The sequence below is a fragment of the Colletotrichum karsti genome (genome assembly GCF_011947395.1).
Source record: "Colletotrichum karsti strain CkLH20 chromosome Unknown Scaffold33, whole genome shotgun sequence".
NCBI classification, from domain to species: Eukaryota; Fungi; Ascomycota; class Sordariomycetes; order Glomerellales; family Glomerellaceae; genus Colletotrichum; species Colletotrichum karsti.
Window position 1 is genome coordinate 419,460 of NW_024065933.1, and position 215,077 is coordinate 634,536.

Below are 215,077 nucleotides of genomic sequence, written 5' to 3' on the forward strand. Positions count from 1 at the left end.
TGGGGGAGCGTCTCAGCTCCAGCCCTGAAATCCGTTTGGGAGGGAGCTGACTTTGGCCGTGCTGATTACTATGCGAATGTTCACAATATCATCCGGTCTAGCCACTGCTGACCTTTCGGCGAGTCGCGATGGGTTGCTCCGCTTCTGCAAAGGACATTGGACAAGCCTAGAGACTTTGTGGTTAGAGACGGGAACTCCAGTCGACTCCATCATCTGGATTTGAGGGAAACTCATCAGTCGAGGAACAATTGCGATGCGCAGGAGTCGCAGCGGGATCGCCGCTTGTTTCTGGCCACCTCCAAGTTTCTTCGACGCCTCCGAGGCATTGTCAGGGAAACCAATTATTGGCTCTCGTTCTGGGACATTGTGCAGATTTTGCAGATTTTCAAATTCCAGCCTTCTCCCGCATCAGTCCATGCAGTAATTAGCTGCCTTGATGTCTTGCCTGCGCGCCACGGTTTGTGCTGTTGACTGGAATGATGCCCCTCGATATGAACCAGGAAAAAAAAAGTCAGCCATTGAGGGGCTTGCTCTTCCCCGACAAGCGTCCGCGTGGCATGGCAGGCGATAGCTCCCGCCCCAGGGAGCCAAGAAAGAGCAAAAAGGGCGGTGGCGGTACCGGTACCTGTACCTGTACCTGGGCATGCCGGGCGGTGTCTCCCTTCCATCCTTCCACGTCCTCAGGGTCCCGCGCATTTCTCGTGCTCCCCAGCTGCCCAGCATCAGCCCCAGGCGTGGGGTGAAAGCGGTGGGGATGGAAAGCCGGCAGAAAATCCGTTACAACGCTGTTCGACATTGACCGCCTGCCAACAGCCAGGGAGTTGCGGGAACGAAACGGGGGGCCATGAGGTATCGGGAACTTTTGGTTGGTCGGATTCTGCTCATCAGCATCTGGACCTGGCCCCTCCAAATCCAGAAGTACCAATCGAGGGTCCAGCTCGGCAAGGCAGAGATGGAGCAGGTAGGAAAAGGACAGAACACCAACATGTTGATGATGCTGAGAGGCAGCCCGCGAATCCATCCGAGAGTGAAAGAACAGCAGACGGCGTGTAGACCCGAAATAGACCGGCGATGTTCGGGTCGAGTGTTGTCATCGTCAGTTTCCTGCATCCGGGGTAGCATCTCGGCATCTTATCGGCCGGGACATCGAGATGAGGCAAGATGGTTCGAAACGGTCTGGTTTTGAAGAGCCGAAAGATGCTGCCGTTTGGCCGAGTATTGGTGCGTCCCGAGTCCTGGCGGCAAACGGCAAAGCGTGAGGCGTGAAGGGTGAAGCGTTCGGCCAGGCGCGGCGGGCTGAAGGGTTGAGAATCCGGGAAAGATGCGGAAAACTGATTGGTTTCGCTGAAAAGTGTCGATGTCCCCAAAAAGACCCAAAATAGGGAGGATTCAGGAAAAGCTGCCAGCGTTCCCGGCCCCATCCAGCCAAGTCGACGTCGCTGCGTTCCCGCCAACAAAAGGTATCGGTACATTGCCGCCCGTTCTCCAACGCGGCACCCTTGCGGATCACTCGGGCTGCATGAAGTCAATGGTGGAGCTCGAGGGGTGGGTGTGGTGTGCGACCATCCCCAACAGAACTAAAAAAATTTGGCGAGACATTGAGATTTGAGACTTGGAGATGCTGGTAGGCAGGAACCACCACCACGACGCAGCACTTTTGCGATCCGCCAGATGAGAGGAAAGAGCACGTCTTGTAACAGAAGTGGCTGCTCTTGCTGTGTTGGAGACACCAAGTCGCGGGAGGAAGGTACATCCTCTGCCCGCCTCGTCAAGTCACTCCTTCCCTGTAGATGGCGGGGTGAGGGACAAGCAACACCATCGGCCAACGGTAACAACAGAAACGTTCCGTCAGCCCGGGCCAACTGGATTCATTCCAGCACCTTACTCCAAGGAAAAAAAAAAGTGCAGAGACGGGACGGAGAGTGTGCGAAAAGGCCCGGCCTAAATTTTTTATTTTTATTTTTTTATCGTTGAGTTCACGACGAACCTCCCACTTGTACCTTCTCCAAAACTGGAACCCGAAACCTCCAATTACGTTGGCCGTATTGACCTCACCTACCTTGCCTCACAGCAAGTGAGGACCCATCAAACACATCCACACCCACGCCGCCCTCCTCAAAGTGCTGGTACCTCTGCTTTCCTGGGATGCATGTATCTCAATCCCACTGTCCCCAATCATCCCAGTCCCCATTGAGAGAGGGCGAGAGAGAGTGAGAGTGAGTGACCCGGGCAGCTTGTCCCAAGACCCAATATCCAGGACCCAGACCACACGCAAAACGAAAGGGATGCCGTTCAACTGCCTCGCCTGCCCATCATAACCACCGCTGCACACCCTCCCAACCTTCCCTTGATCTCCAAGCTCTCTCTTCTTTAACCTGCCATCTGCCACTCCCTCTCTCTTCCTCTCCCACAAACTTCACGTCAAGGACTCTTCGGCCAGGGCAGTCTTCTCGTTTTCTCTTTCTTTTTTCTTGTCCTTCATAGACTCTCTATTGCTCTCGGAGAATCGGAGAGACAGCTCTAGACGACCCGTCCTTATTAGACGTAACGTACCGCTACTACTATTACAACCCCACGACCACTCCTGCGTCGCCGCCCACCTTCCCACACCGCCGCCCCGGAGCACTTTGCATTCACTGCCTCCTGCTCTTCGCTGAGTACACGGAGTCAGACACAGGTAAGCCGCCGCCGTTTTTACCCAATTCGCAGCCATTGAAGACTCTGCTTCGACAGAGAGGCCAGAACAAGACCGAAAAACGAACATATCTCGGCTAACACGTGGCGGACACAGCTCCATTCGTTACCCACGAAAAAACTTCTACCTCTTGATACCCCCCAAAACCGCCATCACGATGTACGGCACCGGCACCGGCCCGCAGACGGGCGTCTCTACCCCCCGATCCAATGCTTCTCTCCGCCCTCTCACCCTCCGCCACGGCTCCCTCGAGACCTCTTTCCTCGTGCCAACGGCTCTGCACTTCCACGCCCAGCAGTTGAAGGACCGCTTCAATGCCACCCTCCCCACCGCCACAGATGAGCTTGCTCAGGACGACGAGCCTTCGTCCGTCGCCGAGCTTGTTGCGAGATACATGGGCTTCGTCGCCGACGAGGTCGAGAAGGGTGAGGACGACGAGTCGGGTTCTTACGAGGAGGTCCTCAAGCTCGTCCTTAACGAGTTCGAGCGAGGCTTCCTCCAGGGCAACGAGGTCCACGCCCTCGTCGCTACCCTCCCCGGCATTGACGCCAAGAAGTTGGTTGTCATTCGCAGCTACTACCAGGCCAGACAAACCACTGGCCGTTCGATCAAGGCCTACGGCTCAGCGCTTTTCCGCGCCGCTGATGACGGTTCTGCCGACATCTACACCATTTTCGGTGGCCAGGGCAACATCGAGGAGTACTTCGACGAGCTGAGAGAGATCTACAAGACATACCAGCCCTTCGTCGGCGAGCTCATTCACAATGCCGCAGAGCTCCTCCAGAACCTGTCCAAGGACCCCAAGGCTGAAAAGCTGTACCCCAAGGGCTTGGATATTCTGAGGTGGCTCGAGGATGAGGACGCTACTCCCGATATCGACTACCTCATCTCCGCCCCTGTCAGCTTCCCCTTGATCGGTCTCGTTCAGCTCGCACACTACGAGGTTACCTGCAAGGTCCTCGGCGTTCACCCCGGTTTGTTGCGCGAGCAGATCAGCGGTACCACCGGTCACTCCCAAGGTATCGTGCTCGCTGCTGCCACTGCTGCTGCCGAGTCATGGGATTCGTGGAAGGAGATCGCGCCCTCTGCCCTCACCATCCTCTTCTGGATCGGTGCTCGCAGCCAACAGGTGTTCCCTCGCACTTCTCTGACCCCTACCATGATCAGAGAGTCCGTTGAGAACGGCGAGGGTACTCCCACGCCCATGCTCAGCATCAGAGACCTGTCCCAGGCCCAGGTCCAGAAGCACATCGATGCGACCAACCAGTACCTCCCCGCAGACCGCCACATCTCCATCTCTCTCATCAACAGCCCTCGCAACGTGGTGGTCACCGGTCCTCCCATGTCTCTGTACGGTCTCAACGCCCAGCTGCGCAAGGTGAAGGCACCTGTCGGTCTCGACCAGAACCGCATCCCCCACACCGACCGCAAGCTCCGCTTCGTCCACCGCTTCCTCCCCATCACTGCTCCTTTCCACAGCAAGTACCTCGCTGAGGCTACGGAGCTCATTGACGAGGACCTGAAGAACATCAAGATTGACGCCAAGTCTCTCGGCACCGCCGTCTTCGACACCAACACCGGCAAGGACCTGCGCGAAGAGGTTCAGGGCAACATCATCCCTACCCTCATTCGTCTCATCACCAGAGACCCCGTCAACTGGGAGAAGGCTACCGTCTTCCCTCAGGCGACTCACGTTCTTGACTTCGGTCCCGGTGGTATCTCCGGTCTCGGCGTCTTGACCAGCCGCAACAAGGAGGGCACTGGTGTCCACGTCATTCTTGCTGGTACTGTCGATGGCAGCATCACCGAGGTTGGCTACAAGCCTGAGCTCTTCGACCGCGATGAGGAGCACGCCGTTAAGTACGCCGTCGACTGGGTCAAGGAGTTCGGCCCTCGCCTGGTTACCAACTCCAACGGTGACACGTACGTTGACACCAAGATGTCCCGTCTTCTGGGTCTCCCTCCCATCGTCGTTGCAGGCATGACTCCCTGCACGGTCCCTTGGGACTTCGTGGCCGCCACCATGAACGCTGGATACCACATTGAGTTGGCTGGAGGTGGTTACTTCGACCCCGGTATGATGACCGCCGCTCTTCGAAAGATTGAGGGTGCCATCCCTGCCGGCCGTGGAATCGGTGTCAACTTGATCTACGTCAACCCCCGTGCCATGCAGTGGCAGATCCCCATGCTCGGCAAGCTCCGTGCTGAGGGTGTCCCCATTGAGGGTCTCACCATCGGTGCCGGTGTTCCTTCCGTCGAGGTTGCCCAGGAGTACATTGACACCCTTGGTCTGAAGCACATCAGCTTTAAGCCTGGTTCCGTCGATGCTATCCAGTCCGTCATCAACATCGCCAAGGCCAACCCCACCTTCCCCGTCCTTCTGCAGTGGACTGGTGGTCGCGGCGGTGGTCACCACTCTTACGAGGATTTCCACCAGCCCATCTTGACCATGTACAGCCGCATCCGTCGCCAGGAGAACCTCATCCTCGTTGCCGGCAGTGGTTTTGGTGGTGCCGAGGACACCTACCCTTACCTTACTGGTGAGTGGTCCAAGAACTACGGCTACCCTCCCATGCCCTTCGACGGTACTCTGTTCGGTTCCCGCATGATGGTTGCCAAGGAGGCCAAGACCAGCCCTGCTGCCAAGCAGGCCATCATTGACGCCCCTGGTGTCGAGGACAGTGAGTGGGAGAAGTCCTACAAGGGCCCTACCGGTGGTGTCATCACCGTTCTCTCCGAGATGGGTGAGCCCATTCACAAGCTCGCCACCCGTGGTGTTCTGTTCTGGGCCGAGATGGACCGCAAGATCTTCTCTCTGCCCAAGGAGAAGCGTGTCCCAGAGTTGAAGAAGAACCGCGACTACATCATCAAGAAGCTCAACGATGACTTCCAGAAGCCGTGGTTCGGCCGCAACCGTGCCGGCCAGGCTGTCGACCTGGAGGACATGACTTACGGTGAGGTTGTTCGCCGCATGGTCGACCTTCTCTACGTCCGCCACCAGTCGCGCTGGATCGACCCCACGCTCCGTTCCTTCATCGGCAAGTTCATCAGCCGTGTCGAGGAGCGCTTCACCTCCACTCCCGGCCAGGCTGCTCAGCTCCAGGACTTCAAGGACCTTGACACTCCCTACGAGACTGTCGAGAGGATTCTGTCTCACTACCCTGAGGCCGAGACTCAGCTCATCAACGCCCAGGATGTCCAGCACTTCTTGATGCTCTGCATGTTCCCCTTCCAGAAGCCTGTTCCCTTCATCCCCTGCTTCGACGAGAACTTCGACTTCTACTTCAAGAAGGACTCCCTCTGGCAGTCTGAGGACCTCGACGCCGTTCCCGGCCAGGATGTTGGACGTGTCTGTATTCTTCAGGGTCCCACCGCCGTCAAGTACTCCAAGGTCATTGACGAGCCTATCAAGGACATTTTGGACGGCATCCACAAGACTCACGTCCAGTACTTGACCCGCGATCTCTACAAGGGAGACGCCAAGTCCATCCCTACCATCGAGTACTTCGGTGGCAAGTTGATCGAGACCGACGTCCCTGTTGAGGACGTCGAGGGCCTTACTGTCTCCTACGATGATGCGCACAAGAACACCTACCGCCTGTCCACTGCGCCCAACGCCACCCTGCCCAGTCTCGATGCCTGGCTGTCTCTCCTTGCCGGTCCTGACCGCAGCTGGCGCCATGCTCTCCTCACCTCTGAGGTTGTTGTGCAGGGTCAGAAGTTCCAGACCAACCCCATCAAGCGCATCTTCGCCCCTGCCCGTGGCCTCTTCGTTGAGATCCACTACCCCAAGGACCCGAAGAAGACCAAGATCGTCGTCAAGGAGCAGCCTCGCCACAACCACTACGTTGAGGTCATCGAAGTCAAGCTCGAGGGCACCAACGAGGTTGTCGTCAACATGATCAAGGACACCACCGCGCTCGGCAAGCCCGTTGCCCTGCCTCTCAAGTTCACCTACCACCCTGAGGCTGGCTACGCCCCTCTTCACGAGGTGATGGAGGGCCGCAACGACCGCATCAAGGAGTTCTACTGGCGTGCGTGGTTCGGCGACGAGACTCTTGACCTCGATGCCGATGTCGCCAGCAAGTTTGACGGTGGCAAGGCTACCATCACCGGTGAGGACATCAACGACTTCGTTCACGCCGTTGGCAACACTGGCGAGGCTTTCGTCGAGCGCCCTGGCAAGACCGTCTACGCCCCCATGGACTTTGCCATCGTTGTTGGCTGGAAGGCTATTACCAAGCCCATCTTCCCCCGCACCATCGATGGTGATCTGCTGAAGCTTGTTCACCTGTCCAACGAGTTCCGCATGAAGCCCGGTGCCCAGCCTCTCCAGAAGGGCGACGAGGTCTCCACCACCGCCCAGATCAACGCCGTCATCAACCAGGAGTCTGGTAAGATGGTTGAGGTTTGCGGTACCATCTACCGCGATGGCGAGGCCGTCATGGACGTCACCTCCCAGTTCCTGTACCGCGGCGCCTACACCGACTACGAGAACACCTTCCAGCGCAAGATCGAGACGCCCATCCAGCTTCACCTCGCCACCAGCAAGGATGTCGCCGTCCTCAAGTCCAAGCAGTGGTTCAACACTGACGACATGCCCCGCGACCTCGACCTGCTCGGCCAGACCCTCACTTTCCGCCTGCAGAGCTTCCTCCGCTACAAGACTAAGAACGTCTTCAGCAGTGTCGCCACCCAGGGCCAGGTCCTCTTGGAGCTGCCTACCAAGGAGGTCATCCAGATCGCCAGCGTCGACTACGAGGCCGGCCAGTCTAACGGCAACCCCGTCGTTGATTACCTTGAGCGCAACGGTACTCCTCTGGACCAGCCCCTCCACTTCGAGAACCCCATTCCTCTCAGCGGCCGCACTCCCCTGCAGCTCCGTGCCCCTGCCACCAACGAGAACTACGCTCGTGTCTCTGGTGACTTTAACCCCATCCACGTCTCTCGCGTCTTCGCCAACTACGCCAACCTGCCCGGGACCATCACCCACGGCATGTACTCCAGTGCCGCCGTGCGCAGCTTGGTCGAGACCTGGGCTGCCGAGAACAACATCGGTCGCGTCCGCAGCTTCCACGCTTCTCTTGTTGGCATGGTTCTGCCTAACGATGACCTTGATGTCAAGCTTCAGCACGTTGGTATGGTTGGTGGTCGCAAGATCATCAAGGTCGAGGCCAGCAACAAGGAGACCGAAGAGAAGGTCCTTCTCGGTGAGGCCGAGGTCGAGCAGCCCGTCACTGCCTACGTCTTCACTGGTCAAGGTTCTCAGGAGCAGGGCATGGGTATGGAACTTTATGCCAGCAGCCCCGTCGCCAAGGAGGTCTGGGACCGTGCCGACAAGTACCTGTTGGACAACTACGGTAGGTTATTCTTGACGCTACGATCTACTGTTGAACATACACTAACACGTTGCAGGCTTCTCAATCACCAACATTGTCAAGAACAACCCCAAGGAGCTCACCGTCCACTTCGGTGGACCTCGTGGCAAGGCCATCCGCCAGAACTACATGGCCATGACCTTCGAGACCGTTGCTGCCGATGGATCCATCAAGTCGGAGCGTATCTTCAAGGAGATTGACGAGAAGACCACCTCGTACACCTACCGGTCCCCTACCGGTCTGCTGTCGGCCACTCAGTTCACCCAGCCTGCCCTTACCCTCATGGAGAAGGCCAGCTTCGAGGACATGCGCTCTCGCGGACTTGTTCCCCGGGACTGCACCTTCGCCGGTCACTCCCTGGGTGAATACTCTGCCCTCGCTGCCTTGGCCGAGGTCATGCCCATTGAGAGCTTGGTGTCGGTCGTGTTCTACCGTGGCTTGACCATGCAGGTTGCTGTTGAGCGTGACGCCGCCGGCCGTTCCAACTACTCCATGTGCGCCATCAACCCCAGCAGAATCTCCAAGACGTTCAACGAGGAGGCTCTCCAGTTCATCGTCAACAGCATTGCCGAGGAGACTGGCTGGCTCCTGGAGATTGTCAACTACAACATCGCCAACATGCAGTACGTCGCTGCTGGTGACCTGCGTGCTCTCGACACCCTCACCGGCGTCACCAACTTCCTCAAGCAGCAGAAGATCGACATTGAGGAGATGCGGGCCAACCTCGAGGAGGCCAAGGGCGCCCTGAAGGACATCATCAAGGGCTGCGCGGAGGCTACCCTCAAGAAGCCTACGCCCCTTGAGCTCCAGCGTGGCTTCGCCACCATTCCTCTCCGCGGAATCGACGTGCCCTTCCACTCGACTTTCCTGCGGTCCGGTGTCAAGCCTTTCAGATCGTTCCTTCTCAAGAAGATCAACAAGACGACGATCGACCCTGCCAAGCTCGTTGGCAAGTACATCCCCAACGTGACTGCGAAGCCCTTCGCGATCACCAAGGAGTACTTTGAGGACGTGTACAAGCTCACCAACTCGCCCAAGATCGCATCAATCTTGCAGAACTGGGAGCAGTACTCGCAGGATCTCCCCGTGTCCAACGGCGTCACGGGCGACCACGAGGGACCCGGTGCTGCTGCGTAAGGTGTGGATGATTTGAACTTACGCGATGATGATCAAAAGGCGGGGATACCAGATGATGAATGTCGGGTATTGATGACTCTAGACGGCGTAATTGTTGTACAAACTACGGATCTTGTTTTTATGATTGTTTTATCACGCTGCGTTAGAAAGTTTAGTGTTTTTTGGGAGGGCGTCAATTGTTAATGGTAGTACAAGGACAAGAATAGAGAGAGCAATTACTTCAGTCTTTGTTATGACTCGGTGTGAAAGAAGGTGGTTAGAAGCATTATGACATGTGTCCAACAAGAGTCACAAAATATCCGATCGGGTTGGTTTGTCCGACATGCAAACCGGATTCTCGTGACACGTAGTCGACTGGACTGAAGCAGACCAGGCACAGCAGCTCTGACAGCGGGGGATCGACGAAAAGGGAATGCAAGGACCCGGCATCACAGATGGTTCTTCCGAAGGGTGGCGCGTCCGAGGTGCGTCGCAGCGGACGGAGATCGACGGATTCAGCCGCGTCGGTGTGGTGCGGCCTAGACCGGACCAAGCCTGGTAATCCGACCTGCCTATCAGGGGAACTAGCTCTTATCGACTATCGATTGTGATGATCATGTGGCATCTTTGCGGTCATGGCGTCGTTCGTGTTGTGTTACGCCTGCGTGGTGGACAAGGGAATAGGGCTTATTGGATCGTGGCTTGGGGAGATTGAGTAAGGTAGTTGATGAGACAGTCATGGGGGATATTGAGGTTGTACAGACGTCAGGTAGGGAGAAGGGTTCGAGCTTGAGGAGGGTTCACTTGGAGCTTGGGGAACCCCCGAGCGGGGAGGACCTGAGGGGAGGGGCTGCGTTCGGCTTGCGGCGAGCGCCGTGCGACGTTTTACGGGGAGGTGCGGCCTTCCATTTGCGGGTGGGGGGAGAGGGTGTCGCTTCCGGGGCTCCGATTGCCTGGAACGCGCGCTCCAGAACGTGGTGTTGTTGTTTTTTTAAGGTGAGCTATTGTTATCTTTTCTTGCGCTATGATGTTTCCAGGACCCAATGACTGATGAATTGAAATTCTGTATTACACATATTGCTAATCAGAAATCCTGCTGTTTACACGTGTTGTTAGTTCAAGTGATGAAGGACCGCACGCCGGGAATTCGTTAGTAAAAGAGGCTTGAATCACAAGTAAACCCCACCTTCCCAAAGTCCAAAGTCCCGTTCTAGGTAGTGTCCCCCCCTGTTCGCACGCCCGCAGCGCAGGTCCTCCATTTTCGTCTTATCTTTCCGACGTCGCCGCCGGGTCTGGGATTCCTTCTGAATGCGCGTCATCTGTTGCACCGCATATATCTACCGTCTTCGTTGCTTCCTTTTTCTTCGTGCTCTTCCGTCTTCTGCTTTTGACTTTGGAGGTTTTTCTGCTGCTGTCGGACTCGAAGACCGCGTGACGTTCTTTTTTCTTCCAGAACAGAGCACAAGGATTACTACGTCCACCTCTTGTGAGAGTCATTCTCCGACGTCAGCTGGGGTAAACAAGAGGACACACGACCGGGACTTGCGTTTTGGGGGTGGACCGGTTTCCGAGGTGCCGACGACAACCGAGCAAGACGTTTAACGTCAGGATCGCGCATACCAAGCACCGGCGAGCGATTGTTTCTTTTCCTTTTCCACAACCGTGGCCTGGATCGACGACGACGAGATGGGCGATATGATTAGGGATCCGTCCCCCGCATCGGCCCCGCGCCAAGAGAAGGACCGCCGCGGCAACCAGTTGTTCCTCGGGACTTTCGTGCACTCCAAATCGCGGGAGGAACTAGAGTACCTCCACGACACGGCCGTCTGCGTAGATACCGATGGAACCATTGTCGCGGTCGAGAGGTGCGCGGGGTTAGAGGAGGCTCAGGCCGTGCTGTTTCCCAGACTTGGCTGGACGAGGGGGGATGTGAAAGTGAGAATTGGCGGGGAGGGAGAGTTCTACTTTCCTGGATTCATCGGTATGTCATTTTACCTCCATCCTAGTCTTGTTCAGCGGGCGGGAACGGGTATTCGAGACACAATGTCTCGGCCTCCCATGATATCCCACCCCGCATTGGAGCCGGCACTAACCAGACCCGCAGATACCCACGTCCACGCATCACAATACCCCAACGTAGGCATCTTTGGAAAGTCGACGCTACTGGATTGGCTGAACACGTACACGTTCCCCCTCGAGTCCAGCCTCAAGGACTTGGACAAGGCCAAGAGGGTGTACACGGCCTGCGTGAAGAGGACGCTCGCACACGGGACGACCACGTCCGCGTACTACGCCACCATCGACGTCGCGGCCACGAACCTCCTGGCGGATATCTGCTTGAGGCTGGGACAGAGAGCGTTCGTGGGCAGGGTGTGTATGGACCGGCCCGGGCTATGTCCCGAGTACTACAAGGACGAGGACGCGGAGGATTCGCTGCGCAGGACGCGGGAGACGATCGAGCACATCCGGTCCATCGACCCGGGATTCGACCTCGTCGCGCCGGTCCTGACGCCCAGGTTCGCGCCGTCGTGCTCGGCGGACGCGATGAAGGGGCTCAGCGCGATGCAGAAGGAGCTGGACGTGCTGGTGCAGACGCATATCTCCGAGAACCAGGGCGAGATCGAGCTGGTCAAGGAGCTGTTCCCCGAGAGCGAGAGCTACACGGCGGTGTACGACGACGTCGGGCTTCTGGGGGAGAAGACGGTGCTGGCGCACGCGATCCATCTCTCGGACGAGGAGGCGAGCACGATCGCGGAGCGCGGGGCCAAGATCTCGCACTGCCCGTGCAGCAACTCGTCCATCACCAGCGGCGCGGCCCGCGTGCGGTGGTTGTGGGACAAGGGCATCGAGGTCGGGCTCGGGACGGACATGAGCGGCGGGTACAGCCCGAGCATACTGGAGGCGGCGCGGCAGGCGGCGCTGGTCTCGAGGCACGTCGCGATGGGGATGGAGGGCGAGGAGAAGGAGAGGGCCAAGCTGACCGTGGAGGAGGTGCTGTTCCTCGGCACCAGGGGCGGCGCGCGGGTCGTCGGGCTCGGGGACAGGATCGGGGGGTTCGAGGTGGGCATGCAGTGGGATGCGCAGCTGGTGGGGTTGCCGGTTGTGGACGGCGAGGGGGAGGCCGGGTGGGATTCGAATGTTGATGTTTTTGGGTGGGAGGACTGGGAGGAGAGGATTGCCAAATGGGTTTTCAACGGCGATGATCGGAATACCAGGGGCGTTTGGGTTAAGGGGCGGTTGGTGCATGAGAGGAGGTAGACGTCGGGGTGAGGGCGCGCGCAGATAGAGTGGTGTATGATTTAGCGTGTTGATAATACCGTCTTCTAGACCAAATGGCAGCTCAGAGCCTTTGAACGATCTCATGAAGGTAGAGTCTCGGGAATGGGTGCAATCTTGGACAATCATTCCAAACATGGTGAGCCCCTCCGCCACACCGCAATCAACAGAGAATGTCCGATTTTTGGGCATTGTTATGGAGCTCTCGTACCAGACCGTCTATTTTCTAGACCGTCTATTTTCTCGCGATATCTTAAGGGCCATAGCCGCCGCCGAGTTGCACGGCCGCAACTAGTAAAGTCGCAATTGACTAGTAATCTTTGAGAATTCAAGTACAGTTTCCAGGCATTGAATGACGTCCGCGACTTTGCTCAGTTAATATCAGCTTTAGAACCAACCACCTCTAAAGCCCTGAGAAAACAGACGTGGTCTGAATGGTACGAGGACGAAGGTCCTGTGGGGCAGTTGTTTTTTCCGTCATTGGAAGCGCTTCGGCATGGAAGCTGTCAAGCGCAATCGATATGTCTGGTGAAAAGGCGCCTTGTCGTTGGTGTATGCAGGTGCCAGTTGGAGGTGGTGTGACTGCCTCAATAGCCCGCAAATCCGGCCGCGTCTCACCTAAGGTATTTCGTGCTGGCAGCCTGACCAAGGTCTTCTCCCCCGCTCTGCCTGATGTTCTCACTCTCTTCCTAACACTCGACACAGAACAGTGCCGTCACGCCGTACTGCGCCATGTCCGGTCTCGAGGGCATCGCAGGCCTGAGCCTCGCCTGCAATGTCATGCAACTCATCGATTCCGGTCGCGATACAGTCTCCTTGTGTTGCAGAATCTACCATAGCGGCGAAGTAGAGCCCGATCTGAAGCTCAAGGCGCAGGCTCTTCAAGAAACCTCCGCTGAAGTAACGAACTTGCTGACGAGCAAGGGAACCCCGACACCCCAGACTACCGGCGCAGAGAAACGTCTGCTGGTCATTTCTCGCAGTTGCATTCAGCACGCAAAAGACCTCGATGATGAGATCACATATCTTACGCCCAGCTCGAACAGTAAGCTGTCTGCATTGGTTACCACGTCGAGAGCTGTTTGGCGAAAGCGGCGGCTGGATCGCCTCAAGACGAGTCTCGAGAATGCACAGAACACGATGGAAACCCTGGTGTTAGTGAGGCTCTTCGCCAAAGCAGAGGCGTTCTTCGGCAAAAGTAGGGATTCCTTCGAACGCGTGGATGATACGCTGAAGAACTTCATCGCCACGCATTCCCGCGACTCAAACGTCTTGCGGAAGATTATCCGAGACGAGTCCCAAGTCGTCCGCGACCAAGTCACGACCCAGTCATCCAAATCCCAGGATGCTATTACAGCGCTCGGGAGGGAATTTTCGACCGAGCTCAGAGTTCACGAAACCCGTTTTGCCAACGTTGTTTCGTCCTCGAGCATCGAAATACAAGACGCCTTGTCTCGGAAGATCTCGTCAGTCGACGAGGCAACGGCTGCTGACCACGCCTATCAACGTCTGCTTCACAGTCTGAAGTACGAAGGCATGAATGAGCGGAAGAACAGCTTAAAACCCTCTCACCCAGAAACACTCCGGTGGATTTTCAACGACAATCTACGGGATTACAATGCGGTTTATAAGGAACCACCAGAGGACACTCCAGACCCGGACATCGTGGAGGATAATCCGAGGGATGACAGTGCGGTTTACAAGAAACCACCAGGGAACAATCCATATCTGGACATTGTGGAGGAGCTATCTACTGATGACGAATTCGACGACGATACCGACGATGACGCGTTCATAGAGGAGTATGGCACAATCGACCTCGCCCGCCGTAGCGGCTCTCCTGGAGCTCAGACTTCGTCGGAAGATTTGGGCTCGTCCACAGGATTTGAAGTTGAGACAGACGGAAGTCCGTTGGGAAATCAAGGCACAAGCCCAGATCAGTACAACTATGAGAAAGATGGTGATGGAGATAAGGATGCCAAGAACAGTGTTGACAGCGATCCCGGACGTGGACATGAGCTTGCCTTTCCACTTTGGGATAGCTTCGTTCAATGGCTCCTAGATCATGAGGGAAAACCATACTGGATCAGTGGAAAGCCCGGCTCAGGGAAAAGCACCCTGATGAAATTCATCGAATCAAGTGAGGAGACCACTGAGATCCTGGGAATGTGGCACCCAAATTCAAAGGTCATCTCCCATTTCATCTGGAAACCTGGAATGCGAATGCAAAAAAGTTACAAAGGGATACTTTGCTCTTTACTTCATCAGGCGATGCTGGTGTCTGAACAATACGGCCAGCGCTTAGCGTCAGTTATGGACATCAACAATAAGACCAGTGACACCGATTGGACCATTGGAGATTTGGAAGTAACCTTGTTGGATCTCTTGCGACACTCGGATTGCTCATTTCTTTTCTTGATCGATGGCCTAGACGAAATATCTGACGTGGATGGTGATGAGCAATACCAGTTCATCATTTTCTTGGCCAGACTCGTCCAGAAAGACAAAGTCAAGGTTTGCGTCTCAAGTCGCCCGGAGCCAATCTTCAAACAGCACCTGGAAACACACCCGATGCTCTTGATGCAAGATCTCACTGAGAGAGATATTGAAAAGTACTCGAGCGACATGTTGAAAGAATTTGACATCAAATCAAGAGACGGGCGGGCTAGCGTCACAGCATTGATTCTTCTCAGGGCGGAAGGCGTCTTTCTGTGGGTGGTTCTTGTTTTACAAAGCTTGAGGCGAGGACTGCGCAACGACGATGATTGGAACATGATTCATTCCCGCATAAGCTCTCTTCCAAAGGACATCAGCGATTTGTATCGGGACATGTGGATGAGGTCAAACGGAGACAGCACATTCTACCAAACAGAAGCCGCGCTGTACTTTCAACTCGTGCTGGAGAGACTCGAGGAAGACTACAAAAACTGGTCTCAAGTTAATGAGTGCAGCGTGCTTCAACTCGCAACAGCGTCGTGGGTTGCGCCCCTCCAGTCTTTCACGCAGTCCGGAGCCCTTCCATCTAGACGTGGTCTTCTAGATAGATGCGCCTACACTGTTCGGACGCTGCCCACAAGGTGTATGGGGCTGCTTGAGGTAGCTGAACCCACTGCTTCACAATCTGCGTTTGTATCAGATGACGAGGACAACTTGGGCGTTTGGGCGAACGCCACTGTTCGTTTCATTCACAGGACTGTTGTGGACTTTCTTCTCGATGATGATTTCGGCAGGAAGGTTCTTGGTATAGATCCGTTGAGAATGGATGAGCGATCATTCATGAGGAAGGCCACAGCTAGCCTCATGCTGGTTTGCATACTGGCGCCCAGCGACGATCATCCACGGCACTATCGCTGGTCCGGGATGGATGCACGCCATTCTGTTTTCACGGAAATGTTTCTGAGAATACATGAGTCTAAAGAACCGCGGGTTTCCATGGAGAGTTCGCATCACTTTCTGTCTTTGTGTTTGAGACAGGCAGAAGGCATTTTCCCCAATCCTCCCAAGGGATTGACGAGCAATCAGCAGCTTCTTGCGGTTGCTGCCGTGTTGGGCCAACCGGATTGGGTCGCAGAAAATTTGGGACGGATGAAGAAGACCAGAGAAGTCATGTCGACTGGTCTTCTTGTTTTGGAAGCAATTTGTCCCAACCCAATCATAGAACACCTGATTGGCGCGACCTTTCCTGCCACAACGATTAATGCTCCTCGCCTCGACGTTATTCCAAGAATATTGGAAATGTTTGTCTCGTCTGAACGGAACGATTCGAAGAGAAACTTGGAAACAACAAGCTGGCCGCTGAAGCTTCCCAGTATGCGTCACTCATGGCGTGGATTCTTGCTGTATGTTTTGAACAAGTTCAACTGCGGCCCATCCGAAGAAACAATCAAAAGATTCGATGTCCTGAGCATCATCAAAGCTTTCGTCGCCACTGGGATCCTAGCCGACCTCGAATCCAAAGTTTGCATTCTTCGCGTCGACTGTCACTCCGACTGGGTTCCATACGAGTTCACGCTTCTGACAAGATCGCAAGAGGAGCCCGAGCTTGGACAGGCGATTTACTTGCAAATCAACGACGATCTGCTACTGGATGCTGTTCTGAACCTGGTCCAAATACGCTCAGAATTTGATTCGACCATGGAACTCGGTATTTCCCCGCTTGCTTCCACGCTCATGCTTCGGAGTGTCGAACTCCCCGCCGGAGATGTGAACAGATGGGTCTTGCCGTACTTCATGGTCGACGGAACCGTCGATACCGAATATGATGCTTACTTCATCCAAAAGCTCCTGAACTCCAGGAGGGAGAGTATGTTGGTATATGTCAAGAGGTTGCGCTGGAGCTTCAACGTGACGATTGACAGATATCCAGAAGAGTTTGTGGACGAGGTTGCTATCCTGAGAAACTTTGGCTACGACCTGCGTGAGATAGACTTTTCTTATGAAGATTTGGCGGCTCAGATAAACTACGGATTTGTTTGAAATGGGGGTCAGGTACAGAAATCGAGAAACAACAACAATTCTTTAGAAAACAAGAAAGAGTAAAGGAAGCCGTAAAGGAACATCCACAGATCAGTTCTTTGACAACTCGCCAAGGACCCTTGAAGGGCGTTGGTTACTTTACAGTCTTACACGCATGTGCGGCGTTACATCGTCGGTACGTACGAGGTTTTCTCGCCAATCACGACTCTCCTCCTCTTCCCACAGCCACCCAACGAATCTCACCTTCCCGCCTCGGATAATGCACACAGCGTCAGCCTGAGTGAGCCCTGCTGGGCGATTACCGGCGGCTCGACGCAGATCTCTGCGGCCCGCTGGGGGCTGATGATGCGAGCTGCGGGACAAACCAGGGCAGACGATGTCGGACGCAGCCTTGGCTGGACCGATGAACCTATCACCGCCCCCAAATGTCTTGTTTCGCGTGTTTGCACGGGTGGCTTAGCTGTGGGGTCTGAAGTGCTACCAAACTGCAGGTCTATTATTGGGAACTGTGATGTTGGACGGGTTGTGTTTGTGGCATCATCTTGCGATAAAGAATGCTGGCGTTATTTGTAGGAGGAGGTGGCCCTCTCCGAGTCCACGTTGTTTCTCGTGCGGTCCCGATGAGCACCGAGAGCTTTTCTCAACATGGCCCATTGGCAAGCAGCACCCCGTACAATATCGCCAATGACAACTTCCCAGGGACATCGGCAGGAAACAAGGCCGAGTTCAGATGATGACTGCGTGTCTCCGGCCTCTCCGTTGACCTTGGACCTCTCTAGTCTTGGACGCGAGGGGCCAGGATGGCCTCACTCCCAGAACTCGCCTTTTCCAAATTTTCAACCATCATTTGGCCCTCCCCGTGAGACAACCCGAGACAAACATGAGGCACTCTCACCGCAGTCCTGGAAGAGCAGCCCACAAAGCTTCAAGCCCGTAAAGACGTTCTCGATTCCGAGGAAGCCCGTGGCGACGTACAGCAGCATCCAAGAGTGCCCGGGCGACCAGAGCGACGGCGCATCGCAGCCGCCGAGTTACATCTCCGAGACGTCTGCCGAGAAGACGAGGACCACAACTCGCGGCAGGTCACTCTGGAGGATTTGGGCGCTCGAGCTAATCTGCATCGCTCTCAGTATTATCCTCTTCATCGGTGCGTCTCTGCTGTGTTGTGCTTTCGATGTGAAGCGTATGTGCGAAATGCTCATGGTCCTCGTCTGTAGTCATCGTCGTCGTCCTCTCCAAATTCGACCAGCAAAGCCTACCGAACTGGCCCTGGGGAATCACTCTCAACTCCTTCGTGGCCTTCTTCACCACTCTGACAAAAGCCGCCTTCATCGTGCCGGTCTCCGTCGCCATCAGCCAGACGCAATGGACGTGGTTCAACCAGGAAAAACCACAGTCACTGTACGACTTTCACGTCATTGACCAGGCAAGCAGAGGGGCCTGGGGTTCGTTGGTTCTGATATGGCGGTTTCGCTTCCGTCACGTTGTTGCTCTCGGTGCGCTCCTGATCATCATTAGCACCGTGACGGCACCGGTTACACAGCTCAGCATTGACTACCCTATCCGCGATACGTTAGTCGCGGGAGAAGAGGCCGTGACGAAGGCCGTTTTGGATATAAGAGCACCGAGGGATGAGCTGTACAGAGCGACGCAACAAGCGATTTACATGGGCTCCTTACTCGACTTCACAGGGTTCCTAAAGCCACTCTCGTTCGCCGACATCACCACCGGCAGAGCGACGTGTTCAACCGGTAACTGCACCTTTAACCAATACCAATCCCTCGGCGTCTGCGTGAAAATGGCCAACATATCATCTCACCTCACCGTCGAAGAGTTCGCGAACTCCAGCATGCTGGAGACGCCCGTCATGGGGGAGTCCATCCGGGCCGTACCCGACTTGAAGGTCTACCGCGCCTCTCTCGGCGGAGGCCTCGACATGGCGCACTACAACAACCTGGCCGTCTACGCCGAGATGCTGAACGGGAACCTGACGTTCGCCTTCGGCGACGACCCCGCCCTCCAGCGGACGAGGATCGCATCCTTTGCCGTGATGTACACCACGCCGACGGTCTACAACGACACGTGGTGGGGATCGAAGAAGAACGACGCCCCGTCCGTCAAGGAGTTGGTAAACAACATTGGCGAGTTCCGGCACGACGCCACCGAGGTGCTCTTCCACCTCTGCGCCCAGACGTACGAGACGGAGGTGCGCACGGGCGTGGAGGCCACCCGCGTGGTCGAGTCGTTCACCGACATGGAGCTGATCGAGCCGGTCGGCGGCTCGTTCCTCGACATGAACTGCAGTTCTTTCCTGTACGAGCAGTCGAGTATCTGCCAGACTCGCCAGGACAGGTGGGACGAGGTGCTCGAGCTCAAGGTGGCGAGCAACGCATCTTCCGCCCCTGATGGGCCGTCCTCGGGCAGCACGCAGAGCTTCACCGCCAATTACCTCGGTCTGGAGGACATGGCCGGGACGATGAAGAGTTATTTGGTCGGGTACGCGAGCGTGAGCCCCGATACCGAGATAGACGAGGACACGCCGATCATTTATGCCGGCGGTGAGTTCGTGAGGAGGCTTCATCAGTCTGTCCTCTTCGCCCTGCACGACAGTCTTGAAAACCGCCAGGCAGCTCTGAGCAACATCTACACGAACATTGCGACTAGTCTCTCAGCTTTGTAAGTCCCCGCCGCCTTTCTTCACACGGATGGGTCCTCTTCCGTGCCAAAACGATGGCTTGTGACGGATTTGAAGACATCTAAAGACCTTAGCTGACCTATCGCCCACAGAATCCGAGTCGGCCAACCAACAACCTTCGCCCACGCAGCGTTCAACGTCACCGGCGAGGCCTGGAAAGAGGCCTCGTACGTCAGGATAACATGGGGCTGGATCTCGCTGCTCGCGACCGAGATCGCCATCGCCATCGTGTTTCTGGCCCTGACGATCGCCAATCAGGTCAGGAGGGGGGAGCTGAACGACGACGAGCCGGGTCCGGTGCGCGATCTGAAAGACTCGTCCCTGGGTCCCATGGTGGCCCTCAGCAGGGACTGCCACTCCGCAGCGGGCGGCGGTCTTCGGCCCATAGGGGAGCTGAAGCAGGCTGCGAAGGAAGTCAAAGTGAGACTGGAGGGGAGGCAGATTGTGCTCGCGGATGAGCCTGTTGACGGACGGCGAGAGGTGAGAGAGGGTCCGTGATGGGAGGGCATCGTGGTGAATGCGAACAAGCTGAGCATTTTGGAGCATGAAGATTTGGAAACAGGGTTTCCATTACCTGTGCCTGCGTGAAGATTCCGCGAGAGCTATACTATATGATTGCCACTAAAAGGCACGCACCGATTGACCACGCTCCACCACGTTGATCGCTTCAAACCCACCTAACCTAACGACGGTCTCGGTTTTCGCGCTGCTGGCGCTCCCGCTCTTGCCTTGCCAACTCATTTGCCCTGTTGAGACTATCTCTTATTCTCTATCAAAATGAGTTTTGGTTAGTAGATATGAAAAGGCTTTGCGAAATGTGACAATGGAGTGTCATTCAAAATGCGGGTTTGTGATGCTTACTCCTGCTAAGTTCGCTCTCGCAGTCCTCTCCTGTTCCCGTCTCTGCTGCTCCTTTCGTCTCTGACTCTCTCGGTCTTCGTCCTGCTTCATTGCAGACATCCTGAATACTGGTGAAGGGAGCGGCCTGCTTGGTAGATTGTTTGTGGTGGGCGGTAGGTGTGTTTGGCTGAGTGGTGTCCTTCTGGGTTTGATACCTTGAGATTCTGCTTGAGTTCTCGTCAGTCTCTCGGGGCACATTAGTAGGTTCTTAAATAGGTCAGCACATAATCGCAATGACACTTCCACGAGAAAGGCATTCTTGGTGAACGGCAGCATATATCTGATATTTTACACTCGGTCGGAATGGTATCATATACTTCACTGGAGATTGATACCAAGCTTGAGATCATCCAGTGAATGTACTCAGAGACGCAGTTGGATGCTTTGATGGAATTCATCAGCAGTTCAAGCATTTATAATAAGGTGATCTACGTCAATCTTCAACGGCATTCAGCACCAAATTAAGCTAAATAGGGGCCTAACACCTCTCTTGTATAGAAATATTACTGATCGCGAGCTTATAAAGCATTACTAACACGGTGAAAGGCGATTGAAACCGTGAGCACAAGTATATTCTGTCCGAATTCCCAGCTGTGGAAAGAAAATCTCAAAGAATACTCGCAGATCAAATACGCGGTTCGCGTCGTGGTAGCTGAGATACAATGTTGCGCATCGCTGGGAAGCATTTAATTCTCACTTTTGACAACAGATAGTAAGCTTCGCACTTCTGAAATCCAAAGATGCTTATGATACCCCAAGCAGTCACGTTGCACGAGATCAACATGAGAACACATGATCTATATGTATAACCATTGGAACGACAAAGAGAGTCTACTTACTAAATTAAACAATCAGGATGCGGAATTTTACACTAAATTCAACGCACTCGAATATCCTTCAAGCCTTGCCACCGTTGAACTAAAATCCAGCGCAATTTGGTACTCACCAAAATTCCACTTCTTTCAAGGATCAAAAGGACCAGCGGCAGCCAGGTATCACTTGACAAGACTTTGATCAAAAGGTAATGATTTTACTAGCTATGGCTCTTGGTCGAACTTCTATAGTAACTAGAAAGACGTCCTTGCTCTCATGTCCAGGTCCTCAGCGGCGATTCTGCTGCTGCTGCTGGCGCTGCTGTTCTTGGGCACGACGCTGTTCCCGAATGACGGTTGCGGCATTGGCGATGTTCTACGCCCAGTTGAAGACCTGTTAGGAAATTTGCTGTGCATGCTTGTGCGCGGAAAGAGAACTTACTTGCGCCGCCTGCTCCATTCTATGGTTCGCGGCCTCTTGTCTTGCCTTCTCTGCCCGCTTTTTGAGCTCACGATCTTGGTCTTGCTTACTGAGCATCTTGGAGACAGTTGCAGTTTAGCCTAAAACGAAATCGCTTATTTGCTGAGACCTTCGTAGATGTCGTGAAGTACTTGGAGGGCAATCGCTGGGTGATATATGTAAGACTGTTAGTCTGTAGCCAATGATGCTTTTGTATCGGTGTATTGCTTGATTGACACTGCATTCGTTCTGGGTCTTCACACGGGACACATATATAAAAGAAATCCAGCTACAGTCACTGCATCGTCATTGCGGCTTCCGACCCCATGGTGAATTTTGGTACGGTGAGTGATTTCACGGATTGAGAACACCTTCGGTACCCTCAACAGTGAATGGCAGTATAAATCCTCTTGTCAAATCAACCGTTGTAGTCACTATGGCGGGCTTGAGAAAATTAGAGCCGATTCTTGTTCATCTTTGGAAGAAAGCCATGATGTGAGGAGGGATGTGGCAACACAACTAAAACCATTATCAGAGTGATGGCATCTGGCTTAGTGAAGCGGTGGTTATTACAATTATATATGCTTTTAAGGAACCATGAAATGCGCACTTCTACACTCAATTGAACACGTTCTGCTGCATATAAGCAATCTCCGCCTTCCGGTAGTCATCCTTTGCGACGTAGCCCAGTCTAGTGTAGTTGGCGTCAAAAACCAGGTTCAGCGGCCGATTCGGGGTGTACTGGGGCCATGAGAGGCCCTTCGCCCACGGACGAGTGCACTGATTCGGATCGGTGCCGTGAATGAAAGCCACCCACATCTTGCTCATCAGATCCGCCAGCTGGACGTATGACTCAGGCTTGCCCTCGAAAGGGTTGGTGGCATAGCCCAAGCCCTTGACGTTGTTGAACACAAAAGCGACCTCTTGGAAATGGGTCGCGCCGTAAATGGGAGCGAGGCCGTTGACGTAGACGTTCCACATGTAAGAATAGACCGGCAGTCCCGCGCCAGCATAGGAGCTGGCAAGAAGTCGTCGACCGCTGTGCTGCTGGTAGTCGCCCGCAACGGCGGCGACGCGCTTCCACTGGGATCCGAACGCAGTCCCGGTGGGTCGATCGGGATACGACGCGGGGATGCCGACGGCGGGGTCGTCGGGGTACAGCTTCTTGATCGCCTCGATCTGGGTGGAGTCGGCCAGCAGACTACTCGCGAGCCACGCCTCGAAATCTTCGGTGGTGTTGATGCCCTGCTTTGCGTATCCCGTACCCTCATCGAAGTTGTTGCCGAGCAACAGCGGGACGTGTGCGAACTTTCCCGCTGAAAGAAGAGTCGTCGCCTTCCCCGTGATGAAGTCGCCGTCGATGACAGCGCTGATGGTAGGCGGCGTAACACCCAGTGGGTTCGTGCCGTTGAAAATGGCGTTGAGAGTCTGCCAGGGAAGTGCTCGCAGACAACCCAATCGATCGCTTGCGTCGGCGCATGCTGTCTTTTGCAGGAGAGCTTCAAAGTATGGCTGCCAGGCATCAGCACCAACGAACTTGGCAACCGAGCTGCCGCTCTCTAGAATTGCGCTGCGGAAGAGGTTGTCGTGCTTTCCATCATAAGCGATGAGTTGCATTCCAAGAGAGCGAGCACCGGCGGACTCTCCCCAAATGGTGACCTTGTCAGGGCTGCCGCCGAAGGGGGCGATGTTCTCCTGGAGCCATTGAAGCGCCAGGCGTTGATCTCTGAAGCCGATGTTGCCCGCGTGGTCGTCTTGGAGCTCCTTGCTGAAGAGGAAACCCCAGTAAGAGAGGCGGTAGTTGATAGAGGCCGCGATGATTGGCTTGTTCTCCTTGACGGATTGCTCGACAATGTAGCTCAGGTTGTACCTCGGGTCGCGTGAGCCGCCGTTGACGTAACTCTGTCCCGGTCAAAGTCAGTGAAGGTGTCCGTCTCATCTTGGGAAAACCTTTACTTACACCTCCGTGAACCCAAATGCCAACGGGGAGGTTGTCTCCTGGCTTCGTGCCGGCCGGACGAACAACGTTGATTGTCAAGCAATCCTCCGAGACCGGGCTGCCCAGGTTGGCCGTGTCTGAGCCGTACCCGATGCACATCCAGCCATACTCGGCGGCAGACCTGGTCCCTTCGAACGAAGAGTTCAAAGGCTGAGGTGCTGCATACCGAAGAGAGCCAATGGGAGGTTGCGCATACGGGATGCCCAGGAAGAAGTCCTGCGCGTACTGCTCGTTCCACACACCGACGTAGGTTCCGTTGGAGAGGCGCACGGAAGGAGGCGAAACGTCATGGTGGCCTGGCAAGCCCTCGGACAGGTCCAAGCCCGACAGGAACACCAGAAGAAGGTTAACTGCGTTTGGACGCATTCTGGGCAGGTTTCAACGGCGTGGTGACTCGAAGGAATGCTTCTAGAAGTCCAAAGGGTCGTTGATATGGTGGCTGAAAACGGCGTGTCTCATGTCAATCGCAAGAAATTGAATTTGAACCTGCACGCTGCAGAGCTAGCTGGGAGTCAGGAGCTGGCAGCTAGTCGTGACATTATGTCAAGGCCAAGTAGTTGCCTCATTGCCGTTGAAGAATCCTTCCCGGTAGCGCCTAGAAACTACGGCTTGGACGGCGTCGAAACTAGAAGCAAATTGGGATAGTAATCACCGACGATTCATCACACTATCGATCGACCCTGGATCCAACAGAATCCCCATGACCCATCTTGTCTATGCTGGCCTTTCGGGTCCGGGGACGATCAAGGGTTCTGCAGCAAAGTTGCATGATGCTTGCATGTCCTGGAACGGGATTCGCGTGGCTCCCATGAGATTCTTCACCCTGTAGTAAGGGTCGCCGTCGTCGTGGCCCTTGATTTCATCTCGTAATCATATCCCGTAGATGTCTAGCGTTTCTTCCAACTTCTTGCGCGGCATCGGACAAGCGTTTCTAAATCCGGCTTAGCAGTGCAAAATGGTGAGACCACGCTACTGCTCAGCCAAGTTCGCGTTGGTGGACGGTTAATGACTTCCAAGTTGCTGGCCTCGGCTAACCGAGTCTAGAAGCCCAGGTTCATGTATAACCGGGGTAAATCTCACAGTCGCACGAATGGGATCCTACCCCGTTTAATCCACATCATTTTGAGTTCGGTACTAGAGGGTCTACCCCAGCTAGCAAGTAAGGCTGGGATCTCTTGGCCTGGCGTGATCAAAAGGATCTTTGGGAGGAGACAACGCGGAGTTGCAAGCCAGGTTACGTTGGGAATGGAAATTGTCGCCCGGTACCCGATACCCGATGTAAGCGAAGATCAGATGTTGGTGAAGAGAAGAGAAGAATTGTTGGTCTCCTCCTCGTTGAAAACCGTTGGTTAATAACTGCACTCAGGACAAAAACCAACAATCTCCGGCCGAACATGATGTGTATCAATAGCCGATGGCTCTGCCGAACTTCCCTCTCCGTACTTCCCGGTTCCTGCAACGCCACCGGTCCCTAATATGATGTACCGCGGTACTGCATCGGGGCAATTCAACATGCCGGAGGTGGTGTGAAAGATACGAGATCAAAGGATTCTAATGCCGGGGTTTCGTCCATGTGCGATTGCCCAATCCTCCAGTTGACCCCTTACCATCGGAATCCCCCAATAAGGAAAACCCAATCCAATCCGCCGGCCGACCGGCCGACTTAATCAAGGCAGGAAAGCGGGAGACTGAACGTCCATCCGAACTCGGCATCTATCTCTTACTGTAACTGGGACGAGTCGGCACGCCCTAGCGCACACATGCAGTGATTGGAAGTTTGTAACTTTCGCCCTGGTTTCGAGATGGGGCACATAGCGCGAAAGATTTCGGGGAGGTCTTCCCAGGACCACCAAACTAACGGTTGTGTTCGGGGAGGGAACCTTTGTTGGATCTGGGATACCCCCTTGCAAGGTGCGCTGATCATGTAAACCATCGATACCATGGTGTCCATATTATGAGAATGAGGTGCTCCTCTTCTTTTGGGGGCTGGTCGTCGAACTCTTGCTGGACCTTTGCCAACCGCTTCAAGCATTTGTCCACCAAACACCCGGCGATTGGGCTTATGCCGCGACGTCGACAATGGCCGACGATAGAGGCGGCCGGTTGCTGGCCTCAACGTGGTCATTAGTAGGCGCGAGCGCTATCCTACTGTTCCTCCGCATATACTGCAAAATATGGCGTGGTAGGGGTTTGTGGTGGGACGACCATTTACTGATCGGGTCCTGGGTATGTCGGCCATGCTTCGTTCGCATCACATCTCACGAAAGCTCAATCTAACTGTGTCATGCGCAAAGGGATCCTTGGCGATTTCCGTCTCCATCAACACCTACATTGTGTCTCTGGGTTTCGGTCGTCACCTTTGGACCATCAGCGATGAGAACAAGAAGGAAATTAACCTCTTCACGATTCTCGTCGCAACATTCGGCATCATCGCGACGACGACGAGCAAGACGTCATTCGCCCTCACGTTGTACCGGATCGTAACCAACACATGGACGAAATACTTTCTCATATTTGTGATCGTGTCGATCAACATCTCGATGAACCTGGTATGGATGTTTGGGTTCGCCAAGTGCACCCCGTTGGCAAGGGTTTGGGATAGCACCGTACCGGGGACGTGTTGGGACAAGACGCAACTTGTGCGATATCAACTCTTCGCTGCTTGTAAGTCTGCAACTTCTTATCATCGATGTGTTTGAGGCTGACATCCATCTCGCAGATTACTCCGCCATCTTGGACTTCGTGTTGGCCTTTATGCCCTGGCCGATCCTCATGGGAGCAACCATGCGGCGACGCGAGAGATTTGGAGTTGCGGTGGCTATGAGTTTAGGAGCCATGTCAGTTTACTCGTTCGGCATCTGCATTTCTTGATACTGACCTCTTGTAGTGCCGGAGCCTGCGGGATCGTCAAAGCTGTGCTGGTCGTTTCTATGACCAGCACAGATATCACGTACGACCGCGTGGACCTGACCATCTGGACGCTGACGGAACCCGCCGCATCCATCATGGCCGTGTCGATTCCAGTTTTGTGAGTAATACATGTTCAACTGGCATGGCAAACACTAACGTGTGAGTTCCTAGGAGAATGTTGTATCGCGAACTGAAATCAGCCTCGCGGAGCTACGGGCGAAGCAGAACACAAACGAACCCTCTCGAGACGGCGAAGACCAGAACTAAGCGATACGGCCAGAACACGCATTACGGAAGAAACTCTGTTGTTGTCATGTCGAATGCCAGATGGCAAGAGTCGCAAGAGGCTTTGCAAGATGCGGAGAGTGGCCAGACCACGCCGCGTGGCATTATGAAAACAGAGGAAGTCAGGATACGGCACGAGAGTATGCCTCCATCTGGTGACAGTAAGAACTCGATAGAGCTTGATTCATTTAAGTAGATGGATATCGGGAGTCATGGGGCGTGGGAGGGCATTGATACCAGATACCAGAGGGTGATACCGGATTTCAGTTGCAGACTTTTAATAATGAGATGACGAACACCATAATCATGTCATAACTTGGTGCGATACTCAAAGAAAATGGCTTACTAGTGAGAAAGCCAGGAGCCTATCTATGATATCTGTTGATTTCATATGCTTTCAACTGATACTACTTAGAAGCTGTGTTTCCAGGAACTCGATTGCTAAGCAAATCCTCGAATTGTGGCTGCGCAAACAAAGCATCTCTTAGCGTCTCTGCAATGAATTAACATGATTTTTTAACTTGCTACTGGCACGGCTTCGAAGTGATTGAGACTCACCCCTGAAGAGTACTCTCCACGCCAGCTCTGGATTATCAATCCAATAAGGTTTCAGGTGCGCGAATGAGAGACGGGAAGCACGGTGACATTCGTTCTCGTGAATATGTCATGACGACCCTGTGAACTATGAACGATGACGAAACGCATATGGTACTGACTCGGAGAAGTGGGAGCCGGCGCTTCGGCGCGAGGTGGGGACACGGCCTGACCCGAGCGGTGCGAGCTTCCGGAAAGCCGGCGCCAGGGCAGGGGGCCGACAAACTGGCAAGAACAGCTGCAATAGAAGTGCTGGACATAATTCATTCCGCAGCCGCAGACTGACTTATTGTGTTTTTCAACCAGGTGTGACCTTAAAGCCGGTAAGAAAATCAGTATCATCGCAAGTCTGAAGACATCCTGTAGCTAAGTCTATGCTATTATCGTATCATATCGCATCATGAATGTCCGAATCAGCAGTAAGCTTATCCCAATACCCGAAAGCATAACCTGTAACTTTTGATACCCATACGTCATCCCTTCTACTTCGTTCGAATCATTAACTTAATGCGCCATAACTGGACCGTTGACAACCTTGCCAACGTTCTTAACCCCAAAGATGCTTGCCACCACACCAACACCCGCCAAACCGACGCAGCACCAGAGTCCCATGACATACTGCTGGAGAAGACCGTGTCCCTTCTTCGTTTCCACGGCCTGGACAACAGCGCTTGCGATAGCGAGGCCGAAGCCACTGCCAATCTGGAACGCCGTGTTCACCATCCCGCCGCAGAGGCTCTTGACGTTGACGGGAACCGAGGCCAGAAGGACGACGGTGATGGTGCAGTACACGATGGTGGTGCCAGCTACACCGATGACGGTTGTGGGGAAGACGTGCTTCCAGAAGTTGAGGTCGTCGTCTTTCATGAGCGCGGCGGGCACTGGCGCGATCGCGCAGGTTGCCATGCCCACTGCAAGAAGCCACTTGGGGTTGAAAATCTCCAGCATGCGGGACATGGAGAGGCTGAAGATGAAGCCGGTGGCTCCCATGGGAAGGAATCGGATCGCGGTTTCGCCGGCGCTGAGCTTGTTGACCTCTTGTGCGATGAGCGTGGTGTAGTAGATTGTCGTCTGGTATCCGCCGTACATGACTACCAAGGGTTAGCGTTAATTTGACTTGAGGACCGCCGGCTGAAGAAGATGTTGACTTACCGAAACCACCGATCCAAAGAGCGGCGAAGTTCTCAAGCTTCCAGAGAGACAGCGGCATGATGGGGTTGGCGACCTTCTTCTCGACCCATGTGAAAGCGACGATTAAGGCGATGCTAACAATGAGCAGAGCGATGATGAACGCTTTGCCCCAGCCGTACTCGCCGCCGCTTGACAGAACGAAGCTGAGCAGAATAAGTCCAGCTGTCGATAGACCAGCGCCAGCGAAATCCAGCTTGGGGCGGGAAGTGCCCTCGATACGGTCCTTGGGAAGGAAGAACCACCCAAGAACGCCAAGAACACCAGTGACAGCGACCGGGATGTAGAAGATGTATCTCCATCCCAAGGACGAAGTCAAGAACCCTCCAAAGATCAAGCCAAGACAGAAACCAACAGCCCCGGCGGCTCCGAAGATTGTCAGAGCCAAGGTTCTGTCCTTCGCGATGAAGTAGTTGCTGATGATACCCACCGCTGAAGGCACGGTCATGGCCGCTCCAATTCCTTGCAGGGCCCGGAAGATGGAGATTTGGATGAAGGAGGTGGCGAAACCGTTGGCAATGGTCCAGATGCTGAGGGTCGCCATGCCGGAGCAAAAGATCAGTTTCCTGCCAAAACGGTCGGCAAGGACGCCTGAGAGTAGCAGGAACCCGCCGAAGGTAAGCGTGTAGGCGGAAATCAGCCACTGGAGTTCACCACTCTTCACATTGAACTCCTTCTGAATCGCGGGGAGCGCGATATTCACGCCAGCTGTTGACCATCAGCATACTAATTCTAACATGCGATGCGAAGAAAGGATACATACTCATGAACACGTTGTCCATCAACTGGGCACCGCATGTGCAGAGAAGCAGGATCGCTCCTCGAAAAGAGGCGATGGTGCCGACATCTGGATAGGCTTGACCGGTGCCGATCTCAAACTCAGCCGGCGTCTGTGTACCGGAGGTTTCTCCCGGAGACGGAGGCCCAGAAGCGAAACCAGATACGGGAGAGGGAGGTCTTGTCGATTGCGGTGTGGTAAACTCTGAGGGAACTTCTCGAATGGTGCTTACGGGGCCTGGCTTGGCCGCACGAGGGAACGCAGGTAGTTCGAAGACGTTGTCCTGGGATTCGCGCCTGTCCCGCGATCGGTGTCTGCTCAAAGCTGAGGCGCTGTGGACGAGCTCCTCCATGTCCTCGGGACGCTCATTCTCAAAGGTGACCCGGGAGGTCTGGGATACGGTGCTCCTCCGCCGTGTGACTGGAAGTCCTGGGAAGCCGGGAGGGGGAACGAAGGTAGGAACTTCTTCGAGTGCTGAAGTCCTGCGACCGAGAGGCTCTCCATCCGCGTCCACCGAAAGGCGGCGGGTGTCGAGGGAGTGCTTGTTGTGCGTCATCTTCTGTGGTTGTCTCAAAATTGGAGACCAAGTCAGGATGAACGTCAACGGTAGAAGCTGACGGTGCTCTGAAAACCCATGAGTTCAGTAAGTTCTAATACTCAATACTCAAAACTCAAAACGCGGTGAAAGAAACACAGTTGCGGACATCTTCCGGACCTCCATCACGAAGGTTGCAGTGATGCCAAATAAATTCTTATCAGTTGGGCATTGTTCGCCACATGGCAGACTTTGATTTTCCGACCTCAGGCGATTCACATGTCGTGACGGTCCACAGAGTTTCCACAGCTTTTTTTCGCGCGCCAATCCTACGCAATGGTTCCCTGTCGTGGAGTGGTGGGAGACCGAAGATTATCTCACATCGCAAATGATTCTAGACATCATTGTGGCCAATGATTTGCTTCAGTTGTCCTGATAAAAACTGAGACTTGCCTGCCCGGATATTGTTTTTCTCAGGCGAATTCCAGAAACATCGTGAGATTTTTCATAGGGCTGAATGAGCGTTGGAAAATATTGATGCTCGACTCCGTGAAATAAATGAAAATTCGGTAAAGATCCCGCTTCCAAGGCCGTCATCGGGGTCCACTGGCAAGACTTTCACAAGGATTCGGCCTCCGACGCCACATCCCGGAGGCGCTCAATGTTTCCTTTCCTGCTCAGACAGGCAATTTTTCGGCGCAAACCCCCGGAGCCCCCGGTTGATATCTCAACCGGATCCTACCTTGCCTTGCCTGGAGCTGCCCGATGCCCTGTTTTTAGGACATCTTACCCCTCTGGTTCCTTGTCGATCATAGGACCCTTCACTGTACTTCACTGTACACGCCACGTTCTGGTGGCTGTGACACTGCGATGCGCCGGCAAACTGCATCTCATCACCGCGTCTTGCAAAGCCACCGTCATTTCTGAAGCTAGGATCTCATGCATTGATAAGATACTGCAGATTTCTTTTGCCCAAACATTTCGCGATATCCTTGCCACGTGGATGTTCTAGGAGTTTAGTTCGTTATCGCATGTTTGGACGTGGGTTCGGGTGCAGGTTTGACGAGCCAACAGCGACTGTCTATCGGAATTATGCTCCGAGAGCTGCAAAATATTCTCCCAATCGCCTGATTCCACCCCACCGTCTCTTTTTCTTAAATGGCACGCCGTACAGAAAGGACCTTGCAATCGCAATCTGCTTTTTCAGAGAGTTTTTGCCGTAAGGGAGTTGGGTTGATCCTTTGCATGTTTCTTTCGCAGGGCACTCAAAAGTCCACAACAGCCTTGCTCCTCGCCTACCCTGTCATGAGTGTCATGAGGCGATAAGAGCTGATCATACCTGTTGCTGAGATTCGATCTGTATTCATATTTCATTCCCAATTCTCCATTTTTCAGACTTCGGGATTTAGCTTACACTCGCGTTCCCCCGCCCGTCTTCCCCCAGTTCATGTCATCGTGGGCCTGCCCAAACTCCATGAATCCATCATTTACTCCACCAGAGCCCAGATTTCTTACAGCTTCGACAGCCTTCACCAGTGACGTGAAGTGCGGGTCAACGACCACGGAGTCATAGCTGCTGAATATGAAATATTGTCAAATGACACGGATTGTTGTCTTAAATCGATGTTGCCGTTATGTTCAACACAAGTGATCCGGCTAGAATTTTCATGCTCACTACTCGGGATGATTCGGTTGGCCAATTCGAGCTGGTTCGAGCAGCCTGCCTACCAGAAGTGAAGATGGTACTTGACATCACGAAGCAGATGATTCCGGTCTCGGTTATGGACTTGACATTTTGAACATTTGATCTGGAAGACAAGCTCTACAGACTTCCCCATTCTCCTTTGTCGGATTTGACTCCGCAAAACCTCCTTATCGAAGTGATGTAGCGGCTGTGATGAAAAGCAGCGTGCAAAATTGTCTGGAATTTCATGTCAGTTCCAGAATCTCTATAGCCAGCTGAGCTTGCGCAACCAGAACACATACTCGGCGCCACCTCAGGCCACACAGCACCAGCTGTTATCGCCGTTGAGGATCTCTTGGCATTCACCTCTGTTGTTGCATGCGTTGGCGCAAGTGAATCTTCCAGAGTAGCAGCCGAGAATGTTGTCGGCTGCTGCAGTGGCACCGAGAAGACTAACAGCGAGAATGATGGCTTTAAGATGCATGTTGAAGGAGGAAACCGAGAGACGGGTGGTCGGCTGAGTGTGTACTGATAACAAGTGAGTTGTATGAGGTCCAAGGTCTTGGAGGGCTTGGAGTCTGGTGAAGTGAACTAAATATATAAAAAGCCAGCAACTTTTCTCGAATGTCAGAGAAAATGCCAACCTCTGTGTCGCCATACCAACTAGAAGATTTGGAACAAATTAATCTATTTCAATTCGACAGGCTGCTAAATCTGAATAACTCTAGCGCAACTTGCCTAGTTGTGAGAAAAGAGGCAACTCCAGCAGCAAATTCCATGCGTGTGGAAAGTTTGAGACTGTTAACTGATATCCTATTAATCTATTTAACTCAAAAAAACTATTGTTAATTTCTAAGTCTTCCTTGTTACTACGTTTCGTTCAGCTGTTCACGCCAGCTCAGACCAACCCGGCCTGCTCAGTTTGAATTATAGTTGCTAAGTCATGACCAATCTTCGCCGAGTTTCCTCTTGCTTCATTATTCAAATTTGAGACAAAACTTCCATAGAAACATGGATAGACCCGCCCAGTTTCCTTAAGTGTGCATCTACTTCGGCGCCTTATCCCCGAGGGTCTCCAACGACCGCAGCAAGCCTGACCGCTGCCACTTCTCCTATGGAATAGACGCTGTCCGCACTCCGCAATTCCACCACAGTAATCGAAACTCCCATCTTTTGTCGTATCCAATTTCGAAGCTCTACCGTAACAAGCGAATCTGTTTGCAACGGAAGCGAGAGGTCCACCTCATCGTCATGCCGCATCGAGAAATTTCGCAGAGCGCCGCCAATCTCTCTGGCGAGAAAGGCCTTCGCTTCCGAGGACGTGAGCTTCTCCGGATTTGACCTGCAAGCTTGGAGAAAGTCTTTCAGCGTCTCATCTGTTTTCCGATCATCGCTGGCTCGCTCAGAGGACATCTCAAGCTTTGCCATGAACCCCGATCGCGGATCGCGCTGCCACCCCGATTTCCTCCCGCCGGTGGCTGCTGATCTCATGCCGATAGCAACTTGGCTAGCATTTGTGTAACCTTTGGAAAGGCTCGATGCGGGGAGGTCGAAGTCTTGCTTTGACTTTGGGTGAGAACGCATGATCATCAGCTCCAAGGAGTCCAGTAGGTCTTGCTCGTGCAAGCAGTGCTGAGACGTGGCGCGAAGAGCGTCGAGACGTTCCGTTTCTCTCGCAAGAACACCAATATCTTCCATGATGCCAATGTCTAGAACCGAGCAAGCCAGTCCAAGGGAGTGACGATATTGAACGAAAGCATCAAGAAATGCATTGGCTGCGGCGTAATTCGCTTGACCAATTTGGCCTCCAAGTCCCGAGAGCGAACTGAAAAGAAAGAAGAAATCGAGTGGTTCGCTCTGGGAGAGAATGGCTTCGTGGAGGTTCCAAGTGCCTTGGACCTTGGGTCTCACGGTTGTTTGCCACTGGTCGAAGGTCATGTCGGTGATGTTGATGTCCTGATACATCAACTGTCAGCGTTCTCATTTTTTTGGTCTTTGAAGCTTTGGAACCTTACCTGAAGAACCATCGCTGCTTGCATCACACCTGCAATTGGTGTCCTTGCTGAGCTGAGCATACCCACAACATCGCTCATCTCGTCGACGCTGCCGGATATCGCCTGGACTGTACACCCCAAAGCCTGCAGCTCTTCAAAATACTCGGGATAGTTCTTGGCTGACTCTTCAGCAGATCTCGAAAAGAAAATTAGATCTCGAGCTCCTCTTTCTGCGAGAAACCTGGCTGTGGCTTGACCCAAGCCTCCTAAACCGCCGACAAACACGTATGTTTTGTCAGGGCGAAACCTCAGATTCGACACTTGCGGAGTCACCGAGACATTGTCATCTTGCTGAATCGACTCTCTGTCTATCGAACTACGCGGGGTCAACTAATTCTGCTGTTAGCCAACTCTGCTTTCGTACAATGTTAATGAGGCCGCTTACCTCAAAGTCAAAGCCGACGGCATCGATTTCGGACCTGATCAAGACCTCGTCTATGGAACGTCGTTTCATCTGCTCCAATCTGGCGTTTCCGGTGGTCTCCGACTTTACTTTTTCCAGCTCTTCTTCAGCACTCTTAGTTTGCCGTTGCATTTGCTCCAAGACTCTGATGGGATGAAATCGGCAGATCTGGAGTGACCCTTGAGCGAAGACATATTCCGACTCAAGCTCAACCTCACCGCCAGTGAAGCGCTCGCCAAAAGTGTCCAGTATTCTTCTAGTAGCGCTCCATGAATTCGCATCAAACCGATCCAACTCGAGAGTTACCAAATCCATCGACAGCTCTCTGCGAAGACTCCGCGTGAAGCCCAACGTCAGAGAGTATCTTGGATCTTTGCAGGCCAACTGCGATGCGGCAGTCAACCACAGGACTTTCTCGTCCTGGACTGAGAAAAGGGTCTTCTTGAGATCTTGCCATTGATGCGGTGTCATGTCATGGAAGAAGGGACCTTCGAGATCCAGGAGACACAAGACAGGCTGACCCCAGGGAAGCTCTTGGCCGGGAGTGAAGAACTCCAGTTCCAATCCCTGCGCTTCAAGGTACTTGGCTGCCTGATCCACGACGACACTTTTGAGGTCTTGACAGACGACACTTGCACTGGAAAGTTCCAACCGATCGATGAAAGGCGCTGTGATGATAAGGCTGGAATGATCCCCGGAAAATGTCGTGCATGCAGATCCGTCAAAGCCGGCAAGATCTAGGTGACTCTGTAAGACGGTGACTGGTGTTGAGTGACTTAGAGTTGACTCATTTTCGGGGGATAGGCCGAGTATGTACTGAAGATACTTCGATTTCTGACTTGTGTATTGCAACACCAAGCAACCTGTAGATTTCAGGAGCTTGCGCATGTTCCTGAGTGCCGTTTGTGAAGGACCGGTTGTACCAAAGTCTAGAATGAGATCGAAGGACTCGTTCTTGAGACCGTGTGATGTAAGTTCAATGTCGATGCTCAGCTGAGCGTATGTGGTTGCCGGAGAGCTCCTGAGGCGTTCCTGAATTCGGCTGGAAGGCTCCGAGGAACTGCCAGCATAAACATAGCCTCCATAAATACGAGCACCGAATTCGGTTGAAGAGAGCGAACTCAAAACCTTGTGTACAGGAATGTCGCTTTGAGATGCGCCTCCGATGTGCAAGACTTTCATGTCCGGCTTCTTGTGCCCCAGAAGCTGAAGGAAGTCTGTAAGATCCAGGTCGTTGAGGTAATCCTGCGCCTGCTCTATAATCTTTGAGTGGGAAATCAGGCTATATGCATCAATCCTTCCAGAAAAGCAGTCTGCAGCATCCTCACATACACGGTAAATTGCCAGTGCAAGCGGTTCTGTCACTGTTCCCTTGCAAGCTTGAATCATGTTGGCGATAAACTCCTGTCGAACATCGGAGCTCATAGTTGCGATGTCGAAAGCATTGATAACGTTTGGGTAGTTGCCGGCAATAGCCTCTCGGTATGATTCATCCAACCAGCTCTTGAATTTGACCAAATGCTGCTGTGTCGCTGATAGAAATTGGAGCTGAGTCCTTGACTCCACGATGCAGGCAAGGACCAACCTGTCTAGATTGCCGGCACAAATTCCGAAATCTTGTTGACTGAGGACTTGCAAAGGATCTAGGAACCCCAGGTCGGGCTTCCAGCTGAGCATTGCTCCAGCATGGGGATCTTCGTCCTGGGAAGAAGGGTCGTTGCCGATGGCCTGCACGTGGAGTCCCTGAACATTGATGACAACCCGTCCGCCTGATGTGGCGACAATCTGACTGGTAGAGCTTGCGAGGTTACCGTCGGTGGCGACCGCTTCGATCATCATGGGGTTACTGGCCTTGCCCACGTATAATTCGTCAATATGGGTAGGGATTGATATCTGCTTGAAGTTCTTGATGAGACCCTGACATGATGCAATCATGGCAAAATGCAGGCTTGAATCCAGGATTGTTGGGTGGATGGAGTACGACGTCTTTTCGTGATCAGACAACAAAGATTCCAGAGTCGCATTGGCTCTTGCCTCTCTCACATGAGAACTGACATTGGTGATATTGCGGAACCGAGAACCGTAATTTAGGCCAAACCTCTTCCAGGTACTGTAGAAGGACTCCGCGGAAACCTTTCGAGGAAGACGAGTAATTTCGGGAACTCGGTGATCATGCGCCGGACCGGCTCTGCACTGGCCTGTAATATGTCTGACCCAGGTTTCACTGCCTTCGCTCAGTGAAGAGATCGTAAACTCATACCAGTCTCCCTCTACCGAACTGATGGCTTGCGTGGGAATGAGATTGGTGACGAGCTCCACCTGGCGATCATTGAGAATTAGAGCCGAGTTGATGTGAACCTGTTTGACTGTGTAGTCGGATGTCTCTTTAAGTTGTTTCAATGCTTCTCCAATCATGGAGATAAATCCTGAAGCAGGGAAAATGGTTTCTCCTCGAACGATATGATCCTGGAGCCAAGCAACATCTTCGACTCGAAGATTGCACCGCCAGGATGGACAAGCGTCAGAGACTTCGTGAACTCTAGACCCCAACAGCTCGTGATGATCAAATTTTCGCAGTCGCCAGCTTCGGGAAAGCCTGGACTCAATCCAGTACTCTCTATCGTAGTGCCAAGTGTATTTCGGAAGGTCCGTAAGAAACTTTCCTGATGGAGATATTGCGTTGAGGTTGACTTTGACTCCGGCCGTCCATAGCTCGCCTACCGAGTTCAACACAGAGAATACCGCGTCTTGATTGCGTACGAGTGTAGGAACATAGCTGGCGGTCCGGCCCATCGTGTGAAGGATCTGCCGTATTGGACCGGCGAGTGCTGAATGAGGGCCAATCTCCACAAACGTCGGCGATGAAATGTCTTTCAAGACTGACTGGACCGCCGTGTTGAACAGAACAGGCGAAACAACATTCTGAACCCAGTAACATGAAGGAAGATCCATCTTGAGGAGCCCGGTCACGGAAGAATAGAACGGAACTTTTGGTTTCCTGGGCTGCGCGATTCCTTTCAAGCGACCTGCGAAGTCTAATGCCGCTGTCTTCATATGGTCTGAGAAGGTGACTTGTGAGCTGTGAGTCGATACGTTGCCATAGAGCAGACTTACGGGAATGATAACCGCATTCAACACGGAGGCTTCGAGCTAGTACCTCTGGGTGTTTTCCCTTGACGTCTTGTATCACCTTCTCTAGAACTTCTGCATCGCCAGACAATGTGACGTTCGACGGCGAGTTCTCACAGCCGATCATCACCCCTGGACGGAGAAATTGCTCGACTTGGCCTCGACCAAGTCCGACCGCAGCCATAGACCCCTTGTGTGCAGCTTTGATGAGCAGAGTAATCTTTCCTCGGTGATACGCTATGCGTATCGCTTCTTCAGCCGTAATTGCACCGCAGGCATATGCAGCTGCAGTCTCTCCCGAAGAGTGGCCCACGACAGCTTTAGGCTTGACACTCCACGACCGAAGCAGGTCAACGAGAACGACTTGAATGGCCACGAGACAGGGTTGAGAGAACTCTGCCTCATCAACTCTGCTTTCACCTTTTGGTGCCAGGAGTAGGTCTGATTGAGTTAGCGTTGACGAAATCAATCTGAGATGACGAGGCATGACATACCGCTTAGTTTCCAAGATGGAGGATCGGGAAGGCTTGCCAGGACGTGATCCAGTTGACTTATCCGGTGTTGAACCAGGGGTTCTTGCTCGAGAAGCTCTTTGCCCATTTGAGCCCATTGAGCTCCCTGACCGGTGAAGACCCAGACCAAACAAGGAGTCTTCTTTCCCGGCCTGTTGGCTTGTGAAACTTGGAAATCACCTTTCCCATTCGTTACACAGAAAGCGCGGTGGGCATGCGTCTCCCTCCGACAGCTCAGAGAATGCGATACATTACTCAATTGATCCGGATGTTGGTCAAGATATTCTTTCGTCTTTCTGGCTGAGGCTTTGACTGAGACTGGATGCTGTGCGGAAAAGGTCAAGAGACGATATTTGTGACCTCCAGGATTCGCCGTTGATGATAGCTGAGAAGAATGAATGCCAGAGCAGGCTGCTGACTCGAGAAGTACCTAGGTGAAATGTTAGAATATCGTTAATTGCGGCGATGAATAGCCTCACATGCGCGTTGGAGCCACCAATTCCAAAGCTGTTTACTGAGACCCTTTCCAGTCGATCGGTTGGCCAGGGCAAAGCCGCGGTTGGTACTTTGAGTTTGGCACCTTCCCATGGAACTGTTACACAGTTTCAATCAGTTCAAGAACGACGAAACCTTCTAATCCAGTCTTACTCTTTTCGTTCGGTGTGTTGAAGTGGATATTTGGGGGAATCGTCGAGTTTTCCAACGCGAGAACCATCTTAATGATACTGGACAGCCCTGATGCACCTTCGCCATGACCGATATTAGGTTTTACCTAGTAGATGGGTTAGATTGAAAACAATGACCGTGTTCACATACACCATACTGATCCAATGTAAATGCCGTGATCTCTCCAGATGTTGGCAACAGCGCTGATTTCAAGAGGGTCACCGACCTAGAGATCAAAAACACCTATTAGCACATTTCACATAAGATGGCCACTGCAGTCTGACTTACAGATGTTCCTGTCCCATGACACTCTATCATAGCCGTCTTCGATAAATCTGTTATCCCGGCTAGCTGATGACCCCTTCTCATCAGCTTCTCATGGCTCTTAGGATTAGGCGTTGTGAGTCCAGGAGTCCTGCCATTGCCGGATACACAGGTGGATCGGATGACTGCCCGGATTGGATCGCCATCTCGTACAGCATCTGAGAGCTTTTTGATGTAAATGGCAGAAACACCTTCACCTCGAGCAAAGCCATCGGCATCAGCATCAAAGCTTTTGCACGATGCCGTAGGAGACAACACCCCCTGCTGATGCATGATCGCCGTATCTTTGGGCGAAATAATAAGGTTGACGCCGCCGACGAGTGCCGATGTACAGTCGCCTCCATGCAGATCTCTGCAGGCCATGTGTAGTGCGACTAGAGATGCAGAGCAAGCAGTGCGGACCACCATGCTGGGATTCAACGTCAGCTCCGTCAAACTTGCGTGTTATACAAATCTCGATCATACCTTGGACCTGTCAAGTCGAATTCGTAAGAAGCCCTATTCGCCAGTATGTAATCTCCATAGACGTCAGGTCGAACTTGATTCAGGCTCTGCTCGTCACGGGACTCGATCTGATTCCAGTCCTCGCCCATGGTCCCGACGTAGACACCAACGTCAGTGCCCCTGAACTTTGTCGCGCCAGAGTTCTCCAAAGCCTCATAAGCTACCTCAAGGAATAGTCGTTGTCGAGGATCCATGAGTTCGGCTTCTTGCTTCGTGAAGGACCAGAAATCCGGATCAACATGCGCCAAATTGACCTCTTCAAGGAAGTAACCGAACTTGGTCGGCACATGGTTGGCCCTGCCGGGGCCATACCAAGCGTCAACGTTGTATCGGCTCTTGGGTACACGACATCGTCCGCTCTTGCCGTTTACCAGAAGATCCCAGTAGTCGGCAGCGTTATGTACGCCTCCGGGAAGCCGCATACCCATACCGATAATGGCAATCGGTTCAAAGATGGGGGCCGCAGTACCACCATTGTTGGTGGACTCATTGGCTGTTGGATCATTTGATGTAGTCATACTGAATCAAAAAATGCTTTACTGGCCGGTTGGCTTTGATGATTGACTGATGAAGGGGTAATATTTACATCGACATGGTCAAGAAGAAGATATATCTGGGGAGCATTTGGCATATAATCGCAGTAAGGGGTCACACGACACCACCTTTTACGGCGCAGAGCATTGGATTTCCCACCTTCCTCCGAAGCCCTCTCTCTGGATTTTTCTCTCCCTCTCCGGTGATCGAGAGGCGGAGTAAGCCAATATTTCCAAGCTCGTCATGGGCTAGTCTGCAGCTCACTGGAGGCTGGGCCAGAGGTATCGCCATACACCACACGCCGCCCTCGTTCTTCAGTATCAACTCATTTTCCATACGTAAGTACATCAAGATGCCTGCCATACCTACATGAACATCTAGGCACCCATTCATTCCAATAGAAAATCTCAGCTGAAGCGGCGCAGCAGAAACATGCGCGCCAGCCAATGATTCCAACGACACCGAGCCCGATATCCTATCGCCCACTCCATTCTTAGGTCAGACCATATTGACCATGCGCCGTGATTCCGGTCAGTCAGCCCCTGGCTGAGCTTGCCTCAATTCATAGTCGCCGAGACCGCGCTGTGCAGGCTTTGTTGGCCAGACTAGTGACGAGAGTGTGTGGACTCTCACGATCGATTGGACCCTTCGAGCTGATTGCCCGAAAAAGATATACTGATTCGATCTAGCGCAGATGCAAGACACAGGCCGATAGGATTGTTGCTCGCAGGATCTCGGATTCTTACGGCGCAGCAGAAAAATGTACATCAGTGGTTGTTTTCTCCACTCACACATGCCTAACGTGCATGTTGGCGAGCACGGCGAGGGACGAACCCGATTCCCCGCGACTCCGCATTCCGAAGAGGTTGCACGATGCCAGTCTGCCTATCTTGCGCATGACGCATCGGCTGCGATGTGGGAAACAAAGAAAATGGGAAACAACTCCGAGGCATGAGCGGCCGTGAGAAACAGTGGCTGCTCTACGCTAATGAGATATATTTCAGTCGGAAGTCCTGAGCATGCAAGGTTGAATTTCCCTTTTCTTGAAGTTGATCACATTATCTGACTCGTACATCGAGTCTCCAATTCATCAACACCGGAGTCTTTGGGCAGACTCAGTCGATGATCGATGGTCGACCAACGAAAGAAATCTGCCTTCGCCAACCCTCTCCATCTGTGATTCAACCCTCACCGAAGCGGGTCTATTCTCCAATAAGACAACCCCGAACGCAGCGCGATTTTTTCTCTTCTCTTCTCCATTCCGGGCAAAAGAGATGACACAGTTTTTGACTCCGGACCCAGTGCAGCTACATGCACGTTTACGGCCGAACGGTCTGGCCTGCGTCGACCTCGCGACCAACCGCAGCTGGACGTATTCGGAACTCAACGCCGACATTCAGCGAGCCACCAACGTCCTTTCTGCACACGCCATCTGCGCGGGTGACAGAGTGGCAACAATCTCGGTCAACAACGTCCATCAGATCATTCTGCAGCAAGCCCTGATCAGGCTGGGCGCCATTCACGTTCCCCTGAACTGGCGCCTGGCCCGGCCCGAACTCGCTACGCTGTTGGATGACTGCACGCCGGCCATCCTCTTCACGGACCTCGACCCACCTGAGCTGCCTCTTGGCTGTCGCCACATGGGACTTTCGAAGTTTTCTTCAGATGTCGACGACGCAGACCCCGGGCCTGGCCTCCAGCCGAGGTCTTCGCAGGAGACCTGCATCATGCTGTACACGTCAGGAACGTCTGGCGCGCCGAAGGGGGTAACATTGTCTGCGGCGTCGATATTGGCAACTACCACCAACTTCAGCATACTGACAGAAGTCGATACGAGATGTGTGTTTCTCTGCGACGGTCCGATGTTCCATTTCATGGGTCTCATCACGCAGATTTGGCCACCTCTCATGCGTGGTGGAACTATCATTGTGTCTCCAAAGTTCATCCCGGAAGCAACAAACACCCGACTTGCTGACTTGGAGCTCGGAGTGACGCATTACTTCTGCGTCCCACAGATGGCGGAAGCACTGGCTAGGGCACCGAATTTTGACCCATCATCATGGCGGACTCTCAAGGCCTTATTCACCGGCGGGGCACCGAATCCTCCATCTCGAATCAAGTGGTGGCTTGATCGAGGTGTTTCCATGGTTGATGGGTACGGGTCAACCGAGGCGGGAACGATTTCTGGCATGCCCCTTTCGCCGGATCTCATCCGTTCTAAGGCCGGGTCTGTGGGTCTTCCGGGTCCGTTGACAGCGCTCCGAGTCGTTGACGATCGGGATGAGCCCGTGCCGATTGGCACACCAGGCGAGATCCTTGTTTCGGGACCGAGCGTCACACCAGGTTACTACAACAACACCGCAGAAAATGTCGCGTCGTTTACTGCGGATGGTTGGTTCCGAACAGGTGATATTGGGAGAATTGACGAAGACGGATTTCTATTCTTGATTGACAGACGGAAACACATGTTCATCTCTGGGGGCGAGAACGTCTACCCTGCAGAAGTTGAAGAAGTCCTCACCGATCACCCCGATGTTTTGGATGTTGCTGTTGTTGGTATCCACGATGACTCCTGGGGCGAGGCCGGTAGGGCTTATGTGGTCGCGGTGCCTGACTCTCAGGTGCAACCGATAGACCTGGTGGCTCATTGTCAGTCACTGATTGCTCGCTTCAAAGTCCCGAGAGACTTTGTGTTTGTTAGTAACTTGCCGAGAACCGGGTCGGGGAAGATCATGAAGCACCTTTTAACGGAGGGGTCAGTAGCGAGATTATGAATTCAGTAGAAAGTTTGTAAGATTCAACGGTTGCGATCGACAGAGTTTGGCATTGAACATGCGCATTCGTTCTGGCAAAAGAAAAGACTTCAACCACTAAGGGTAGCAAAAGATTGCGCCGAGGGGGAATCGAACCCCCGGCTCCCCGACGCTGCTTGATGGCAACGGAGAATTTTACCACTAAACCATCGGCGCTGTACGTTGAATGACGATGTGGAGATGTTCTGGTGGTCGGCCAGGTTGCATTACGTTGTGTGGTGCTGAGATCGCGAGTTGATGGAGCCAAGAAAGCCTTGCCAGTGTTCTAGAGATTTAGAAGCGACAGCTGAAAAGATGGAATGAAGTTAAATCTCTACACCCAAATCACTTCCAACTTACTTCCAACTTTGGAAACTTCTTACATCATTTCGGTACCGATCGGCGCGATTCAGACTGTGGGGAAGGGTCCTCGCCTAATGTCTGGCTCGGTACATGACATCTGTCGAATGCGACTTGTTGGAGAATCCGAGAAGGATCACGAAGGCTGACTGTGCCCCAAGACACCATGCGCATTGAGGGCGTGAAAAGGAATGGCTACTTTTGGTCAGCTTTCTAAATCCAGCGACCCGTCCCGCATTACAAGAGGGTGTTGAGAAAAGAAAGCCCAATCAACAGGATGGCGTTCAGCCAACGCTTGTCACAACGAGACAAGTGCTTACCTCCTGTTTACAGCTCGTTGCTCAGCAGTGTGAACAACCATGCAACCTACATAAAACGCCTCGGTGGCTTCTCAACTCTCGTCTTCAAGTCCTCGGCATCCGGTCTGTTGGAGTCCCCGTCCGAGACCGGACTCGTTTTCCTCAATTGTTATGACCAATTCTGATCTCCTTCACCTGAAGCTGTGCATTCAGCAGACCTGATTCCACATCCTGTGCGCGCAATTTTGGGGGCTTACCCGCTAACAACATCAGAAGGCCTCCCAAGAGAATTGGGGTCCGTATCTCCATCAATCACAACGCTGGGATCCAGCTTGGGCAGCAACCGCCGAGGATGCAATGAGCATCACAGAATGATCTGATCGTTGGAACCCGGAACTTCCGCTTCATCCTGGCATGCATACGCCCGATTCCGCCCCCAGGGCCCTGCGTCTACGCTGTACTTGGGACGATGGATGCCTGCGGGACTCGTTGCGCTCATCGGCGCCAGTCGGCGAGCATGCACGGCGAGGCTTCGCCCAGATGGAGCCTGAAGGTGCATCAGTGAATCGATGTTGGCTTGTCAATCGTGCAGCTCTATCGTGTCCGCGTTAGCTACACAGAAGTCGGTCCCACTCGGCCTCGGCTTTCTCCACAGACATTGTCCTTCCCGACCGAGAGTTAACCGGCTTTGCTGTCACCCTTTAACCGCGTGTCAAACCGTTATAATCTGGGCTGAATGTTTCTGGAATTGCTACGGGTTTATTTTTCTATGACATGTTCAGAACGGTAGCAGCCTTGACAGATTGTGTAAGCAAATACGTAGTCAGTCAGAATAGCACCAAAGACAATCATACAATAGAAATGAAAACAAAAGTAGTGAAGCGTTTAGAACAGCTAGGTAAATACAAGCAGTAGCTTCAATTTCATTCATGCTATTTCTCATAGTTTCTTCTTCAAAGTCGCAGTGTTTTTATGTATGAGCTTTGCTAATGATCATGGAGCCAGCCCTCTATGTCTTGTGATGTAGGTACATAATCTGCTCTTGATTTGAGATACCGTACTTATCTCATGAAAGTTTACTTTGTTTATGACCGTTTGGGAGTTCAATGATGAGCAAATGGCTTACACGATGAGATTAACAAGACAACACCGGGCAAGGCATTTTGAGAACTGGTAGAGCCGCGACCATAAACCAAGCTTCTTAGTGGTGCGTGGAAATGTGAAATTCCCTCAGTTATCACCCCATCTATTGATGGAATGCATAGTTAACCTCAAGCCCGTGATGTTATCACCTGTGATGACAACTGTAATAAACGTAATCGACAGAAAGAAAATACTAATACGAACCAAATCCATTCAACACAAACATATTTCTCTTTCAGAGAATAAAACACTGTAATAAATCTTATGAAACCTCAAGTACCATTCAAGCATATAGCCTAGTTGTTGTGGGTAAATACGAACGCGATGGCCAGTGAAGGACGCGTCGCCTTCGCCTCGTCATTAGGAATTGATGTATGTAAGCGAATTTCCAATTGAAGACTAGTTTATCTCCATTGAAGTCGATATTGAGTTTTCGCATTAGAATCAGCATCGGATGCGAACGCAGCCGGGATGCCAAGTCTAGCATTAAGTCCACGGAACTCTATTCTCAACGTCACCTGATCAATGAAGTCTACTCCTCACTCCCGAATTCGTGTCTTTTCCGTCAGCTTACGGTGATCATCTCAAGCAGAATGGAAACGCGACGGCATTCTATGCAGTCAGAACTCCTGACTCGAAGAGCGTCACGGCTCGCACGGCGGCTTCGTCCTGTGTTCCATCGAGAAAACAACTCCAAAACGGCAGGAAAGAAGTCTGGAGACAACTCAGTCATCACAGAGATTCTACCCAGAGACTTGATTCTCTGTGTCGCGGACTTTCTGTCACCGGTCGATCTGGCAGCATGGGCTCTCACCAACAAGTGGACGCTGTCCATCATTGGCATGCAAAGCCTAGTGCTACCAAGGCGATCAGAAGAACGACGTGAACTACTGCTCCGACTTGAGAGAGACTGGCAGGACGCTTCGTGCTTCTTCTGCACAAGATGTGTGGCTCTACACCCACCCGAACTGTCGTGGACGATTGCGGCAGACGAAAGGTACCGGGGGGCTTTCGGCGAGTCGCGTCCCTGTCTTCAGCGGTACTCAAAGTCTCGGCCGGAATGGCAACCATCTCCCTGGCTGCCGCGGAGGCTGGACTTCGAGAAGGTCAAGACGGCAATGATCCGCTACCGCTTAGGGGACCTCGGTGAACCCAAGGACCTCTTGCCCAAAGATACGATCTGGCATCCTCACCCCAGCGGTCTCGACGTTCACCATGAAACGAAATTCTTGATTTCGAAAGGAAAAATGCTTCTGTGGACGTGTACGAAGCTATCACCTTACCTGAACTTGAAGAGGAGGCAAGTCGACCTGTCGCAGTTTTTGGAACTTCTCGGGAAGAGCGCAGACCTCTCTCACTGCTGCGCACACGCAACATGGCAACGAAAGTACCCCTTTATATTCAACCCCGGCATCATCGAAACACCAGAATCTGAAAACTTCAAGGCCAAGCTTTGGCGGTCTGCGCAACAAGAAAAGTACTACTCAAAGATCGAAACGTGCGATTTTTGCTACACGAGCTATCACTACGGCATCTACAACAGCGGCCATACCGTAGCACTTATATCTTACAAGGACCTCGGGGAGGGTGAGAGTACAGCAGATCCAAGGTGGAAGTCTCACCAATGGCATGAATCAGAGAACGCATTACCAACAATCGAAAGACAGAGATTGGGCACATCTTGGGGCTGGGGTTGGGCTAAGAAGCGACTCCATTTCAAGTCAGACCTTCAAAGAGCCAAGAAGTGACATCGACGTGTTGTCGACGGGAACACTGGGTCGGCCAATGCCTGGACTCTAGGGGGGAGAGGTCGGCCGGCCTCATGTCAGATGAGTACATCTTTACACGCACTTCACACCAATAATACAGATGATAAATGCCGTATCTTGTCTTTCAATCGACCGCTGTAGTATACGCGTTAACGACACATGAATACCACGCAGTTCCAGGGTCGTTCTTTACGGGCTGCCCGCGTCAGCCTCAACCATTATGAAGGGGTTATCTTCCGTGGAATCCGTGGATACCTTCCAGAAGCAGTTTGGACAGATCTGGCAGGTAAATGATCGTCTGGCAAGTCGACAAATTTAGGTGAATGGCAAGCTTCTTTCCGCCCGCATTCCGGACCAGGGTAGTAATGGCTACGGATCTCCCAATGGGATTCAACGGTAGAGCCGTACGAAAATTCCCCTTTCTAGTATATCCACTTCCATGACAACATCGAGATCAACGCGGTCGGCACTACCGCGCCTCCTGCCGCGAAGCCTCATGGAATAATGCCGGGACATTTGCTGCCAGTTGACTTGTCGCCGCGCAGCGTGCAGCGGGAGCGCCCCTGAACTTACGCGGCCAGGGTTCTTGGCGGCCCGCTCGGTGGAGTCCGGGTGCGGTCCTGGAGCTCCGGACCCCGGTGCACAACGGTAATATCATCTCTGTGATTGGTCGCCTGCTTTCTGGAGTCCCGGGCCTAGGCGCAGGCCTTCGGGATGTGGGAGACACAACTTTTATCTTCCCGACGTCAGTGGAGGTCGCGGACGTGTGGTTCGCGGATTTGTTTGGTTTGAAGCTGATGAGAAAGGGGAGCGACAAAAGCAAAGTCGCGATGAGATGAACCTCTCTGGGGACTGTACAGGGTTATTTTCGGGGCGAAGCAGGGAAGATTTTCTATTCTATTTGGGGAAGGTGTTGAACGTTGAGGATCATGTAGACTTATAAAGACTGATCGCCTTCGCTGTTTGATCAACATTCAGATCATCAGCTGAAATCGGTAGCTTGGCTAGACAGACACTCTCATTCGACGGTCTTTTACACATTCTTTAACACTTGCATTCGTTCTTTAAACAGCTCCACAATATGCAGTTCCAACTCCTCGCCCTTGCCACGGCTCTCTTGACAGGCGTGGCCGTTGCCCACCCCGGCCACGACCACAGCCTTAGCCATTCCGAGATCGCTCGCCGCTCGAACCTTTCCAAGCGCTGTGCGGTTGAGGCTGGAAAGTTCCGCGATGTCCGCAGGAAGCGTGCCGCTGAGAAGCGCTCGCTTGTTAGCCGCTCCCTGGTCCAGCGTGACTCCAACGTCACCATCCACACCGAGGGTCCTCACTACAACACCATTCAGAACGACACATGCGTTCTGACCCCTGAGGTCACCAAGGGTCCCTATGTCTGGCCCCGTTCTCAGACTCTGCGACAGGATATGAGCGAGGGTCAGGCCGGCATCCCTCTCTACCTGGACATTGGCGTCATGAACGTCAACACCTGCGAGACTATGTCCGATGTCTTGGTTGACCTCTGGCATTGCAATGCTGTAAGTTTATACCTAGCTCTTTACGCGACACAAACACGATGTGCTAATACGTATGCGACAGACCGGCTCTTACAGCTCCTTCACCGGCCAGGACCCCAACACCCCCTTCGAGGAGCTCCTTGAGCAGCTCAACGTCACTATCGGCCCCGATCTGGACTTGCACACCGATGACACCACCTGGCTCCGCGGCATGTGGCCTACCGACTCCAACGGTATCATGGAGATGAAGACCGTCTTCCCCGGCTTCTACGTTGAGCGCACGATTGTCAGTAGAACCCTATACACGTCTCGTCCGGACGGAAAGCTAATGGAAGGAAATAGCACATTCACGCTCAGGTTCACACCGACTGGTCCGTCCGCAGCAACGGCACCATCGTCGGCTCCAACATTGCCAACACCGGCCAGATCTTCTTCGACGAGGAGCTCAGCCAGAAGATTGTAAGTTGATTTACCGGAACCCAGTATATCACTTCGTGCTAATACTTTTTCCAGATGGCACTTGAGCCTTACGTTGGCCACACTGAGATCAACCGCACCACCAACGACATCGACAGCATCTTCTCTGCTGAGGTTGTTGGCGGCTGGAACCCGAACATGGTCGTTGAGCCCCTTGACGGCGAGGACGTCACCAAGGGTATGCTTGCTTACATCACTTTGGGTGTTGAGGCATAGAAGATGTCGTCGAACGGAGGCGGACGTAGTGATTCTCGTACATAGACATTCAATGAAATTTTAAATTCAAAAACGTTCCGTCTCGTGTTCCTGTAATACTTGTTTTGTTAGCACAAGTCCCCCCGATAAGTTGAAGGTACCTAGAATGAATCTTCGGGCCTACGTTGGTGAAAGTCTAAAACCTGACTGTTGATGATAAAACAACATTATGCCGAAGTAATACCAAATACTTTCGAAACTCGTTAAGTGATACCAGATAGATATTTCTACCTCTTGTGTCATTCATTTGATCGATCGTGCGGCTTTCCACCAGAGCTCGCGGTCGGCCAGCTACTTCGGTTCGGAGACCCACAATTCGAGGAGCCGACATGTCTCCACATCGGCATCATCAGTATCGGCTCCTCACTTTAGCGTCGGCTCCTCGATTTTGAAATCCGTTTGTCATTGGTCAGATCCAACGCACTTGGTATTTGCGGTTTGGTTGAAACCGGTGTTGTCTGCGGAGGTTTTGCGCGAGTCTAGTTTGTTGCCATGGCTATAAAGGCTGGGTGGAAGGGCTTCCTGCTCTTTTTGAGTTTCAGTAAACTCATCGTGGTCTTTCGCATCTTCTCCGTACTACCTTAGTTGAGCTACTGTCAAGTAAACATGGACAATTTTACCATATCCGATGGTTTCGGGAAACTCCAGTCGACAGACGGCCATGTTTCCATCCTTGTCCTTATCAGCATCACCTCCGTTTTCCTCCTCTCCAAAACCTTTCTCTACCTTCGCAGCCTCTATCGCATCCACTTTCATCCCCTTCGCAGCTTTCCTGGACCAAGGGAAGCAGCCAAGTCAGACAAGTGGCTATACCGTCAGACCAAGTCCATCTACCCAGAGGATACGTATGAGAAACTTCATCGAGACCACCGTGAGTGCATGTTTCTCAGCGGTTGAAAGATGGCCTGATCGTCACATAGCTTTGGGGCTCGAATGGACAGCTAAGATCATTTTCAGAAGCCAAGGCTATCCGCATAGCGCCAAACGAACTTCACATCAACGACCCCAGCCTCTACAAGGTCATCTACAAGCAGTCGAACCCGTTTCCGAAGCACGAAGCATTTTACCTAGGATTCAACCAGCCATTCCCGACACTTTTCACCGAGATCGACGGAGTCAAGCACAAAGAGCGACGCCGTCTGCTGAATCCCCTCTTCTCTCGCGCTGGCGTGCTAAAGTTGGAAGGGCTTGTCTGGGACAGACTACGACTACTGGAGGCGAAGATCGAGCGGTTACGAGAACAGCAAGACATCAACCTCTACGATGCATTCCGGTATGCACATATTCTTGACGGTATTGGGTATCCGTGATAGGCTGACTCAATGATTCTTAGGTTGCTAACGACAACCATCATCATGGAGTTCTGCTTTGCTGACAGTGGTGGCATGCTGGATGAGGAGCCAACCGGATTCAGCTCCAAATTCCTCCGTGCTTTCACGTTCGCTTCAGAGGGAGTCAGCACTCTGCAACATTATCCCTTGTTCCGTGTTGTGAGCAACATGGTGCCAGCGAGCATCTTAAAGACATTGTCCCCGGAAGTCGGAGGCATGATGGAGCTACTTGACGTAAGAATTTCTTTCTCGCAAACAGGCTTAAATTTGCGCCGTGGGCTAACCAAGCGGACGGCTTGTTCAGTTCGCGGAAGCATGCGTCAATCGATGGCGTCAGTCTGAAGCAAAGGCGGCAACTGTCGATCATCCCATTGTCCTCGACCATTTGGAATCTCTCTCAGATGTTGCCTTGGTCAGCGAGGCTCTTGATCTCCTGATAGCCGGATCGGACACCAGCGCGATGTCCCTGACTACAGCTCTCTTTGAAGTTCTACGACATCCCGATATGGAGAAGAGGCTGGTCGACGAACTCGATGCCGCCATTCCGGACAAGAACAACTTTCCTTCAGTTCAAGAACTGGAGAAAATCAGTTACTTGGTAAGTTATCTCTATGATATCACCTGCTCTGAGACTGACATGAACCGCCTTAAGACTGCTTGCGTCAAAGAAGGCATCCGGTTTGCATCGGCAGTGCCTGGCAGACTTCCACGAGTCGTACCTCGCAACGAATCAGACCCCTTCGTGGTGGACGGCAAGATCGTGCCTCCGGGTGTAAGTTGTTCTGGCATTGTAACAGACAACCAATGGGATTTTATCACACTGACACATAATCATCATGGCAGACTATTGTTTCAGTATCGGCGCACACCATGCATTCTAATGTTGAAATTTGGGGCCCTGACGCTCGATGCTTCAACCCGGATCGCTGGCTCAGCCCCGAGGCCAAGAGTCTGGAACAGTACCAGGTCTCATTCAGCAAAGGCGCGAGGATGTGTATTGGGCAGAAGTGAGTCTACGATGATTTCCCATGAGAAACTGATAGCTAATCACGAATTGCCCTTTCAGCCTTGTTCCAATCGAACTGATCATCGTGCTGGCCACGATTTTCCGGAAATACAAGCTGAGCTTCCCTTCCGGCTTCATTCCGCCTCGGAGAGTTGACAACTTCACGATTGAGCTTGAAGGTGGACTTCCCCTGAAGATGACGCCGCGCGCCTAGCCAAGCTGTTACTATGATTCGCCCATGCAGGAACTGAGAACTCAGGCAGAACCGATGGGTTTGCCTAGTTCTTTTGTAGATTATCTGTATCAAATGCTATGATCCGCTCTCTCAACGCTCTTGAGAAAAGCTGGCCAATTTTCCACTCCTTCACTGACTCGAGAACGTCGATTGCTTGTGTCACGACCTTGGAGTAGCCACCAGGCATGTGAATGTCCCCAACTCCGGGAACGAAAGGCCGGGCTTGCTTGCCAGTTCGTACCCATTCGGAAGCTTCTTCTCGATCGATGTCCTCGTCGAGGCGAATCGTCACCACGCTCTGATTTTGAAACCCCTCTCGCCTTTCCAAAGCATATGGCGACAACGAAGTGTTGTACATCCAAAGAGCAAGGCTTGAAATAAGCATCGCAACAGGTTCCTGGTATCCACAGGAAGAATGGCTCTTGCACTCGTGAAACAGTTTTGCAGCATGCAGAGCTATTTCCCTGGCACCATCGCCGTGCTCTGTTGTCCAGCTTAGTAGTCTGCGTATTGTGTCCAGCTGTTTTGAGCGCGCTACTCTCCAGCCGGCGAAAGCATACAGGTCTCTCAAGGGCACACGATTGATGATACTGATCACGTGGTAGTACTGTATCGTCGCAAGCTTGATACGCTTGGCGCCCGTACGTCGACAAGGATCCAAAAGTCGCCATAGATCTGGGTTAGGACGATGCCCCATGTGAGAGATCATCTTACCGTCGACATTTATCACTCCTGACAAGCCCAAATCATTGGCTTGCTTCAGGAAGAGTTGGTCGCGGAAGAATCCAAAAAGAATGAGGAGGAAGGAGAATCCTCCGATTTCTTGTCCAGCTGGATTGAGTCTGTACAATGACTGCATTTCTTCTCTAAGGGTAGGCGATTCAAACTTCTTCGTACCTAGGATTATTGTCAGAATTGCAGTCTTATCAGTGTGATTAACTACTCACGGTCCCATTCTTGCTTCCATGACTCAGCGCAAGGTCTTTCCCACATTCTTTCGTGCGAGGGGAGAGGTGTTTGAAGAGCGGGAGACTCAGTAGGGACGGCTGGCGTATAGTTGAACAACAAGCAGATCTGGCTGTCTATGAGCTAGAAGCTCGTCAGCATGAACGATCACTGCACTTTTCGGGGCGATGTCAACTTACCCAAAGACCGTAGGCCAGGCGCCGTAGGACTTCCCAGTCAACCCACGCTTTCCACAACATTTCGTCGCCGACGTCATTCGCCTCTTCCGCCGCAAGAAAGTCCAATGCAGCTACTTGCAGCGGTGTCTCAAACTTCCTCAACACGTTGTCGAGGATGCCCCTAGATATCTTGGACCTTTCGACCGTAAGTGCCTCATTCGTGAAAGAGGTTGAGATTTGATTCAAGATCACCGCCTGGGCGAGCCACGGCGGCATGGTCTCGCTGGCTTGAAATCTGTCAATCTGTAGAGAATTAGAAAGTCGAACAACAACGCGATACGGCGCAAATCTTACATGATTTTGGACCGAGTTGTCAACCAACTTTACCAAGTCGAGGCCGTCTACACCCTCTACATTCTCCAGGTTCGAGAAGCGATGGCCTACGTTGCTTATGGCAAGAACCAACAGAGAAGGTGCGGTATTCGGATTAAAGGTTGCTCGATGAATGATGGGAAGGGTGTCGTGAAACTCTTCAAAATAGAGTTGTATGAAAGCGTTTAGAGTTTTGCGAGGAGGAAGATGGCAATTATTGACGTTTAACTGCGCGCAGTTCGAGCAAATCCACGACTCGAGATTCTCGAAGGATGCTGTAGACAGCTCCTCGACATGGCCTAGATTTTCCAAGTCGGCTCCTAGACTTTCGGAGTCTTCCGTGAATACGTGCGAATGCTTGTCATTATTGAGGGATTGAAGCTCTAGCGGGATTGAAAACCATGAAGCAGGTGACGTCGTGCTCGTGACTCCTTCGCCTGAGGTTTTCGCAAAGAGACTTATCTCGTCCAAGAACGATGGCCCTGAAAGCTGATCTAGAGCACTGAAGTTGAACCAGTCAAAGGCTGGCAATGCTTCCCACCCTGCGAAAGGGGTGTCTATTGAGTTGAAAGCAATGTCAAGGTTCATACCACATGATAGGTCCGCACTATCCTTAGAGTTTGTGACCGGCTGGTTAATCAGTTCACCATTTCCAGACGGAATTCCTTCCGGTGGCTGGGATGCAGCGTCCAGGAGATCATGAGTATCTACGGTTGGAGCTGCGGATGTTGTCGTGCAACTCTTGAGTCGAGAGGGCTTTATTGAAGTCGTTAGTCATCGGTTCAAACATCTAAGTAACCAAATGTTTCACTAACTCACCTGTCGAGCTCGGCGTGGCAAATACTGGCAGAGTCGATCTTTCTGCAGGCATCGAGAGCAAGGATTCGCTCCATCACAGCGCTGCTTCGAGTTGCGACATGACACGCACGCTTTCTGTCCACGACTTGTCTCCGTGGCGGTGGGCGGTCGGTAACCCGAGGGCAGACTCTGATGCACAAATGCATGACGCTCAAGTGTATCTCTGTCGTTGTCCATCAGTCAACTGATTTGCTGAAATTGGGGCGTAATTTTCTCGTTATTGTATACGCACCTCCTGGAAAACCGTCTGCTGCAGACAGAGCAGACGAAAGGCTTGTTGTCCTGTTCGTGAAGTAAAAGATGTCGCTTCAAGTGATCTTGGCGTCGAAAAGTGGTTCCGCAGATGTGACAATCGCTAGTGGCGACCAGGTGATGCTGGGACGAAGCCATGTTCCCAATCTTTGGGCTCTCTACCGTCGATGGTAACAGTTCCGATATGCCGGGCAACACATTGTAGCAGACCTCATTACTTGGCTCAACGACTCTCCATAGGCGGCCCGGAACCAATGTTTAATGAGATATTGGAAAGAATTACCATTGATGACAGAGGTCGGATGAAGTTGGCGGGAACAAACTTGCCCAAGCTTTCAAAATCTGGGCCGTCCCGCTTTGCATTACCGACGCCCATGTTCGACGGATGTCACTGTTAAGATGGCGAATTACTTTCTTCATGTTTAAAGCCGGATTGAGAGATTTCGCTAACAGCGGGGCATCGATGGGAACGACGCTGGGGACGGACTCGAAAGATCTCCGAGGCCGTGATCTGCATTAGCGCCCGGCACCACGGCCGGCGATTTTAGCCGTGGTGTAATGCACCGTTTCATCATTGAATTGCAGACCAGCTTCGTATTGACTTCGCTGCATACCTAGTCGACATCGAATCATCGTTCAGAATATTACGGGTGATTTTCATCGTTGACGCTTCATGCACTTCTAGCTCAACATAGTCTAGCTACAAACATGCAGTTGTGCCCACTTTCCGCCGATCTCAAACTGCCAGGGATTGTTGCGGCCGAGGGGTCAGGTGAACAAGGAGAGGGTGCTTGTCCCACACGCCGAACGATCGTCCATCGTCCAACCATGTCTTACTAGCCGCTGCAAGCTCGATATCGAAGTTCCAAACGACGCGGGCGAGAAACATTCTCATCTCGACGTATGCCAAACTTGAAAACAGTTAGTCAGGCGATGCCGGGATGTCTTACGGGAGGGGTTTGGTCTTACTTCTTTCCGATGCAGTTGCGCGGGCCAAAAGAAAACACATTCATGCACTCCTTGCGGTCATTGGCGAAGGTCGGATCGTCGAGCCATCTGTTTGGGATGAACTCGTCGGGTCGACTGAAGTTACTGCGGCTGTGATACATGGCCCAGTGAGGAATGGAAAGCACAGTCTGGGAAGTTAGTAGTGCAACCTCCAAGTATTCGGAGGGAAGAGAAACTTACATTGCCCGGGATCTTGTCGCCCAGAACGATGTTTCCCTCGGGTGGCGTGATTCTAGGCAAAGAATTGGGCGCCGGGGGAAAGAATCGGAGAGTTTCCTCCAGAACAGCTTGAAGATACGGCAGTCTGGCGGTGTTGAGAGAGTTGATTTCTGACTCCGACGCAAAGGCCGAGCGAACTTCGTCACTCAGCGTCTTCATGATCTCCGGGTGAGTTGTCAACATGTACATGGCCCCAGAAAGAGCGGTCGCTGTTGTCTCCGATCCTGCGATGATAAGTCCCTCCGAGTTACGGTCCAACTCTTCGCGCGTCAATGTCTGCTTTCATGTTAGAAGCCTCTCTTCTCGGGTATTAAACTGGAGCATGGCGCACTCACCAATCCTCCCTTCCCGGCGGTCATGCCGTGCACAAGATCGAGCCGAGCGTCTTGTAGTTCTAGACGTCTGGAGACTTTCTCTTTCGAGAGTTCCTTGCTCTCAGATGCTTGCTTCACCAACTTGGGCGACACGAAGAAGGGGAGCAACTGTTTCGCGACTGGGAACCGTGCGAGAGCAGATTCGATAGCCGATGTCTTGACGTTGGCGAAGATCAGTTGGACCCAGGGATGCATAGCCGATTGTTGCAGGCACCCGAACGGCTCTCCGAAGGTGAGGTCTCCGATGATATCGAACGTGGCGTAGTTGAACCAGGCGCAGATATCCAACGCGCCCTGGTTGCTGTTTTCGTGAAGACGCTGGATCAACAAGTCGATGTAGCCCTGGATCATTGACTCCTGTTCTCGCAAAGCTGCGGACGAGAATCCGTGGGACATGAGTCGGCGGACGCGGGAATGGTTCGTTCTGTTGAGACCCGTGATGAGAGGCGGAACCGCATAGAAGGCGGCCTTGCCGTTCTCAGCCTCTCCAGACTTACGATGGCCCATGATGGACTGCCAAGCGTCCGGGCCGTTGAATGACAGCTCATTGGGGCCGACACGAACGACAGGGCCATATTTCTCGTGTAAGTCGCGGTTCGTGATGTGGTACAATCCGCCCAAGTATGAGCGAAACCATGGGATCTGAGATGCTGCCCAGAGCTTTGGGCCCGGATACTTTCGAAGAGGATGCAGGTAAATGTTGTAGAGCGGGAGGAGGACAACGAAGTAGATGACTCCCTAAGCAAAGCTCGTTGTCAGTCGTCTTGACTTTGGCACCTCAAGTGCTATAACATACCAAGCTGATCACAGCGGAAATGGCTGTTGCCAAAGGGTGAGAATCAGCGAAACTCGTGAGGCGTGTAGAGGGAAAAGCTGCATCCATGACTGAGCCGAATATGAAGCGTGAAGATCATACAGTCATCAAAATCCATTTCCACCATCGGTTGACCGCTGATTTTTATATTCTTCTGAGTCCATCTCACCGGCTAGGAAGATCGATGTACGACTCAGGAGCCCTGCTTCCAATCAGCGAGACCAGAGTATCATTCGCAACTGGCATACAAGCGAAAGGTTGCTTAACCGAGTCCATTGCAGGTGAAGGTGCACGATGTGCCGTCACGAAGCCTACGTGTATTCTGCGCCGAGGGTTTCAGATACCACATAAATCCCCGTACCGTATTGGAGCAGAGGTATGTTTTCTGTGTCATCATGCATCTCGGGAAGAATGGCGGGTACCACGCGCGGGAGACCTACGGCGTCCGAGTGTAACATGCAATCGGGCTTTCGGCCTATTTGACTCGCGTGGCCCACTAGAAATTTACTGGGCTGATAGCTTCCGCCACATTTCGACGTGAAGTTGATGCTCTTCCGTTCCATGTTTCTTCTCGAGTTGTGTACAGCGTCTGATCAGCACTAACACTATGAGCCCATAGTACTAGGTGATTGAGATTTTTGATTGAATGCCGACCGCATCTAAATAGGTCTGAGTACTCAGATTTCAACGGATAGAGATGTATCTGAGAGAACCGACGACCGATACCTCATAGGAAAGAAAGCCAATCAATCGCTTCAAAATTATATCTCTGCTTACCCGGCAGCAACTCCGAAGCCTCTCGGACTGATAGTGGGAATCCTGCGTTAGCCTCCGTGACGGCTAACTGGAAGGGCCCACTTAACCGGAGCGTCGAGAGGCGCCAGAGCTTGTATCCGAAGGCGCCCGGAACTTGAAACTACGCCGTGAACTTACCATGTTTCCCTAGACATCTCATATAGCATAAATACTCACCGTGTTCTCTTCGCGTGAAAAGTTCAAATCCACTCTGTTTCCCTTCAAGACTTTTTTCAGTTTCCATCTTGGTACGTAAACATGACCGCCGGGAGCTTCTTTCAGGCACTCCTGGCGCCCTGCCACATCATTTCCTACGCCACATTGCTAGGAACCTCTCTCTTCCAGACGTTCGTCAACACCAAGATATGCTACATGGAACTCCCGAGATCCGCATTCACAACTTTACAAAAGCGGCTTTTCCCAATCTACTTTCGATCTCAATCGCTTTTGTTGATTTTGACGGCCCTCACATTTCCTCCGGGAGGTCCCGCCTCGCTACTAAGAGACAAGCGGGACTGGGTTCCTTTCGCCGTGGCCGGCGTCACGGCAGTACTGAACCTCTTACTCTACGGCCCGAGAACGAAACAGGCGATGATTGATCGCATTCATCAAGGTGATTCCAATCAATTGATTATGCGGCAATGAGAGGGAAAAGCTGACAGTTGTGCACAGAAACTCGTGACGCCAAGAATCCCGGAGCCACCGAAGAGGATAGCCCCGACATGCATGCTTGCAAGAGACGATTCTCGCGAAACCATGCAATGAGCATCCACCTCAATTTGGTCACCATTTTCGCTATGGTCTGGTACGGCGTTAGACTTGCTTCTCGACTGGACATCGAGATGGATTAAATGGTTTTCTTGGGGGCTTGGAATGACGAAACTAATAATCACGTCTCAATTGGCCGAGCACCGAATGACGGCGGTAGCATGGGTCGAAAACAAGATTCGCTTATCCACGGACCACACGAAGGAGGGTGTGGCGTCACCACCACAGTTCACTAGGTGCCCAGCTACGCGTGACCACCAGATGACTTCACTTTGGAGGACGAACGGATTTTTTCGTAACCAGAATTTAATCAGGCGGTCTTGCTTCGAATCTAGAAGTAATTACTTTGGCGTGTATGTGTTTGTGTCTTTAAGAACAACTGCCTGACCATAGCGGAAAATTGGTCTTTATTCTTTACAAGTCCCTCGCATCAGCCTAAGCTCTAGTCTCATATCGCAGAATGAGTACCGCTGACTCCGTCATCATCGAACTTCCAGGAGGAAAGATCACCGCAACGTCAAATGGAACTCTGATAAGAGCACGCGGATGTCGCTACGCATCTGCATCCCGTTTCCAACGTCCGAACCCAGTCGATAAGTGGGATGAAGTCGCCGACTGTACCAAGCCTTCACCGATTTGTCCGCAAGATGTGCCCTCTGAGCTGGACTTCATCACGGGCCCTATCACATCCGGACGTGAACAGAGCGAAGATTGTCTTCATCTCTCGGTCACAACAACCACTGATGCACTATCCAATGGTCGCAAGCGTCCGGTGATGGTGTATCTACACGGAGGCGCCTACGTCTCAGGCGGTGCCGACCTGGATTGCTATGAACCATCTGGTCTGGTGGAGCGTGGCGTGGTTGGCGTGAACGTTTCCTATCGACTGGGGATTTTCGGTTTCCAACCCATCCCGGGCGTCGCCCCGGCGAACCTCGGTCTGATGGACCAGATCGAGGCTCTTCGATGGATTCAGAGGAACATATCAGCCTTCGGCGGAGACCCGGACAACGTCACAATCTTCGGGCAGTCTGCGGGAGCGGCTTCCATTCACTGCCTCATGATAGCCGACGGAGCCGAGGGCTTGTTTCACCGGGCGATCCTGCAAAGCCCGCCTCTTGAGCACTGGACGCCCGAACGCGAGAACATGGTCAAAGACTTGGGTGGTTTGGCCTGGGACGAAGTGCACCTCGACACGGGCACCAAGACGTCGGGAGAGATGTTGGCACTCCAGCAGCAGCTGTTTCTCGTGGCTGCGTCGTACGGTTCGGCACACGCGCCGTTCAAACCACTTATGGGACATGAACCGCTCCCAAACCAAGACGATGTAGCTGGGAGAATTCGCCATGCTGCAAAGCGAGTGCCTATCATGATCGGATACACGAAGAATGAAGGGGTTCCATTCGTGAGGTTGAATAAAAGCTTACGTCCGTGGATCGCCGTCGCCTTCATTGGGTGGCTCATCGAGTGGATAGCAGCGTGGTTCGTCGGCAAGGTCTTCAAGTGGCTTATCGACGGCTTTCATGAAGAGTATCGCCAAGCGGGAGGGAGATCAATCCTGTACCGCTTCAACTGGCGCCCCTCTCATAGCTCACTGAGAGCACCTCACTGCATTGAGCTGCCGTTTCTTCTCGGTTCCTGGTCAGCATGGAAAGCTGCTCCGATGATAGGAGGCAATAGCTCTAGAGATACAGTAGAGGAGTTGGGGGCTAGAATGAAAAGCATGTGGGTAGACTTTGCGAGGGGAGATATGGACAAGGGTGCACAGCACTTCACTATCAAAGGGGATGAGGATTATTGGGAAGTTGTTCTTCGCTGATGACGGGATATGAAGGTGGTATATGAAGCGATGGGAAGAACACGCATCAGTTCAGCTGAGCTGACGAACGGGTACGGATTCGGAAGACTTGCATACATGGAGGATTATTGATGTTATTGATCAAATTTCGGCGTTGTCATTTAGTTGTTACTGTCCAGCCGCATAAGATGCTGCTCGTCCTCTAATGTAGTATAAAGTTTTGGTTTATGCTTTGGATGAGTAAATGACTTTTAGCACATCGAGATAACCCGATTTTCAGCTTTGGATATTTAATTTTACATTTGCAAATATGATAGATTGATAATTACTTTTTGAATTGTTTCTATTCTTTTCCTCGCAACGGGTATGGTTCATCACAATTCCTCGGATGGCACTTGTCTACTAATTCCAACTCATTATTCATACTAGATCTTGAACTAATCTGAACTCATGACTCACGGGTCGTAGTAAACCAACGTGTCTTGAGGTCCCTCAGAGCTAATATCGTAGAAATCCTTGCAGTCCGAGAAGGAAATCTTGGGTTGCCCAGAGTAGAAGTCGTCGTACTTGGCATCCAAAGCGTCGTGCAAGTTGGCAACACCTCCCTCGGGATGAAGTTGCTTCCAAGGAAGTCTGCAGCTCTCAGCCTTGCAACTCTTGAGAACCAATAGAAGCGCGTCGAGGCGGTCTTGTACAGCAGACAGAGGTCGGCCCAGAAGCTGACCAGTGGCAGTACCTGCCAGGTTATCCATTTGGCCCGGATCTTTCTGTATACGCTGTTAGCAATTGTGCGGTTCCCATGAATGGTGTGTTCTCTTGCCTTCATGTCGTAGAACTCGCGTTCGTTGCTGCACCAGACGGAGTAGAACAAGCTGTAGCCATCGCCGAGGACACGCATGGCCTTGTACGTGTTGTTCGCAGAAACTGGAAGATGTATGTCAGCTGAAAGCTCTCCTGTGGCAAGCTGGCAAAACTCACCTCCTCCGAAAACATCGTATCCACGCTGGGTACCCCAGAATTCGACGTTGACGTGATCGTGCTTGGGATCATTTTGCGCCTTCGCAATGCCATCGTCCGAGAACGGGATAGGAGAACCGTCAAAGTCCTCACGCAGCGTGATATTGGCAATGGAGAAGATGGTCGGTGCAATATCGGTGTGCGTGGTGACAAATTCGACTGTCTTTCCCTTGGGCACTCCAGGTCCACGGATGAGGAAAGGAACGTTGATGTCTTCCTCGATAGCGCAGGTCTTTCCGGGCTTGAGACGGTGCTGGCCGATGTGGAAACCGTTGTCGGAGGTGAAGATGACGTATGTGTTGTCGAGAACACCTGCCTCCTCAAGACGCTTGAAGACAGCGTCGACCATCTCGTCAACAGACTGCAGCGTTTGGAGACGGCGGCGGTAGTAGTTGTCGCCGTAGGCGATCTCGGAAGCGTTGAGTTGGGGGATAATCAGACCCCAGTTGGCCATGCTGGGCTGTTATGGCATATCAGTCTCGGACCCTCAAAACATAGATTTACAGGATCATCTTACCTTCTCAGGATTGAAGTTGTAAGTTCGGGGCACAGTGACATTGGCAAAGAGGTTCTCATGTCTCTTCGCAGGGATAGGGGGCGTGGCACCGGCGCTGGTTTCGCCGCCAAGACCGTTGTTGTGAGGACCGATGGGAGCAATGCCAACGAAAAATGGCTTGCTGCCGTTGAACTTGAGAGCATCATCCAAGAATCCCAGAGCCCTCTCAGCAACCAGGTCGTTGCTGTACTCGCCGGGGTAGGTCTGGGGAGGGCTGTCGTTTCTCTGGAACGTCGCATTCAGGTACAGATACGTGTTTGGGTCAAGAAGGACTGCCTCAAGACGTCAGCAAGGCCTAGATGTTCAGCAAAACATTACAAACTCACAGTCGCTGCCAGTCCATCCCTTAGGGTGGGGGTCGTTCCAGTTGTCAGTGCTGTGGGCGTTGAAGAGCTTTCCGGTGTAGTAGGTGTTGTAGCCAGCATCCTGAAGCCAGACAGGAAGGTACTTCTCGTTGTAACCCTGAGAAACGAACTTTGGGTAACCGCCTGTGAAAGGTTTCTTAGCTTCTGCTCTATCGTCCATAATTTGATGGGAAATGCATCTTACCGTGAGGAGGGGTGACGTAAGTAACGTTGGTGTTGTGCGCAGCCTGGCCGGTCAACAAGCTGACACGAGACGGGCAGCAAATCGAAATGGTGCAGAAGTGCTTGCGATAGTAGGTTCCTTCCTTCACAAAATGCTTCTGCACAAACGGCATGTAGTCGAGGGAACCAAGCTGTTCGTCCTGGTCATCAGTCAAGATGAAGACGATGTTTGGCTGGCTCTGCTTGATGTTCTGGGCCACAACGGCACTAGCGCTGAGCGCCAGCGTCGCCAGCTTCGAGAAGCTAAGGTTCTGCAACATCATGACTTGTCGGAGCTTTTCTCGCACGAGAGCTGAGAGGTTCACAAGAAGCCAAGAGCAGAAGGGCTGCCCTCAGTCCTCCGTCAGTGACTGGCCGAGACAACTCATTGAATTTTATATGCCGTGCGCTAATTACCTATGACGGCACAGCACACCAATACCCCAACCTCGCAACCCAATTGTCATCTGCTTTTTCTCCAGAATGTCATCTCAAAGGGGACGGAGGCCGATATCACTAGCGGTGGTCCCCGGTGGCTCCGTGGTAATCGATGTGGATCCCCGGCCGGCGGTGTCCCCTCCGCCAGCCAACCGGGTGGACTCCATAGTGGGCTTTATGGATACCGGCGCAATATCAACGGCTGTCGCAATCGGGTCTTTCGATTTCGTCATTCGAACCGCTAACCTAAAGTCACCACGATCACCACTTTTTCAATGGAAACTGAGCCATATTATCGGGTTTGGCTCCAGTTGTAGACAGTAGTTGTCGTGTTGTCGGCTGCTAGGCCAGGGGTAGCGGAGGTCTGCCGACAATGTTCTGGGGCCATATCAAGGCAGTCAAGTCTCTGCTCTCTCTTGAGAATCCCGACTTTTTCTCCGTTTCCCCGCGGTGCAAAATACGGACTTAGTCAGGGTGAAGAGCTACAATTAGCCCATGACGCAATGACTCGTTTTCAAAGAGCTCTATGCGCGCTCACAGAGCATGGCAATCACCGGCTGACTTATGAAATGTCTCTTTAGATTCTGAAGAAACCAGCAGAATAAAAACTGGAGTACATTGACTAAGTCCTTCCCAGGAAATGCTTCATTCCATGTATTCAGACTCGATTGGATAGACGCTAGCATCTATCCGAAGCTCCCCCGGTCCCTACTTCGGGCACCCGATTCCGAAACCAGTGTTCGTATCGCAGCAATCAGCATTCTTCAAACGTTAGCAATTCACATTTTCAACTTCAAGCCGCGGTAGTTACTTACGCAAGTCGCACTGACTTTCGTCTGCGTGCCCGCCTTGTTCACATTCCGGCAGAAGTTGCTCGATTCTCCCGGGCTTCTGCACACGTTTGCGCCGCCGCGTTGCCTCAAGCAGGCATCTTGTCCGTTTGACCCTCCCCAACAGCAATCGCTCTTGAAGTCGGCAATTCGGCACTGTTAAGCTGTTAGTTGCATGTTCGTCAAACAAAGACTTTGGGCTGCTTACAGAAGCCGCGACGGCCTCTTGAGCGGCGGCTGCGAGTGTGAGGAAGATGATGGCGGAGAAACGCATTTTGATTGGCCGGGTTGGTTTTGGTTGACAAATTTTGTTCAAATGAGTTGAGAGTTGTAGGGAAAAGTAATTGACTCTTCAGATCGGAATGGTTGCAAGTCAAGGTGTTGAGTTGTGCCTTGAGATAGACGACATGTTCTGGGCGAGATGGACTTTCTTATAGCCTTGAAGGCCGTCTCTCAGCTCAGATGTTTCTCTAAGACTCAACCCGCGTCCGTATGCTCACTTCATCAGCCTGACAACTGACTCTTGTCTGGTTCAAAAATATTACCGTTCTGAAGCAAGGCCAGCCCCAGGCCACCAAGGTCGACCCACTACTAAGTATTTTGATCTTCAGGCAATTGATGACTTGCCAAGAGCTTCAACTACGGATTTGGATTCTACAGGTAGTCATGAGAAAGACACCTGACTAGAGTATGCTCAATGGACAAAGTGCGCGAGTTACAACTGGCAACCGTGGGAACAAACACCAGCTGATTCCCCTCAGCCACCAAAAAGAAACAAAGCGTTGTTATTCCGAGACGCATAGAATATTTCCAGTTCAACCCTAGAAAGTCATCAAACCCTGGCCATAACGGGGCCTGCTATGCCTCTACACACATAGTCGATAGTCTCATTGGTCATAATATTCGCTACGAGCTGTTTTAACTCTCCGTACGGGGGGTTCTACGCCATCCCATCGACCCAAACAGAAGACTCGGACTTCATCTCCGGTGCCCCCTTGCGCCGATCCAACACCCGTTTGCATAACTGCAAGATTCAGTTACACCGGAGAAAGCCTAGATCTTCTCTTCGTTCGGTCTCGGTTTGTGTAACAGAGTGGGGGCGAAAGGGGGCCTGTGATGCGCCCTCGGTAACCCCCATCCATGTAACGCGGATTATCGGTTTACCAAAGTGGCAATGAGTCGGCGGTTTTGTGTCATCATGATACCAATTGGGATACGATGAAAGCCCAAATCAGAAACCAATTGATCGGTAACGCCGTTGAGCCAGGACCATTGGAGATGCAGGTGGCTGACATCTGAGGCTGATTTTAGGTTTGAGAGGAGGAACGCCCTGGGGTCCCCAGTCATGCAGTGTACACGTGGGAGACGATTAGTTTTGAGTTAGATTGTGATCGCTGGATTCATTAGATACGCTGGCTGAATTGTTTGGTTGTCGTTGTGCCTATAGCTAATCTAGTTTCGGCGATAAACCACAGGAAACAATCTTCGATCACGTCCTCAAGCTACTTGTGGCGAAACTATTCCACAAAGATGCTGTTATTTCCTCTAGTAAATCTCTACCAAAGTCACCTCCTCCGAAATCTTCAACGCAAACAAGAGTGCGAACGAATCGACTCTCGACAGCATATTCATCATGGCCCAACCCTGCCTACGAACCCATGTGGCCCTGCGGGGGATCGAGATCATGTCCAACTCTGAGATGAGACGGGGCTATTTTAAGCGGTGTGAACCAGCCTGCCGGTGTCGAAAGAAGGTCGCATAGATGGGACCTCACCAGACGTCGGCGCGGGTCCCGCGGGGCTAGCTGCCGGTAAACACGGGGGCGCATATGCTTGGCACGGCGAGTTCGGCCGGGGGTTTCAGACGGCGTATTGGGAGGTAACGACAAAGACCGTGTCTAGACCAGAGACGCTATCATTCTGTCCCAATTTCAGTATTTTCATTACTATGCATCTATTCTCGGCTGGTGTTCTCGGCCAGCTGGTGTCGTGCCTTCTTCTCCAGTCCGTCGTCCTGATCCCTGTTTACTAACTCTTGCTCCGCTGGCTACTTCCCAACTCCTCGTCTCTCTTCATCGTTTCATCAAGCTACCATCGAAAGAATCCATGCAATCATCTCATTGAAGCCAAGACAGCTTAAACGTCCCGGCCATACTTTACCGTTCGTCTCGACTAGATCCTCCACCTCCATCTCCCCTCGCCGGATCGACGCCCGTCTCAAATGCCAGATGAACAGCATCCTCCCGGCTACACCTACCTCGTGTGCCATACGACCAGGAAGGTCAAATCTCAGCTTTATGCCAAGCCCAGGATACGCGCAGGGATCGCACATATAGAGAGAAACAAGGCGGGTGAGGTCAGGCGGAGGCCGAGGGCCATCGTCATGCGACCGGTGCTTAAGAGACTTGACCTTCAAAGTAGAGATACAATTGTCCAGTATACTAGCCTATCTCATCGATTGTCTGAAATCTAGAACGGTCTGTGTTGGCCGGCTGAATCGTATGCGTCTCCGCGTTTGGCTTACACTGCCTGCGAGATCGAGCAAGAGTCACCGTCAGACGCGAATCAATCGAAAACTCCGCCATAATTGTCGAAGCCCTGTCGACAATCACCTTGTTGATGAGGGGAAACTGGAGAGCTAATACGGCCATGTCGCTCCCTTGAAGTGCTACTCTCAGATTAGGTCGAGATCACCATCATCGCCTACCTAGAGAATGAAGCGCGTGAAGCGCAAGGCGTTCAAGTACTCAATTGATGATCGCACACAACCACAGATGACTTCATAACACAACTGTACTCAAATTCATTCTACGACCAGGGCATTCCTCATGCCCATCCTCAGCAGACCTTCATCTCTGCCAAAAAACTACTCACTAAACCACTCTATCCCGATACTAATACATCTCTAAAGCAAAGCTCTACCAAACCCCCTTCCGCGTATGGCCTATGTTTACAAAGTTCTCTAATGGAAACATTTTTACACTAGCAGCGAGTTGGGACCGATGCTCTGAACGGCTGGTCGTCTATTCACTCCCGCCAGGATGGAAGGGTGTTTGTCGAAGAAAAAGTTGTTGTTGTGTTTGGGTATCATAGAAGAAATAAAGTTTGCCGGTGAAGAGAAGGAGGCATTAATCATTATGTATGCGTTTGGCGATGCAAGTGTGTTTTCTTAAGAGAGTCGCGTGTTCGGAATCCGGGTGCTGATGATGCTTATTCCCTTCTTCCCAGGTGTACAGGTGTTGTTCCCCATTTGGTCCCGAGCGACGAGAATGTGTTTTGTGTGTTTTGACACGGAGTGGATTTGTGTTTGTATCTGAAAATTTGAATTTCGGTCTTCCCCCTTGTGACCAGTCGTGCAAAATGTGCAAAGTAAATAATAGAAGCAGTGTAATGAGTGTTTCGTCGCGAAGTTGGGTGGTCCTCCTTTGCCCATGCTGTGCCGCGTGTCGTCGTATCGACCCAAATAATCTGTCTTTCCTCTTTCGCAAAACAAAACTCTCTCCCTAGTCGATTATCATCCGCCGCCTCGTTGGATCTCTCGTCTTGTTGCTCCCGCCTCAGAAGCGGAGACTACCCTAACGTCTCTGCCTCTTCTCGCGATCGTTCAGACCGGCGGCGTCTTCACTTCTGCGCTTCCGACCCCGCTCCTCTCGTGGTTCGCGTCGGTCGTCGTTCTGTCTCGATCCGCCGTCTCGCTGTCCACCTCTAGGTCCACCGCGCGTGCTTCCACCCCATTCCTCGTTTCTTCCTCCTGAGCCGGCTTCTCCACGGCCTCCATCACCACGATCACCCCGATGGCGTTGCTCACGCCCGTTACCACCTCCTATGCTTTCACGACTGCTGCCGTGAGCGTTGTTGGAATGGGACTCCCTAGTGCTGCCAGACGGCTCACGTCCCGACCGTCTCGGCTCACGCTCCTCCCGGGTGCTCGAAGAATGATCCTGTGCCCCGGATTTCCGGTCTCTGTACTCACGCGGCTCCTTCGGCTCTCTCTCGCGTCCTGCGCTACGCTCTCGCTCACGGCTGCCTCGTCTTGATTGGCGTCCACGATCCGAACGATGCTCCCTCCGACTACGTTCATGTTCGTTCCGTGAGTGATCGTCTCCGTTAGGCTGACTGCGATCTTGTCGGATTGGATCAGGGCGTTCTTGAGTTGGTGTAGTCATCGGAGACGCGCCAGTCAAAACCTGAGCGTCAGAACCCATGATGCTACCACGGGCTGCTCCACGTCCCCTAATCGTTGTGCCTCGGTTGCTTTCCGGCATGTTGGCTTGTGCTTGCTGCAACGTGCTGTTGATACCTGCAAGCTGTCTCCGACTGCCGCCACTTCGACCTCTATCAGTCGAAGCGGGCCCAGAAGGCGCGCCATCGGTAGGGCCTGGGAATGGGCCAGTGGGTGTTTGGCTGTTTCTACCAGATCCTCCCGAAGGTCGGTCAGGAGTGTTGATGGGCGGCAAAGGTGGGCGGGAGTGGCCATGGTTAGCAGGTTGTGCCGGGGGAGGGGGAGGAGGAGGAGGCGCGATCTGGGCCAGACGATCAGGATGGACGCCTGTAGCCGGTGGGCCTCCAGGAGTCTGCGAAGGCGAGGCAGCTGGGCCTTGGTTCAAGGTCCTGCCACGGTCAGGATGGGGCGCAGGCGTGGGAGTTGCTGTCGTAGGCGAGTTAACGGACTGGTTAGGGGCATTCTGGTTCCTACGCCCTCTGCCCGAAGCCGGTCCGGTTGGTGGGTGCCTTTCGTCTGGCTGCGCCGGGCTGTCAGTCGGTGGGAAGCGCCCGTCTGATCGCGAGTTCGGAGGGTTCATAGGGCCTCCTCTTGCAGCTGTTCGTCCACGGCCGCGTGGTCCCGAGGGAGGTTCGTTCGTGAGCACAGACTGAATGGGATTCAGGCGGCCATAATTCTGATCCTGTCGGTTGTGGTCCGCTTCCGCGCCCCTGCTAGGGCCGAGAAATGCATCTCTTCCTTTGTCACCTTCGCGATCGCTGGCGCGATCATTGCGGGGATTTGGAGCCGGAGATTCGTTGTGTGCCTCTCTTGCTGAAGATCGGTGGTCGGAATGGTGGGAGCGGCCGTGGCGGTCATCTCTTCCAGCATCAGGAGTTTCCGGGTTGAAACGTCCGCTTCTTCTCGGCGAGTGTCCGCGAGGCGTGCCCCTATCTCTGGGCTCATCGCGTGCCGGGCGAGATGGGGGTTCCGGTCGGGTCGTCTCGCCAATCAAAGCAGCACGCTCCGGATTGATTATGTCTGGACGGTCCACTTCGCCTCCACGCGGTCCTCTTCCACTGCGGCGGTCTGTCTCGGATGACCTCGGAGGCCTGTCTGAACGGCTAGGCCTCTCGGGCTGATCACCCTGGATTAGGGCGAGTCTTGCGGAGTTAATAGGCGGTTCCTCTTGCGGTGGCTGCGCTGCTTGGGGTGGCGGCGTTGAAGTTGCTGTTTCCCGAGAGAGACGGCCAGGTTCTGGTGCACGTCCGTTGCTTGGAGCTTGTCTGTCTCGCGGGGCACGAGGTTCACGCTCATGAGCTCCGTGATCACGACGTTGAGGCTCTTGCCTTGCAGGCCAGTCCTTCTCAGACGAGCGACCCGCATCTCTCATCGGGATGTCTGCTCCGCGTCGGTCCTGGTTGGCAAATTCGCGTCCGCGCTCAGGGCGAGCAGGCTCAGGGAATCTAGGGTCGCGAGGTTCTCTCTGGTCCCTGTGGTCCCGGGGCTCGCGAGCGTCTCTGGCATCTCTAGGGCCACGAGGTTCGCGAGCATCCCGTTGATCACGGCGTTCCGGCAGACTGTCGGGAGTGAAGTGGTTGCGGTAGTGACCTGGGATAGGAACGTCCGGCCTTTTAGGCAAACTGTGCGAGTTTCTGTCGGAAGGCGCGCTCGAGGGTGCCGGCTTTGACGACTCTCTCTGGTTCGAGTGATTCGCTGCAGGAGTACTGACTGCAGGTTTCGGCGTTGATGGTTTGCTCGACGCAGCAGAAGTGGCCGCAGGGGTGGCGCCTGATTTGGCAGACTCCCTCTGAGCAGCAGATGGTTTAGGGGGAAGGTTGGGTTCCTTTTGATTAGACGTAGCAGGCGCTGTCGGAGCTGACGGTCGAGACTCGGTATCCTTGCCGTCTCTGACTTCGCCATCTTCCTGTTCTGCTGCACTCTTGGCTGGACCAGGCTTGAATTCGGCGGCGGTCGCACGAAGACCGGTTGATTCGCCATCCCTGGCCTTTCCTTGGGCTTGTCCATTCTGAATGGATGTTAGCGCAGTCGACTTCTGGTTTGAATTCTTTCTACTAACCATGTTTGGACGGAAACCTGCCGGCAGCACCCATTTCGCCTTTCTCCGCTGTAGTTCGGACAGTGCACCTTGAGCAGCGACCGAAAGATCCACGCGATGGCCTTCCTCCCCAGCAGTTGCAGTCTTTGAGGCCGCCTCACGATCGGTAATAGTCTTGAGCTGCTCGATGAACTGGTTGCCCATGAATGTAACCGCTGGGAAGAATTCGAGCACAGCCTTGAGAACAGTCATGGCATTGCGGATGTGCATCCACTCCATGCCGCCAAGACAGGACTTCAGTGCCAGGTTGAGTTTGTTATGCCATCCGTACAGAATATCCCGGAACTGCGAATGGTCGTAATACGCCGTTGGCTGTCCGTTCGCGTCAAACTCAGATGCGAATCCGAGAAGGTTACTGCGCTTGCCGACGGCTTCTCTTTCAAAGGCATTGGTGTCCCGGTGCCATTTCGCAAGATCCTTCAGAATGCAGTTGAGGAACCTGCCGAGATGTTCGGCTTCGCGGACCGTACAGGTGAAGATCATCGACCGCAGTCGGTTGACGCTGAAAATCCGGTCATAGACCGCCTTCAATCGGAAGTTGGGGGCGCCGAAAGTGTGGATTTTCCGAATGAAGGCGTAACAGTACTCGGCGTCGCTAGCGGAGAGAACCAGCCGGGGAAGTAAACACTGTTCGAGGATCGCATCCGAGATACCGTTCAACTTAGTGACCGATCCTGTGAACCACGTGTCCATTTGATCTGACATGTAGTCTCGAACGACCCGCGCCCTCTTCATCTGCAAGTCCGCCTCCTTAGGAAGCTCGTTGCCAATCTTTTGTAGCTCGGCCTTCTTAGCTTCTTTCTTCGTGATGCCGCTCCGGCTCATGTCGGAACGGTCTCTGTTGAGGTCCTTCTGCAAGTTCGCGATTCGCTTGTGGGCCATGTTGTAACTAGCCGCTGGCACCTCGACATCGCCAAGCTGCAAAGCCCAGAAAAGAACAAAGAACTGCGCGCTGAGTTTTCCCCAGTAGGAATCGGGCGTAATGGACTGAATCGACGCAACAAGAGGTTCCAGAGCCTCGTGGATCTGGCGCATGGCCTCCTTCTTCGCCTTCTCTCGGATCTCTTGCGGCGTCAATATCTTTTCTCCAGCTTCGGTAACCTCTCCAGTGGTCTCGGCAGCTTCGGCAGGCTCGGTTTCACTCTGGCCCATGGACACGTCCCCGTCGGTGTCGGTGATGGCTGTCGTGGCATCTTCCTTCTTCGCGAACATCTTGTGGGAGATGCTCTCTCGGCCAATGAGGAAAGCTAGGCTCGCATCGAGACCAAACTCGCTCATGAGGCTCGCGATGGCAGGAACAAGCGAATCGAACTGCTGAGGCTCCAAGTTGGTTCTCAGAAGGTCGAGATACTGGACGAGGATCTGATGACTGTCGTCAATGACGGAACCGATGTACTTGATGTGGGCCTCGTCGTCCGGAAGTTTGTAAATGGCAGATTGTCGGTATTGGGCAACGTTGATCAGGATACGTCCAGCAAGCTTCGACTCGGTCAATGATTGCATCAGGCGCTTGGCGCTGCGTCCTGATTCGAAGCGTTTGTCCTGGAGGCCAAGCAGGGTCTGTCGACGCAAGACTTCTCCTCCTGACATTGCCAGGATCTGCTCGTCGGTGAAGTCGAAGACTTGAACGACACCTCCCATGGAAGTGACGAGCTCCTTGAGAATGATGAGATCTGTCGAGTTGCCTTGGAATAGCTGGTTGTTGACATATTGAAGGATGGGGGTCGGGTCCAGAATGGAGTATCGCTTGAAGACCTTGCCAGCAAACTTCGACAGAGCCTGGAGCCATTTACTGGTCAAGAGGATCGAGGACTCTTGCGTGCGGCTTCGTTGTTTGCCACCAAGGGAGCTCATCAAGGACCACACCAAGACGTCGTATGCCAAGTCAGTGAAGTACTTTGCACACTCAACAAAGGCCTCGATGAGGTTGGCGTAAGACTCGATCTGACTCAGGGCTTCCTTGAAGACGATACCAGGCGAAGAGTAACTCGTCTTGGCTAGAGACTTGGCCATCTCGCTGAGATTCGTCAGTGAGATACGCTTCATCACACCTCTGGTCTCGACGCGGGTTCGGTTAAAGGCTGCCTTCATGGCCGGCAGTCTCGAGATTTGTCCCTCGAACCATTCGGCATAGATCGAGTACCGGGTTGTGACAGGGTAGAGCTTGAGTAGGTCCCAGATGGAGTTGACGACGGCCGCGTTGGCTGTAGTCATGCTGAGAGCGGGAACAAGAATGCGTCGAAGCAGGTCCTGCCAGCGGTCGAGGTTTTGCTGAGACTGGTCTTCTCCGAGACTCTTGGCTCCGATGCTGATGAGCTTGGCCAACAAGGCGGGGTCTTTGCCAATGTTGACACCAGAGACATTCAACAACGTGTCGCATAGAGTAAAAACATCTTCAACAGTCTGACAAACAGGGACGTTGTCGGCCCACTCATCCCAGTAAAAACGGTAGTGCTGGTCTCTCCCATCGAATCCGTCAGGGAATGGCCAACGCATAGACTTCTTGGAGGGCGTGCTCGCGAGCTTGATAGTGCCCTTGGGGACGCCGCTCTGGTCAAGGTCGGCGATCGACTTCGGGGGGCATTCGGCGGGGCAAGTAGGTGTGGGGCGGCTTTCCTGGTAAACTTTCTCGATGCTGTGGTTGAGAATGCGATGGACGCGGTCGAGGATTTCGGGGAAAGCCTCCGGGAGCCAGGGGAAGCGGCCGAGAATGAAGAGGGACTCCGGGATGGCGCCGATCGTCAGCAGGCAGATGAGCAACGCCGCCTTCTGCTCCATAGGTTCCGGAAGCTTCTCCTTCTCATCCACGCCGGCATCGGTTTTGGCGTCCGCGTCGGCCTTGCCTGCGGCATCTCGCGTACGGGTGTTGGGCAAGGGAGCTGTATCGTCCGGCAGAGCACCAGCCATGAGCAATGCGTTCTGCGCAGCGCCAGGTCGACTCTGCCTCTCCTTCTCTTCCAACTCTTTCATGCGCTTCTCCCTGAGTGCGTCCATGTCGCCGTCGAGGGGCCAGAGGTGGGGATAAATGTCCACGAGTGACATGAACCCAACCTTGATGAGAAGTGCGACAAGGTACAGCAAGTTGGCCGGCAGCACATCGTCGACATCCCGGGCATCCGAGGAGTAGAATCGCAGCTTGAAGCCAAGGAGCTGGGCTGCGGTGCGGTTGCCCTGAGGGGGAAGCGTCTTTGTTGCCTTCATCCACGCCGACGCGGCAGTAACTTCGGCTTCGGTGGTAGACTCCGACACTTCCAACGATTTGAGGTAGTCACCGGTGACTTCTCTACCTCCGAGTTGGAAGAAGGCATCCAAGTGGACATCGCGCGCCCTGTTCCAAAACTCAACATCTCGCTGGCGTCTTAGCTCGGCCGTCTCAATCTCGGACTCGTCGCTGGACATCCAATGTGACGAGTCGGGCAGAGCCCAACTGGGTAGGCCGCCCGCGTAAACCGTTGACCCCGGGGTTTGGTTCCTAGGCCACCAGGAGCTGACGCGGAGCAGCTTAATGAAGAACCGGAACTGTTTGATGAGTACAGCTGCGAAGACATCAAGCGTAACATCCAGGACACGTCCGACGTCGAGATCGAAGGTTCCAATAAGACCCTTGAGGCGCTCGAATGCGGCATGGGCTGCCTCGGCGGTAGGCGGTTCCGAGCTGCTGGTTGTGAAAAGCTCCGTCATCAGTTTCGAGTAACCCTCTGATTCCTCGCGCAATAAGTTGTAGTTTGCTTGTCGGTACAGAAGGTTGGTGGCGTGACGGATTCCGAGTTTGACGAACGTGGTGCGGATAAGGCCGAGGTCCTGCAGGAGCTGGGCATCGAGGGTCTGTCGCAGAAGCGCCGGAGCGAGACCGGTGCTCTGGATGAAGTCGCGGAGCTGCGGCTTGAACAGACCGCGATCGTTATCGAAGATGATGGACAGCGTGTCGAGGAAGAGAGTATGAGGCTCGAACGAAAATGATTCCTTAATCATTTCATGCGATTCCGAGCCAAGTATCTCTTTCATGCACGCGCCAGCGTCGGACGGCGACAGTCGGCCGTCCAAGACCGCATGGATGAACTCTTGGAATATGCTAGTCAGCTCTTCGATATCGACATCAGCCTTCGACTGCACGGCATGATCTACAAGTTGCTGTCGGCCACCGGTTGTCCATGACGTGATCGTTTCGTCGTTGATATGCTCATAGCAGTACTTTCTCGGTACCGGAGACGGCGGGTGGGATATCGGGGCAGTAGGCTGATCCGTCGCGATCGGAGGCGGCTGTTGCGACTGCGACGGCGCGGAAGGCGGGCGGGCTACAGTCGGGGAGGTGACGCGGGAGGCGCTCGCAGAGCTCGTCGCCGGCTGCTGTTGTTGCGACTGCTGACCTTGACCCTGTGCTGAATCGCGGCGGTCGTTTCTCCTAGTGTTCCTACCACTGCGACCGCCTCTTCCACCACCCTCGGAGAAGTCTCTTTCGCGTTGGCCCATGGCCGTATCTCCAGGCCGGTGAGGAGAGGGCCTGCTTCCCTCGTTGGCGAGGCCACCGCGAGCCTTGCGCTTCGGCGGCATCGTGCTCTCGGTCTCGGATCGTTCAGGGTATCATTGGAGACGCGAGCGGTTCGTGTGTGTGTCTCCTGTCGACATGTCTGGTCAGCGGGTGTCGATCGTTTGCGCGCAGCTGGCGGGGAGAAAAAGTACCAGATGGAGGATGGAGCTCGTCGCGTGTAGCTTGATGGAAGGGAATGACGTGCACAAAGGAAATGAAAAACAGACACTATCGCGTCTTGGCGACAGAAACACTGATTCAGGCGATGACGGGATTCCGTATGATGGAGTAATGTGTCGGCCCTTTGGAGTTGGGTGACTTGTTGGGGGGGGTTTGGCGGCGGAATGGAGAGGATGGACGATTTCTCGCGTGAACAGGCAGGTGCTGCAATCCGGCAGGAGCAGAGAGCTTCAGATCCACTCAGTCCTGCAAGCGGGTAGCAGCCTCACGGATGGGCAAGGCTGTCGGTCCAGTGGTCGGGTCTGGGGCTCCGTGTGGGTGGGGCCACGAATTTCTGTACCGGTTCGCCGCATGTATCGGTTACTTGCAAGTTTGCGGGGGTGCCTCTAAAACGTGCGGTCGCGAGGACCTGCAGCTAGAAATCGCAGGTGCTGGGCTCCGACGGGATGGCCACCAGCTGACTCATCAACCCCGCGCAGCCAATGAATCGCGACCGAAAAAAAAGTGGCCCGTACTCAAGTGGCCCGGAGCGATTACGCCATTTTCGGGGCACGTCTTTGGCTTCTTCTCACTGAAAATCGACCAGTTAAGAGTCACACTTGACAAGACCAAACCCCAGATTCTTCATATATCTCGCATATCTCGCCATCGCGGAGGGGTCCCAGGTCTCCAGAAACCTTGCCCTTGTCAAACAGCAGCTCGCAGCTTCTTTTTACATCATCAATTGAACGGCGCAGCCACTGAATCGCAAAAGCAGCCGTTGCCCCTCGTCGGTTCCGAGATCGGGATGACTGCACAAAATTTACAGAACGGCTCGCAGCCGAGATACGGTCAGTATAACCTCAACTCCAGCGCGTCAGCACGTCTTCGATCATAGTCTCTTTCCTCAATGGTACATGACGACTCATGAACCAAGTGGTTTACAATGTCCCCTGGCCCTTCCATATACTTCATCCCCGCACGTAAACGTTCGCGTAAGAAGACCGGTGACTGAATACCTGTAAGAAAGAACCCAGACGCAGCCTGAGAACCCGTTCGCTGCCTTGATTCCCGACCAGCAATTCGCCATCATCCCCTCGTTCACCCTCGAGTCCGGCGTCACCCTCCAAAATGTCCCCGTCGCGTACACCACGCGCGGCAAGCTCTCGCCCAACGGCGACAACGCCATGGTAATCTGCCACGCCTTGACCGGCAGCGCAGACGTCAGCGACTGGTGGGGCCCTCTTCTTGGAGGACCCGGAAGGGCGTTCGACACCTCGAGGTTCTTCATCGTGTGCATGAACAGTCTCGGTAGTCCGTACGGCACCGCCAGCCCAGTCACCGCCAAGGACGGCGACCCGTCCAAGGGTAGATACGGACCGGAGTTCCCGTTGACGACGATTCGCGACGATGTACAGTGAGTCAGACTTGTTCTTGTGCCGTAACACGGATACTGACGAAAGGCTTCCAGGCTTCACAAGCTGTTGTTGGATGAGCTCGGAGTCAAGCAAATCGCCGCCGTCATTGGTGGATCTCTCGGCGGCATGTTCGTGCTGGAGTGGTCATACTTTGGCAAGGACTACATTCGTTGCATCGTGCCCATTGCGACATCGAGCAGACACAGCGCGTGGGGTATCAGCTGGGGCGAGGCGCAAAGGCAGAGCATCTACGCTGACCCGAAGTACGATGACGGCTATTACTCATTCGACGACCCGCCGTCAACCGGCCTCGGCGCCGCCCGCATGTCCGCACTCCTGACCTACCGTAGCCGCAACTCGTTCGAGTCTCGGTTCGGACGTAACACTCCGGACCCCTCGAGGCGGCAGATCATCCGGGAGAAGCCCAGACCTAGCACGCCGTCCGAAGCTCACTTCCACATTCATAACGACGGCCACAATGTCAAGCGGGTTACACTGTCGCGGCAAAACAGCCAGGGAGGCACGGTGGAGACGCCTGTGAACGGCGCGACGGCTGACGCGGTTACCGAGTCCCTTGACCCCCAGTTCCATGGGCCTCAGACGGAAAGCTTGACGGGCGGCGACAAACTCCCGACGTCAACCTACTTCTCCGCGCAGTCGTACCTCCGGTATCAGGGACAGAAGTTCGTCAAGAGGTTCGACAGCAACTGCTACATCGCCATGACGAGGAAGCTGGACACCCACGACGTTTCCCGCGATCGTGCCGCAACTATCAGTGAGGCCCTGGCCCTCATCGAACAGCCCACCCTGGTCCTGGGTATCGAGAGCGACGGCCTCTTTACATTCGCCGAGCAGCAAGAAATTGCCGAGCACGTCAAGAACGCCAGACTGGAGCGAATCGACAGCCCCGAGGGTCATGACGCCTTCCTGCTGCAGTTCGAGCAGGTCAACCACTACGTACTCGACTTCTTGAAGGAGACTTTGCCCGATATCATGAGCAAGAAGGGAGAGGAGGTCGAAGAGGTTGGTGTTGGCCAGCTGACTAAGAGCAGCACGTTCGGTGAGGCGGAGGTGGACGACATTACCGCCTGGTAGCTGCGTCTAAACAACTCTGCTGTCAGCCCAGTGGAGTTTTTCGGGATTTGTTTTGTTTCAACAGGCCTGGTTTCTTTCAACAAGTCAGCGATCATGGAAATAGACGGTGTAAAAATGGAATCGGTTTATGCAGATGCTGTGTCAGCGAGTCTAGGCCGAGTCGGATATGACGTGTCAGTGTAGAGCCTCAGGAAAGGCGGGACGAGTACCCGTGGACAGTCTCTTGCTCTTCGGAAGCGATGCAAAGAACCTTAAGAGCGATGCAAAGAACCTTAAGGTTGGACATGAAGCCCAGAGGTCCAGATCGCCGCCGGCTCATATCGTAGCGCAGTCAACCGGACGCGTCAAGCTCAGACGCGGAGCTTATTGAACTGTTGCAGGGCAGAATCGGTGGGACACCGTGTGGCCGACGCAACTAATACCGTCCGGACGAACGAAGTGGCACAAGTGTATCAACTCGAACTGCTTTGGAGCGAGACACCAACTTTGTTCTTCCGTCATTCATTTTGGTGTGTGGTTGCCTTTTGGCGCCCGCAATCGCTCGCTCCCGTGAAGGGGTGTTGAGATTGCTTTTGCCTGCGGGTCAGTCCAGATCAACAGACTGTCGGGTGCTTCCTGAACTTATTCTGGTCTCACACCGCCGGTAAGGTAAGCAGAAGATGGAGAATCTCCGGTCCATAGCAGCGATGTCCTCAGCACCACTTGGAGGCTAGAGTGAGGTCAGGTCAGAAGATGACTCGCCAATCAGCCGACATGAACGGCGAAACAAAATTTAATCGTAAGCAAAGACCACGAGGTTGCCTTCGTCCCCAAGTATAACGGTGCGGAGATATGTCGCATGAAAACGTTTAACGTCAGTCGGCGTTAAGCACGACTCGACATTCCGCCTCCTAATGCTTAACCGGTGATTGACCGGCTGGCAGCACCAGGCAGCATATGACTGCCGGTGAGCAGTAAATAATCGGCAGAATGGCGGCCCCTCTCCTCCAGTCACCGGAGAAGCATCGGCTTCGCGGTCCCACGTGTTAAAGAATACCCCTGCGATTGGCTCGGGGAATCCTTGTCGACGGTCTGTCGGCCCCTCCTCGCTCGGTGAAGAGCCAAGCGGCAAGCAGACGCATTGGCAGATCTGGAGACTGTGGGGGTTCAATCTGGTCCTGTCATCAGCAAGGCGGACGGGAAGACCTGGAGAGGAAGAAGTGTGCTGGCAGATTGTGGAGGTATAACAATGGAATTGTCAATAAGCGATGGTGTCTCGTGAGATGTCTTGTCTCGGTAGAGTCGGACGAGCATAGAGGGCCAACCAGGTGTTGGACGAAAACGAAGTGTGTGTTTTCAACGTGTTTTATCCAACACGACAATCTCAGAAAGAAGAGAAGAACGGCTCTGGCTTTGGAGGGGTGACACGCACCCAATCGGGACAGATCTGCTGATGGCCTGCGTCAAGAAGGTTCCGTGTGGCTAGCATTCCAGCGGCCTTCTAGAAGGACCACCCCTGCTGTTCCGAGTGTGACCTGCAGTGGAGAGGAACCACCGCATGAAGGGCATTTTTCGGTGTCCCTGCCGGCCCTGCGGATGGATTTCTGGAGGAGGATGTGAAATGCAAAGAAATGCACAAGAAAGCACCACAATTCAATTGGAAAGATGTACTGCTGAGTGGATCGGCTGTGGAAGGAGGTCGTTCCGCCTGGTCTCCCGTCTCGTGCCTGCCCTGCCTTTTTCTTGCGAACTGACGCTGACGCTGACGCGGATGCCTCTTTTCCCCTGGCAGCCAACTCGCAATTGCCTTTTCCCAGCGTCCGGATGCGAAGAATGAAGCAGACCTTAATCAACTTAACATTAATTAAGATGCGAACTGACGCAACTCAAGGCAAGAGCGAGCTAAGGTAGATGTTCTCAGACCCAAGGCCAGGTGTCTGTGACAGTTTGGCAACTGCCCGTCCCGTCCATTCTTTCCAGCCAGTCCTTCCGCCCGCCATGTCTACGTACTTCAGCCACACCTCGCCCTAAGTGACCAACAGTTGGCCCTCGCATCACATCTGTCCGATCCCATGAAGAAAAAAAGAAAGCGTATCGTTAACCAAAGCTTGTCCCTCCGTACCGATGCCGATACGCCAGGGCCATCTTACGATACAGATGCGATTCAACTTGGGATGCCAATACGGAGTCAGCTGTCCTTCGTCAAGCAGCCCTGTCAAGAAGCGGCATTCCCCTGGTAGAAGAGAGCACGTCGCCAACACGTGGTCCGGCAATCATTATAGCCTTGGCTGACTTGGCTAAAAGTTGCGCCATTTCGGCGGTTGAATTCTCGTTACCGTTATCCACGACGCCGACGGCCGCTGAGCGAGCATCTACGCGGCTTTTGATTGTTTCTTGTTCGTCTCTTGAACATTTCCTGACAGAGAAAGAGAAAAGTCTATCTGCCGCATCATTCCATGTTTCTCCATCTAGCGCAATAAGTTGAGACATTTCTCCCTTCGGGATCGGACTTTTCCCTTCCCAAAACGACTGCATACTTTCAGATTTCCGACGCACTCATCCTTATTTTTTTAGACTCTGAGGCTCCTCCCCGTTTCTGGACCGTGTGCCCCTTAACCCCGATCTGGGAAAGGCGTTTGGAAATATCACCATCTACAACCTTGCGAACCACCATCTTCGACGACTGGATTGCCGCTTCTTCTTCTAGCTTACGGAGCTGCTTCACGGGCTGCAAACTCAACATCTGGTACGGATACGGCCTCCTCAAACATTTCTGCTGAGCACAGGGCCATCACTTACACGGACACAATGTTCCCCGTCCCATTCCACCCATCCAATCGGTCACTTCGCGGACCTCGCCCCCCTTACCCCTGGACCAGGCATCCCCTTGCCATCGTCCTGCCTTGCCGTCCCCCTGTCGCCCACGTTCAGCCCCTCGCCCGCCCCATGAAGAGTACCGTTACGAAGGTCCTGCAGAGACGGATCGAGCGGGACGCATGTGGTGGCATGCAGAGAGGCGGCCCTTGGTTCTGTGCCATATTCCCTTTAACACTCACACACCCCCCTTACGTCCGCACACCTTTTGAGCCGCCTAAACTCTGACCCTGATCATCGACGCCCAGAAATCTTAGCCGCAACGTCTTGTCCCTCCATCGTGAAAAGCCGTCCATTATCTCCGCGAGAACTACTTCGAGCCGATCGATCTACTTCACACGACGACTATTTCGACTTGAGCTGGGGAAGATTCAAGAGTGAAGGGAAAGCTTTGGTACACGAACACTTTCGAATTCCACCATGGCCGCCGCGCCATCGACCGCGTTATAGACCGGGCTACATTGCCATTGTGAACACTCGCCATACACGCTGGAGCATTCGACCGCTAGACCGTCGACAATGTCGACAGTGGATGACATGTTGCCGCCGCCGATGACCCCCACCGAGCGCGGGGGGTATCGGCGGACCTACGGAGGCAACAACGCCTTTCACAACTTTTACAACGATTATTCTCACATTTCAGACCCCGGACTACGGAGACGATTGGCGCTGAGCGAAATTGACAAGGTCCCATTTGGCTTTTACCGTGAGTTGCCGCTTCCGAGCCCAGCGCTGGATTCGGGACAGCACTGATTAGTTGAGCCGTAGACGTCCGAGCGATTTTGGTAGCAGGAGTTGGTTTCTTCCTCGACTCGTATGACATTTTCGCAATCAACCTGATCGTCACCTTGCTCGGCGTTGTGTTTTGGCAAGGAGGCCCCGATCAAGTTTCCCATGGTTACGGCGGCAACAATGGCGAACTACCAGCCTCAGTGAACTCGGCCTTGAAGGCTTCGACGAGCGCTGGAATCATCATCGGCCAGCTGGTGTTCGGCTGGTTTGCCGATGTGTTTGGCAGACGAAAGATGTACGGGGTGGAGCTTGGCATTATCATTTTGGCAACGTTGAGTGCCGCACTTGTGTCACCGAGCCAGTCCGTCAGTTTCACGGGGCTCATGATTTTCTGGAGAGTCATCATGGTAAGAACTCTACGGGTGAGTTCTCGAATTGATTGCTAACAAGACCTAGGGCGTGGGTATTGGTGGCGACTATCCCCTTAGCTCAGTTATCACATCGGAGTGCGTTACCCCCCGTCATCGCGACTGTTGTCCAGGAGGGTTATGAACTAACAGGAATATAGGTTTGCTCCTACCCGCTGGAGAGGAGCCATGATCGCCGCGGTTTTTAGCATGCAAGGCTTAGGGCAGCTTGGTGCCTCTATTGTGGCTCTCATCACCGCCGAAGCCTTCAAGGAGGCTTACCTAGACGTCACCAGCATATCCACCTGTCATGAGCGGTGCCAACTTGCGGCAGACCGTTCTTGGCGAATCATTGTCGGAGTGGGAGCTCTACCGGCCTGTTTGGCCTTGTACTGGAGAGTAACCATCCCCGAGACACCACGTTACACCTTCGACGTAGAGCAGGATGTCGAGAAAGCCGATGCCGATATCAGGGCTTACATGTCCAGCAAGTCCAAGGGCGAGGTCGACCCCGAGCTGCAATTTAAGATGAGGAAAGAGACTGGGCCGGGCTACAACACCCCTAGCGCGTCATGGCGCGATACGTTTGCATTCTTTACGGAGTGGAAGAACTTCAAGATTCTCATGGGCACCGCATTCTCGTGGTTCTTTCTCGTAAGTACTCGTACCACAGCGGCGGATTCTCCCTGCTCACACGACCACAGGATTTGGCTTTTTATGGTCTCGGCCTAAACAACACATCGGTACTTCAAGCCATCGGCTACGCTGACGGTGATAATTTGTATCAAAAACTACACAACCAAGCTGTAGGGATGATTATTCTTTCTTCTGCCGGAGCTATTCCTGGTAAGTACTTCGGCCGCCGACTGACTCATATCTCGGTCTAACCATGGTTACGTCAGGTTACTGGGCAAGTGTATTTGCCATCGACACGATGGGCCGCAAGCCTTTGCAAATGCTCGGCTTCTTCGTCTTGACCGTACTTTTTTGTATCTTGGGCTTCATGCTGCATCAGCTTTCTCATCCGGTCTTCCTCACGCTTTACATTGCGGGGCAATTCTTCTTCAACTTCGGTAAGGATATGCGTACCAAGCTTCTAGATCACACACTGACATGTCACAGGACCGAACACTACTACTTTCATCGTACCCGGAGAGTGCTTTCCAACCCGATACCGCTCAACTGGCCATGGTCTTTCCGCAGCGATGGGCAAGGTTGGGGCCGTCCTCGCGCAGATCATCAGTATCCCGCTCCTATCGAAAGACACGCCGGCCGACTGTCACGGCAACGCATGCTCGCCCTGGCTCGATCGTCTTCTCGAGCTATTCGCCCTATTCATGTTCTGTGGGATGGTATCCACGCTGCTCATCCCTGAGACCAAGGGCATGACGCTCGAGGAGCTGGCCGGCGAGACGCCAACAACGTACGACCGCGGCCGCAACGGCAGCATATCGGACTATCCACGGTACAGCGGCAGATGGAACCCCTTTGCAGGAGGGCACCCCGCAGGCTTCCACTATCCCCGTTCCAGCCACTTCAGAGCCGCCCGCGCCGGTATCATGACGTCCCCCGACATTCTGGCCGAGGAGGAGCGCAGGAAAAGGCAGACCCGGTTTTGGCGCAAGAGGCGGAAGGACAGAGGCGGTAGCGGTGGCAGCGGCGGCGGCGGCGGCGGCGGGACGGACGATCGCCCCGCGAGCTTCCGCAACAGCGGCATCTCCTCGTCCTACGGCCGCTCGACCGGCACCTCCGACGGGCAGGCGCCTCCGGAGCCGACCGCCGACGGCAACTTCCCTACCTGGGGCGCCGGATGGGGCAGGGTGGACCGAGGAGCGCAGCCGATGGAGAACGTGAGGCTTCACGACGTCGGCAGTCTGCTGCGCAGGGACTCGAGAGCGCAATGAAAAAAATCCTTTCTGTTAGGGAAGCGGGCGTTGGGCAATTTTTCGGATGTTAAAACGTATTATGAAGGCAAACAGTTTTCTGTTCTGATGATTATATGTCGACGAGGTAGATGACACCTGAATAATGTCGCTTCTTGAAGCCGTTCACGCGGTTATTTCTCTTCACGTCGTCTTCAGTCCTCGGACTGTCTGTCTGTCGCCCTTTCTTTTATCTTTTCTACAGTTGAAGCAAAAAAACGAGATGCTCTGCCAGGTACCTAATCAATAGGACCATCAAGGGACCACACCGGCAAACGGCAAAAGGGTATGATCAGTGAGAGGCTTGAACTCTCGGCCTTGGCATTACTCAACATGTCGGATGACATATTAGTACCACGCTCTAACCAACTGAGCTAACCGACCAGTTGTGGTTGTTGACTCACGATGCCCTAACCCTGCTGATGGATGGGGTCGGTGGATGGCCAGCGGAGATACGGGACAGAGTGGGTCATCGTCAGTCATGACCCGGAGGGCCGGTTGTGCTTAACGGCATATTCAGGTAGCAAGGTGGTTTGGCTTGGAGTTTTCCACGGTTTACGAAATGTTTGGCTGTGGTGTTTTGGGGTCACGGGTCGTACAGGGCTGCTGGATTTACTTTTGATGTGTGGTGCGGAGTTTTCGCTTGAGTGAGGTAAGTTGATGTGAATGTCATAAGACTTTTTGGTAAAGGTCGTTATTGAAAGCGACTGTTTCTTTATCAAGATCGAACGGGTTGCTGATTAACCAAGTTAGGTGAATGACTCAAGTTAGGTGAATGACTCAAGTTAGGTGAATGACTCAAGTTGATCTTCATGATGTTGCTCTATGTCAACCACTCATATCTAAGCTTCAGCTTCGTGTTCCGGCTTACATAGAGACGACATTCACTACGGTTGAGCGACTGTTGTCTGTTCTCGCCATCATTCCATCAAATTGGGGGATTGGGCTGCGTACTTCTGCCATACACCACTATCGCGACGTGAGCGGCTTCTGCGTGGGAAGACGATGTCATGTTGATTCAAGAATAAGCTTTCTACACCCGTCCTCGACATCAGCGCAACCTTCGCCTCGGAATATTTCCTGCAATTCCGCTCCCGCATCGATTTTCCCAACCGAGCGGGACTACCACACATGCTGAAAAGGGTTCGCATGATTCGACTGGTCGAGAACATTTGGCTGAAGCTAGCTTTCCTCGGCCGGCTCCGAGAGTCTTTTCGGATCATAGCAACTTGGACGATTTCAAGAACTTAGTACACGTCTGATATTATATTGGACTTGATTGCTGTCTATGGAGTTGGTGTTTTGTCTCGGCCAGTCTTTGCGAGAATCCGTGCATACGGTAGGGGAGGGGGACTGGTTTGGTTGTATCCGGGCGCGCTTCTTCAGTGTTATGAGTTTTGAGTACGGATGCTGGGGATTGCGGTGGTTCAGGTTTCGAATTGACTTTGATGTGATTCCGTGGTTGGAAACACGTTGCAAGTGGCGACTTATTATCTCTTATTCTAGTTCATTACCCATGACACTATTCAACTCCAAGTAGAGAATCTGGTTGGTCATGTTTACCATTCTCAGTTTCTATGCCATCCTCAACTATCTGACAGCTGCTCTAGCACTCGAGCACTTAAGGCAATTTGATAGTGTTACATCATGAATGTTCCAACTGACTGGAAGCTTGAAAGGCATCTCCAGCTCATGCACATCAACCCCCCTCGTCTAGGTCCATTGCAGCCACAGCTAGACATCACACCGGCACGGCCCCTCTCGGTTTTGCCCTGGATTTCTCGCCGCGAACTGACATGACGGCCATTGGGGTCTGGACCGGATCTTAAAACCGACGACGAACCTTGAGCGCACGAAAAGAAGGTTGTTGTCGGCCGAAGTGATGGTGTGATGGATCGGGCGGAGTCGGGAACGGTGCGGCGACGCTACTTGAAGCGCAAAGTCGCCCTCCCACCCAACGCATCCAATCAACAATTGGATATTCCGAACCTGGCCGGCTGGCGCAATGGTAGCGCGTCAGACTTCTACTCACATTAGTGAGGAGTTATCTGAAGGCTGCGGGTTCGAGCCCCGCGTTGGTCATACTTTTTGCATTTTTACATTTTGGTGTAATCTTTGTAAGGGTACGTTTTGCCTGCGTGAAGAGCAGCAATGAGATTCTGTTGTTTATTGTTCTACAAGTCAGCGACGGTTGAAGACGCTTCACACGGTGCCTGACAGCCTCATCATTATATTGCAATCAACAGCAACACCTCACATTTTCTTTTTCTTCTTCAGACTTAATCCAGAATGTCGCAAATATCCGTCAATTTGCACTTATCCCGTCTTTGCAGAAGGTTGAAAGTTTAGCGTTCTGCGAATCAGCTACGTCATTCCAAGCGCCGCCTAATGGAAGCTACGATTGGAGTTTGTTTCCGAGCGCGGCGGTTCGCTTGTTGCACACCTTGAGCCAGGTACCTCAGGCCGTGGAGGTACCCAAGCTACACCGAAGAAGCGGCCCCACATAATTCCTGGTGGTCGCATAATCGTGAACCGCCCGCGTCGAGCTCAAGCTTCCCTCTCTCCCAAGGCAAGCTCGCGAGCCCAGATCACAAAATGGTACGTCTCCGCGCATTCCCTTCGATGCGACGCCCACAGGCGACCCCGATGCCGCGTCCATGTCGGCGCCGCTCCCGAACGTCCGCTGACGCTAGCCGTTGTCGCAGTTACCCCTCGGTCTCTTGAACGCCGCCCAAGGCCACCCCATGCTCGTGGAGCTCAAGAACGGCGAGACCCTCAACGGACACCTGGTCCTGTGCGACACTTGGATGAACCTGACGCTGAAGGAGGTCGTGCAGACGAGTCCGGTACGCGAGCGAGGCACCCGCGCGATGTTGGGAGTGTTTGGGGGCTGACGTGGTCATAGGAAGGCGACAAGTTCGTCAAGATACCCGAGGTTTACGTGAAGGGAAACAACGTACAAACAACGAAGCATTTACTCTTACAAGTATACAGGAGAAGGCTGACGCGCCGGAATAGATCAAGTATTTGCGAGTCCCCGACGACATCATCGACCTGGTCAAGGAGAACCAGCAGAACAACCAGGGCGGCTTCCGCGGAGGCAGAGGAGGACAAAGAGGCGACCACGGCGGCCGCGGAGGAGATAGGGGACGCGGAAGAGGACAGAGAGGTGGTCGTGGAAGGGGTCGCGGATCATCATGAGCTGCGGAGACGGGCCCATGATTGCCAAAGATTGCGAGAACTGAGCTACGGCGTCCCAGAAACAACACAGGCAAAGAGACCCGTCTCTTGAGTCTGGGAATCTTTTATTGAGCGTGCTTGCACCAGGCCAAAGGGGAGGGCGCGCGGCTGTCCGTCCGTGGTTGGAGACTTCTGAGGACACCATCGCCAACCGCTGCCTGTCGGGACCTGGGAACGCATGCGCACCAAACGAAACACCATACGTACTTAACAAACCCAAAAGAGAATCCATGTCATGATTACCGTCATCTGAATGTACTCCACGCGTGTGTCTCGTTGCTTCTCAGGGGCACATCGTGAACAGTCATAAGTCTCGTCACGTGATACAAAATTTAGACCGGGGTATTCTCGGTGACAGGCTCCGAAAAGTACGAGCTTTCCAGAGCTCTCAGGTCACTGGACACAACGCGACCGACCGCATTGTCGACCTTCATGTCAGGTTCACGGGTGGTTTTTGACGGCCTATGGCGCTGTCTATGCCCTTCAGTTGACACGCAAGCCGCAGCGAGACTACTGAGCTCGCCCGCTCTTCTCCCACCACCGCGCACAATCAGGAATCGATACCCCTCCAGTGCTCCCGCGCGCCACGACGCCGTTCGAACGCAATGCCGACGATACGGGGCCGCAGCGCCTCAGGCGATACCCACGAAGGAGGAACTCGAAGCCGCAAGGGCCCGGCTCGTACCCTTAGGTGACATCCCCGCAAATCGACGGGCCAAACGTCGTGCCAGAAAGGATGCCACCAAAGTCAAACCCGACCCCGAAAAGACAGTCCAGACTCTCCGAGATGCGCCCGCGAGCGCGATACACGAGGCATTGGACGTCTTGCGAGGTCGGCCGGACAGCTTCGAGAAGGTCGTGACCATGATCACGCACCTGGTCACGGGGCAGGACGCCGAGCTGACACCGGCCATGTACGAACACCTGGCGGTCGCGATGGCCGATGTCAAAGGCTCGGCGGCGACGCTCGCGCAGCTATTTACGGAGATGAAGGAGCTGCGTCTGGCGCCTTCGCCGGCGATATGCCATGCGGCACTTGCGGTACGTTGCGCTTCGCACGGGAGAGGTGATCATTGGGCTGAACTGACTTTCAATTGCAGGCCCTCGCGGTCCATCCCGACTATCTGATCCGAAACGAGGTCCTTAAGGCCATGCAGCAATCATGGACCGAAAACAGCCCCGAGGGACAGAGCCACGTCGTCCTGGGGCTGCTCCGCGACGGCCAGCTCGAACTCGCCCTCGACAGGCTGGAGGAGATGATTGACCATGACCGCGTGCCCGTCGAACCCTGGGTCTTCGACGTCTTCATCTTCGTGTTCGCGCAGCGGGGCTACGTCGAAGAAGCAGTCAAACTGGCGCACAGCAAAGCGCACAACTCCCACACCGAGACGCACCTCTCCATGTGGTACATGCTCCTGGACGTCTGCAGCCAGGCGTACCACTACGAAGGCACGAGGTACATTTGGGGCAGGATGCAGGAGGCCGACAGACGTAATTTGTCAGAGGGCGTCTTGCTCAATATTATCAACACGGCCGCGAGGCAGCACGACTACGAACTCGTCACGAACGCAAACCGCCTGATCGCCGACAGGGGCGGCAAGCTGCAGGCTCATCATTACGAGCCGCTGATCGACTGCTACGGCGGCATCGGAGACTTGAAGGGCGCTCTGCGTGTGCTCTGCATCATGTTCAACGCCATCTCCGTTGCGCCGTACGCCAGCGCGCGGTCTGTCTATGAGTGGGTCAAGAAACATCCAGACAGCCTAGACTCCGCCCTCGAATCCCTGGCTGCGCTGAAGCAGGACTACAAAATCCCGATCGCGGCGCTCAACGTGCTCGTCGAGGCCGCGGTGGAGACACACGGGTATGAGAAGGCGTTGCAGATTTACCAGAATGCGCATAACTACACGGAAGCGCCCCCGAACCACGTCACGCTGCGCTACCTCCTGCAATCGTGCCAAGATCCCGACGCTCTCAGGACCCTGGTGGCCGGGGATCTCGAGCTGGCGCTGAAGGCGGACCGCAACGTCTTCGCGGCGGTGATTTACGAGCACCTCCAGACGGGCGATCTGGATCTCACGTACAAGTGCGTCGAGATGCTGGGCGAGGCCCCAGATCCCGACTCCGTGACCCGGCCGCAGAGCTGGATCGACCAGAAGACGCTGCTGGCGCTCGTCAGGAAGTCGCTGGACGCGCAGGACGAGCGCGTCTGGTGGCTGGTCGAGCAGGCGGAGAAGAGGAACATGGACGTCCAGACGGGCATCGCGAAGCTCATGGCGAACTTTGCGGAGGAGATCAAGAGGGCGACTGGTATGAGCGAGGAGAAGGAGGTTTTGGACGACGGGTCTGAACCGCGACACCCCTCGACGTCGTGATGGCTTCCAAGGATCGATGAGCTGTCGAGCATCTATCAACATCGTTGACGATGCTCAGACGAAAGCGATGTTGTGTCCTCCAGCGTCGGGCTTGAGCAGCCCCGGAGACTAGCATTAATCTCCGCTCGCCAGCCCAGCAAATACGTACCAGACACCCCCAGTCTCGCTTATTCAAAGATTGACATGAGAACCGAGTGAATGGTCAATTGTGACAACCTTATTTCAACCGTTGTTGCTGAGATGCGGAGAACCGTTGTCTTTGGAATCATCTACCGAGCATGCACTTGGAATCAATCTGGCAAGCAAAATGTATTAGCTGAGCATCTGCAAAGCTGCTGAAGCCAATTTCTCACAGCATTCCATCGCGTCAGATCGGCTCGAAGATTCCAAAGAGCCAATGAATGCGAGAAGATTTTATTTACGAAATACCGCACACGTTCCTAGATCATCATCTGCCGAAGCAAGCCACGCGTTGAGTATGGCTAATCGCATTCTGCTTCAGCCTAGCATGGATATTCTGAAGCGTAGCGTCGCTGTCGCTTTGCCAGCAACAAATCGGATTTATAAGTGGCACGGAGGAAAACATGTCCCATCTCAAACATGGACAAGCCAGACAGAAAGACCGGGCTGAATCATCGGCGGCGGGATGACGGTTGGCTCGAACCTTGACTACCCAACGGCAAATGGGCATATCGTACGATTAAACCAATCAAATGAAGGCTTTGATGCAGATTTACGAAGGATACCTTACCGGATCTTTCGCTGATAAATCCGTGGATCCGATTAGTGATTTGCTGTCAATGTACCGCCCGTTATTCCGATGTCGTTCGGAAACACCTGCATCTGCACAATCAGCACTATCAGACGCTACTCACTCTGTCAATACCCAAGCCATCCTCAGCAAGGCTTAGCTCCTATCTCCAGCGCCCGTTCTCAACAAACGATCATCCGGCCGGCTATGCTCAAACGTCACGTCAGACCTAGGTGATTATTCCTCAACGACCCGGAACAATCGCGAATAAAGCTATTCGCGCTAAGAGGCGCGAGGGCGCCCAATGACCCGGTGACACGGCTAGATCTTACCGCAGCAGTGGGGGGAGACAAGATGCGTTTGCTCAGATTTTCGGTATCCCCCCCCTTTCGACATCCTAGTTAGGTCCCGATCGAGCACGGCACCATGCGGACGGTAACGCGCTTTCTCTGTTTCCGGCATGTTCTTGGACCTTTTCCTCCGGCGTGATTCATAATATCTACTGGTGTTTTGGGAGAAAGTTGTCCCGCAGTCGTGCTGCTCGTAAGCCCGAAAGCCACGGCCGGACCAAATCTTTTGATGCTTGCTCGGTCATCACTTAGATGCTAAGCGCGATGTTCGGTCTACTGGCTCTGGCGGCATGCCATTGTTTACTGGTCGTGGGGTATGTGACGATGAAGTATATAGATGAATGATATCTCGGGGTCTAAATCATGCTTGCTTGTTCTCATCACTTCATCAGCTTCACTCTTCGAGCCGTCTGACTTCGAGGCATCAACCTGCAAAATCCAGTTTGTACTGATCAACAACAATCTCAGTCTTCATCAGTATCGAAACACATATCACCTAGCCACGACAACATCACGACGTCTCAATGGCGCAACTAATCATAGACGCCCCCTTGGGCCAAGTCATCCGCTTCCTCACGGGGACCAAGTTCCTGCGCTACCCCGAAGAAGAGCCCGACTTCCAGCTCCCGCAACAATGGCTTGACGTCGTGAACTCGACCAACGAGAAGCAAGACACCGCCGAGACCACCCCGGCCGTCACATCCCCGGCGCCGGCGAGCTCCTCCGCCTCAACCCACACCGACGAAGAGAACAGCGTATCCCGCAAAGAAGTCGCCGACGCCGCGCCGTACGGGTCCGCCGCGGCCGCCGCCCGGATACGGAGCAGGGACGACACGACGCCGTACACCGACGAACGCCTCGAGGCCAACGACGAGGCGGTCCACGAGATCGAAAAGACAAAGTCCATCCCCATCGCGCCGAAAAAGACAAAGGACGGCGCCGTGCTGGTGGACTGGTACTTCAGCGACGACGCCGCGAACCCGCAGAACTGGTCCGACGGCAAGCGCGTCCTCATCGCCGCCATCATCTGCATCTACACCTTCGTCGTGTACACCTCCTCGGCCATCTACACCAGCTCCATCGAGGGCGTCGTCAACGAGTTCGGCGTCAACCTCACCGAGGCCTCCCTCGGCCTCGCGCTCTTCGTCCTGGGTTACGGCGTCGGCCCGCTCGTCTTCTCCCCGCTCTCCGAGATCCCCAGGATCGGGCGCAACCCGATATACATCGTCACGATGCTGCTCTTCGTCGTCGTCTCCATCCCCGCGCCCCTGGTCGACAACTACGCGGGCCTGATGGTCCTGCGTTTCCTGCAGGGTCTGTTCGGGTCGCCGTGTTTGGCCTCCGGTGCCGCCTCTCTCGGTGACATCTACAACATGATGCATCTCTCCTACCCCTTTGCTCTGATCATGTGGACGAGCTCCGCCTACTGCGGTAAGTTATCACTCTCCCCTGATTTCCGCCGTCGTTCATCCCGCTGACCCGAGATCCAGGTCCGGCCTTGGGACCCCTCCTCTCCGGATACGCCGTCACGGCAAAGGGTTGGCGCTGGTCCCTCTGGGAGATCCTCTGGGCCGCCGCTCCCGTCTTCATTGTCATGTTCCTGTTCCTCCCCGAGACCTCCGCCCCTAACATCCTCCTCCGCCGCGCCGCTCGCCTCCGCAAGCTTACCGGCAACGACCGCTTCATGTCCCAGTCCGAGATCGACCAGCGCAACCTCAAGACCTCCGCCGTCGTCATCGACGCGCTCATCAAGCCCCTCGAGATCACCATCAAAGACCCGGCGATCCTCTTCGTCCAGGTATACACGGCCATCATCTATGGAATTTACTAGTAAGTCGACCTCCTCCAAACAAGCAGCCGCCAAACTAACAACCCACAGCTCCTTCTTTGAGGTCTTCCCCCTCGTCTACCCGGTCTACTACCACATGACCCTCGGCCAGATCGGCCTCGTCTTCCTCTGCATCCTCGTCGCCTGCCTCCTCGGCGTCGCCATGTACATGTCCTACCTGGCCTTCTACATGATCCCCCGCATCCGCAAGCACGGCTTCCCCGTCCAGGAGAGCCGCCTCGTCCCTGCCCTGCCCGCCGCCTTCGGCCCCACCATCGGCCTCTTCATCTTCGCCTGGACCGCCTCCCCGGCCATCCACTGGATCGCCCCGACGATCGGCATCACCGTCTACGGCGCCACCGTCTTCGTCGTCATGCAGTGTATCTTCGTCTACGTCCCCCTGAGCTACCCGCAGTACGCCGCCAGCCTGTTCGCCGGCAACGACTTCTTCCGGTCCGCGCTCGCGTTCGCGAGTATCCTCTTCGCGAGGCCGCTTTATGGCAACCTGGGCGTCGCGAGGGGCACGAGTTTGTTGGGCGGGTTGAGTACCATCGGTATCATTGGTATTTGGCTGCTCTACTTCTACGGGGCTAGGTTGAGGGCCATGAGCAAGTTTGCCATCTCTGGTTGAGATTAGGCGAGCAGTTTGTGTGGTGTTCTTTCAACATGGCCCAGCGGGATTTTGATTTTGGGAAAGGGAGAGGGCTTCGTCTTCGTAAGATATCCGGAGTGAGAGTATACATACTTAGAATAATGTGATTATATTAATGTACAATTATTCAACTACGATGACTACTTTAAGGCTTCCTCCAAGGCCCATTGTCTCATCTTGTACTCATTCGACTTGTTTCATTGACCGCAATTATCTGCTTCATCTAACTCTGAGCTCTCGCAGGAAGGTGACAGATCAGCAGGCACGTCGCCGTTCATTTTGAGAGCCGTCGAAGGTTACTTACCGCAGGATTCGAAGAGCTCGTTTAGTCCAGCTGCCTCATGGTCGAGGCGTGTCATCAGTTTGTTTCAGCAGTATTGTTGAAGTCACTTGCACTCACCCGAAGTCATCGCTCTAACCTCTATCCTCTAATCCCATAAGTAGGCAGCTAATAAAGCCACCTCTTTACAACCTAATTATCGCGTCTCTTCAGATGTTGCCGCGGCGTATCTGCCGAAATCTCGAAAACGTGCATGAGTTCAGCGATAAGTGAAATAACAAACGATCGACAACTCGTCTTCGCCGGCCACCCCTGCTTGGCCCGAATTTGTGACACTCGGTCCGGAAGGCGAAGTTTTGCGGAAACGAGCGGGACATTTGGAATGTTCACTTGACAGAAGATGGACGGGATGTCTCCAGGCTTTTAATACATCTGATGGTGGTCTTATGAAATTGCACTCTTTCCAGTTCCAAATGATAGCATACACAGTTGTGAGGATTTCAACTGAAGATTGATCCGTTGAAGGAAAGATGGCTGAGGGATCGACTCCAAATCACCTTAAAGTTTAGGCATACACGGGACATTATATCAGAGAGGCAGGCCTTATATTTGCGAGACGGACTGGTGAGAACAGAAAGATGGTCCGAGGCCAGGAGAAAGAGGTGTCAAACCCCCATAGAGTCGACTGCAGCAGACTGCTGGAACGATATCTGTAGCCGACTTGCTTCATGGTGGCAATCGGTTACGGCAAAGCAAGTCCGAGATATACAGGGTCTCAAATGTGAGTATCGGCGATTATACTATGGCGACCTTCGGCTTTGATCTTCCGACCTGCACTGGTAATGCGAGTTGAATAGCATTCCTCTCGACAAGGAGGCGTGAAAACAAAACATGGTAAGACGTTGGAACTCGACGATGATTATCCCAATCACAAGCTTATCAATGGAGCAGGAAATAAAAGACTAGAAATGCCCCCGTCGAAGAACAGAAAGAAAACACCACATGGGCAACACCACGAGACAAACATTACGACCATATCATCTGGGTATTTCATAGAGGTGAACGAATGTCATTATTAGCAGGACTCCATCCGTCCCAGATCAAACAACGCCACACAACTCCCGGTGCCATGTCCAAATATCCAAAACGGAAGCAACTAAGGCAGCCCAAACAACTCTCTACATCTGTATGCCTGTTATTCACTCCCTGTACGATCCCAATTATGTAGAGAGAGCCACGAGCCGATACGTCCAGCCAACTCTCTGTTCTGTGAACCCTCACTGACGTCAACGCCAGGAGCAGGACTGCTTGTATGTAAGCCCCCTCCTCTCTTTCTAACACATATAACCCAACTGCAGTATTACGTTGAAAATCCGCTCCTTTGAAGGAGGTCGACCACTTGTACCACGTGACCTTTGCTGTCGTGCGCAAATGACCGCCAACCAACCAAACCATCCAGAACAAGTTTCTTTCTCCCGCCCGCCCAGGAACGATCGTCTTCAGCTGGGTTTCGCCTTGCCTCACCCAGACCCAGACCCAGGCCGTCCGCCTCGCAAACCATTACTCGCGTGGTCTTTCCTCCCCGAGAGGTCCGGCAATGAAGATCCCTCGGCTCCATAAAATTTCGATGAGCGATGAACCTGCGTTCCTGAAGATCTTTTTTCGTCCTCCCGCTAGGTAAAAAAAGCCTCAACCAACAATAAGATCTTTTGACAACGAAGAGAGATAGTAAAAGCTTGGCAGCTTGTGCGAAAAAGGGGAGTTGAAACAGCCACTTGCGTAGTCGGCGCAGCTAAGGGATGGGTCAACGAGACTTCTATGATGGTGGGGTGGGGTTTGGTTCATCAAAGAGGCGTCAGACGATAGGTCTAAATCGAAAAGCTCGCTTGCGTCTAATGCATCAAAAGATTGCGAAAAAGGCCCCCCCCCCTTCCGCGATGATTCGCACTAGCAAAGTGTTCAAGAACAGCAAAACAAGAAGCCAAGAAACATCGCGATCCAATCCTTCCCGTCTCAACGGCCCGAAGAGAAGCACTGATTGGGGGGTATCGAAGGGCAACAACACGGCGCTTTTCCCATTAGTCGCGTGACTTAGACCCGTTCCGCCACGAAACGAATGAGGGGGAACGGGAGAAAGACCTCTCTCGCCCGGCCGCCGTTTCGGAACATGCGCGGATCGGCGGGGATCCGACGCTAGGGTGACCACCCGGCCGAAGATCCTCATCTCGGGGTGGGTCTCGTTGCCGCGCGCGCGTGCGTGCGTGCGTATCCGGGACCCGGTGCTTTCGTAGGCCGCGTAAAGGACGCGCGAATTTTCGAATTTGCCCATCCCGGATTTTATGAGATTTTTGTCTGTTTCCCATGACGGAATCCGTCGGCACAAGAAAAAAGGGGGGTGTATGTCGAAAATTGATGTATACGAGAATGAATGAATCGTGGAAAGCCCGCGTCTTGTGGGGGTAAAGTAGGACCAGCGATGGACGGATGACGACGACGAGCAGATTGATGATGACGCAAAGACGGTGATGAACGGTTTACTAACACACACACGCGAAATTATTCTGCAATTCTTCTTTCAAAATCAAAATGTTTTGTGCTTCGCCGGACCGGCGGGGTATCCACACACACACACACGCCCTCACAACTCGGCGCTACGGTCCGTTAGCGCCGTGTTCCGCGCCAACACCTCGTCCACCAGCGCCCGGCCGGGGAAGTCGATGATGACGATGCCCGTCTTGCCGGCGTCGGCGGCGCCGGCGCTCTCGGCGAGCCAGTCGCCCGTGCGGTCGTTGATGCCGGCGACGGTGTGGTTCAGGTTCCCGGCGGCGGCCTCGATGGGCAGCACGCCGACGGAGGCGCTCAGGTGGGCGAGGTAGAGGACGCGGTTGGTGGGCTTTGCGGTCGCGGCGCGGCGGAGGGCGTTCTCGACGGCCTCCCACTTCATGTAGAGGTGGTCCATGCTGGGGATGATCCAGAGGTCCTCGAGGACCATGTCGGAGGACTCCCAGACGACGCCGTAGGGGGACTTGGGGCCCTTGGAGGGGAAGTTCTGGAGGAGGAAGATCTTGGAGCGCAGGGCGGCGAGGGTCGGGAAGGGCCTGCGGGGGTCGTGGGGGTGGAAGTGGGCAAGGGCGCCGGGGGAGGTGAGGGAGTCGTTGTGGAGGTAGTTGTTGAAGGCGTCCTCGAAGGTCATGGAGTTGGTGCCGAGGGGCCGGCCCTCCTCCTTGAGGCGCATGACGACGGTCTCGGAGGGGTGGGCGTCGAGGAAGTCGAAGAGGGTGAGGAGGACGCTGGTGTAGGAGTGGCCGGTGTACATGGAGGCGTGGTAGATCTGGATGGAGTCGTTGACGAGGCGGCCGCGGATGTCGAGGTAGCGCATGCCGGCGTGCAGCTGGGCGGAGAGGTTGTGGTTCTGGCACTGGAAGACCTGGTCGCGGAGGTCGAAGGTCATGGTGTCGTGGGTGCCGGGGATGGAGAGGCTGGTGAGGTTGGCGTCGTCCGGGATGGCCTTCATCCAGTCGGCGTGGTCGGCCTTGTCGACGTCGAAGGAGTGGTGTGATTCATAACCGCGGTAGCAGTGGTTCTTGGACTTGACGAAGCAGGGCGCCAGGCCGAGGAGGACGGAGAAGAGGGCTGAGATGAGGAGGAAGAAGGAGATGACGTAGAGCAGGGGCATGCAATGGAACCGCATCTTGGGCGATGTGTGAGAGGTGATGAGATGAGAGAGAGAGTGAGTGAGTTCGTCTGACTATGTGAAGCTCACTGAGTGAGAGTCCGGGTCGGCGTAGAGACGGATGAGATGCTAGAGCCGCCGATGATCCGGAGTATCCTCGACGACACGGAGCGGGAGTGTGAGCCTCTCGGTGTAACGGCGGAGGTGCGTCTGGCGCGTTGTCTCCGGCACGGCGGGAGACCGAAATGTCCCGTTTCAGAAGGACTCCGAAGTCTAGGTAGCACGATCTTCAAACCCACGACGCGTTCTATGCTGAACTGAATGAAAAGGAAAAAAAAAAGGAAGATTGGGAGTAACAGAACCGAACTTCCTACATTTGCATTCGAGAATGATTCAAACCATGATTGCTCAGGGGGCAAGATGACATGAAGTCAGAAAGGAAGCTACGGTCGCGACGACACGGCGTTGCTTGGGGCACGTGGGCATTGACGGCGTTGACGGTTGGAGCGCCGCGCCGACGTTGATCCGGAATTAAAAGGCGTCCGGGCCGAGTCGTTCAGGGCGCGGGTCGTTCATAGCGTCCCCTATTCTTTGCCCCTGAGTTGATGGTGGGATATCCTTGCATTGTCTTTTTGATCCGGCGATGGACTGAGTGGTGGTGAGGAAGTAAATCTGCTGTCTTACTAACCGGAACAGTCAGCCTCTTTTCTCGTGGTTACGACTCAGAAACTTGATGCCGGTCTGGAATGGGAGGGAAACGCATGCCAACACCGGCAGCGCCCGGTCCTTGCGGGGTGGGCGCCGTGAGCGCCGTGGACAGGGCGATAAGTGACCCGCCCGGGCTGCCGGCGCCATAGCGCGGCGGTGGCCGATTTGCTTACATTGACGCTCGCATCCAAAACCTCTGATGTGATGTCAGTCCCCCCCCCCATCGAAGCATCCAAAATCAACAATTTTCGTTCCCGCGTCTTGCGTCTTGACCGCCGAGCCCCATCTCGGGAGGCCCCAGACCTGCGCGGGGTCGTACAAGCAACAAATAAACAACTGCTGCAACACGGGTGATCACAGGACATGCGGTGTGCAACCATCGCACAAGAAACATCATGTCTGAAGCTCGGCTCGTGAACCACCCCCACGTTTTAAGTAAGGCAGGTGGTTGGGTTCCGATAGATAGACTTGGTAGTTATTATTGTGTGTCTGCGTCGGATGGTGTTTTGTTTCTTTTCGGCCGAAAGATAATCGAAGAGGATGGACATCCAGGCTGGCCGAGACTATAGATTACAGACAGGAGGAGCAAGGCCGGGAAAAAGTATCATCAAGTGACAGACGGTCTGCAACCCCAACTGGCTGCAAAGTTCAGGCTGACTTGAAGCCTTCTGACCACGTCCTCATCCATTTGTCTCTGAACGATATCCAGATCGCATCCCGCGCCTTCTTCCCCGCCGCCACCGCCAGCGGGGTGCGAAAGTCGTCGTACAGATCCGATTCCCCGCCTCGACCCGCCGCCCGTCGTCAGCAGCATGCTTGCATGCATCTATCTTCCCCTCAGAAGCTGCCGCGAAGCCGCCTTTCTCCGCTGCAAGAAGATCCGCAAAGGTCGAGTTTGTCGGTGAAACATTTCAGAAAGAGTCCACGTGAGTGTTGGATGAAGAGAGGAAGAATACGGTGGCGGCGGTGGCGGGATCTTGCAAGGCGTCTGATTGCTATACCCTTCAACCCTCTCTGTCGACGCATGAGTGATACCTGACCAACTAGAGAGGCATACAGCCTTGGATGACGCTGTCCCAGACATGCTTCTGTAACGAGTTTTCAAAACTGTGTTATTAATTTTAATGGATTATACTACACAACATCAATATGGCAGAGGTGAGTAAGCTTAGTCGTGCTACTCCACGATCTCATATTCCTACAATGCCCTCGCGAACATCGGATGTCCCCGGTCGTGGATCATCTAAGTGGAATCCTACCAACTGGGTCGGATCTATGCCCAGAGAGATGTACGAATACATGGCAAAAAGAACAGGAGATGCTTTCGGGATTCCTTGCAGCTCACGTCGAAAAATGCCCAGCAATCGGCCTCTCAAACCGGCACTGCTGATGCGCGAAAAGGTATCCGTACATCGAGAGTTCGTCGTCGACGACGGAGCTCTACAACTTAGAAGCCAAACCTTGACGGGCTTGTAAAGTACAATTCAAACCCGTAAATTTGCCAAGTTTGTACTGCAATCTGGACCCCCTTCGAGGAAGATAGAGCAGTTCGTCGGTAGCTTGTCGACCTCTCACCGAGCCCTCAGCCTCACCGGAACATCAAGCTGATAACAGAAAGTCATTAAGTGCTGCTAAATCGTCAGCAAGACCACGGTTAAAAACCAACAAGTCGAGGACGTCAGCATTCGGCACCACCCCTCAAAACCCCCAAGACCAGCTACGAACAATCGCGTAAGTTGTCCGTCCGGGTTCCGTGTTTGCGTGCGATTGCATGGTTAGCTCGTCTCGGCGATGAAGACATTCAGTCCCACTGCAGTCTGCAGCAGCGGACGGAGGAGAGGCAACATAATCGCTGGTTAATCATCCCGTCGACCACACCGAGCGGATTGCATCACCAAACCACCTCTTCACAATATCTTCACTCTAAGATCTAAACTACCTATAGTAGGTTAAAAAAAGTCCTAATAGTCTCCCCACTACTTTACCCTCTTAATATAACTCTATAAAATTACTATAACTATAGGATTATAGCTCCTATAACGCTATAATATTATAAAAATACTAAAAAAGAGTATTTACTATATAAAAGGACTAAAATTATATTACTATAACTTTTAGGCTATTTAGTAAAGAATATTATAGCTATAAAAGGTATTTCTATTAATATAGTTTATAGTATTATATATTACTATATATATTAAAGGTTAGCTAAGTTATTACTATATATTAAGTACTTAATTAAGATTAATTTGTTAACTAATTAATATATATTATAACTTATATAGATTAACTCTTTTATTACTATTAAAGATCTATATCTCTATATTACTCTTTTTATCTATTATTATTATAGGCTTAAGCCTTATAGCTTATATATTAGAGCTATAGTAGTAGTACTATAACCCTACTATAGGACCCCTATAAGGATGCTATAGAGTTTATATACTGTACTCTACTTCCTTTCTTTTCCCCTTTAAGTTTATTATAATATTATTTTAATACTATTAAGGTTCCCTCTTATAACTAGCCCTTAATATTAATAAACTTCCTATTTAAATTAATTTAATAATAAACTAATAAAATAAATATAATAATAAGCTATTACTATAGAAATAGATATTAATAGATAAATACTCTATTTAAAAGTATTAATAATAATATTAATAATAAATTATTATTAAATTAATAACTTTAATAATTAATAGTAATAATAAAACTCCCTTTAACTAGAGAATTAATTTCTCTATAATACTTTAGCTTAGCTTTAAGTAAACTATAAAGCTATTCTCTAAATATTATAAACCTCCTATTATAGATATAAATTATTATTAATTAAAGCCCTCTTTAATAATAATACCCTTTATTATTTAGCTTAAAAAATAATAATATAATATAAGCTCTCTAAAGATTAAGAGTTTATTAATAATCTATAGGATTATTAATAATTCCTTTAAGTTAATTTAGCTTTAAAAGTATAAAACTAAATTAATAACTTCTATGTTACTTAAAGACCCTCTTATAGATAAAATATAGAGGTATTCTTTATATACCTTATAAAATACTATAAGAACCCTTATTAAAGTATTTAAGCTTTAGAGAGGCTTTATTATATCTACTAGAGATTATAATAAGTATTTATAGAGTTCTTTATAGAATTTAAATTAGCTTTAAGATAAATAAATAGCTTTATTTAAATAGAGGATATTAAGTTTAATTACTTTTATTTAATATTCTCTTAATATATCTATATTATTACTATTAGTTAAAAGATTAGCTAAATAGATTATTAAGTTATTATTTAATATTATTATATTATTATTATAAACCTAAAAATCTTTAACTTTAAAACCTAAAACTATAAATAACTTTAAGCTTAAGTAATTTTAAATCCTTTTAGGGATACTTTAATAATAGATATAATAACTATTTAAGCTATAATAAATCTACTTTATTATTATTATAATATTAATACTTTATAATAGGGAGCTATCTCTATTATAATTATATTTAATATAGTAATAACTTAAAGCCTTATTAGTAGCTAATAGGTAATATAAATAGACTCTATAGTATTTTATTTTAATTAATAAGTTAGTATTTATATTTATTATAATACTTAAGAGTATTTTATTACTAAGTATATATTATAGCTTATTTATTTACTTATAGTAGTAATAACTTAAATAAATACTCTATAAATAAATAAAGGGGTTATAAATAATAAGGGAAAAGAATAATCCTTTAGATAAATCTCCTTAAGGGGAGAACTAAAATAGTTATTAGCTATAAGATAGATAAGACCTTAAAGATATAATAGTAAATAAATAAATCTCTATTTTTTACTTTAATACTAATTAATTAAATATCTTTTATTTCTATTTAAATTAATAATAACTATAATTATTATAAAGTAATTAATATAGTATTTACTAAAAAATATAATTTAAATTTAATTTTATTTTTATATTTCTATTAGCCTAAAATAATATTAAGTTTTAATTTTAATAAGATAATCTTTTATATAGCTAAAGCCTTTATTAATTTTAAGGGTTAAATATCTTAAGCTTTACTTTATATTATTTTATATTTTAGCTATTTTATTATCTTAAAGAAGCTTTAGACATAGTATTAAGGGATTATTTTAAATTTAATAAGATATAAAATAAAAGTAGATATTTAAAAAGGTTTAATAATCTTAATAGTTATAATAATATAAAAAAGGGAGTATATTAAAGGGTTTATAAACCCTATTAAGCTATTAATAATAATATTATTCCCCTTTAGAGAAAAAGGAAATATCTAGCTTATTATTATAATTATATAGATAAATACTATATTATTTATAACTATTTTAAGCTTATTAAAACCTTTTTTTATTACTTTATTAATAGTATATACTATCTTTATAGACCTATTTAATAAGGATAAAGCGTTTAGCTTATCTCTATATTATAATATATTAAATTACTATATTAAGCTTAAAAAGTAGTTAAATAGATTTAACTTTAACTTTTCTTAAAGCCTTTTATATAATATATTAAGGAACTATCTCTTAGAGGTTTATTATTAAGTTATTAACCTCTTAAATAAGAGTTAAATTTAAATAAATACCTTATTAGCTAAAGTATTAATTTTTCTTGTTAAAAAGCTAGGGGGAAAATAGTAGTTCTATATAGATTACTATACCTTTAATACTATTAATATTTATAATTAATACCCCTTTTTATTAATTAAAGAGATATTATAATCTCTTTTTAATATAACCTAATTTATAAAGATAAATATTTAAATAGCTTTCTATAAGATTTAAATAATAAAGAGTAATAAATATAAAACTATCTTTTAGATATACTTTAGCTCCTTTAAGTAGTTAGTTATCTCTTTTAGACTAATTAATACCTTTATAACGTTTTAATAATATATTAATAGAGTTTTATATAATATATTAAATAACTTTATTATAGCTTATTTAAATAACTTATTAATTTATAGTTATAGCTTATAAAATAACTATAAAAAAAAGTAAAATAAATACTTTAGAGACTTTAAGAGGTAAAGCTATATTTTAACTTAAATAAGTATAAATTCTTAATAAAAATAATAAAATACTTTAGATTTATTATTAAAGCTAAAAAGGAGGTTTATTATAACTTAGAGAAAGTTAAAGCTATTAGGAAATAAAAGACCTCTTAAAATATTTAAGGGGTTTATAGCTTCTTTAGCTTTATTAATTTCTATTATAATTTAATAGAGGGGTTCTCTAGCTTTATTAAGCCTTTAACTTAATTTATAATAAAGGGGATATTATTTATATAGTTTTTAAAATACTAATTAGTATTTTAAAACCTTAAAATAGTATTTATCTTTAAGCTAATAATAGCTTAATAGGACTCTAACTACTCTATAGTAATAAAAATACACTATTTAGGAGTAGCTCTTAAGAGTTATTTATTATCAGAGAATAATAAAGAAGTCTTTTATTTAGTTACTTATTATTTAGTAAGACTTACCTTAATATAATAAAACTATATTATTTATAATAAAGAGCTATTAATAATTATTTCTTACTTTAAGGCTTAATTTATTAAGCTTAAAAATATTATAGCTTTATTTATAGTACTTTCTAATTATAAAGCTTTAAAATACTTTATAAATTTATAATTAATATTAAAATAATAAGTATATTAAATAGAGATATTAATAGAGTTTAGCTTTATAATCTATTATTATTTAAGCTCCCTTATAGCTTAGTTAGATACCCTCTTATAATATAAATAAAATAATATAGAGAAACTTTAGCTTAATATATAAATATTATATCTACTTTAAGTAGAAGAGAGAATAACCTTAGAGATCTTTTAGTTAATAATAATTTATAGCTTTAAATCTATTAAGGGGAAAAGAGACCCTATTTTAATATTAATATACTATTAATATACCTTTAGTACTTTTTTAGATAGTTATAAGTTATTTTAAGGGTTTATATTATTAATACTTTAAAATTAAGTAATTCTTATTATATTAATATATTAAGCCTATTAAGAGACTATTTAATAAAAGTTATAATAATTTCTTATTACTATTATAATTAAAATATAAGTTATAAACTACTTAATAAAAAGTAATAAAGTATTATTATATAAAGAATATATATAAGTATTTAAATATAAGCTATTAACTATAGCTATTTTATAAATAGTTTATAACTCTCTAGTTTTAAGTTATTTATATATTAACTTATCATTTATAGCTCTTATTTAGAATTAATATTAAAATAGAATATTAAAAAATATTAAGTAATTTATTAAGGCTTATAATATTTATTAATATTTATATAAAAATAGGTAATATTATTAAGGTCTTCTCTAACCCCTATTAATCCCTAATAGGTTTCAATTTTAAATCTCTATAGATTTTATAATAGAGCTACCTTTTTAATAGGATATTAATCCTTATTTTATTATAGTTATCATAAATTATCTATCTAAATATATATAACTAGAGCTAATAACTTCTATATTAATAGAGATATATATTAAATACTTTTAGAATATATAATAGAGGTTCTATAGCTTTTTAAGCTTAATTATTAGTAATAGAGGCTTAAATTAAGTTAAAAACCTTTAGTTATTATTATACTATATAATAAGAGTTTAATAACTTTTATTAATTTTATTTTACTTCTAAATAAATAGTAATATAAAGTAAATAATATCTAAAATATAAGCTTTCCTTAAGGCTTATATTATCTACTTATAAATAAATTAGCCTTTTTATATTTTAGCTTATTAGCTTACTTTATATAATTAGGACTCTTTTATAATTAATATTAGCTTAAATTAGCTTCTTAATAGGTTTAATATTATTTTAATTTTAATTTTACTATCTATAAAAGGGATAATTATTTCTAACTTAAGCTATATTAAGATATTTTTTATTTACTTTTATAAGGGTATTAACTTTATTTAAATAATAATAGCTTTTATTTAGTAAAGAGATAAATAGGATATAAATTAAACCTAAAAGGCTATTAATAAGTTTTAAATAGGGGATAAAGTATAGTTATCCCTTTAATATATGAAGACTAATTAGCTTAATAAAAGATTAAATTAAATAGTATTAAAATATTAAGTAGTTAATATATTAAGTTTATTAGATATTATATTAAATATTCTATAGAGAATCTATTTAACCTTTTATATTAACTTTATTAAATAAACATCTATTAACTTATTACTTTTATGATCATATAGTAATATATAGCTTAACTTAATATTTATATTATTACTAAAGAATAGAGATATTTAAAAAGAATATATTATAAAAGAGATTTTAATAATAAAGAATACTTCTAAATAGAGAGAAAATTAAAATATATTAATAAAGTAAATAAGTTATAATAGCTTTATTTAAAAACTATTAAAAGGTTTTTTAAATAATAAAGTAGTTTTATAATTTAAAATATAATATAGAAATATATAAGAGAATAATAACTTAATTTTAATTTATTAATAATAAAAAGCTATTTAAGCTAAAAATAAAAGTAATTTTACTTCTTAAGATATAAAAATAAAATAATAAAACTAACTCTACAGGATATAAAAAAAATATTATTACTTTTAAGTATTATTATTAAAAATATCTTTATTCTCCTCTATATTCTCTTTATACTCCTCTTTAAGAACTTAATAGTAATAGAGAAGAGCTAAAATAGATATATAGTAATAATAATAAATAAAGCTATTTAACTTATTAAGCCTTAAAATTCTATTATAATAATAACTAAAGATAATATAAAGAGTATTTTAATTTATAGCTCTCTATATTATAAAGTTAATAGATAATTATTATAGTTAAAATATAAACAATATACTATAAGCTATATAAAGCTTTAAATAAAGCCTATAAAAGCTATATATTAATTAAGAGTAAAAATAGTAATAGGGGTAATAAAGATATAAAACTTAAGTATAATAAGTAAAGTAATAAAATAGATAAAAGGAGCTATAATAGACTACTTAAAGTAGACTTAATAATAATAAATGGTAAAAAAGAAAATATAAAAAAAGATAGAGATATAATAGCTCTTATTAAACCTATTAAGGCTAATATTAAATACTATAGAGGTAATAATATAATTACTCTTTTTAATAAAAGTATTAACTTTATAATTAGTAATATATAGCTTAAAGTTAATAGTACAGAAGTATAAACTCTATTTATATTTACTTTTAATAGCTAAATATTTATAATAAAAGTTATTATTATTTAATATATAGCTATAACCCTTATTAATATAGTTATATTTAATATAATAAAATAAATAAATATATCTAATAGCTTTAAGGAACTAATTATCTTTATCTTTAGAGTTACTCTCTATAAAGTAGTTATTATAAATATAAAAAGAAGGTTTATTATTATTATTATTAAAGTTAAATAAACTATTAAAGGGGCTAAAAGAGAAGGAAGTAATAACTAATATAATAAAAATAAGAGGAATAATAATAAAGTAATGATATTAATATAGATATAAAATAAAAGGAGAGAGAAAAAAAATAAATAACTACTAGAGAGAAAAAAAAAAGAAAAAAAGTTAGAGAGTAAGAGATTTAATTTATAAGTTAAATAATAAAGTAAAATAATATATAATTAGTAATAATAAAAAGAGATTATTATAAGTAAATTTTTCTATTAGCTAGAGTAATAATAAATAAAGTAATTAATTATAGAGATAATAATATTTAATATAAAGCTATAAGACTATTATTAATAACCATTATTAAGATAATAAAATAAAGAGAATTAAATAGGAAGTATATTATAGGCTTAAGCCTTATAGCTTATATATTAAGGCTATAGTAATAGTATTATAACCCTACTATAGGACCCCTATAAGGATGCTATAGAGTTTATATACTCTACTCTACTTCCTTCCTTTTCCCCTTTTAGTTTATTATAATACTATTTTAGTACTACTAAGGTTCCCTCTTATAACTAGCCCTTAATAATTATACTATTATATTAAATTAGCTTTATTAATAAGGGATTATATATAAAAAGGCCTTTATAAAGCTATACTTAAGTAAAGAAGTAGCTTAAGTATAATATAAATAGTATTTAATATATTAGAGGAAGCCTATTAAGTAGTAATAATAATAAATACCTTTTAATAAGTCCTTAATTAAATATAGTTATAGCTAGTATAATAAGTATATCTTTTTATATAGTAATAAATATAACCCTATTTAATATAAGTCTTTTAATATTCATAATTCTTAGCTATTTCTTATACTAACTATATATATTAAGAGATAAATACTTAAATATTAAATATATTAAGCTATAATTTAAAAAGACTTAATATAGCTAAATATTTTAAGCTTATATTAAGTATAATAAAAAGTTACTATTTATAGTTGTAAAGTATAATAATAAAGCTATATATAAGAGATATATAGCTTATAGTTATTTTAAGTTACTTAAAGAGTATCTCTTAGAGTTTATCTCTTTATTAAATATATTTATATAAAATAACGTCCCTATTTATAAAGTAAAATTAATTATATAATAGCTAAGGTCTTAGCCCTTTATTTATATAGATTAGCCTCTATATAGCTCTAACCTTAATCCTATTAAGAATATATAGAAGTTACTTAAAGTATATATATATAAACTTAAGCTCTTATTTAGATTATAAAAGAATAATAAGGAGTTACTTAAACGTTTAATTATACTTATAAAGAGGGCTTAGGAGTTTATACTAATTAAAGTAGTTAATAACCTTATTAATTCCCTACTTAATAGGATTAATATATATATTAAGGTAAAAGGATAATATATAAAGTACCAAGAGTAATACTATTTAATTTAATAGAAATAGACCTTTTTTTAGATACTTTTTTTTATATAAATTACCCTATAATTAATATTTTAGTATAATTAATACCCTTAAGATGAGAAGGTCTAGGTTTAGCTAAATTTAGGCCCTAATAGGGAGACTATTAGGACTTTTTAGCGCGACTGTATTAAACACCCCAAACCGCCTCAGACATACCTCAGCTGGTAACCTCACTGACGAGTTACCCGCCGCGGTGATATTCTATATAGTAAAGCGTCTCAGTCTCAGCACCTCTAGGGAGTTGACTTTTCCGCCCAGCGGCTTCATGTGATGCCTCGTATCCCTCACTCAAATCAGTCAGTCCCATCCCTTTCGTATGCATGCGCGCGCATGCATACATTACCACCCACCCACCAATCCCCCGCCACCACACGAACCCCCTCCCTCCTCGAATCGCCTTCCATCAAAACCTCATTCGCCAATCGCGCGAGAGCGACGACGACGACGACGAGAGCCTCCGGATTTTCGTGATCGTGATCGTCATCGTCGAAAAGTGAGCGTCTCGCTTGGTCGGCCTGCAGACAGGTGGGCTAAGAAGTCTACTAGTGGTTTTTTCGGCGAAGGGACCTTCCGGGTACTGCTAGTGCGTGCGCAATACCCTTCTCGATCGTCGTCTTGCAGATTGTTAGATAAAAGTCCGTCGGTCGAAATATCGCGGGAAGAAGAGAGACGGGATTACAAGAGGTCGGGATGAGGGGTCTTTCAAGATTGCACTAGAAGAACCGAGGATGGGGGTTTTAGTGCACGAAGAGATGGCTGGTGAACCATCCATCCACTCGCTGCGACCTCCATGTTCCCTGCGCCGCTGAAGGTTCAAGGGGAACGAAACCACCCGCCCCGTGGGCAGTCAGTCGTCCGCCTATCGGGCCTTTGGGAGGGCGAAATCTTGTTTTTTGAGTAGGACAGCGATATGCTTGCTAGCTGTCGCGACTGCTGCACATGCTAACTAACAACCTCGCCTTTTCCTCCGCATGCATGCTGCGAATTGACTTTTGTGATTCACAAGCCTCTCGACTTCTTTTTGGTTTAAGCGGGAGCGATTCGGCCGCAGATACCAGAAGAACCAACGCAGCCAAGCTTCCATTGCACGTACGATGTGTTCGTAGGCGTATGGAAAACCAGATCCCCCCAGACCTACTCAGGCGGGTCACGCAATTCTGCAAGGCGTTCGCAGGCGACCCAGACCAGCTGGATCCGGCGCCGTGACCTCCCCGTGGGCGTGACCGGGTTCGTGATCCCCAGTTTCGCAGGTTTCTTCTCCCGGGACGCCGGATTGGACTGGTTTACGGGGAGGGTGAGGCTGGTGATACCGTGATACGGCAGCCCGTCGTGCGGTGTCTCGTAGGATTGTGCTTAGTAACGAGACTCGGAGACTGACACGCGACCGGAGGAGGCGAAGATCTAGCCAACCTCTCCATGATCAAAAAGCTTGATAGGCTTTTGGGGAGGTAAACGCACGAGGGCTGGTTATCAGATGTTCGCATGTAGCATGCCTGTCACCTGTGGTTGGCCCTCTCGTGAACCGTGCCTTTTGCGGGCTGAACTTTGGGTTTCCGGGAGCCCGGGGTTCCCTTAGCAGCCGGGGGACACGGCAGCACGGCATCGTCTTGCGGAGGGGCATCGTCTCGCGGAGGCGAAACGAGCTGTTTGCTTCCGGAAACCGCTGGATAGAAGCCAAAATCTAGTCAAGTGTCCGGGCGGAGCGGTTACGCCTCGGCAGATTATCGTCCTCCTCTGGACGACATCTGCTGGGATGTGTATCGAGATTAGGTAGGCCGAGTGACCCCCCCGCGGCTCCGATGCGGCTATTGCCACGAGCGCTATGGAAAGGGGCACGCAGCGAGCCATCGAGATGTTTGCCATGTCCGAGCGGGAGATATTCGTCCGGTGTTTTCTGTTTCTTGAGACGGGACGTTTGATCGTGGTGGTTTTAGTGGCATAGATGACGAACGAGACGAGACGACGGAGTCTGAGCAGCCCTCATTCACAGGCAAGACCAGAACCAAGTCGGTTAGGTCTGCCGCGTGTTAGTTAGTGTTGGCGCTGGCTCCTACGCCAAGCACGCTCACAAATCAATGGTTCCAACGGGCAAAGGGGCCATTTGCGGCTACGGCACCGTAGTACAATTTGTACTCGGTGGTGGCAGTGAGGGAGGGGAGCGTTGGGGAGGGTGTAACCCGATGCGGCGCCTCGAAACTGGTTGGTGATGCATATGGGTGACGGGGCTCGGGAAGACGGATTGGGGATTTCTGTGCTTGTTTCGATGGCGGCGAGAGGCCGAGATGGGACTTCGCAGCGAGTGCTAGGCTGTTATCGGCGCGAATGGTGCATTGGGGATGCATTGTTGTGGTGTGGGTGGGCACGTAGAAAACAAGAGAAACAGTCATGACGAGAAATGATGATCAGACTGCAGAAGATTCAGGTCGGAGTGATTCATCGAAGCGCAGGCAGCCGAGGGAACCGGCAGAATGGAGTTTGATGGAACGGAAATGACTCGACGTTCCAGCGGCCTGGCTTGCGGGAGCCTGGGGGCAACGAGAGAAATGATCGTGAGCGCTGGGGTATGAGGAGGAAAAAAAAAAAACAAAGAGACGATGATGAGCTGCAACAGGTCAAATCGTCAGTGAGACAGGCCTTGGCGCCAGGCCAACCGCCAGAAGGGGTGGAATAAGGCGAGAAAACTATTGTGAAATACCTAGACCCGGCTTGATGTTATTCGCGGGCTTGTTTGCGCGTGCCCGAGATAACCGGCGGTGCCGGGCTTCCTCGTATTGACGCCGCGAACAATAGGAAGTCGGAAATCCTCAGAGGCAGGGCATGTCCGGATAAGGGCAAGGCGCGACTTGGCCCGGAATAGCAGCGGGAAGGGCGCAGGGAAGACGAATGAATACTGGTACCGCAGTAACCAACAATGAATCCAATAAAGAGAAGGATCAAGTCGTCTCCTCAGCTGGTTCATGTTGGGCAGAGCGGTGTTTGAGGTCCCAAACAAAACGTGGCCGCCCTGCGCAGGAACAAGCAAGAATGAAATAAGGCAATTGATAGTAGTGGATGCATCACGACTCAGACATGTGTTGAGACTTGAACAATCAGCCCGAGTACAGAGTGAAATAAGCAAGGAGATGAAAGGGGCGATTCAGATATGAAAGATCCAGAAGATGTGATTGTCGACGCCTTGGAATTCATCCGAGCAACACTGAAGCAGCTTTGTTGACTTGTAACTTGGTAGTGCAACTATGCTGGTTGCATCTACAACGTCTTGTTGCTTCAGATGGCTCGTATTGACGCACCTCAGTGACAGTCGGTGGTAAGAAATCGAGCCAGGAACATGGGAATCTTGCGAGGTGAGAGGCTGCGGCGGAATTCCTCCAAAATTGGATGGGGACCCCCTAGTCCTGGTCCTAGTCGTAGTCGGAAGCGGACTTTGGCGACGAGATGATCGCTGTGGGGGAGACGTTTGCCAGGATTGTTTCCATCTTTCAGCGCTTCACTCTCACTCTCGGCGGTTGGAACTTGGAGTCGGAGGCTCTTAGTATCAATCATCGCTTGTTACCGCCGTGCAGCTAAGGTTCGCAGCCGGACTACGGCAAGGAATGCTGGCATGATGCTTGTTGGATAAACATCGGCCAGGTACCGCCGTACCGTTGTATCTTTGGTCGGCGAGATCCACCTATCAGGTAATCGCAGCTGCCAGTGTGGCATGGTCTGTGCATCGATTCTTGGCGGGTGGAGAGTGACGACATTCGACATGGTGTCAGGGTGTCAGGGGGGGAAAGAAAAGAGAGAGAGAGAGATGGCAGGATCAGGAGCAGGGCTCGAGCAGGGGTCATTGTGCTCCTGGCGCCAATTGCGCAGTGACAGCGACAGTGATCATGACACTGATCATGACAATGACATCGCAGCCTCTGTCAATGTGGTGTGGAAAGGGGAGAGTGTGGAAATTGCTGTTGGAATAGGGAGCAGATGCAGAGTAATAAACGTCTGAACTTTCCATCTCGAGTTTAAGCCCACTCGGACTGCTCTCTCGGTCCGTCCGCCCTCTGCACATTGCGTTTGATTTCGATGTTCATCGAGACCCTGCACGCCTGACAAGTGCTAAACTGCATCAGGCCAGCAGCATCTCGGGATGGATGCGCCGGCCGCGCGGGCGGATTCTCTGTGGCTGCGCCCGGGATGTCGCGTCGACGTTGGCCGTCGTTTATCTCGGTCGTCGTCGTTGTCGTGCTGTACGTGTACGTGTATTCTGGGCGCAATTGTCAATTGATGATTCCCTGCCATAGGGCGGCTGAAAAGAAAGGGAGACCAGGCCAGAGAGTGATATGGATAAGGCAGATAAGGCAGGCCGAGAAGCGAAGATTCTTATGTGCGGAATTATGAATGAGGAAGGAAGAGGGTAAAAAAAAAAGTTTTGACAGGAAGAGGCAGGAGGACCAATTGCTCCTACCCTGTACCTGATAGCAGTTTGGTGAATGCAACATCAACACCACCACGACACCCCTAAAGGTATCGTCTGAGTGTCTTCATAGTGTGCTGCTTCCGCTGCTTCTGCCTGGTGATGATGATTCCACGTACTGACCAGAATCGTGGCGACTGGAGAGACTCCAACTGGAAACCCGAGACTCAGACCAAGACCTACCTGATTGATGACTGGCACAGCACAATGAATGCAAGGTGGAACCTGCTGGTGCTGCTGGGTTGGTGATTAGAGACTCCATTTTGTCCGAACCCGAAGCAACCCCCGTCCTTGCCCTGGCCTTCTGGTTGGCTATCGGGTCGTGTTCCTCCTTCCTGGTCCTGGACTCTTGAAAGGACCCCGGTCACGTCAAAAAAAAAAAAAAAAAGAGTCCACATGTTTCTGCAAGTGCCAACCACCCACGCCTTCCTCTGCGCCGGCGGACATGTTCTTTCCAAGTCGTCCTTCAGTGAGATGAGGCCGGTTAGGTTGCTATCTGAATTCCCATCCAATCTGCTAATTCCCTAGCGTCGACCGGTGCACCTGCCGCAGCCGTGACCCGGCTTCTGCCTTTTTACCTGTAACTTCCTCTCTCTGCTCGATCCACCCGTCTTTTCGATATTGGAACATTCTTTCTCGCTCTCTCTCTCTCTTCTCGTCTTCCTTTTCCATACACTGCCCCTTCCCTTCCACCTTTCACTTTAGCTCCATTCGCTTCTTTTTTCTCTCTTTCCCTCTGTTTATCCCCCCCCAAAGTACCTTACCTGTACTCCGCACCTCGCGCCTTTACCTTCGTTGGTGAGCCCAGCACCCCCCGGCCACGGAGAGGAGAAAAACACCACCACCACAATCGCTTCACTGCAGCAAGCATTCGTCTCTCGCTTCCCTGCCCTTGTTTACTTGGGGTCTTACCTTTTGCTTGCTATCGGTGCCACTACCTGCCGTTCGCTGCAGCTGCCTGCAACAACTCTGCAGATACTACTCCATACTCCACGGCTACCGGATCCCAATTGTGTTGCTTGGCACCAACCACTTCGCTTGCTTGCTTCTTCGGCCTGCATCTTTCGCTTCTCCAGTCTCTTCTGACCTTCTGGCCTTCTTTTCTACCTGGGACTTCCTGACCATCACCACTCCCAACCTGCCACCTCCCGTCACCTTCACCTCTTCACCCAACAGGACCGGCACCTTACCCCAAGGACGCCTTTGTCATCCACGACGGCATCAATTCGATTGCCCTCTCGACAGACCGAGTGCAGCCTTCACCCGGGTCGTACCTCGACGACACATACCTACGCCAGGAACTATTTGCCGAGGAGGAGGCACCATAATATACCACTGCTCTTCATTGCCTGCTGCGCACCTGGCGGTCTTGTCTCACAAGTCCCCAGTTCTTATTCCCAATCCACGCGCTAGTTGTCTCTAGGGGCAATCATTCACTCGCTTTTTGAGTGCTTGGCTGCTTTTGCTGGTATTACCTTACTCGGGCGGCATTCGTCTTGATTTCATCCGGAACCTCTCTGTCCACACTTGGCGCCAGCAAATCTTGTCCCGACGCCACGACCCGGTCTGCTTGCCTGCCTACCTTACCTTCATACCATCTCTCCCTCCGCCCTCCCGGCCATATCCTCGCTCGAGTAGGCACGACCTCGAGACCTTTCTCACTCGTATCTAAACAACACCATCCTCCGACTCGTCGAGTATCTGGACCGTCAGGGACGTCTCGTCGTCTTCGCTTCAGCGTCGATTCCCGTGTGGTCTACCGACTGCCCTGCGTGGCCGTGTAGGACAGACACCGGATCACACCTCTGGAGGCGGGATTTTAACCTTTCCTCCCGCTGCACGCCGACCGATCCAGGCGTCAGATGTCAGCTTTGTGAGGCCTTGACTCCGGGAATTGTGAGTGACAGACTTTACCCCGTCATCGCTTCCGACCCTTTGCCCAAACCTAAATTCCTGCCTCCCCCTCAAGTTTGGACGCTGCGACTGACCGATCCCTTCTTCTCAGGTTTGCCCATTACGAGGTAGTAGATATGGCATTCACCGACCGAATCACGACGTATTGGGGCATACTCGCCCTCGTCCTTCTATCATGGGTTTCGCTGGCCCAAGCGACTCCCGATCCGAGGATCCTTGAGCCTCGCCAGTTGAAGCAGACCCTCTGCTCTAGCCAAAATACGGCCTCCATGAGCGCAAGTATGTTTACCCCTTCAGAGCACATTGTGGCAGTTCGATGGCTGGCCGATACGGGCATCTTGTGCCGGCTTCTGCACGCTCAACGCTCTATTGAAGTAGAAACACGTGTGCTAACATTCGACCGCAGATCTCAGTATTTGGCAGACGAACGGCCTGTGTACGGATTTTTGCAGAACCATGAATTATGCATTTGCCATCGTCCAGTACCAGTCTTGTTGGTGCTCAGATGTTGCCCCGGCTTCATCGACCGAGGCCGACGTCGAAGACAAATGTAATGACATTTGCCCCGGCTACGACACCGAAAAGTGCGGTTCAAGGCCCAACTACTACGGCTACCTGCAGCTTGGAAAGACACCTACCAGCACTGCTGGCAGCGGTAGCGGCGGTGGCGGCGATACCACCACGACTAAGGCTCCGGCGGCTACAACACAAGTGAGTATCCCCCCCAGTTCCTGTCGTGAATTAGCATGCGTGAGCTCGTGAAAACACTGCCCGATTCTCCACCATCCAAGACTCCCATCACCTCACCAAACCATGATGTGACGCCCTGGCTTAATCGTCTGGAACCAGGCCCCTCCGGCCCCTCCTGCCACAACCGTTCAAGTCACAGTTACTGAGACTGCAAAACCTCAGGACACGACGACGTCCGATCCCGAAACGACAACCACGTCGACCTCCTCTGTATGCCTCTACGATCCCAATTATTCGCCACTTTCGATGCTCTTCGTCTCACGAATGACAATGTGCGTTGTTGGAGAAGATGGGTGCTGACTTCCGATTTAGACGTCGAGCAAGCCGAGAACGACAGTTCAGACTATCACAGCCGACGGCACCGTTCGAACCGTTTTCGTGACGCCGACAGCCACGGGTACAGAAGGTGCGACCGGCGCTTCAGAGTTGACACCCGGGAGCCAGTCGTCAGGAAGTGGAATCAGCACGGGTTCCGTTGTCGGGATCGTGGTCGGCGTCATTGTCGCCGTGGTGGCCTTCGCTGGCCTCTTCCTCTTCTGGTTCTTCAGACGTCGCAAGCAGCGCAAGGAAAGCGAAAAGTACGACGAACCCAGCCACCGTGGCAGCTCGGCTGGTATGAACAGCTCGCCACGTCACCCGGAGATGGTTGTCACTGTGGACGGTGGACGATGGGACGCCGACTCGACCAGCGACCACCGACGCAGTCGCCTCATGGCGCACGATCCCCGCATGGAACCCCTCGGCAGAGGCCTGTACGTGGCCAACAACAAGAGCGCCGAGAGCATCAACACACTGCGCGACGACCAAGACTACTCCCGCAAAGTTCACAAACCCGTTCTGCGAGCGACCAATCCGGATCCTGAGTGAGGGAAGATGGAGATACTGGGCGGACCAAAATGAAGACATTCATCGTTTACGACGCACACGAATTCGGTCCCGACACAAACTTTCGGTCTTGCATTGCGCTTTTGAGATACCAAGGTGGCGTTTCGATTTTATTTCACAGAACACGACAGAGCAGGGCATTGGATGAGAAGCCCTGGCTGCACCACTGGGCACGGGGGGCCCTCGGCAGAGCTCGACGACACCTGCAGCAACATAGCATGAGTATCAGGCCACTGGGTCACAGACACGAACACACGTCGCATGGGGAACACGAGGGCGCCGATCAGCGGCTGCTATAATTTCGATTCGTTATATTCCTTCGGGTTCCCGGAATTCGACAACGTTTCCAGCGCGCAACACGAAACCGAGGGACTGGTCGATACTATAAAGCAGCGCCCGGCCATCATAGACGGATGGGTTCTCTATCTCGTCATAAGATTCGACCGTTGGTCAACAGGTATAATGACGGATGGCAACTGTATATACACGAGCTGAACGTGGCAGAAGTCAACCACGAGAGATTGGATGGACGAGATTGGTTACAGGTGGTAACAATTGACACCATTAAGCCTTCACAGGACACAGTTCATGGATGACGACGATACAGCGACACGTAATTTGTCACCAAGGGGCGGGGAGGGTGGCACAAGGGTCGAGCTGAGATGTCGTGAGCACACGCCGTGTAGCCACGAGGTCTCAAGCAGCGACAATGTCGGCGGAGTTTGCATAATAATCGCTGGAGTCACCGGTCAAACAATAGAAAAGTTTTCCTAGTAGGAGCGAGAATCATAATCACACAATCAACGCGGACGAAATGTTTCAAGACGGTGCCCCTGTATCCTGATCGTGTGCGACCGACCAACTTCAAGTTCGCCTCCAAGCGACGCCGCCGTCGCTTTGGAAATCTTTGCTTAGTCCCGATCTGGGCCGTGGCCGTGGGAGAGTAGTCAGGAAAAGGCGACTTTTTTTCATGTAGTCCGATGCGATGCCGATCGTTGCGCACCGACTTCCGTAGCCCGGCGCGTATTCGATACGGCATAACACGGGGATGACCGTTGCAGTCAGCAAGCAGGCCCAACATCCGATATCGAACGGGGAAAGGATGGGATTCTTTTGGTTTCGGCTGGTGATCACGCAGGATCGCGGGAAAATCCCATGATTTGACGGATGTGCATAGTCATCCATCTTTCGGAGAATCAATGTACTAAAGGTAGTAGACGGTTCGGCTGGGAGGATCGGGGCCGGCACGGAGATGGATGGTGTGGGTGTGTTTTTGGACGACGATCGCTCTTTTGGTTTGTTTCGTGTTTTTTTTCTTGGTGTCGGGTTGGGCGGTGATGTCATGTGTAATCTCGCAGAGATTTAGTCGGACTGGGGTTTGGGTTTTGGGGTGATGATCTGATGTTGTTTCCCGTTTCTCTCGTATTTTTGTGGATGATCTGATTTGTTTGATGTGGCTTGAATGCGATCTCTCTTATGTTCTTTTGCCCTCTCGACGGGAGGAGGATGGGATTTTGGAACGGAGATATCTAGATGGGAGTTTGAGTTCTGCATTCTTGGGGTGTTTGGGGGAGGAATGTTGGGATTTCCTTGTGTCATCTCCTTCCCTCCCTCCTTTGCTTTTTTTCTTTCTTGAGGTAGTCGTTATCAGTGAAGTTATCGAACCTTCTGCACTGGTGCGCTGGATCCAGCTAACGACGGGATCGCCTCCCCCCGTTTCTCTCGTCGTGAACACGAAGCTTGGGCCTTGGGGGACGTGAGTTTGACGATCTATCTAAGATGACGCGATTGCGGTAAAAAGGAGAGAGACTACGGGTAGTGTAAGTGTGTGTGAAGTGTAGAGGCTGGACTAGCGGCTCGCTCGCGTCTGACTGCGTTAGTTAAGGTTTTTGCGTTAGATCAGGAGGTCGGGTTCTATAGCCGCTTCAGTGAAGACGGCGTCGATAGTGTTTCTCCGAGAAAATGATTCCTCGCCGGTGGTCTTGTGGGATTAGTGATGGTGTTGTCGGCTGGTAACTTTTGTGAGATGTGCTGTGCATGAGATTTGAGGTGTGACGAGAGGGAGAGACATTGGGGGAGAAGAGAAGGATGGAGGCATGTTTCGAAACGAGATGGTGGCGCGTTTCGGGATTGATTGATGCGAGACCTCTGTGTAATGACCCAATACAGTGAAATCATTCAAGGGAGGTGTTTTCTCATGTTTGTGGCCGTTGGTTTGGTTGGCCTTTGGAATGGCAAGCTTCCGCGCGTTTGCGATTGGGGGTTACCGCCTTTCGTATTGAGATACGGGATGAGGGGCGGGCTGTGCTGGGCGTACCTAGGTAAGCTTTTTGTCGCCGGGTGAGGTTGGTGAGGTGTGTGGCTGAGGCGGCCGGTAAATGTGGGAATAGCTTCAGATTCCGCCTTATGGTTGTGGGGCGGGAAGTGGGAGAGGATGGATGTTGGTGCCGGAAATAGAGAGGGCTTGGCACCGACCAGACGTGCGTCCCGATGATGCTGACGATGCATTTTACAGCGTCTGCGTATGCCGCGGCTGCTTGCTGAAGGAACAGGCTTGAGTTTGCTGCTGCAGCGACATAGTCGGGATAGCCGCCTGTCAAAAAAGATCGTGTTCGTCTCATCAGACGTTGGCGTTTGATCATCCTCCTTGTCCGAAGTTTTGCTCGATGAGGGTTTTGGTATCCGTGATGGTCGTCAGTGGTGCGGAAAGGCTGTGGCGCTGCATCCAAAGCCAGAGGCCGCGGCTGGAATCATTCGGGGATTTTTCTCTGCCTGATCCAATATGATCATCCCGAATCTTTCGCATGCAGCCTCGAATTCATTAAAAAATTCCGGTCCACGGATGGCGGGAAGGGTGAGGGTGAGGGAGGGAGCCGTGGGAGGGACCCCTTGTCTTGCTACCCCAGGGCCTTATTTGATTTCCAAATAAGACGGCCCGCAGGTGTGCGAATACGTACGCGTTCCTCGCAAAATGTCTGCGATACCTAGGTAACGACCGTCGTAACGTGTTGTTGGCTCGAGTAGAAAGCCTAGATGTGGCAGAGCTTCTGGACTACTGCGCGATGATGCAGCGTTAATGCAGCTGAAGATGGGACGATGAGGCAATGAACTGACGGCGGTGATGACAGACTGTTGGAGGCGCCTTCATGTGAAGGGGAATCCCCTGAAGGATTTGTTGCTGTCACCGCCGTGGAAAGGGTCTCGCTGCTGAGCGGACGGCGTCTCGTCAGCGGCCCTGCAATCTTAGCGCGCCGACTTAGCGACCCTTGGCACAGCCACTCGACAAACGGGCAGCAACAGGCCAGCTCCTCCCCCTGTTCCATTGCTCCTGCTGGGCAGAATGCTGATTGCTGGATGGAATTCACCCAACGACGGGACGACGACGGGACCCTAGGTTCTCTTCTCTTTCACCCCGGAATCCTACCTCACTCCTACCTGACCTGGACCATCTACTCCTGGTTCGGTGGATTACTACTGGTCGCTTGTGTCTCGCCTTTCCCCTCCGCTTTCGCATTCCTCTTGCTCTGTCACTCTTCTCTCTTCCTCTCATACTTTTTCTTTTTGTCTTGGCTGTCAGCTTTCGCGACCGTTGCTGGCCTTGCTTGTTCTCTTGGGTGCGTATTCAGTTCCTTTCTTCGACCTCGACCGACGACAATACGTCGTCCCTCTTCAACTCTCGCCCCCTTTTTTCCCGACACTTTAAATATTCTTTTCGGTGCGGCTTCGACACGATACGATACGACAAGCAGCCGGGAGAAGAAAAAGAAGGGCTTCCGCGAACGAAAACGACCCGACGATTGTAATTGCGCACACCCCCGACGGCCGGTAATTTTTTGTGGAATCTTGCAAGAGGAGGATCGACCTGCGACATTGTTTGGGACCTGGGCGACCTCACACGACACACAAGCGAACGAACTGCGACTCGTACTCGAAAGCAAAGCTGGGCAAGACGGAGAAAAAAGAACGAAGGGAAGGGAGAGAAGTCCAGGAGACACACCCAAACAAAAGAGGAGGAATAACTTCATTTGGAAATTTCACTCTATTCTTTTTTTCCCCCCTCCTCCCCCCTCCTCGGCTCTCGTCGTTCGTCCGACCTACGTCCCTTGTTCTGCGACCGCGCCGCGCGACCTCACACCGAACAAAAAAAGGACCACGAGCTGAGCGCGAACAAGCTCCGCCAAGACCTGGCACCCGCTCTGTTCCTGCATCCCACCAGTCTTGGCGATCGTTAAATCCAGCCCACCAACCCTTCCACTGCCGTCATACACCGAGAACGTCACCTCCAAACTGTCGCCGTTTTCTTTTTGGTCTTGTCTTCCCATTTCCAAGGGCCCGTCTCCCAAAAGGGCGCTGAACCGTCAAGATGAATCTGACGTGTAATTCAACCCTCGAGGACATGAGGAGTACGTCATCCTGCTAACCCTCCCAAACCGATCCCACACCCCGGCCTCCCGAGCAAGCTAACAATGTCTCTTCCGTGTTCCCAGTCCTCCCCGGCTCCGAGAAACTCATCGTCGGCCCGTTGACCTTCCACGACCTCGCCCTCGTCATCGCCGGATCATGTAGCATCATCGCCATCTCCCTGTCCCTCTACCTCGTCTTCATGCACGCCAACAACTACACGAAACCACGAGAGCAACGCCAGATCATCCGAATCCTGTTCATGATCCCCGTCTACGCCGCCTCCTCTTTCCTCCAGCTCTACTACTACTGGCATGCCGTCTACTTCCAGGTCATGAGTGATTGCTACGAGGCCTTCGCCATCGCATCCTTCTTCTCGCTCATGTGCCATTACCTTGCACCCGACCTACACTCCCAGAAGGAGTACTTCCGCAACTTGCAGCCCATCAAGCCCTGGGTCTGGCCCCTTAACTGGTTTGCCAAGTGCTGCGGTGGTGCGAGGGGCCCGTGGCGCACGCCCAAGAGCGGTTTGACCTGGTTCAACATCAACTGGATTGGAATCTACCACTATGTCTTCATCCGTGTCGCAATGACCGTCACCGCCGTTGTAACGCAGTACTTCCACCGCTACTGCGAGAGCTCCAACAACCCGGTCTTTGGTCACATCTGGGTATGTCCTCCTTCTGAGACCCCTCAGGAACAGAGCCTAATGAATCCAGGTCATCTCAATCAACTGTGTGGCTGTCACAATTGCCATGTACTGCGTCATCCAGTTTTACGTCCAACTTCGCGAAGCTCTCGCGCCGCACTCACCCTTCCTCAAAGTACTCGCCATCAAACTCGTCGTCTTCTTCTCCTTCTGGCAGGTGACGTGTATCTCCGTCGCCACGTCTACTCTTGACTTGGTTCACCCGAACGAAGTCCTCGCCTACCCCGATATCAAAGTCGGCATCCCCGCACTTTTACTATGCTTCGAGATGGCTCTCTTCGCCCTCCTGCATCTCTGGGCCTTCCCATGGAGACCATACGCCCCCGGCGCAAAGCCCACCTACTACCCGAACCCCGATACCCGTGACATCAACGGCCCACAGCGCGAGAACGAGCACTCTCCCCCATCTGGCGGCTGGCTTGGCCTGGGCGCCATCGCAAACGCCCTTAACCTTTGGGACTTCGTGAAGGCTTTCGGTCGCGGCATGCGCTGGCTCCTCTGCGGTGTCAAGCGCCGCAAGGAAGACTCCAGCTACAAGACCGCCGCCAACTTGGATATGGACGACTTCGACAAGGGTGACACGACCTACCGCCCCGGCGCAAAGAGTACCGAGCACCTCCCTATCGCCCACGAGTTCCGCCGCAGCACCTTCCTCCAGCCTTCGAGGCCACCTCCGCGCCCCGCCCGCGCCGACAACGAGAGTGACAGCCTCATTGCACATGCTCAGCCGCACGCTCATGATATGTCACCTCCACGCCGCCCTGTGCACCCGCACTCTCCGATGTCGCCTATCTCACCCTACCAAGACAAGAGTTATGAAGCGGCCGGCATGGTGCCGGCATATCATCCGGGGGCGTATCACCCCCAGCGCGACGCCGACGCCGAGTGGGAACGCACAGCTCTAGCCCCGGCCCCGGGAGCCAGCACGAGTCCCGTAGCTACGAGTCCCGTGGCTAGTGGACCTCGGGACCTTACGCAGCAGCGGGTAGGAGATGCTCTTTGGGGTCCTCGCTCCGCCCCTGAGAGTCCCGTTCTACCGCAGTCCGACCAAATGCCGGCATACGGCAACGGAAATCATGGATACAACCCTAATGCCGGGCCCGGACAGGCTTTATGAGAAGAGAAAGCGAATCTCAGCGGGTAATCTCGCACATGTGTTACCGCGACAAAACAAGGGTTTTGTATCATAGGAGGGATGAATTTGGTGTTTTTGCATGGGATGGCGTTATTTTAACGAGATACCACATCATTTAGCTGATTGGGAACGATATTACAAATTTCATGAAGTTGACCTACCTGTTTTCAAGCTTTCGTGTGATCGTGTCTTTGAAAAAGAACAAGTGAGGTTGAAAATAAGCGGTGCCGCACGCGACTGAGGTGGTGAAAGACCGAGATGGAAACCCCGTCATGCTCCGCGTTTTCTGTGGAGGGGCCCCACTCTTGCCGATTTTGCCCTCCGTCAAATCAGGCAACTTTTGACCAACGACATCGCATCGACCAAAAGACACCTCAAATCCCCCAAAACTTTTCCAAAAAGGAACAAACAATCCCTAGTCACCAGATGCAATAACCATGGAAGAACTCCCGATCCGGCCTTCGGGCCTCTTCTGGCAGGACGACTTCATCACGGCGGAGCACGAGGCGGAGCTGATCCAGATTTTCCGCGAGGAGCTCGAGTGGCCCGAACGCAGCGGCGGCAGGCTGTCGCTGCACTACGGCTACACGTTCGACTACAAGACGTTCGGCGTGGACCCGGACGTGCCGTACAAGCCGTTCCCGGAGTGGCTGCGGCCGCTCGTCCCAGAGTACGAGGGGCGGGACCCGGAGCAGGTGTGTCTGCAGTATTACCCGCCGGGCGCGGGGATCCCGCCGCACGTGGATACGCATTCGGCGTATGACCAGCTGTACGCGTTGAGTTTGGGGGCGGGTGTTTTGATGCAGTTTTCGAGGGTGAGGGAGGGAGCCGAGGAGAGGAGTGATGGTGACGGAGGGAAGGAGGGCCAGGGTGAGGGAGGGAAGGAGGAGAAGGAGACGGTGGAGGTGGACCTCACGCCGCGGAGCATGCTCCGGATGTCCGGGGACGCGAGGCTGCACTGGACGCACGGGATCAGGAAGCGCAAGACGGACGCGCTGCCGGACGGGACGGTCAGGCGGAGGGGGGACCGGTGGAGTATCACGTACCGGTGGGTGCGGGAGCCGGCGGTCTGCGAGTGCGGGGATGTGAGGCTTTGTGATACCGCGCAGAGCAGGGCCGGGGTGGAGAGGGTTTTGCGGTGGAAGAAGGGGGATGCGGGTGAGGGGAAGGAGTGAGTGAGGGATTTGCGAGGGAGCGAAGCTGGTTTACGATGAAGTATGGTTCGTTGATGATGATATTCGGCGACTCATTTCACGGGCGACGACCTCGACGCGCCCGAGCAGATGTTGGTATGGCCGGGTGCGAGGATCCGCTCTAGCTCGAGTGGCCACAACGAGAATCACTTGAGAGGCAGTAGGAGGTGGCATGGCGGCCACGTGACAACGCTGCCACCGCTCGCGACTTCATCGCATTTGAGGATGCGCCGAGTATCGTCGGCTGCCTTACTAACATGTCGCCTGGATGAAGTTCCTGGCAAGGCCGTCTGGTGGAAGGCTTGCGGATTTGTCGTCGCAAGATCCGTGGATTTCGAGTCTTGGGTTGAGGCGACGTCGTTCGCACCTTCCCCTTCCTCTTCCCTTGAGCTGGTGTCTCATTTTCTATACAAATCAAAGCCACTGTTCAATTTACTTCTTTTCTTTTTTCTTTGGTGTTGATCTGGCTGGTCATTCAGAGCTCCTTCCATCGTCCCAAGATTTGCGCTTTAGATGGTTCATCAAGGTTCATCTCACTTCCGGGTGGCCCTGGATCAAGCTCGACCTCGCCCGCACCCTGCTAACAAAGCAGGTGGTATAAAAGCACCCTGACCCACGAGTGACTCACGGTCTTCCATCGTTTATCTGCCTGGATAAAGCCATCTCCGAATCACGAAAGGACTTTTTCATTTTTTCCCCCTTCCTTGGTCAGACTTTTATTTGTCACGTGGTTGATTTCTCCGACGAGGCGCCATCTGTGACACCAAATACTTCTTCCCCGCCACCCCCGTCCTGCCGGCCTCATTACGCTCCACACCTTCCATCTTGACAGACGACAACCACAACAACGACACGATGGATAGCAAATGGAAAAGATACTCGCGGCGACCATTCTACCTTGCGCGCCCGTTGAAGCTGACGGCGTTCCCACTGAACGTCTACCGAAAGATCACTCAACACCTCTTCGCACTCTACGAGAAGGATCTTGCCGTCGGCTATGACAAGGATGAATATCACGAGGAGTGGTACCAGACTGTCAAGTTTCACCGCTTCGATCTCTGGAGAGAGATCCTGAACTTTGCATACACATCTGGGTGCTGGTATGATGTGGTTGTGACTGAGATCTACAAGATGGACGTCAAGCACAACCGCGGCTCGGCTCTCTTGCTCTCGGCGAAGAAAAACAACGTGAGCGGCGTCCGCTATTCTCTGGACGCAGGTGCCGATGCCAACCAAGAGGATTTCACCGAGTTCAGGCTCGAACACCCCCTTGACGACGACTATTCTTTCGACTACACCAGGAGATCGAGCATCCTCATTCCCGACATGACCGCCCTCCATTGGGCTGCCTTGAACCGAAACGATCACATCATGGAGCTGTTGCTGTCTCGCGGAGCCGACGTGACGCTGCGCCCGCGCCTCACCTCAGTGGGCGAGGGCGACGACCATCTTTGCATGTCACTTCGGGCGACTTTGGCTCCGTTCTATTCCCAACTGCAGAAGCTTCCCTACCATGCCAGAGGGCGCATGTACAGAATTCTCCGACTGGGCGCCAACCCTCTCTACTATGCGTTGGTCAACGTCCAGTGCCCGACATTGAGCAAGGGAAAGAGCGCCCTCGAAGCCACCACGCTTCTCGTCCGGAAGAAAACCGACCTCAACACGCACCTCGCCGCGCGACTCCACGCCCTCCACCAAGCGTGCGGCGCCAGAGACGTCGAGACAGCGCGGTACCTCCTGAGGTTATCCAACTCAAACCCCGACGTCCGCGATGCTTACGACAACACGCCGCTCCACCACGTCGCCGAGTGCCGCAACGGCAGCGAGGATGATGCAAGACCAATCATTCAACTGCTGATGCACTATAAAGCTGACATTGACGCTACAAACGCCGGCGGCAGAACCCCCCTGCAAGCGTGCTTACACTTCCATCGCAACATTGATGTGGCCGTTCGGTTGCTCGAAGCTGGCGCCACGCCTTTCCCAGGCATTTACAATCTTCCTGGAAGATTCCCCACGGAGGAAAAAGACAGGATTAAGGAGGCCCTAGTCTCTCAAGGCTGGACGGAGGAGATGGTTCCTGCGGCGTCTGCCTCTCGGGCAGTCTTGGAAGAGAAAGAGAAGCAGGCGCTTCAACGTTGGATGTACAAGCTGGTGATGAAGAACACAGTCGGTGACCACCTGGCTTTCGGTAAGAAGAAGCAGAATGACCCGGTTGATTTTGCCTTTGAGAATCCTTATTCCTACTATTATTCCGACTCCTCTGACTCCGATACCGAGTCGGATGAGCTGGATGAGCTGGACGAGCTGGACGAGCCGGAGGATTGGGATTGCTTCTGGGATACTTGTAGTTAGAGACGTGCTAGGTAGCCTCTGGTTGTTACGCAACCCTCTTAGGAAGAAACAGACTTTTCCCCTTCAGATCATAATTCACCGAATGCCATGTGCCGGCAATTCTGCAGCATCCCGGTGACGTCCCCAGCGGCCCAAGCGAGCGGGCGATGGCATGAAATTCGGGACAAATCAGTAAAACTCCAAACGCACGATTCTGTCGACGAGCCGCCACACGGCCCACACCTTCTGACAGTCCTTGTTGTTTGAAGAAGCCCGAAAACGGGACAACGGTTCTGATTTGGTCTCCAAGGTGGTTTATGTCTGGGTCCTTCTGGTTCCTGCTCCTTAGGCCCCCGTACCCTCGCCAACATGCTGGCAAATTCCTTAGACCACCTTGAAACAGCGTGACCTAACGGATAGCTGTGAGGTGCCTTTATTGCCAAAGGTGGGTTTCTTTGTCAATGACCTGGAGCCTGTCGTCTTTGCCAGGTATCGTGCGCTTTTTCCTCCGCTCTCTCTCAACTTCTAGGTTGCTCCTTCCTTGAAACCCATTTGTCCCTGCCTTCACTCTCGTCTTCTCCGACTTTGCTCGTCTTTCTTCTTCACTCCCATCTCATTCCATTCTCAGCTCCTATTTTAATTCCCCTTCACTCACTCTCGTCTTCCTCCACTCCCGTCTTATTCCACTCCCAACTTCCATCTTTCGCTTTCTCAAATCGCCTTCCGTTTGGGAACGAACGATATTTTGCTCTTCAGGCAACATCTCGCGCCAAACGACTGTCCAGGCTTCGCCAAGGTGAGTATTTTTCATTTCGCCCAGACTTCTAGCACAAGCGCTAATCCATCACGGGCACAGCAGTTTTCAACACCGTCGCCGTTACCGTTGGCCTTCCGTCACTCTGAGATATTCGTCTCGATCTGCTCTTCATTGTTTGAGGGCCTTGGGTCAGACAGTCACAGCATCCTCGCCGCTCACCCCTCACCGTGACACCGTCAAGAACACCGCAAGTCCTGCCCCGGTCAAGGACGCAACCTCCACGCCTGCCTCCACCATGGCGTCAGCCGCAGATGCCGGAGGAGGCGACGGGCACCACAAGAAGGGTGTCGTTGTTGTCGGAAGAAAGGAGGCGTTTGCCTCTCGCGAACGTCACCTCGACCTCCGAACTGCCACCCTTTTGCTGTCCAACAGCAACTCGATCAACCCCCTCCACGGAACGAGCATCAAACGAAGGGAGATGACCGATATAACCGACAAGATCGAGCCTCAGAAGACAGCAGAGTCCAAAGCATATCTGCTTCGTGCGCACCGAGCCACAGACGCTCTCAACAGCATCATCATCATCAAGGATGAAGTCGCGGCACTGCTCCCCGCAGCCTCCACCAGTCCAGAGGGCAACGCTAGTTCGTTCATCCTGACTTCGAACCCTCGGTACGATGATCACATGCCGAAGTCCAGGAAGGAAGTTGAAGTCCAAGGACTCCCTTACCCAGCCTTGCAAGTCAGACTGCCTTCGACAAAGACAACGAACGATTTTCTAGTCAGGGTCAGGAGGCCCTTGGGAGTTCCAACCCTTTGGAAGGACTATCTCTCTGGAGCTTGGAAAGTCGCCCATGACGTTGAAAACACCCAGACTCCCATAGGAGAGCGTGGCGCCCCGGACCAATTTGGGGAGCACAGCGAGAATGTGCTGAGTATTCTCAACCAGTACCACAAGAAGGACATCGATAACGACGAGAGAGCCGCCTGGTTGACCATTCTCACGAACTACGTCTATCACTTTTCGATTGACAAGATCACCTCTCGTGTCTTGAACGGCAGCAAGAAGCGCAATTTTTTTCGAGTCCATGACCAAGACTGTACAGGAGCTCGATGTCATTTCCTCGGCGAACTTTGGTCATCTCTGTTCTGCATTTCCCTTCCGCCAAGGCGGACAGACGAATCCCGATGACATGCTCCAGGAAAGCTTGCTCTCGATCACGCAGACCACGGTCTTGCAGGAAATCATCTCTCGTGCACATGATCGCCGAGATGCTCTGATGGGCATCTCCCCTCAGTTCGCGACTGAAGCTGCCAGCTATTTCAATGCCTGCAGCGACTGGCAGACGAGCCCCATCAACAACACGGCAGATGCCCGCCAATTCTGGTACAGCCCTTCTGGAAGACTCGAATTCCACCGGATCCTGTCATCGCTGTTGTACTTCATTGAGCGTTTGTCTGAGAAACTGTCAGACAGACGGGGGGAACTTATGGCGTCGTTGACTACATTTGGGACGACAAAGCGGACGGTGGGGAACCGCGCAAATTGGAGCGACATGAAGTGAGCAAAGAAGAAGCAGCCCACGGCCGCCGCAGACGCCGCTACCATTCTTTCAGCAACGCAGAGAATTGATCATGATCTCCAGAGTTTCGAGACACTCAATCAGAAATTGCAGCTCGCGATATCCGACTTATGCCGCCTCAGGAAGCATTTCCCTGAGGTCATGAAGTCGCACCTGTACTGGATTTCCACAATGCTTCGTCCGCAGTCGACCTATAAGCCTTCTGCTGGATACAAGTCAACTGAAAGCAACAACCGCCTGAAATTGCAGGCCGACATCGCTCAAGGCTCTTCAACTCTTTGGCAGCATGCCGCCTCCTTTAGCCCTCCAGCTCCAGTTGCCGGCACCCAGCCCAGGACGCCCGATCGCGAGGCCGAAGCTCCCCAGACTCCGTACACTCCCTTTGCGAGATTAGGTATCTCGAGCGATGATTCATCCTCGGATTCTGATGACGACGAGCTCTCTAGGGAGCTGCTGACTTCAGCGTCTGTGGACAAATACGATTTGGCATTGTCACAGTGGTTGGGACTTGTCTGCAGATTCACCGAAAGCATCAACATTCTTGCAGAAACGCACAGAGAAACCATCAATCTTGACTCATCCAAGATACAGCGGTTGATCGTCGAACCTCTCTTCCTGGACAGAGAGATGACGCCGATCCCGCAGTTCTTGGAGAGCTTTGCCTGTCGTGATGGAAACCCTCTTTCCAGTGAGGATCGGCGCAGCATTGCCTACTTCTTCGAAGAGATAAGGAAGTGCCCACCACCGGACAAGTTCCCCGGAACCTGGCACGCGGAAACGCAGGCTCTATGCTTGCACGCACTCGCCAAGATACCAGTGGATCAGATTGTTGACGAGAGGGAGACAGCAGAGTCTCACCATCATCACGAACTGGAGCTCCCGAGCCAGGAGATCCTCAACTTTTTCAAGGAGTTGTCTCACATTGTGCCCGTCAATAAACGGTGTTGCCCTGTGTGCACCTACGTGATGCAGTACGTCGAGAACTTAGACAACCAGAACTTCTTGTTCTCAGGTGCACATTCGGACTGGGCTGCGACAACACTGCCTTCTTGGACGCCCAAGCGCATGTTCAACGCAATCTACAACGCGGTCATGAAAGAGCTCCAGATCCGCTTCGAGCAGATCGTCCTGGTGAACAATTGTGCTCGATCTGGCGACAGCGGAGGAACTCGAAGTGTTCAGTCATCTAGCACTGACGACAAGACGCAGAGCCCTACCCAGCAGCATGTCAAAGACCGGGATTCGCGTAAAAATCCTGGTTTGCTGCAGCTAAACCCTGCGACGGTCCTCCCGGCAACTGAGCAGGCAGCCCCGACTTCGCCTAAGCGCTCGGCAGCCGAGCGGAACGAGCCGGAGTCTCCGTCAAAGAGACGTCATCTTGATTAATGAACTTGTCGGTCTACAACTACGAGAATCCGACAGAGCCGGCGCCAAGTGCCACCGACCGCCGACCGCCGATGTATCAACTCGTCGGCCAGCCTTTTCGATCTTTGAGGAGATCTTGTCTTCGGGATCGACAGACTGCTGGCTGGGGGGTGGTAGGGGATGTGCGGCTCTGATTGTGGGGGGAGGGGGATGTGGGTGGCTGTAAAAAAGGAATGAAAACGGGGGGAAAAAAAAAAACTTGTAAAATAGTGAAAATCGGCAAAAACACGGGATAGACTTTTGGCTTCTAATTGCGCGGGGAAAAGAAAGAGACATATTTTCTGCTACTTGCGACTTGCTGGATGCGCCCCTCGATTTGCTTGCAAACCCAAATTCGACACAGGATTAATAGCAGTGGGTAAAGAATAGGTGATACACAAATTCTCTCCTGGGGAAACAAGTGGTTCCAACTTGGTGATCAAGTTCGTCCCGCTCGCAGTGGGCGCGCCCATTTAGTGTGCCTTCGACGAGCTCGGAATCTGCTCGTCAAGCACATGCTCTACGGCGTGCAGGGCCTTCGCAGTCCTCCCTTGTCGTCGTATTCTTCATCGTCTCGCTCGTCAGTCCTTGTTGTTGGTCCTTTTCGGTGGTCCTTCTTGTCGGTTTTCCTCCTCAGATCGTTAACGTAAATAATAAGTCAAGCAGGACTAACGCCGGGAGTGGAGTGGAGCCCGGGCCGGACGAGAGCGGGTCGGGCGGGGTACATCCGGGCCCCGCGTCCCGGTTTCCATCGTCGTGTACACCCTAGGGCCCAATTGACATGCAACCCCCGCCGCTCATAGTTGTCAATTGAGCCGCAAAACACACTTTCCCAGCCCATCCGCATCAATCTTTCCAGACGATTGCGACATTGGCAGGCGAACTTACTACGTGACAAACATGTACCAAGATCCAAGCAACGCGTTTTCAAGACACCAACCAAACACCTCGGCAGAATCCCTCTCCGATAGCATTCAATGGTTCCGCGATGATGAGAATAATGGTTGGTTCTGGCCGCTCAACTTGGATCCAAATTTGCATCACGACAATGACGGCTCTTCCAATGGCGAGGGCCTGCCCGGCCAGTCCCTGACCGAAGCTACCGGACACCCTTTCGGTCCCGATCACTCCTCTCGAAGGCGAGACCGCCATCACATCAGCCAGAGCGACAAGACCCTTGGGCCGAAAATCGGCCGTCGACTGTCGCTGGATGCCGTCCGTGTGCTCAAGCAATGGCTGTCAGCTCATCAAGGCCACCCGTATCCCTCCGAGACAGACAAGTCCTTTCTCCAAGCCTCCACCGGGCTGAGCATGGCCCAGATCACCAACTGGTTCGCCAATGCCCGGCGGCGCGGCAAGTTCCAGCCATCATCCCATGACACGGCTCGATTTCAGGACCAAAACGATACCCAACGAGATGGATCGGACCCCGTGACGATCCCACCGCGGCGCCCGACGCCGGCGCCGACAATGGCGTCGCCGCTGGAGAGGTGGGTTGGCTCGCCGCCCGAGAGCGAACCCGCCTCTCCAGATGACATTGCGCGTGCTCTGGCATCAAGTAGCGCCGATTCGACAACCTTCGACATGCTCGGGATGCCGGATTTCCTCAAGTACGGAGACGGTTCCTCCAGCAGTCTCGGAACATCCAGCAACGCCTCCATCTACTCCCCTGACTCGTTCCTGTCGGGGACGTCGCATGTCAGACGGTCTCGGCGCCGAAGATCGCACGACCAGAGCAAGACGTCCCGCAACAAGGGGACGCGTCTCGTCAAACATCGTAACATCTTTGAGTGCACCTTTTGCACCGAAACCTTCAAGACGAAGTACGCATGGCAACGCCACGAGAACTCGCTGCACTTGTCCCTGGAACAATGGGTGTGCGCGCCCCATGGAGCGATAGAAGGCACGGAAGGGGACTCTTGGTGTGCGTTTTGCGGCGTGCCGGATCCCAACGATGCCCACATCGTCTCCCATAACTATGACATCTGCCGATCGCGCCCTCTGCGAGAGAGAACGTTCAGCCGGAAAGACCACCTCGCCCAGCACCTTCGACTCGTCCACAACATGACAAAGACGGACGGCTTGCACAGAGATTTGTCACAGTGGAAGGCCTCATCGCCGGAAATACGTTCCACATGCGGATTCTGCGGCATGAGCTTGCAGACTTGGGAGATCAGGGCCGGTCATTTGGCAGATCACTTCAAGATGGGGCATACCATGGGAGACTGGAAGGGCGACTGGGGTTTCGAACCTGATATTGCCGCTCGGGTTGAGAATTCAATTCCTCCATGTAAGTCACAGCCAGAATTCATTGCCTACACTCGTCGTACTGATTGCTTCCCATCACAGATATCATCGGAACCGAGCGGAATACCCCGATGCCATTCCGTGCAAGCGCGACCCCTTTCGAGTCGCCTAGAAACGCGTATGAGCTCCTTAGCCTCGAGCTAATGCACTTCATCGACGTAACATACTCCGACACAAAGACCTTTCCCACCTCGACGCAGATCCATCTTGACGCGTGCCGCATCATCTTCACCTCGGAATGCAACCATCACGAGTCCCCCGAGCCCTCCTGGCTGCGAGATCTGATCATATCAGATCCGGATATTGCTATGGAAGCTCGCCTAAGACCAGTACGTTCCAGCGCAGAAAGCAAGTTATCTGTGTTAGGAATCATTGGTCAAGCTGGGCTATTCGATGGCTGTCCGCTGGAGGCGCAGCTTCGCAAATTTGCCGAGTCTCATTTCCGCTCTAATGGAGGTGTTGTTCCGGTAACTCACCATGAGCTGCAACAAGAGGCCACACGCATTGTTCAGAGACAAGAGGACAGCTCGAGAATTCTTTGCATCAACATGACGAACTGGATGATTGGTATGATCAACACCACTACTGGGTGGTTAGACAGCTTCTGCGAGAGGGCTGGCGTGTCGTTCTCTCCTGTTCCCGTCAGTATTGCCCACGTGCAAGAACCCGAAGACAATGCCGGGGCAACGAAAGCCATATTCGATCAGTATCAAAATCTTGAAGAGAGATTAGTGGACCACGTCGAAATTTTACGCGCTCATGGCGTCAAACCCGACGAGACAACACTGCGCAAGAAGGCCAACGAGCTCATCATGAAATCCGAGAACCAAGAATGGAAAGAGATAGCCATTGGGAACGAGAAATGGTTCGATAGCTTCCAAAGACGATACCTGAAACAGACGGAAGACCCCACGGCGACCAATGCCCCGGTCTCCCGGGAATCAGCTTATACCCAGGGACTGGAACGAAGAACGGGGTGGAAGGGGACCATGTCTTGTTAGCCCCGGCATACACCAGTACGGAGGAAGATATCAGGAACATCGCGGAAAAAGTGAGGGAGGTAGTATTTCGGTCGTTCACTTCGATAAGAGCTGCGTAATCCCTCGTTACTATTTGATGGTAGTACTCTCAAATGTTGGCATGCTTCGAGCTTCCTCCAATTCATGGCCACATGCATCTGCGACCAATTCCTCGTTCTTGCCTAGTTTCTGTGACAGTTGCGCCAGGCTTGGCCAGATGCCACTGCAAAATGCTGCTAAGACGGTCGAGAAGTGATGAAGGCAGGTGACGACAAGTGTTGAAATTGGTAACCGCGTTGCCACCGACAGTAATAGATGCATCAAGGGGGAGGAGGGGAAGCAGTCGCGCCACCACTGTGGGTCTTATCATGAGACTGACTCCTCGTAGGGTGTAGATGACATCGGACCGACTTCGAGGTCTAACAACAGCTGCATCCAGACGTTCATCCTCTGGTGTGAGACCAGTCCCACTGATGGCTTATTTGAACCGATGTGTGAGGTGGCTGAGAAATCCCGACGGGATGCTAATATATTGCCAACATATTCTGGACGGCTTGCTTTTTAAAATCTTGCTTTGTTTCATTCAGTATATGTAACCCAATTCTTGCGGATCTTCATCAAGATTCACAATGGCAACTTCAACCACAACCGATGCCCCAAGCCAACTCTACCATGGCCTCGCCTTGAGGGCATCAACTGACATGGGCTTCGACGACTTGACACGCGGTGACCGTCAAGGGAAGCTCAGACTGAGAGGGATCCCTCAGTTCTCCGATCCTTTGAAGCAGCGCCAGTGGATGCGTGAGCATATGGCCGCTGCTTTCCGCTTTTTCGGGAAGATGGGCTACGCGGAAGGCATCGCAGGTCATATTTCCATGCGCGGTAAGTTAAGAAGGCTGCGCGATCACCGTTCTCGAAGTGTCAAGTTTTATCGAGCTGATGTCGCCCGACTCTAGACCCGGTCTTAGAGGACCATCTCTGGCTTAACCCATACGCCAAGCACTTTTCGGCCATGAAAGCTTCAGACTTGGTTCTTGTGGACAGCGAAGGGTTCGTTGTCGAGGGCGGGAATCAGGCAGTCATCAACACTGCTGGCTTTGTGATCCACTCAGAGGTTCACAAGGCCCGTCCCGATGTCATGGCGGCTGCTCATGCCCACAGTGTCTACGGGAAGACATGGAGCGCCTTTGGAAAACCCGTTGAGATGCTTACCCAAGGTAAAGCTGTCTTCAATACTCTGAGTTACCTGCAAAAGATACAGATTCGCTAACGTCAATGTCCACTTTTTCTGTCTCAGATGCATGCAACTTGTTTGGGAAGCAAAGCGTATACGACTCACATGGCGGAGCTGCTCTGGCCCAAGAGGAAGGACAAGCTATTGCTAAGGCGCTAGGAAAGACAAACAGCGTTTGTATCTTGAAAACCCATGGGTGAGTTCTATCTGCGCTTGCCGGTTTTTGCCACTGGTCGCCTTTGGGTCTTCGTACTGATGGATACCAGACTTCTCACGGTAGGTGCAACGGTAGATGAGGCGGCCTTCCTCTTCCACAATCTAGAAAGAGCTTGCCATTCTCAACTACTAGCCGAAGCAGCCGCGGCAAATGGGTTGGAGAAGACCATCATCCCTGATGACGTCGCGCGATTCACAGCCCAGGTAGCCCAGAGTGCGGTATGTCACAAAGTAATTCATATTTTCAAGGAAGGAGATCGACTAATTCCTTGCAGGACAATTTCTACGTCGAATTTCAGCCCGAGTTCGATCTGATAGTGGAGGAAAGCAAAGGAAAAGTGTTGGAATAAGCCTTCATGTGCATCACGTTTCCTGCGAAATCAGGCTCTGGTACTTCGTAGAAACCTGAAGTCTGCAACCAAGTTCGTTATGACATGTCTGTACTTAGAACTGGCATAGATCTATTATCCCCCCTCGGAAACTGATACTCATACCTTACTCTTCAACCAAGGTTCAAGACATATACATGTGTAAACGATCTCAAAGGATCAATTATATCTGTAGCATATCTTTCCCGGGTTTGATTGAATAACCTTTCTTCGTAAAACTGCAGCTCAAATGACCTCTCACTTTCAACCAAGAGCTGCACGGCATATCCATCTGTCAATGACTGGATTCCCCCTCTGTCACTGAATTTACCGGTGTAAGTGGCTTTCCGTTTCCAAGGAAATACTGCTCAATATTCTTCATCGCGGTTTCCTCGAACTTCTGGATACTTCGTCAGAAAACTACATTTCGAGCAGAGAATGATAGCAGTCAGCTTACTCTATCAGTATCGACTGTTGATCCAGCCATGTGAGGAAGCAAAGTGACCCGAAAGCTTTTGAGAAGCCCCGGGTGCACTTCGGGTCTATTGCCAATTAGTCTGATGATTCTCGACCTGTAGAAGGTTAGGGCGCAACTCACTCATCAGAAAACACATCCATCCCAGCGCTGGAGATATGGCCACATTCTAGGGCTTCTACAACGGCAGCTTCATCAACACACTTCCCCCGACCAATGTTGACGATCCTGCTCCCCTTTTTCATCTCCCGAATCGACTTTGCGTTGATTATATGATGTGTCTCAGAATTGTAAGGACAGGCAAGCAGGATGCAGTCAGATACTCTCAGCAAAGATTCAAGATTACCGTGGAAAACGGGGTCTCCGAGCTGTTTTTCTGCGTCTGCTTTCTTGCGGCGGTTGAAGTAGTGAATGTTCATGCCTAATGCTTGTGCACGCTTGGCAACTGCAACACCGATGCCGCCCATTCCTACAATGCCGAGTATCTTCCCGTCGGGTTCAAGGGCCTCTTTCAAAGTTTCATGAACATTGAAGACATTGGCCGATCTAGTCTCCCGGAGAGTCCTCTCGCAAAATGTCGTGAAACGGAAAACCGACAGTATGAGAAAAAGACCAATGTCTGCGGTTGACTCTGTTGCACATCCAGCGCCGTTACAGTACCATATCCCTCTCTTCTCTAGTTCTTCCACGTCTTGACCATCGTAACCATGGTTGCAGTAAGAGATGATCTTGCAGGAAGCAGGAAGATGGCTGATGAGCTCCTTATCCAGGGGAGGAAGCATGTTTGCGGAGAGGTTCGGACGCATGATTCCATCGATATTGGAATACTTGCCCCCGGAAGAAAACGCTGCGAAGACATCTTCTTTGAGAGTCAGATCGTAGAAGAGTATTTCGAATTTGTCCTGAAAAGATGCCCAATGTTCACGGGCGAATAAAATGGGCTGACCGACATAGAGAATCGTCTTCTTCGCCATCTCTGCGAACAGGTATGTCAGTTGTTGCCCTCAGCTAGTCAAGAGCCGATTATCTCGAATAAGGCGATTGCCGCACTTAATTGAATAACTAACGTCTGAGTGAGCGTGATCTCTCAAATTAGCTATGTAACATGAGCGGCGTGATCAATGCCCACCAGGGCATAAATGTCACAGGGTGCAGATGTCAAAGGGTGCTCATGACATTGCAAATCTGACCCAGGCACAGGGCGCAAATGATGACCATCAGAGACTACCGGATCGTACAACTCTTGATTATTATCGAATCAAATCCATTAAATCTATCAGATAAGATTAATCACATACAGCCTCCAACTTCGTTGCAAGAAGTGGCCCACCAGGGCATCATTGACACGACAGGATCCTTGCGTTGGCCCGATAAGGCAACTCGGGCAATAGGCATTGACAACCGGTTGAGATAAGATATAGCCGAGATGGCATTAGATGCACCGAGGCATGAGACTGACATCCCGCGGGCAACTTGGGCTGTCTGATAGTATTAGCACGTATTTAGTTTCTCCGACGAAGAGCATAACCGCACACGCGCCCATCACGAATGCTCAAGTGTCTGACTTCTTACTCATCAACTCAATCCCCATCATGATTTCCACATCAGTGTCTCCAGCTTTTGTTGATCCTCAGGTTCTCACGTCCTGGGAGGACAAGGTGTCCTGGACTCGAGCGAAAAGAGATCTTGGATTGAGCAAAGTCGAACCGAAGATTGAAGGGATTCCGACGGAGTTACCGCTCAGCTCACAAGGACTTCCGAAGCTCGCGTTGACGCAACGGGAGATCGAGATTACCGAAAACTACTCGGTTAAGGAACTCTTGAAGTTGCTCAAGTCAAGACAGTTTTCAGTCGAGGAAGTGACCAGGGCTTTTCTACGAAGAGCTGCAGTTGCTCAAATTGCTGTAAGAGACATCAAAATCTTCATTGGATGAAGTTTCAGTGCTGATCATAGATGCTATTCATAAGACGAACTCTGTTGTGGAACTCCTGTGGGATGAGGCCATAGCCCGAGCAAAGTCTCTGGATTCACTGCCAGAGCCTACGGGCGAGCTGTTTGGGCTGCCAATCTCTACGAAAGAGCACCATGGAATGGTGGGAACCAATGTCATCACCACTGCCTCCTTCGTCGGCTGGTTCAACAAGGAACATGGCTCCAATATCCTGTACGAATCACTGTGGGACGAAGGATGCGTTTTCTACGTGCGATCAACGCAACCGCAGACCATCATGCATCTCGAAACAGAGAGCAATCTTTATGGGAGGACAGTCAATCCGTACAACCGCCACCTGACGGCTGGTGGCAGCTCTGGAGGCGAAGCTGCGTTACTGGGCATGCGTGCGAGTATTCTCGTGAGTACACCGACCCTGTAACTACGGCTTTGAGTTGGGATCTGATCATGGTTTGTAGGGTGTTGGCGGTGATATCGGTGGCAGTATTCGCTGCCCTGCATCCCATGTTGGAGTTTACGGTTTCAAGTAAGTTGTGTAACACGTTCAGAGTGAAGCAACGCCAAACTGACGGATTCAAAGACCATCGGTCAAGCGCATTGCAGTCACCGGACAGCGAAGTATCATGGCCGGCAAAGAAGCCATTATCTCAACTCCGGGTCCCATGAGCGTCGACCGAGAGGCCCTCAGTCTGTTCATGAGAGTCGCACTTGCAGCTAAACCTTGGCTGACCGATCCTGCTATCATTGCAAAGCCATGGACGCCATACAAGTTCACACGACCCCTCAAGATCGCGGTTGAGTGGTGGGATGGTGTCGTGCAGCCTCATCCGCCCATCACCCGGGCTCTGAGGGAAGTTGTTGACGCCTGTCGCACCTGTGGGTTTACAGTCGTTGACTGGGACTCGGAGCCGCTCAATCATGCAAAGGGCTGGGAGATTCTTTCCTCGCTTTACTTTCCTGACGGCGGCGACCATGTGCGCGACATTCTGGCTGAAAGTGGCGAGCCAATACTGCCGCTAACCAAGTTCATCATTGATGAACAACCTGCTGTTAAGAATTTGACCCAGCAAGAGCTGTGGGATGTGAGTATTTAGTCACAGTCAGTTAGCAGCTCGTGCTGACTCTGAAAACAGCGTTGCGTCGAACGTGACCTCTACCGACAGGCCTATGCGAAAGCCTGGTCTAAGACGGCCGAGGGAGATGGTGTCGAAGTTGATGTGATACTTTGCCCTGCCTCGTTCGGCGTGGCGACCCCTCACGGTCAGTCTCGCTACTGGGGGTACACGTCGATCTGGAACTTGCTTGACTATCCGGGCGCTGTATTCCCAGTAACAAGTGTTGATCTAGTCAAGGACCAGAAGGATGATCACTACGAACCGAAGAACGCCGAGGATCAGTTTGTTTATGATATGTATGAGCCTTCAAAGTACGAGAACGCACCGGTGAGCTTGCAGATTGTTGGAAGGAGGCATTATGATGAGAAGGTTTTGCTGCTCTGGATGAGATCGAGAGAGCAATGGGTCGATAGATATCAATAGATAACAATTTCTCAGGGATTTCTTAGCTTTTCTCGACATAATGTGTTTCTGGATAGGTGACAGATAGAGAAATATGAATTCCGTAGAGGTTGCTCCTCCTTTTGTGTATGACCTGTCAAGATCAATATTTGAGCGATGTTCAAGAGAACAGTTTACCCGAGAACTATCAGGGTTTATCTGAGTTTCCAGATATATGATCAATACTCAGTAGAGGATACTGAAGGTAGAAATTTGTCATTATCATCGTGTGATGTGTTCTTTGTTTGAATCAGTGAAAATCTCCAAAGATAACGGATTTGTCGGTCTTCTGAGATTTAAGATTTTGTAGACTCACAAAAACATAGACCTTCACTGAAACAGCTGCTGGCGAAACTGATCAAGACCACACATAAGCAATAGTAGAATGTCAGATTACTTGAAGCTATAGCTAGTGCACAAACTTTGAAAAATCTATTAAAACAACATATCTGTAGGGGCATCTCTTCTAGCTCTCTTCTAGCTCACTTCTTCGACCAGAATTCCCCATTCATGACTCCGAGGTCCGTACATGATACCTTCCAAGAGGCTCTTGATCGACCTGGCAACAGAAAACCCGCCATTGGTCATGTTCACTGGGATGTCCCATTCTTTGCCGTCGAAATGAATCTTTGAGACAGGAGTGATGAAGAACTTGGCAATGTCGTCAGTTTTGAGTTGGGTGGCCGAAAGCAGAAATACTTACCGCAGTCCCAGTCACAAATGCCTCCTGAATTCTTTCCTCTTCCCAAGCCAACTTAAGGTCGTACATCGTAAAGCGGTCTTCCTTTACCGCAAGCTCGTTGGAGAAATGCTCTCGGGCGAGTTCCAGAGTCGACTGTCTGGTCACGCCCTCCAAGATGATACCATCTTCCAAAGGAGGGGTGATTAGCTCGCGTTTTCCTGTCTCCTTGTTCTTGACCACAACGAAGAAGTTGCTCGAGCCCGCCTCCGTGACTTGGGCGTCATCCCCAAGGACCCAGAGGATCTGGTCGTACCCGCGCTTGCGACAGTTCTGGAGCGCAAGAAAACTTGGTCCATAGTTGGCGCCAACCTTGGCATGGCCGAAACCGCCCGGCCAGGCTCGGACCGCGCCGTTCTCGGATGTCATGAGCCGGAGGCCCTGGGGCTTCTCCAAGACACCCGGGGGAATGTCAGAAGAGAAGTCTGGCCAGGCTACCATCATGACCATAAGAAGGGCCTCCTTGGGGATCTGGATGCCTATTTGCGTGCCGCTTCCAATGAGGGCAGGGCGGATGTACAGGAAGTTGCCCTTTCGGCCCTTTGGTAACCATCCTGGCGCGAGTGTGTCAGTCATGTGTTGAAATAGTAACGAACGAATTGCAGAGGCCATACTTACTAGGACCATCTATCCGAACTAGAGCTTTGATCAATTCAACAGCTTCGTTCTCGTTGAACTCGGGTAAAGACACGCGCTTCGCACTCATTGCCAATCGTTTCATGTTTTTATCGGGTCGGAATAGCCTCAACTTGTCGTCATGCCCGCGGAATACTTTCATGCCCTCAAAGCATTGGGTTGCATAGTGCAGGCACGACGCCGCCGGAGAAAGACTGATATTGCCAAAGGGCTGGATGCGAGGGGTTTCCCAGCCATGCTCCTCAGTCCATCTCGCAGTGACCATATGGTCACTGCAGATATTCTGAGCCCATAGTTCCGGCGTTCCGGGCTCAGGGACGCGCTTCAGAGTCTGTGAAAGATTGATCTCGAGGTTTGAAGCGTTCAAATCTTGGGAGCTGCCATTCTGAGTGCTGTCCTCTCGCTTGTTTGGTAACGCCGAGGGACTCATGGTGGAAAGCTTTGTCAAAGTCTTAGGGGGAATGAAGATCATGGAATGTCTGGTTAAATTAAGCTGAGTCCATCCGAGAATATTCTTGTATACTGGTTTTTAATTCGTTCATATGTAGCCCTGAGGTTGTTCCCCGTTGAGCGCAGCGGTTCACATTCATGACGGGGTTCCGCTCAGAATAGCGGAGCTTGTCATGCGTAGGGTGTAGGGTGCTCCAGGGTGAAGTTGACCTTAACGACCCGAGTTGCAATCGGAGAGTTTCAGCAGCAAATGGTCAGATCAAATGAAACTGGAGGGAAAGGCTTTAGTTCAATAATTCTGTAATTACTTTGACTAATTCCATATGTTCAGGAGCCAGCCTCTGGCGTACTCTGGATGAGCTGACTTGAGTAGCTCTACACGACTTTCGTCCCAAAACAGTAGTCCTAGTCTTTTCCAACGTCCTAAAATCACGAGAGCCTTGCGATAGTGATCAGGGGTTCTGCTGTCTGGAAATGAATGAGGCAAGTCCTTGCCCCAACGGCAGCAATCTAACCCATCCAGTGCATCAACCCAGCCGAAAGGCGGATCCGCCACCGACGGGCCGGCGACTAGAGCCGGCATGCTGCGTTCCTTGAGATAAAGCTCTGATCGCAGAGTTCTCATCTGCCTCAGATTCTCCGCTGCTCCATCGGAGTATGTGCGGCACCCCATCCTCTCGTTTGGAAAATCGTGACTTGCGTTGAGAAAACCGACAGCGCCATGCAGTGCCTTCAGGCTGCGTTCTTCTATCTTCCCCGAGACTCTTGACATAAGACTGGGGTCGTTATCGATAGCCGACTTTACGACTTTGTACAACAGAGCCAAATCGTACATGTACTTGTTGACATACCGTCGTTCCGACTGACCCGAGGGTTCGTGGGTGTCATTCGTCTGAAAAGATTCCATAGCAAGGCATAGCTGGGTGACAAAGACGTGTGCCTGGTGAATCTGCTCGGCTTCCCATGCAGCGAAAGCGGAGAAGAAAGGCCCAAGAACTTCTGCCATCCTAGCATTGTAAGGATGTAATGTCACCGCAAGTTGGTAGCGCAAGAAGGCTGCGGAGAGGCGTCGACGCTCGTGAGAACTCAGCGGACCGGCGGCGGCGGGTGAAATTTTTCGCAGGTCGTGCCGACGGATCTCGAAGAATAAATCCACAAAATACCACACCGCGGTCTTGAGTCGTACGGCGATGATGATCTCGCCAAGTTGCAGCTCTATCGTCGACTTCGGGCCTTGCTCTAGACTCTGACACCGTTGCATCGCAACCCGGATTCGGTGTTCGCGTCCCCACCATGAAACCACCCGAGGCGTAGTCGCGGCGGCAACGGCGTCTCTCATAATGGGTATGAAGTCGTACGAGAGCATCCCGAGGAATACTGCTCTCTTGTGTAGCAGAAAGTATTGATAGAGACTTCGCGACGCTTGTACGACTGAGCTCAGATCGGCCAGACAAGGCAGCCTGGAGAAGATGGCGATTAGGACGTCGGCGGGCAGTGAATCCAGAGAGCACCTCGATCTTTGATCAACTACAACGAGCCCATCCATAACTCTGAATTCAAGCCTTTTCGGAACCCGGCGACTGTGCGGTAAGTTGGCGCCAATGAATCTGCGTAGAAGTTAACTTGGTGTAGATGAGTTTCGTTGGACGAAGCCCGCGATGAAGCTGTTAGGCAGCAGGCAAAGAGGACGCGACGCGAACCAATGAGATCTGCTGATTTCGAGGTGTGAGCTTGAGCAAAATTGGAGCTAGAATGTCGATCGACGTCTTTTTCGAGTATCTTACCAGGCCAAGAATCGGCAGTCGTACGTTTCTCCAATAACCCAAGAAGCCTCGATCACAAGTCGCTTTCTTCGTCCTGTCGCCGCAGATGCCGTTGGGCAACCACAACATCAGTACTTATCACGAAATTCACAACATCAGGAACAGTGGGTGGGAAAGCTAAGAATATTGTCTTTCACTGAGCTAGACTGATATTCCCAGTGCCTGTACATAGAATGTCCTTCGCAGTTCGGCCGTTTCAATGCTTGTAGCGTTGAGAGGAAACCCCAAAAAAAGAACTCGTCTTCTGACATTTATTTCTCTACTTAATCTTTCTACCCCGAAGAATAGCAAATACATCCCCTTCGACATCTTCAGGGCGTGTCGAGACATGATATGCGTCATTGGAGGCGGAAGCATGAGCCCTGGGAATTCCAGCAGAACCAAAGTTCCATTTATCCAAAACCTATGGATTCAACAGGCCCAAACTTGTGAATGATCAGCTTTGGCCGCCCATCATTACCCACGGGCTCAACACCCTTGCCCTTGATCCAACAAGGCAGCATAACGACAGCGTCGGCATGGTCTTCGGCACCGCCCCAGCCCCACCATCCACCACCGCACACCTCAATCTGTACGAAAAGCCGTCGTCGGGCGCCGCGTCATCGGGGATCATGTAGTGCAAGTAGCTCCACGTCGTCCATGACTGTTCCGGACGGAGCCTTGAGAAATCCTTGTGGGTGGAAGCGTGAATGGCTTCGTCGGGGTCGGAGCCAAAAGCGCCGCCAGAACATGGAGCAGCCTCATGGTGAGGGCCAAGGAAGAAGGTTCACTACTAAACGGAGACGAGAGCTTAATGATATTCCGATGCCAGTGAGTAGCATGAGACACGACGGCGGGCTTTATTTGTCGCTCCAGCGTCACATAGACTGGACGGGAGCCCGACTTCGTCTTGGCGAGGACGACGAGTCTACTCGCTGGCTTGTCACGATGGTGGCCACTAAGACCGGTTTCCAGACCCGCCGTCGGAATCTTCACGAGACATGTGGTGAGTAGCAGTTTCCCGCATGAGAGATTGGGTACGCGCCCGAGGTGAGGAGAACATGCGACGGGGTCTGGCTGCCGTTGAAGCCATCTTCTCATCTCAATGGACCGCTATCAATTGGGCAGCGGCTCAAAATGCTTAGCCCAAAGATAAGCCCTGCGCAATTTCGGCGGCATGATCTTGGAGGCTGGAAGTTCGACATGTTCGGGCCGCCTCCGAGCAAAAGTTCCTCAACACCAACATGAATGGGACTTTGCCGCAGGCCAAGCGGTCTTACAGCGGCCCAGCTGGCGAGAGAGACGACACTGATGCAGACGCAGGGCAGGAGTTGAGAAATAGAACCAACAACGTCCACGGTGGCAACCGACCAGGATCGAAATGTGGAAACCAACGCGTTGCGGCACCAGAAGGACCCCTCGGGCAGGCTGGCGAGGCAGGTAGGTGACTCAGCCCTAGCATCTAATTAGTGCAGTCGTTTATGGTTGTTTCATATTATCCAATATCATTTTTGCCTCGCATTGACGCCGCAGACTGTTGGACGGTCAAATATCCTCTGATAGAGACGCCTTCTCTTCCATTACTTGCCCCTCGACACCTCCGTCTCCACGCGGCCTCTTCTCCCGTACAATCGGTGCTTCCTTGTAATCGTCACAGCCCTCTGTTGTAACCGACATCTCAACAGAGCCACTCAGACGAACGCCTTTGCAGCTTCCAGTCCGCAGCAATGGTGGTGCCAAACTGGCTGAGGATGTGCGTTGCCCCCGCCTGGTCCAACAACAGCCGTCCGTCCATTGCTCACTAACCGCACGCAGAATCTTCCTCGTACTGACATTTGCCTCATTCGTACCCCAGCTTCACCGACTCTGGGCCCGCCGCGATAGCACCGGCATCTCCCATTACTACGTCCTGGCCAGTCTCATCGTCGCCACCGAACTCTTCGCCATTTCCTTCTTCCTCGTCGTTAACAACCGCTTCGAGGGTTCCGACTTTTTCGTCCACTCTCCGCCCAATGCGGGCGACATCATCAACCTAGCGCAGCTCGCCCTGGTCTGGGTCCTCTGGCTGAACATGTAAGTCTGCCTCCGGCCCTGAAGCACCAGCCATCTGCAGGCGCTGACCATCCCTCCAGCTTCGTTACCTGCCTTGTCTACCCGTCCGGCAGCCACATCTCCCCGCGCCCCCGCACCACTCTCTCTATCTACATCTCCTTCCTGCTCATCTCCCTCGTCCCCCTTGCGGTCGACCTCCTCGCCAACGACCCGCTCGAAAAAGACCACCGCTGGCCCATGGCCGTCTTTGGCTACGTTCACACGTCCCTGATCAACCCTCTGATCCCCCTCGTCGGCGTCGCCGCCCTCTACTTCCAAGCCCGCGAAATCCTCGCCCAGCCGCCCGGCTCGGGCCCGGCCGCACTGAGCCTCATCTCCCTGGCCGCACAGGCGGCCGTCTTCGCCCTGCTTGCCGTGGCGTGGGTCGGGCGCGTCGTCTTCCCTTGGGACACGATCGGCGGGCCGGTGGACTGGGGCGTGGTCAAGGTCTGGTATCAGTATGCTGGCTTCGTGGCCGTCGACAGTTTCATCTCCGCCGTCACCCAGGCAATCATTCTCTGGCTGGCGGTGCACTATGGACTCGACGGGAAGTCTGCCGGGGAGGCGGAGCCCTTACTGGCCAACTAACTAGGTCCACTTGCGGTCTTCCTCGGTACAGCCTTGCAATATTGTATAATATGTGACTGACACGGCTTAAATCTGGTGGCAGGAACGAGCGAAATCTCAAATGACTTTGTCGTTTGGTTCATTTAGACTATACTCGTTCAAGATGGATAGATTGGACTCTATTAGACTAAGTTCGGGACTGGAGATACGTGGTCGCATTTTCTGTCATCTATAAACCTTGCATCTTGCATATATCCATGGGCTTTATAAACTCTCATTGTGTTGAGTGCTGGGTATTGCACTTATATCGCGTCATATGGAAAGTTATTCTCAAGGTGTGGCTTAATACGATTCTTTTTTTCGTAGCTCGCGATGTCCTCACTTCTTCTGTAAACCTTGCATCTATAGCTGTGTCTCGAGAAGAGGCTGAGCTCAAAGGTGTGGCCGAGCATGTACGTGCGTCAACATGTTAGTTTCGTTTCGAGCATTGTCCGCACGAATCAATGCTATTCACGAGTCTGGTTTGTCGTCTGATCTCAGCCCGACATGACGATTCCGCCGTATGGGGCATGGGATGTGTTGGTGTCTTCATCTTGAAGCATCCGGACGTGTGCGTGAGCATTCGAGATACGTTTCTCGCACCATACCCACCAAATGTTGAATGTCTGAGTAGAATTTGGGCATTTGACAGATTGGGTTATTCACGGCAACATAAAGGTAGCAATTCTCCAGAATCACCTGTCAATCCCGTCTCCGTGGCGATGAAGAAACCCGAAATCAAAACCAAAATACGGATAGTACTCGCCAACGTGACGACATGTTTTTAATCAAAGACTATTGCGAGAACCGTCAGGTTGTGAGGACACCAAACCTTCGTCGGATCTAACAAAAAAAAAGGTTCTACTCGTCGGGCATGGCGGGATGTCGAATAGAGCGAAGAAAATAAGGACGGCTGCATTGTATTACGCGACGTGTGGCAATTGTCATCAGATCTTAAGTCGATAGACGAACGGAACCTTATCCCAGTTTCGAATATCTCTCAAGTCAACGGCTTAACCCTCTTCTCGCTCTTGACGCGCACTTCGTCTGAGGTTTGGACTCATATTCGGCCTACACTAACCCGGCATTAAACCATGAATATAGCAGCACCCAATTGGGAACTTTGCCCTCTTGAATCCGGGGTTGTACTCCCTTTCTGTGCATAAGCGAGACCGTCATCGTTGGGGAGCCAATTGGCGATGTCTTGTTCCCTTACTTGACGGGTGGAAGTCTTTTGTTGCTGATTTCTAGGTTGCTGGGGTCTTCGGATGATATTGGTACGAGTTTCGTGAGGCTGGGAACAAAAGCGCTACTTGGTCCCTTTGGGTCAAGTCAATGTTCATGTATGATTTCATCATGAGCCCGAATCCTTGGCATAGACCAAATATCTTTGTTATTGAGGTCCCGGGCGAGCTGCCGTGCGGAGACCCCGCAACACCGAGACATGTTCAACCGATACTCTCGAAAGCATTGCCGTTTTCAGTTTCTGTGAGGTCTGGAGTGGGTTAAGATTTCGAGACTCTCCTCTCATTGACAAGAGACTCGGTTTATCTTTTGATTTGGATTACACTGTTCACGAAGCCTGTACTGGGTCAACCTGAGGAAGAACTCGTCGCTTGCAGTACTAGCAGATGACATGACGGCCTGAGTTGCATAGCCGGATTGCTGAAGCAAAAGAAGTTCAAGAGTCCGAAGTGGTCTGCTCATTGGAAAAAACAATGATGAAGTTGTACATGTCTTGTGCAACTGTAGCTACGTGTGACGAATAGAACAGCCCTGCCAAGAGAAGCAGACAAGCCGTGAAGTAAGATGATAAGATCATTGACTGTGACTATGCTGTGGAGCTTTACGTACCTCATCAGAGACACGATCGTTCTTTGCAATTGGATCATTGCCCTAGGGATGACAGAATGCAACTAGAGATAATGAAAACAACTATTTTAACTATAACAAACAGAACTTACACCAATCGTATCACTCCGCACTTAATTGGAAAAACTAATGCAATTCTCTGCGCAATACAATGCAGCCACCCTTTTTATTTGGGATCGCCATACCCAACGAATACACATTTAACGTTCAATTTTTAGAAACGTTTCTTAATGAGCTTCCAGGCTGCCATGGCTCTATTGATTGGAAACGTCCTAACTTCAAGAAGAACTTATGCTCTGAGTGTCAAAAAGTCAAAAGAGATATGCTTATGTATCTACTTTCTAAGGCAACTCGAAAACCACTGGTGTAGTCTCAGTATGAACTTCCTAGCTGCCTCCATTCGCCATTCTGGATCCAAAATTCTGCGTTGCAAACTCCCTAAAATGACTGTGAACCACGTTGGCTGTGCCCTCCATAACGATAGAATCCTCTGTAATGAGCGCAAAGGCGGCAGGGCTTTCAATGTCCAAAGCTAACTCCTGTACGTTCCCATACCCCATCAGCATCGGTCAGTCTCCATATCAAAACAAGCGTAAGTATCATAATGACTGGATGGAAATACTGACCTTGATCCTACTATGACTTCTTTCAAGTTCCAACAATGCGTTCTCAAGGCCACCGTAATTTCCACGCAAGTCCCAGAGGAGCTTGCTGTCTTCTTGCTCCAGAACGTACGAACCGCTAGCACCCCACCATAGCCGTCGAATGTCTTGAAGAGAATTGCGCGGGGGTAGATTCGCGTCGGGGTGGCAGTGTAAGGACTTTCTTCCGGACACGTTGATGAAGTAGCTACCCTGGGGTCCTAGAGAGATTCCGGTTGGGCAACTGGTGTTTCCATCCCCGCTGATGAAGCTGTAGAGGTCTGGATACGTGGCTCGTAGAGATCCGTGGTCTATCGTTCCAGTAAGGTTAAGTTAGAAGAGGATTGCTTCCAAGATCCATTCTTTGTAGAGAAGAGACACAGCAAAGACTTCGCCTCAAACGTACTTACAGTAGCATTTTCTAAATACCCATCCTTCGTGATAATGAGTGTAGTATGATGAGTTCTCTCCGAGGATAATATTCATCATCTTAATGTTATTCGATTCTTGCAACCTCACCACACTGCTTCGTGTGGACGGCGGAAGGTATCTTTCCACGGTTAGTTGCTTTCAATCCACTTATGCTAACGAGGACAAATGAAGTGAATGTAAGATAAAGAAAATTGGAGAAAATGTAAGTAACGTAGGGGCTGGTGAGAACTCACGATTTGCGGTACGCGGGGCCGATGAGGGAGCAAAACTTGCCCCGGATGCTCATGCTGACATTAATCTTTTTCCGGTCCCTATTGGACCACCACTGTCCCATGGCTTGCGCAAAACCTGGAGAAGTCACCCGAGGAACGACGTAGGAATTTGGCCTACTGTTGTCTTGGGTACCGCCTGTGTCTGTGGTTATGGCGAACTCCCCTACGACGTACTCCTTTGCGAGCCTCCTCTTCTTGTCTTCCTCTGGCTCCTGGTCGTTTTTGTCGAAATTATCCCGTATCAGCGTTTCCATCGACTTTTTCATCTCGGCTTGCCTGTGTTTACAGATTCTTTCACTCCTGCCTCTTGCAATACTGATCTGTTTTTCAAGGTCTTCAAGCTCTTGAAGCATGTTAAGACCTCTCTCCTCTCGTATTCGAATCATGTCTGCGTTGTACTCGGCGATGCAGGTCTTGATCTCTTCCTCCTCTTGGTTCAAATTGTTGCAGACTTCTTGTCCGGCCGAGGTGCTCTCGAGGACCTTGTGCTGATCCACCATCTCGCGCTGGATCGCCAGTTCCATTCTATGTACGGGTCCATCCGACTGTTCGCGTTCTTGCGGAAGGAACATGTCGATAAGCTTTCGGGCGGATTCGGCCGTGTCGTAGTGTCGCTCGACGCGGCTCCCTCTCTTCACCATGCAGCCCCAGAACTCCTCGTTCTCGACTAGTTGTGCTTCCCTCGACACCCCGAAATCCTCCTTTTCAAGTTTGTTCCACATGGTGGTAACGAGAACGACGTGTTTGAGGTTATCGGCCCCGCATAGCTGACGGAACAGGGTCACACTGCCTTTTGCGGAGCCTTGCATTCGCACATCAGTGATACGATGCAGATAAAGAATCCCGTGAAGACGGATGTTGTGCTTGTATGTCAAAGAGAGCCATGAGACCAGGGACCGTAGGACGCTCTTGTCGGTTCTGTAGGTGTCGTCGAAACCGGGAGTATCAATGAGGTAGATGTTGCAAGTGGCAGAGTAGGCGTATTGGTAGACCTTAACGTCTTGAGTACCTATGTAGGCATGGGAGCATCGCACATCAGACTCTGTTCATACGAAAGTACAACGGCGACCGAACGGTATGGTCGAGCTTAGAGAATGCTTGAACTCACAGGAATTTAAGTTGTGTCCAACCTCCGGTTTATTCTCGTCAGTAGTGAGGTGGGAAATGAAAGAGCTCTTCCCGACCCCAGTGGCTCCGAGCACGGCCAAAAATATGTCCGTTTCTCTTGGCTCATGACCATTTCGAATGCATGATAGATCTGTTTCGGTGGGCGGGCTCGATTGCGGGAGGTTATCGTCCTCGAGTCTCCTGAGATGCTTGTCTTCGATAACGTAATCTTCAGTAATCCTTGACGGCTCGTAGCGTGCGAACTTTGGAAACAACTCCGCCCAAGAGACTCCATTTAGTAGTTCTGGTATGAAGCTTTCGTAACCAAGCTCATGATTTGAAGTCCTGGGTAGTCGATCTTGGTCTTGGCAGTCACAGTCGTCTCGTCCACAGACTAGTACGTAATCATCAGGGTTACCGAATTCTTCGAGATCGGCCTTTCGTCGGGTAGAGTTCGAGCCCTCCACGCTGGCATTGTCTTTCTCGGAGATGTCGCTCCGAGCAGGAGGTAAAAAGAGAGCAATGTCTTGCATATGCTTCTTGATGTGCCGGCGTAGCTGTATTTGGGCTTGAGGATCATTAGGATTTGGAAACCGTTTTTCGACATCATCTGGATAGCCACCACAGAAGGGGCATTTTTCAAATAGAAGTACCCCTTTCCGTCGACTGCTATCTTTCAGAAGGGAAATGTTGTCAATGGAGCTATGAAAATGCTTGTTGATATATGTATCCAACTCGATTTCTGTGAACTTTTGGTGTTGGCCGTTTGGCATATCGACATGATATTGTTCGTGGAAGTGTTGCTGCATGTGATCCAACAACCCATCGAAGTTATTAGGTACGTCAAATGGCGATTGACAGCCTTTGTCTAGACAGAAGTACGGCTGAAAGTCTTGTAGGACATGCTGTCTTTTGTAATCACAGTTAAGTTAGCAGTTGAATGATAGATGTGGCTTGACAAGTAACTAACCCCCACTGTGGATTGTGAGCCTCGTGAGCCCGAAGTTCAATTCGACAGTAAGGGCACTGGAAGCTCTTAGCGCCGTTCAACCGAGGAGGTGGCGGAATGCCATGTTGTAGAGTAATTGAAACAACACTGTCAGCTCTCTCTGGGGTCATTTCGGGAACTACTTCAAGTTTCGTGATCTCCGTAGCTGATAACATTGTGCGTTGATCTTCTTGCCGGGCACGCTGTGAGACGTTGATGGCCTTCACTACGTCCGCGTTCTTCGTCGTCGTCAATTCTTGAGAGGTGGCGCAACAAATAGGTGCACCACTTGGTCCAGTTATCCGAGAATCAATTTTGTCGTGTCTGACTGAAGGAGCCTCAACGGCCCGCTTTCTCTGGTGACTCTTCAAATACTCAAATCGAATCCTTCGTCTGGCGAATGATTCAACCATCCTTTCCAGTACGTGTAAGAATTCGGGTGCAGACATGGAAGGAAAGTGCGACTTGGCCCTGTATTGCGCCAACCTTTTATATCCTTCGAAGGCGAACTGTGTGTCATTTCTCTTCATGTAGAGTTCAATCCGCTCTTGACGATGCTTGTTTCCCAATCTTCCAACGTGTAGCGAGAAGCCATGCAAGCGTTCAATTGTGTTCTCGATATGTTGTCGAGTAGCTTGGTCGTGTGCGTTGGCATTCTCGGGAGTATCTGTCGCCATGGACTGACTCAAAGAGGACATGGAATCAAACGAAAGATTTGAATCTTCGGAGCTCGAATCATGGTCTTTCTCCGGTACGTCGGAAACCTCGGAAAACTCCTTCGGTGCGTCGACCGCATACTGCAGACCTAGCAGGTGGGGGAATTTCAGCAAACGTTCAGTCATAGAAGGTTCTCACTCACTTTCAAGATCTTGCTGCAAAGATTGCAGCAGCTGCATGATGATATCGCAAATCTCGGGAACATCTTTGAGCCGTAAATCGATCGATCGAAGCCCATGGCCGTTGACACCAAGTCTAGCACACCACAGATTGAATTCCGCAAATTGATGGGACGCCCAATGATCCACGAGGTCCTCATTTTCCAGGGCTTCTTCTTTCTGCAGAAGCCTTCCCAAATAGCTTGCGCATATCTGTGCAGTGAATTTGATCGTGGCGGTATCTTCAGGCCTTGCTTCGTCATCCATGGTAGCCGAAGTGAGCTGGTAATCCGGTCAAGAAACCTCTCTTTGGGCGAGCAGAGAATTGAGGAGAGAACGTCCGTTTACGTTTGTGGTCCAAATGCGCAGGGGCATCTTAGTATCCAAGACAAATTCAGACAGAGGAAGTCATGTGGGCGGGCTTTCAAGGTTCTTCTGCAGGGCGTAATGTCGCCCGCCTTGCACGCCCCAGACTGCAAAATCACACCCCCTTCCCACCCTTCCAGTCAGCACGGTGGCAAACCCGCATCTTATCAGCTGCAACTACTTGGCGGTCACTTCTGCATGTATCTCTCACCATCTCCCACATCCCCCCCCCCATTCTTCTCCCCGCACTTCATACAACCGCTTTCTCCCATTGTCGTTGATTCCTGACGGACAGCATCGTTTGCAAACGGAGTCGACGTGTCTCTTCTTTTTAACCTGCTAAACTTATGCTCATTAAATAACTTTGCAAGAAAACCTATGGTCTTATGCGTCAATTAGAGCTTCTTAGCTGGGTAGTGCCGGCCTTTTGCGCGCTGGGGAAAGAGTTCATCGCCAAAGTCGACGACCCAAAGCGCGCGGGTTTTGCTAATGAACTGTATTCTGATCTTTGTATGATTGGAATGACTTTGGCGCTTTCCCGTGGAGAGTGGGCTTTTGGTTTGGAAGAAGATGTATTAAACAAACTTCTAAGCACTTTGGAAAAGCGTTTACCAAAGTCGTGGGGAGCTCTTAAGATCATCAGTACTTTCATCGTAGGTTTCAGTTTCTCTAGAGCCTTGCGTTATATTCATCGCTAATTTTAAGGTGTCAGGTCAAAGATGAAAACTTTCCGAGACTGCATGACCTTGCTAGTTCCATCAAGGAACACGACTTAGGAGGGTATGATGTTTGCTGGCGACTTCTTGGCCTCACCGAAGACGACTGTATGCCATATCTACTCATTCTTCGTCAAAGAATGAAGATCAAGCTTTTTCGGAAGGAAGAAAGGGATAATGAGGCCACGCGCGATTTGTTCCTTGCGCCAATCCGATATGCGAGAAAGCATATGCTGGACGTCTATTGCAAGGACCATTCGTCAAGCGAAGCTTCCGAGCTTAGCCTATGGCAACATCCAAGCAGTGGCATGAAGGAATTGACAGACAGAATGTACAAACTGCTCGAATATCACTGGCAGTGCAACTGCGCCCAAAGAACACTCTGGCACGATGGCGCGCGAGAAGCAAGACTCAGTCTAATCAGACATCAGCAACTAACGTTGAAGGTCTCTTCAACAGGATCTTCCACAGGTCTGAGTCTACGGCCAGCTAAATATGAAGTTCTGTTACCTGTGTGTAACGATCAAGCCGGGTGGAAAGCCACAAATGTCGCGATCATCAACAAACAAAAGTGAGTTGGACACGTGCATATCTAAACTTCTAAAGCGATCACATCTGACCAATTTTGTATACGAAAAGAGCACACAAGCAAGTGCGACAAGGGAACGACTGGAAAGTTGTCGACAAGGATATTTGCAACGTGTTAAAGAATAGCAAAGACTTCACCGTCGATTTCGAAATCGATAACAACGGATTATGGCATCTCAGACCTAAGCCCTCTGAAGAGGACGACCACCACACCACAATGATGTCTCTTCAACAAATGTTAAGAGAGGGCATCAATATTGCGACATACTCTCCCAAGGAAAAGCTTATTCTCTGCTATGTTCTTGCAAATTCTTTGCTTTTCCTATACCCAGGAGCATGGCTTTTTGCGGAATGGAGCAGTGACAAAATTTACTTCACCAAAAGGCCTACTAAGTTATCTTCAAAACCGGTAGCCCTGACCTTACCGTATCTCTCTGTCCACGTACGTCAAACACAGAGTGCCGAAGGAAGAGAGCATCTTCAGGTCCATGTTCATCCTAACATACTAGCTCTTGGCATTATGTTCCTAGAAATCGCCATGGGCACTGCTTTTGTTCGATCATCGCAGATTGTCCAGAAACCCTGGGAGCGGTGCAACGAAGACTTGCGCCAGGCTTTGGACCAACTGAAGGTTTTGAAGTCGCAAAGCAAGAAAGACATGTCAAAACGAGTGTCTCCTAACTTTGAAGACGTCATTTATGCTTGTCTCAAGCTTGACCCGCCCGCCAGCTGTGCGAGTGATAGCCTTCTCGACGAAGGACCTATTCGGCAGTACATCCTAAGTTGCGTCATCCGGCCGCTGGCATCAGACCTTGTAGACGGATACAAAATTCCGCTAGAAGATCTTCGCAATCATCTGGAAACAGACTTCAAAAGCCCAGAACTCGAACAGTCCGTCATCAGAAGCCATGAACATTTGGCGCCTCCAACAGATGCATTTGCATCCTTGGTCGTAGGTATGTTGGATCGGTAATCAAATTGTAGTGCGCAAAAGGACTTATGGTAATCAGACCCAGACGCGTCTCACAATGTATCACCACCAAGCGACGATGTTACTCTTTTCGCCGATAGCGAGCGAATGAGCCCGGTCCGTGGAGGAGAAAAGTTGGTGCCGCACTTTATTGACTGCGCTTACACATGAAAGACCGAGAGATTTTCTGACTAACATGAGTCAGGATTTCCGATGCGATTGATTGGGAGAAAAATTATCATAACAATGTGATTGCTCAAATCAAGAAGTTGCGCGGGGCGCGAGCTCCCGTTGGGCACAGAGTGAAGATTGCCATTCTGGACAGCGGTATCGAGCTTGATCCATGTCACCCAATAATGATGGACAGATCAAAGAACACGACGCGGGTGTTCTACCAAAGTTGGATCGACGACCATCAGGATTGGACAGACGACGTTGGGCATGGTACTCATTTGTCTACTCTGTTATGGAGGCTAGCACCAAATGCCAGCATACACATTGGAAGAGTCTATAAGAGAAAGCCGAAGGAAGTTAAATCAACTAAACCTATCATTCAGGTAAGTAAACATGGATACTCAGATTGGCATCCTTGCGATTGACCCTATTCGCGCAGGCACTGCGGCACGCTGTGGATACATGGAAAGTCAACATTATCGTCATGTCGTTCGGATTTACAAACTCCAATGCAGAAGTGCATCAGGAGATACAACGAGCAGCTCAAAACGGGGTGCTCATATTTGCTGCAGCTTCCAATGGGGGCTATAATGACGGCATCGCATGGCCAGCACGAGAAGATAACGTCATTTGTGTCCATTCTGCAGATGGTCGCGGTAACCGTTCGCCATTCACGCCAATCGCAGAAGGTAACTCGATACTCATGACGCTTGGGGAGTGCGTATCGTCGGCCTGGCCCCCGAAGCTGGAGTCATCGCAACTCGGCCGTCAACGCATGAGCGGTACATCTTGTGCTGCACCAATTGCTGCAGCGATTGCTGCGACTGTGCTTGACTATGCTTGGGACTTCCTCACTGATGCTGAGTGGGCAAGCCTATGTCGTGCAAGTTCTATGAGACGGATGCTGGAGGGAATCAGCCGGAATAAAGGACAGAATGGGGGTTATTGTTGGATTCGGCACTGGGAGTTATTCGACCTTTCCCGCACAGCCGAGGGGATCAAGGACGAGATCAGGCGATATGCAGTGTAACGGCTTGCGAACGATTGAACGGTGTAGCGCACCTAAAACTTTGAAATACTTTAATACTGCTGCATCTCACCCGGGCAGCCGTTGTCTGGGCGAGTGCTTGATGCCTTTGTAATTGACTATCAGTATATCGTGACAGTTATACAGTAAGACCTCAGAAATCCCAACGTCATCTACACAAATGCCATCTGAATTACCGTTGTCGTAGCTGGTTAGTAGGACTTGTTATCGTTGGGCGACATGTCTCTGGGATTTGTGACGCCAGCGGCCCGCTTCGCACGTTGATTTCTCTCTATAAATGCAATATCACGCGCAATACAATATAGCCAGTCTTATTATTTCGGTCAATATCTTGCTATATTCAATAAGTACATATTCAACCTTTAATACTTCAGTTTCTTAATAAGCTTACAGGCTGCCATGACGGTCATCAAGGCGGAAAGGACTCTGCAGCAGTATTTTGGGTATGCGCTCACCCCCTAGGGTCCCACATTGCACGGTAAAAACTGCATTTCAATAGTTTCATGCAGGTATTCGTAAATCAGCACATCGGTGTCCAATAAGACAGTGATACGTTGTAGCTGCACGACCCGAGTCTTACATGCATGCAGGGTGATGCAAATCCTCTGAAAGTAATACGCTCACTTCTTAAACGAGCCTGTAAAGATTCCACACCGCTGAGAAGATAAGAATCTCTGTCGAAGTCGACCAGCTTCCACAGTGTCTTACGCAGCATGGCAACCTCAAAGATAAGTAGACAAATGGGCCATCATCTACCCTACTTTTTTCTTGATCAATTTGGCCAGTCAATTTCAACGTCACAACGACGGCATACCCTGCAATGGGAAAACTCTTCTATTTCCAAGCCCCGAGCTTCGATATCAACGCCGACAGCGAGACTGCTCCTCGGCTTGGAAGCATCTTTTCAAGTCTGGATCATCTCACATCTCCCCTGAACCGATTCGATCGGTTGCAAATACTTCAAAGTTTATTGAACGAGTCAAATAATGCCGAATTTCACGAGACAGACAACAGAACTTGTGGTACCGAGGCCAGCCTCAATGCAACTGCTCTTCAAGGCATCGCCGGGTTTGCCGACATCGTCTATACCTTCGCAAGAGACAAACGCGACGTTTACCACTGTGAAATGCTTCAAACACTCGAGTTCGAACCAGACAGAGACTTCGTGGCCGGAAGCATTGCTGCGTCGCAGCAAGTCCAAACATTCCTGGATGACTGTCCATTCGGTTTCAAGAAGATTTACATGGTTACCGGACTCAAGATAGCTTCCGGATTCTCTAAATTGTCTACAAGAGAGACTGAATATGGCCCGAGTCTGAAGGTGGGCGTGAGTGCCGCGGCATTTGGAATACCTATTGAGGCGGGCCCGGGGCTTGGAGTTAGTACGGGCAGCAGACGGACAGTCGTTCACGGCCGAACTCAGAACAAAATAGTATTCGCTTATAGGGTCGTTCGAATCAGGCCCAAGTGGGACGGCGAACCAAAATGGAAGCATAAGAGTGGAGGCAGATATGCAGTAGACGATGATGACAGTGACGATAGTGACGAGAATGATGAAGAAGAGTGGTTGGTGGAGTTTTTGAACGAAGAGAACCAGTCCGAGGAGTATCCCGAATCAGTTGTGGTTGATGTCACGAATCAATGAAAGGCAATTATTCCTACTAAGATGCATATCTTCAGACACATCGTTGGTCAAAACGCCAGCGGCCCCAAGAGTGGACAAAACCTACTAGGTTCTAAGCCCACGTTGGCCACGGTACATTTCAAAGATGAGTCGATATTAGGTTGAAAATCATACTTGCACAAATGGGCTGTCCGTTTCCCATTACGAGAGAGGCTATCGGCCTCATGAACAAAGCCTTTGTCTAGAGGCTCTTTTGCCAGGGGCTATCGGCGGACTGGTCTCAAGCGCTTCAAGCGAACAGCTCGATACTCAACCTAAAGGCTGATGATCATATAGACACATAAGCGACAGATGATAATAGGTAAGAAGCCAAAATCACCACTCGCCCATCTATAATCTTTCGTCGCCTTCGCCGTAACACGCTTACTCTCTCCCTCTACTTGAAGAAAGCAACGCCAAGGTCGCCTCGGAGACGTTCCTATTGACTGGAATATTTTAGTCATTGGAAGATTATCAAGTCTCTTCAACCAATTTTCAACGCATTTAGAACGTAGTGCTACATCCCCCGACTACCAGCCAATTTACATACCTTGTAGTAAATAGTGCATTGAGATTGAAATTTTATCACGGAACAACCTCTCGAAGATCCCCACAGCATCCCTAAAGATCTAACAGCTTACGTCGATTCAACGGGAGCCTTAAAGGGGAGTGGCGAAGATCATGTTTACGTTGACGACGTCAACAAGTTCCGGTTTGGGTCCAAACCAGCCGAGACGTTCACTGCTTGATTTGAGTTTTTGGTTGGAGCATGGAAGCAGTAGATCGAGGCCGAGCTGGATTACAACAGGATGGCGGATGATATCAACGAAAGGCGCTTGTTAGAGGTTTGTTGTCTGGCAGTCTCCGAGCGAGCCATGCTTCTCCTGCGCTATGACAATGCCGCAAGTGCATTCCGGAGTAAATATATTGCGTTAGGATATCGTAACAATTGTTTCATAGATGCTGAGCGCCTTGAACCTGTTCTGGATTAGAGTCGAAGATGCGAACCGCTAAGGAATACTTTCCAGCCAACTTAGAGTGATGTTTTTTCAGCTCTCACGTCTTCGCGTCAAACTTCATAACCATTCAATTCCACAGTGACAAATTTGCTACGACGACCGGGACATGAAAACTGAACAATGGTTCAAAACTTGCCTAACGAAAGAGGTAAAGCGAGGGGTTGGAGGTGGCCCCGCGCCGCCAAACTGTGTCCAGCCGTGACGCCGTATGGGCCGCGTCTTCATCCATTCGCGTTCCGCTCAGTCATCATGTTTTTCAGCCAAATCAACAATGACAATGGCTGGAGCCTTCTTAAAAGAATTGTCTACTCGCCACATGGTATAGTAAATAAACAACCCGGATTACTAAAGTATTTAAGGGAGGGATCTAATTGCCCTGTTTGTATGCGGGGTGGCAAGCTATAGCTAACTGAAGCTATAGCTAACTGCCCGCTTTTGAGTTTTGCGTATAAGTCTATCTACAGCAGGCAATAGCCACAAATAAGCCACAATAAGGGTACGAGCCGTACGTAGCCAACACCTCTACCCAAGCACAATCAAAAAGGACACATTGAATCCATCAAAAACATACAACACCAGGTATTCGCTGGTCGTCACCGACCCAACTACTAATCCGGCCCTCACTGGCTTATCTATGGGAGAGCGGACGGGATCCCGAGTTCTCCAGTGGGTATGGTCGTATGTGAAAGTCTGGGACTGCCAAGTCGTTTATCAACGGCCTCTGTGAAGATCGCGAACCACTAAGTGCGGCCGTTGCAGTCAACACGCTGAAAGACCAACAGAGCATGTCGAAGACAGTGCGGACTACACTCATCAGGCTTTATATTTTACACCCTACTAAGCCTTACTGGTCTGATATTGACTAGAAGTCTATATGATAGGAGCTGTTAGCTGCTATGTAGATAAGAATCTACCCTGGTTTAGAGATGGGCATGGAGACATCATCGTTGTGACGTTTTATAACAAGAAATGAAGGCTGTTCTGTTCATGACAAAACTGAGTGCATTTCCCCGAATCCTTACCCTTGCGTTGCAGCTACTTCTCTCACCATCATTGTCTTTGTATGGTCCGGTTCGATCATGTCGCCTCTTACTATGTTTTCATAGCGATCCCGTCTCCCGTCTGGCATCTGAATATCGTATTCGAGTAGAAATCTTGCGAGGAGCATCTTGATCTCGGTGGCAGCAAAGAACCGGCCCGGACACGCGTGACGGCCAAAGCCAAAGGCCATATTCTCCTTAGTCGATGACACGAATTGATACTGTTCCTTGTTGGTATACTGCAACGGATCGTCACGAACCTCGTCACGGATGAGCAAGAAGCGATACGGATCGAACAAGCTCGGGTTGGCGTAATGAAGATCGTCTTGCAGCGGGCCGACCATGGGCACCGCGATGTTGGTACCGGTGGGGAGAGCAGTGCCGTCTTTGAGCGTCACTGGTTTCGTGATGGTTCGCTGGAAGCTGATCAGGCTGGCCGGGTTGAATCGCTGGGACTCGCGCATGACGGAGTCGAGGAGCTTCATCTGGAAGAGCGCGGCGGTGGTCCATTCGTTGTCGTTCGCTGCGAGCACAGACTGGATCTCGTTCCGAAGGGCGGGGATGATGTCGGGACAGCGTGCTGCGATATCATACAAGCTTTGATTGGGTCAGTATTATGGCTCATGATGCGTCCCGGAACATTTGGTTGGCTGAAGGGCCTTACGTATGCGTAGCTGCCATTGTCGTGGTGTGAATAGCCACGACGCTTAGGCTAAGCTGCGTCTCAGCAAGCTGCATGTTTCCTTCCATACCAAACTTGGCAGATTTGGCGATGAACCATTGCAGCATGTCCTCTGGTGCCTCGGTACCTTCATTGGCGATTCTTTTGCGTTCTTCGATAACTGGGATCAAGACTTCGGCGGCGAGGCGTCTGTGTTCGGCCAATTTCTTGACTTCGGGAATGTAGTGCTTGCCGATGAAGCGTAAGAACTTCGGCCACCGCTTGATCTTGGCTGCCGCCGTAAAGAGATCGATGACGAACATGGTGCTGGCCTTGAGGTACTCTTCCTTGTGGCAGAGCTCTGGGCCGATGAAGATGCGGCCGGAGATAATGGCAACCATCTCCAATAGCTTTTCGTAGAGCACTACCTCCGTCCATTCGGGACAAGGACCCAGAGAGTTCAGAACGGTGCGCTGGATATGACCAGATAGCGTCGTAGCAACTTTGGCTAAGTTCGGGGTAAGGTTCGATTTGATGACATTGAGCAAAAGTGGATTGATGGGATGGTAATCCGTCCACTTTGTCTCACAAAGCTGGAGAACAGTTCGCGTTAGCTGCGCATTGGGGTATCTGGCTTGACTTCACGAACGGCTTCTAGAAGAGGGACGTTGTTGACGGTGTCGTCTGGCATTTTTCGGAGATCGTCGCAGTGTTCAAGCGGGATCATGACGATGTCGCCTGGACGGTGTCAGCTATGTATGTGGAAGCACGAGAGGTGAGTCGCTTCTTACCATCAGCACCAGTGATACGCCAAACCGATGATTTGAACTTTAGATGTAAGGGTCAGCCCAAAGATATCGCAAGTCTCGTAGGTAGCAGGAAACCTTCTGATAGCCTTCTTCGTAAAGCTTGGTGGCCATCGCAAAGTACATATTCCGTCGTTTCTCATAGCCGCCAGCCTCCTTGCCAACCAGCGGGAATTTCGACAGGCTGCGACTTGGGAATGAGAACGCAAAGATTATAGTTAGGAGTGAAGTCGCGAGGAGGGCTCCGACGAGAGCGTTCACAGACGACACAGCGTCTGTAGGAGACTGGCCGATGTCAGACGAACTCATGATGGATTATCAGATGAGTCTACTATGTGAAGACTTTGAAATGAAAGCTGACCACGTTGAATGATGGTACTGACGAAAGTCTTTGGAGCTTGGAGTAGGGGGCTTGCAGCGTTCCACGACCTTGCCGGTGAACGCCGCTGACTCAGCGGACGATATACCTCATTCGAGATTTCTGAGTTGTTGTGAATCATATTACTCGTGCTGGTAATTCGAAAATCGGTGCCCACGGAGTCTTTACCATGCCGGGGTTGCGAGATGCCACAGACCTGCGCGGTGGGATCCGACGGACTTGCCCTCGCTGAGAGACACAATCCCACCGGCATGCGGGTTACAATTCCGCAGCCACGCAGTCAAATCGGCCGCCCTCATGGATGTCACCTTGATCTTGACAAGTCATTGTGTCAACTTCCAAACTTCGGATGAAATGTTCTTGTTCATTCGATCCGGGGTTCTGCATGTCACCTCTAGCCGGCAAAAGTCTAACCCGCCTGTCACCCGGCTTCGGACGGGTTGGAACTCGCAGACGTGTCGGAATCTGATACCCGGAATACATGAGCAGCATTTATAGATACGCTTTCTCCTTTGCCTCGTGTGAAATCTCACCCATATCGCTCCACCGGCGAACGATGGATGCATGGATCGCGGCCGCTCAGATTACTTCACGTGGCGAATACAGGCTTCTTCTCTGACTGCAAATCTGTAATGCCATATCCCATAACTCATTGTCCCTTGACTGTAGAATCTACTTCGCGGTTGCAGGTTGGATGGCTTTCAAAATATTCTCTGTGCGAATTCCCCGAGTTTTTCAGCGGGTACAGTCGTGTGTGTTGGTTAGGGAAGGCCAAGACGTCTTTCAAGGTCAGTGTTAGACATCGTTAGCCCCCACAAAGTTCAACATCAACATAAGGTAGTCAAAGGAAGATGCAGGAGACTCAAACCGAAGGGGAAAACATCGGAAGACTCTTGGAAAGATGTACAGCGAGCTTTCCCTTGCAAAGCCGACATGCTACGTTGAATAACATAGCTCACCAAGAGACCCGGGTTCACACATTCATTAAACATCACAAGAGACCATCAACATCATGATTTGAAACAGTGTATTTCAACTCAACAGCCTCGTGTTATTGAGAACTCATCTACATCCACCAAGCTCCCCGTCTTTCCGGGGCCAATCTTATACAGCAGCCCCAACATCACATCTCCCCTCACCACCAACGATCAACTTTGTTATATAAACACAGAAGCGACAGAAGAAAAAGAATCCCAAAAGTCGCCGCCCATCCCATCCATGATCTCTCATCGCTTTCACCATAAAATACAAATTTGCCCTCCCCACTCCCTCCCAATAACCCCACGCCGAGTTCCAAAAACAAACCATCCCAGCCAGCCAGTCAGTCCGCCGAGGACGCCTCCAAAAACGCCGATGAAGAAACAAGACTGTCGAACCATAAGAAAGGTACACTCATCTCAGCAGCCTAGCCGAGCGAAGGACTACTCTCCCGGCTCTTCGTCTCGATATTCTCCACCATCTTGAGGACCCTCGTCCTCGGCCTCGCGACGCTCACAACCTCCGCCGTCCGTAACGTCAGACTCGGCCGCGGCTCTTCGGATCCGTCCCTCTCCGTCACCCGCAGCCCGCCGTCGTCGTCCTTGGGCGGCGGGAGATGCACCAGTCTCCGTCCCCGCTCGGGCGACGTCGGCTCCCCGGGCGACTCCGGCCTGCTGAACGCCATCGTGATGTCCCGCTCCTCTGCCACCTCTTTACCCTTGCCCTTGCCCTTGCTGTCCCTGTACCCGACCAAACCGACCTTCTCGTCCAAGATCTCGTCGTCGAGAAGATCGTCCTGGTCGGGGTCGACGAGGACGACCTCCTCCTCCTTCTCGACCTCGGCGTTGACGACACGCAACCTCTCCTTCGGCACCGTGAACATGACCTGCACGAGCCTCTGCTCGATGGCCTTCTCGATATCCCACTCGTCCATGATACTCTTCTGATCCACGTCCCAGTCCTGCCGTCCCTGCTTCCGCCTCAACAACTCCGCGCCCCCGATGCCCGACAACCCCACCAGCCGCGGCTCGTAGTCCGAGCTGACCTGGTCGAGCGACATCCGCCGCGGCCCGTCGTCCTCCTTGCTCGAATCCCCGGACTCGTTCGGGTTCCCGCTGAACACCCTCCGCAGACTCCCCAACCACCCCAGCGACCGCCGCGGCTTGTGCTTGCTCGGGCTGCTCGGGATGTGGATGAAGTCCTCCTCGTCGTCGTCCCGGTCCGGCGTCTCGTTGAGGGGTTTCTGGCCACGGTGCAGCAGCGAGGGTCCCTCGGCCTGCAGCGCGTTGAAGGTGGTCTTGGCGGTGGAGTATGTGTGGCCGCTGCTGCTCGAGGAGCTGGATGTCCCGACGCGCGTGTCCGTGATAATCGTCAGATTCGCGCCAGGGCCAGTGCTGTTCCGTTTGTTGGACGCGCTGCGGGTCGGCACGCTGATGGCGCTCCTTGCCGACTCGGAAACATTGCTGGCCGTGCGCTCGTCGTCGGCCATGCTCGCTCGCGAACGCATCGAGGCCCGCCGCGAGGGGGAGGACCGCTTGCCCGTGTTCCTGCGCGCCGGCATCTGCGCGAACAGGGCCTCTGCGGCGTCTACGTCTGACTGCCAGTCCTGCACCTCCGGGTCGCGCCTTAGGAGAGCCTCGGGGGAGGGAGTCATGGAGTTACGGTTGCCGGGGACGAGGACCGGGACGGGGCCGGAGCCGGTGGGTGTGGTGAACGGGTCTGGGTAGCCAGGCGTGGTGGGAGTGACGGGCTGCTCTTGGGCACGCTGGCGGGCCTTGGAGCCGTCTGGGTCGTCTTCGTCGGCTTCGTAGATCGGGTGGATGTGGCCCGGGGTGGTCAGGTTCGTGGCTGGTTGGTATGCCCCTCTTGCCGCGCGCGGAATGGGCTTGCGTGGGATGAGGAGGCCCGGCGGTTGATATGTGCCGTAGCCCCCTTGATTACGGAGAGACTCGTAGCCCAAGACCCTCGCGCCGTTATCGTAGGGGTCGTGGCCTCCAGTGTACCAGACGTGACTTGTCCAAGGGAACGTCGAAGAGTCGTGTCGCTCAAGCATGTCGTCTTCCGGATGTAGGAATTGGGAAGCATCCTGCGCCAGGGACCGTACTGTTTCGTCTCGGGCGATCCTCCTCTTCTTCAGATGCCTCTTGTAGCAGAAATACACCAGGAAAGCCCCCAGGACGGCCGCGAGTCCGACGCCCAGCCCTACGCCTAAGCCGATTTTCTTGATTTCGTCGTTGTTGGATCCGCTACTTGTGCTTTCGGACCCATCATAACTCGGATTTGAGTAGCTCGTCGTCCACGACATCGAAGTCATGTTCAGGAACCTGAGCCCGGTACCGCTGGACTGTCTCTTAGTCCTCGACCCGGAGCCCGTAATTTCGTATCCCCCGTATATCATCATGACATTCCCGGGCAAAATCGCCGCGCCGTGTCCGTAAATCCCGCCGCTGGGTTGCTGGCTGGGTATCTCCCACGTCCAGTCCCCATAAGTATCTCCCATCTTCAAAACAGCCAGCTGCGGCGACGCAGCCTGTGAAATACTACCGACCCAGCCGCCCAGGATGATAAGTGCGGTGCCGTCCTGGCTGAGAATAGCAGTATGCCCCGATCGACTCTCGACATCCGCATTGCGCTTCACAACGCCCTTGACAGCGAGCTCGCTACTTCCAGCTCTCACCGCACCAACAGTCGCAAAGTTCCACGACTCCTCCGGCAAATTCCAAATCGCGGCGGAACTCATATTAATAAAAGCCTGCTGCGTATGCCCGCCCAGCAAAACATACCGATTCTGCTGCGTCACCACGCCCGAGCGGTTCGAGATGGACGGGCTCAGCGGCGTAAACGAGAACCCGGCCTCGGGGAAGGCCGGACCCTTCGAAGAGATGAAACTCGCCGTGTACCCCCCGTCCGACGACGACGACGAGCCGTCCCCCGGCGCGACCCTGAGCATGGACTTGGTGTACGTCCCGTTCTCCTGCCATGTCGCGGCGTCCGTCGTCGGGCTCAGGCACATGCCGCCGAAAGAGTACAGCACGGGCTGCGACATGGTCGGCGCCAGGGTCGCGGAGAAGCTGATGCCCGCGCCGAGGGCGTACGGCCCGGCGTCCGAGTCCGCGGAGCTCGGCAGCGCCGCGGCCGTGCGGTACCACGACCCCGACGTGTAGGACCAGACGTCGTACCCGTCGTCGGCGGCGCAGTCGCCGGCCTGGACGACGAGGGTCCCGTTGTCGGCCATGGCGGGGAGGAAGGCGGTGGTCTTGGTGGCGCCGTCGAGGAAGGGCAGGGTGCTCGATATCGTCTGCAGGCTCGCGGGGCCGTCGACGGTCGCGGAGACGTTGAGGGAGAGGAGCTCGACGCCGTCGGCGGCGTGGTGGAAGATGTAGGCGAGGCCGTGGCCGCTGGCATTGGTGGGGGTTCCGGGCACGGATGGGGAGAGGAGGATCGTCGTCGGGACGTAAGGGAGCGTCTGCTGCGCTGTCGCTGCTGTTGATGAGAAGAGCATCGCTGCGAGGGCAGATTTGCGAAAAGGTGCTGCGTTGCGCCTGGAGGCCCACCGCCTGTTCGTCATTGAGGCCATGATCGTCGTCTCTCGTGATGTTCGTTCTGTCGCGGGCGCGTATCGTGGTTCCCCGTTTGTGATCGTATCCGCCAACCGCCTATGCGGTGGTCAAGGTCATGACCTTTCCTTCCCCCTTCGTTGCGCCAGTCGTCGTTGTGATTTCTTGAAGTTTTTTTCAATATTCGCTTGTTCAACGGGCATGCATCATCCCCTTAGGTATTGGGCTGCGAAAATGGGCCTCGGGATGCGGTTTGAAGGAAAGTGATAGGCAGTAGAAGGGTAAAGAGAAGGAAGCACGGGGCACGCAGCAATGCGGGAAAGAGGAGGCCAGAGCTGCTGGTATGGAGAAAATGGACCCCGGACTGGTGTGAAGGTGAAGGGTAGCGACAGATCATCAATCTGTGATGACGGTGCAGCAAATCGAGGGGTTGGGATGCGTGGGAGAATCGGCGCGCGCGGGTCCAGTATCGTAGCACTCGAGCGAATGTCAACAAATCGAATGGTCTCGCCGCGAACAGGGGGGCAACCCGGTCTGACGAGGGAAAAAGTAAAGAAACCTGGGCGAGATGCAGCTGCAGAAGGCTAATCAGAGATTGGCTTGGTCTGCCGCTTCTCCGTTGAATCGTTCAAGGCCGCGCAACTTCTATGCAGCAGGTAGACTTGGGATCACCGCTGAGGAAAAAAGGGCTAGAACAATTGAAGCAGTTTGGAAACAAACCCCGTCTGCGCGCCGCAGGTGTACTGCAGCTGGACTATGCATTCTCACACACTGATTGGCTCTCATATCACATCATGAGAGAAAGCCCGTGGCGTTTCGCTGCTGGGCTTATTGTTTGGCGGGCGGCCGGTGACAAGAACAGCCCCCGTCGCCGGGGCAACCGTCGCCGGGGCGGGGTCCCTCGGCTACCCGGACCCTTGCTGACCGATGCGCGCCAGTCCCGGACCGTGTTAGACTCGACCGCATCCCTGACGCTGCTCCCTTTGTTCCCCCTCTTAATCGCGTGGCCCCGGTTTTGCGATCTTGGAATTTCGGTGGGACTCCAAGAAACCGATAACAGCCCAAGTGGGTGCGGCGGTTTCAACGGCACAAGAGAGAGCGAGGGTAAAGAGGACACTGGCAACACAGGACTCGAGAGAGATAGAGAGAAGGGGATCACAAGTTGAACGCGAGGGACAAGCGAAGCGAGGATCGGCCTTGTTGGACTTGACAAGTTCGCCAAGGGTCTCCCGAGTACGCCGCTGTCAGACGTTGTCAGATCAAACTGGTCCAATTGACAAGCTACACCAAAGCGGCTACGAGGAAACACCAACCAGATGTGTGACGCGCCATCAGACCTCGTCTCTCTCTCTCTGTGCGAGTGACGATACCCGACGGCGTGCCACCCTGACAACCAACACCCGAAAGACAAGAATCAACGCCACCACAAACAAGACATCGTCTCTACCACCACGAGCAACAACACCGTCACCCGACCAAGACATCCCAGCAGCGCACCACCTAACTAACTGACAATCGTGATAGGCCTCGTCTCAACCCCCTCCGGACCCGTCTCCATCTGCTCATCCTCATCGTCATCATCATCCGCCTCCTCAAACAGAAACCTCCTAAAGCTATCCCCCAGCCCGGGCCGGACTTGCTCCAGCCGCGCCTTCATCCCCCTCAACCTCTCCACCTCCCTCCCCTTCTCCTGCAGCTCCGCCTCCAGCTCCGCGGCCCTCCTCTCCAGCCGCGCCGCCCCGTCCCGCGCCTCCGACGCCGTGTAGTACTCCTCGAACTTGCGGTTCATGAACCGCGCCCGCTCCAGCTCCGACGCCAGCGTCTCGTTGTGCTCCCGCATCCGGTGGTTCAGCGCCGCCGCCTCGTGGTGCCGGATCTCCGTCCGCGTCGCCTCGTCCAGCCTCGCCTTGTACTTGCCCTCCCACTCCGACACCCGCGCCGGCCACGTCGGCGTCACCACCGACACCACCGTCGGCGCCGCCTCCAGCCGCCGCGTCTGCGCGACCGCCGGGTGCTCCCCGTGCGCCGGCAGCATGAAGATGGTCGACCGCCCCTTGCCCTGCAGGCGGTAGAACCGGGTCTTGACGTCGTAGAAGACGAGCCCGCGCGCGTAGAGGTCGCCCCCGCGGGTCTCATTCCACAGCCTCTCGCCGTAGGTCCCGTTGGCGGCCCAGATCTCCTGCTTGAGCTCGATCTGGGCCTCCTGGCGGTCGAGGCAGCGGTGGAGGTGCTCGAAGACGTCGTCGCCGGCGTTGGCGAGGACCCACTTGTCCTGCGGGTAGGCGAGCTCGCGGCCGGCGGAGAGGCCGTCGGGCCCGGCGCGGGAGAGCATCTGCATGGGGACGGCGGCCTCGCCGGCGGTGACATCGAGGGCGTTGGCGTAGCCGAGCTCGAGGTCGTGCATGCGGGCGACGAGGTGCTGCGCGAAGAGGAGCCACTGGCCGAGGAGGGAGTTGCGGACGGCCACCATGTCGGGGGCGTCGGCCTCGGCGTCCGTGGGCAGGAGGGACATGAGGCCGCCCGTGGCGCCGTACTCGTGGTCCAGCATCTCGAGGCACTCGTTGGCGTGCATGGCGAGGGCGGCGTGCGAGGCGTAGGGCCGCGGCTTCACGCGGAGCTCGTCGGGGGAGAAGGTCTGGAGCGGGCAGTGGTGTTCCGTGCCTGTGGTGTCAGACTGGTTTCTGACTTTGTTCATGAGGTCTGAGATGGGCTTCTGGTGCCATGCGTCGTCGTTCTCGTAGGGTTTGTTTAGGTCGTTGAGCCAGTCAAAGGCCTCGTTCTCTCTAAATGACTTGTTGATGCGGGCGTTCGTGTTGTTGTAGTTGTCGACTTCGGCGTACTGGCTCGTCGGGGTGAGCTGAGATATCAGGATGGCCAAAGACTGGGCATGCTGTTTGAGAGCCAGCAGCGTGGGCGCGACGCCCTCCGTCGAGAGGTAGCTGCAGTTGACATGCTCCAAAAGCTTGAGGTCGAAGTAGTTTACGCCTCTAGTCCTGTAGCCCCCGCCGCTGATGATTTCTTCTGTAAAGCGAGACTGGTAAGCATGAGCGTACGGTGTCTTGTCGACGAAGCCCGAGTGTTGTTCTCGGGTCTCGTACAGTTGACTTGACATCATGACCATGATTGGCAAAGAAAGCTGTAAGTGCTTAAGTAAAATCAACAACGATGGAAGAGTTGCTGTAGACACAGATGAAGGAGGTTGATATGAACAACATACCTCATCTTGAGACAGCGGCCTTTATCACGGCAGTTGTTGTCGCAAGGGATAAGATTCAGGTTGGTGCTGTGATGCGCAACGATGTAGACAAAGCCATGTTGCGATGTTTTCAGTCATGACAATGCGTCGCTGCCACATTCAACGGCAATTCTTATTTGGGAACAATGGTAACAGCGACGTTTGATGCGAAGGCTGCGGAGGAAAGACAATGCTCAAAGCTGGGTCATCAGGATCCTACACCATAAGACTCAATGCCTCAATCGTAAGCATCCGGCCTTGACAACAGAAGAATAGAACCTGTCCTTTGTCCGCTGAAGTGACATTCTTCCAGGCTGCAATCACTCCTTGTCAGTCATTCATCCACCTAGCAATGCAGGTGCGAGATCCTTTTCCAACAGATAGTCTATCACACTTGATTCAGGCCGCAATAATGCGAATTTCTCGCTTCCGACCTCGACCAAGTTTGATGAATACCTAGCCGAACTTCGAGGAGGCAGTCTTGAGCAATTCCATAGCCTGTGTGTCTTGGATGGACTTTGCGCCTGGCTGCTTTGGTGGCCTCTCGAGTCCAAAAGTCTTTCCTTCTCGGCCCAAGCGGATTCTCAGACAGCACCGTAATCCTTAGAGAAGAACCCCGCGTTTCCTTGCCTAGAATAGCTTGGAGTACCTATCATGCGTTGTCGACTCCGCGGATTGCTGCAGATTAGCCACCTCGTCAGCATTTGAGACACCTGTGAGTCGGCGCCTGGGGATTCTACCAATGAACCAGCCGGCTGGTCATGGTCTTCGTCTGTCGGTGCTGTTGGCGCAATGGAAACATTGGACTGTAACGAGTCTTCAACCCAGAAGCCAGGCGAAATCCCAAAAAAGTCGTTGACGTCTGCAGCGCTCGTAGTCCATCACACAAAACTGAGCTATGTTGCCAACACCTGAGAGTTAGGCCCCATCGAAGGCCCAACAAATCAGGACCGTGATCAAAAAGTCAGCTTGAGAAGCTTACCATTTTTCATGTTTCTTGAGATCGAGCCCGGAATAGATCAGTTCGAGGAGATGTCATATGACACATCAGACGTCTCAATGACGCGAAGAATGATGGCGTCTCAACAAACGCGTTTGAAATCCGTGTAGGCAGCTTATCATGCGCCTGGCTGAGCCATTCTTCCTCACTCTCTGCAATGATATTATAGTGCAACCGAGTACAGCCAGCGCGGCATGTTCGCTGAAGACCATACCACCGTGACCGTACAGCAGGTCAACTCCCAGAGCCGCTGGAAAACGGCCTCGCTCCTCGTGGCGCCGAATACGGACATCAAACGTCGATCACCACTTCGAACATCTTTTGATTACTTGCGGTCTTGGCGGTATGCATCTTGTCTATTTGAGGGTCATGTGCCCGCCATCTGAATAGGGTCAGATAAGCGATCGAATCGGCCAGCACGTGTCTTCTCAGGACCAGCGGTCCGACTGGTGATAGATGAGCATTTCAACGTGGCGCAGATCTCGGGATCCGCTGGCCGTTATGACTGCGAATCGAACAACGTGGCACCCATCAAGATGGCATCAAGATGGGAACTTGCCGCGACAGTCGACTGTCAGTCATTCGGATGGGCAGAGATATGAGGGTAGCGTCGGCGCTGAATTATCCGGTAGACTGTAATGAAGCATTCAAATAGAGTTTAGAACGGCCGCCAAGGGTTGGTAACGGAGACGTCCGGCGTTGAGGCGTGGTTCGCCGGGATATTTGATGAAGGGGGGTCGAGAGCGGGATGGGGCCTGGGCCGGTCGAAATGCGGCCGTTCAGCTGGCGAGGACACACAAAACAGCGCACGCGACGGCAAATCTGGGAGACCTGCAGCGAGTCCAGCTGTGCAAGCATGGCGAGAGATGCAGCAGAGCCTGCTGAGGATTGCAGATTACGCCGATAGGGCAGCTAGCGTTTCTGCCAGATTGCGCTGCTGTGGTTTGTCCGTTTGAGCGCGACTCCATTCCAAACACTCGCGCCCTCAGCCCGTTGGCGCAAGATTCTGGAAACAAAAAAGACGAAACAGTGTAACCAGGCGGATGGCCACATCGCCAGGGCAGCGGGCGGCTACCGTTGTTCGTTGTCGCGCAGAGAGTGGCTGTGACTCGTGCGTTTCCTTCTTCTCAGTCGGCTGTGGCTCTCCGCCGCCGTTTCTCAAATGGTTTGTCGGGTGGTCCACCGCGTTTCTCTGTGTCCAATTTCCTTTGGCAGCTGAGCAGGGGTCCGATGAGAAACTGTCTGTCGATAGTAGCAAGGGACCGGATGCCAGAGTGTGGAGGATTTGAGATTTTCTCCAAGAGTAGCGCCGATGAAGCTTGACCAAGTAGCCGGAAGCGGTTTGGCACTTGGAACCATGGACGCTAGTTTTGTGACGACGGTGGGCGAGAAATCGACATTCGAAGCGTTCCAGAGCGGGAAATTAACAGAGCCCATGGACGGCGAGGTTTTTCACGGTGGTCGCACAGATGCATCTCGAATCCATAGCGCCAATGCCAGACGAACGCCGGCGCATCTGTCGACGAGTGCTAGTGCCGGGCCAGGACGAGTCCGGGTGATGGTGAACACTGCGAATAGATATCGATGCTGATATGGCATTTCGATGACGCTTGCATGGGGCTGCCCAGCCGGCCGGTGCCAAAACCGAGAAACGGTTCGCTTGGGGTCGCCAAATGTGCATGGCATTCTTGATAGTTTGTCGACGTTTTCAACAGGTATGCGCAAGAGCCGCGTGGAAGGTGCATAGGATTATCAACGGTTGACTGGAAATCATGGCCTAGTTGCGTCAGTGGGCGGATTTCGTCTCTCATGCGTTTCTTCCCTCGGCCGAGGCCAAGACAGATTGATGTCACTCGCCCGTTTTTCGCGGCCGTGTGGCTGCCGTTGGTGCTGTCGCTCTCTCCGGGATGGGCATGAAAGCCAAGGTGCTTCGTCCCGGGTGAAGGACGGGCGGTAACTTGGAAAGCAGTCGGCGGCCGTCAATGACAGCGAAAAGAGGGCCATCCGATGAATTGGCGTGGCTGAGGAGCCATTGGACGACCCCCAGAGACCCTGCTTAACTGCGACAAGCCCTGCAGCGGGAGGGCGAAGAGACCAGAATTTGGGTGGTTGAAAACCTGGAAATACGGCCCTGGCATTTTGTCTGCCGGGGTCGAGTGTAACTCTGGCGGCGGGCGACAGCCGGGTGGATCACGGTGTTTCCGGTGAGATGGAGGATTTGACGTGAATCAGGGCAGAAAATTGACAGGTGACTGTGGGATGAATTGTTGTCATGTTGGCGGTCGTCTCGAACACTAGATGAACATGGTGATTGTTGGTGCGTAGAACAGACGGCAGAATTGGTGAGAGGTACAGACGGAGGCCGCCAAGACGAAGGTCTCGACTTGCAGGCGCGAAGATTCAGAAAAGAATAAAAAAAAAAAAAAAAAAAAAAAAAAAGGCACCGCCCACAAGCCGGCAGTGCTCTCCGCAGAGAAAGTGCCAGGCTCTCAGTGGGAAACTGCAGTGGTGAAGGTAAAAGGCGGCTTCCAACTGCAGAAAGATTACCTAAGGTAGCCAATGAAAAGACGCAGATGCAGCTTTCAGCCGACCCACAACACCTCGACTGGCCAGGATTTGTCGTCGATGAAATCGGTACCCACCAGATGGCCAGTGCACTGCCGTTTCCAGGCGCATCGACACCGGGAAGTTGCAAGGGAGCTCCTGCCTGCACCTGCCCTGCTACTTTTCCTGCACATTGGACGATTGTCGAGTCGAATTGGCGCTGCAAAGCTGCGTCATAAGCTGCGCGCTTCACCACCGCATTTCTGTACGTCAAGAGCCTGGTCGAGCTGGCTGCCGCTGCTGGCATGTGAGGTCGGTTAAGTCCAGGAGGGGCACACAGAGTCAGCTGTAGACAGTTCATGAGTGACAGAATCATGCCAAGGCCTGAGCCCAGCTGGGATTCCATATTGGAGAGCATCGTTGGCCTCTTTTGGGCCTCTGGAGAACCCTCGAAATAAGAATAAGGGACAGGACCCCTCTTCAGCCCAAAGAGAACCTCGTCTCAAGAATAGACATCTCATGAGGTCCATATTTTCGCAGGGTTCTGTTCCTTGACCTTGATCAAATCCAAGTCTTCACGGACCTCCTGCCACCGACTTAATTGACGACCCTCGGAACTCTCCAGAGAAAATCGACGATCCCTTCTACGGCTTCGTCTGGTGTTTTTTTTTCTCTCGTCCCCTCTCCTTCTCTTCACATCGCCAGCCTCCCTTTCTTCGAAACCGCCTGGACGGATATCGCCTTCGAAACGGAAACAAACATCCTGATTGTTTCCCCCATAACACTCGATCGTCGTCCTAGCAGACAGCAAAAAGGAGACTAACGCATCTCCTAGCGCTGCTCCGTGGCGTCACCTCCTTTCACCAGCGACGAGGACTGAGACATTGGGAGACGCGCCCAATTTCCCTCCGTCACGTCACCGTTTCTTCTTTCCTTATTTTGCCCTTCCCCTTATCCGCACTACCATACCACTACGGATACTGGACCGTGACATCTTAGGACGATATCGCCTACCCCGGGAGCGCACTTGCACTTGCACACACGCTGCACCACACCACCCAACAGGCGCCACAGACCTCTGGCCGCCATTTCAGATTGCCCAGTCGCTTGTCCGACTGATCGTCCTGTCTTCTCCATCGGGCATCGTGCCATCTCATCTTGGCTCCAACTCCCGGTTTTCCAACTTTACGACTGCGGGAGACGTACATATCATCCCGCTTCCTCCCCCCCTCCATTCGGAACCCTGTCACTTCTTTTTCACGTCCCTTCATCTGTCTCTCCACGACGCGACCTCTTCCCTGTTTAATACCCGACTTGGCCCCCCGAGGCCCCCTACCGTTCCAATCGTCTCTGGACGTCTTTTTCACCTCCGTCCACGAACAACAACGACAACATCCGACCGGTATTGATCTCGAGGCGTCCAAGCCCGACCCATCGTCGCCATGTCGTCCGCCGCGAATGCCTCGACCCCGGACCAGGGCAGCGCTAGAAATTCCACGGATGGCAGTTCCATCTCTGGCATGGTCTCGACTCTGGCAGTTTGTGCCCCCATCGCCGGAGTCTACCTCGTCATCTTCTTGATTTTGCGCCGTAGCCAGCGCCGATTCTACGCGCCACGAACCTACCTAGGTAGCCTGCGTGAAAGGTTAGCAACTCACCTATAACCGTCTGTTCATATCATACATGTCTAACATGCGTAGCGAGCGAACGCCTGGCCTTCCAACGGGTCTTTTCAATTGGATCAAGCATTTCTGGAAAATCCCCGACGTTTACGCCCTCAAGCACCAGTCGCTCGACGCCTACCTGTTCCTCCGATTCCTGCGTTTATGTGCTTCCATCTGCCTCGTGGGCATGATCATGACCTGGCCAATCCTGTTTCCCATCAACGCCACTGGCGGCGGTACCGCTTCGCAGCTCGATATTCTTTCGTACGGCAACATCGATATCAACGGCCCCAATGTCAACCGTCTGTATGCGCACGCTTTCCTCGGATGGATCTTCTACGGCTTCGTCATGTACCTCATCATGCGCGAGTGCATCTTCTACATCAACTTGCGCCAGGCTTTCCTCCTTTCGCCCTCGTACGCCAAACGTATCTCGTCCCGGACTGTTCTCTTCACCTCGGTCCCCGAAGAATACTTGAACGAAGCAAAGTTCAGGAGCCTTTTCACCGACTCGGTCAAGAGGATTTGGATCACTGGCGACACCGAGAAGCTGGAAGAGTTGGTTGAGGAGCGTGACAAGGTTGCCATGAAGCTCGAGAAAGCACAAGTCAAGCTCATCAAGCTGGCTAACGCTGCACGTCTCAAAGCTATCAAGAAGGGTGGTGCCTCTGCCGACGAGACGGCACAGGACGCCGAGACAGCTGACGCTGCTACCCGCTGGATCCCCGAGAAGAAGCGCCCTACCCACCGACTTGGTCCCCTCGGGCTGGTTGGCAAGAAGGTCGATACGCTCAACTGGTGCCGATCTGAGTTGCAACGTCTTATTCCTGCTGTCGAAGCCGCACAAGCCGACTACCGATCAGGAAAGACCAAGAAGATCCCCGCCGTCTTCGTTGAGTTCTTCACCCAGTCCGACGCTCAAGCCGCTTACCAGGTCACTACTCACCACCAGGCTCTCCAGATGACTCCCAAGTACATTGGAGTTCAGCCTACTGAGATCATTTGGAAGTCTCTGAGGATTTCTTGGTGGCAACGTGTCATTCGCCGATATGCTGTCGTCGCCTTTATCGCGGTGCTCATTATCTTCTGGGCTATTCCTGTCACGGCTGTCGGATTCATCGCCCAGGTTTCCGAACTTGAGAAGCTCGCCCCTTTCGCGTGGATCAGCAAGATCCCCCCCGTCATTTTGGGTGTCGTCTCAGGTCTCCTCCCCGGTGTTGCTCTGTCCATCTTGATGTCGCTGGTTCCAGTCATCATGCGACTATGCGCCAGGTTGGCAGGGGAGCCTTCCAACTCGCGTGTCGAGCTGTTCACCCAGAATGCCTACTACTGGTTCCAGCTGATCCAAGTGTTCCTCATCACCACTATTTCGCAATCAGCCCTGGCTGCGGTCCTGCAGTTCCTCGACAACCCGGCCTCCATCTTCTCGACATTGTCAGAGGCCCTGCCCAAGTCCTCTAGCTTCTACATCAGTTACTTCATTGTCCAGGGTATCACTCTGGCTGTGAACATCATGACTCAAGTTGTCGGGTTCGCCATTTTCGTCGTGCTTCTCAAGCTTCTTACCAACACGCCGAGAGCTCTTTACAACAAATGGTCTACTCTGGCGGCCATCTCATGGGGTAGTGTTCTGCCTGTCTTCACTACGATCGCAATCATCAGTAAGTCTCACCGCCCACGGCCATTCACGTGAATCACTTTGCTGATCTGTTCACAGGCATCACCTACGCCATCATCGCGCCTCTCATGCTCTTCTTCTCGACCATTGGTATGGGGCTGTTCTACCTTGCGTATCGCTACAACGTTCTTTTCGTCACCGACTCCAAGATCGACACTAGAGGTCTCATTTACCCGCGCGCTTTGAAGCAGTTGTTCGCCGGCGTTTACCTGGCTGAGATCTGCATGATCGGTCTCTTTGCTGTGTCGAAAGCCATTGGACCCATTGTCATCATGGTCGTCTTCTTCATTTTCTCCATTCTCTTCCACCTCACCCTTAACAGCGTTCTGGACCCGCTGATGTACACTCTTCCTCGCACCCTCCAAGTCGAGGAAGAGTCGCTGCTTGCCAACGCTGGGGACATTGACCGCAAGGACTCTGGCCGGGGCGTTTCGGAAGAAGATCAGAAGAACGGTACTTCCAGCAACCCCTTCAAGAAGATCGCGAACGTCAAGAACTTCACCCCAGGTGGTGAGGAGAACATGGTGGAGAGGCAAGGCGGGAACATTATCACGCGGTTCCTCAAGCCCTGGATCTTCGCCGACTACATGCACTTGCGCCAACTCGTGCCCCAGGATGACACTTCCGTCGAGGAGCTCTACCCCGGCAACATCCAGGACAACGCTTACTACCCGCCTTCGGTCGCCAGCCTGCCCCCTCTTCTTTGGATTCCCGAGGACAGGGCTGGTGTTTCCAAGTCTGAGATTGCGCAGACGAGCAAGGTCATTCCGATTACCGACGAGGGCTGCACATTGGATGAGAAGAACAAGCTGATTTGGGATGCCGAGGGCGCGAGACCTCCCATCTGGGACGAGAAGATTTACTACTAAGCAGCATGCTTATTCCAATTTGTACATCAACGTTGATACCCGACGGAGTTCGAGCTCTGCACTAATCACCGGTGCATATTTGGCACCGGCCTCTTCTATGTAGTTTTAGATAATGAGACACGAAAATCCATCTTGGTCTTTCGAATGCCTTTGCTCTCGTGGCGATGTGAAATGTTGTGGTGCTCATGGGTGATATGTCGATCAAATCAAGTGTACCGCGCTAAGATACCCGGCTGTAAATGCCGTCCATTCGGTAGAAATGTTTAATACTCAACCGAATAGGCACCTGGCCAGCATCACTGGATGGACTCGAGAAGCATATAGTCTCTTCGACTCTGAAAGCGAACTGCAGAGGCTGACCGTGAATGAAGGAGCGCCTGCCGTCTCAAATTGCGGGGCTCAGTGCACAAAGGTAAACCTGAGGCCTGATGCCGTCGGGTGAAGTAAGGCTTAGAACCATCACGGCCTCGAGCCCTTGGGGTTGGACTTGACTTTGGCCAATCTTTTCTTTCTTCTTGTCTCCTGCCCAGTTGAGGTTTTTCTCCAAGCAATTCCTTACGTTCTACTCTATTTCTTTTTTTCGACCAAAACTCGAGGCGAAGAATAGCTACAACCAACACAACTTCGACGATTGTTTCTCTTCGGTCTTGAGGCCTTGCGCCGCATACTTTTTTTTTTTGTCTGGACAGAACCTGGGTATTTTTGTTTCACGAATTTTGCGAAAATCATCAGTCGTCGCGACAGAAAAAAAGAACACGAAGAAGAAGAATCGGCAATTTCTTCTCCATTTTGTTACACAGAGGCACCTTCCGCGGCGACATCGCGCTTACCGAAAAGAAGCTTTGCTTACCGTACCTTACTGTCTGAACAGAACCTGGGTATTATTGTTCCTTGAGCTTTGTGAAACATCACTAAGTTATCGCGACAGAAACGGAAAAAGAGAAAGAATCGACCTCCTTCCTCTTTTCAAATTACGACGCAGAAACACCTTCCGCGACGATATTGCGCCTACCACGGGAATACCTTCATTGTGGTTGCTCTTGGCCTCTTGGCGGCACCTGCCGAATAAGGTTGGCAGGATGGCAAGCGCAACCGCGGAACCTGGACAGGCTCCAGCTGGAGAAGGTCAAAATGGCACTGCTATGGGCACCCCTCCCCGACCTCCACCTTTCTCCTCTTCACACACCTCCTCTCATCACAGACGCGGAACCGCGCTCTCGCGCCCCCAACCACTGTACGAGAGAAGCCCGCGCCCGCAAACAACGCCGATCAAAGCGTCAATCGACATCCACCGGTACGCCGTGACGAAACAGCAGTCGCCGACTGCGAAAACGCGACTCTCGAGTCTCGTCGCGCTGATCGACCGAGACAAGCGAAACGCATTCCCGAAATCCAACATGGCCGAGGCCTTGCTGGGCCTGGCGACCTCGTCCTACGATGACGCGCCGAGCAGCAGGTTCAGCATCGCCAAACCCGAAGACATCCCCGCCCAGCTGCTCCGCGACCTCGAGCTGAAGAAGACGCCCACGCGATGCGAACACGTCTCCGTGAGCCTCGACGTCCCAAACACCGTCGAATTTGCGATCCCCGAAAACGATGCCGACGCACCGGAAAACATCGACCCGGCCCTGGGCGGCTTCCGCTCCCAGATCATGGACGGCCAGGCGGTCAAAGTCGTGCGCGCATACGACGTTATCATCAGACAACCCCAAGATGATCCGGTCATGCAGAGGGCAGTGGCGAGGCATATTGTCGGGCTTTTGTCGACGGTGGACGAGAGTTCGTGGGTGGTCAGAGAGGTGTCGCGGGGCCAGCATGGCTGGGCTTTCACATACATCTGCAAGGACTCGGTCGCCATGTGGAATCGTCAGAACGGAAAGACTGCTTCTAAAGGACTCATAGGAGAGTACAGTCAGAAGGAGCTGGATCCCGTCATCTCAGGTAAGGCATCTCCGTACTGGAGGTCTCCAAAGCACTCTGCTAACGTTCCCAGCTCGGCCTGCTTTCGATTGTCGCGGAACCCTTACCATTGCGTTCGTCAAGAACTCGCGAACGATCAACGTCAAATACGAGCACACCCCGCTTCACAAATCCGTCGGCGAGATGATTGAGCATTTCCGGCCGCTCCCTCCTGCCCCGCCGCCAGCGCCGCTGATTCCCGCCGGTGACAAGAAGAAGACACCCAGGAAGAAGAAGGTCGTTGAGCTCAACGAGGATGGAACCCCGAAGGAGCCGACGCGGAAGCGCAAGTCTGTGGCTCTCAACGAGGACGGCACGCCGAAGGAGCCAAAGCGGAAACGCAAGTCGGCGGCGGTCAATGAAGGTGGCACCCCCGTGCAGCCAAAGAAGAGGCGGAAGAAGAAGTCTGAAGCGGGTGCCGAGGCGGCTGCTGACGGCGCAGTTGCAGGCGAGGGCAGCCAACAGGCGACCGTGCCGACCAAGGCGGATGTCGCAGTTCAGAGTGGCATCCATTCGCAAGTCAATCTGAACGTCCCACCTGGAGAAGCATCTAGGCGACGCGAGGTGGCTATCAGACTCTTGAGCGACAGTGGCGTGGACCCGGAAACTCTCTCTACCGAACAGTTCAGCATCTTTGCCAATCAGTCTCCAGATCTTCAGAAGGAGTCGCTAGCTATGCTTGTCAAGTATGGCGCTGAGAGACTGCGTATTGTACACCCGGCGGATGCAGCAGCAGCAGCTTCGTCGTCGACTAGTGCGTCGTCAACCCCGGAGCTGCCACCGTCTCAAACAGAGACTCCTCTCGTTGCGGATGCATTTGAGTCTCCGTCGGAGGGGAAGAAGAAGAGGCGAGGTGGAACATCGAAGCAAGACGACGAAGAGCTCATCCCGGCTCCTCCGGGCACTCCGCTCCGACTTGTATCCAGAGGCGGCTGCATTCGGTGCAGAATCAACAGGCTCAAGGTCAGTCAATTTTCAGCAGACTCTAGGTTCCATACTAATAACGTGCAGTGCGATCGCGGCAAGCCTGCCTGCGAAACGTGCGAGGAGGAGGAGCTCGAATGCCAATATCCCCTTGTCAAGGCTGAAGCGAACAAGAGAGCAAGCCGATTGTCTGCGGCGCAAGTCATTAGTGATGACGACGCCGAAGCCGAAGCTGAAGCTGAGCCTGAATCCGAGCCCGAACCAGAGCCCGCCCCGGAGCCGCAGGAAGAACCTGATGACATCGAGACCATTGACTACACGTCAAATATGCCCGTTGCCAACATGCTCACGCCTGCTGCCGGTACATCTAACGAGGATTACTTCAACTCCGGCCCGAGTGATCTCTCGTACACCCACGCCTCAAATGACATCAGCATGTCTCATGGTGTCAACTCATACTCGGAGCCTGCCGCCACTGTGAACTTCACGGACCATCATGCAACTACTACAACATACACCCAGCCCTCGCTCACGCAGACGGCTACCTACACCCAGCCGGCGTCAGTCGATACGAACTCATACACACAGCCAGTTGCGGCAGAGACTGCGAGCTATACGCAGCCGACGACTAAGAGTCCGAAAGCTTCACGAACCTCTACGCGACGAAGCCTGCCCTCTGGAGCTAGATCTCACACCGAGACCGCTGTTCCCCTGCCGAGCTATGCCCAGAATTGGCCCATGTCGCCACCAAAGGCAACCAACACCGTGTCGCCGACTATGACCACGAGACAGCCGCGCACACGGACGTCAACGCAGACACCAGTTCAGGTCCCCGCTGCCTCGCAGCAAACCTCATATGACACGACGCAGCAGGCCGCCGCCCGAGCTGCCATTCAGCAGCAACAGCAACACCGGCCGTCTCCAACACCGCAAGTAGCGCAGACAGTCACACCTGCTCAAGTTTCTCCTTTCCAGGCGCCAGTTCAAACAGCTCGGGCTAAGAGCCGAGCTGGACAAAGGGCGTCAACTCGAACTCCAGTGAACACCGAGCCGCGAGCCACACCCACGCATCACACGGTGCAACCATCCGCAACGATGGATACTTCGACGTACAACGACAGTCACTCGTTGAGCAATACGTCAAACTACAACACGTATAACACAAAGTACTCAGGCTCAACCAGCAGCAATGCTGCGGCAGACACGAGGATTGCGTACGAGCCATACACAGCGCAAACGACATCAGCTACCACCTCCACGTATCCGTCATACGATGACACGTATGAGAGGACCACAACCCCAGTGCAGAACACGAGCATCGCGTATACCCCAACCAAAAACTCCCGTTCTGGACAGTACCAAACCCGCAGCAGTGGGTCATACAGCAACACTACTGCCCCCGCTGCATCGTCCTACTCGCAAACACCGACGACTACTCAGCAACAGACTGCTTCTCTGCAGTCGTTTAACATGCGTGCTTCAGCGACAGCCAATCACGCTCGCTCGTCGTCGAACAAATATCAACAACAACAGTCGCAGCAGCAGCAACCGCAACAGACGCAGCCATACGGCTCGTACTCGACGCAGAGCCAGCAGCAGGCGGCTGCGCCAGACCAGCACAGCTGGTACGGCTTTGGGTCCAGCGGCGCATCCTCGACGCCCACTAACACTTCGGGAGGATACGCGACTAGGAACAGCGCATCCAACGCGTACGGAAACACTGCCAACGCCAACCAGGCTTATCAGCAGCAGCAGCAACAGTATGGCTCGCTCAACATGCCGGGCCACAACTACGCTGGCGGCGACAACGACATGTATGAGCTGCTCAAGCTGCATAACTCCGGCCGCTAGTCCCCGCAGGAGTAATTCTTGAGTGCTCCACGTTCATCGCGCGGTTGTAGTACATACCCTTGTCAGTTTTGGAGCCGGATGGCATCTTTCGGGGATCGGGAAACAGTTTTGGACCGCGGGTTGAGCCGGTATCTGGAGACGCGAGCGCAGTACGCTGTGACTCGTTCACGTTGACATTCCTGTATTTTATAATTGCTCTAGGTAGGCCGCGATAGCCCAACTGGCTCAGACGAATGAATCATGCCTCTATTTAGTCACCATGTGTTCCCATTCCGCTTAACGCGTGAAGTCGTCTTGCCGGATGTGTGATCCCGACCTGTCTTTCAGTCCATCGTCTCCATCGTACGGACCTTGGTCGACTGGTAAATGCGTTGCCATCTAGCAATCCGGAGCTCGTGTGCTAAGTCGTTTTGTGATATCTTATGTCCTATAATGAATGCGTCTCGGGGCATCCACGGCCCTCTGCTTCGGGAGAAGCGCTTCGTGGAATTCAGAAACGTGTTTGAGAGTTCCAATGGCTTTCGCTCGGCTCCACCCACCTCCAACGAAGCCTTGATACCGGTCGAATCTGAATGTCTGATTGCTTTTCACACAAGGACGACAGGGTGCCTGCTATTGGTGATGGCTCAGGGTTTCGACAGCGGCTGCAGCGATATTCACGACGGCTGGTTGGTATCGTTGTTATAGCCGGGGCATATCCACGCGCAATAAGGTGTGGGAGAATGTGTGAACGTTGTGGAATGGAAGAGAGGGATGGAGGAGACGGATTAGTTTGGTGGTGTGTAGGTGGGGAGGTTAGCTTTAGCCTGGGCTATTTGGAGTTGTATGGTTTGATGAGTGCGTCCTCTGGGTTGGTTGGCCGCAGGTGTGTTCTCATTGGTGTCTTTATTGGTGTCTTTTGTTGGTTGCGTATTCATTGGCGAGAGTGATGACACTCAGCGTATCGGCATGAAACGTCCTGACGCTCTTCTATTTTTTTTTTGGTTTCAGGGAAATGAATGGCTCCCATTTGGCATATTCTACATCTAGATTTTGACGAGGTACAGTCATTTAGAACAAGACTTGAATACTTCACTCGCTGGCAAACTAATATTGTTATTTGCAAAATACCATACAATTATCAGATCGTCTGAACTTCGATCATGATATGTTCTTCTATGAGATGTTCATTCCACCTTGTAGCAATTCGATCACGCGCGTCCTCCGTTGTTTCTCGTCTTTGAAGATGGGTTCGGATTCCGTTGCATAGGATAAAGGTGTCCGTCCGCTCTTGTCCTCCAGCGTAGGATCAGCTCCCGCTTTCAGTAATGCTGAGACGGCATCGGGCTTGAACTTCCCGGCGGCATGAGACAGCGGTGTTCGACCTGAGTTATCTTTAGAGTCTATCTTGACCCTATTGGTGCCGAGAAGAAGTTCGATAGTATAAGAAACTTCAGCTAAGTTATCTGAATAAGTAGACGCAGCATATGAGAGTGGTGTTCGGCCCAGATCATCCTTAGAATCCGGCTCGACCTGGTTACTATCCAGCAGAATTTTGATGTTATCGGCCGCAACAGCGCCTGCAGCTTGTGAGAGTGGTGTTCTTCCTGAGGCATCTTTCGAGTCCGCATCGACTTTGCCAGACCTAAGCAAAAGCCTGCAAATTTCGGACCGGTGCCCATGAGATGCAGCATATGACAGTGGCGTTTCACCCTCATTGTCTTTGCGGTCCGCCTCGACCTGATCAGCTTCAAGAAGAAGCTGAACAACAGCCGGATGGTTTCCTTCCACGGCATACCATAATGGTGTGAAGCCAATCTCAGACTGGTGGTTGATATCGATTCGACCAGTTGCGAGAAGCCGCTTGACGACAGACTTGTGCCCGTACGTGCAAGCATGACTGAAAGGAGTTCGGCCAAACCCATCCGACTTATCAGGATCAACTTGACCAGTCTCGAGAAGCATTTTGACCACAGAATCGTGTCCGTTTATGGAAGCATGTGCTAAGGGTGTTCGGCCAGATGCGTCCGCATTATCAGGATGAACTCGACCAGTCTCGAGAAGCATTTTGACCACAGAATCATGTCCGTTTATGGAAGCATGTGCTAAGGGTGTTCGGCCAGATGCGTCCGCATTATCAGGATGAACTCGACCAGTCTCGAGAAGCATTTTGACCACAGAATCATGTCCGTTTATGGAAGCATGTGCTAAGGGTGTTCGGCCAGTCCCATCCGCATTCTCAGGATCAACTTGATCAGTCTCAAGAAGCATTTTGGCCACAGAATCGTGTCCGTTTTTGGCAGCATGCGCCAGGGGTGTCATTCCGTCTTTATCCTTGCGGTCAGTTTCAACCCTGTCACTCTCGATAAGAAACTGGACTATCTTCGAAAGGCCTTTCTCGGCGGCGTATGATAGTGGCGTCCTGAGTTGAGGCTTGACTGCAGCATCTATGTCAACCTTTCCACGCTCGGTGACGAGAGCAGCAACTGTTTCATTTCCAAGCTCCACAGCACTGAAGAAAATGCCTCGCCTTGCTGAGAAGACAAATTCGCGGGATGATTTGTAGGGTTCAGTGCTTTGTTGTGTGTGCTGTTTCAGTGCTGGGCTGTTGGGGTTTGCCTCCTTGAGGGCAGCTAAGAGTGCGTGTACAGCCTCGAAACTCCCAGTAGCTAAAGCTGCAAAAATCGGTGCCCCGTATCTTTGCGCTTCGATTTCGAAGCATGCCAGTTTTGAGCGCTCAACTTTGATGAGATTGGCTCTGTTTTGCTCAGCTAAGATGTACAAGAGGCTGACGTTCGGGTTGTGTCGACGGACTTTGTGTTTTTCCAAAAGATTGTTCAGCGCAGTCCAACCAGCAAGATCGAATGTTTGCAAAAAGTCAACCTGACTGACTCCTGATTCTTCTGCTTGGTCTGAATGGTACAAGACCTGCTGCGTTGCATATCGAATGAAAGGTAACATATCCTCTGCTGATTCACGGAGTTCATCAGCCTTTTTGGGCGAGGCCTCGGGGAGATCTTTGCCCACCTCCATGGCCGTGGCAACAGCTAGATAATTGAGGCAGCAGACTTTCAGTTGTTCATGGCAGTGCCCTTGAAAATTGCCGCTGAACTCGGGCCAGACCTGGCTGAGTCCACCATGTTTCAACAAGAAGTCTCTCACTGACTCGTGAATAAACTGGACAGTTGGAGTCTTTGATTTGGTAACCTCAGCGAGGCCCTTTGACGAGTTGAGGATGGATCGCTTCATGACATCGGCCGTGATATCTTCAGGGTCCCAATCAGATAATGCCTCATGGCTTTCAGTTCCGGACAATATCGCAAAGTAAAGTTGTTTTGGGCTGAGCGGGGTTTTGGCGAAAAGCACCCATTGAATGCATAGAAGCAACTTATCCCTGCGACGACTATCGCGGATGAGAATATCGCGGAATAGGGTATCGAGGTCACCGGGGAGTTCCCGGAGTCTTTGCCGAAGTTGAAGAATGTCACCGCGGTCGTGTTCCTTGTTCAGAATGTCCACGACCAAGACCACCCACATAAAAACCCCGGATGCCTTTTCTTGGAGCTCATCGCGGACCTGCTGGGCCATCTTGCTGGCTCCTATTCTCAGCTCGCTGTGCACATACTTGATGATGTCATCTTTGTGCCCTTCCTGTCCTTCTAGAATGAGGCTCACTGCCTTCGAAATAGTGATATGAGGGTAGTGTCTGCTCGAGAAACAGACTTGGAAGCTGATGTTCATTGTCGTGGTAGTTTCACTGACGCTCTCAAAGAACGACACCATGTCTCGGATCTGATCTTCATCACATTCATCCAGTGCGTCGATGAAGCATGTTACAGATTCATCTTTAAGGTTCCGGAATACCTCTTCAAGCAGCTCCTTGAGGAATTCGACGGTCCACTCGCGAGTCCTATTGTTTATTGTCATTAACGCAGGTAAGTCCAGGACTGACTGAAGTTGACGAAGGCCCTCGATGAGTTGAAAGAGGAGTGATCGGTACATCCCTATGGTCGACTTTTCCAGTTCCTCGCCTCGTGCGTTAAAGAAGAATGTGATGAGGGTGCCTTTTCGCGTTGTCTTCCGATAATTTTCAGAGACGAACTTCATCAACGTCGATTTCCCCGTGCCTGGCTTTCCCTTGATCCATAAAAACCCACGATGGTCTTCGCGTTTGGTATGGTCTAGCCAGTCAAGGTACTCAGAACTTTCCAGCACCCATTTGCAGGTTTTAGCGTGCGCTTTTTTGATGGTCATTTGCCGGGCGTCAATCTGGTCGAAGCTCAGCGAATCCAGCAGTTGCTTCCTCCGCTCGTCGACCGGTCTTTCCCTATCAGCTGCAGCCTTCGGGTGCTGAAACTCAGTTGAGGTACGAACGGGAGACGAAGACCACAGTGGAGTGAGCTCGTAAAGAAGATCTTTCGCGTACGCCGCAGCTGTCATCGCTGCATATCCTTGCCATTCCTTGTTTTTGTGGGAGTCCGAGTAATCGCATATGCCGCGAACAACTAAGCAAGGGAAGGTATTGCTTAATCCTCCAGCTTCCATTTCGAAGCACAATACAGAATCTTTAGCTGCAAGTTTGTCCCGGGTCTTGGCGTTCTTCATCACCTGATCTGCTGAAGCAATCGTGCCATAATGGATAACCAGCTTGTCTCCGGTCCGTGAAGATCTCTCCACGAAATTTGAGGGGTCATGCTGACAAATTGCAACGCAGGTTTCTGTAGATTTCCGAGGGTGAACAAAAGTGCTTTTGTACAACTTGTCGCTGTCTGGGTTTGGGCGGGCAAAGTGGCTGCTCAAGTTTGGGTTGCTACGAAGAAGACCATTGATCGTCTCTTCGATTGCGTGACCATCTCTCAAGTACCGAGCCCGGAGTCCAACGACCGCCCCACGCAAACGCTGAGGCGGCTGATCCAAGACGCTAGTATGTTTGAAGCGCTGGCCCTGTATGTCTTTTCCATAGTCGTATTTGAGTACACTGCTCTGCCCATTATGAGAAGTGCTGACGACGACATCCCCAAGACGGATATCGTTGCTTCGAGTTGGAGCGCCACCGCCGATTCCCACCATCAACCGGATCTCGATCTTGGGAAAGCTGCGTTGCATATTCGTTCCAGCCGCTGCCGCGGCTGCAGTTCCCATCTCCGCTAAGACGGCCATCACAACGTTATGTGGCCCGATCCTGCCGAATGTGTAGTGGTTCCCGTCATTCAAGGTCGGGGGCAGATCGTATGGATGAACATGCTCTTCGTCCAAAAGCGCCTGCGCTGCGGCGTATTCCGTGTGTATGGCGCATATCCAGCCCACAGTATATTGATGATGGGCGAGCTTGGGTCTTGCGTTTCGCTCGAGTTCGCGTCTTTTATGGGGAAATATGTCTGGCTCATGGTCAGACATCTCGTGAGGGTGCTTTCTCTTCGGCTCCATTGAGGAGTCCGACAGGGGTATTGACATCGTCGCAGAGATCGGAAGGCCCAAATCGGTGAGGGCTGGCCGCTGGATCAGGCTAGAAGTAGGCAGTCAGCGTCATCCTAACATCGAACATCCCGCTGGTCACGTACAAAGTCGTTGAGAGATGCGATACCCGCAACTGAATCTGCTAGAACTGGTAGCTGTGATTCATGATTGTGGCGAAGGTCTACTGATGGAAGCCTTGCAGCGAGGCCGGGCGCTTTGTTGGAGAGTATGTGCAAGCAGAGAAAATGGCGAGGAAGAACGAAACGGAAAGGCTTCGGTTCGAGCTTATGGCTGAGGCTGCCATCTTGGCATTAGCTGCAGGTGGACGGATGGGTGACGGGGCCGAGCAACTGGGCGAATGACACTTGCAGATTTTGAGGGTCATCTCCAGATAGATACCAACCGTTCATACCTCACGTGTCACCCACCCAGTGCGCCTCCTTACCTAAGAACTCACCAATACACCCGCTCGTCCGCCCGTCCGCACATCTAGCTCCTACCTCATCCCTTGCGAGAGGAAGTCGCAATATTTTTAAGCAACGGGAGAGTCTATAACACCTGGACGACATCTGACGATGAGGCTAGTCTTGGAAAGTGCGCACCGCTTCGCGACTGGCGGGCTGTTCAGGTCCTGCGCTGGTTACGACTCGATCAAGGACCATGCAGCGAAGGACGGAGAAGAAGAATGGAGAAAGGTGTGCACTCTTGGGTATGGGGAGCCAAAAAGAACAAGGGTGGCTGCATTTTATCGCGCAGAGAATTGCATCTGTTAAAGAGTAAATCAAGGTATTTAATTTTTGATGAAGAACATTGTTTCTCGCTTTCTGTTGAAAACCGCCGCGTTGTCCGTCACTCAGTTGCGCGTGACAACCGTTGAATGGTCAAGCAAGGTTGTAAAACGGGCGACCACCGTCGAATGCGGATCCAGTGACGCAGGTTTCTCATACGGTTTCCGAGACAAGGCATCGCGGCACGGCATGATCAAATCATCGAGCTTGCCTTGGCCGTGTCCTCCATGGGCGCAGATTGGCAAAGTTATGAAGGCTAATTCTTGATCTTCAACGATTGGGCTCATAAAATCTGTCTTGCGTATGTCTTTGAAGTGGCTGCCGGTCTACACGGGCATCTTAGTTCTGACAGCGGCAATGAGGGCTCAAGATGAGATGTATCCGCTCCTGGGACACGGTAAGAACTACGCCGAATTTATTGGGATATTCTTCAGAGTTGATCGAAGAGCGGCGAATGTTGAAGATAACCGGGGGTGGGCTGCTCAACATAAAGTAACATAAATTCAAGGTTTCCGTCCAACTGGTTTCGTTAGGAATGGTCAGTTGGACGATGTATCGTTCCAGTTAGAAGAACACAGTGTGCCTGTATCAATCGAAACCAAAGCCCCACCGCCTTGGAACTTGAGAATATATACTAAGCCGGAAATCTGCCTGAGAGAGCGACGTTTGTGGCTCCTGACGCGCTATGGATTTGGGCCAAACATACTATCTGGTAGTACTATGGTCTAGTCGGCAAGTAAAACCCCAAGCCACAGTCTCATGGAATCTGTACGCCCCCGAGAAGACAAGAGCCCTAGCTTATAGTGGCTGTAGATCTGCTTCTAAGTAATGTACCGCACTAAAAATCGTATGGCGCAGTACTCAACGAGGGGGTAAAACTTTGGCCTGATACCGTAGTATATATTTGGATATCTTCTTGACTTGCCCTCATGTTACCCGTGGGGTATTAGAGAAGGCTTTGAGACTACGCTGATATCTACCAGAATATTTTAGCAGGTATTCATCTATTGAATATGAGTCGCGGTGGGTTACTGCATTGGCATTCCAGCCACGCAGTTGTTAGCGCCACGATGAGGATGAACATAGACTGCATTCATCAGCCTCTTTGTTTCCCGGAATTCAATTTGTGTCTTCAAATCCGCATGCGTCCAGCGAAGGATAGAGAAGGCTTAATCAGAAGGCTGCATCATTGCAAACAGTTAATGATTCTGATAAAAAGTCACCTAGCCAGTGTACGCAGCCAAATTTCGGTCCGAAAGCCTTGAGATTGACCTTCGCCCACATCCACAAGCAGAGCCAGTCGTCGCAGAAATGACATAATAACCTAACAACAATGTTGCCCCCAAGCCAGAAATCAGTTACTTGGGAAAACCTCTGCATGCCCAGCCTCGAGACATAGCGCCACCTGCTAGATGGCCTTTGACAGGGACCCAGCCACAAATCGAGATTTCCCAGACCCTTGACATTGGTGTCGGGGTGTGTTTCTGTTCATGATGGGAAACGCAGAATATCCAATATCCCAGATACATCTCCCCGGTGGCTCCGGGCACTTCAATGCTAGATACTGCGGTCGACTGTTTGTTTTACTACGGACGATAGACTGGAGACATCTCGAATCCATGCCGAAAAGTCCCTCTGATGCCTCTCGGCTGCAGTGATGCATCTGGTACAACGCGTTTCGGCGGTCGCGTATGTCGTTGCCTCATGTTCGTTAGTTGGAGCAGAGTCGAGCACCCCTTCCTCAGCATCTCTTGCCCCATCTTCCGTGCCGGTCCCGGCATGTGCTGTAAGTCATACCTCACTTGGACCTTCTTTCTCGTCAATACTTGCTGACATTTTCAATTTTTTAGTCCATTTGCTTTGTGCAGGCTACGCCTGTGACTAAGTGTGACCTCTCAAACTCGCAATGCCTGTGCGAGGACGAATCTTTCCAAAGGGTGCTGGATCCCTGCATAGTCGCAACCTGTTCACCGGAGGATGTGTCTAGTAAGTCGATATTTCTAGACCATACTCTCATTACAAGTGAATGTCCATTAACAGTGTTCCTCTGTTAGTCTCGCAAGGTCTTCCGTGGAACAATTGTGATGCTCCACGACATGAAGAATACGAGGCGATGAGATTGACTCGGTACATACTCTTCTTTGGCTTATCCACTCCCGCCACAATCATACGCATGTCGATCAAATTCGCACGGCTATCTCGCTGGGGTGCCGATGATGTGACTGTATTACTAGCATACGTGGGTTTCCTAGCCTATTGAGTCTCAATCGACGAGAGCAAACCTGACTTAACCGGTTAGATATTTCTGCTTGGGTTTCTTCCAGATGACGAGATCTGTAAGTTGCCCATTTACGTTGTAGCGAGATCAAGGATAAGATCTCACTTCATTTTTCTCCTCTAACCATTTATTTGCAGTAGAGAAGGGCGCAGCAGGAAAGGACGTGTGGACCATCACCTTCAAGCAAATGAGCGACTTCTTTCTGGTAATAAACCCCTGTGGCCCCTTTTGAAACTATTATCTGCATCATGAGCCACTTACACGTACCTTGCCTTCAGTCAGGCTACATTGCTCAGATCTTGTACCACTCATGCATGGCTCTGATCAAGGCCTCTATCATATTCTTCCTCCTTCGAATATTCACCGACGGTAAAACTCGCATAGTTCTCTGGTGCACACAGGCCATCAACGCCATGATCGGGGCTACGTTCCTCTTCGCCGGCCTCTTCCAGTGCAGCCCAGTGGACCTCGTCTGGAAACTGACGGAGGGGTTTCATGAAGGCCACTGCATCAACGTCATTGTTTTGACCGTCGCTCACGCCGCTATCAATATTGTACTCGACGTTTGGATACTTATTATACCCTCTGTTCGAGTGTGGAAGATGAATATGAGGACACGTGATAAATGGGCTGCGTCAGCCATGTTCAGTCTTGGCTTATTGTGAGTTCTCAACGTTTTGGAACTCTCAGCAGCACTTCACTGACAGTGACTGATCAATGTGGCTACAGCCTTACCATTACGAGCATCATTCGTCTTCGAGCCATTCAGGTTAACTGGGCAGGTGCTTTCGCCAACCCTACAGGTATGTGGTACTACTAATGTTGGCTGACGTATTGACTCTCAACTTACCTGTTTCACACCACAGTTGACGCTCTACCAATATCCATCTGGTCTGACATCGAGTTGTGTGTTGGGGTATTCACGGCATGCATACCCGGTATCCGCCAGTTCATGCGCTTCTTCAAAGGAAAGAAGAAACCTGTGATTAGCAGTAGTAAGAGGTCTAGTGCCAATCGGGAGTGCGTTGAGGAGGCGGGCCCAATATCACCATTGAAAGCGACAACGGAACACTCGAACGATGCGATACAGATTTCATGAAAGGTTCATGTAGTCAATTACTGACGCATGCTGGGTTTATGTTGAGTTACTCCATATGAGCTTCCATAAAAATATCATACCCAAGTTTCTCGTGATGTATCATCAATGCCGCTCGCTGGTTTCAAATCTCACAGTCTAGAACCACGAACCGTTCTTGATCTTCTTGTCCCCCAATACATCGATGTCGACGCGCCCTTCATAGGCCCTTCCTTCTCTTCTAGCCCTGAGTGTGTCTTTCCGAACCTCCACCACCCTCCTTTCTATCCGTCTTGTGAGCCACCAGGTCCAGGTATTAGTCGCCAGAGCGGCTAGTGTGATGGCAAAACCAATGAAGAAGCTGTTTCGATAGCGGTTATGTGCCCACCTCGACTGAAAGAACTGCGGTCCAATTGCCGCGCCAAGCTGTGCGACGCTGCTTTGCAAGCCGATCGCGAAACTAGCACCCGTGGAACCAGTCATGATCGAAGTTCGCCAGGACCAGTACGGGACGTAGTAAGAGCTCGAGAAGAACTGCGATAACACACATGTAGTGTAGAGCCCTGCCTTTCCGGAGACTGAGAAGAATAGGATGAAGCACACAATCGTCCCAAGAACGGTGCAGATGCACATCAGAGGCCGTGGAGCCCACGCACGGGAGGTGACGAGGACGCATATTAGCATAGCGAAGATACCAGCAGCCGCCGGTGGGATGTTAAGAAGTAAGTTGTTTGGAAGCTTGGCGAAACCAAGACCGGCGATGATGGTTGGGAGGTACCAGTTGAGCGCGTACGTTGCGAGGTTCATCAGAGTTTGGTCGAGCAAAAAGGCCCAAGTTGTTGGGGCCTTGAAAGCTGCCCATGCTTCCCTTGTGTCCCAGTTCTTGTCTGCTGTCGACGGAGCACTTGGAGGCAGTCTGGCTTCGAGAAACTGCTGCTCACGTGGTGTGAGCCACGAGCTACTCCTCGGACTTTTCGGGAAGTCTGGGAGCACCCAGAAAATGACACCGGCAAACAAGACAGTGGCGACGCCTTCGAGGATGAAAGCCCACCTCCACCCGCTTAAACCCTGCAGGCCATTCATGAAGCTTGCTCCATAGCAAATGAGGCTTCCGACGATATTCGAAAGGTTGGAGATGGCGAAGTACCACATCAGAGGACGGCCGACTTCGTCGGTTCTGTACCAATAGCTGAGGGTCGTAATTACTCCTGGGAACATCCCAGCCTCGAACATCCCAACGAGGAATCGAAGGGCGAGAATTTGGGACTTCGTATTGACAGCTCCACAACAAGCGGTGACGATACCCCATGTAAGAAATATGCGAGACTCCCAAGCATGAGGGGTCATGTATTTGAGAACCAGATTACTGGGAAGCTCGAAGATAATGTAGGGGATCTGCAGGCACGAAGATTAGCGTGTGCCATAACTTTACCCGCGAGGAAACTCACTCCTTGGATCGTTGCTACCCAGTTGTAATCGTCAGGTGTCATATTGAGCTCCGTGATAATGTTGGAAGGCAGCCCCGCCTGCATTGTCTTGATAATGCTAATGTTCCCGAAGTCGATGTTCTTAACCATAAACATAACACCTATCAAGATACTGGTTCTGGTCAGGCCTATTAGGGCAATGCTACAACGATGAATGACTCACAAGAACCGCCTATCTACTTTTTTCATGATCGCCTTCTCTTCTTCCGCGGTGAAAGTCGCAAGAAAGGCGGTGCGAGCGTCGGGATCATTGCGCAGATCTCGTGAGACATCCTCTAGACTGGAAATATCTGTAGTTGTTACCGGCACTATCTTTCCGACTTCGCGTGCAAGTATCGATGTATTCTGGCTTTGATCGACGCTCGAGCTTGAACGGTGGTCATTTTCCCCGGATTGCCGTTGGAAACTCATGATGCCGATTTGTTCTCAATATTTCGGGAATGACACTTTCCAGAAACTCCTATCGAACAAGACATAACGCACTTTTTTAATGCCTTTCAATTGCAAGAACACGCGATTCGAGAACCTCCAGCCTGGAATCCTGCGATTTGAAGTATGGATGTCGTGCTGCAAGCTTCAGGTTGCGCGCTCGACACCCCGGTACTCAACCGAACTTGATATCACGGAAACTGCTTGCTCAAATTCACATCCGCTATCTAACGCTGGCTCGACGAATTGTAGGCTGAAACTTTGGTTTAGACACCCTACAGGCCCGGCAATTAACGATATCTCCGGACGCAAGGTCATCATCTGCAAGGCATGTACTTAGCGCATATGCGAATTCGCGGCGATGATGACGTGACTGGAAATCAGTATGTGTATGGCAACTTCACCGAGGTCATATAAAGCGATATCGGGCTTGATGAACAGATTCATTGATCTCCAAAAGTGACCTTTGCAAGGGTTGAAGGTATTCTCAATCGCTACATGAATGTCGTGAGCGATCAATATCTATCAAGCCTATCCATTAATGGATGCATTCCATGGCGTGATCGCAACGTCAGCCATCCTTCCGAAGGCGTGCTGATTTACTTATCAAAAGCCGACGTATTCACGTTAATTCCCGATAGGCCAACCCGGAATAATCAAGTAGATGATGGGGAGGAAAGGAAAGATTTCATCCTGATTTCTCAACCATTTCATTACTTTCACTTTGATGAGTTCAGTTCTTCAACCACCCATCAGCCATGGCTACCGCTGAGAAGAAGAAGCTTCGCCTAGCGGCCTTCATTTACTCTGGCGCTCAAACCCAGATATGGCGACATCCAGATATGCACGCACACGAGAGCCTCGACGTCGACTACTACATCTCGTACGCACAACTAGCCGAGCGCGCAAAATTTGACACTCTTTTCCTTGCCGACGGAGCATCGTTCCCAACGGGAGACCTCGCGAAACACCTCTGGAGTGTCAGTGGTTTTGAGCCGGCTACACTATTCTCTGCAATCGCTGCCAGGACCGAACACATTGGTCTGGTGTACACGGCAAGTGTCAGCGACAATGAGCCCACTCATGTTGCTCGTCAACTCGCTAGTCTAGACCACATCAGTCACGGGCGTGCAGGCTGGAACGTAGTCACCACTCCCGGACCTGGCTCCGTCAACCTGGGTGTCCCGCCTGACGAGGTGAAAGACAGCTCAGCGAAGTACAAGCGGGCAAGGTCGTTCTTGAATGCTGTTCAAACGCTCTGGGACAGCTTCGAGGATGATGCCTTACCAAGAAATAGAGAGTCTGGCATCTACGTGGATCTGAAGAAGGTCCACTGGCCCAACATTGACGACGGACTTTACAAAATCAACCAACCTCTGAAGGTCGAGCGTCCAATCCAAGGTCACCCTGTCATTGCCCAAGCCGGAACATCACCTGAAGGCATAGCTTTCGGCGGTTCGACGGCTGAATTGATCTACTGCGCCAACTACTCCATCGTGGATGGGCAGAAGACATACCGGGCTCTCAAGGACGCAGCGCGAACGGCTGGGAGAGATCCAAACCATCTTGTCATTCTCACCGGCGTTGCTGTCATATGGGGAGAAACACAAGAAGAAGCAGAGAGCAGACTGAAAGAGGTGACTTCGTTATGGCCGATTGAAGTTGCGGTGAAGAACCTCGGGATTGACTTCGGGGACGTAGACATTGACTCCCCATTTCCCGAGTCTTACTCTGCCACATTCTCACAAGGCCGCTCGGCAGCAATCGCATCGTTTGCAAGGGCCAACAATCTCACGATACGCCAGACGGCTGAACGTTGCTCTATTGGACTTGGACATCGACCGCTTATCGGAACGACAGAATCCATTGCGGATGACTTAGAAGCATGGCTGGAACAGGGTGCTACCGATGGGTTCGCAGTCATTCAACCACGCTTGATAGATGGTCTCAGAGAGTTTTCTGATCATGTCGTACCTGAGCTGGTGCGACGTGGTATTTTCCGGGAGGAGTATGAAGGGAAGACATTGAGGGAGAATTTGGGATCCCCAAGACCCGTCAACCGTTACGTCCAAGCTCTCTGATTGTACTTATACAACCTTTTTAGCTTCTTGGAATAAAGCTCGGCTTCGAATTTCTTGCTATCCTCACTTTGTAGTATTGAATGTGGCGGTTTTGACCTCTTATCACCCTCAACGTATTCGAACTATCCCCTTGGTGAGATGTACAGACCATCAGCGAAGCATGACCTGTCTTTTCTAAATGTACCCTGATGAATCAACAAGTTTGAAAAATTCGAGGTGACGCTGATCAGTGCTTTAACTGGCTTCAAGAAATGTTTGTTTATCTACATTTATTGACATTTGAGATAACAAGTGGATGCTGTAGTTTGCCCACTCACAGCTTGGACAATCTCTGAACGTCAGTCGATGAGAGTCCAGACCTGGTTTCGACAGACAACCCCTTTAACTTTCCCTCATCCCTCCACTTGCCAATGTAGTTCAGAAACGACACGGTACCCTCAGCCCATACAACACCTCTTGCTTGCTTTCTCTTCTCTTCCGGGTCATCTGAGGCCGCTTGCCCATGACCATTGAAGTACCCTGGCGTGCACCCAGCAAGAGAGGAGAAAAACGGTGCCCTCTTTGCGATTTCCTCACTGTGCTCCTCTTCTGCTTCTCTGGTCACTTCGACAATAGCTCTCTTGCCATGGCCCACACGTCTCTCTGCTTCAGAGATCATGTAAGTTACGTGCCCAGCGATGAGGCCAAGCATGAAGACGTTATTTCCCGTGATGGTGCCTTGAGATGTACCAGAGAAGAACAGGTTTGGAAAGCCATTGGTTGCGTATCCATGAAGTGTTGCAGGGCCATTTTGCCGCCACTTATCGTCCATGGAAATGCCCTCTCGGCCCAACACCTGCACGCCCACTCTGCCCGCAGGGCTTCCACCGGTGCGACCGCCGGCGACGGAGTAACCGGTGCTGAAGATGATGACATCGGCAGGATATTCCTTATCAGCGACAACAATGGCTTTATCCGTTGCGTGAGATGGTCCCTTGCCGTCCGTGTCAACCAGGTGTACATGGGACTCGTTGAATGCCTGCAGATATTCATCGCTGAACGTCGGTCGCTTGCACCATGAAGGGTACCAGGGCTTCAGTTTCTCGGCGGTGGTTTTGTCCTTTACGATGTTGCTGACGCGAGCCCGTACACCTTCCATATGCGGCAAGTCCAAAGCATGGAACCAGGTAGCTCGTCTCTGTTGCTCTTCAGGCGAACCATCGACAATGCCATGAGAAGGTGATCCCATGACTGCGGAATAAGCAGGCATATCAGTCCAGCCATCGTCGACAAGATTGGGTTGGCCAGGCAGGACCGCATTGGTCATGTGTCGGTTGAGGTTAATCTGTCTTTCAAACTGCCATCCCTTCTTGTTCGCAATGCCCGCTTGAAAATCTTCGATGTTGGTGACCTGTTGGTTCCGCGGTTTGACGTATGCCGGCGTTCGCTGGATGACGTACAGCTCTTTCGCGTACTTGGCCAACGTGGGAATCGCCCCTATAGCTGTGGCAGCCGTGCCGATGATCGCGACCTTCTTGTCGCGCAGATTGCTGAGTGTTTGGTCTTCCTGAGAGCCGCCAGTCACGGAGTAGTCCCATCTTGAGGTATGGAATATGTCTCCCTTGTACGATGAAAGACCGGGGATTTTGGGGATTTGAGGTTTGGTGAGAACGCCGGCCGCCAGGTAAACATACTGTGCTTGAACGCTGTGCCGGATGGACTCTGCTCCGGGCCCACGTCTCTCAGTAAGGCTCACACTCCAGAGCTCCTTCTTATCATTCCACTCGACGCGTTGTACGTCGGATCTGAACAGAGTCTTGTCGTCAAGTTTCCATCGTCGTGCGATTCTCTCAGCGTGCTCCCGAATTTCAGCAGCCGGAGCGTACTTTTGCTTCGGTATATATCCGGTCTCCTCGAGTAAGGGGAGATAGCAGTAGCTTTCAAGATCGCAGTGAAGCCCAGGGTATCGATGCCAGTACCAGGTTCCGCCGAAACCACCGGCTGCGTCGACGAGCCGGATCTCGTCTGCGGTGGCCACACCAGACTCAATGAGACGCACAGCGTAAAGTAGACCTCCAAAGCCTGCGCCCAAGACGAAAAACCTGACCACCTGTTTGTCGCTAATAGGGGTTGCTCCGCCGTTGAGCTTCGCGTGGTCTACCCAAGGATCATCGAGAAGGGAGTGGAGTCGATCTTCTTGAGCTTCGTTGAGTGGCAGAAACTGTGCAGCGCCTTCTGGCCGCAGGCGTTTCTTTGCTTCCTCGGCATACTTTCTGCGCACGCTTTCCAACTTGACGAGATCAACTTTGTTGGTTGGATCTTGTGCCGTCGTATTCGCCATTCTTGACTTTTGTAATAAAAGTTAAAACCTTACACTCGATTGAAGAAAATAGACGCAATCTCAAGAGATAGAATGAACAGCGAGTTCTGAAGCTAAATCTAGTTCCAATTCGCGTTCATCTGTTCAATGATGCCTTCTCATATACGTAGATGCTATCGAAGATCGCTTGGATTGCTGACACTATCTGAAGGCACGCCATCCATAGGTCCACAATGCGCCATTGTTTTCTGAGCACGCAAGCGACACGTGTTGGTCGCATACACTTATTTTCGCGCCGACATCGCATGATGCATAGAGATAAGGAATGCTGGCAAGGATAGTCTGGCCGGTTGTATCTGTTGCGCCGACTGCTTGATTCGACTTTCCCTGAAATACTGCATCTGCAGCATGTTGTGATGTCATGGGAGGAATACAAGCGTCATTCTGTTGCTTACAAAGAAAATATGATTATGAGCGCATGCAGTCACATCTTAAGGGAGAAATCTTGTCTGAAAGTTGATTTTATATCGCTAACTCCGACAGATAGTAGCGGCGGGTGTTGAAGTGCATCGCTATATACCCCATTGCATATGCATGCCAAATGCTGGCGCACATTTGACAACTTTGTAAAATGGCTTGAGAGCGACTGTATGCTGCCGCTGTTTCTAACATTGCGGATTCTAACACTGACAAAGGACTGCAGTTCAAGACCATCGCCGTCTTGTGAATGTAGTTGCGGTCTTCTCCAGCCTTTTCCTCCTTGTAGAAACTGCAAGTTCAAGGTTAACATCACAGAAAACATGTGACAAGTGGGATTGATAGGCACTGACGATAGGATGTCGTTGGTCAAGTTGATGAACTTTCCCATTTCGGGTGCAGCCGGGAGGAACATTGAGATATCCGGGCACATGGCTTTGTAGAAGCAGAAGTATGTGTACACTTCGGGGAGACCCTCCTTGTCTCGGAAGTAATACGGCCAGTTGACCGTATCACGTGTGACGACAATCGATTGGTACTGCGGCCGAATCTCAATGGCGTTTGAGTTGACAAATGCAAGAGCAGAGAGCACGATTAAGTTGGCAATGACAGGATCATAGTACTTGATCGTTGATCTGAGCACAGTGGCGAAGCATTGTAACTGTGATGACGGCTGTTGTTCTCCGTTCTGAAATCGTGATTGAAACATCTCCAAGTCCGGTCCAAACTTTGCATTCTGGTCATCAATGATGAAGCCTAGCCACGTGAACAGGCCGATGTGGATTTGAATGTCAAGGGGATGGAGCGGGTACATCTCCTGGTCAAAAGTCAGTATACTTCAAGGTACTACTTCTGCGTATTGAAAGAGTTTAGGGACTCTACCGCCGCAACTGCTAGCCCGGCTTCAAACAGCATGAGCGAGGCATCGTCGGAGTCAAGATGGACACCGTTCTGGCGACCTTGTTCAAGTAAGGCCTCTCGCAGGATCTCCTTGTTGACATCAGGAGGGGATATGTAGCTGATTGAGGTGAGAAACGCGGGAATCAGACACGAAAGCCTCTCACGAAGACTCTCCATGCTTCTATCCACGCCAACTGACGGCGAGTCAAGCATGTTGTCGAATTAACGTTGGTGGATCCAGGAGCAACTTGACAGCGAAACTGGGGCAGGAGGAGGAGCCTATTTAACGTTCCTTTGGCTCGGTCTCTGATGATTTTAGCTATGCGTTTGGCACCGTCCAGGATATGTAGGCAGGAAGACGCGGATTCTAGGTATCGTATTGCAACGGATCAATATGAACTGCCCCGTTTGCTTAGTGGATATTGCCTATCTCGGGCAAGAGGATCCAGTCAGCTTACTGTGGATCATCTTTAAAATTCCCATCCATGGGTGTCAATTCGGCGTGAGTGGCTGGCTTATGGTGTTGAAGTACAGAACGTCGCTTACAAGCCGCTAGTCAGCATCTAGATATCGAGATCTTGCGAGAGCCAAGTGTCGTAGCCAAAGACAAAGAATGATGCCCTCGATCCGATGGGATATTCAATGCAGACCAAATCAACAGTTTAACCCCTGTTCATTCATTCGATAATCATCATTTGCGCCCCTGATCCCCGAGTCAAGCAGTCTGTGGGTTCCGGTTCAGAACGGCATGGTCGATTTTGTGGTGGCTCCTCTCCACCCAAAAGAGAGTGAAATTTTCAGCAGGGGAAGATTTCAGCCCTCACCGCGTAGGTCACAACGAACCTGCAGACGATAACAGTCGACATGAGAATAGGATCTAGCCTAAACTGATCCTTGACGGCCGGATGACAAGAAATACTATGGCCAATTGGGGTGTTCAATAAAGCCATGGTCTTTGGACACCAAGGCCAACCGAAGTTCTTCCTGTCACTTATTCGGACTTCTTATCTCTCCATTAACTTTACAATATCTCACCGCTCCCTCCGACTTCAGACTCCGGGTTCAGCCATGATCTTTCCCACATTTTGTTAGCTGGATTTTCTTGAGTGACAATGTTCCCGATCCTACTTCTCGGCCTGGCATGTGTGGTGTACCTGCTCACTACGACTGTCACATCATGGACTCGCCTTTCGCATATTCCCGGCCCCTTCCTTTGTTCATGGTCGTACTGGCCCATGTTCCGGATCCGTGCTCAGTTCTCCCGCGCATACGCCAAATACGTTCAACTCTCAGCGAAATACGGCAAAGTCGTTCGCATAGGTCCAAACGACTTGATTACGTCTGATGTAGACCTCATCAGGCGTATGTCGGCAGCCAAGTCAACTTATGGACGAAGCAGCTGGTACAGAGCCACCCGGCTGGATCCGTATCACGACATGATGGGCAGCGTCCTTGACAAGTCAGCTCATCATTCCTTGAGGACGAAGTTGCAACCTGGATACCTTGGGAAGGACATTCCCGGCTTAGAGGCCAGTATCGACTCAGGAATAATGGAGCTAGTCAGGTTGATTAGATCCAAGTATACCTCAAGGCCTCATAATAAAGTATACCCAGAGATCGCAGAGCAGTTGATAGTAAACTTTGGTCGACTTGCAGACTACTACGCCATGGATGCTCGTTCGACAATGTCATTCGGACAGCCCCTTGGGCTCCTCCAAAAGGATGAGGACATCTTTGGGCTGATCAAGATGTCGAATCTGGCAATAGACTACATCCAATTCTTCACCGATATACCGACCCTTCAGTTCATCAGCAACTCGGATACCATTTTGAGGCTCTTGGGGCCCAAACCAACTGATAAGAGTGGTTTTGGTAAGATCATGGGGTGAGTGCACACACATCTCTCCACGTATTGGGACGATGGATCTAACTTGTGCAGACTTGCCAAGGAGCACGTCGACGCTCGCTTTGGACCTGATGCAAAGGACGAGCCCGACTTACTTGTAGGCAAGCCTCTGCCAGCTGACTTTTGCATCTGAAGTAACAATCTGAACAGGGTTCGTTTCTTCGTCGTGGTCTTGACCGTCGCTCAGCTCAATCCGAGGTCATGTTCCCAATGGTTGCCGGTTCCGACACGGCAGCAAAAGCCATCAAGTGGACAATGCATCACCTTTTCGCGAACCCTTCTGTCCTCGAGGCTCTCACACAAGAGATTGAGAATGGAATTGCGGAGGGCAGAATTTCGGATCCTATCAGCTATCAAGAAGCCCAAAGTCTGCCCTTTCTTCAAGTAAGTCCGGAGAATGAACTAGCCATCGGCATGGTAGACTCCTGCTGACGAAGAAACAAAGGCCGTCATCTGGGAGGGTCTTCGTGTTCAGCCCCCTTTCACAGGTTTGGTCATGAAACAAGTTGGACCAGAAGGAGATATATACGAGGGAATGTCGCTGCCTGCCGGGACGAGAGTTGGCCATGACATTTGGTCCGTGACCCACGACAAACACATTTTTGGCGAGGACGCTGATGACTTCCGACCTCAACGATGGTTGGAAGCTGATCTGAACACTGTCCAGGCTTGGAAGAAGCGAACTGAGCTTGTCTTTGGCGCGGGCCGTTGGCAGTGTACCGGCAAGTCTGTGGCGCTTATGGAGTTGAACAAAGTATTTGCTGAGGTGAGCATGCAAACTTGTCATACCCAATTCTTTCTTTGTTTCCGATTTCTAATTCAGTCTTATTGCTTAGCTGGTTCGGAATTTCAAGTTCGAGCCCACCGGCGCGCCGATGTCTGTCGTTATTCGAGATCGAAGGCAGTGATACAAATAAAGTAGGAGATGGGCTACTAAAGACACCTGCTAAGCGACTATGGAATGGCTTCAGGAATGGTAACACGGTTTATGGTAGCTTTCAACGTTCTCCTGAAGTGCTTACATTGAAGCCCCAGTGTTTCTAAAACTCGTTTCCTTGTCCGACTCTTGTGGCCTTGCCTTTGGTGGTGAAACTGGCACTGCCATCATTAAAGGCGGAAGCTCACTGACATTTATCTTGTGTGACAGCGCCCATAAGCATCAAATGTCTCCCAAAACAATCCGGATCACTCTTCTCTGGAACATCTGCTTTGAAAAGCCAAGTAGCGCCCTGAACCTTGGGAGAGTCATTCGGGTAGCCGTTGTAGTACCAGTCAAAGCTCGCGCCCTCCATCTTGTTTTTAGTACATTCCTTGACGGCCTTGAACAGCTTCTCGCCGTTGGCGCCGATCATGTCATCGCGAAAACCCGAGCCGCGCATGAACAGTCTCTTTTTCCCGTCCTTACCCATGTCCCAAAGATAGCAAGTGTTCCAGACCCAGCCTTGCTGGAGGCTCTGCAGCGTCTTTACATCGAGGGCGACGCCGGGCGCACGATAAGCAGGATCCTGCTTATCCATGGGCAGAGGCTCCCGTGTGAGACAGTTCGTCCAGACGAAGATAATGACGCCGTCGGGGACCAGTTTTCCGTTGTCGTTGATATTCCACATCTGATCGGCGCAGTAGTTGCCGATGTGCTCAGCACCTTCTTCACTACAGAGCGATCTCCGACTTTGGTACGTCCATTTACCCTCGGACATCGTGCCACTGATGATAGTTGAACGGCGTAAGCATTTGATTCATTCATATGCTTGAAGAGAACTTACCACGTGATTTTGCGAACAGGAATAAAAGTGAAGTAGCCGCATTGGTCTCGTTTCAAGTTGATACTCCAACTGTGGCCCATTGCTTTGCTCTCACCCCAGCTGTAGCTGCCAGTGATGCCGATCTTGAGAGCTTTCTCATACTGAACCTTGCCAGTACCACCCCACCTGTAGCTCCAGCTCGTGGATTCGGACTCGGTCATGCCACATTTGATCGGGTAGTGGCACTCTGAGTGGGGAAAAGGCCTCTCTTCAGACCACTCAAAGTAAGTTCCTATGGTTGAAATCTACCGTTAGTCGAATCCTCTATTTGCTTTCAAAGAGTTTGAAGGTAATGAAGGCTTACGAATTTGACAAAAGCTGGCGCAATGGCGGTCTTGGCGATGGTTATCCATGTCGATTCTGTTATAGCCTTCGCAATGGCCAGTGCCTGCCAAAAGACGGTGATGGGGCGGGCATTCTTCCGCGTGATATTCGGTGTAAAGCTTAGCCGGGTGACCGCGGTTGTCTCACTGATTGGGCGAGGTTTTGCCGCTGAATTCGGTTAGCGTTCTTGCTGCTGTAAATCAGGCTCGGCTCAGGCATGTGCACTGAGCTGCTCAGGCTCACTCTGCCCATGAATGGTGCGTATTTTAATGAAGCGCCCACTGCGTTTGTGCAAGCACTGCACATACTGCTTAAATTTCGGCAGGCTTTGCATATGCACTACCATCTTGCATTGCATCACAAACTAGGCTATTATGCAACTATCTAATATTAGGAAGGATTATCTACTGAGAATAAGATCTTAATTACTAGATATAGGCTATATAACTAGATTTATCTCTTTATAATAGAATAGATAAATCTTTAACCTATAGTAACTCTTATATATAATATACCTATAGGGCATATAGACTTAATCCTAACTATATATTACTTCTAAGTAGATTAGATACTTAATATTAAAGATAAATTCCCTTTATTATTTGCCTAGCTTATAATATAAGGAGTATTACCTAGATTCTACTCATTTAAGGCATAAGTAATAGCTTAGCTAAATATTACGTTAAGTATATTTAAATCTTAGTATAGGAGTGCTATAACTTATATATCTATAGATAAGATATATACTTATTATCTTTTCTATTAGGAGCAATAATCTATAGTAGGTATATATACTATAAGCGTCTATATCTACCCCTAAGGTAAGAAGAGGTATATCTAGGCCTCTATTCTTAGGAGCCTTAGAGTAGAAGCTACTGAGGTTATTATCTTAAGTTAGATTAATAATTACTACTCTAAATAGGACTACAGTCTAAGCTAGATACTCTTAAGTAAGGTTAATAACTACTGCTCTAGGAGGGACTATAGTCTAAGCTAGATGCTCTTAAGTAAGGTTAATAAGTTCTAATATCTTATTATATTAAGTAAGATTAATAAAATCAAAAGTAAAAGATGTTACTATTACTTTAGGCATCCTATTAGCCTAATCGCTAAGAAAACTTTTATTAATACTAGGAAAAGATTAGGAGAACGGCAAGAAGCATTAGAGGAGGCCTTATTTATATATCTATCTATTAGACTCTATTAATCCTCTAAAGAACAAATTAGTATGGCGTAAGTGGGCCTATAGAGATAAAGATATCCTAGGATATCTCAACTAATAATAATAGCTTGCTATTCTTAATGTTACGACCCGTTAGGCATAACACGTTGGAATATCCCCGCCTTAGATCTCGGCGGCTAACGCAGGACATATATAAGCAGTGACACAGGTGTCCTCGGAAGGGAAGAACTATGGTGTAACGGAGAGCGCGAGGAGATAACTAATACGGACGTAAGCTATGGTCGCTTAGCTGCATCATATGAAGCCGGATACTAGATATCTGGGTATATGGGCATGAGCGCATTAGGGATGAAAGATTGATATATAGAGGGTTCACTTAGCACCTATATAGGCTTTCAGAATGGAGGCATAAGGCCTGTTGTATTATCCCTGCTTCTATTGGAAGATCCTTGTGTCGTTACATATGGAATAGGTCACGTGACCTCGGGAACAGTACGGATATAGGACAAGATGGATATGTTGGATAAGAGCTATCCTAGTGTCAGGCTGCCCCAGCACATTCGTTACAGCAATTGTTTCACCTCAAGTAACTTGACTTATGCTTAACTAGAGGTATGAATAAGGTCAGCAAGGATATCCTTATCTAGGGGATTGTACATTCATTATATAGATATCGGGTTTCTTCCCATAGCCATTCATTCGTCATACTCATCAATATACACACAATGACCCCTGCCTGTCTAACTGCTGCTCGATACCTAGCTATCCATAGATATGTTGGATATGAGCTATCCCAGCTATCCAACATCAAAGGAACTGTTCAGGACCTATATATAGGATGGACTCAAGTCCGCTCGAGTACAGACTTCCATAGCTCTTCAGCAATCAACTTGTGATTATCACTCACAATATGTTACGGCCAGCTAACTAACAGTGGGTTTGTATTAGCAGTAAGTTAGGGATTGAGAACTATAAATAGTAATTAGTCGTTTTTATAGGTCTAGTTGAGTAATTATAGGTCTTTAAAGGGCTTAGTAATTAGTTAAGTCCTTAATAAGAGTTATAGAGTAATTATTACTTAGGTATAGCTAAAAGTCTTAAGTGAGAATCACAAGTTAATTACTAAAGAGCTATAGAAGTCTGTCCTTAAGCCAGGCTTAAGTCTATCCTATATATAAGTCCTTTTCCTAGTATATACTCTTTATACCTTAGGTTAAGCTAGATCATTCTAATTAAGAATAATCGTTTAGCCCCTAAGTCTATCTAGATTATTTTAATCTAAAATAATCCTTATCTTATTGTTATATAACTTATACTATAGTTCTTCCCTTCTAAGGATCCCTAACCGTCCTTATATCACTAGGTTATATATATCTATATTAGCCGCTAAGAGCCTAGCGGGGTTATATTAGTAGCTAAGCCTAATAGGTTATAACATTAGGTCTCCTCTCTAAAGGTTTTATCCTTAAGACCAGCATAAATAGGTTATTACTCCTAGGTTAGGGAGTTATTAATTATACTTCCTTATTTCTATAATGCTAACACTATATTAGGTTGCATTTAAAAACCTTCTAAGCCTTTACATAAGGCTCATTATACTAAAATAAAGCAAAATCGTTAAGCTCTTAGTTAATTAGTTAATCTCTATAGTTATAACGTAATGCTATGCTCTCTATATTTCTAGTTTAACTAGGTATACAAAATAGACCTTATAAACTCCAAGCGCTACAACAAATACGCAAGCTATAGTCTATCTAACTATAATAGGGGAGATATAGCAAACGCTTATAAGTTATTTATTTTAGTTTTCTATTTTTTCTATACTAATAACTATAGTGAATTATTATTTTAAGGAGCAGAAGAAGATTGAGCAGGAGGAGCAAGAGGCTAAAGAGGCTCTTAAGCTTCTCTAGATACAGCTAGCTACTATAATGGGTTATTTATCTTATTTATAGAAATATAAACGTTTCTTAAAAGAGTATAGTTTAGACTTAATTTATTATAGTATATAATCTATAGAGGAGTAGGAGGCTAAGGAGCATACGTTAGATACTAAGGAGTTACATATAGTATTAGACTTATCTTCTTAGGGTGCCCCTAACAACTTATTATTAGTAAACTTTAGTCTAGGTGAGGGTTTCTCTAACCTTAGGTTCCTACTGCCTGGTAATACTCCTATAGTATCTGCTGGGAATGCTGAAGGTTCTTAATAGGTTCCCATAAGTTATCTTTATATCTATATCCTTTCTACTTAATAAGATATTCTATATTTCTATTATTATTATAGTAGTTAATAATTTATTTAACTTTATATTCTAGTTTAAGGGGTTCTATAATAATATAGTCTTTTATATATAAACCTATTAGTGCTTTTTTAAGAAGTGAAATATAAAAGACTAGATAGCACTTTATAATATCTAGTAGTATAAATTTAAAGTTAACATTAGATACCTTCTATATAATTTTAAAAGGTCTAAGTTTCTTAAAGTCTAACTTATTACTTAATCGTTTTATCTTAATATTTCTATAGAGAAGGTATATACTATCCCCCTCCTATAGAGTTAGTCCCTTAACTCTTGAGGTATTAGCATATTTATATATCTATTTATATATAAATTTAAGTTCTTTTAGGAGTTCTTATTAGATTTCCTTAAGTTTATTAATATCTACTATAGCTTTTAGAGCTACTAGGCCTTATTATGGTTCTCTATAGATTATTAGGTTAAATCTATAGTTTAGATAGAATGGGGATTCTTTTATGCTTTCTCCTACTGCGCTATTATAGGCAAACTAGGCTATAGGTAGTAATTACACCTAGTTATCTTACTAGTAGTTAATATAGTAGTATAGATAGGTTTCTATAATCTAATTAATTTATTCTATTTAGCTATTAGTTTATAGATAAAAAGCAGTAGATATTTTATAATTAGATCTAAGCTGTGAGATTAGGGATCTCTAAAACTTAGAAGTAAATAACTTATCTCTATTGGACACAATTTCCTTTAGCGTTCCATATTAGCTAATAATTACCTCTAGAAACTTATAGGCAAGGTCTTCTATAGTGCTAGACTCTATATATAGTATAAAGTATAAGTACTTTATAAGTCTATTAATAATAACTAGGACACTATTATAGTAGACCTTAGTCATTAGTTCTTAGGACTTAGGTAACTTAGTAATGAAGTCCAATAAGATAGATTCCTATGCGGTTTGCAGCACTAGGAGCGGCTATATCTTACTATAAGGCTGGTGTTAGCTAGGTTTGCTTTTCGCGCAGACCTCATAGTCCTTAATTGCTAAAGATACTTCTTGTTATATAGCCGTTTTATTATAGTGTTATCTAATGCGTTTCTATATCTTAGTTACGCCTTAGTGGCTATATATAGGTGCAGAGTGTACCTCCCTAATAGCTTTAGGAGACATTCTTCTAGTCGTGCTAGTACTATCTCTTCTGGCCATCATTAAGAGTCTAACTGCTAGCATAAGGTCTCCTTCCTTATCCTTTTTGAGGATAACTTAGGTTTCCTTAGGTACCTAGACTTTATGGTCTAATCTCCTGCTGAGAGCGTCTACTCTTCTATTTTCTTTACCTTTCTAGTAGATAATTTTAAAGTTAAATTCTAAGAGGAATTTAGACTATTTAATCTATTATTTATTAAGTTCTTTTAATATAGTAAAGTAGGTAAGATTTTTATAATTAGTATAGACCTTAACTTTATACTTTATTCCTAATAGTTAAGGTCTCTATTCCTTAAATGCTTTAATAATTGCTATAAGTTCTTTATTGTGGATTTAATAGTTGAGTTTTAGGCTATATAGCTTATGTGAGAAGAAGGTATATAGGTATAGCTATCCTTTATTGTCTTGTTGGCCTAGCTATCCTCCTATAGCGTAGTCTAAGGAGTTGGTCTTAACTTTGAATGGTTTCTTAGGGTTAGGTATAATAAGTATAGGTTCTAATATAATGTTACGACCCGTTGGGCTTAGCTACCAACACAACCCCGCCAGGCTCTTGGCGGCTAACGTGGACATATGTAACCTAGTGACATAAGGACGGTCAGGGATCCTCGGAAGGGAAGAACTATGGTGCAAGTCACGTGACGATAAGATAAGGATCATTTTGGATCAAGATGATCTAGATAGACTTGGGGGCTAAACGATCATTCTCGATTAGAATGATCTAGCTCGACCTAAGGTATAAAGAGCATGTACTAGAAAAAGGACTTGTATATAGGATGGACTGGAGCTTGGCTCAAGGATAGACTTCTATAGCTCTTCAGCAATCAACTTTGTGACTACTCTTACTGGTACTTTTAGCTATACCTAAGTGATGACTACTCTATGACTCTTGTTGAGGCCTTGACTGATCACTAAGACCTTTAAAGACCTATGATTACTTGAATAGCCCTATAGAACGACTTGATACTGTTTATAGTTCTTAATCCCTAACTTACTGCTAATATAAACCTACTGTTAGTTAGCTAGCTGTAACACTTTGATTGCTCCTATTTAGTAAGTTACCCTTTGAAAACTACTAATAGTATTATGATGTCTTTGTAACTCTCTGGAAAGACCCCTAGCACTGGATCCTCCTCTGGCGCTGGGAAGGCCCCCGTTAAGAAGAACCTTGCTTAAGAACTTGGGGATTAGAGAATGAAAGACGATAGCGATAGTGACGACGACGATGCGCTTAAGGAACAGCTTGAACGAGCTAACTACGATATCTGATAGATGTAGGAAATGTTTAACGCTAACGCCCGCGCTACTGAAGAACTTTAGGCCGCTATGCGCCTGTCTAACTAGCGTACCTAGGAACTTAAATAGTAGAACTGCACTCTTTAAGCTGCTGCTAATATTGTTACTACCCCTATTATGGAAGGATGAGAGAAGCTTTGACTTAACTCTCCTAATCCTTTTGATGGATCCCTAGGATAGCTTAAGGGATTCCTTATCTAAGTTAAGAACTACTAGAATTTCTATTATGGTAACTTTAAGAATGGAACTGAGAAGGTTATTTATGCGTCTACCTTCCTTAAGGGATGAGCCCTCTAGTGGTTTGAACCCTTCCTTGAAGAATACCTTAATAAGGAAATACTTGACTATTGTTCTACTGAAGTTAGAGATATTTTTAGCAGCTTCTAGGGCTTTGAGTCCGCCCTGAAGTCTCTATTCTAAGACCTTGATGAGAAACGATAAGCTGAATGAGACTTGCTTTGCCTTAAATAGACCAAGTTAGCTAAGGACTACGCTGTAGAGTTCCAATGGATCTGCGCCTAGCTGGACTTAACTGATGAAGGTAAGATCTTTATGTTCTATAATAACCTTAAGGATGAAGTTAAGGATGAAATTATTAAGGTTGATAGACCTAAGGACTTCCTCTAGTATACTGAGCTTGCTATTAAGATTGATAACTGACTATATGAGCGACGTAAGGAGAAAGGTGAATGATGATAACCTGCTAACTCTGGCTGTAAGTACTAGTGGCAGCCTAGATACCATAATAATAATCAATGTAACGAACGTAACAGCACCGCCTATGGACACTATAGCGGACCTATGGATCTCAGTGCGGCCCAGCGCAATGATAACAATAAGGGCAATAGCTGGAAGAAGAACATTAAGTGCTATAACTGCGATAAGAATGGATACCTTGTAAAAGAATGTAGAGCACCTAAGAAGGAACTCTTCTAGCTGGTACCTGAGAAAAGATAAGCTAGTGCTGCTACTAAGGTAATCCCTTATGAATAACTTAGTTGGGCTACCTGCTTTGACGATAACTATGGAGTTCACTTAGACTCTAAGGAATATGTAGGATGGTACCCTAAGAACCCCAGCAGAATGGGATATGATACTACTGGAGTGAAGAATATTAGTGGACCCCTGAATTAATGAACTATTGCTGTAGGATATAGAAGTAATAGCAAACTTGAGCGTAAGGCTTAAGAATAACTTGATAGCCTCCTAGAACACAGGGCCCTTAAAGAAAACGGATAGTTTGAGATGTCTGAATATATTGGCCTTAAATAAGAACTAACCTATGACTTAGATGAGCCTTGCGACGTTGCATGATAACGTGCTTAGATGGTAGCTATCTATAGGTGTGAACCTAGTATTAATGATACTAGCTCTGAAGAGGACTCTGATGATGAAACCACTAGGACTAGTGAACGCCTTTAGTACTAGAAAATTGATCCCATGAAGGACGAATAGACACTTGAATTCTTTGGCACCTCAGGAGAATAGCGTGATAGAAACTATAAACTAGAGTTTGGGCTAGACGACTACCTATATTTATATGTGGAAAGCAACTACTACTGATACCTCTACTGGCTATAGTGCTTCTTTGATAACTGTAAGGAATATCTTGGAGATAAGTATGTATATTAATTCTACCCTAGAAGGTATAACTAAGAACCTATTAAGAAGGTCTATTAAATTAACTAAATATATGGATGGGAACTTAAGCTGTTTGATAGATAAATTGTAACCTTTAGACTAAGCTAAGAATACCCTATGAGATGCCTCTACGATACCGATATGAGCTGGCAAGATTGCTAATAAGATAAATGTATGATCTATGGAGAAAATAAAGCCAAAGCGTGGCGACTTAGCTAGAATGGAGCGACCCCCCCTATAGTAAAGTATAAGGAGAGCTGGCTCTAGAAAGCATGACGCGAAGGGAAATGGATTACCTACTATGGAGATGACTAGTCAAAAAACTAGGATTGCCTACCGAAACCAAGGGATAACGATAGGTAGATAAGATAAGGTCCCTATGTAGTGCAACTAGGGCATACCCGGCTCAACGATATGAGCATATCTGAGTTTAGATATAACTTGATGGAAGACTGGCTACCGTAATGATAGATAGTGGAGCCTAAGGAAACTTTATATTGCCACGAATGGTGAATGAATGAAAAATAACCTGGAAGAAGAAAGCAGTAGAAGACTGCTACGAACTTAGCACTGTTGAAGGAGAACAAGTCTAGTATGGTGGAGGACGCATTACAGTGGAGACAGCGCACCTCCCTATGCAGATCCATGGCTAGAATGAGCGACTGAACTTCGATATTACGGAAATAGGAGACAAGTATGATGTTATCCTTGGAAGACCATGGTTATATGATAGTAACCTATGGATAGATTGGAGAACCGGCTAACTCCATTGGGACTAGGATTTAGTTACTGAGCAGCAGCCCAGAAGAGGTGCCTCAAATGAACCTTTCAGAACTCCTGAAGCGAAGAGATTTTTAGTATACCTATGAATTAAGGATGTAAACGCTAGGACGTTATTAGTAATAGATATTGATAAGGAAGATTGACTTCTGTCTATCCTAGAAGAATACCGGCAATACTAGAAGCTATTTGCTGAAGAACTTGAAATAGGACTGCTAGAACACAGCAACTACGACCATGAGATACCCCTAAGAGAAGGGAAGGAGCCAAAGCTAGAAGCAATCTATGGACTTAATCAGAAAGAAATGGAAGCACTTGACGCTTACCTTGAAGAAAACCTATGGAAGGGATACATCAGACCCTCCACATCACCAGCAGGATATCCGATCCTATTTGTGCCCAAAAAGAACGGCAAACTACGACTCTGCGTCGACTATAGAAAACTCAACGACATCACGATTAAGAACTGCTACCCGCTACTGCTCATCTCAGAACTCAGAGACCTGCTATACGGAGCCTAGTGGTTTATAGCACTCGACTTGAAAGGAGCCTATAACCTGATACGTATGAAATCAGGCGAAGAATGGAAAACAGCGTTTTGAACACGCTGAGGACATTATGAGTACCTAGTAATGCCCTTTGGACTTACTAATGTACCCGTAATATTCTAGATAATGATTAATTACGTCCTATGAGAATACCTAGATGTGTTTGTTGTAGTTTATCTTGACGATATACTGATCTTCTCTAAAACACTGGAAGACCATAAGAAGCATGTATACTAAGTGCTATGGAAACTATAAGAGGCTAAACTCCTGGTGGAACCAGAAAAGAGCAAATTCCACGCGTAAGAAGTTGAATTCCTAGGCTTTACTATAGCCCCTGGAATCCTTAAGATGTCAAAAGACAAAATTGTAGCAGTATGAGACTGGCTAACGCTATAGAACGTTAAAGATGTATAATCCTTTATTGGATATATAAACTACTACTGATGATTCCTAGAAGGATACTTAGATAAGAACGACCCTCTCATGAGGCTCTTAAAAAAAGATACCCTATGGCAATGGGAAGAAGAGCAAGAATAAGCCTTTAATGAGATTAAGCAATAAGTTATATTGGAACCTATACTTATTATACTTAACCCTGAGAAACTATTTGAAGTTGAGACTGACTCTTTAGACTACGCTATAGGAGGATAGCTAGGCTAATGAGATGATGAAGGATAGCTACGCCTATGCGCCTTCTTCTCACGTAAGCTATACGGCCTAGAACTTAACTATTAAATCCACGATAAAGAACTTATGGTGATTATTGAAGCATTTAAGGAATGGAGACCTTAACTATTAGGAATGAAGTATGAAGTTAAGGTCTATACTGATTATAAGAATCTTACCTACTTTACTATGTTAAAAGAACTTAATAAATGATAGATTAGATGGTCTGAATTCCTCTTAGAATTTAACTTTAAAATTATCTACTGGAAAGGTAAAGAAAATGGAAGAGCAGACGCTCTCAGTAGGAGACTGGACCACGAAGTCTAGGTACCTGAGGAAACCCGAGTTATCCTCAAAAAAGACAAGGAAGGAGACCTTGTGCTAGTAGCTAGACTCTTAATGATGGCCAGGAGAGACAATACTAGTATGACTGGAAGGATGTCTCCTGAAGCCATTAGGGAGATATACTCTGCTCCTGCATATGGCCACTAAGGCGTAACTAAGATATGGAAACGTATTAGATAACACTATGATAAAACGGCTATATGATAAGAAGTATCTTTAGCGATTAGGGACTGTGAGGTTTGCGCGAAAAGTAAACCTAGCTGATATTAGCCTTATGGTAAGATATAGCTGCTCCTAGTGCTGCAAACTGTATGGGAATCTATCTCGTTGGACTTCATCACTAAGTTACTTAAGTCCTAAGAACTAATAACTAAGGTCCACTATAATAGCGTCCTAGTCATTGTTAATAGACTCATAAAGTACTCATACTTTATCCCGTATATGGAGTCTAGCACTATAGAAGACCTCGCCTATAAGTTTCTATAGGTGATTGTTAGCTAATATGGAATGCTGAAGGAAATTGTGTCTAATAGAGATAAGTTGTTTACTTCCAAGTTTTAGAGATTACTGATCTTATAGCTGGGATCTAATCATAAGATGTCTACCGCTTTTCATCTGTAAACTAATGGCTAGATAGAACGAATCAATTAGATCATAGAAACCTATCTACGCTGCTACGTCAACTACTAGCAAGACAACTAGGTGTAATTGCTACCTATGGCCTAGTTTGCCTATAATAGCGCAGTAGGAGAAAGCACAAAAGAATCCCTATTCTATCTGAACTATGGATTTAACCTAACAGCCTATGGAGAACCACGACAAGGCCCAGCAGCTCTGAAAGCTGTGGTAGATATCAATAAACTCAAGGAAATCCAGTAAGAGCTACCTAGAGAACTTGAATTTATGCGCAAATGAATGCGTAAATACGCTAACACCTCAAGAGTTAAGGGACTAACTCTATAGGAGGGAGATAGTGTATACCTTCTCTGCTGAAATATTAAGATAAAACGACTAAGCGATAAGTTAGACTTTAAGAAACTTAGACCTTTTGAGATTATAAAGAAGGTATCTAACGTTAACTTCAAACTCGCACTACCAGACATTATAAAGTATTATCTAGTCTTTTATATTTCACTTCTTAAAAAAGCACTAGTAGGTTTACATATAGAAGACTGCATCATTATGGAACTACTGGAACTAGAATATAAAGTCAAACGAATTATTGACCACCACAACAATAATGGAAATACAGAATATCTCATTAAGTGGAAAGGATATGGATATGAAGAGAACTCATGGGAACCCATTAAGAACCTTTAGCATTCCTAGTAGATGCTATAGGAGTATCACTAGGCAGCAGGAACCTGAGGTTGGAGAAACCCTCGCCCAGACTGAAGTTTACCAATGATAGGTCGTTAGGGGCACCCCAGGAAGATAAGTCCGATACCACACGCGACTCCTCGGCATCCAACGCACGCTCCTCGGCCTCCCACTCCTCTATAGATTGCATACCATAACAAATTAAATCTAAACTACGCTCTTTTAAGAAACGTTTATATTTCCGTAAATGAGATAAATAACCCATTGCAGTAGCTAGCTGCGTCTGGAGAAGCTTAAGAGCCTCTTTAGCCTCTTGCTCCTCCTGCTCGATCTTCTTCTGCTCCTTGAAATAACGATTCACTATAGTTATTAGCATAGAAAAAACAGAAAACCAAAATAAACGACTTACGAGCGTTCGCCACATCTCCCCTATCACAGTTGGACAGACCACGGCTCGCGCATTTGCCGTAGCGCTTGGAGTTTGTAAGGTCCATTTTGTATACCCGGTTAAACTGGAAGCATGGAGAGCACGGCATCGCGTTGTAACCATGGAGATCAACTAATTGACTAAGAGCTTAATGGTTTCGCTTGATCTTGGTATAATGAGCCTCACGCGAAGGCTCAGAAGGTTTTTAAACGCGACCTAATATGGTGTCAGCATTATGGAACTAAGGAAGCATAATTGACGACTCCCCAACCTAGGAGCAGCGACCTATTTATGCTGGTCTTAGGGATAAGACCTTTGGAGAGGAGACCTGATGTTACGACCCGTTGGGCTTAGCTACTAATACAACCCCGCTAGGCTCTTGGCGGCTAATGTGGATATATGTAACCTAGTGATATAAGGATAGTTAGGGATCCTTGGAAGGGAAGAACTATGGTGTAAGTTACGTGACGATAAGATAAGGATCATTTTGGATCAAGATGATCCAGATAGACTTGGGGGCCAAACGATCATTCTCGATCAGAATGATCCAGCTCGACCTAAGGTACAAAGAGCATGTACTAGAAAAAGGACTTGTATATAGGATGGACTGGAGCTCGGCTTAAGGACAGACTTCTATAGCTCTTCAGCAATCAACTTTGTGACTACCCTCACCGGTACTTTCAGCTATACCTAAGTGACGACTACTCTATGACTCTTGTTGAGGCCTTGACTGATTACTAAGACCTTTGAAGACCTATGATTACTTGAATAGCCCTATAGAACGACTTAATACTGTTTATAGTTCTCGATCCCTAACTTACTGCTAATACAAACCTACTGTCAGTTAGCTGGCTGTAATATATAACTTATTGCTTAATCTTGTTGAAGGCTTGTTCTTGCTCTTCTTCCTATTACTATAGGGTATCTTTCTTTAAGAGCTTTATAAGAGGGTTATTCTTATCTGAGTATCCTTCTAGGAATTATTAGTAGTAGTTTATATATCTAATAAAGGATTATATATCTTTAACGTTCTATAGCGTTAGCTAGTCTTATACTGCTGCGATTTTGTCTTTTGATATCTTAAGGATTCTAGGGGCTATAGTAAAGCCTAGGAATTTGACTTCTTGCGTGTGGAATTTGCTCTTTTCTGGTTCCACTAGGAGTTTGGCTTCTTGTAGTTTCTATAGCACTTGGTATATGTGCTTCTTGTGGTCTTCTAGTGTTTTAGAGAAGATTAGTATGTCGTTAAGATAAACTATAATAAATATATCTAGGTATTCTTATAAGATATAATTAATTATTATCTAGAATATTATAGGTATATTAGTAAGTCTAAAGGGCATTACTAAGTACTTATAATATCTATAGCGCGTTTAAAACGCTATTTTCTATTCTTTACCTGATTTTATACGTATTAGGTTATAGGCTCCTTTTAAGTTGAGTGCTATAAACTACTAGGCTCTATGCAGTAGATCTTAGAGCTCTGAGATGAGTGGTAGTGGGTAGTAGTTCTTAATTGTGATGTTGTTGAGTTTTCTATAGTTGATATAGAGTTATAGTTTGCTATTCTTTTTAGGCATAAATAGGATTAGATATCCTGCTGGTAATATGGAGGGTCTGATGTATCCCTTCTATAGGTTTTCTTCTAGGTAAGCGTTAAGTGCTTCTATTTCCTTCTAATTAAGTCCATAGATTACTTCTAGCTCTAGCTCTTTCCCTTCCTTTAGGGGTATCTTATAGTTATAGTTACTATGTTCTAGTAGTCCTATTTTGAGTTCTTTAGCAAATAGCTTCTAGTATTACTAGTATTCTTCTAGGATAGATAGAAGTTAATCTTCCTTATTGATATCTATTACTAATAACGTCCTAGCGTCTATATCCTTAATTTAGAGGTATACTAGAAATCTCTTTGCTTCAGGAGTTCTAAAAGGTTTATTTAAGGCACCTCTTCTAGGCTACTGCTTAGTAACTAAATCCTGGTCCTAATGGAGTTAGCTAGTTCTCTAATCTATCTATAGGTTACTATTATATAACTATAGTCTTCTAAGGATGATATTATACTTATCTCCTATCTCTATAATATTGAAGTTTAGTTGCTCATTTTGGCCATGGATCTATATAGAGAGGTATGCTGTCTCTACTATAATGCGTCCTCTGCCGTACTGGACTTGTTCTCCTTTAATAGTGCTGAGTTTGTAGCAGTTTCCTTTTGCTTTTCTTTGCTAGGTTATCTATTATCTATTTACTATGCTAGGTGATATAAAGTTGCCTTAGGCTCTACTATCTATTATTATAGTAGCTAGTCTTCTATTAAGTTATATCTGAACTTGGATATGCTTGTATTGTTGAGCTAGGTGTGCCCTAGTTGTACTATATAGGGACCTTGTCTTGTCTGCCTGTTGTTGTCCCTTGGTTTTAGTAGGCGATCCTAGTTTTTTAATTAGTTGTTTCTATAGTAGGTGATCTATTTCCCTTTGCGTTATGCCTTCTAGAGCTAGCTCTCCTTATACTTTACTATAGGGGGGGTTGCTCTATTCTAGCTAAGTTGCTATGCTTTAGCTTTATTTTCTCTATGGATTATATATTTATCTTATTAGCAATCTTATTAGCTTATATTAGTGTTATAGAGGTATCTTATAGGGTATTTTTAGCTTAGTCTAAAGGTTGTAATTTATCTATTAAATAGCTTAAGTTCCTATCTATGTGTTTAGTTGATTTAATAGACCTTCTTAATGGGTTCTTAGTTATACCTTCTGGGGTAGAATTAATATATATACTTATCTCTAAGATGTTCCTTATAGTTATTAAAGAAGCACTGCAGCTAGTAGAGGTATTAGTAGTGGTTGCTTTCTATATATAAATATAGGTAGTTATCTAGCTTAAACTCTAGTTTATAGTTTCTATTATGCTGTTCTCCTGAGGTGCTAAAGAATTTGAGTGTCTATTTGTCCTTTATGGGATTGATTTTCTAGTACTAAAGGCGTTTGCTAGTCCTAGTGGTTTTATTATTAGAGTCCTCTTTAGAGCTAGTATTATTAATACTAGGTTTACGCCTATAGATAGCTACTATCTAAGCACGTTATTATATAACGTTGTGAGGCTTATCTAAGTTATAGGTTAGTTCTTATTTAAGGCTAATATATTTAGACGTCTCAAACTATCCGTTTTCTTTAAGGGCCCTATATTCTAGGAGGCTATTAAGTTATTCTTAAGCCTTA

The 215,077-nt window shown here is 50.6% G+C and overlaps 39 protein-coding genes across 39 annotated transcripts; 23 read left to right on the top strand and 16 right to left on the bottom strand.

Moving 5' to 3' along the window:
- Positions 1 to 2,852: 2,852 nt before the first annotated feature.
- On the top strand, positions 2,853 to 9,210 carry CkaCkLH20_09385 (fatty acid synthase beta subunit dehydratase; the record flags this gene model as incomplete). Its single annotated transcript, XM_038892100.1, has 2 exons — positions 2,853 to 8,055; positions 8,111 to 9,210. 2 exons carry the CDS (start codon positions 2,853 to 2,855, stop codon positions 9,208 to 9,210), a joined length of 6,303 nt encoding a protein of 2,100 aa, XP_038742683.1.
- A 1,665-nt stretch (positions 9,211 to 10,875) lies between these two features.
- CkaCkLH20_09386 (uncharacterized protein) lies at positions 10,876 to 20,134 on the top strand (the record flags this gene model as incomplete). Its single annotated transcript, XM_038892101.1, has 8 exons — positions 10,876 to 11,170; positions 11,294 to 12,414; positions 13,171 to 15,716; positions 16,275 to 16,768; positions 16,832 to 16,882; positions 17,816 to 18,088; positions 18,159 to 19,617; positions 19,729 to 20,134. The coding sequence occupies 8 exons, from the start codon at positions 10,876 to 10,878 to the stop codon at positions 20,132 to 20,134; spliced, it is 6,645 nt and encodes a 2,214-aa protein (XP_038742684.1).
- A 2,292-nt stretch (positions 20,135 to 22,426) lies between these two features.
- On the bottom strand, positions 22,427 to 24,173 carry CkaCkLH20_09387 (carboxylesterase; the record flags this gene model as incomplete). Its single annotated transcript, XM_038892102.1, has 2 exons — positions 22,427 to 23,710; positions 23,769 to 24,173. 2 exons carry the CDS (start codon positions 24,171 to 24,173, stop codon positions 22,427 to 22,429), a joined length of 1,689 nt encoding a protein of 562 aa, XP_038742685.1.
- A 1,713-nt stretch (positions 24,174 to 25,886) lies between these two features.
- Positions 25,887 to 27,198, top strand: CkaCkLH20_09388 (uncharacterized protein; the record flags this gene model as incomplete). The annotated part of the gene is made up of 5 exons (XM_038892103.1): positions 25,887 to 26,033; positions 26,102 to 26,471; positions 26,527 to 26,644; positions 26,695 to 26,835; positions 26,889 to 27,198. The coding sequence occupies 5 exons, from the start codon at positions 25,887 to 25,889 to the stop codon at positions 27,196 to 27,198; spliced, it is 1,086 nt and encodes a 361-aa protein (XP_038742686.1).
- Positions 27,199 to 28,100: 902 nt separating this feature from the next.
- On the bottom strand, positions 28,101 to 30,118 carry CkaCkLH20_09389 (efflux protein; the record flags this gene model as incomplete). The annotated part of the gene is made up of 3 exons (XM_038892104.1): positions 28,101 to 28,687; positions 28,749 to 29,492; positions 29,548 to 30,118. 3 exons carry the CDS (start codon positions 30,116 to 30,118, stop codon positions 28,101 to 28,103), a joined length of 1,902 nt encoding a protein of 633 aa, XP_038742687.1.
- A 17,233-nt stretch (positions 30,119 to 47,351) lies between these two features.
- Positions 47,352 to 48,476, top strand: CkaCkLH20_09390 (uncharacterized protein; the record flags this gene model as incomplete). The annotated part of the gene is made up of 4 exons (XM_038892105.1): positions 47,352 to 47,804; positions 47,866 to 48,069; positions 48,126 to 48,242; positions 48,297 to 48,476. 4 exons carry the CDS (start codon positions 47,352 to 47,354, stop codon positions 48,474 to 48,476), a joined length of 954 nt encoding a protein of 317 aa, XP_038742688.1.
- A 645-nt stretch (positions 48,477 to 49,121) lies between these two features.
- CkaCkLH20_09391 (cytochrome p450) lies at positions 49,122 to 51,066 on the top strand (the record flags this gene model as incomplete). The annotated part of the gene is made up of 7 exons (XM_038892106.1): positions 49,122 to 49,386; positions 49,473 to 49,788; positions 49,849 to 50,080; positions 50,151 to 50,444; positions 50,499 to 50,618; positions 50,690 to 50,853; positions 50,913 to 51,066. 7 exons carry the CDS (start codon positions 49,122 to 49,124, stop codon positions 51,064 to 51,066), a joined length of 1,545 nt encoding a protein of 514 aa, XP_038742689.1.
- A 64-nt stretch (positions 51,067 to 51,130) lies between these two features.
- On the bottom strand, positions 51,131 to 56,177 carry CkaCkLH20_09392 (uncharacterized protein; the record flags this gene model as incomplete). The annotated part of the gene is made up of 9 exons (XM_038892107.1): positions 51,131 to 51,984; positions 52,035 to 52,176; positions 52,233 to 52,514; positions 52,566 to 52,621; positions 54,531 to 54,604; positions 54,663 to 54,829; positions 54,882 to 55,196; positions 55,256 to 56,032; positions 56,091 to 56,177. The coding sequence occupies 9 exons, from the start codon at positions 56,175 to 56,177 to the stop codon at positions 51,131 to 51,133; spliced, it is 2,754 nt and encodes a 917-aa protein (XP_038742690.1).
- Positions 56,178 to 57,161: 984 nt separating this feature from the next.
- CkaCkLH20_09393 (uncharacterized protein) lies at positions 57,162 to 57,754 on the top strand (the record flags this gene model as incomplete). Its single annotated transcript, XM_038892108.1, has 2 exons — positions 57,162 to 57,516; positions 57,576 to 57,754. 2 exons carry the CDS (start codon positions 57,162 to 57,164, stop codon positions 57,752 to 57,754), a joined length of 534 nt encoding a protein of 177 aa, XP_038742691.1.
- Positions 57,755 to 58,131: 377 nt separating this feature from the next.
- Positions 58,132 to 59,490, top strand: CkaCkLH20_09394 (carboxylesterase type b; the record flags this gene model as incomplete). Its single annotated transcript, XM_038892109.1, has 1 exon — positions 58,132 to 59,490. One exon carries the CDS (start codon positions 58,132 to 58,134, stop codon positions 59,488 to 59,490), a length of 1,359 nt encoding a protein of 452 aa, XP_038742692.1.
- A 434-nt stretch (positions 59,491 to 59,924) lies between these two features.
- Positions 59,925 to 61,892, bottom strand: CkaCkLH20_09395 (sulfatase; the record flags this gene model as incomplete). The annotated part of the gene is made up of 6 exons (XM_038892110.1): positions 59,925 to 60,236; positions 60,329 to 60,393; positions 60,448 to 60,946; positions 61,004 to 61,314; positions 61,369 to 61,530; positions 61,592 to 61,892. The coding sequence occupies 6 exons, from the start codon at positions 61,890 to 61,892 to the stop codon at positions 59,925 to 59,927; spliced, it is 1,650 nt and encodes a 549-aa protein (XP_038742693.1).
- Positions 61,893 to 62,754: 862 nt separating this feature from the next.
- On the bottom strand, positions 62,755 to 63,150 carry CkaCkLH20_09396 (uncharacterized protein; the record flags this gene model as incomplete). Its single annotated transcript, XM_038892111.1, has 3 exons — positions 62,755 to 62,808; positions 62,862 to 63,032; positions 63,085 to 63,150. 3 exons carry the CDS (start codon positions 63,148 to 63,150, stop codon positions 62,755 to 62,757), a joined length of 291 nt encoding a protein of 96 aa, XP_038742694.1.
- A 3,329-nt stretch (positions 63,151 to 66,479) lies between these two features.
- CkaCkLH20_09397 (THO complex subunit 2) lies at positions 66,480 to 73,746 on the bottom strand (the record flags this gene model as incomplete). The annotated part of the gene is made up of 4 exons (XM_038892112.1): positions 66,480 to 66,698; positions 66,849 to 66,946; positions 66,993 to 69,105; positions 69,157 to 73,746. 4 exons carry the CDS (start codon positions 73,744 to 73,746, stop codon positions 66,480 to 66,482), a joined length of 7,020 nt encoding a protein of 2,339 aa, XP_038742695.1.
- Positions 73,747 to 74,627: 881 nt separating this feature from the next.
- CkaCkLH20_09398 (homoserine o-acetyltransferase) lies at positions 74,628 to 76,395 on the top strand (the record flags this gene model as incomplete). The annotated part of the gene is made up of 3 exons (XM_038892113.1): positions 74,628 to 74,733; positions 74,909 to 75,299; positions 75,354 to 76,395. The coding sequence occupies 3 exons, from the start codon at positions 74,628 to 74,630 to the stop codon at positions 76,393 to 76,395; spliced, it is 1,539 nt and encodes a 512-aa protein (XP_038742696.1).
- A 3,372-nt stretch (positions 76,396 to 79,767) lies between these two features.
- CkaCkLH20_09399 (H+ symporter) lies at positions 79,768 to 87,924 on the top strand (the record flags this gene model as incomplete). Its single annotated transcript, XM_038892114.1, has 12 exons — positions 79,768 to 79,954; positions 80,017 to 80,387; positions 80,437 to 80,486; positions 80,549 to 81,041; positions 81,092 to 81,233; positions 81,290 to 81,460; positions 81,510 to 82,237; positions 85,015 to 85,155; positions 85,215 to 85,265; positions 85,328 to 85,478; positions 86,055 to 86,590; positions 86,650 to 87,924. The coding sequence occupies 12 exons, from the start codon at positions 79,768 to 79,770 to the stop codon at positions 87,922 to 87,924; spliced, it is 4,296 nt and encodes a 1,431-aa protein (XP_038742697.1).
- A 1,625-nt stretch (positions 87,925 to 89,549) lies between these two features.
- On the top strand, positions 89,550 to 91,484 carry CkaCkLH20_09400 (major facilitator superfamily transporter; the record flags this gene model as incomplete). Its single annotated transcript, XM_038892115.1, has 3 exons — positions 89,550 to 90,456; positions 90,516 to 90,855; positions 90,905 to 91,484. 3 exons carry the CDS (start codon positions 89,550 to 89,552, stop codon positions 91,482 to 91,484), a joined length of 1,827 nt encoding a protein of 608 aa, XP_038742698.1.
- Positions 91,485 to 94,423: 2,939 nt separating this feature from the next.
- CkaCkLH20_09401 (phosphatidylinositol-specific phospholipase C) lies at positions 94,424 to 95,476 on the bottom strand (the record flags this gene model as incomplete). Its single annotated transcript, XM_038892116.1, has 1 exon — positions 94,424 to 95,476. The coding sequence occupies one exon, from the start codon at positions 95,474 to 95,476 to the stop codon at positions 94,424 to 94,426; it is 1,053 nt and encodes a 350-aa protein (XP_038742699.1).
- Positions 95,477 to 112,550: 17,074 nt separating this feature from the next.
- Positions 112,551 to 114,051, top strand: CkaCkLH20_09402 (uncharacterized protein; the record flags this gene model as incomplete). Its single annotated transcript, XM_038892117.1, has 3 exons — positions 112,551 to 112,713; positions 112,841 to 113,145; positions 113,497 to 114,051. The coding sequence occupies 3 exons, from the start codon at positions 112,551 to 112,553 to the stop codon at positions 114,049 to 114,051; spliced, it is 1,023 nt and encodes a 340-aa protein (XP_038742700.1).
- Positions 114,052 to 118,432: 4,381 nt separating this feature from the next.
- CkaCkLH20_09403 (duf300 domain-containing protein) lies at positions 118,433 to 120,296 on the top strand (the record flags this gene model as incomplete). The annotated part of the gene is made up of 3 exons (XM_038892118.1): positions 118,433 to 118,472; positions 118,557 to 119,140; positions 119,190 to 120,296. 3 exons carry the CDS (start codon positions 118,433 to 118,435, stop codon positions 120,294 to 120,296), a joined length of 1,731 nt encoding a protein of 576 aa, XP_038742701.1.
- A 455-nt stretch (positions 120,297 to 120,751) lies between these two features.
- CkaCkLH20_09404 (uncharacterized protein) lies at positions 120,752 to 121,489 on the top strand (the record flags this gene model as incomplete). Its single annotated transcript, XM_038892119.1, has 1 exon — positions 120,752 to 121,489. The coding sequence occupies one exon, from the start codon at positions 120,752 to 120,754 to the stop codon at positions 121,487 to 121,489; it is 738 nt and encodes a 245-aa protein (XP_038742702.1).
- Positions 121,490 to 122,362: 873 nt separating this feature from the next.
- On the top strand, positions 122,363 to 127,567 carry CkaCkLH20_09405 (uncharacterized protein; the record flags this gene model as incomplete). Its single annotated transcript, XM_038892120.1, has 4 exons — positions 122,363 to 123,857; positions 124,796 to 125,646; positions 125,705 to 126,050; positions 126,165 to 127,567. The coding sequence occupies 4 exons, from the start codon at positions 122,363 to 122,365 to the stop codon at positions 127,565 to 127,567; spliced, it is 4,095 nt and encodes a 1,364-aa protein (XP_038742703.1).
- A 918-nt stretch (positions 127,568 to 128,485) lies between these two features.
- Positions 128,486 to 130,893, top strand: CkaCkLH20_09406 (Homeobox protein-like protein; the record flags this gene model as incomplete). The annotated part of the gene is made up of 3 exons (XM_038892121.1): positions 128,486 to 129,875; positions 129,935 to 130,221; positions 130,309 to 130,893. The coding sequence occupies 3 exons, from the start codon at positions 128,486 to 128,488 to the stop codon at positions 130,891 to 130,893; spliced, it is 2,262 nt and encodes a 753-aa protein (XP_038742704.1).
- A 647-nt stretch (positions 130,894 to 131,540) lies between these two features.
- On the top strand, positions 131,541 to 132,711 carry CkaCkLH20_09407 (uncharacterized protein; the record flags this gene model as incomplete). The annotated part of the gene is made up of 5 exons (XM_038892122.1): positions 131,541 to 131,793; positions 131,868 to 132,128; positions 132,209 to 132,341; positions 132,412 to 132,580; positions 132,637 to 132,711. The coding sequence occupies 5 exons, from the start codon at positions 131,541 to 131,543 to the stop codon at positions 132,709 to 132,711; spliced, it is 891 nt and encodes a 296-aa protein (XP_038742705.1).
- Positions 132,712 to 134,796: 2,085 nt separating this feature from the next.
- Positions 134,797 to 136,694, top strand: CkaCkLH20_09408 (uncharacterized protein; the record flags this gene model as incomplete). The annotated part of the gene is made up of 5 exons (XM_038892123.1): positions 134,797 to 135,108; positions 135,173 to 135,556; positions 135,615 to 135,682; positions 135,737 to 136,238; positions 136,290 to 136,694. 5 exons carry the CDS (start codon positions 134,797 to 134,799, stop codon positions 136,692 to 136,694), a joined length of 1,671 nt encoding a protein of 556 aa, XP_038742706.1.
- Positions 136,695 to 137,189: 495 nt separating this feature from the next.
- CkaCkLH20_09409 (uncharacterized protein) lies at positions 137,190 to 138,559 on the bottom strand (the record flags this gene model as incomplete). Its single annotated transcript, XM_038892124.1, has 3 exons — positions 137,190 to 137,363; positions 137,416 to 138,005; positions 138,070 to 138,559. 3 exons carry the CDS (start codon positions 138,557 to 138,559, stop codon positions 137,190 to 137,192), a joined length of 1,254 nt encoding a protein of 417 aa, XP_038742707.1.
- Positions 138,560 to 141,583: 3,024 nt separating this feature from the next.
- CkaCkLH20_09410 (uncharacterized protein) lies at positions 141,584 to 143,018 on the top strand (the record flags this gene model as incomplete). Its single annotated transcript, XM_038892125.1, has 4 exons — positions 141,584 to 141,779; positions 142,035 to 142,092; positions 142,155 to 142,412; positions 142,472 to 143,018. The coding sequence occupies 4 exons, from the start codon at positions 141,584 to 141,586 to the stop codon at positions 143,016 to 143,018; spliced, it is 1,059 nt and encodes a 352-aa protein (XP_038742708.1).
- A 3,192-nt stretch (positions 143,019 to 146,210) lies between these two features.
- CkaCkLH20_09411 (ent-kaurene oxidase) lies at positions 146,211 to 158,583 on the bottom strand (the record flags this gene model as incomplete). Its single annotated transcript, XM_038892126.1, has 8 exons — positions 146,211 to 147,295; positions 149,034 to 149,153; positions 149,208 to 149,505; positions 156,861 to 157,404; positions 157,472 to 158,061; positions 158,118 to 158,206; positions 158,260 to 158,296; positions 158,353 to 158,583. 8 exons carry the CDS (start codon positions 158,581 to 158,583, stop codon positions 146,211 to 146,213), a joined length of 2,994 nt encoding a protein of 997 aa, XP_038742709.1.
- Positions 158,584 to 160,058: 1,475 nt separating this feature from the next.
- Positions 160,059 to 163,133, bottom strand: CkaCkLH20_09412 (uncharacterized protein; the record flags this gene model as incomplete). Its single annotated transcript, XM_038892127.1, has 1 exon — positions 160,059 to 163,133. The coding sequence occupies one exon, from the start codon at positions 163,131 to 163,133 to the stop codon at positions 160,059 to 160,061; it is 3,075 nt and encodes a 1,024-aa protein (XP_038742710.1).
- Positions 163,134 to 164,692: 1,559 nt separating this feature from the next.
- Positions 164,693 to 166,309, bottom strand: CkaCkLH20_09413 (uncharacterized protein; the record flags this gene model as incomplete). Its single annotated transcript, XM_038892128.1, has 1 exon — positions 164,693 to 166,309. One exon carries the CDS (start codon positions 166,307 to 166,309, stop codon positions 164,693 to 164,695), a length of 1,617 nt encoding a protein of 538 aa, XP_038742711.1.
- Positions 166,310 to 171,409: 5,100 nt separating this feature from the next.
- Positions 171,410 to 174,178, top strand: CkaCkLH20_09414 (duf221 domain-containing protein; the record flags this gene model as incomplete). Its single annotated transcript, XM_038892129.1, has 3 exons — positions 171,410 to 171,612; positions 171,668 to 173,292; positions 173,349 to 174,178. The coding sequence occupies 3 exons, from the start codon at positions 171,410 to 171,412 to the stop codon at positions 174,176 to 174,178; spliced, it is 2,658 nt and encodes an 885-aa protein (XP_038742712.1).
- A 1,232-nt stretch (positions 174,179 to 175,410) lies between these two features.
- CkaCkLH20_09415 (C6 finger domain-containing protein) lies at positions 175,411 to 178,912 on the top strand (the record flags this gene model as incomplete). Its single annotated transcript, XM_038892130.1, has 3 exons — positions 175,411 to 176,119; positions 176,172 to 177,100; positions 177,149 to 178,912. The coding sequence occupies 3 exons, from the start codon at positions 175,411 to 175,413 to the stop codon at positions 178,910 to 178,912; spliced, it is 3,402 nt and encodes a 1,133-aa protein (XP_038742713.1).
- A 1,155-nt stretch (positions 178,913 to 180,067) lies between these two features.
- Positions 180,068 to 184,318, bottom strand: CkaCkLH20_09416 (uncharacterized protein; the record flags this gene model as incomplete). Its single annotated transcript, XM_038892131.1, has 1 exon — positions 180,068 to 184,318. The coding sequence occupies one exon, from the start codon at positions 184,316 to 184,318 to the stop codon at positions 180,068 to 180,070; it is 4,251 nt and encodes a 1,416-aa protein (XP_038742714.1).
- A 2,991-nt stretch (positions 184,319 to 187,309) lies between these two features.
- Positions 187,310 to 188,234, top strand: CkaCkLH20_09417 (CFEM domain-containing protein; the record flags this gene model as incomplete). Its single annotated transcript, XM_038892132.1, has 5 exons — positions 187,310 to 187,375; positions 187,436 to 187,472; positions 187,552 to 187,619; positions 187,693 to 188,075; positions 188,144 to 188,234. The coding sequence occupies 5 exons, from the start codon at positions 187,310 to 187,312 to the stop codon at positions 188,232 to 188,234; spliced, it is 645 nt and encodes a 214-aa protein (XP_038742715.1).
- Positions 188,235 to 188,648: 414 nt separating this feature from the next.
- Positions 188,649 to 190,387, bottom strand: CkaCkLH20_09418 (high-affinity nicotinic acid transporter; the record flags this gene model as incomplete). The annotated part of the gene is made up of 3 exons (XM_038892133.1): positions 188,649 to 189,884; positions 189,938 to 190,088; positions 190,140 to 190,387. 3 exons carry the CDS (start codon positions 190,385 to 190,387, stop codon positions 188,649 to 188,651), a joined length of 1,635 nt encoding a protein of 544 aa, XP_038742716.1.
- A 776-nt stretch (positions 190,388 to 191,163) lies between these two features.
- CkaCkLH20_09419 (xenobiotic monooxygenase subunit family) lies at positions 191,164 to 192,486 on the top strand (the record flags this gene model as incomplete). The annotated part of the gene is made up of 1 exon (XM_038892134.1): positions 191,164 to 192,486. The coding sequence occupies one exon, from the start codon at positions 191,164 to 191,166 to the stop codon at positions 192,484 to 192,486; it is 1,323 nt and encodes a 440-aa protein (XP_038742717.1).
- Positions 192,487 to 192,799: 313 nt separating this feature from the next.
- Positions 192,800 to 194,806, bottom strand: CkaCkLH20_09420 (flavin-binding monooxygenase-like family protein; the record flags this gene model as incomplete). The annotated part of the gene is made up of 1 exon (XM_038892135.1): positions 192,800 to 194,806. One exon carries the CDS (start codon positions 194,804 to 194,806, stop codon positions 192,800 to 192,802), a length of 2,007 nt encoding a protein of 668 aa, XP_038742718.1.
- Positions 194,807 to 195,357: 551 nt separating this feature from the next.
- Positions 195,358 to 196,375, bottom strand: CkaCkLH20_09421 (uncharacterized protein; the record flags this gene model as incomplete). Its single annotated transcript, XM_038892136.1, has 4 exons — positions 195,358 to 195,431; positions 195,484 to 195,554; positions 195,616 to 196,079; positions 196,145 to 196,375. The coding sequence occupies 4 exons, from the start codon at positions 196,373 to 196,375 to the stop codon at positions 195,358 to 195,360; spliced, it is 840 nt and encodes a 279-aa protein (XP_038742719.1).
- A 1,454-nt stretch (positions 196,376 to 197,829) lies between these two features.
- On the top strand, positions 197,830 to 198,976 carry CkaCkLH20_09422 (cytochrome p450; the record flags this gene model as incomplete). Its single annotated transcript, XM_038892137.1, has 5 exons — positions 197,830 to 198,047; positions 198,102 to 198,165; positions 198,219 to 198,452; positions 198,514 to 198,834; positions 198,905 to 198,976. 5 exons carry the CDS (start codon positions 197,830 to 197,832, stop codon positions 198,974 to 198,976), a joined length of 909 nt encoding a protein of 302 aa, XP_038742720.1.
- Positions 198,977 to 199,189: 213 nt separating this feature from the next.
- On the bottom strand, positions 199,190 to 200,031 carry CkaCkLH20_09423 (uncharacterized protein; the record flags this gene model as incomplete). Its single annotated transcript, XM_038892138.1, has 2 exons — positions 199,190 to 199,772; positions 199,832 to 200,031. The coding sequence occupies 2 exons, from the start codon at positions 200,029 to 200,031 to the stop codon at positions 199,190 to 199,192; spliced, it is 783 nt and encodes a 260-aa protein (XP_038742721.1).
- Between the last annotated feature and the right edge of the window lie 15,046 nt (positions 200,032 to 215,077).